General features: G+C 44.8%; 5 protein-coding genes, 1 long non-coding RNA gene and 2 pseudogenes across 9 annotated transcripts in view; 3 read left to right on the top strand and 5 right to left on the bottom strand.

Annotated features, from left to right (window-relative positions):
- Ltbp2 (latent transforming growth factor beta binding protein 2) overlaps positions 1–50,373 on the bottom strand; it is an 88,733-nt gene extending 38,360 nt beyond the window's left edge. The window contains exons 1-8 of the mRNA XM_055593092.1: positions 49,797–50,373; positions 43,705–43,775; positions 28,454–28,712; positions 8,265–8,455; positions 7,174–7,344; positions 6,557–6,763; positions 5,706–5,992; positions 5,024–5,126 (exon numbers count right to left, since the gene is read on the bottom strand). Coding sequence (XP_055449067.1) covers positions 5,024–5,126; positions 5,706–5,992; positions 6,557–6,763; positions 7,174–7,344; positions 8,265–8,455; positions 28,454–28,712; positions 43,705–43,775; positions 49,797–50,272 — 1,765 coding nt within the window. The 5' untranslated portion in view covers positions 50,273–50,373. The remainder of the gene's footprint in view (positions 1–5,023; positions 5,127–5,705; positions 5,993–6,556; positions 6,764–7,173; positions 7,345–8,264; positions 8,456–28,453; positions 28,713–43,704; positions 43,776–49,796) is intronic.
- A 42,768-nt stretch (positions 50,374–93,141) lies between these two features.
- Positions 93,142–145,493, bottom strand: Arel1 (apoptosis resistant E3 ubiquitin protein ligase 1). Of its 2 annotated transcripts, XM_055593016.1 has the most exons (20): positions 145,325–145,493; positions 125,437–125,742; positions 117,995–118,055; positions 116,941–117,167; positions 115,312–115,549; positions 110,723–110,892; positions 109,470–109,650; positions 109,045–109,292; positions 107,306–107,383; positions 105,962–106,103; positions 105,750–105,871; positions 103,068–103,143; positions 102,522–102,631; positions 101,303–101,482; positions 100,735–100,860; positions 98,712–98,841; positions 98,573–98,631; positions 96,259–96,348; positions 95,674–95,849; positions 93,142–95,567 (listed from the first exon to the last, which is right to left on the bottom strand). In XM_055593016.1, the coding sequence occupies exons 3-20, from the start codon at positions 118,008–118,010 to the stop codon at positions 95,465–95,467; spliced, it is 2,472 nt and encodes an 823-aa protein (XP_055448991.1). In that variant the 5' UTR covers positions 118,011–118,055; positions 125,437–125,742; positions 145,325–145,493; the 3' UTR covers positions 93,142–95,464. The 2 variants fall into 2 exon arrangements, with proteins under 2 accessions (XP_055448991.1, XP_055448992.1); XM_055593017.1 differs by lacking the exons at positions 115,312–115,549; positions 117,995–118,055; positions 125,437–125,742; positions 145,325–145,493 and having other exon boundaries at positions 116,941–116,953.
- LOC129666110 (40S ribosomal protein S17-like) lies at positions 127,874–128,487 on the bottom strand (annotated as a pseudogene).
- Positions 145,494–145,526: 33 nt separating the features above from the next.
- Positions 145,527–155,408, top strand: Fcf1 (FCF1 rRNA-processing protein). The gene is made up of 8 exons (XM_055593151.1): positions 145,527–145,590; positions 145,840–145,907; positions 147,274–147,345; positions 148,064–148,212; positions 151,259–151,331; positions 152,358–152,445; positions 154,150–154,244; positions 155,279–155,408. Exons 1-8 carry the CDS (start codon positions 145,588–145,590, stop codon positions 155,325–155,327), a joined length of 597 nt encoding a protein of 198 aa, XP_055449126.1. The 5' UTR covers positions 145,527–145,587; the 3' UTR covers positions 155,328–155,408.
- Positions 155,409–163,096: 7,688 nt separating this feature from the next.
- Positions 163,097–233,611, top strand: Ylpm1 (YLP motif containing 1). Of its 3 annotated transcripts, XM_055592960.1 has the most exons (21): positions 163,097–164,073; positions 178,697–178,933; positions 179,769–179,948; positions 180,930–181,864; positions 194,056–196,161; positions 199,185–199,302; positions 204,260–204,680; positions 205,554–205,646; positions 205,867–206,056; positions 206,690–206,808; positions 207,934–208,088; positions 213,154–213,216; positions 213,478–213,597; positions 214,256–214,432; positions 214,513–214,596; positions 214,863–214,946; positions 220,096–220,176; positions 223,186–223,237; positions 227,926–228,056; positions 232,727–232,909; positions 233,216–233,611. In XM_055592960.1, the coding sequence occupies exons 1-20, from the start codon at positions 163,210–163,212 to the stop codon at positions 232,871–232,873; spliced, it is 6,357 nt and encodes a 2,118-aa protein (XP_055448935.1). In that variant the 5' UTR covers positions 163,097–163,209; the 3' UTR covers positions 232,874–232,909; positions 233,216–233,611. The 3 variants fall into 3 exon arrangements, with proteins under 3 accessions (XP_055448935.1, XP_055448937.1, XP_055448936.1); XM_055592962.1 differs by lacking the exon at positions 194,056–196,161; XM_055592961.1 differs by lacking the exons at positions 223,186–223,237; positions 232,727–232,909; positions 233,216–233,611 and having other exon boundaries at positions 227,926–228,020.
- Positions 233,612–244,111: 10,500 nt separating this feature from the next.
- LOC129666108 (60S ribosomal protein L19-like) lies at positions 244,112–245,078 on the bottom strand (annotated as a pseudogene).
- A 5,598-nt stretch (positions 245,079–250,676) lies between these two features.
- On the top strand, positions 250,677–255,390 carry LOC129665982 (uncharacterized). Its single transcript, XR_008718471.1, has 2 exons — positions 250,677–253,361; positions 254,594–255,390. It is a non-coding gene; the product is annotated as an uncharacterized LOC129665982 (long non-coding RNA).
- Prox2 (prospero homeobox 2) lies at positions 251,654–260,855 on the bottom strand. The gene is made up of 4 exons (XM_055592959.1): positions 259,575–260,855; positions 254,733–254,840; positions 253,032–253,226; positions 251,654–251,839 (listed from the first exon to the last, which is right to left on the bottom strand). Exons 1-4 carry the CDS (start codon positions 260,853–260,855, stop codon positions 251,654–251,656), a joined length of 1,770 nt encoding a protein of 589 aa, XP_055448934.1.
- Positions 260,856–273,159: the final 12,304 nt, after the last annotated feature.

Raw genomic sequence — 273,159 nt, 5'->3', positions numbered from 1 at the left:
CGGGGCAGCCGGGGCAGCCGGGGCAGCCGGGCAGCCGGGCAGCCGGGGCAGCCGGGCAGCCGGGCACACGACCACTCCTGGCTTCACTACACTTGGGAGCACATTCTTTTTTAGCCTGAAGTTCTCTGTCTGTAGAAGTGGGGACGGAAACTTAGTTATGCCAGGAAGATTTGCTCTGCTGAAGCAATGAATGGCAGATGGAACCTCTCACAGCTGGCCCAGGCCTAGGAGTTAGTTCCCTCTTCCTTCGCCCCTGCCATCGCCCTATCAACAGAAGAGCAGCTGACGCAGGAGACGACACGCTCCTCCTGTGGACTATCAGTGAACTCCAAGTGAGCATGCGTGCCTCTGCGCACCGCAGCCACCACATCTTAGCAGTGATCACACTATCCACGATTTGGACCTTCCTTCGGTCAAGCGCCGGGGCTCCCCTCCATGAGAATGGACGTTTCCCTCCGAGATGGCCCCCATCTGTTTCCTCAGACAGGCAGGAGGGCCAGTGTCACCACAAGCAGCAAAGTGGAGAAGACTTTCAGAGCCACCCGGTCACCCATGCTCCAGCGATTCCTGGAGTAGGCTAGAGATGCCACATATCATGGCCCACCCCTGCAAGGCAGGGAGGAAACCAGCTAAGCCTGGGACACGATTCCCAGAAGGCTTCAAATCCCTTGGAAGAAGCTCTCAGGACACCGCCCAGCCAGACACAATACTTTCTCAGCTTGATAGGAATTCTCTAAGTCCCATTCCTCTAGGGCAGGGGACTGGTGTGTCAACCTGGAGAAGAGGAAAACCTTACCGTAGTACAGCTATTCCCAGAGCTGAGGACCTGCAGTTCAGCAAATGCCTTAGCCAGGAGCTCTAGAAACCCACCCACAGACAGTGAATGAGAGAACACGGGAGGAAGAAGTCAGGAAAAGAGGACCTGGGCTTCCCATCCTTCTGAACTACACAGTATGAATTCCGTGACAGCTAGAAGCATCATTAGCCTTCACTGCAATACAAAGGCCTCCTAAAGGGTCCACACAAACAGCTGCTAATGGTCACAATACTATCATTGTTGCCCTAAGGCTCTCTGCCTCCCCTGGAACCCTCACAGACCCAACTTCCCCCAGGATGGACATCACAGAACTACTTCCTGCTCTCCTTATAGGAAAAAGCTTTTGCTCTGTGCCTGGCCAAGAAGTTCACACACACACACACACACACACACACACACACACACACACACACACGTGCCCTCATCCTCTCAAGTTAAGCTGCTTCCCCACCTCCACCTGTTCTTGATAGGCAGACCTCTTGCAGAAGGAGTTTGGTTCCTCCCGCACAATATTTAGTGCTGTACACCTGTGGCTTTTGGTAAGTAGCCTCCCTTTCCTCGGTTTTGAATTGAGCTCTGCTTTCTAGAAACATCTATCCTTCTATTTTTTTTTTCTTCCTTAGGATCCCCCAGAAACAGCCTACCTTCTCTGTAGGGCAGTTACTAATGCTTTAAGTACTAGCTCATTTGTATGCACTCTGCAACCTTAGACAAGTTCTTCCGACTTCTTGGAGCTGAACTTCTCCATCTGTTAAATGGGCTTCAGACCCTCAACTTGTGCTCGTATAAACTAAGCAAGGCAATGCAGGCAGTGTGACGGTTCATCAGGCGGCAGGCATTGTCATTCAGGAGATGCCGCCGTCTTCCTTAAAGGACAGAGGGGCAGAGTCTGTAGTCCCAAGAGATCCAGGGAGGGGGCCTGGCTTCTGAGGCCAGGCAGATGGAAAGGCAATCTCGTGGCAAACAGCTGGAGCCCACCACTGCAGGTCTGGAGCCAACTGCCAGCTCCACCCGTTCCAGCAAAGGGGCCTTGGGGTTGACATAGCCAGTGCCAAGCCTGATGAGGCAGCTGCCAACTTTCCAGTTAACCCAGATGTCTGTCTTATATGGAAACTAAAAAATATGGCCTCAATCAAAGTGGCTCTTGAGAGTGGTGTGTTCCCAGACTCTGGCAGGACACTGGAGAGATTCTGGGCTGGGGCCTTTACTAATTCCCAAGAGGTCAGAAAGGCTAAACCCCAGAGGTAAGTGGGGGACACGTATCACTCACTCTGAGGGGGAGGAGCAGAGGGAGTCCCAGTGGTTCTAGAGCGAGTGTACCATTGGAACTGAGACTGCCTTGAAAGGCGGCCCTTTCGCTGTTAGAAATAGTAGCATCCAGCCTGGCGAAGTGCAGTGCTACATGTCTGAAATCCCAGCACTCAGGGAAGTGAGGACAGGAGGATCTCTGTGAGTTCGAGGCCAGCCTGGTCTACAAAGTGAGTCCAGGACAGCTGAGGCTACGCAGAGAAACCCTGTCTCAAAAGAAAGAAAGAGAAAGAAAGAATGAAAGAAAGAATAGAAAAGAAGGGAAAGAAAAAAGGAAAAAGGAAATAGTATCCTACAGTGGTTCACTTCAACAGTCAGGCTCAAAGGCCAGTGTGACCTGGGGGAGGCCACGAAGTCATACGGGTCCTGGGCTGCCCATTCTCTTGCTCCCGTCATGACTTGATTCTGCCGGGGAAGACAAAGCTTTCCCCAAGAGACACAGCCCCAGTTTATCAGAGGAGGAATAGAATTAAAGCCACCGGGCCGGAGAATGTTCTAGAATCCAGAAGTTCCGCTTTTCTTGCCAAGCACCCCCTGGTCCCCAAACTCATTCAGCAGCTTCCTTTGTCCTCCGATGCCCGCACAGTAGCTTGTTTGTCATGCCCTACTAAAAGAGACACCCTCCACCAGCCCTCGGGTAAGGTGTGAGGATGGATGTCTTGGCAAACTGTCAACACAAACGAGGTTCCCGAATGTTTCGCCCCTTCCCCACACAGCGCTCAGCTGTGCTTTAAGTGTTGGAAATGTTTACATTGCCCTGGTCTCTGTTGTTTCTTGCTCAGTGTGCTGGAATGCGTGCCATTCCAGGGTCTTGGTGCCCAGCTTGCTGAGCTGTGTCAAACACTGGGGGCGGAAGAAGGTTGGGGCACCGCCTGAGAGACGGGGGGAAAGGGCTGGGTGTTATGCGTGCACACGGAGGCCCATCCTGTGCTCTGCGCCCCCACAGACACGCAGCACTGCCATGTACGCGTAGTGCAACTGATCCAGACAGCTGCTTCCATGCCCGCCGTGGCTGAGGCTCGGGCCCTGCCTAGTCAGAGCTGGCCAGCTCTGTTGGGATCAAGGCCCTTGGTCCCTCAGTGGGATAAGCTCACACGACTGCCAGGCAGCCCACACCATGAGGGGGGCAGCTAGGCAGACAGCTCCCAAAGTGCGCATGCTGGCCCTCTCACCCACACCCTCCTTCTGAGTGAGGACGTCTTTCAGAACAGGTTCCACGGGCACTGTGCACACCAGCCCCCGCTAAAGGGAGGACCCCCACACTGAGGAGCCCTCACTGGCCACAGCAATCCCCACAGCCCGCACCCCTGCATCCTGAACCAGCATGGTCCTGTGCTCCTGCTTACAATCCCACAACCAGGAGATGTGGCATGTAAGTGAAGAGTCTGGGGCCCAGCGCTAGATGCTTCCTACCAAGCCCAGAGACCTGAGTTCAGTCTCTGGAATTCACATGGTGGAAGGAGAGAACCATCTCCTGTTAGCTGTCCTCTGACTGCTACAGGCACACACACACACACACACACACACACACACACACACACACACACACATGCACTATATATATATATATATATATATATATATGTTTTAAAATTTTAAATGAATAATCCAAGGTGGCTTGTACTTTCATTCCCACTAGTGTCACCTGACAGGTACCCTCCGTTAACCTCACTGTCAAGCTGAAGAACAGGAACTGACCTCAAGAACTCATGGGGCCCTAGGTGTCCCCTACTCCCACCAGAGAGCTTAATGTCAAGGGCTCAGTTGCTAAGGAGGTAGGATTCTGGAGCGGCCCCTTCTAGAACCCTGCTTGTCTGCCACATCTGTTGGCAGCTGGGCCCACTTATCCTCTGCACTGTCCCCAGAAGCAACACCATGGCAGCACTCAGGCCTCAAAGCAAACAGGAGCCTCCAAGGCTGTAGCCCCGGAACTGCCTCTTAGATGAACACTTGCTGCTCCTAAGACAATCCTACTAGGCCAGCTGTCCTGGAATCACTCTGTAGACCGGGCTGGCCTTGAACTCAGAGATCCGCCTGCCTTTGCCTACCAAGTGCTGGGGTTAAAGGGATGTGCCACCACTGCCCGGCTTCTTTCAACTATGTTTCAGATGGGTTGAATCTGCAGTTACAGAATTGTGGATATGGAGGGCCAGCTATAACATGAACCCTGTAGTCCCCACAGCAGCCCTGTAAGCGACACTGACTTCAGTGTCACAGGAGAGGGGACCAAGGCAGGGAGAGGTAGGCAAGCTCAGCAGAGATTGACTGCTGGCCTGGTTAGATGCTAGACTCTTTGAGCTGAACGCCACCCTTCGCTGGTTCGAAGAAACAGGCTGTACTGTGCAACCATCTGCACTTACTTTTCGTGTGGAAAACGCAGTCACAGCTCCAAGCTGAGTGTGATGCTGGGAACAGTTTTGCTCCTCCCACCGTCGGGCTCTGCTCCAGGCCCCCCACAAAACCAGCTCACCGAGCTGACTGCTGACAGGCAAGAATAATACATGCCAGGTCCAGGCCCAGGAATGAGGCCGGGGTGGAGGGGGGCGTGGGGACAGGCTGAGTAGGCAGAAGCCGAACTCACACACAGGCACCTGGTCACCTCTCCCAGGTATCAGACTAAGGCCCCGGGAACAGTGTGGATGGCTTTTTGCTCACTGACTCCTCAGTACCTGGCAGGCACATAAGAGACATCCAGCCAGCATCTGCTAAATCTGCATGCTCCTGAAAAAGGGAAGTTCTCACACAGTCTCAGGTTGAACAGGGACCCAGTGGCTGGGCAGAGGGGCTGAGCTGGCCAAGCTGTCAGGGAGGCTCCTTGCTTGGCCTTGGGAACCTTTGCCGGTGAGGTGTGGGAACAGAGCACGTTCCCCTGCCCTCCGTCTTGACACTAGTACTCACCCGGTCTGGGTGGGCATGGAGCACATGAGGTCACGCCCCAAAAGGTCCCCACACTGCCACAGCAGTCCTCCTGAGAAGTCAGCTCCACCAGGGGGTTGGCACACTGGAAGAGAGACCACAGACAGCCCATGACACCCACTGTCCATCCACCAAGGGCCCTAGGCTTCAACCCACAGAGAGCTAATATTTTTCTGAGCCCAAACTCCAGGCTGCCTTAGGCTGCAGGTACTAGTGACAGCTCTTCTACAAGGGGACTTCCTTGGTCCCCCTCTGTGTGCCTGGCACTGACAGGAACTACACACAGCTCAGGGAAGGGACCAACCTCTCCACATTCAGCAGCCCTCCCCTTTCAGACAGGGTCTCTGTAGCTTAGGCTAGCCTTGAATGCGCTATGTAGTGTCTGGTCCTGCCTCCATCTCCCAAGTGCTGGGATTACAGGTGTGCATCGCCATGCTGGGGATCAAACTGGGGATCTTCTGGACACGAGGCAAGCACTCTACCAACTGAGCTACGTCTGCAGCCCACGCAGGTACTTTCATGCTGTGGATTTTCCCGTATGGGAAATGGAAGTTTCTACAGTCTTGTTCCACAAGAACAAGGAAAGAAGAGAGAAGACATACAGACCTGGGAACCACAGCTGTTCTAGAAGCCTGAAGGGCTGAGGCAGAAACTTTGTTCTTACCTTTCCATTCACCGTGCTCAGGTAACACCGGCCCAGAAGTCCCTGATGCCTGGACAGCACTGGGGGTGGTGGCCGAGGGGCCTCTCCAGCCTGAGCAGGTATGCTGTTGCTGGCCCAGTGGCTGTGGCCTGGGCTCGCATGGGGCCGATGAGAGGCTCTGGTCTCCACACTGTTTTCATCCAGCACAGGGTCCACCTCACCCCGAACCCGTGCCACCTGGTGGATCTGCACGGAGGCCTCAGGCGGGTGGTGAATCTGCACCTTCACCAGCGAGGGGTTCACAGAAGCTGGACAGAAGGGCTGGGATCAGAGCTAAGAAGCAGGCTCCCACCTTGTTTTTCAGCCCTGTGAAGAATGCCCACCACCCTAGGACAGGCAGGCTCCAGACCACAAAAGGCTCCAAAAGCCCCTTCCATTTCTTTGCCTGTCATGTGTAACCAGAAACAATGTCCCCCGGAAGGACAGTAGCAAGTGGAAAGCTTTGCGTTGAAAACTGCACGCTTCTTCCTGATTCTACCTCCTCTGTGACCTTGTGCAGCCCCGAGTGCCAGCCAACCTCATGGGACCCATGCTCCAGGGATACCTGAGGTTGTCATAATCTCTGGGTTCAGGAGCCCCACCCCAACTTCTGTAGACTCCTGAGGGAGGGGAAGGGAGGTGCTTCATAGGTGGCTTTGTCTTCCTCTGCTCAGGTGAAGGGCACACAAACTTGGGGGAACCCCAATGGAATGGGAGGCAGAAGTGTGGGCAATGAAATGGAGACCTGTCCCCCATCTAGCACAGCAATGGTGACAGCACACTCCCTACCTGGTGCACCTCGAGGGCTGGCTGCCCCAACGGCTGGCACTCACCGAGCTGGTTGGAGAGAGGCAGCATGAAGGTGGACTGCTTCAAGGGCCCTTCCAGCAGGGCCCTGTACTGGGCCCCTCTTCCTGGAGGCTCTCTGTCCGGCTGTGGGACAGGCAGATGGCAGAACTTCCCTGTGGAGTTGGCTGGACACCAGCATTCATCCCGGCCAATGCAGCGGCCTCCGTTCAGGCAGGGAATCTGGCAGAAATCTACAACGAAGCATTCAGGGTGATTGGCAGCTGACCTCCAGTTGGTGACAAGCAAGCGGGGCCCCCAAATTTGGGGGTCTTGGAGGGTGTAGCGGGGAATTTATTTGAAACCCTGGAGTAAAGGTAAGCAGAAAAGCCTCCTTGTGTCACTCCTGCCCGCCACCATGCCCTAGAACACAGGCAGGGGCATGGATCTTCTCTAGCAAAGCAACTAGGGCTCAGAGACATTGTGCGACTAGCTTGGAATAACATAGCCATGCTGGGACAGCGCTAGGATAAGGCTTTACTTCCTGCTGTGATTTATAACAATGGATATAGCTACAGGACAAGAGGTTCCATACCAAGGAGTCCCTGAGAGGCCAACCCCAGCCACCACCATGCCAAGACCATCTGTGGGAGGAGAGACTCACAGATCCGGAAGCCAGACTTAGGGTCATGCCCGTGGCCACCCTGGCTGTACAGAGTGGTGGTATCACCCTTCTCACAGCTGTTGGCACAGCGCCCCCGAGCACATGTCTGCTTGCAGATGGTGGGAGTGAAGACGACCTTGATCTTCTTGATTTTCTCAGTGAGGTTCAGCCCTGTAGAGGGAGAGAGGGATTGGGTCCTGGACAGAGCCAAGACATAACCCTGATCTCCAGAGCCTGGTGCAAAAGGCCCTTAGGATGATGAGTGCATCCTACAGCATCTTCTAAGACCTGGACAGCGGGCCTGTGGTCAAGGTAAGGTGATGGTTTCAAGAAGCACCCAGAGGTGGCCCCTTAAGCTCATGCTGTGTGCACACTGATAGGTCCTGCTGAAAGAGGAGCCATTCAAAGCTACATTGGCAATTCTTGTGTATGTAGCTGAATATTTCATTATACAGTTGGCCTGAGGTTGAGAAATATCCAGGGCACCCTTCATTAAACACCCAAAAAGTGCAGAGCTGGGCTCTGAGCACAAGGACAGGGACTGAAGCATAGGTCCAGCTGGCAGAGAGGGAGTTTCCTACGGGAAATGGGGGAAGATAATGTCTTCGGAATGGCTAGAACCGGGTTTGGGGGATCTAGTTACTAGCTTCTCTTAGCAGGGTGTGAGAAAGCCAGCAAAACATCAAGGAGGAAGTGAGGGCAGCACACAATGACAGTATGTGGGCTGGTGTGTCCAGAAATGCTGGGGGTTTCCTGTTGGATTTTGCAGAAAGGATGACGTGGAAGCATGAGGGCCAAGGGGATTGAGGTCCCCCGGCTGGATAAGAAGGAAGCAAAGAGATGACAGAGCAGGAGGTGACAGACTGCAGTGAAGGTTGTAGGGTCTCAATAGGAGCCAAGTCCAGATGGACTAGTCTGAGAGCCTGGAACTTGGCACAAAGCAAGTGCACAAACACTTTTGGCTGGCTGAGAAAGTGAAGGGCAAGGGGACAGCTGAGTCCTCTGAGAGTGGAGGGGGAAGCAAAGATGAGGAAGGATGGGTTGGATTTAGATGCTCAGCCCTCGTAGGTCCAGAAGCAGAGCAATCTTACCCCAGGGAGGTGAGAGGCGGTTTCCACGTGATGCCTGATGGGCACTGTCTCTCAGCTCAAGCCCTGATCCAGAAGGCAAGGCATTGGAAGTCAGCTGGCCATTGGCACCAGTGGCCGGATAACGACGGACAGTCCTGGACAGCCCTGAGTGCTGCTGCAGGGGCCGGGTCTGGCCGAGGCTATTCAGGGTCCTGTAGAGATAACCATGGCTTTGGAGTTTGCATGCCAGGATCAGTGGTTCTCTGTCTTCCCATCATCTGGCTGCCCTCAACCCAGCACTTGCACCGGAGGAAGGCTCTCCATGAAGATGATTTTCCTCCACCCATACGTGGCTGACTCCTAGGTGTGTACGTGCCCAGATAATAGGACCAAGGGTAGCCAGTTTTCTACGAGGGACAACCTGCTCCTATTGGACTATTTAGAAAACCTAACATCTCTGGACCTCAGGACCTTTGACTGCAACACGAAGCATCATACTGTCCCTTGTAACTCTGGCATTCTGGGAGACTTTGAGAGCCCACTTATGGGCCAGCCCAGCACTGAAACCATGGTGTGTGCCAGAACCCTGCTATTTTTATCCCTCAGTCCTGGGGATAAATCCCAGGACTATTCAAGCACTCTGTCACTGCTACTTCCCCAGCCCTATTTGAAAAGTTTAATTTTGAAGCTTAGCCCAGGCCAGTCTCAAATTCACTGTCCTCCTGCCTCAGCCTCCCCAGTGCTCAGACTGTAGGTATGCTGCACTCCACCTGGCCCTGCCACTTCTCCACAGAACCCTTTATGTAAATTACTGTGTGGAATCGATTAACAACAAATAAATATTCATAGATCATTCAGTGGCAGAGCCCAGAATCTAGCTCCCAATTAATTAATATAAAATAATGTAAGAACCATATTCAAAGAGAAAAATTAATTCATCATCTCCCATCCCAGCACATCAGATAATTTCACCTATTTTCTTTCAACCTTTGCTCATATGAATTAATAAGATTATCACCAGCGATAGATGCGATTTAAATTTCTTTCATTTACCATTACACCCGACTTTATACAAATTCACATTTCCCCCAGGTTTATCATTTTCCCTGTTCCGTGGCGGTCAATCTGAATCACCGCTCAGAGAATGCTCCTATCGCATTTCTAGACTGCTGTTTTTTCGCAGTGGAAAGCCTCACACACATGACATATTTTCTCCTGTTAAAATATTCCTTTTAGGGCCAACAAGATGGCTCAGTGGGTAAAGGCAGTTGACAACAAGCCTGACATCCTGAGTTCAACCCCTGGAACACATGCACTGGAAGAAGAGACCAGACTCCTGCCTGAAAGTTGTCCTCTGACCTCCATGAGCATGCCACGCCCCCACACAAGTAAATAAATAAGTGTAAAAAAATGAAGTGTTCCTTTAAGGGGGATTCACGGTTCCATTCTATATGCTTGATATCTTTATGTGTGGTTATGCGTTGTGTGTGCATGTGTGCAAATGTGTGCGGAGGTCAGAGTTTGACACTGGGTGTCTTCCTCAACTGCTTTCCACCTTACTCTGTGAGTTAGGGTCTCCCGCTGAACCTAGAGCTTACAGTTGGACTAGCATGGCTGGCCAGCAAGCCAATGTACCACGCAGAGTACAAACTCAGTAGTGAAGATGTTGTTGATGATGATGATGATGATGATGATGATGATGATGATGATGATGATGAACTACAGGGGTGTGACCCCACACCTGGCTTTTTTTTTTTTTTTCTTCCTTGATGCTTGGGACTGAACTCAGCTTCTCTTGCTTCTATTGTAAGGATTTCAGCAAGTGAATCATTTCCGCAGCCCTGAAAGTTTTTAGTAAGTACTTTCTATGCTTTGAGAAGCCTTTTAATAATAAACATTTTGAAAACAGTTATGACATTAGGATTAACTCACTTCCTCGGGCTCCCAAGACTGCATCAGAGATTACAAACATCTTCAGCTTTAATATATTTTGGTGTTCTGTTTTCTGAAGGGGGTCACATCAAGACATGTTAGTGTCACAGTGTACAGGTGCATCAGACTGGATACAAATTACATGGAACCCCATGCACATTACAGTTTTATGGGTTCTTTTCGGAATCAGTTAAAATTTAAAAGTGGGTTTAAAACGTAATGAAGTGCATGAATGTGCCGTGCAGGACACACACTCGTTAGCATAGCTCATAATATTAATTACTGCTGTCACCATCATCAGCACTGACGGTCTGCTATGTAGCTCAGGCTAGCCTCATCACTGCACTTTATTTTTGAGGGCTGAGATTACAGGCACGCACTAACGGTTATTCATGGCCTTGTCGCTACCTTGTACTATGGTAATGGAATAAGCGTAATGATATAACTTCAATGTTGCTCTTCTCTCTTTTTCAAATTTTAGGTTTTGAAAAAAAGCTGTCTTCGCGTGTATGTATGTGTGACCGTGCATGGGTGTGTCCATGCGAATACAGGTGCCTGCTGAGACCGGAGGCATCGTGTCCCCGGGAGCTGAAGTTATAGGTGGCTGTGGATGCTGGGAACTGAACTTGGGTCTTCTGTAAGAACGGTATGTGCTCTTTAACAGCTCAACCATTTCTCTGACCCTTGCTTCTTACAAATGCTTGAGGCTGGAATTTTACTCCTGGATGTATTTATTGCTTGTCCTTTGATGATTGTTTGGATTGTTTATCTCATAAACTTGAACAGATCTTCTGCGTGTTTGTTATTGGACTGCCCCTACTGTAAATACTCTAGCATTCTGACAGCGGCCTGAGCCACTGTATACACAACAACATCTGGACCACGGTGGCTGTGAGGACATGTGAGCGTGGAAGCTAAAAAGGGCCGAAGACTCACTCAACATTATACAACAGCTAAACCAACACACTGGGATTCCAGTCAGGCCACCCTGACACCAAAGCCTGTATTCTGAGTCAACCCAGATCCCAGCGGAAGCCAGCCTGGATGTCTCTGCTCATGCCTCAGGGGTGCTCTGTGCTTGCCAGGCCCTGCTGCTTACCTCCCCATTGGAATCTCTTGCCTAATAGGATATGGGCAGGCACTCTTGCCCCTCCTACTCCAGAGTGGTCGGCTCCATGTGGTCAAGCCATGAACACTCTTCAGAGAGGAGCTAGATTTGGACAGTGTCAGAGCCTGGTTACCTCACCTACCCCAGGCCCTGTGGCACAAGCCTTGGCTCCTGTGAACCTCAGTGCTGCTCCTTCTAGAACCATCAGCAGCAAATCCTCTTCCTGTTTCCTGAGTTAGGGGTGTGGGGTAGGAGGCCCTGTGAGTCCTGTAAGTTCTAAGACCGGCAACGGTCCAGACGGAGGGCCTGAACCTCAGTCCCACTCCTCGCAGGAGGCCAGCGTAATCCGCTACATCGGAAGCAAAAATCCTTCTGATGCTTTCAAGAGACTTCCCATCTAGTGGCATCACTAGAAGCTTCAGAGATCTTCCGGGCCAGCTGAATTACTCCTCAGAGAAGAACAATGGGCAGGCAAGCCTGCCCACCCCCCCTTTTATAAAGAGGACCTGGCTGCTTAGAGGGGAAAGGAAGGCGTTTGGAACAGAAGGGTACTAATTTGGCCTCTTCCCAGCAGTGTAGCTGTGAAACATCGCCCAGCATCTCCGAGCCCCGTTGCCCTGAGCAGCAGGATGGGTTTAGGGATATCTACTTGACCGAGCTGTTGAGGGGACTGAGAGAACAGGGAAAGCCTGCAGCTCTTTTACTAATACAAGTGAGTGGTCACAAGACAAAAAGGCATGTCAGGGTTGTCAAAGTGCACAAACAAAGGTACAGAACAAAGTTAGCTACGGTTTGGATTAAGTAACACCTCCACCTCCACCCACAAGCCCCAGCTCCACCTCCACCCTCATTCCCATCCCCACCCCAAGGAGAAAATATGACCGAGACCTACAATTCTTCTCCGTCTAAAACGAAGAAGAAAAAAAAAGGCATGTTGTTCAAGCATCCTTATGGGCCAAGTGTCTAATTAGTTGCAATACATTGTTTTTAAAAAGAGACTTTCTCCTGAACCCAATTCATTGCCGTCCACTGAAGTGACAGGGAGAGTTAAATGACAAAAATCCAAAAGGCCTGCTTACTGAGAGGCCCACAGCAAAGTGAATAACAAAGCCCCAGTTCAAGAATGAGAACACAGCCATAAACTGCTCTGCCCTTCTGGACTGTCTTGTCCTCAGGGAGAGGAGACTGCATTCAGGGATGCAGCCTCTTGGCTCACCTGTGGCCTGTGGGTGTGGCTCCCTTTACCACAGTGAACTGGGCTGAGACGGAGATTGGAAGCTGGGGATTTGTCCCATTCATCCAACCTTGCTATCTCTGTGCTTACTCTTAAACACACAACTTGAGTCCTGGTTGTGTGTCTTGATCTCAGGATATGAGAGGTTAAGACAAGGCCTGGCACTCTGTTGCCCAAAAGAACAACTGAGTGGTGGCTACAAAGGCAAGCAGAGCCTCTTTAAGAAGATAACAGCCCCTGGGGAAAAGGGGATCTGTTAACACAAGAATGGCTTCAGCATTAGCCAATGGACAGCAGTTTCTAAACTTCCTACGCATAAGAATGGCATTTGCTATCCCCCTGGGGTGGTTCCAAGGAAGTCCTAGTAATGCTGCTACAATGAACCAAAACTTCAGGATTCCATAGATAGGCCAGAGTTCGAATGAATGTGGGAGACCCACATAAATTTCCACTTTTTAAAATGTAAGTGGTGTGGCGGCTAATATCATTTTTAAATTTTATTTTATGTGTAGGCATGTGAGCCTGTGTGAGTTTATGTGAACCATGCATATGCAGGTGCTTGCCTGAAAAGGCTGGAGGACATTGGATCACCTAGAACTGGAGTTCGAGGTGACTGTGAGCCTAGTGTGGGTTTCAGGAATTGAACCTGGGTCTTCTGCAAGAGCAGTAAGTGTTCCTAGCTTCTTGGCAATCTCCATGTAGCCTGAGGGATGGCTAATCTATACCATCCTCCCGACGACTGGATTGAAAACAGCTAGAGGATCAATGAGACAGGTTCAATGAGGCAGGTCTCTGGGTGTGTCTTATGAGGGAGACTCCAGAGATGATTAGGCCATGAGTGCTCTGACATCATGGACTGCTAATGGAATAGCATTCTGGGAGGCGGTGAAAGGTGAGGGCAGGAGGCTAGCTAAGGGAAGTAAGCTGGCGGAGGTATATCCACACGCGGTATATCTTGTCATGGCGTCTTTCCCTTGACTCTCTTTTCTCTGCTTCCTGTCCACCATAAAGAAGCAAGCCCCTGTTGACATAATGTCCAACAGCTAGTCCAGTGACAGCGGAAGAGTTCTCTGAAACTGTGAGCTGAAATAAACAGTTCCTCCAATACGTTGTTTCTGTCTGGTATTTTTTAACAGCAATAACAATGACAACAACAAAAAACCAAGTGGCATGGACGAATGTAGTGCTAACACACACTAATGTGTATGGATCATTACCACCATAACTTCATAAAGAAAAGACCTTCAGCTCCAAAAATAAATACTTGAACAGGCTCAATTTTATGAAAATATCACCACATACACTTTTTTTTTTGTTTGTTATCATTTCACAGACTATGAGAAATCTGTCACAGGCCAGTACTAGGGGAACCACTGGACCTGCCAAGAGAAACCTTTCTCTGACTTCTGATACTGGGACTCTTTCAACAGATTTAGAGAGAAAAAAAGCTTCCCATATCAGATAGTTAGGGCCTGCAGACTCATAATGAGGCCATTCAATTAAGTGTTCAGGCTGTCTCCACATCCTGCTCTCGACACTGTGGCCCTCAAACCAGGATGTGAAGACAGGTTCGTAGCCCCACGTTCCACCCCATCCGCTCTCTTCTGGAGCCTCTACTCTATCTACTTTTTGTGCAGAGTGGTGCTTTGGGCTTCTGGGTACTGTTTTGTTTGTAAAGAGTCTTTTCTGCTAAAAGAAAACATTTTAATATCAACGCCTGGTGCACAGACTAGCTGTGATCGCTAACGCTGTGCACCCAGCCCTGAGCCAGGCGCTCTAGGGACCTTACCTTGTCCTTGCTACTTTAGAATGAGGGCAGTAAGTTGCAGAATAGTATAGGTATCATACTTCCAGTGAGAATAAACTCTCTCTGGGCATTATAGTGTACACCTTTAATCCCAGAATTTGGAGAGCAGAGGCAGTGGATCTCTGTGAGTTCTAGGCCAGCCTGGTCTACATAGTAAGACCCTGTCTCAAAACAAAACAAAAAAATCTCTGTTGTAGAATCTGCTGTTGTGGAAGGATCTTTAAACAGTGGGCATGAGTGTGTGTGTGTGTGTGTGTGTGTGTGTGTGTGTGTGTGTGATGATGCTTTTAAACATATATATATTTAAGAAAGGCTCCCTAAACTCTCAGGGGCGAGGGCATGATATTGAACTTATTGCCAAGAGGATGGATGGAGGCATATGATTTCAAGATACTTATGTCATGAACGTGAAAGGGTTAGGAGAGGAGAGGAAGAGATGTAAAGGGCTGGGGAGGTGGAGACACAAAGGTGATACATGGAAGCAGGACAGACTGAAGGACGATGACAGGGGGAGGAAAGGATGGGCTGACTAAGAACAAAATACAATGATATCTGTGCCTGGTGTTGTTTGTTTATTTGTTTGTTTGTCAGCCTTACACAAGCCAGGGCCACCTGGAAAGGAGAAACCTCAGCTGAGAAAATGTCTCCATCAGACAGGCCTGTAGGCCTGTAGGTCTGTCTGTGGGCATCTTCTTGATTAATGATTGGTGTAAGAGGGCCCGGCTCTCTGTAGGTGGGGCCACCCCTGGAGTCCTGGGTTAAGTAAGAGAGCAGGCGGAGCAAGTGACCGGCAGCCAGCCAGCGAGCTTCAGCTCACGCCCCCAGGTTCCTGTCTTGAGTTCCTGATTAGAAAAACTAATGTAAGAACGGCATGGAGGTGGGATGCACAGGCCATGTTTAATGAGTACTCTTGTGAAAAGCACAGAACGGGGAAGACAAGAGGAAAGAAAGTAACGGCCATTTAGTGCCTACCATGCGGCAGCCATCATGCTAAGGGTTCAACACTATTTTTCACTTAGTCAAGCAAACAACTCCGTGATCAAAACCCGCTGCTCGGCCCAAATCACCTTGAACACAGTGAAAGGACAGATGAGCAAACGAGGGAAATGCGTGCAATCGTCACAGACAAAACAGAAATTATCACAGTGTCTAAAGAAAGGACAGGCCCGAGGCTCTGGAAGAAAACCCACAAAAGAGACAAAAAGCTCAGAGGAGGGGGAAGGGCAGCCTTTCCCTCAGAGGAGGGAGTGTGCAGCCTTTCTGCTTAGAAGCTGTACAAATGAAAAACGAGCCTGCAACAGCATGTTTTAATCCGCCAGACGAGCACAACTCTCAAAGTTGAATAACATCCATGTTGTTGAGACTGCAGAAGCAGTCACTCTTAGCTGTTGCTGGCAGGAGCTGAGCTGACAAAACTCAGCATGACCTGGTGATGCTGGCTCTCGGCACAGCGCCGTGCATGGCGGCTTTGAGCCAGAAGATCCACCTCTGAGACTGGTCTTCGGATAAACCTGCTTTGGCCGTGTTGCTCTCTGGCCCTGATGGGGGCTGGTGCTTCCCCTTAGGTGCAAAGGTGATGGCCCGTCACTTAAACCTGTGACTTCCTGAGTCCTGTGTTCGGCCAATGGGGACTACCTGGGAAGGTCTTATCACCACCGTGACTACACAGCTGATGACTGTCCCCGGTGGGAGGCCATTCTGAACACTCCGGGGTACTCTGTGCTTGGTTTGGCTGTCTATACTCTTCCACTCTGCTCCCCCATGCTCCTTGCAGCGCTTCTTCACCTCTCAAGGACCTGCCCCAAAACACGTGTTCAAGTCCAAAACGATGCTTCTCAGAGCATCAATCTTAGCAAAATATTTTGTACAGAACAGAAGCGACAGGGTGGCTTCCAGCAGAGGAGTGGTTTAAAAAAAAAAAAAAAAAACTAGAGATGGTTGCAGGATGGAGTCAGGTGTCCCCACCTCACAACTCTTCTGGACCAGGAAGGAACATTCTCTGAGACATAATGAAATGTGGAAACACAGCAGCCCAAGTCCAACCTCCCGGCTGTTTTGTACAAGCTGTAAAGACCTAACAATGGTCTTTACATTTTCAAACGGCTGGAAAAATAGTTAAAAGACTGTTTCTTGACATGAGAAAGTGATATAAAATGCAAAGGTAAGTTTCCATAAATAAAGCCCTCCCGGGAGCACAGCCACTCACTGTCTAGGGCTGGTTTTGCTCCTCAGCGGGGCCAGCTGAGTAGTTGCAGAAGCCATATGTCACAGGAAGCTGAAAATATTTACCATGTGGCCTTTTATGGAAGAAGTATGCCGGCTCCTGGTGTAAAGGGCGTGCAAAGTTGTAAAAATGCTGAAAACAGGAACATTTGCATCTTGTGCATATTCATGAAGCAACGTTGGAGGGAAGCTCTGGGAAATGGCTAATGGTGGCTGCCGTGTGGGAAGGGCAGGGAACAGGGAGTGGGAACTCAGGCCGAGTGCTAGGTTTGATGAATACGTCACTCCGAGCAGGGCCCTGTACCAGTAACACAGGTGGTATGCACCCTCTCACGCAGGCCTCTTTCTAACCCGATCCCCAATTTACACACACGATCCCCATTTCATCACTGAAAACAAACCAACCGAAACCTACAGAGGGTCTACGCGCCCTTCGGGAGGTTGCAGAACTCACGACCCACAGCTGCCAGATCACTAAACCAGATTCACTTCGTCCTATCCCCTACCCCCTCTGCTAATTACTACTATTTCACAGATGAGGACCTCGAGGCGTTGGGAGATAAAGAACAGGTTTGAATCCGTAACCCGGGGGGCCTCCACTACCACTTCCTTTGTGTTAGGGAAGCACTTATGGGGGCTGGAGAGACTGCTCAGCAGTCGAAAAGGTGCGCTGCTCTTCCAGAGGACCCAGTCTGTCCTAATAGCTTTACCAGGCGGCCCACACCCGCCTGCAGTTCCAGCTCCAGGGAATCCCACACACTCTTCTGGCCTCCTTGGGCACCTGAACACATGTGCCTTTGAGAGGACAGACTCAGGCCAGTCGGTGCCGAAGCCACAGTGAAAGGGTGTCCTAGCAAAGGAGGGGTGGGGAGAGCGGAGGTCACCAGGGGAGAGAATGCAGACTGGGAGGTGGGGGGGGGGCTGCTGAGCTCAGGCACAACTCTTCTTACACCTCCAGATGGGGCGGGGGTTAAATCTGCTAATGAGGAGCATGGTCTGGGTGAGCCTGGGCTGCATTCCATACATCCTCCAGCCGCTGGCGCCTGCTACCACTTGTCTGCAAGTGCTCGGTTGAACAAATGAACAAGCAATGAATTAATATTAATGGAAAAATGTGGCAACGGGTTGTCACACTTCACTCAACAGTTTGCTCTTTCCGTGGGCATGTGTGTGGGCGTGTGTGTGGGCGTGTGTGTGTGTGTGCATGTGCACGTGTGTGTATGCCCCTATAGCCTGGTGGGTTGGGGATTTTTTTTCCCCCCACAGACACACAGGCAATTATTATAGTTTCTCCTAATAAAACTGTTTCCAGCTAAGTCCAGTCATGAGATTAGCTGTGTTGATGGCTCACGGTATTCCTTTAGACTTCCATGCGGTCTGACGCCTAAACATGTCGAGAAATGTAAGAGTGAGGAGAGAAAAAGCAAAGGCAGGGAACATGGCCTAGCTTAGAGGCAAATCAGCTGCAGGGGCTATGCAGGTGGCCAGGAGGTGACAGCCAGAGAAGGGGATGAGGAGAAAGCAGCAGAGAGGAGGTGGTTACAATAGTCTTCCGGTTCGTGATGGCAGGCCTAGTTCCTGCCATACCCTGGAGCCTCCCCAGTGGCTCTGGCTTCCAGAGGATCTGGGTGTTCCAAAGGCCCAAAGGGGAAGTCTGGCAGATCACGGCCCTGTCCCCTTGTAGCCGGCCAGGCAGGCCTCACTCCCGCACCAGGATCAGATGTCCCTTAGCCATGCCCCCAGGGCATGTGATAGACACACAGGGGCAGTTTTCTCAGTGGGCAGTCCCGGGTGGGAACAAGCACCTGTGGTAGAATGGTGTACAGTGGGCACTGCCACTTCTGTCACCTCTCCTGAAGGGCTGAGAGCCCATCCCCCATAGGTATCCTCCAGGTGTCTCAAGATCACTCCCGTTGTTTCGTGGTACGTCCATTCACCCAAGCCGTTAGCTCTGCTCCCTGGCCAGCCCTACCCAGCCACCTGGCAGAGTCACAGACACTGCCCTGAGGTTCTGCACCTCTAGTTCCTTCCATGGCCACACGTCTGAGAGGACTGTCAGTCCAACATACAGACCCCAGGGGACTGCCTCTAGAGAGATTCAGGTTAGAGGTGCGGGGGTTGGGCGGGAGAACTGCACATCTCTCCTGGCTGGAACCACTCCTGCTTTTGCCTCCCAGGCAGCTGGGGCAGAGCACAGCATTTCCAGAAAGGTACATCAAGGCCAAAGGGAGGTAGCAGCTCTGGGTGTCCTGTGGAATATTGGGGAAGGGAGTAGCCAACCCCTGGCTTGAGGCCACATCCTTACCCCAAGGACAGCCTTGAGGCAGGTGCTACCTCCGTTTCGGCACCTGCAGAGATGCCGGAGAGTCTCATGTCCTTCCTCTGCCCTCCACACCCTCTGCTGACTATAGAGTGTCGGTTTAACGAAGCAGCCTACGTTGTAGGTCAAGGCCTCTGCAACTGCCCACCTTTGATCTCTTCTCCTGCCTGGAAACCACTCCTGGGGTGCCTCAGGGCAGAGGTGGGAGGAAAAGATAGCCTGAGGGACTAATGCCCAGGAAATGCCCCTCCCTTTCTATCCAGTGTGGCCAAGTGACAAACTTTTCAGGAAACACACATTCCACTCCTCCCCCCCCCCCCCCCCCACCCCCACCCCCACAACGCAAAACCTTTCCGAAAAACCCCCCCCCCCCCCCCCCCCCCCCCCCCCAGAAAAGTCTCTCTCAACAGCTTTCAGCTTTCTTCTGGGACCAACTGGACAACCCCAGAGCTGAGCCAGGGACACAGACTACCCAGAAGAGAAGACACTGATTCTTACTCTCTATGTCCTAAGCAGACATAACACATTTCCAGGCACCCAGTTGCTGCCCACAAATACTGGTAACGTTCAACTTCAAACTTCTTCATGGCTCTTCCAGCTCTCTCTCCCCCTGGAGCCATCTGCTCATTCCTGAGAAGACCTTATTTCCCAGCCAGGGCCATCGTTATCTGAAAGACTTGTCAGCTCACAGGGATCCAAGATTTCATGAATTCACAATTCAACCTGGCCTAGGTGTACTTACGTTGGCCTTGAAAAGTGCACGATCCCATCAGGTTCTATGGAAAGGGCACCGTGTCTACTGAGGAGAAGGTAGGGGCTGGGAGACCTAGCAAACCCGTTGTCACAGCGGAAGCTGCTCCACTTCCTTCAGGAGGCTCTAGCACTGAAGCGGGATGTGGGGACCAGAACACTGGCTAGAATTTAGCCCTGTTCATCCCGAAACTAGAACTTCCGATGTAGCGGACCACACAAACACCGCCACATGGCAGCCGAGAGATAAGGTCCAACATGGGAGCCTTTCAGAAGAACCCAAGAGAGGAAAAGCTGAATGTCACAGGCACCAGGAAATTCACGGCCAAGTAAGTGGTCCAACCCAACTGTCCTAGGCCTCCCAAGCAGGGATGGACCTGAGGCTGGAAACAGCTTTCCAGAGGTTCGAAATGTGAGCGGGAATGGGAAGGGCAGAGAAAACAATGAATACACAGGGACAAATGCTGAATGTGCTGGTGGTGATACTCAGTGGAGAACAAGGACTATCTGGATGAGGGGAAATAGAAGGGGTCATGCGAATGGCTAGCTAGAGGCCTGGCTGTGCTGAGCCCTTCCCATGTGCTAATTCATTTAATCATCATTAAAGTTGGGACATAGACCTTCTGTCCAGTTTACAACTCTGACATGAGAAGCCAGGTGACTTGTCTATGGTCACACAGCCAGCGAGGAATGAAGACATGAGCCTGTGTGAACCTACTTTGTCTGAGCTGAGGAAGACCTTGTCCAGACTCCATCTTATAGAACTCAGTATAAATCAGAAGCTTTAAAGAGATGTGCTATGCACCCCGACCCCGGGAACTAGTAAGGTTAAAGACTGTCTCATAGGAAGATAGTCATGAGAAATTTTCCTTGGCTCCCCTGTTGCCCACATTGCCCAGGGATGATCTCTCCCTGTCTCCTTTCCTCCAGCTGCTCTTCCAGCCTGCTGGGAGCCCTTAGAAGGAAGGCATGGATCCAAGCCACCCAGCACTCCTTGTTACTTCAAAGAAAGAAAGAAAGAAGGGGAGGAGAGACAGAAGGATGAAGGGAAGGACAGAAGGCGAACACGTAAGCAGGCTATGCCTGAACAAGATCCTTGTCAAGATCCTGTTAAAAACTCATCTCCCCCCCCCTTAGCATCCTCTCTTCCAGCTGGCCTGAAAAAGCACTCAGGACACACAGACATGTTAGAAGGGAGACTAGAGAGCGGGTTCACACTAGAGCTTTTTTAGTTGGGGCTACTTTGAGGGGATATGAAACTGTGGGAGCAACACAATTCCCTCTTGAGATGGGTTGTCATAGGGCAAACAAGTGGAAATGCTGGACTCAAGGACCAAAGGTATAGGCAAACATGGTGCTGGAGACCTGGTTAAGGCCTGGGCCTCCCTTGGCTACTGAAACAGGACATCTGCTGAAGGAAGGTCACTGCTCTCAGATTCCAGGGCAGGAAGCCAGATGAGGCTACAGTGAGGCTTGTCTGAGAGCATCTCTTCCTCTGGCTATCTGCTGTCCCCAGGCCGGGTGGCTGAGGTGAGGTGGTCCTCTCTGAGAGCCACAATTCTCCCTACAGCATCCATCTTGATCAAACACAGTAGTTCTCCTTTAATGCGGTTTTCATGTCTGCAGTTTCATTGATTGTCAGCTGCAACTGAAAAGATGGACTCTAGTCTGACATTATTAAGTGGAAAATTCCAGAAATAACCCATAGGTTTTAAATCGTGTACCACTTCAAGGACCATGATGAACCTTGCAACACCTGTTCTGGACTTGACTTGTCCTTCTGTCCAGCACACACACACTGTGTGCTAACTTCCAGTAAGTCATTCAGTAGCTGTTTCGGTACCATATGTGCTGGCAACTCATATGTGCCAAAGAGAAGCCATAGGGACAGGGAAATGTCTCAGTCGGTAAAGTGCTTGCCACCTGAGTTGGGTCCCCAGATCCCATGTAAAAATAAAAATAAATAAATAAATAAGCAAGCCAAGGAAGGTGTTGCATACTTGTAAGACAATACTGGAGATGCAGAGACAGGGAGAGATCCCTGGGGCTCGCTGGCCAGCCAGCCTGATCAAATGAGCGAACCCTGTGTCCCAGTAAGATATTTTGTCCCAAAAAACAAGGAGGATCGCTCCGGAGATGTCACAGTCAAGGTCATCCTTTGGCTTCCCCACATACGAGAACACATGTGTGCATGTACACCCCCCCCACATACACAAAAATATACAAAAGAGAAACCATAGCTGCCACTGACTGAAAGGTAAACATTCTTGATTTAATGGGAAAAGAAGCGAAGCCTTTGCTGAAGCTGCTAAGATCTACGAAGCGCCTCTCCATGAGATTACGAAGACATTAGTGTGATTTTTGCTGTCACATCTCAGACTGCAAAAGGCATAGCCATCTTTTTCCCAAGGAAGGGGCCCTGGAATGGCACAGCCTCACGGCAGCTCAGAGGACACCACCTCGCCCTCGGATCCAGAGTCCTGCAAGCAGCTGCGGTGCAACCCAGCTTGTCCACGTGGGTGGACAAGTAAGGCGGTCAGTGGTCAGAGCTGAGGCGCCAGCAAGAAAGCGCTGTGTGGGCAATCGGCTGGGAGCTCCAGAGCCTTTGATTTATAATCTTTGTTTTGCAAGGCTCGGGGATTTTTTTTTTTTTTTTCCTTTCAAGAAGCACTCAACTTCTTCGAATTTTAGACCGTTCACAAATATTTTCTTAGGAGAAATGAAAAAGAAAGCCTCCACCAAATGCCTGCTCACTTCCACCGTGAATCACGAACACGAAACCACAGCCCTGTGGCTCCCAGGGGAGCTATGCACTTCCATAGTTCATCACTGGGAATCACTGAGCAATCGTCACTGTCATCTGCAGACAGACACGTGGACACACACAGACATGCCTCTGGGTTCTGAAGGTAGGTGTCTGACAGTAAGATTTGCACGACACCTCTTCTCTCTAACCCATTTCTAGGAAATGATCCTCCTTACCTTAGGTCTTTCCCTTAGGCATTCTACTAAGGTGTGTGTGTGTGTGTGTGTGTGTGTGTGTGTGTGTGTGTGTGTGTGTTTTATCCTAACAGCCCTGAACTTTGCTGAAGCAATTTTCACCTGGGAAGCGCTCGCTGGCTTTTCTGGCAGTGCCCAGTGAACTAACTGATGGCAGATTTACAGATTGAGTAACTGGAAAAACTACTGGGCCCATAAATCAGAAACTTCCTCCACACGCCTGGCAAGGAGTGAAACCTGATAAAGATGTGAAAGCCTTGAGCTCAAAAGGAGCCTGGGAAACCTCTACCAGGGCTGAGAGGCACCAACTCCCTGCCAGTCTCCACCCAGGCCCCGGTCACGTTTCTTTTCCTCTTGCCTCCTTGCCTCTTAACCTCTTCCTTCCAAATGAAAACCCTAGAGGACATGAGTCTACCAAAGGCAGGTGTGCTTTGAGTTTCCTCCCTGTGGAAGGACAGAGCGCCTGACAGGAGGCTGTTCCTCTTCTACCTGCCCGGGTGGCCCCTTGACACCCTTCTCACATCACAGAAGCCCTGGGGGCTTCTTCACCCTGGATACCAGACAATGGGGACTTCCAGAAGGGATCAGACGGTAGGAGGGAAATGACCGGAAGCCCCACCCTCTCACGGCCTGGTCCCGCAGCTGTGCTAACGTGGATCCTAGCAACTGCCTCTTGTCCCTTAAAAGGGCTTGGCTTTGCAACTGAGTTCCACTTGTCTGCCCCTCCCCTGCCCACACCTTGTAAACAGGCTTCTTATTAAACTGTCCCACAGAGCTCAGGTCCAAACAAGAGACACTCCTCGCTGTCGACGCTACAGGCTGAACTGCATGACTCAGCACTTCGTCTGGGCCTGCCATCTCTCAACCCCTCGCCCTGTGCGGTCAAGCACTAGCGGGAGCCGCACATTACACCGAGCCTCTGGGAAGGGAAGAAAAATCCCCACCACATCCCACAGCCCGTGAGCAGAATCATATGAAACTGTGGTCTGCCTGACTTACGAGCCTCACTCTCAGCCCTCGTGCCTTCTCCTTCCCAGCCTTGGGTTAGGTGGAGCCCATAAAGAAACCAGCTTCCTCGTTAAGACTCCCACAGGGGGTAGGTTAAAACAACAGCCGTAGTACTTTCGAAAGACCCACAGTTTAAATCCTGTTTTACCACACCCCTAAGGTTCAATAATACCACGCTGATGACAATGCCAACCCCACCATAACCCACCGCACCACTGTTAAACTGAAAATCACACTACCCTAACCACAGCCCCGGTCCTACCCGTCTTAACCTGAACATCCACCACTACAGCCAGAAACCTAGACCCACGACTAAGATGCGAGGCGCTCTGGGAAACCTCCTTACCCTTTGCTCCTGGGAGTTGCCTGCCCTGCACCTGTTTATACTCCAAGGGCACAATTAACCAAAAGACATTTGAACAACATCCATCTCCAACCTATCATTAAGCTGGAGCCATTCACGTTCACGAAGGGGGTCCCAAGGAGTGTCACTAGCACTGGGCCTGAAACACGGTGGGGGATAAGTGAGTCTTGGTGGTGGTGATGGTGGCGGTGGTAGTCTGTAGCCTTCACCACTGAGCTGCAGGTGGTGCTCAGGTAGGAGGCCAATAGCTCAACTCTTAGCATTTGTAAAGGGGTGGGGCTGAGCCCGGGCCAGGAAACTTCCTTGTTGTGGTTTGTATCTGGACTGTCTCCCTACAGCTTGTGTGAGAGGCTTGATCCCCAGGGTGGTGCTATTTGGAGTTAGTGGAAAGGGCAGTTTTAGGAAAGGGCAGGGGCGGGGAAGCTAGTGGGAGGTCTTTTGGTCACTGACTGGTGGGAATAGGGCTACAGCCTCAAGGGAGCTTTGGGACCCTGGTATCTTCCTCTTCATCTCTTGCTTCCTAGACATGAAGTGAGAGCATCTAGCTTTCCCCATACTCTCTCCAGCTTGGCAGTCAGAGGTGTGAAACAATGGATCTGCTTAGTCTTGAACTAGAGCTTACAAAACTATGAGTCAAAAACAAACCATTTCTCCTTAGAAGTTAACCACCTCAGGTATCCTGTTAGAGTGATGGAGAGCTAATACGGCTCTGCTCTAAAGCCAAAGCTATGCCAGGGGCCTGAGAATCCCGAAGCTCTGAGGGGTCTTTAGAAAAGAGACACACCCAGATTTAATCAGCGATCTGGGGGCCTCTTTGGATCAGGTGTCCTCATTTGGACTTACAGGTGGAGAAAGGAAGAGGGGATTATGGGACATATAATCTGAATGGCTGCTCGCTGGAGGGAGCAGAGGGATTCCCGGGGACCTCTGGCCCCTGTTTTCCTGAGCAAGCCGAGGCTTGTCTCAACAACCCAGACATGTCTGCTTTGGGCCGAGCACGGCCGAAGGAGAGTCACTGGCTCTGCCACATAGGAGAAGGAAGAGTCACTGGCCTCCACCTCCCTCGAAACTGCCCCCTCAACCCCTAGCCCTAGGTTCAAAGCTGGATTACATGCCCTGGGGTACATCTGGGTTTCCCTGTGTAGTTCTTGCTGTTCTGGAGCTCTCTATGTTGGACCAAGCTGACCTGACACTCACAGAGATCTGCCTGCCTCTGCCTCCTGAGTGCTGGGATCACAGGCGTGTGCCGCCACCTGCCACAAGTGCATCCCAAGGCCAGCCCTGCCCTGCCCAGAACCTGGACTGGACTCTGTGAGTCTCAGATGCCTCTGTTAGTTGGGTAGATGCCAACTCTAGAAAAGCCCAGAAGTTCTTCCCCCTTTTCAGGAAGCTAGAGAGAAACTCAGCGGTCAGGTCCTGCTGGAGAAGACTACCATGAAGCTGATGCTCCATGCGGGGAACAGGAAGTCAGCAGCCTCTCGCCTCTCACCTCTCCTGGGTGAGTCTAGCCACATCTAGGCTCACACATCAGTCGAGTTAGGCCGCAGGCTGTACAACTCTGCCCGGTCACTCTAGGCATCTGTGTTGGCCAGAGATGTGCTGAGGTGGGGGTGGGGGTGGGGGAGGGGAGGAAGGCAAAGGAATCTGTATAAAAATTCACGTGTCCTCTCTACGCTTCCAGCACTGCCCCTGCAAACAGCAAGGAAGGGGACACAGGAGGAAAAGAAAGTTCTCAGCTGAGATTTGAGAGAGGGAGAGAGAGAGAGAGAGAGATGCTCCAGAGCAGTAAGTAGTTGTACCTGGGGAAACAAAACCTTTCCGCTGATTTGGCTGCTCCCAGGTGAGTGGTGACAGTAATCCTGGTGTAGTAACCACACCCCCAAGTAAGCTTAAGCTACCAGAGTGGGTCCTCTTGTCGAACCCCCTTGGGCTGAATCTGAGCCCTTATTTTGTTCCAGAACAAGTCTGTATGAGTCCTCTCTCTCTCTTTCTCTCTCTCTCTCTCTCTCTCTCTCACACACACACACTTTTCTGCTCTCTACCCAAGTACTAGTGGCAAAAAGAACCAGCCCGCTGATGGCTAACATGCTAAGCACTAGAGTCGGATACCACAGCAGTACCCTACTCAGCAGATCTCGTTTCAAGCTTCTGGTATTCCCATCAGACGGAGGCTCCTGGCTCCGAGAGATTAGGATGTGTGCTAATGTCACACAGATGCTGAGTGTAAGCTCAGAACAAGAGCTAAGGCTTTCCTGAATGGAAAACCCAGGCGCGAGGCCGCAGTACTGAACTGTGGTCCGTAGGCCAGCAGCATCCACGAGCGTCACCTCGGACCACGAAGAGACGTTCACACTGGACTGTGGGGTCAAATGCTGGGCCCTGACAAGTTCCCAGAAACCGGCTTCAAAGTTAGATCCCTACCTAACGCAGTTTTCCACAGCCCACTCATTCACTTGTCTCCTGTAACCAGCCCTGACTCCCGAAGCCCTTGCTCAGTTGCCTCATAGGTGGGCAGGCCCTCTGCCCAATCTTGGAGTAGAAGCCTGCACCTAGAGCTTGAGGGATTCTCCAGGCCTTGCAGCTAGGGAGAGCAAGGCACATTGGTCTCCACGGTTGTTCTGCTTGCTGCTGTGACCTCCCATGCCTCTCCCTCCCATCTACCTCTACCCCTTCCAAGCCTCTACCTAGTGCTCTTCTGAAAGGGCTTCGGCTATCACGGCTCCTGCAATGCTATCCCTCCTGAGACGCCTCACCCTCCATCCCACTCCTAGAATGTCCTCTGTGTCATGTCATTCCTTTGGACAGGCCTGGCCTGTCCAAACCGCTATCAGGACAGAGGCCAGCAGCAGCTTGGGAAACCTGGCCAGTCTCACAGGAAATGTTTAGCACTACCAGGCATGCAGGATTTGGCCTCTCAAAGCAAAACACAGCTGGGTGGACAGCAGCCGACAGTGGGGTGCTTGGACTTTCCCAGATTTCATGCATGGAGGCCTCAGGGCAGAAAAGGATGGCACCAGCCCACAGACTGGAGTGCATTAAGGACCCTACAGTAGCCTCTGGCCTGAAAGCCTGTGAAAGTCAAGGAGGATGGCCCCACTGTGGGCCAAAGGCCTCACCCGGGGCCTTGGCCTCTGATAGCTCCTGCCCCAAGGACAGTAGCCCTAGGATACAAAACGTACACAACTTAGACTCCCCACCTGGCAGTCATTTGTTAACAGATTGACTGGCACCGATAGTGTGTCAGGCATGCTGTTAGATGTTAGGGAACAACATATATTCATATCTGTTGTACATATGTGTATATATTCATGAACAAGCAGGACAGTGTCCTTACTCTCAGAGTGTTCCTGGCTCCAGGACAGTGAGTGGCCTCTCTGCAGGAAGTGTGAAAAGCTCTATAGAAGGAAGCATGGTCCACAAGCTGGTACCTTGCTTATGCCTTCACATCTGCCCATCTGCTCGCAACTCACAGCTTATAACAATCAGTGCAAGGGCCGGACCCCACCCACCAGCTCATAGCCAATCCCAGACCCTCTCTATTGTCCACCCAGACCCTTGGTTCTGCCCGAACATCTTCGAGCTTTGGCCATAGACGCAGATTGGACTTTGATGTTGGAGCTGTCTAAGCCTCAACCTGAGCTCCTCTATCCTTTCTCCTGTTTCTGGCTGCCCTTGGGAAGCACGTGTCTGAGGGCTCATGGCTCCACAACCTTGCTACCTCAGAGTAGGCTGCCTGCTGCTCATGATTTCAGGCTTGCTGGGCAGCTCCCCCTCTTCCCTTCCTCCTCTTCCTGCTACTCAGCAGGTCTCTCTGGACCTTTCCTGCTAAGGACCTGACCTCAGAGTCAGCCCCTGGTTCTCTTGGCTCTGAGAGGACAGATCTGTTTTTCCTTAGTTCAGCAAGACAAGGTGGGTTGCAACATTTCAGAAAGAACTCCGTGAGCAGATGCAGACGGACAAACCAACCTAAAAAGCTCAGAGCAAACAGCATCCTAGAGAGGGACCAGTTTGTAAAGTTTAGATTTCCCATCCTAAGCTACAAAGAAAAAGACCTAGCCAGATTTGGGGTGCAGAGCTGGGGGTGGTTAAGCAGGACAGAGGTGCTGCCTGCGATTCCCCTTGTTCGTTTTATTCTGTTCACTTTTTCAACGTAAACCTCTTCTCCCCTCGAGGAAGAAAAGCTTGGTGGTAAGTGGACAGAATGGGGTCTCTCTCTCGTGTGTGTGTGCATGTGTGTGCGAAGGAACATATCAACACCATCGAGAACACTGGGGAGGAAGGGAGAGTGAGGGGAGATGGAGGAAGTGTGACAGGATAAAGGGGAGGGGATTTGTAAAGTATGGATGGATGCGCCCAGTGCTGTGATCCTCGCAAACCCATGACATAGGTGTTAGCTGTGTTGTTGCCTCCTTACTGGTGAGTAACTGTCCCACAGCTCCCCACCCCCACCCCCAGGAGACTTACCTGGGTGGTGGTGGCGGTGGTGGCGGTGGTGGTGCCAGTGGATGTATTCTGGTCATGAGACTTCCTCTGGCCTCGCTGCTCCTGTGAGGGCTGAGTGCCCCCTCCACTGACCGTCTGGGCACAGGCTTGGCATTCTGGGGGTCAAATTCCTCCTCAGGGATGACCTCCTCACAGCGAGCCCCACGGAAGCCAGAGCGGCAGACGCAGAGCTGGGGCCTGCTGCAGGAGCCCCGGTTCTGACAGGGAGGCTGGCACACAGCTGAGGAAACAGAGAGAACGATGACAGCAGGGCCAGGTACCACCATGAGGCCATGGGCCATGCACCGCTATTACATCCTAGGGGCTTCTTCCCCTGGGAGAGGACCTCGCCAAGCCCCTCATGGACACGGGAAGCCCAACACCTCGCCTTAGGAGGCTTCTAGGACCATTTCTCTCCCTGCTATCCACAGATCTCCAGGATGAGTTTGCCTTCGAGTTCTGAGCAGGAGTTGTGGAGTAGGTTCTTAAACAGCACCAGGAGGATGTTCTGAGGGGGAAAGGACCACCTGGTGCCCTATATATGCTTAGATGTCCACTCCTATTGGACTATAGAAACACCAATCACATAGGTTCTATTTCACGTCCTCTAATAGCTTCGAAACTTAAAAAAAGATTGTTACTGAGTAGATTATCAGTAAATAATGAATGAGTGAATATCTTTATGGGAAAAGTTCAACATTAGCCCGAAAGCCTAATATTGTTTGTTATCTCTTATGAGCTTTTCAGCCTAGACCCATTTTCTGGTGAATCACGAGGGTGGGCTGAGGAGGCTGGGAAAATCTAAGGGCCTCTCAGGATACCACCCCCATATCTGACCGCATCCTCTGATAGCTCTTAATCATCCCCAGTTCAGCGAGGCAGAATTCTGGCTTGGGCATTGGGTTGGTTCTGCTCAGTGGGACCTAATCCAATCCGGAGACATGGTGGACACAAAAATGGGCTTCCTTCCTTTAAGTGGGTTCTCATGACCACTTGGGGGGTCATGACCTTTGGGGGTCAAGTGACCCTTTTGCAGGGGTAACCCAGATGTTTACATTATGATGAGTTCTGAAGTAACAACAAAATAACGTTAGGGTTGGGGGTCACCACAGCGCGAGGAACCACGTTAAAGGGTCGCAGCATTAGGAGAATTGAGAACCACTGCTGTAAGCCTTCACTCTGAGCAGCCACCAGCCCTCTAGGACATGACTTCTCTCTTTGCTGGCCTCTACCATCTTACAAACTCCAGAGACACACCCGGTGATCGGCAGCCACCCAAAATCCTCTGTAGTATCCCATGTCGGGATATAAAGCCAGTATGAACCAATGGTCTAAGTTGTTCTAAAACAAGGTCTCCCCCGCTCGCCTCTCATTCATTCAGTAAGCGGTTGTTAAGCCCTACCGAGGGCTCCACTGTGAAGACTAACTCATCGCTCACAGGAATCTCCCTCCGTGAGGGGGACTCACAGGAAGCAGGACGTAGTGTCAGGCGGAAGGAAGGGGGTACTGTGCTCCAGGCCACTCCGAGGAAGTAGTCACAGGAGAGAGAGGAGCAGCCCAGAGGGGGTGGAAAGATCTGAGCAGACTTCCAGAGGCAAGCACAAAGCCCTGGAGGCTAGATGGAATGGAGCATGCTGGGGGAAGCACAACGGATCCATCGAGGCTACGGGCTGGTAGGGTGGAGGGGGTAAGCAAGGTCATTCAAGGTTATGGAGAAAACAGACGCCTTGTTGCCTCGGTTGTTCTAAGCAACTTGTGAAACCCTCAGGCACCCCTGTTCAGACCACATGCCTGGCGGGAGGGGTTCATGAGAAATCTTTCTGAGAGGCATAATTCTATATTTCAACCACAGGCCAGTTTAGAGGAAACGTGTCGATGGTTGGCCTTGGTTGTCGGCTTGACTTGATCTGGCTAACCATGAGGAGATCCACCACTGCCAGTGAAGTCTCCTCCCGAGGACAGAGGGAGATGAGCTCCTGGGCACATTTGGGTGGCGTTTTCTTAGTCAGGTTATTTGAAGCAGGAAGACTCTAAAAGTGGCGTCTTCCGGTGGCACGTGGCTATAAGGAGGTCAGGGGGAAAGTTCCGGTTTTTGCCTGCTTGTCTTCCTGTTGTTTGGCCACCCTGGCAGGTTCATCTACGTTGTCTGTGTCTTGAGCGCATGTACTCCGCTGCTGTTTCCACAGTGTAGACCTGCTTCTCCAGGAATCCTCCAGAGCTTCTCCTCCAGATGGCGACCAGGGAGGCGCCCAGTCCCACGGACTGAGCAGCTGCTGGGCTGCTAGTTCTCCAGTCCAACAAGCCAGCTACGGCTGGACTACCCAACTGTAGCATGCAAGCTGATTTAATAAACCCTTTTAACATACATTCATTCTATTGATTCTGTTTCTCTGGACCTGTGGTTCTCAGCCTTCTTAATGCTACGACCCTTTAATACAGTTCCTCGAGCCATGGTGACCCCCCTCCCCACCATAAAATTATTTCATTGCTACTTCATAGCTGTAATTTTGTTACTGTTATGAATTATAACTTAAATGTCTGATATGTAGGCTATTTGATACCCCCAAAGGGTCTTGGTCCATAAGTTAAGAACTGTTGCTCTAAAGAACTCTGGCTCTAGCCCATGCCATCTCCCTCTTGGGGACTTTCAGTGTCTTTGGAACACAAGCACACACTAGCACTGACAACCTCTCCGCTCTGACCTCTCTAACAACGAACACTCTAAGTCAACTCAGTCCGGCTAAATTTGCTTTCTGGCTCCCTAACCTGGCTGCTCGCCCAAGCGCTACTCTTCCCTCACAGTCACCCCCACCCCCACCATGACCCATCTTCCGGTGGCTGCCTCCTCTTTTGAACAAAAGCAGAGGCACTTGCTGAGCCCATGACTGACTGAGCTCATCCAGAAAATGGGTTTTTCAGTATTGTGTCTCAGCGTCCCCATTTGCACAGCCATCCCTTAGGAGGACAGTCAGCTTAGCTCCTAGCATAAAATAGCACAACCACTGTCCTCCTCAGCTACTCTCAGTGTGTGTTGACAATATGCCTTGCACATACAATCTCATTTAATTCCCTCTACACTGTTTTTCAGCAGCTATGCTTATTATTCCTATTTTACCCATAATGCCTCTGAAAGTCAGGGAGCTTAAAGGGACTTGCCTAAGGTAACCTAGCTAGATAATGAGGCTATCATTCAAATATTTGACTAAATAGCCCCTCTTTACTCTTCACCACCAACTCCCAGAATGACTTGCAGGCCTCTTTCTCCTACAGTCTCCGAGCTGAAGATGAGACAGAAAAGATCTGTTGACTTCCAATTATGCACCAAAGGGGCCACTGGAATCCCAGCCCTGGGGATGCGGAACATTCCAGGTTGGCCTTTGGTGGGTAATGGAGGCTCCAGGCCAGTTTGCCCTTCTAAATTTCAAATTATGGGGGAAGATGTGGTCCAGTTCATGTGTCTGCTTTGATAAGTATTCTTAGAGCACTCACAAGGTCTGAAATGTGATAGAAAAAGTCTCTCATACAGTTACACAGAAAGGACACACGGGTCCATGGGGCAAGTGTTATGTTGGCCTATAACTCCGGCTGGTTAGAGTGAGAGTTAGGGAGCATTTCCTGGAGTAAATGATGCTGACCAGCCACTCAAAGGATGAGATGATCGCAAATCCTACCCAGCAAGGCTATTCAAAGGCCAGGCTGCTGATCCGTGGGTAGTAAAGGGAGTAACAGGGAAACAACTGAAGGGCTCTAGCCATGACCAAATGTATCTTCTTTGGTGAGCCAGTGTCCCTTTCTATCAGGTCCCTGCTCTCCATGTAAGCAGATAACTCCAGAGAATTTTAAGCCAAACCCTTTCCCAAGCACAGAATGCCACCACAAGGTTTTGGTCCATGCCTAGGCATTCCATTTTCTACCACCCGAGCACTTGCCCTGGTCCCTGTCACCTCCATCTCAGCCATGGACACTGTCTGCTAGGGACAGCAAGCCTGGTGAGCATGAGAAGAGGGTCACGAAGCTCCCACCTCTGAGCAGATGGTCCATGCCTCAAAGGTGGCTTTCGATGCAAGATGATCTAGCTTGTACCTCCCCCTCCTGAGCCCCAAGGTTGACCCACCCTTGATGTAAACAATAATGTCTTTCACTCTCCGGAAATCTGAGACGCAGTTCTGGTTCTTTCTCCTTCACTAAGGCTGTCTGCCAACTCCAGTGAACACTCTCTGAGGGTACAGAGATAAGTGAGAACAGGCTACCCACAGAGGAAGCCCCACAATGTGGGGGTCCTGGCGCTTCTGGAAGGTCTTTTTCAACTATGAATTCCATCCTCGTGAAGGGATTTGATTGGTCCAAGGAAAAGCTCACGGGGAATGAGTGATGGGGATGGAAACTGGATCTATCATTTCCTCTGTCTATTATATCATCATAAATAAGAGTCTTAAAGCTTCCAGACCAGCCAGCTGTGTTGATAGCTAAACACCCTCTTGGGAAGGTGACCTTTCCCATTTGGCTGAGGCAACTCATGTTAGGAGGGTCTGATGTTTTGAACCAGCTCTCACCAGCTTCCCAGCAGCTTGTCTGGTATGTTTTCTGTAAGTCTCAGCATGTTAATACACTACAGTGTCTGTTTGCTCTGAGCCAATCACGTGTATTAGGAGACTGGATCATGAATGTTGTAGAAAATAAAAACTGCTGAGACTAATAATGTTTATTATTTAAATGCCAATAATTATTACAGCGGTTACTATTAACCTGCTACCATATCAATAAGACACAGATACCCGTTGTATTTAAATAAGCCTTGTTTCACTTCTGGCTGTGTACCTTGCTAATAATAATCTACCTTGTTACCACCCAGCCCCACGTCCCATGCCAATTGCTCTAATCATTCCTATCTGGGCTACTTCCCATCCATAATTCATAAATGCTTCCACATGCTTTCCATCTGGGCTGCCTTCCTCCATCCATGCTGATCCTGCCACATGCTTCTCTCCATGCTAACCCATGGCAGCTTTGCTTAGTGTCTGGCTTGCTCTGAGCCAATCACATGTATTATAAGAGCGGATCATGGACTCCTCTTTTCTCCCTACAAAGGCACCGCTAACTGACTCACAATGGTGACTCCAATTTCCAGGAAAAGGAAAATTCTGACCATTTTTTCATTGATTTTTCTCCTGTTAAATGCTTCTGTTTAATTTTCTTTTGGCATGGATGCATGTTTTCACATGTGGGTGGGTGCACATATGTGTACTGGTACTGAGCATATGTGTACACGTGTATGTGGAGGCCAGGGGTTGACAATGGGTGTCTTCCCTGAACACCCTTCACCTCAGAATAAAGCAGGGATTTTCCATCAAAACCTAGACTTCACCATTTGGCTAGGCTAACCAGCCAGCTTATTCCAGATAACCCGTGAGTCTGACTCATGGGATTACACACAGGCTGCCACAACCATCCTGCATTTTATGTGGGCGCTGAGGACTTTATGAGGGTGCTCAGGTCATACAACAAGCATTTCATCCTCAAGTCATTGCCCCAGCCCCTAAAATGGTGTTTTTAAATAAAGGTGCTACCACCTTAAAGGTGGTGGCAAATGGCAGTTGTTTTTTAATTCCCCTAATTCCCCCCACTTAGAAAAAAGAAAAGCTAGTCACTACACACTGGCTCTTTTGTTTCTGTTTTTATTTATGTTCAGTGTGTGTGTGTGTGTGTGTGTGTGTGTGTGTGTTTGTGTGTGTGTGGTACAGCAGGGCTTCGAGTGTGGAGGTCAAAGGAAAACTTTTCAGAGTCGGTTCGCTCCTGTCTTTACTTGGGTACTAAGATCAAACTCAGGTTCTTAGGTTTGTGTGACAAGTGCCTTTCCAAGCGGAGCCATCTTGCTGGTGTCTGTTGATGCTGTACTATGCATGAAATCTATGGCACCATGAGAGTTGGGGACGAGAACAGCTGTGTTTAAAAGAGACCGATGGAAAACAAATGAGCACAGATTTCAGAATGCATCAGAAACAAACTGGTCACCTCAGAACTGCTTATAGAGGGGCTTTTTTATAAGTAGCAAAAAGCAAAAAGTTAAGCACCCGAAGAGAGGCAGCCCCAGGCATGACTATGACATCCAAAGAGGGAAAGCCTCAACCTTGGTAGACTTTTGTTTTTGTTTTTCAAGACTCTGTAGCTGTGGCTGTCCTAGAACTCACTCTGTAGACCAGACTGGCCTCAAACTCAAGAGATCTGCCTGCCTCTGCTTCCCAATTGGCTGGGATTAAAGGCGTGCTCTACCATCATCTAATGGTGGACTTTTATACCCAGCTCAAACATCCTATTTTTCTTATTGAGGAGAAATTACATTCTGTATCTGAGAAATTAACCCAGTGGGAGTTCTATGACTCCAACGGCTCTCTGGTTAATGGCTGGTGGAGAATTAGCAGCACAGCACTACAGTGTGTTCCAGCCCTTGGGAGGTGGATTCACTAGAAGGAGTACATCTAGCCTCTCCTCATGGGTGGACAGCACCCCTGTGTAGCCAGAGGCTGTGCTGTTCTCCGGCCGTTCATGATTTGCACTCTTCTGGAACCCTGTCCTTTCCACCTCCTCTGGCATTCTCTTCTTTGCTCAACATTAGATATGTGGAGGGTTCAGCCCCACAGAGTTAGCAGGATGCCAAAAGAAGGAAAGAAACAAAAATTCCTGAAATTGCTTTGAAAGCAGGAAATGGATGGAAACATTGTTCTGGACCCCCTCACCGTTTTTGGCTGTGCCCCCACTACCTCCATTCTGCTCCAAAAGCTGGGCAAAAATATACTCCAACTCTCCACACAAAACACCTACTTTTGGGAGGAGAACAAACTCAGAATGGGCAGGCCTGGAAGAAGGTTTTAGACACAGCTCTCACAGTGTAAACTGATGTTGCCTTGCTCACATCCCTGTTGATCAGCTATTTGTTAGTGGAAATGTCAGGAAGTTGGGGTCAGAAGAATAAGGTTTGAGCCAGCTCAGCCACACCCTGACTGTGTGATCTTGGGTACTTCTCCACCCCACCCTTCGTCTTGCTCAGGAGACAGGCTGTTAATCCACCTCTCTACAGATCCTGGCAGAGCACACCCGCTGCGCTCTCTAAAACCACCTGTCCAATGTAATCAAGTACCATAGCCGAGAGCTGGATGTGGTTATTTAAGTGCAAATGGGTTTGGATTGAGAGGTAATAAAATTTAAAACTCAGTTTCTCCTTCTCATTAGCCACATTTCAAGTGTCTACTAGTCACATGTGGTTTGTGGCAACCACATTGGACAGCAAAATATAAAACATGTCCATCCTACCGAACGTTCTAGTCGACAACACACAAAAGCAATGGGTTGGGGCAAGATGGCTTTTGAAATTCTCAGCCATGCCCCGCTCCCACTCTCCAGCCTAGGCTAATGTGCAGAAACAAGTACAACTGTAAAGACAGCCCTCTCTTCACACTCCAACCTCCCTAGATAAGTTTTTGTCATCACTTCTTTCTTCTGGGTCCCAGGGACACCTTCCTTTTCTCTCTCTAACACACACACATTCTCTCTCTCTCTCTCTCTCTCTTTCTCTCTACCCCAACCAAGCTCTCTGCTTTTCCTATATTCTGCCTAGAAGGCTGCTAACAACCTGGCTCTATGCTACTGAGCTCTTTCTCACCCTGAAGTCTTTACAGAGCTGATAGATTCCAGCCGTCCACAATACTTGCCCCAGGACCTCCCTGTGCACCTCACCTTAGGAATGTGTTTATGGGTGGGGGTAACACCTCGGCCCTGACACGCTCACATATGCTTAGAACCCTCTGTGGACCCATCCTTTTCACCTAAGCCCCATGAGGAGGGCTTTACCTGTCAGAACCTTGGGCCTGAGCCTCCATGCTATAGAGAAGTCAGAGCCCCCCAGGCTCCGGGGCCTTGCCCCTGCTGCTCACACCACAGCTGTGCTGGACCGCTTCTCTCTGAACTGCTGCAAACAGCATTGGGGCTCAGAGGCTCGCCAAGCACTAGACTCCAAAATAACAGTTGTATTCACATAAAAGCCTCTAATGAGAGAAAGATGCCATTTTTGGCCCCTTGTACACTCTCTGCAGACGCTGTCTGGCAAGCCAAGTGGGCCTCTACTGTTTGGCGGCCGGAGGGGAGGAAGGGAAGGTGTGAGTCAGACTTTGGCCCCAGGCTCTTGGTCTGGACCGCCCTGTTAATTGCTTTAACAAATGCTGAGACGCTGGGCCACTTGGAGGCTGAGGACCAGGGACTGGGGCAGAAAGCAGTCACAGTCCCCACCAGACTTGTGGAAGAGACTTCAGGGTATGTCCATCCCGCAACCTTGACTTGGCCGAGGGAAGCCAGGGCTTGCGAGATTTTAGTGTCATCAGGGCCTCTAGCGATGAGAGATGGAGAGGGACCAGAACAAACACCATCAGGGGCGAGCCTGTGATGAGCCTCTTCTTGGAAAGCAGCAGCAAGAGCATAGAGGACAGTTCAAGGATTACTGTGTGGCCATCTGCCCCTGGTACCCCCTGCCCATGGCCGAGCATGGAGGCAAGTGATACCTTGTCATCACAGACTCTCTGACTCCTAACTGTGCCGGGTGTAGGAGCCATTACCACTGGCAGGCTGTGCTATTAGCTAGAACATGGCCGGGCACCCAATATTTACTGCCCACATAGAATGGTAAAGGAGCCAGATTCGGTCCATTCCTTCAGGGAACTTCCAAATTAATAACAAGGCTATCAGAAAACACATAAACAAAGAAACGGAAGAAGAGAAATCAGGACATGATGACATGGAGGCAACAGTTAAGGGGCCAAGATCCAGAAAAGCAAGACCGATGTGCAGCAACTCGTTATAAGCAGAGTGGTTAGAGGCTGCTCCCCTGAGGAGCATGATACAGAGGCTGGAAAAATGACCAGAGGCCAGGCACACAGGGCAGTGAGTGGAGGCAGAGCCCAACACAGTGGTATTTGCTACAGACTAGAGGAGGCCCAGAGCCAGGAAGTATACAAATTAAGGGGCCCAGGCTAGAAGGGACACTGGTTTGGGAACTCCACAGCAGAAGGTAAGCTGATGCATTAAGGGGAAAGAGAAAGAGCAGCCAGGAGACTCCTACAGAGTAGATCACTGCTGACACCCAAGACCAGAGAGGCATCCCAGGAGGAAGGGGGCCAAGGACTTGAGGACTGAAAACAACCATGGCTTGGCAAAGAATGATGACAAGACATGAGCAAGATGAAGGTGTCCCACGTGCCCCTAGCTACGTGGGGATGCTGTTTTACACTGTGAGCAAAAACTGGCTCAGGGTTAGAGAGAGCGTGAGCTCATTTGTACAAGCTGGGGTTGGTCAGACAGTCAGGGAAGCAATCGGTGAGTAGGCAGCAGACTCGAGAGCCTCGAGGTCAAGTCTGGCTGAGAGTATCTGTAAATACGGGCTGGTGGCAGTGTGTACGAGACAGTGTCTATGGCTATGAGAAAGCAGACTGCTCCAGGAGCAGTGCAGGCAGAAAGTAATAAAAGAAGGGATGGGGAAGTCCCGGGGAACCTGTTGTTTAGTAGCAGGTACAGAAGAAGCCATTAGTCAGGGTAAGGAACACCGAGGACACAGTAGTGTGTAGAGGGGACCAGGCACTGTGCTTGGGCCAGAGAACCCAGCACCTGGCTTCAGGAATCTCCTGGCTGAGGACATCTCATAGTGCAAAGATCCTCAGTGTGTGTGTGTGTGTGTGTGTGTGTGTGTGTGTGTGTTTGTGTGTGTGTGTACACCTGCTTGCCACGAAGAACTATAGTACCTTACACAACATCTTTCGGTGGCTGTGTATTTCTTATTATGGGGTCTCCGTTGAGCTCACACAATTTCTTTAGCCTCGTCCTGTCTTCTTCGCCACCATTTCCTAACAACTTCGGCATAACTTCCCATCCTGAGATGAGTTTATCCACTGGCTTAAGCCTCTGGCTCCTGGCCATTCTAACCAATTAGTGCAGAAATAAAGATCCTGCCAGATGTCGTGGCATACATCTGTAATCCCAGCACCTGGGAGGCTGAGGCAGGGAGAGGGATGCAAGTTTGAGGCCAGTCAGTAGTACATAGTGAGTTCCAAGCCAACCTGGAGCTATAGTGCAAAGCCCTGTGTGAGAGAGAGAGAGAAAAAGAGAGGGAGACAGACAGAGAAATCATGAACCTACCCTTGCCTTACCCTGTTTTCCTAAGGCTTGTTAAACAAGTCCAACATCAACTGCTTTCTATGTTCTTCTAACTACTATGGTTACTATTACCATCCCTGGTAGATGGGGAAACTGAGGTATGCAGCTTTGCATAAACTTGCCTAACATCACCATGCTATGAAGTGGTTGAAACAAGGGTCTGATGTAGGGGATTCTGGGTCCAAACTTGGAGCCTTCCCACTTGTGAGTCTTCTACGTGTTTGGATAGAATCAGGCAAGCACCCTCAGGGAAAGCTAAGTGGGGCCCAGAAAAAGAGAAACAGGATTCTTTCGTAGCACTGAGGTAAGAACCGGAAGGAGTATTGTTCAGTGCCTACCACACCGTGTGGAAGCTCTGGACCAAGAAGTCGGGAGCAAATGCACACTCAGGACTCCATCACCAGGTCCCCTAGGTCACAGGGAGGACTTCTGGGAAAGCTGATAGGGGTTGGACAACAGAAAGGGATTTCCCAGCTTAGCCCGGGAAGGTGCTACGTGCTGGGGGTTGGGGGGCAGCCCTTAGAAAATCAAAGCCAAAAACCAAGGCTCTCTCTCTGTAAAGAGCCTATGGAGCACAGCAGACTGTGAATGAAACATTTGGCCTAAGTTACCTCATTTGTTCCTTACAACTCTGGAAGGAGGAATTATCATCAGTCACCGAGCGCAGAAGAGGACACGAGACAGACAGCGTGAGCAGCTTGTCCACAGCCACACACCCACCAAGTGGGTCTCTACACAGGCTCTAGGGGACTGTTCTCCAAATGCCATATGCCTGACCGTGTGCCAGGCTGTCTGCACGGTTGCTCATTTAGCAGAGAGAATGGGGGTAAGGCCTGGCCCTTAGGAGCTGGAGACTGGCTTCATATACAGACTGCTGAATCCCTGCTCTCTGGTGAGGACAAATATCCAGGTTTATCTGCAAAGGAGGCAAAAGATCAAATCTAGCCTCAAGAGACATCGTACTAAAACAACAAAATCGGTAACATAGGTCTGGAGAGATGGCTCAGCAGTTAAGAAGTTAAGCTGTTTTTCCAGAGGACCAGGTTTCGACTCCCAGCACCCACAACTGTCTTGTACCTCCAGTCCCAGGAGACGTGACACTCTCACACAGACCTACATGTGGGCAAAACACCAGTGCACATAAAATAAAAATAAGTAACTCTTTTATTAAAAGATTAAAAAAAATCAGTACAGCACGTGGCACACTGAGAGTTATAGATTGTAATCCGCAAGACAAGCTGTCACACACTGCATGGCTGAGACTCAGCCAAAAAGGAAGCTAGTTCCTTACCCAAGGATGGAAACCTGGGGCTCAAACACCATCTCCTTAGATCTGGTGCCAGAATCTAATGCAGGGACTCTTAACCTTGGGTCTTACTGCAAGAGTTGGGATCTAGAGACTGGCCCTTCCTCAGCCACTGCAGGGAATTGCCTCTGGGTTCCCAGAGTGGACTCCGACTCTGCGTCTTCTGGTCTAGAGAAGATAGGAAGGGGGCTCTGCAGCCCCTCCCCCAGTTGTGTGGAGACCGAGGTAAGCCAGCGTGAGAAAACAGAATAATCTCTCCAAGTGGGCAGCTATAAACAGGACAGCCATCTCACATCCCACTGCCATGCCCTCCCCACCCCACCCCCCGCCAGCTCCCTCCACAAACACATAAACACATGAATCATGCAGAAGAGCTGGCAAGGCCATAGAAAAAAAGGGCAGATACCAAGACCAAGGGAGGAAACGATGGCCCAGTTCCAGGCCCCACCAAGGTAGAGAGAGAACTGGGGATACGGCAGTGTGGCAGCCGGAGACAAGAGGAGTTTCCCAGGCGCCAGCGACTTTGGGAGAAGGGAGCAGGCTAGCCAGGGAGGTGCAATAGTGTGTCAGGGTTGAGGATTGCTTCCGTGAGAGAAGAGAGGAGCCAGGGCTAGGGGCGGTAGAGCCAGGAGCAGCACTTCTGCACATGGATATATATCAAGTCCTCATATTTGGGGTTCCAAAAGAGGGACTAAGTCTCCACATGGTTTGGGGGCCAAGACTGAAAGGGGGGTATGTCATATACTCCTCCTTGTTTGCTCTCATCTCCCGCCTGCCTGGAAGGCACCTATCTGTATGAAATTGCTGGGACAGAATCCAGGACATTCGCTGGCATGGCATCTCCCCCATCCTGGAGGGCAGCTGAGTAGAGAGGAGAGGGCAATGAAAAGCCACTGGGGAAGCAGAGAGCCAGCTGTCAGGGTGTGGAGCCGAGAGCACTACATTCTACCCAGCCTTGGGCCCAGTTATGCAGGGCCAACACCCCAGTGTTCACGTGCTTCTCATTAGGCTCATTAGCAGCAAAACAGCAACAAGCAAACAGCACAGGGACCAACAGATTACCACACAGCCCTTCGCTGGGCGGCCTGCTTCAAGCAGCATAGGCTGGTCCTCCAGAGAGCTGCCAGCCTACAGCCCGGTCCGAGAGTGAGGGGACAGGTTTTACGGGGTGGCGCAGCATAACCAGGCTGGACAGAGAAATAATGGGGAGCGTGGGCACCCTCCGAGACATGAGGGTGCACGCATGCTCGGTCTGAGACAATCTGCACTCATCCAACCTCAAGTTTCCAGTGTTGAAATTACAGTTTGGCAAAGAAGAATACTGGAAAATCACAAGTGAGTTAGAAGCAACCTGCAGGCCTGGAGGGCTGAGTGTGGCCAGGCCCAGACCCCTCAGGCCCCAGGGTTTCAAGCCCACCCCTTGTAAGGCTGCCCTCTTCCAGCTAGCCTCAGCAAAGGAGGCTCCCTGCAAAGGCGGAGCTCTCTGGAACACACCCATATCCTCCCCCAAGCTTGAACAGAGTTCCCAGGGTCCCGACGGGGTCTGGAAGTGTGGTTCCTGGCCCTGCAGCATCAGCAGCCCCAGGGGGCTTGTAGGAACCATAGTCCCATGTCTGCCTCGGATCTGCTCATCAGAATGGTCTCTCCAGTGTCGTTCCCTGGAGATTTGTGACAACATCCAGCCATGAGTCCCTTCTGGTAGCGGACCTGATAGTGGACCCCGAACTCTCCTCCAGAGTGTTCAGCCACAGTTACAGCCATCGAAGATGCTTTTTAAGATGCCGGCATCATGCCCTAGCCCTTAGCCTCTGCCTTGCACAAAGCTACTGGGTCACCCACTTCCCTGATTTCTCTGCCCAAGGGAGTGGCTTGAAGATGATTTGATCTCACACTGTCCTCTAGGGAGGTGAGGGACCCTGAGCAAGTCACCACTTCTCCAAAGGGCTCTTTTTTTCACCTTTGAAAATATGAATGAAGGTGGGGGATGTGGTTCCATTATAGAGCATCTGTCTAATACAACAGCCCTATGCATAGAGCTCCAGCACTACAAAATGATTAATAATAATAATTAGGAGAAGGAGGAGGAAAAAGAAGAAGACTTAGTTGACTTATAGCGTACAGTCACTGTACTTGAGAAGGTGAAGCAGGAAGTTCATGAGTTTGAGGCTAGGTAAGGCTACAAAGTGAGATCTTGTCTCAAAGAAAAAGAACGAAAGAAAGGGGGACCCAGATTCCTTCCCAGTTTGGTCTCTGGTCACAGAGGACCTGCGCTCTCATGGTCCCACTCATCCAGGCAACCTGAAAAGGGTACATAGGCAAGACCACTGCTGGGTTTTTGTCTGTAGGTCCTTCGAGCTGTATGTACAGATAGCAGAAGGGCCAGGGCCGTGAGGCCTGAGGCAGGATCCTAGGGTTTGATTATTTTTATCCTGTTCCTATCACAACCCGATTACGCCTCCATCTCAAGACGCACTGGGAATGACAGAAAGGGCTTCCGCCATGCTGGGAACACCAGGCATGCAGCACACCAGTATTTTTAGCTGTGAAACTCAGTGCATCCCTGAAGGGAAGAAGTGGCAAGACCAAGACCTCACAGTCAGGCTGGGGTCTGTCAGAGTCAGTGGCAGCTACAAAGGGGCGGGGAGAGACAATTGGGCAGGGAGCTGATGTAGACCCAGGAGGAAGCCTGGGGTGCAAAGGAGAAAGGAGTTCCCCATGTCCCCATACCCTGAATCACCTGAGGGCAATGCCAGTCACAGCTTTTGTAGAGAGGTCACGGGCCAGGGGCAAGGCTCAGCATGTGCAGGGCTCTACCCTTGGCCGTATCACCCAGCCAAAGCCTTGGTTTCCGCAAAGGTGGAGGATAAGTAAATATGCTTGGAGAAGCTTGACTGTGAAAATGCCCATGGCGAGCCTGGCCAGGGGTTGGGCAATCATAACACCCAACTCTTAGCTAGTAGCAGCCCCAGGCTATACACTACCATCCCCAACACCCCCGCGCAGAGCGACGACCAGAAGATAGGATTATACACCCGGTAGCAGGGTATAGAAGCATTCTGGAGTCAGGTTGTCTGAGTTCCATTCTGCTCCTGCTGTCACCTGACTAGTTTTTTCTTCTACCAAACGGGAATGTTAAGCACACTTTGTATAAAGTAAGTACTACGTAAATACTGGCTCTTGACATGATGTGGGTCACGGTTCTCCCACCCTTGGGTAAGGGGCCAGCCTAGAGGCCATGACTCTCCTGCCCCCATCCTTGGTCTCCACGTAGCTAAGAGGATGTCTTTCTTTCCCCCACATTTAAGACACCTTGGCAGGCTTCAGAGTATCTGAGAGAAGGCTCTTCCAGACACAGACTCGGAGCCTTATCTGATCATCCTAGCATCATGCCTGCCTGATAGGCCAGGACGGTGAGCCAGGGGCCAGGGCAGAAGTGGATTCCTACAGCTCACAATAAGAATGGTGCCCCTGGAGGCATATTCTGCATATCGAAAACATGGACACCAACACAGTGGACCAGAAGAAAGAAATGCAGGAAGTTTAAAAGACGAACAGGAATCTGCTTGAGAAACAGTTTTCTTTTGGAGGCATCTTTAAACCTCCCTTCCACTGCTCATCGCCTGTCCTCTGGACACTGGCTGCATCCTCAGGAGGAGGCCCAGGGAGAGCTGTCCGCTGCAGTTCCTGGTCTATCTCAAGAGCAAGAGGGGTGAATGGGGCAGGAGGCACTCACGTTTGATACAGTGGTTCGTGCTGTTTGATGTCGTCCAGCCTGGACAGCACTGTCCCCCGCAGACGTTCCTCCTGTGGAGTCACCAGAACAGTGTTAACACAAGGATGCTGGGAGCTGGGGCTGTTCGAATGGCCCCCTTCGGGCAGGGCTTGGGGAAGCACTCGAAGGCTAGAAAGACTGTCCCATTCCACAGGGAGGCCACCTGGTCCAGGAACGAACAACAAAGAGCAAAGCTGTGATGAAGAGCAAAGCTGAATCTTGTCCCTCCTGACATCCCCTGCATACCCCATTTGCACAATGAACATAATGCCTGCCTCGCTGGGTGACTGTGATAAAAAGCTGTCTAGGACCCAGCACAGAGCAGTCAATACAGGCAGAGCATGGCGGTATACTGACAGGGGTTCTAGGCCAGCCACGGCTATGTATCGAGACGTCATCTCAAACAATAAAACACACACACACACAGAGGAACAAGGACAAGGGGGTAAGCAAGCACAGAGAGTTTCATTTGCTTGCCAAAGCCACGTACCCACTGAGTGCCAGAAACAGATTCAAATCTAGGTTGGCAGGCTAGTGGGTATCTCAGTGAGAGCACGCCTGCCCAGCATGCTGGAGGCTCTGGGCTTTATCCAGAACACCGAAAACAAAACAAATCAAATCAAAACAAAACAAAACAAACCCTAAGTTGGCTGAACTCTAAGCCAGGCTCGAGGTCTATAATGTCTCTCACCAAAAACCGCACACTATTCTCCTTGCCTGCAAAATGCTGACAATTCCAGGGAAGTCATGTATAAATAGAGTCTCATGGATATGTCTGTGTGTGCGCGCGTGTGCGCGAGACCTTCCCGTGCCAAGTAGGAGACTAAATAAACAGGGCTCTCAGGTCATTGTTCGAGAAAGGCTTCCAGGGTGACGGCTCCCAAGAAGGGGGCGTAGCTAAGCTGCCTCTGCCCAGCAAGCACACTTTCCACTTGGGAAGGCCACAGAGTGTGGTACACGGGCGATGCACCTAGCCCTGACACCTTCATGAGAACTCAACGTTTGGTCCTGGGGGGACATTCACGCCACGTGTCTGGGCGTTGTCTTCAGGTGTCTGGCGAGAGCCATCAGAAGGTTCTCCAAAGCTCTCCACCTGCAGACAAGGGAAGCTCCCTAGAAAAAGTATTCCTTGGGTCAGACCCCTGGGGTCAGAGCAGGCGAGGTTGGCTCTGCCTCTCTGGGCCTAGTCACAAGGAACAGAAATGAAACGGGGTGAGTGGGAGTGGGTGGGAGAAGTAGGGGAGCCAGAGGCTGGAGTGGGTGGCCATTCCTGGGATCCTTGGGGCCAAGATGACGAGCATCTGGTGCCGCTTAGGAGATTGTTTGACATCTGAGTGGACCCCAAAGCTTGTGCGGTTGTGGGAGTCATACGAAGAATTCAAAATAAATTCCTAAAGCCTGCAAAGGCTGAGGCCCATTCCTGGCCCTTGCTCCCAGCATTGTGGGGCACGGCCTCCCAGGAAGCTTACAGAATGGCCTGCCGGCCAAGAGCTCTCTCTTGCTGGCCACCAACTCCAGCACCATCCTGATTGCATAAAGTTCTCCTTCCAGTCAAGGCCCAAGTCAACAGGCCCCAAGGAGAGAGCTACCCACTCCCCATCCCCACCCCCAGGCCCAGGGCCTTCCAGCATGTACCCAGTCAGAAGGGAAAAACAGTCCAGTCATTTGGAAGTCTCTACTCCTTGTGGTAGTGACAAGGCCTCTGAGGCTTGGAAGGTCTTTGAGAGAAAACAGGCTGCACGCCCGGGCAGTTTTCTGAGAAACAGCGCCTGTGGGAACTGAGCATAGACCAAGAAGCCTACTTGGCTGGGAATTCATAGCATAAATCCTGCCCCAAGAGACTCCCCCCAAGCTACCCATCACCCCAGCCAGGCCTACCTTGCCCTGCTTATTGAGGAGTCCTAAGGGATGTCCCGTGCTTAGAGCAGAGACTGGCCAGGGTCAAAGGCTGCCAGCAGAAGGGACAGGATGGTGCTGGAAGGGCACTTAAAAGGGACTCGGATACCAGTGGACATCTCTGAGGATATTGCAGGCCCAGCCAGGAGAGCAGCCGGGAGGCCACTGCATCTGCCTCATGTTTGCTGTGAGAAACCTGCATAATCCCAGACTTCCACATCAGACATTATCTTTGTGTGTGTGTGTAAAGCTCCTCCGACCAGTGTCCAGCCTCCCTCCAACTCATTTGTCATCATTTAGTAGTGGTGGCTCATGTCCCTGGGGTCTACCTCTCTACTGGGTATCCCTTCTCCTCTTTGCCTCTGTAGGCCAACACAGTGCCTAATGCATGGTATACATGAAATACTCCTTTTATTCACCCAATCCAGGGCTCCTATGGAAGTGGGCTGAGGGTAGGAAAGGGGGTGTTGGGTTTACACGGCTAGCAAACTCAGCAGCACTGACTCACGTGGCAAGGACGTGATTCCCTGTTCCGTGATTTTCCTAACCTACTTAGGCTAGTGAGCAGGTCTCCATCCGCGGCTAGGTCTTCATGTTGGGTCGTGCCCCTGGGCACAGCCAGTCTGCTTCTCCATAGAGGGCACAGGCCACACGGTTCAGCTTCCTGACCTGAACTGAAAACTTTTTCTTTTTAATTTCAAATTTTCCTACATTTCTTCATTTCCTTTCTCCTTTTTGACAAATAGTACTACTTTTAACTTGCAATGATGATACAAAGTTTCCTTTTAATTACGGACTTATTTATGCAGAAAAAAATGAGTCAGGCTCTGTATGTGATGATAAAAAAAATGTTAACTCATCTAAACAGCCAGAAACAGAAGGATGGATAAATAAACTGTGGTATATTTAGACAAAGGAACAATATACAACAGTCAAAATGATTAAACTTGAGCTGTATATTATCACAGTTAAATCTCATATGCCTAATAAGGAAGGAAAGACATTGGAGAGGAGTACAATACCCTACCACTTATCTAAGTTTGAAATATGCAAGGCAATATTGGGTGCTCTGTGGCAATAGTATGAAACACCCTGGAAATGTTTAAAGCCAAAGCAGTGGTTAGCTGGGGAAAGAGGGAGGCAAATTTGTAGAAGAAATTTCAACTCTAGTCTTATTGCAACTTGATGTGCCGTGTTTGGTTTTTATCCCTGGGAGGCCTGCCCTTTTCTGAAGGGAAAGGAGATGAGGTGGATCTGGTGGGGGGAACTGGAAGGGGAAGAGGGAGGGGAAACTGAGGCTGGGATGTAATTATATGAGAGAAGGAAAAGAAAAAGAAATATAAATATAAAAAAGAAAAAAAAAGCCTGAAAGTAAATGAAATTGTGAGCTCTGTTATTTCCAGTGCCTTCAATATTCGTGTCAAATTCTATAACTGATTTCAAAAGTTATAACATGGAATCCCGTCACTTTAATAATGTGTTGATAAAGGAAAAAAAAAAAAAGCTGGCAAGGTGGCGCTACCAAGCTTACAGCCTGAGTTCAATCCCTGGGACCCACTTGGTGGAAGGAGAGAAGATAAGAGAATACGAGGGAAATGTAAAGACGGGCGGTTATGGGGCAGCTTCCAGAAACACTGAGTACTGGGATCAGCGGCTTAGTGAGTCTCTGTGGGCTGTTCCGTAGCCACATTGTGCACTACTATACCTCAGACACTTAGCACAGTGCCTGGCACATATTTTCTTTAAATACCAGTACATCAACAATTCCATAAGGACAGGACAGGGTTTATCTGTATTTTATTTTATTTTATTATTTTATTTTATTGGTCTTGGTTTCGGTTTTGGGTTTGGGTTTCTCTTTCCCTGGCTGTCCTAGAACTCATTCTGTAGACCAGGCTGGCTTCAAATTCAGAGATCCGCCAGCCTCTGCCCCCAGAGTGCTGAGATTAAAGGCGAGCACTACCACCACCTGGGAGTTTATGTATCTTACCCGACGCTATACCCCCAGGGTCTGGAATAGTGCATATTGAAGGAGTTAAAAAAAAAAAAAACAAAAAAAAAAAAAAAACCAAAAAACTCATGAGAAACAGTGCAGTTCTATATTCCACCAGCAGATGGCACTTGGTCCCTAGCTCTAACCTGCACCCCGTGGCCAGAATGGATGTGGATTGAGGAAGTTAAAAAATAATTTTGTCCCTGGGCCCCTCCCCAGGGGGATGAACGGGCTGCCAGAGGAATCCATATCTGCCAAAGCTGACTGAGGAGCCAACTTCAGCATGGGAACGCATCTGTGTTTGTAGCAGGTGCCTGTGGGTGGCACCCAGCCCACAGCTACCCACCTGGGTGTTTCTGCCAGCTTGGTCCTGGTGACAAAGCTTTGCTCCACTTTATGATTCTGTTTTATGTTATTTCATTTTTTGCTTTCTTGAGACGGGGTTTCTCTGTTTAACAGAGCCCTGGCTGTCCTGGACTTGCTTTGTAGGCCAGGCTGGCCTCGAACTCTGCCTTCCTGAGTGCTGGGATCAAAGGCTTGCACCACCACTACCAGCTTACCTTATGATTTCTAATAGCATCTTACAACACACACGCGTGCACACACACACCTGAAGTATAATCCCGGCCCATGACAGCCTAAACTTCATTTTCCTCAGCCCCTGGCTCCCCTACACTGGGGCTTCATTCTCACCCCTGGGCACACCCAAAAAGCCCTTGTTCTGAGGCAGTGGTAAGCCTGCGTGACAGCCGCCTCTCTAGGCGCCGCTCTGGCCATCTCCACTGCAGGATTGCTCCTCTGCACGTTCACCAGGCCTCCAACTTGACTTTAATAACTAACTAGCCCTCCCAGCAGGATGGACGCTGGGTCCTCTCCCATGCTCAGCACATGGAATCATGCAGTAGCCTGCACAAGTCAGGAAACGGGGGAAGGCTGAAACAGGGCAGGTGTCGGTCAGCTCTCCTTGAGGGGCCCAATGCAGGAGCAGAGCCGCTGGGCAGCAGGTGGATCTGTGACCTTCAGACTTTCAGCTCGCCCCGCGAAAGGGAGGCTGGGAGTCCATTCAGACTCAGGGAAAACCAGCTAGGTGCAGGCACTGATCTTTTGGGAACACAGGCGAACAACAACAACAACAACAACAACAAAAAAAATCCCCTGCTTACCTAGAACTTGTATAAGTCTGGCCACATAAGCAGAAACAGAACTCTATTGAGGGGGTAAATGCTATCAGGAAGCATAAAGCAGGGCGAGGGCAGAGAAGGGGTGAGAGACACAGTGAATGCTGCTAAAACACGGGAGGTGAACACTGCAGGCGGGAAGAGAGTGCAAAGGCCCGGAGGCAGAAGATCCTTCACGGCGGAACTAGAGGTACCGCTCCCCGGGACTAAAACCAACAGATAAATCACGCTCAGGGCAAGGGCTGCCAAAGCCTCCTCCTAGACCAGTCCAGCGCTGCCAGCTGCCGTGCGCTCGCCCCAGAGACACCTGAATCCTCAGGCATACCTAGCAGCCACTGTGACTGGGCAAGGAGTTATTGGGGCAGGGGAGGGGGCCTCCTTCCGTGGTAACAGAGCCCAGGGCCAGCAGCGGGTTGAAGAGTTGGAGGGAGGCTTGGCCTCACGATATGCACAAACAGCGCCGACTTAAACTCACTGGCACACACAGACCCGGTCCCTCACGCAGCAGCCTTCTCTGCACGTCCTGGCAGACCTGAGCCCCGACCACACACTAGTCTCGGCGCACCGGCCCCTTCCTGGAGATGCTTCTGTCTTCACGCCCCGGTGTCCTCACTCCCCCGCCCCCCGCCTCCACCTACTGCCCCCCCCCAGCTTAACCTTCCCTGGGCCTCAAGGGGCCGGAGCGCCCACCCAGCCAGTGCAAGAGCTGGTTAGCCCAGCACTCTAGAAACGCACAAGAACTTAACGTCGGAGTTCCAGGTGAGCTGGGGAAAGGATAGTGGATATTAGAGGCTATTAACCCTCCCCCCCCAAAAAAAAATAAAATAAACAAAAACTTTTGAAATCTGGTCCGAAGCTCTGGCTTCGGAACCTTAGAGCGCTTTCTCTACGGTACTGAGGACAGAGGGGTCGTGCCACCGAAGGCTCGGTCGTCTGGGGTGCAGGGACCCCTCGCCCTGGCCACCATCCCCTCTCCAGTTGCTCACCCGGTGAGTCGCCCTTGCCGCGCGGCCGAGGGTCGCTGAGGGGTCGCCAGGCGCACGACGGAAGGCGCGGCCCGGGCTGCCGGCTGCTGCTGGCCCCGGGCGCTGCTTCTCCGAGCCTGGACAGGTGGCTGGACTCGACGCGGCTGCTGGGCACGGGACGGCCTCCTGGCCTCGGCCTCGGCGGGTCTCCCGGGGCCCTCCTGGCCCGGCTGGTTCCACCCCGAGAGCGAGGAGCCGGGCAGCGGCGCGTCGGGCTCCCTGAACAGGCTGTACACCTTGGCAGCAGCCACCGCGGGGTGGCTGCCCACGGGGCGCCACAACCGGTTCGGATCCCGGCTAGCTGGTTCGTACCTCCCGACGGAATCCCTCTGGGCGCGACTTGTCCCCACCAAGAGAGCCAGGGCGAGCGGCAGGAGGCCCCTCCAGCGCACCCGTAGGACGCGCCCGGGGCGGCGGGCGGTGGTCGGCGCCCTCATGGCGCCAGAGTGGCTGCGGAGCTGTGGGTACCAGAGACCTGGCGGGGAGATGCTCTGCGCCGTTCGCTCCAGCGACCCGCCTGGAGGCTCGCCCCTTCCCGTCTAGGGGGCCTCCGAAGCAGCCGTCTGGGGGTGCGGGGATTCCCGGGTAAGGGCTTGTAGGGCGTGAGCTGCCCGGGCTGCGCCCCGAGCCCGGGTCCGCGGCACCTTCGCGCCCGCCCCGCGGCCGTCAGAAGGGGAACCGGAGGGTTTTATTTTTGGAAACCGCCCCCTGCTTCTTCGCCTCTTTTATCCACGCCATGCCCCCTCCTTGGAGGGACAGCTCGGCCCCCTTATTACGGGAGACAGGAATTCCAGCAACACCCACTTTGGCACCGAGAAGCGAGCGGGCGGCGAGGGGATTAACCCGTGAGGAGCTGCGGGCGACGTGGGGGCAGACCCGGGGACTGGAAGGACAGACGGCGTCTGCCTGGACCAGAGCACCCGAGGTGCCTTTCTCCTGCCCCGAGCAGCCGCGAATGGTCCACCCGTCCTGGATGCATTTCCTGCTCCGGACCTCACGGGGCTGCTGTTCAGGTCCGAAGGGGGTCGGGGAAGGTACCCAGACCCAGACTAATGGGGACAGAGCCCGAGGCGTGCGCGCCAGGTCTCGTCGCTTCGTCCCCTGGCCGCTGGGGGCGCAAGGCGAGACTGCAGGTGTCCCTGGGGCAGCTCCCCAGGAGCCGGACGCCTGCGCGGAAGGTCCCCCGGGGGCGTGCGCCCCCTGGTGGAGCGGGACGCGCCCTTGGCACGCGTGTCCTGCAGTGACACGTACTGCCAGCCGCCTTTGCTCCTAGATCTTAATCGGCTTCCGGTGGCATCAAGGCTTTGCCTGGGCCTGTGGGGATGATGGCTGCCTCTGGAAGACGTGTTCCCTCTTCCCGAAGGTAGACCTAGAGCCTCTTGAATAAGGTGGCTAAAGGAGAGCATTGCCAAAGAGGGAGATAAAAGCCAGGCCTGAGGGTGGCTCCGTGGCTCAATGGGTAGCGCACTGGACTTCTATATTCTCTAATAAAATTCAGAATTCCAAAAATAAATAAATACACACATACACACACACACACACACACACTCCAAGCCTGTGGCTTCTGGTCCACACTCCACTCCCTGGACTCCTTGGAGGATTTCCGAGGAAGACTGCACGAGCTTCTCTGGTTGGCCCTGCTGGGCTGGGTTCGCACATCTTCTTCTATCTGCTGCCGTTCTCCCCCATGTTCCCTGCCGCAAAGCCTAAAGGCCTGGGCAAGTACAGTTTTCCTGGAAGTGTGTTCACAGCCTGCTTCCTCCTGGGGAGACAGAATGAAAGAGCGGGTAAAGGGCACCACTTACAACTCCCCCTAACAGCCTCTCCCCTCCCAGAAACCTACCGTAGCACCGAAGGACTCAATACTAGGCATTGGCCTACGAAATCCTGTGTGCAGCTGGCTCTCTGGCCGACCGGAGTTTCCCCTTGCTCTGTACTCATTACAGAGCACCTGCTCTGGCCATCTCCACTCTGCACACACATTGCACACTGCCAGCACCGCTCTCCTCTCCACCTGGAGTGTTCATTTCTTCCCCTCACGCAAACATCACCGCACACCATCACCCAGGAGTGGCTGCTTTATCTTCATGGCTTTAGTAAGTTTTCCTTTCCTACTTGTTTTTTTCTTTTTTTCCCCTTTTCTTTCCTTTCTTCCCCCACCCCCACCAACCCCCGAAAAAGGGTTTCTCTGTGTAGCCCTGGCTGTCCTAAAACTCACTCTATAGACCAGGTTGGCCTTCACCTGGGAGATTTGCCTGCCCTCTGAGTGCTGGGATTAAAGATACATGCTGCCACCACCCAGCTCTTCCCTATTCTTTTAAAAATTACTTTTGACTAGGTGTAGGCTTGTCTCCATGTCGGCATGTGCACGTGAGTGCGGGGGTCCTTGGAGGCCAGCCGTATGGGATCCCTGGAGCTGGAGTTAGAGATGGTGTGAGCCAATTTAACCCTCTTTCTCTCCCCCCTATTTCCCCACCAATAGGCTACAGGTCTTATAGTGGGGAGAATGGGGTGGGGGGGGTCTATTCTTCAGACTCTCCTTCTACCCTGCAGTTCTGATGGGTCAAGTTTCCACAGGAAGTGTCAGAGAAGGAGAAGCAGGGTCTTGTTTTCTTATTTAAAAATTACTTTCATGGGGGCCGGAGAGATGGCTCAGGGGTTAAGAGCACTGGATGCTCTTCTAGAGGTCCTGAGTTCAACTCCCAGAAACCACATGGTGGCCCACAACCATCCATAATGAGATCCTCTGTCCTCTTCTGGCATGTAGGCAGAATACTGTACAAATAATAAATAAATAAATAAATAAATAAATAAATAAATAAATAAATCTCTTAAAAATTACTTTCAATTGTGTGTAGGTGTGTGTACGTATTGGTATGCGCACATGAGTGCAGGGGCCCTGGAAAGCCAGCAGTACAGGATCCCTGGAGCCGGAGATGCAGGTAGGTGGTTGTGAGCCAACCTGACGTAGTTCTGGTGACTGACGCTCCCAAGCACTGGTCAGCTCTTTCATACACATTTGTGGGGTCTTTGGGGGAGGGGCTTCCACCCTGCACTGTCATAGCAAAGTATTCACTGGCCAACCTCTTGAAGACCCTGCATCCTTTGACGCAAGAGACAACCCAGTCCACGCCAGGCCAAGCAGCGGTAAGGTGGCCACTTACTTCCCTAAGTGTAGCTCACGCTAGCCAAGTGTCACAGCCACAAGTCTCCATTCAGGGACGGCACGTGACTCCCTTCATATCCTTACTTGCTCAGTTCCTAAAGATGCTCGTTGGGATTTCCTAAGACCTCCCTTGCTATGCTTTGGCAGGGGAGGTGGGGAGTGAGGGGAGATCTGTAGCTGCCAGCGAGTGCCTAGGCACCAGAGGAAGGACAACTGGGGGAAGTCATAGCCTTCTCCTCTCTAGCAGATGATGGCCTCCTTCACTCAGCAGTCACAGGGAGTGTCCTCAGGGAAACCTCAGCTCTGTCTCTGCGACCAGTGTGCCCCCTTCCCAGTGAGGAACTGCATTTTCTTCACCTGTGGGCAAGAACCAAGGTAGTTTGTAAAAAAAAAAAAAAAAAAAAAACCTGTTCTATTTAAGATGCCTGAATAACATTCTAGGCTCTGCCACTCGAGCGGACATTGTGTGTGTGTGTGTGTCTGTGTGTGTGTGTGTGTGTGTGTGTGTGTGTGTGTGTAGATCTGGTGGGTTATACTCTAAAAATACACCCAGATGATGGCTTGGGGATGGGTGACGGAACTGCCCCACCAGGGGGGACTGGTATCACTAAACCCATTGGAAAAGGGAAAAACTTGAACCCTGGGTGACGGCTCCTGGTCCAAATGCTCATGGGGATGAATGGCCCCTCCATTCCCAGAAGGCTCAGTTCTCTCCCTTCACAATGATGAAGCAAGCCCGAGCCTGTGCTCCTCCTTCTACCTGCCCAGCACCTTCAGGGGCCCTCTTCTCCATCCCCCGATGCTCACCTCACATCCCCAAGAGCTTCTCAAGGCCAGAAACCTTGGCGTCATCTTGTCCCTGAGCTATTTTTTCCTCCTGTGTGTCCAAGTCATTATTACCGCTCTGTCTCCCCGGCCTGCATTTCTGGAAGTCTGCCGCCCATTCAGCCTCTCACTGTTTGCCTCAGCCAAAAGCCTCAGCAGACAGGCTTCCCTCACCACCCAGCACCCCTCCCACTCCTCAGTGAGTACAAGTGGTCCTTGGAAATCCCCACCCTGTTCTCCTGGGCCCAAAGCTTGGCATCTGCTGCCCATCTGAACACCATCCTCCTGTCTCACCTCCTTTGTCCTCCTCATGCCCACCTCCCCCTCATCCCCATAACTGCTGGGACCTCATGGCACAGCTTTTCAAAATTCTTTCTCCCATTAACACTCGAGTTCTGGTAGAGCTTTAACTTCATCTGGCTGCTTTAACCTGCCACGATTTATGGCCCTGAGCATGGGCCAGGCACTGTGTTAATCGTGCTGTGCAAATGACCCACATACCCAACCGAAGACAGGGCACTGTTTCTCAACCTGTGGGTCCCAACCCTCAACCCCCCACCCCCACCCCAAACACCATCGGAAAACACAGATATTTACATTACAATTCATAACAGTAGCAGAATTACATTCATGAAGTAGCAATGAAAGTAGTTTTATAGTTGGGGGTTGCCGTAAGGAACTGTATCAAAAGGCATTAGGGAAGAACTGGGAAGGACTGATATAGGGCATCATGGCCTCCATAAACACAAAGAAGGACACTGAGGCTGGGAGCAGCTCCTGGCTTCCCTGAGACCACGCAACTCGTCGATAGATAACAGATACGAGATTCAAACCTAGCTCACCTCAGCCCACGCTTTTAAGACCACCGTACCCTGCCTCCATCCAGAGCTCCCATCACAACTAAGGGGGACCCTCCCAACTACCCCCACTGCTGTGACCACTAAAGGATCTCTAGGGCACAGTCTCAGATGCCCCCCTCATGCCTGCCAGCTCACAATTTAATTCCCTGGAGAATTAGAATAATCAGGGCAGTCTGCTCCCCTAAACCCTGTCTGCCCGTGGTGCACAAGGGGTTAATGGTTCCCAGAATGGCTCCTGACTCACCATGTGTCATCTCCCTGTCACTGATGAGGCAGGAGAATGCTGTTGAACCTGCCCACCCGTCTGTGGAGCCTGGGGAGGGAAGGCCTCTCTGGAAAGCCCTGAAGAGTTCATTCGAAGGGGTCAATATATTGATCAGGACACTTCCTCACCGAGGGGGCGGGAGTCTGCTGGACAAATGGGACAACCTAATTGCTTTCCCATGTCTCGATGGAATGATGCTGGCAGCCAGAGAGCTACCAGAACCTGAACTAATTTGGTAAATAAGGACCAAAAGCAAGGACTGAATTTCTGCTTCCTTTGCTGAGACCCAGACTCCCCACAGAATTCCAAAGATTTTTCTTCCTTGGAAGTCACTGGACCTCCAGCCCTAAATTCCTCTCCCCAGGAGAGCTTGTTCCCCTGCTCAGAACAAATAACATATTTCCTGGTTAATTGGAAGTCAGGATGGCTTGAAGAAGGGTGATTGGGCCCCAGTCTTCCAGAGTGGTCAGCGCATGGGCCCAGTGTCCTCCTTCAGACGCTGGCCAGCTGGCACTCCTGCATGGTATAGACTCCATCTCAAGAGTTAAAGATGGAGGCGGCACAGGGTGACCTGGTACCTCTTCTTTGTGTTGATGTCTCTGCCAGGACCACTCTGACTCAAACATCACAGCTTGGCATCCTCAGCCTCACTACCATTGGACCTGATCTGCCAATGCCTGTCCCTCCCAGGGAGCATAACGTGCTGGCTCCATGGTGGCAGTCATAGCGAGAATGCCCATGCAGAGATCGGGCAATTGGCCTAACGTTCTACAGAATGTTCTGGAAGGGGTACCTTCCGTAAACGGAGCTCAGTTTGGAGCTTTCGCTGTCTTCTATTTTCTCATCTGAAAATGGAGGTGATGATGCCCTTTCCTGCTGTTCCCTCTCTCAGGGCAAATTATGTTCTGCCATGGGAGGAGACTGCTTATTGCTGTTTTCTACACTGGTGCTTAAAAAGTACCAGGCTTTGCACTAAGTACCTCACACTCCCTTTCTCATTTACTTTTCACACTAATTGTGTGAAGGACGTGTCATGTTTTACCATGTAGCAGGCAAGGACGGAAAACCCAGGGAGGTAAAATGAATTACCCATAGTCACGGCTATCGGCAGCCACCACAGCAACTCTCCCCTGGTTTAGCTAACCACAGACACTCATCCACACCAGCTTCCTAGAGCCAGCTATGGTTCTCTGGGAGATGAAAGGACTCCGCATTTGTGGCACAGCGGGGGTACTGACGGCCACAGAACGGCTGTTCGTCCCAAGCAAGGCGCCATGTCAGACCTGCTGATCAGCTAAGGGGCCACTTTGTGTCCAAGCTGACCAAAGCCATTATGGTGAGTTTCAGAGACCCTGATTCCACTCACCAAGGAGAAGGAAGGAGGTCACGTTCAGCCTCCCGTGAGGGGCTTGCCGTCACTGGTAGAGGCTCCTCTTGACCTCAGCTTCTCTCTTTGGGGAAGGAAAGGGGAGACACAAATGGAATAGCCTGTGCAGTCACGAGGCAGGCACAAAACCACAGGGGTAGAATATCTTGTTCAAGGTCGCACAGGCTAGGAGTCCAGCCAGGATTCATCTAAAAAGTCTGGATCGTTCCGAAGTCTATGAATTTCTCCACTAGAGCACCCCAGGCTCGCTCCAGCATGTCCTGCAAAGGTGTGAAATGGGTCGCTCCTCAAAATAACTCACTCCACTCTGTTCCCTTGACTCTCGGGCTCTGGTACAATGGTTTGAAGACTGTGTATTCAGTACCATGTTGAGATGTCATTTCCAACTTATGTGCACATATTTCTTCAGTCTCTAACTAGAGCAGAATCTTCTAGAGCTCCTGGGATCTGAAGCATAACAATGTTGTCCTCCTTTTTTTTGTTGTTGTTATGTTTTTTTTTTTTTATTGTTCGATTGTTTTGTTTTGTCTTGTTTTTGAGACAGGGTCTCACTGTGTACCCTGAGTGGCCTGGAGATCACCATCTAGACCTGACTGGTGTTGAATTTACAGAGCTCTACCTGCCTCTGCACCGTCACGCCCCCATCGCATGGGCATCTGGAGGCCTCCTTTTCATCCATCCCGTAAGACCATAGGGACTTGTGTGCTCCCCTGAGGTGAGGTGAGAGCCCAGATGGGTGATTCTAAATCTCCAGGAAGAAAGTTCTAAGGTCTGGGGGAAGGAAGAGGGCAGATCTGTGCAGGTTTCTGGCGTGGCTATGCAGGAATTTTAGGACAAGACGGAGAGAGAGCAGCTGTTCTTGGCTGTCATTGAGGTCCCTCAGCCTGCTCACATCTTGGCATCAGGCTGGGACAGTAACACTCAACGCCATGAGGAGTGAGGGTTGCAGGGACAGAGAAAAGGGACAGCTATGAGCTCTTTCTCTGCGAAGGCTGCTGGGAGCATCACCATTCATTCTTTTCTTCTGGCACAGAGAAGAAGACGCTGTCTGCTCCCATCAGGTGAGACACAGGTCAAGAGTGAGGACATTCATGAAGGATGCTTTGTTTCTAAAGCCTCAAGCCCTTAGGGATAGACCTGGGCCCTGAAAGTCCCCAGGAAAGACCACAGACAACAGGCTGAGTGGGGGGAGGGGAGAGGTGCAGCCAGAGTCCATGGGCTCAGCCAGTCGCCATGACTCATTCCCTGTTTCTGTCCACTCTGGTCTGAGTGCCTTGGCCAAGGGGCCTTGAGGAGGTTGTAACATAGGCTGGCCTCTTGCCCATCTGGGCTCAGCAGACAAAAATTAAAGATCTCACCCCTCAGGAACTCACACAGACAGCGGAGGCATGCTCAGTGTGCTGCCTCAGAGACCAGACTTCAGGCCAGCTAATGCCGTTGCCAAGGGGGAGGGGAAAGTCTTAGTCTCCTCCCCCTTCTCTGCACCCTGCAAGTCCAACCCTGGATCCCTAAGGGCTGCTCACTCTCTTCACACTTCCCCTAGGTCTCAGTCTGAAGGTGGCAGTGCCAACCAGTATTTCCTCAGGTTTCCCCCTTGCTAACCCTCCCCACCTCTGCCTAAAGACAATAGGCTTTGTCTTCCAAGAGAAACAGACTTGTAATTAACTCTCCATACATTTTTGGACTCATAGTTCTGATTATGTCACTGCCCTTGCTCAACAACCTTCAGTGAATGGCTTGCCACTACTTCATTAATCAAGCCCAAACCTTTCACTGGAGCTGACCCACAAGTGTGTCTCATATCAGACCCTTCTCTATTTATGTTGCAACTCAGCACCCCTACTTACTCAAAATCTCCCCACTTCTCTTCCCTCCTGCTCACACCCACCCAAATACCTTAGCACACATCCTTTCCTCTAGCTGGGACGTTCTTCACAATCCCTGCTTGCTCTTTATCTCAAAGGCCATCCCCTCCAAAAACTTCCTAGACTACTTCTTCCATCCAGAGAGCAGCCTCCACCAAACCTCTATAGCTCTCAGTGGCCTTCAGTCTGCCCTAGGTGACCAGTCCACAGCTGTTGGCACTGGCGAAGTGGAAGAACATGGAGCTAACCTCAGCATAGTCATTTGCCAGCTTCGCAGCATGAACAAAGTGGCTCTCTGAGCCAGATTCCTTCCCAAAAAATGAGAGACTAAATGGGTGCTGTCTATACACAGCTCCTAGGAAAAAAAATCAACTATATATTGGCCAGTGACATAACAGCCCAGGCTACAAGAGACCGGGCCAGGTATGAGCCACCATCCTGAAGGCAGCCTCTTCATTGCCTGGTGACCTAAGACTTCTATGGCACAGACACAGACATCGTGGGATGTACCCTATGTTCTCTGAGACTGTGACTTAGGGGTCAGTGCTTTGAAAGCTCAAACCTGGAATCCTGACATAGCAGCAAGTGTCTGTTCTCCGGAGGTTGTGTTCCAACAAGGGTCATAGAACCAGAGAACGATAAAACCAGAGAAACAGAAGGGCTAGTCGATAACACAGAGAAGGCTGGAGCTTGGATCCCCAGGCTTGGGTTCTGTCTAGATTTGTTGGCCCTTGGTGCGGGCTCAGAAGGTATGCAGCCCTGAGCTGACATCCTAAAGGCCACCACACCTCCCTGCCAACCATGCGGAGCACTCTGCCGCTTTGGAGCACAGGCACTTCCGTTCCAGACAGTTCAGGCCAAAGCCTGATGGTTACAGGAAGCAAAGATCCTGGGTCAGATCCTTCATCTGACTCTAATGGGACTCCCTGATCTGCCCTTCCCCCTTCCTAGGACTCGGCTTTTTACACATAAACAAATTTAAATCCCTGTCAACACTGAAGTTTTGATTTGAGGAGCAGACAGACAAGGGGTATGGAGCCAAGAACTGTAAGGTCCGGAGAACGTGCCTGCAGGAGGGAACTTCCTTAGGGGACCAGGCAGCTGATGCCATTAACTCACAGTTCAGGAAACCGAGGCCCAAAGAGGGAGAGATGCTTGTCCAAAGTCCCATGACTGATTTTGGCAGCACCCAGAAATTGAACTGGGGTCTCCTGACTCCCAAGCCTTTCACCTCTTCCTCTTTCAACTCCCGTGGAAAGCTGGGAGTGATTTGACCGTCTGGGCTTGGGAGGCCAGGAGTCGCTGAGCGTGTCAGAGTGTGGGGCTTCAGGGCCTGGGAATATCTCTGATGGGGAGTTGCAAGCGCCAAAGCTGCTGGAGGAGAGGAGGGGTGAAGGGCCAGGGAGTACACCCCCGAGATAAGCTGTCAACATCCCACTCTTCCCGTTGGCAAGAGGCAGGGAAGGGTACGTGGTGATACAGGAGAAACAGCGCCATTTCTGGTTCTCTGTGGAGAACGCCCCCCCCCACCCCCCGACACTGCCCACACTCCCGTCTTGCCAATGAAAGCTTCTGCCTGCAGCCTCATCTCTCTTAAAGTGTAGTGGTCCACTCGGGGACACGGAGACGTCCCTACACACCTGCTTCTGTCTGAGGCAGTCTGCGAGGTGCTGGGGAGAAACAGCTAGGGCATCTTCACAACCTATGCAGTGGCCATTGTCACAGTGCGAACATGTGTCACAGTTTCCCCATAGGTTCACGGGCTGGACCCCTGACCCCCAGTGGTGGTGCTTTGTGGAACTTTTGGAGGTGATGTCTAGCTGCATGCAGGTTCCAAGAAGCGCACCTTTGAAGACTGTACCTGTTACCCACGGTCCCTTTTCACCCCACCCCTGTCTCTCTGCTTCTGGTGCACCATGAGGGGATGAACCTCTCCTGTCCTACGTTCCCACCACCGTGATGATCTGCTTAAGCGCACGAAACCAGATGGCTCTGACAGAACCATCTGAAGCTGTGAATGGAAATGAAACCTCTCCCCTTCAAGTTGTTCTCTTGGTCACGATGACATAAAAGTCAGCAATCAGTGGCCACATCAGCCAGGGAATTAATAGTCCCCTAGGTTTCCTGACAACTGCTAACTATGCAAAGCCAGGGGTTCTGGCGCGCTGGAGTCAATGAGTCGAGGGCTTTAACTCTAGCGATCTCCTTTCAGAAAAAGGGATCTTTTTTTCTGCGTCCCAGTCACCAGCATTCCATGGCGTGTACAGACTGTCAGCCTGGGGTCTTACTGCCTCTTGCTGTCTCCAGCTGATGGCAGAGTCAACACAAGGAGGAAAAAGGCAGGGTAGCCTCATCTCCACCAACTCGCCCAGAGTCCTCCAAATAAACATCGGTGGACACAAAGCCAGGTAGCTTACCGTATTTAGAACAACCCCCAGCCCTGCTTCAAGCCAGCCCGACCCCCGCAAGAGGGACCTCTCAGTTTTACGGAAATGGGGAGAGCCACGAGTGGTTTAGGGTGGCCTGGCTTCTGGCTCCTGCAAGGGTGACCCATCAACCAGATTGTGCCCCCTCCTCCTTCAGCCTGTTCCTAGACAGCTCTGCCTTTCTAAACTCAGCCTGAGTGCCTCACTTCGGCACTCAGCTTCTCTGGCGACTGGCTCAGCCTCGGTCAGACTCCTGCCCCCCGGGTCTCGCTGTTGCTTGGCTGCAGATTCCCCTGCAGTCTCCCCCACTCGTGCTGCTGACGCTGTGTCACACCTTTGGCCATGTGCTTGGTTCTGCAGCTTTCCTCACGGGCCTCGCCCCACAGACAGATAAGCTCAGCGTGCCTGACAGCCAAGCTGCTGTCTCTGGAGCACCTTCAGCAGGCGTTCTGAAAGGTAAGGCAGAGGACAACCCTTCTCCCCTAGTGCTTGCAGGGTAGAAGAAAGGCAACAACTGCCTAACGCGTGAGTTCAGGGATAGAGTGATCACCCGTGGCTGAGAATATGGGATAGTTGGCCAGGGGGGAATCTAGAGAAGAACTCTCTGAGCTGGGCTGGGAAGTCTTGGCCAGGAGAAGATGGACGAGGCTGAGGAAGAAACATCCAATGACCAGCAGAGCCAGGCTTGTGGAGGTCAGCGCCTCACCTTACCCTGCTGCTTTTACTTTAATTTGGCTAGACTTGCCGGCAGCAAGCCTGAGGGTCCTCCTCTCCCACGCTGGGATTACCGGCATGTACCTTTACAACTGGCTACTTCACATGGGTGCTGGGGATCAAACCCGGGTCCTTATGCTGTGAAATAAGCCTTTTACCCGCTGAGCCATCTTCCCAGATCCATCATTTTCTTCTGCAGTAGGGTTTCTGGTCAACAAATTGTTGCCATATTTTAGTGACATTCAAATGATACTTGACGTGGGTAGTCTGAAGAAATGTGCTGGCAGACGCCCATCCCCCACAGTAATGGATGAATGGAGGTCACCAAGATCTGTGCTCATGCTTGAGATAAGGCAGGGACCAGCATAAGACTTCTCATACTTGGGGATAAGGAAAGGATTTTTTCTCAAGTTTTCACATGGATATAGAACTGAAGGAATAAATGATAAAATTGGATGCCAGAAACAAGATATGAACTGAACTAGATAAAATTGAGAGTCAATAGAGATAAGCGAAAAGGCCTTGCATCTTGGTCCAAGTAAGTAAGTAATTAAATAAAGAAAGGGAGATACTTGCATTGTGATCCAGTCATATGAAATGACCTGAAATTGGTGTGTGTGTTGGGGGACAGTCAGGGTGGGGTTTACAGAGGCTGTTGAAAAAAGAAAGCCTAGCTAGCCGGCGATTAAAAACTGAACTGTCAGCTGGGCATGGAGGCACATAGCTTTAATCCCAGCATTCCAGAGGCAGAAGCAGGCAGATCTCTGTGAGCTCAAGCCCAACCTGATTTATAGAGTGTATTCTTGTCTCTTAAAATAAATATAAATAAATAAATAACAATGACACCTTCTAAAGGATCTAGTACCTATTTTATTTGGGTCCAGGTCTAAGAACACAGAGAGTGATGGTGTTCTCCAAACTATTCAGATGCAATAAAGTTTCACACTACTGTATTGGATTTTGAGTGGGATATTATAACCCTGAGACATGTCTAAGGGGAGATGGCCAAATGGAGGTAAATGCCTCCCAGAGGAAGAACCGAGAGGCCAGAGAACCTGCTCATGAGCAGGTTCTAACTATACGCAAGTGTTTGTGGAACTGTTGGGCAGGAGAGGGACTCCATGTTCTGTGTTTATATTACCTAGAACAGGCTGACAACCTCCAAGGCCAGGAGGCATGCTTTTATTTCTAGCGCTCAGGAGGCAGGAGAAGGTGGATCTTTGTGAGTTTGAGGCCAGCCTGGTTTATACAGTGAAATCCAAGCTAGCCAGAGCTACAGTGAAACCCTGTCTAAAAATAAACAAACAAACACCCAAAATAATACACAACAAGAAACCAACCAGGGCCAGCTGTGTAGCTTAGTCACAGAGCACTTGTCTGGCATGCCTGAGGCAGGGGTTCAATCCCCAGAACCTAAAACAAGCCTCAGGCACCTGGCTCCTCCCATTTACAGAGTTCCAGTGTTCTGCAGAGATTCTTCCTCTGCACCTGTGATGGGGAGCCTCCGCATAGCCTTACAAAGAAGAAAGACTTCAGGAGTCGTGGGACCAGCAGCCTTCCCCGCCAGTCACCGCACAATGCTCCCAGTGAACAGGCTGCTCCATTTTGACTTCTCTGCTGTTTCCGCAAAGGAGTCCCAGATGATGGCATCCACACTGCCACCTGTTCCAGCTACGATTCCTTTGCTGTGGCCAAATATCTAGACAACAGCCACTTAAAGAAGAAAAGCTTATTGGGGTTCATAGTTTGAAGGCGGGCAGCCAGTCACGCTGTACGTGAACTCGGGAAGCAACAGTGAATGCTCATCAGCCATTCTATGCAGGCCTGGAAACAAGCTCTGGGGCATGATGCCGACTTCCTCTAAGGCATGTCCTCCCAACTCAAATAGCCCTGCTCAGGATAATCCCTCACAGGAGTCCCCCAAACCAAAACTAATCTAAATAACCCCACAGAGGTGTGCCTGCAGGCTTGCCTCCTAGGTGATTCCAGACCCTGTCAAACTGACAGTGAACACTAACCCATCATACACGCAAACATCCCAGAGGCGAGGGCCAGCTGGACGCAGGATTTTCAAACTCCTAACCGCAGCTCACAGCAGGAAGCGTATCATACGGCATGGCTGGCTACACAGGGACATATAATAACGGAAATGAGGCATCCTCGCTCACTGGGAGGCATTCCCATGCTCCCTGTTACCTCTCTTCTGTTTCCCATTTTAATGCCGGTCGTGACTCACTTCAGTGATTTCACAGCCCACAGATGGACTGTGCAACGCTCAGCTGAGCCCTGGAGTTCCAGACACGAGTCAGGAAACCCGGGGCAACCCCAGAGGCCAGGCGTGAGGCGGCAGCTAAGATGGGCCATGTATAGAACCCAAGAAGAATGGCCCAAAAGCCCATCCAGCTAGAGGAAAAGGAGGCAGTAGGGCACTTTCTGAGGTTTCCATGCTCATCCAGGCTTCGTCTCTGTGTGGCTTTCCATGTGTTGGCTGAGGGCAGTGCTAAGGCTTATGATGGAAACTGACTGGGAAAGCTTTCAGCCCGTGGAGGACTGGCAGCTGAGTGTGTGAGGCGAGTGAGGGCAGTAAGAGACGTTCGCGGCAAAAAGGTTCATGGCTTTCCCCCTTATTCGTGGCGAGGTGAAGGCAGATGTGTCTAAAAATGAGCAAAAGACCTGGTGAAACTCTTCTTAATCTAGGATGATTTTGAGGTTTTCCCCAGAAGACAGAGGAAAGGCATGCTGCCTTACGGAGAAATCGTCCAGCTCTAGGGGATTCACGAAGGCTTCAGCTCACCCTGTCTGAAGCCTGCCTGTGGACCTTCATCCTGCCTTGTATTAGCTCAAAATACCCAAGCAGAAAACCCTCCTCACCCTCAGACCCCAGACAGAGAGCCAGGGTATGCGAGGCTCAGGGAGAGAGAGACTTCAACAGAGGGGTGCCAGTGATGTCAGGAGGCTACGTCTGTGTGCCAGGCTGGGCACGCCACAGTAAGTGAGCAACCCAAGCAGAGCAGAGTCCTGGGCTCAGTGTCGGGGAGGAGGCAGGTTTCGCCCACGTCACACCTGCAGTAACGTTCTGGAAACAGGTGGAAGTTGCCCAGAGCATGAAGACCAACAAGAAAAGGTCTTTTCCATGCTAGCCGGACAGGAGAAAACAGCAGAGTGGCAATAGGGCTCATCCCTTCCCCCTGTCCTGTATTCTCAGGAATACAAAGGACCTAGACTAGTGCTGCCTCCCTACCTGGGGCCTAGAACTTGGGAGGTGAGGGCTTCTCAGAGGAGGCTGACGTGGATCCCCTGAGGGCAGGAATTAAAAAGATGTCAAGGGACCCCGTTCCAGTCAGAAGAGCCCAGGATGTGCACGGGCACTGGGCAGTCTTAGGGAGATGAGAAGCCCCAGCGAGGCTGCCAGCTGCAGCCCTGAGGTGCTGAATAGGGGCAAAGGTTGGGCTTAATGACAGGCAGAAGGGATTGGTCCTCCCTGGCCTGCCAGGGCAACCCAAACGGTCACAAGTATTTGCAGACTATAAACACCAAGAGGGACAGGACTTGTCTGGGTCTACAGGAATCTGGCTGGAACTGATGGAAAAGGGCCCAGGGTAGGAAGGAAGCTGGAGCCTGGCATCCTCTGTGATGACTGCCCCAGACCAATGGGGGAAACTTGGGAGACCCAGGGACAGTTCAGAAAACCTCTTAGAGCCAAGAGCTGGGCACCACCCTAACTAAAGACCTGGGTCCAGCTTGTGTTTCTGTAGGAGCAGGTCACATGTAGGTAATTTCTCCTTTGGGAGCCCAAAGTACAAAGCCTCCGACTGGCATTTTTTTTGGGCTCTACACATGGTGCTATAGAAAGGTGGGGGAGCTGCTCTACCTCCCAGCACCAGGGTCCAGATAGGGAAGTTGGACAAATAGTTATGGAGCAATGCCTATTAACCCCTCACGTGCGGGGTGACCCTCCCAATGGCTTCCATCTGGACTATCACCCCCACTCCTTTCTTGGATGGAAAATTCCTACCAGGAGCAGAGCCTGTGGATCCAGGCTGCCCTTCTGAGCTGCCCTAGGGCTAGAGAAGCATTCAGGCCAGCTGTCGGTTAGAACGCAGGCTGTGTGACCAGGGACCCGGAGGACCCAGGCTAAGACTGCCTCCCCACCTGGATGCCTCCCTAGCCACCTGTAACGTGAGGGGAACTTGTCCTCTGGCAGTCACAGGTTTCGTTGATTACAGTCCTTGACTTAGCCTGGGGTCGCTATGAAGGCAGCCCGTACAAGCAATACTGTCCTCAGCAGGCTGGGGTGTTACTGTGAGCCTGTGACTACCTTGGGCTGTGTCGATGTGCCACAACCCCTCCCGTCACTCTCACGTGACCCATCCCTTCTCCCTTAGCAGAGTGTCCTTCTGTTTTCTAGCCCTTTTGATGAGCAGCCAATGACCACACTTGCCACAAGGCACATAGCTCAAGCTGGCCCAGTTAAGAGTCTCTCCCAATGCAGATAAACATTTTAATGGAATCATTCAGTTTGCAGCTCCCCCAGTAAGACATGAACTAAGGAGTTCCTGGGGCTGTGTGCATTCCTGGCTTTCTTGAATCTTACTTCTGCCGTTCATAGATGTGAACTGCAGGCCCCCCCTTCCTCCCTTATGGCCCAAGGGTGGCTTAGTGCTCCCATAGCAGTCATTGGAAATAGGAAGCATGGTAGAGAGGGTCTGTTTGTGCAGCAAGACAGGGGTAGCTTCACAGTAGGGTATGTGCTCAGCAATCACAGGGCCCTGGGGGAAAGGACTGAACAAGAATTACAGTGCATATCAGTTATCCATGACACCTGGCTTAGGACCTGACACACTGCGGTGGTCTATTGCATGGAACTGGGTTCTTCTTCTTCTTCTTCTTCTTCTTCTTCTTCTTCTTCTTCTTCTTCTTCTTCTTCTTCCTTCTTCTTCTTCTTCTTCTTCTTCTTCTTCTTCTTCTTCTTCTTCTCTTCTTCTTCTTAACTTATTTTATGGGTATGGATGTTTTGCCTGTGTGTAGATGGGTGTACCACATGTGTGTCTGGTGATCAGAAGAGGGCATCAGACCACTGGAACCGGAGTTACAGATTGCTGTAAGCCACTGTATGAGGCAGGGTTTCTTTGTATAGCCCTGGCTGCCTTAGAAATCGCTCTGTAGACTCGAACTCAGAGATCCACCTGCCTCTGCCTTCTGAGCGCTGGGATTGAAAGTGTGTGCCACTGCTGTCAGGCAGAACGAATGCTCTGAATCACTGAGCCATATCCTCAGAGTTCTGAATCAGAATCAGAAGCCAGTAACTCCACTGAGAACAAAGATTAATGAGTATCAGGGGATATTTGAAGGAAAGGCATAAACAGCTCTGCAGACCTTGTTCTGGGACCAAACAAATCCCATTGTACACAAGTGACTGTTGTATCCAGGGAGATGTGGCCAGGGCCTATTTTGGGGTACCTGAAATATCTTTCCCCTCTTCACTGTTACTATAACCAGAAGAGAAAAGGTTTTTGTTTTTGTTTTTGTTTTTGTTTTTCATTTACTCTGCAGGGGAAAGGATAGATGAGGATGGTTTCCTGAGGGGGAGGGAAAGGAGCAGGCCACTGGATGGATTGGGGGTATAGAGAGCCAAAATGATTTATAGGTAAACTGTGAGAAAGAGAAAAGCAGGAAATGGGAGCTGGGATAAAAGGGAGTGTGAGGCATGGCAGCTTTGGCCGAAAGTTATAGAAGCTGGAAAGACGCAGAGAGTACTCAAAGAGGCGTTCAATGAAGCCTGGGAAAGCCAGAGGCCAGGGCAGCTCCGGGGCCCTGATGGCAGGCACCCATAAGCCATCTGACGTTGGGTGGTTCTAAGCCTCTGTGGTTGGTAGTGATTCCTTCCCAGTCCCCCAAGTTCTCAGGAGAGTCCACCCTGTGGGAGTGGAGGGACAGGAGCATTCCATGGTCCGAAACATCACTAGGAATGGATGGAATTGGAGAGGTAAAGTTCCCCAAAGGAAAATGGTTTTCTGTTCCCCAAAGAAGGAGAAGGAGTGCTGGGGCGTATGCACACAACAGATGTTCCCTACCCATGGGATGCCAGTTGAGAGAGGAGGGAGATGAGAGGGGTGGGGCATGAGAATTTCCAAGACTCTCCAGAGTCTGCCACAGGGGCCAAAACTTTTGCTCCAGCTCTGGATTGTGTTGCTCTCCCTCCCTCTGACAAAGCAAGCTCAGAAAAAGAACACTGTTTTTGCTCTTGACAGCTTGAGAGAATTGTCCCCTTAGCTTCCAGCCACGGTCTGCTTCTGCTAGAATCATTACCACCCACCTGTTCTCCAGGCAAGCATTCACAGCCAGTAGATGCACATCTGGCCTGTAAGAGACATGCTTGGAAGTCTCCCAGGCTGCTTGGAACAGGCTGGGGACAACACAGGGTCAGCCACTGAGTCGAAAGCAAGGAAACAGCTGCCCTGAGTGAGCCATGGCTGCTTGGCCTAAGAGTTGCCCACTCATTGCCTGCAAGGTAGCTCGGTGGATGCGGGATAGGCATGTCCCATGGCCAGAAAAATCCCTGGGGAGGGAGTCTGAAGGGTGGTCCCTGCCCTGCTCCCCCAGCCACCCACTTCTCCGGGTGTGGAAGGGGACCTGGGTGGTCTTTGGGGGGAGATGTTTGATATTTTTTCCTCCCCATTACTGTCCACATCGTGCTCTTCTGAGGATCTCAGAAGTTAAGACCATCGGTGGTACATGCCTTTAATCCAAGGACTTGGGAGGCAGAGGCAAGAGGATCTCTGTGAGTTTTAGGTCAGCCTGGTCTACATAGCAAGCTCCAGGACAGCTACATACAAATATCACATCTCAAAAACAACAACAAGAACAAAAACCCAAGCAAACAATAACAACAAAAAGATCACAAGTGATTTTAATGGGGTCTGGGGGCACCAGCAATCTGTTGGTGGTAAAGATAACTGTGTTTTTGGTTATGAATGCAGTACTAGAATGGACTTGAGGGCTTCTCAGCCATTGGTTCAAGGGCTTTCAATTTTGGCAGAAAAATCTTTGTTCAGTGTTCCAGCATTCAGCCACGTTTATTAAGTACCTATTGTGGGCCAGGGGCTATGTTGTAAGGAACAGCAGCCGGCAATCCAAACTCGGCTCCTGCCCTCCTGAGTTTACAGTCCAGTAGATGAGACAGATGGGGGGAAAGTACTCAGATAACTAGCTCAACTTTCAAGAGAAGTAGAGGTAGGAAAGAGACGCAGCTAGGTGACCCAGAGCCGACTTGGGGTTAGGAAAGACATGGGGAGACATCTGAGCTAAGATCTCGAAGGCACAAAAAAGAAAAAAGATAAATGAGCCACAGAGATGAATGAACCAGGCGGGACAGATTAGAAGAAAAGTCCCTGGTTGGAAGGCATTGTGTTAAGTAGCTGCCCTGGGCGAGACAAGCAGGGCAGCGTTGGGGGTAACGCTGGAGGGACACAAGGACTAGATCTCCTGTGGCTGAAAAGAGGCCCACCATGACCTTCCCACCTTCACTTTTTCTCGGTCTTTGAGTAACCCTGGTGGACCTACAGGCTTAGTAGACTAGAGCTTTAAAACCACTATTGCAAAGCTAGACCTTGTGTGAGGCACATAACTGGGATACTACGGCAGGAGGATAGCAAATTTGAGACCACGTGAACAATACACCAAGATTCTGTCTCGTCTCAAGGAAAACAAAAATTAAAAAAAAAACAAAACTGGAAACCACTGTTCCAGCTTACTTGCTATTAAAAAAATATTTTTACATATTTATTTTATGTTTATGAGTGTTTTGTCTGCATTCATGTCTGTGCACCACATATGTGCCTGGTGCTCAAGGAGGTCAGAAGTGGGTGTTGGACCCTCTGAAACTGGAGCTACAGATAGTTGCGAGCTGCCATGTGAGTGCTGGGAATTGAACCTGGGTCCTCTTTAAGAATACACTTGCTCTTACCAGTGGAGCCACCTTTTCAGTCCACCTTTAGGACAGTTTTCAGACAAGGTTGCTGCACCTCTCCAGTGGCCCACTGCAGTGCTACTCTGTTAACTCTGGGCAGCTCACCAGCCTCATCAGGGACAATGTGATGTGGGGACAAGTTCCCAGGACACTGCACATCTCAGCAGTTCATGAGTGACAGGAACAGGCTGAACAGCCACCCAAAACTGTGGCCCGAGGAATGGAACCCAGGCTGAGATGCTACCCTCTGAAATCCTATGCTAGGAGGATCATTGACCACCCCATCCCTGCCTATCCCCATCACTCATCCCAAGGCATAGACAGGCGGCCTGCCAGGACAGCGGACCCCGCTCAAGCTCCAGTCTTAACATTCCTCTTCACCCATGGGTCAAGGTCAAGTGCAGGGTATTTTCCCAAGCTTCAAGGAACAGCGGCGCCGCCTGATAACTATAGTTACTACTTGGCTACCAGGGCAGCCAGGCTGGAGAACAGAGCAGTCCACTGGACCTCAAAGCCAGGGTGCAAGGGAAAGGGGCCTGGGGAAGAGGGCCTGGGATAGACAGCAACTTCAGCCCCAGGAAGTAGGAATGTAGTCACAAGGAAAAGCTAGCAAGGCAGGAGTCTGAGCAGAGGCTCTGCCAGCTCTTCCAGAAAAAGCCGGAACCTTCTTATCCCAAGCCAAGATGGAACTCATCTAACTAGACCAGGGTCTGGCATCACCTGTCGCAAGTTTGTGTAAACACGCCACCATTTGTTCTCTGTATTGTCAATAAAACAGCCGGCCACAAAGCTGAGCAATGGAGAGAATAGGATGGGACATCCTGGTCTGGAGGGGAGAGAAAGGAAGTGAGTGGGGAAAGAGAGAGCAGGGATCGACATAAAAGGACTTTAAACCATGAGGAGAGATGAACCAGACCTAAGATATGACTAAAAGAAAGTATAATGGGTGAAATCTGAATAATAGGAAACTATGCAGGCTTTGAGGTTTAGGATGGAGTAACTATTGCCCAGCATTGTGCTCTAGGTTAATTAAATAAATCCTAGTCTCTGTATGGTGATTTAAATATACAACTGGTTTAGGAATAAGCACTGCTTAACTAAAAGATAAATCAATAATAAATATTAATAACCCACAACAGGAGAGCCGTAACTGGCCTGTCTGCAGCTTCTGGGTCCAGAGCCAAAGGCAGTTAGCAGCCTGGAGACAGCAGGGACAGAACTCCAGACTGGAGACAGGTGTGGTAGGCATCACAGCCCCCTTTGCACACTACAAAGGTTCTGACTAAAAGAAAGGTTCTACATACAGATCAAGGACTACCACAGAGGCAATTGCCAGATCAGGAAAAGCTGCAGAGGGTATCTCTGGGGTTCTGCTTTCAGTTTCATCAGCCACAGCTGGCCTGAGGCACACTGGTGTAACCACTGTCTCTCTCTTCTGCCCTCACGTGGCATGCAGCTCAACTCAGAACCCCTCCACCCTCTCCCAGGGGAAGAAGGTACAGAACGCAGGAGCAGGTACTAGAAGCCTTGAGTTAGGTCCAGCTCCTTCTCTCGCTGTATGATCGTCAGGAAAGATGGAGGGCTTGCTGAGACGGCTCCCTTTTCTGTAAAAACAGGATGCGTAAGAGCTACTGTTGGCTTTCAATATCCCCAGATCCAAAATCCTTGGACTTGACCATCCAGACTGAAAATTGCATCTGGATTGAATATGTACAGATTTTTTCCATTGTCGCTGCTCGTTAAACAATTCAGCATAGCCACTGTTTAATTAACATTGACCTTATCTTAAGCATGGTAAGAAATCCAGAAGTGATTTCGAGTAAGTCGTATGCCATCTGATAGAAGGGATTGAGCATCCTTGGGCTTTGGTATGTGCAGAGGATTCTGGAACCAATCCCCCAAGGAAACAGAGGGACAACTACTCTTGGAATGTAGAAACAATCGGATGGGGAATGAAGGTAAAATTCATGTCACCATGGCTACTCCTAACAGTGTGAGGGGGATAGGAAGGGAAATAGGAAGGGAAATCAAGAAGGAAACTTTGAATTTTAAAATTGGGTACTTGGTGGTGGGCATCTAAAAGTTCCAAATCCTGTTAATAAGTTAAGGGCTGTGCTAGACGGTGGACGCTGAGGACCTGGGGTGGGAAGGTCATTCTCTATTAAAAAGGGAAAGGAGAGAGGAAGTGAAGTTTTACAAGATGTTTGAGCCAAGAGACTGGGCAGACAGCCGCTTCTCCGGGGGGCAGCTGGCGTCCATCGCCAAGCTGCTGTTTTCCTCATTATCATGGCTGCTGCCTGGCCTATCCACACTGATGCTAAGGGCCAGAATAATTCAGAGTCCCTAAGCAAACAGTTGCAGCCACCTTCGACCTCCTCCTCGTGGAGTCAGCGTCAGGGGACTGGACTTTGGTGGACTGAAAGGAGTCAGAGGGGACAACAGCTCCTGGTGGTGGACTCTGGGATTCAGGAACCTCAATGCTTGTCCTGCAATGTGGCCAGTGTTATGGACACCATAAAACAATGGCAGTGAATGTCTGTTGAACACACAGTTTGCCAGGCTTTGGAGCTCAGCATTTATGTGTATTATCTCACTGAATTCACACAACCACCTTACAAAGATGATAGCATTGTTATTTCTAGTTTACAGACAGAGAAACTGAGGCATCAGGTGATAATGCTAACCAAGAGGCTTAAAGAAAACAAGACTAAAAGGTGATACTCTTGGATGAGAAAAGAACAAAATATTATCTTACCTCTGTTCCAAATAGCTCACTTCTTGGTTTTTCTTCACTGACTCAGTTTCCCCATATTTCTAGCTGCCACTATGGTGGTTGGGTACAAAAAGCAGGCCTCACTTACTGTTCTTGGGACACACATACTCGTTTTCCCAAAATTCAATGAGGCACGATTTTTAAAAAGGAACTCAACTAGAAGGGCTGGAGATGGCTTAATGGGCAAGAGCGCTTGCTGCACAAGCATGAAGGCCTGAGTTCAAATCCCCAGCCCCCACATTAAAAGCCAGCTGTGGCCACACGCCTGTAACCCTAGGGTTGAAAAGGGGACAAAAACAGGAGGATTACTGGGTGTTGCTGGCCACAAGCATAGCTCTAATTTCATGAGAGACCCTGTTGAAGGGAATAAGGTAGAGAGGGTTAGAGTAAGATATCTCTCCTCATATATGAATAGTATGCATACACGCAGATACACACACACACACACACACACACACACACACAGACACACACTTAAAAGAAGCTTATGAAAAACTTTGAAGAAACAGAACAAAATAAAAATATAAAAATCTGGGCATGGTAGTGCACTTCCGTAATCCTAGCTCTTAGGAGGTTGAGACAAGTTCAAGGCCAGCCTGGGCTTCAAAGTGAGTTTTAGGACAGTCTGAGATACTTAGCAAGATTCTACCTCAGAGCATATGCACACACCCATTAAATATATTTAACATAAATATGTAATACATAATACATATTTCTTCAATCATCTGGGAGGGGGAAAGGTTAGAAAGCAACATTTAAGCTGGGTAAGGTGGCACATGCCTTTAGCACAGCACTCAGGAGGTGGAGGACAGAGGGGTCTCTGAGTTCAAAGCCAGCCCAGTCTACAGAGTTTCAAGACAGCCAAATCTACACAGAGAGACCCTGTCTCAAAAAAACAACAAAACAAAATGACCAAAAAAAAAAAAAGGCAATATTTGTTTCTTAGAATTAGGAAAATGACAACCGCTGCATGTGCTTTTAGGAGTGTGTGTCTGTGTGTTTTAACGTTGGTGGTAGGGATTGAACTTGGATCCCTGTAAGGCAAATACTTTATCATCAGAGCTATCTTCCCAGCTCTTTGAGGTCTTAATATACATCATTTTCTTTTATCCTCAAGAATGTGAGACCTGGATCATTATCCTTACTTACTTCACACGTAAGGAGACTGATACTCAGAGAAGTTAGGCCCCCTGAAGCTCAAACAAATGGGGAGTCAGCTCCCTTTCCCACTTGTCTCCCTCCCTCCTTGTTTCTGTCTTGGCAGTGCTAGGGACTGAACTTTTGTTTTTCAAGATGGGGTTTCTCTGTGTGTAGCTTTGGCTATCCTGGAAATTACTCTGGAGACTAGCCTGGCCTCAAACTCAGAGAGATTGCCTGCCTCTGCCTCCCAAGTGCTGGAATTAAAGAATTGTGCCACTACCACCCAGCTGGGATTGAACTTCTGTGTTTGTTAGGCAAGAATTCTACTCCTGACCTATAACACTACCCCTTGTTTCTGATGAGACAGAGTGTTGCTGGGTAGCCCAGGTTGGCCTCAAACTTGAATCCTCCTCCTTAAGCTTCATGTCTGCCACTAGATTTGACTCTGCTCTCAACCACTAAATAAATGAAAGAGATGGTGACAGTGTTATAAAAATATTTATATTTTTATTTTGTTCTGTTTCTTCTAAGTTTTTAGATAAGCTTCTTTTAAGTGTGTGTGTGTATCTGTGTGTCTGTGTGTATGCATACTGTTCATGTATGAGGCCAGAAGAGAGATATCTTGCCCTAGACCTCATGTCTGTGTGCAGAGTGGTGAGTCTCAAACAGGAAAGCTTAAATGAGCACCGTGGCTCCGTCTGATTGGTTTCCAGATTCCCCCACCCCGCCCCAATCCCAGAAATAACAAGCACTTTTCTTCTTCCAGGTCATCTTATGGTCCTCATATCTGCTAGCCAAAAGAAAGCAAAGATAGTAAACCCCTATGTATTTCCACTTGTCCTTCTTTTCAGTTCACCTACACATTCTAGTAACTGTGAGTTCCCAGTGCCTGCAGTGATGCGAGCAGAGCCTCTAAGCCAGGGCTTGGCTCACAGTCAACAGTCAGTGCATTACTGTGCTCATCCCTGAGAGGCCTCTTTCTTCAGCCCCATCAGCAAGTCACCCTGATTCTCTTGGTACATGAGCAACACAGTTAAGCCTTAACTGGAGTTGACAGCAATAGTTACTGATAAGGAGTAGCTATGGAGTTCATGAGCTGTCTCTTTTAATCTCCACAGCAATTCAAAGATACAGAAATTCTTTCTGCTTTCTCCCATTTGCAGAAGATGAAACTGGGCTCAGAAAATATGAAATAAGGTCACGGCAAGGACGCACAGCTCCACAGTGACAGGACTAGGATCTGAGCCCAAACCAGTCAACCCAGAGCCTGCATACCCTCCAGCTTGCCCTGCTCTCTGTAAGTATGTGACGAGAGATACAGATACCAAATGAGGGAGGGGGTGGCATCATGCTGGCGGTGAAGGGAGAGGAGGGCAAAAGAAGTTCTGGAGAGATGGATCAGCGGTTAAGAGTTCTTCTGCTCTTACAGAGGACCCAGGCTCAAGTCCCAGCACCAACATGGTGGCTTGCACCTGTCTGTTACTCCAGTTGTAGGGGATCTGGTGCCTTTGTATGATCTCCTTGTGTACAAGGCATGCATGTAATACACAGATAGATATAACACATGAAACACCCATACACATATACTTAAAAATTTAGAAAGGAAAAAGAGAGATGCTTTAGGATGGAAAATGATGCTTGTATCTACCACAACCCAACCATGGGACAGCAGAAGACCTCCCTTCCCTAGACCATGAGGGCTTGCTTCTCTTTTGAGGCATGTCCTTGGCCAACTGGTCTACCCAGGAAAGCACTCAAAACTTCAAGAGCCTGAGGGAGTGAGAGCCTCATCAAGTCTCCAGAATAACTGTCAAAGGGAACAGCAAAGTAGGAGGCCCAGGGCCTGGGTTCGGCCAACTCCCTGCTGGCTCCCTATGAACTACTAGGCTGGCCTTGATGAATCTGTGTTTGATACCCTAGCAGGAACTGACACAGAGCAACCCATGAGCCTCATGTCTGTGTTAGTTCTCAGTAATTATAGGCCAAAGCTTTGACCTCACAGAAGCCATATTTACTGGTTGAATGTAATTCAAGGCTGGTCAGCTGACAACAGTGTTAGTCTTCCCCTCCCTACAACCTGACAAAACACAGTTGAAAGGTCAAATAGGGCACAGCTGGCATGTGAAGCATGCTTGGAGCTCTGGCCAACCTTCCGTAACCCCAATCATGGGACCTCACTTGCATGATCAAAATCTGCCAGCCAGATCCCTAAGCTGCTCTGTTTGTCAATACATCCATCTTCCTACCCTGTGCTGTTACGTGAGTATGAACCCATCCATGGAGTGTGAGCAAACAAGATTAGATGATTATCTGTTGGAACCCTGATGGCCTGAGCTGCATCTTCTGGGGACGAAAGCCTCCAGCGACCTCAGAGGCACTGAGATGCTCTGACGACAAGGGTCTATGAGAACCCTGTGGCTGTGCCGAGGGTTAGCTGAGGGAGGGGTCTGTCCCCACAGAGTACTGCTTCAGCAACTGGAGCAGAGCCAGTGGCTCCGCAGCGCCGTCACCATTTTTTGCACGTATGTAGATATTAATTAGCAGAAATAACTTGCCTTTCTGGGTTGTCTGGCTCCGTGTCTGCGGACATTCTTACATCCCAGAGAGCAATAGAGGATCTCTGGGGAGCAACATGTCATCACCATCACTTCTTGCCTGGAAGCTGCTCAAGCGAAGGCTCCAGGAAAGGCTGGGCCGCTGCTGGCGGGCTGAGGTCTGAAAGAGAACGTGAATGTTCCCCAGGCCTGGGCCTGGCTGTCATGGGCACCGACGGAATTTCTGAGTATGTCTAACTCTGCACCTGTCCCTTCTCACTTAGCCCCAGTTTGGCCCAGGCTGGATGGGCTGCAGCCAGAGGCAGACCAGAGAGAACTGGCCAACACTTCTGAGACCCGGGCTGGGGCCAGAAAACATGCAGAGCCTAGAGTTCCCACAGCTGCTAAGGAACCCAGGTAAGGAGCCCAGACTCACAGCTTTGCTGGCCTTTTTTGTGGCTATGGATGTGCAAAGTTTTGCAATCCTACCACATATTACGCCATTGTTACGCACCATGGGGTTTGTGGACCAGCAGCAGCAGGCATGGGTAAGAAATGCAGAGCTTTTACCCTTCCCTCAGTGGATCGCAGTGAACAAGATCCCTGGTGATTTGAACACTTAACGCTCAGCCCTAAGCAACCCTTGAGAGCAGAGCTATCCTTATTGGTTGTCTAAATGGCCGGTTTCTGAATCCTATGGGCTCAGCAATGAGGAAGCACTCAGAAAGCATAGAATTTCACCTGTTTCTGCAAAAATGAGTCCAGGGCCTTCTCAGAAACACCACCCAGCTTCCCCTAATGTTGGCAGCTTGTGCTGGTACAAATGGCACATGAACAGGAGAAAGTAAACTTAGACATAAGGCAATTAGACCACGAACCCTTTTCCAATGCCATCAGCTACCCCCACCTCGACTGTCGTTGGCCTTTTCTTCTGCTCTAGAACCCTCATGACTTTTAGGTGTTGAGCTCTTTAGTGTCCCACAACCTGTGACGGTGCCTCAGCTGTCCTTGACTTCTATGACCCTGTCTCTTTCAGTGAAGACTCTTCAGACAGTTTGTAGTCTATCCCTCCCCTTGGGCATGTCTGCTGTTGTCGTCTAATCAGTCAGAGGTTATGCTTGCATTCATTCATTCATTCATTCATTCATTCATTCATTCATTCATTCGTTCATTCATTCACTGTAGTGGGGCTAGACACTTTCCAGCTCATCTCAAGGAGCACGAGATGTCATGTGGGTATATCTTAACACCAGGGATGGTGACCCTGATCATTTGGCAGAGCTTGTGTTTGCTGACTTTCTTCTTCTTCGTTTCAACCTTACCACTACCTTTCTCTCTTTAATAAACATCTTAGAGAAGATATTTGGGGACTCTGCAACTGTATTGACTCCACTTAAACTTCTTCCCACTGAGCCCAGCACCTACCTCTGCTGGACCCTCCCTACAACCATTATTGCTGCTGTGTTTGTCCAATGGCGATTTTCAGTTTCCCCAACCCCTTCTATATTTTATGAACTGGAACTCTAGTGAAAAGACAGTTTTTCTTTTTCATTCTAAAGCTTCCTTATTTACATCAGTAAGGCCTTTGTGGGCATTTGTTGTTTGATCCTATGGCCTGTAATCTAATCTGTCGTTACCAGGATTTTATTTTGCTGCTTAAATTGTTTCCCAACTTATTCTTGTAAGTTGGTTGATGAGTCTCTATAACATGTTCCACCCTTGGCTGGAAACTTTCTCGTTTACTTCCAGATTCATCCTGTTAGGAAAGTTCAAATGATTTCAGTAGATGACTGTATAAGAGCATCTTCCTCCTAGCCCCCAACTTGGAAGCTGTAGCTGATTCAGTCCTCAGCTGGGAAGAACAGATGTTCAGATAGCTCCGAGACTTCACAGTGTGTCTTGCCTCCATGGCTCTAGGATCATCAAGGAATGCTGGAGAAACTTCTAACCTGAGCACAACCTGAAGGTAATATTCCTGTGGAAAGTGAGGGCTGGGAATTTGGCTTTCCCTGAAATCCCCCTCATGGTCTGTCTACACCTACTGAGTGGTGTGAGAGAGAGTGCTTACTAGTTCATGGAGATGAGCCAGATTCCCGACTGTATGACCTCCCTGTGCCTCAGTTTCCCATCAGTAAAATGTAGGTGATTATTATAAGCACTTGTCATTGACCTGACGTACGACTGATTTCAAAGTGTGTGATCTGCTTAAGACATTCTGCGGTACATGTGAACAATTGATAACCACTAGCCTGGGAGTCTGGCATTCCTGGCAGTAGCCTGTACTGTTGCTTCTGTTCAGTAGTTATCTGTCAAGCATCCAGAATGGAGCACGCAACGTTGGATCCTATGTTTTCAGCAGTGAAAAAAAAGAGATGGCACTGTTCTCAGTTACTCCCTTCTGAGGTAGGAATAGTCTAACCCTAAAAGCCCCCCCCCATTTTTGTTTTGTTTTTTTGAGACAGGGTCTCTCTCTACATAGCCCTAGCTGTCTTGGAACTTGCTCTGTAGACCAGGCTGGCCTCAAATTCACATTCATCCGCCTGCCTCTGCCTCCCGAGCGCTGGGACTAAAGGCAGTTGAGACCATGGCAGTCTACTTTTTAAGACAACAGAGGGAGGAGGGAGAGAATAACAGAGATTTTTGTCAACCATTTAATTCAAGTGTCGGCCAATGAAAGCACTGCGTTATGCTACAGCAAGGACACATGACCCAATCATCCATCAGCAAGACTTGCTTCCCGGTACCTCATGGTAAGGACTGTGTGAGTTCAGCCTAAAGAATGAAGCTGACATCACAACTGGGGAGCCAGAGTAAAGGGTCTTGCCCAAGCCCCTAAATCAAGAATGTATCTGAAAGTGGGCATGGTCATATTCGCCTGTGCTTGTAATATGAGCAATCAGGAGGCTGAGACAGGAGCCTTGACGTTCAAGGCCAGCCAGCTATATAATGAGGCCTGATATCTGTTCTGTGGTCTGCTTTTCAGTTATACAAGCCAATAAATCCCCTTTCACTGCTTATACCCGAGCCCTGAGCTTACTTCAACCCTTTAGAAAACTGATACTTGAGCTGTTACCGTTCTCAGTGCTTCATAATTCCATGCCTTGGTCACAAGTGCACACACATGAAGACACACACACACACACACACACACACACACACACACACACACACACACAGCTCACAGCCCACCCTTGGCTTTTCTCCTGCTTGCCTTGCCCTTTCCCAAGCTCCTCTGCCCAAGCCACTTCCTCCCAGGCAGAATGAATTCCCAGCCCCCAGTTTGACCTCTGGTGGCCTTGCCTTCTCTTCTTCAGAGGACTGAAGGACCGTGCCTTCTCTCAGCCAGCCAGCAGGAGAACGCTGCCCCCCCAGCCCCCCACCCTGGCTGCAGAAGGCTCCTGCTCCTGTCTCTGAGATCTCCTGTAACCCCAGGCCTGGGTAGACAAAAGCGCATTTGAGCCTTCCAACCTCCGTGCCCAGTTAGAAAGCCATATTCTAAGGACAGACCAGGAGACCCCGAGCCCAAATTCCCTCATCTTTTAGGAATATTCCTACCTCCCTTTTCCCAAGGCTAAGGAATTTAGTGTCCAAATTACTCACACACTGATGATTGACATTTCTTGTGCTGTTTTCCAACTTCAGCTATAAGCCTAGCATGGTACCCAGTAAACAATAAAGAAATTATGGCTGAGTAAATGAACGGTTGAATAAATGGTGAAAAGAGTGAATAAATGAGTAGAATAAAGAGGAAGGTAGTAACAGGACTTGGGTAGAGTAGTAGAAGGTGAGAAAGCCCAGAGAAAGAGCAGAGGGAGGAGCTAGATGGTGGGAGAGAACGGCTCTCAACAGAATGTCAGGAGGAACACAGGTATTCCAGGTTTCTCAGCTTTGTGTTTTCCATGAGAAAACGAGGCTGCCTCTGGCCTCTTTCACAGTTGATGACACAAGTGTTGTTTCTCAAGGACGTTGTGCCTCATGCTTTGATATGACCCATCACAGAAGATGAGGGCTCCACTCTTTTATTCCCACTCCCCAGGCCGAGGAAGGACAGAGCAGCTGAGTTGCCAGCAGGCTAGGTAGAGCCTCTCAGGCAGGGTCTGGGAGGTCCAGTGAACCTGAGATCCCTCCCGGCAAGGACTCCAAGTCCTCTGCAGGTCAGGGCCACAGGGACTCTGTCCTCCCATGAAGGTTTTCCTTCTCTCTGTGCCACCAAGTCCCAGGCCTGGCTCGACACTGGCACTGCCTGGAGCCGGTGAGACCTCAGGCAACCCAAGAGAGCTTCGGGTGACTGCGTGGATTTGCAGCTACAAACGAGAAGCCACGTTTTGTTTTGAATGGATTGTGCTCTGGCAGGAAAGCCTGGGATGCAAATCCACCGAGGGAACATGCAGATGGGAAGCAGATGTGGGGATGCTGCAGCGTCTTAGGCCTGCCCCAGCGTCTTAGGCCCACCTTTGAGAATGCGGCCCTTCTGCTGGAGAAAGCTGATGGGCAGGACTGCGCCTCGACACCGTGGGAGCCCCAGCTGTCACCCTCGCCCTCTCCCCCTTCCCCTCAGGACCAAACACTCCTTTTCTTGCATTCTTAGAAGACAGGTCTGTCCTTCCTGCCATCTCCTCCTCCAACCCCTCTTGCCCCGTCTCCTTATGTCACTTGTTCTCTTACTCTGTCTCTTTCTCAGACATTCTGCTGTCTGTCCCCAGTCTCTGCCTCTCCCTCCTTTGTCCTGGCTGCTTCCCAAGGCTTGTGCCCCTACCCTCCATGCTTGGATAAATCTGCCAATCAGCTTGAATCCCTGGAGTGAGGAACAGGAAGAACCTGCCAAGGGCAGACAGCAACCCCAGTTCCCTGAAGGAAGCTGTTTCAAGCCAGCTAGGCCTGGGCGGGCTGAGGCCAAGAATTTCTCACTTACCCTCAGGGCTGGATATTTAGTCTGAGTTGGGGAGGGCAGGTGGCATCCAGCCTGGAGCTCCTAAGCCTGCAGGAGTCCCGGGCGCTGTCCCAGCTCTCCATCCTTAGATCCCCTGCTCAGTGGGACACTGCTCTCGCTATCCTGGCTGCGGCCCAATCCTCTCCAGCATTGCAGAGAGGTAGCACAGCTGGGTACTGTGGTCACTATTTCCCAAGGGCACAGGCCCAGGTGAAGGGCAGGCAGGACAGGAAGAAGGGTATTTTGTATCCTCCACTGCACTGCTAAGCAATCCTTCCCTTTCCACCCCTGCAAGGCCCCAGCCAGCCTCCAAAGGCACACTTGCTTGTTCCTTGGCGTGTATACAGCATACATACTTTATCCAATTGATCCTGGGCTCCACATTCAGCTGCCTTGTTTTTCTTTATGTTCTTCAAGCCCTCCTGAGTTCTCAGGCAAGACCTCAAGGGCCATTTCTAGCACATTCCAGGAGCCACCAGCTGTCTCAAAACTTGATCTTGAACTCTTGAGTGCTACTCAACTTTTGAGGAGATCTTGAGAGACATACTGGAAATCATCTAAAAATAGGATGCTGCCATTCCCAGAAGACAGAAAGCGAGTAGAGGGACATTTCAGGAAGGCTTCTGTGGGTGTGAATGAGGTTGCTGTCAGGACGCAGCTGGGTCCTCTCCCTGGCACTCTCCAAGCCTGTCTGCTCAAGGCTGTTCTTCCCCTCCAGCAGGCCTTTGCTCCAGCCAGGACCCATGGGCACTTCCTGGTTCCCAGTACTGGGCTTTACCATATCATAAGATGTAGTAGTCTCAGGATCCTGGCACTCCGTGTGGCGCCTAAGCTCGGCTGGGAATTCTTCCTGCATCGGGCAGCCATTACACTGCTGCCTCATTATATGGCCCCTGGACCATGATTTTGGGTGGTGAGTTAACCAGGAGCACAGCTCTCTGCTCCTGAAGGAGACGAACAGGGTGCTGACACCGAGATCACGATTAGGGGAGGTCTGGGAGAGCCCCTGCCGCTGAGGGGACTCTCAGACCGGTCACGGCAGCGGTCACTGAGCTTCACACCCTTTATAGTGGGAGGTAGTCGCAGGACTGCTCTGAGGATCCACAGAGACTATCAATACCCTTTAGCAAGGAGTAAGCCACCACCGAGGACCGTGTAGCTAAAGCCATTATCACACAGGTCGGTGGATGGCAGAGGTCCAGTTCTCCGTTTACCTGTCCCCAGATCCCCCTGTTACTGCAGGATATTTAGTCCACTTCCAGGAGCCAGAACTGCATCTTTGTCTGCGGCCTGCCTTTGGCTGTTGGCTCCTGCTTGGGCCACCCACATAAAAGGCAGGCAGGTGCTTGAGCCCCAGGGACTCTCGGAGTAAGGGATAAACGCCTGGTGTCCAGACTCCCTGCAGACAGAGCCACTTCAGCTCCACAGCGCTAGGGTTGACACTGTACCCTCGCTTGGCCTCCTTCTCCACCCCACCCCCACCCCTGGGAAGATTCCTAAGAAACTGTCACTTTCACATATAACCCTAGTGTCTAAATCTCTTCCTGGGGGACACAACTTAGGATACCGGGAAATGCTAAGTAAACCTTAGGAGGTGTTTCCTTCAGCTACGTGACCCCTTCTTCCTCTTCCCAAATCTCGATGGAATCAGTCATGACACACTGGCCATCTAACTCCACGGACCTCTCTGCTTCCTGCACATGGCAAAGGCCAGCCCCACAGAAGCTGACAGCATGGCCATGGCATATTGTCTCTCCGTTCTCCACTAAGGAAACGGTCTAAGCTATGGGCAGCTTTTTGTGTCCTCCCTCCAGGGACTGGTACGGGATACCAAAGGGTTGGATAACATTTGTACTTGACAGTCGCCACCTTCCTGTAGTGCTAGATGCCCCAAAATGACGCTGAAGTTAATCCTCCTTTTCCCCCATGAGGCACACATGAATCGGTTGGCAAGGGCCAGATCCACAGATCCAGAGACCACTCTGGATATATATATATATATATATATATATATATATATATATATATATATATTTTTTTTTTTTTTTTTTGTTTTTTTTTTTTTTTCCTGGACTTGGTTACCTCTGTGTCACCTCAATCAGGATGATCTTTACTAGATTCTTTCACTTCGCCACAATGCACAAGGTCAACTATTTCTACCGCCCCTTATCTCTCCCAAACTTTTTGTTTGGTATCACAAACTGTGTTCCCTCCTCAGGAATGCACTTTGTGGGCACGCTAGAGTCTGAAGACTGTAATAATGCGATAGCCATGGATACTATCACTCAACCCCTACGCCCATATATTTACAATGCGTCAATCGTCTGCGGCACTAGCACATATCATTGCCAACCTGCTGGATGGTTTGGAACTTGGGCCCTGGTGTTCCTTTTTCCAAAACTAGGGGTGGTGCCTGGTGAAGAACCCTTGCCAAGTCCCGTCGCCGGGTTTCTAGCGGCACGGCATACTAAATAAGAGATTCAAGTCTTACCGCTTCCGGCAGTCCGGGCCACAGCTGCTGGTGTCGCCACTGGAATGGCAGGAGTGACTGCTTCTCTAGCTATTTACCATAGGCTTTCCTCTTAGTTTATCCAGGATCTCCAACGGGTGGCTCAAACCATCCTTACCCTCCAAAGCCAGACAGACTCACTGGCCGCTGTAGCATTACAAAATCAGAGAGAATCAGATTTACTAAGAGCAGAGAGAGGTGGTCTCTGTCTCTTCCTTGGGGAGGAATGTTGCTTTTATGTTAATCGGTCCTAGGAAAGGATAAGATCTGACAACTTCAGATCTCCAAAACCGTAAAAAACAGACAGATGCCTCTGGCCAGTGGATCATTGACAGTCCGGTATGGAATTAGATATTACCCCTTTTAACCCCGCTTCTCCTCGTTTTCTTAAGTCTACTAATTGTACCTTGCCTCATAAACTTCTTATCTAAATTTTTCCAACAGCAGAGTCAAAGGATCGCTAATCAGTTGTTGCTACAGGATTACCAAGCCCTAACTACTAAGCCGGAGGCCTGCGACACCCGATTATACCCTGAACAGATTTCCCCAAAGGACTTCAACGCCCAAGATCAGCAAGAAGCAGTCTGACTATAACAACACCCTTCTTCGACCCCCTTCACTTCTTTATTAAACAAAAAAGGGGGAAATGTAAGATTGGAGCTGAGGCGATCTGCTGCCTTAAGCCCACGGCAGGCCGAGGCAATCCTAAACCTCGGCTGCCCCAACCCACTCCAAGGCAGCCCACCAAGCTGAACTGGCAGGCCACCCTAAATCGTCCTGATGCCCCACAGCTGCGGTGACCCACTGCCGCCCCTTCCTGCTGGCAGCAGGGGATTGAATGGCCCACTACACCCCACCCCAAGAGCTATGTTTGCCCACTGCACCCCCCAAGAGTTAAGTCTAGAGGCCAACAAGCAGTAGCAAGAGGCTCGCTGCCAGTTCCCTTGATGGCCTCAGGGCAGTCGGTCCCTCCTTCTCACCCTGGGTCTGTGGGGGCAGGAGACAAAATGGCAGCCTCAGCGGGAGCTGTCCATGGTGAGTCTTCCTGCCTCAGCCTATGGAACCAGACACCTTTCCTGGCTCAGAATGCCTGCTGCCAACACCATGGGAGCTGTCTAGGATAAAGGACAACCTTTCCTGCGTCAGTCTACTGCCTTCACAGTGAACCCTTTGTAAATTGTGGACACTCTGTAGACCTTATAACGCCTCCAGGCAGAAAAGCGGCCAGACCTCTGCCTGAGGAAGCTCCAGCAGCCAAGCTCCCCCCATCCCCAGACCTCTGTCATCTCCAGCCTCTCATAAGGGTGGGTAGGACTCACCCCAGATTATGCAAATTTGAGGTGAGACGATGGATGAAAACTCCCAAGTCCCTGAGCAAGAAAACGGACCAATCCCTGAACAGAAAAGGCCACCAATCCCTGAGCTGTCCAAGGCCCAGCACTTGAAATCCCTGCCCCCTCTAAAAAAGCTCCACCTCCTAAGAATTCCTATATAAAGTCTGCATTTGCCCCAGTCCTCTGCTACCTTCCCCGCGGAGCAGAGGCAGCCACTACTGCATCCATCTTTCCTTTCCTGGATTTGACCCTCCAATGAATCTCTTTTAAGAGATTTACTGCCTGCTGTGAGGAGAAATAAGAAATGAAGAGGGAGTTCAGGCTCCTTGGCTCCTCAGCTCATCAGCTGCAACGTCTCTGTTGAGGAGGCCTCCTGTCAGAGCTCTGTGGTTCCTGGGTTCCTGTGTCTCCGTAGACCCCCTGGGACACTGTCCCACCCAGAGCTGTGAGGTTCCTGGGCTCCTGTGGCTCAGGATACCCTTGGCATACTGTTCCCACCTCCGAGCTGGGATACCTTCTCACTTCTCATAGCTGTGACTACAGATTTACAGCCCTTGGAGTTGGGAGTGGCCTAGACACCTTCCTACCCAATCAGGAAGGCAGGCCAACATACAAGAACCACATTTGGTGCCGTTACTTGTATTCCCGACGTTGGAGCTGTGGGCTTCCTGGATACCCTTCCATCCGAGTGCCAGAAGACAGGCCAACCAAAAGAACAACACTAGTTCCATCCATTCGCCTGAAAATTTCATGATTTCCTTGTTTTGAATGGCTGAGTAGTATTCCGTTGTGTAAATGTACCACAGTTTATCCATTCTGTGCACAGATCCCAAAAACATAAGTCTGATGGGCATCTTAGGCTTCATATGGGCTCACTAGTTAGGGGAGTGGGGGGATATCTCTGACATAGACTATATTGCCCACTTCTTGATCACTTTCCCCTGATGGGACTGCCCTACCAGGCCACAGGGGAGGAAGAAAAACTCAGTCCTCATGTGAATAGATGAACTTGGGTGTCTGGGTAGGAGGCTAACCTATTCTGAGGAATAGGGGAGAGGAGATGTAGGAGGGAGGGTGGGAATGGGAGGAGACAGGAAGGGGCCTATGACCAGGATGTAAACTGATTTTAATTAATAAAACAACCCTCTGATTTGTTAAGTCTTTCCCTTATTCCAAATATTCTCCTTTTTATCTGGTTTTCCCCTATAGAGATGACTTTCAAAATTATGGAAGCTTGAGACAACCCAAAATCTTAATGTGCTTTGATCATCTGTTTGGTAGAAGTGTCAGGCCCGATTCTCCCTCTATAGACTTCAACCCTCGTTTCTGTTCTCATTCGGGTTATTCCAGTGTTAGATGTAACCGAAGAGATACATGATAACAGGCCCAATTAAAAATATGCCTAATCCCAATTCCTTCAGTCCCCAGTGTCAGAGCGACCCATCACCACCTGACACAGAGGGACCCATGACAGAGGAGAAATGAAAATAGGATCTGAGAACTTCAACAGTTTTCCCCACCCAAATGTTAGCAAATAATGCCAACTATATAACCTTAACATTTTATAACTGCGGGAGCAGATTGTACAATCGAGGGGCCCTGAACGGAGGTCTCAAAAGCTTTTTGGGAAGTTGGTCCCTGGTCTTACTGTGAGTTCTGGACACAAAGTATGTTAAGGTCTGAAGATTTTAGGCATGTCTCTTATGTAAAAATGTATGGCTGTTCTGTTCATGGCTCTCCTCTCCTTGGTGCCCCTCAACTGTGGCAGAAGGACCTTTTTCATACCCAGGTGAGGCTGAAGAGGAACCGGAAATGGTCACCATGGTTATGGCTAACAGCAAACTTGGCTTCTGACATTAGCCTTAGTGGGAGGAGCTCCACTTCTTTTGCACATTTGTTTTATGTGACCTCCCCCTTCATTTTTCAAAGTTTCATCTAGAAAACAAAAATCCCAGGTTTATCTTGGAAGGGCAAAGGAATTAGCTCTGTCTAGGACAGGCAAAGGCTCGAGCCCAACAGAGAGCAGAAACGGGGGAGCAATGCCAGCGCTCAGATTCACCTGTGGCTTACAGAGCATTTCCCACCGCCATTACTTCATTTGAGTTTCAAGCTGCCTCCACCCTGCACATCGCACTACGTGTTACAATCAATCTCTCCTAGTTAAAGTGAGAGACTAAGCCATCTATGCAACAGTGGACACTTCTCAATTAAAATTCAACGCAGTCCGAGAGAGCTGTGGCTATCGGCTTACCACTGTAAGCGATTTTTAAAGAGGACAGGAGCCACAGCGTAACTCACTAGTGGAGCATTTGCAGGGACATTTCAAGACTCCAGGGTTCAATCCTTAACACCACAAAAAGCAATGATAGGAGGCAGGGGAGACGGCTCAAGGGGCAAAGGGCTTGCTGCTCAAGAATAAGCGCTTGAGTTTGGATTCTCAGCTCCCACATAAAAGCTGGTTGCAGCAGTGTGTCTCACTGCTGGAACAGATCTTGGAGGCTCGCTGGTCAGCCTGTCTGGCCAGAACGGTGAGCTCCGGGTCCAGCCAAAGACCCTGTCTCAAAAACTAAGATGGAGACAAACACATTTGATGTTGAGCTCTGGCCTCCACATACACACAAATAATAAAAATGATAGTGCCTATCCTAATCCCTCTTGTGTTGAGACGAGAGTCTTACTATGGAGTCCAGGCTGACGAGAAAAAAAAAATTCACTCTGTAGCCCAGCCTTACCTCAACTCCTATCTCTGCCTCCCAAATGCTGGCTGGCATTGAAGGCACAAGCTGCCATGGGCCACCATGTCAGCTGCACTGCCCTTTTTTTTTTTTTTAAGGTTATTTCAAGACACTTTTTTTCCCCCACAAATGCCCTAACGCTCATGTTCTCTGACACAAGCTGGGTTTGGAGGTTGAGGACAGACAGTTCAAGACGGGGAATATTCCTTATTGAGTGCATAGCATAAGCCATGGGCTGAACTTGTTCAGGCATTCACAGACACCTGGCTATGCCTGCGAAGGACCTGTCCGGAGACCTAGGTCCCCATCAGATAGGCCTCCCAGACCTCTCTCTGGCATGTCTTGTCTCTGTGGAAAGAGGCTGCTCCTACATAAAAACGGCTCTGGCTCAGATCTAAGACAACTGGAAAAGGCCTGTGGCCTGTCATTGCCCATATGGTTTGTTCTCAGTGAGACGGAGAGAGGGTTGCCAGGGTGAGCTGGTATGTCATGGAGGCGCCCACATTTCCAGCCAAGTGATGGACTTGGCTTCTACCCTTAGCTTTGAAACAGCAGCCCACGGCTTGGCCAGCTCTTGTCCATTTGCTTTTCTTCCATTCTCCACGAGGGCCTGGAGCTGGACACTTGGCTAAGGCTCTTCCCCAAACATTTGGGGACTGAGAGATGGAGGGATGCCTGTTGCCCTGGAAGGAGCAGCAGAATGTGCAGGCACTGCCCTGAAATGGGCAGTGGCAGCCTCAGGGGTGTAGAGTGGTAGGGTTGGTTGCGGACACGCCCACCAGACTGGCTCCCTAGGGACCCAGGGGTTGTAGGCCCACACAGTTTGCCTCCTTGCTTGAGCTGTTGGAACCAAGATGACACCAAGATTCATCTAATAGACATGTGACTTTGGGCAGATCACTCCTTGTGCCTCAGTTTCCTCCTGTAACATGGAAATACTAAATATAGCTTATAGAATAGATGTGAAGATGAAACGAGTTAACACAGCCCAAACGCTTAGGGCAGGGTCTGCATGGAATAAACGCAATCTAAATGGCACCTGTTATCACACAAGCTCCAAAATTATCCCTTTAGGTTGTTTTCTGTAACTTAGCAACGGCCTGCCAATCAGGACAAGTGCTAGAGAAACACACCTTCTGCCTTGTGCCACCATTAAGGATGCTGTGACTGGCAGCTCCTCCGGCTGCTTCCCTGCTAGCCACTCAGCTACAGACTAGTTTCAGGGCCCTGACTCACTGGTGTCTGTTTCAGCTTATAAGCCCTGCAGAGGTGTTTAATGCCCTGTTAGCACCTCACTGCTTGTCCCGGGCATTAACCACCTCTGCGGGCTCCCTCTGGACGGGCTGAGCTACCTTTGAAAATTAGTTCCTGCCATGGCCCAGGCTTCTCCAGCTCCTCCCAATTCCTTCCCCCAGGTCACTCCCTTTAACCCAGAAAGTGAAACCAGTTACTGGCTAGATTTTGGAGGCATATGTGCATTTAGAAAAATGTCCCAGCTTTAGTCTGCTGTACTACCTGAAGGAGAACCTAGAGCAGCCTCAACCAGAACTGTCTTTCCCCACCCGACACCTGCGGACCTGCCCTCACCCTCACTACCCATGGTTTAGTATGCAATCAGGCAGAGAGGCAAGGGCTCAAATTTGAAGCAGATGTTTGGGATGATGAGTGGAGCTGGGGTGGGGACAATAGAAAGGATGTGGACCCTTCTAGAACTGCTTGCTCTGACCTGCTGCCAAGGCTGAGGGAAAATGACTGAGTGTTCCTGGTTAGACGCAGCTATTCCCTGTGCCAGGCTTTCCTGGGCCTCAGTCCTTGGAGGCTCTGGCTCTGCTTCCAGAGTTCTCCGTATCCTTGTGCCAACCACTATCTTGGCCCCCTGTTCTTGCTGCACCAAGCCCCTAAGCCCAGCCTCACCCCAAAAGTCAGGGCTGGAGTTTTGCTTCCTTTTTTCTCTCCATAGCTAATCCACAGTGACATTTTTGAAACCAAAACTCAAGATAGGGTCTGACAAGAGAGATTTGTGCTGGTTCCTAGTGTGAGAGGCTGTCTGGAAGACATAACTTAGATGCCAAGACAACAGAATTTTTAAGGTTCTGGGGGCGGGGGAGCAGACGAGAACCATTGTGGGATCTACAGATGGATGGCTGCTACCCGACCCCTCCTGCAACGTTCCCAGAGCGGCACACGAGCCTTCCTGGATTTGTTCAGTATGTTCATTTCTCTGAGACATAAAGTACCCGCTAGAGAACACAATTTCACTTCCATTGCTGGGTTGATCTGAGGAAAACACGTGTTGGTATTATCTTGAACAAGGCTTCAAAGAAATCCTTTTAAGAAGGGAGCAAAAGCCGGGCATTGCGGTGCTCGCCTTTAACCCCCACACTTGGGAGACAGAGACAGGTGGATCTTTCTGAGTTCAAGGCCAGCCTGGTCTACAAAGGGAGTCTAGGACAGCCAAAGCTACACAAAGAAACCCTGTCTTGGAAAACCAAAACACAAGAAGAGGAGGAGAGAGCATAGTGAGCTGGTTTTCTTGAGGCAGAGTCCAAACTAGTACCAATCTAGCTACTGGGGGAATCACCAGAGCTGCCCAAGTCCCAGAGAGTAGCAAGATTGGTCATACCACACAGCAGAGAACTCAGGGCTCATTTCCTGGGTTTGACTCGACACTATGGGAAAACTGGAATAAGTTCAACGTTTCCACTCGTGGTGGCCAATGTCATGGCTCTTCACAGTGTTAAGCCGCTTCTCTGTGCTTTGGGGTTCATCGAAAATGGCTTTGTCTTCCCTCTGCCATCCCAGTTATTCCAACCAAGCACACGTCTGTTTGATTGCTATTACTGTTGAAAACACTCCCTTTCCCCATTCACTCAAGATTTTAATTTCATTCACTGAGCTGCAGGCAGCCGGCCAGTTCCCTGCTGCCAAAGTCGGTGCCCAGGTCTTGGGTGGCTGGGAGAGCAGGTTAAAGGAGAACTGCCCTTCAGAGCCTGACGTTCCCTTCCCCAGCCTGGTCCAGGATCTGCTAAGTGACAGACTTCGGTACAGTGAGAACTTGCTCCTTGGGTCTGTTTGGGTCCATCTTTACAAGCGTTCTTTCTTCTCTGAAAGTCAGCAGGGAGAGTAATTTCTCTTTGTTAAAGGAGCTAGGTATCTCACTTGCTGCTGTTACATGTAGTCTCCAAACACATATAGAAATATTCCCTACCCCTGTGAAAATAAAGTACAATGTGAAATGTGGGGGCATGTGACCCTATGTCTCAGGGTAAGGGCACGAAACTGTGAGGTACTCACAGGCAGGCATTATATTCCATCTAGTGTTCCAAGCTCTCTGTGGTGTCTCCATATACAAGAAATGTTTGCTGAAATACAGATATGGACAGAACTAGAGCGGAAACGGTCACCACAGATCCAGAGATGAAAGAGAAACACCAGATTTGAGCTGAGTCTTTTGCAGAAGTTGAAATGACAACTTGGGAGAATTAGACCTAGGACTTAGGAGACCCTAAAATGATGACACATGCTCTTTTTACATGTTTTGCATTCGGAATAGCCTAAAAGTCATCAGCCTTCTCCAGCTGGCTTGCAAATCCTGATATCCCCGACTCTGCTAATGGGCAGAGGAATGTCTTGGCAGCTTCTGTGAGTGGGAGTTCTGGAGAGAGGGAACCCTCAGCCTGTAAAAGATAGAAAGCTTCAGATTCCGCCTTTGACAAACCAACAGTGTAGGTGAAGCAGGGGGTTTGTGGAGAAATCATCCCAGAGAGGAACCTTCACCAAAAACAAAACAAAACAAAACCAAAAAACTGACCATGATTATAGCTTCAATAGAATCATGGTGTTACTGGTGTGCCAGGATGAGGAGGGTGGCACTCTTGAAATTGTACGCTTTCCAGTGAAGTGTGCTTCAGGAATTTGGCCTTTACCAACTGGTGTTGTTTCATGTAAAGATAGTATAGACAAGAGGTTTATTCAAATGACTCTTTCTCTGCAGACACAGTTACCAAAGATAAACACCAGAGAACTGTGTCTGACTTCATTGTAATTACCCCATTTACATGTGACTAAAGATCTTCCACCAATGTAGAGATAAAAATAATTTTAGGACCCGCCCTCCTCAGTTACTTCGAGGGAGTCTTGTGTTCTTTAGCAGGGCTCATTTGAAACTTGGCAATCTCTTTTCCCAGGTTATTAGCTCACAGTTCTACAGAACTTTCTCTATGCAGACTCTACCTCCCCCGCCCCAGACATGGTTTCTCTATGTAGCCTTGGCTGTCCTCGAACTCACAGAGATCTACCTGCTTCTGCCTCCCTGAGTGCTAGGATTACAGGTGTCCATCACGCCCAGCTTCTCCATGCAGACTCGCTGTACCTCTTAAAAACTCTCTTACCCTAAAGCACGGCCTTCTCTCCATCAACCCCAGATCACAGTGACTAGTAGGTAAACCGAGGTATAAAGTGTTCACTTGTCACACCCAGAACCAAGTAAATGTGAGGCAGGCAGGTCATACTGGCAGCCTAATGCCTGGGTTCTCTCTGTAAAATTATCAAGAGACAAACCAAAAATGTCAAGTTTGGTTTCTGAAAAACAATGGACTCATCCTCAAATACAGTCCTGGAGCCAAGCATGGCGGTGGCACATGCCTTTAATCCCAGCATTCAGGAGGTAGAGGCAGGAGAGTTCTAGGCCAGCCTGGATTGTACTACTACAGAGACTCTGTCTCAAAAAAAAAAAAAAAAAAAAAAAAAAAAAAAAAAAAAAGGCAGACATTGAGTACTGAGTCTGAAAAACTAGCCCAGTCCACAAATTTGGGAGAATTTACTGTACTGTACTCCCATACTTATATGGTACTTAGTAATGTCCCACTGACTATCACAGAGTCTCAATCATGTCAAACCAGGCCACAAACAGGTCATAAATGCCAAGGAGTACCTGACGCAGCCTCAGAACATAGGGTTGATCAGGTTCAGCACCAGGAGTCTGGGCTACATTCTCATGGGGCCAAGATGGTCTCAGGGGACTTTTAAAAGTAGCTGTGAGGGTGCAACCAAGGGCGCAACATGCGAGGACCACGGTAAATGGGGATTACATGACAAGTGGAAGCTGCAAGGTGCTGACACTGTTTCCCGCTGGGGGAGGTGGCTTACTGCATACTTTCCCTTCTTTTGTTCTGTTTGGGGCTCTGCTGCTGTTTGATACTGAAAGGGTTTTTGTCTTATGAGGTAGGGTCTCCCGGTGTTACTCAGGCTGTTCTTAAACTCCTGGGCTCCAACGATGCTCCTGGCTCAGCCACGCAGGCAGCGGGGACCACAGGATGCGCACTACCACATCCACCTTCCTTGAACTTTTAATGTTTGTTTTGTAACAGATGTGTGTGCCTGTGAGTTTATGTGGGTGCAGATGCCTGTGGATGTCCTGGGTCCCTGGCTCCCCTGGAACTGGAGTTAAAGGCAGTGAAGGTGCCAGGAACCAAAGCCAGGTTCTGTAAGAGCAGCAAGAGTCCCTAACTGCTGAGCCATCTCTCTAACCCCCTCCCCTTTAACTTCTCATTTAGAAAATGTCTCTGCTAGACTTTCTGATGTAGAGAGCAACAAATTAATGCCTAAAGACTTATAATAGATACCCTTTGCTCATAGTGAACCAGTTTCCCCCTCAGGCTCGGAACACAAACACTTGTCCACTGGATTGCTATCTATAGCGAGTAGCGTGGCCCTGCCCTGAGGACAGGTACTGGAGACTAGCCAGGGCCCCCAGTGCACTCTATCCACGGCAGATTGCTCCCTGCTTCCAAGAACATACACAGCATCTCTAAACATTTTCCTCCCCATCTTCCTTAAGTACTGCCCACCCCAACGCAAACAGTCACTTAGCTCTCGATTCTTGTAGGCATTTTATTTACTGTACAAAATATTTACATCTCCAGCTGCAGACGTCCAGACCTGGCCTGACAATGTGCAGCAGAAAGCAAGTCTCTGCCAAGTTTCTAGAACCACGCCAACATTTTCCTCGGTGTTCGTTTCATGACTGGTCTCCTTCAAGGACACTGAAAAGCCAAAAGCCAGGAGGGCAGCTGGCCTTCTGAGTGCCTATGTCACAAAGCATAAACAGAGGAACTGGCCAAAATAAGGAACATGAATAGAAAATTGCCCAAGAAATAACACATCTTTTTATCTCTCCAACAGACTATACTGTATCTTTTTCCCCACACTGGCTAGTACCAAAATAGTATTAGGAAAAAAAAAAAAAAAAAGGTAAAAAGAAAATGCAAAAGAGAGCAAAAATGCTTCTGAACAGTTGGGAGAGAGTGAACTGGAAGGATAAAAAAGCACACAGTACTAAGGGGTTTTGTTAAAGACTCTGGTGCCTAAAGACCACCCTGGGATACTGCAGTCGGGCTGCAACAGTGCCTAGGAGACTGAAAAAGTGCTATGACTAGAGCTTAAAATGACAGGTCTAGCCAAGAATATAAACTGTCCCCCTCTGCAGAGTCTCTAGAGGGGTGCTGGAGCCAGGACTGCAGAACCTCCAAGCGCCAAGCCAGCCATGTACCCCAGCTGGAAGCCTCAATGGAGGACTGAGGGGCAGCAGGGTAATGGCCAACCGAATCTTGTACATGCTCCATGGGAAAGTGTGGGCAAGCGGCAGCACCTTGTCCTGGTCCCTGAGGAGAGCAGTGACCATGTGGCATGGAGGATCCTGGGGTGAAGAAGCCCTGATGCCAGGTCCCAGACCCCGAGGATAAGTGAGGTCAGCACCCACACCAAGAGAGGACAAATGATGACTGCGAAGGAGGTCAGGCAGGAATTCTAGCAGCTCAGGAGGGCTTGTTTCTCATGATCCCTAGGAACAGGAGGGCTCAGACATGCTTCCAGGAGGCCAAGGCACTGTCACAAGAACTACCTTGTCTCGGGATTCTGTGTACTTGCTGGTTTTGGCATTAAAGATGGCTTGTAATATTCTGAGTGTCTTGTAGCAAAGCCTTATTAAAGAGAGAAATTGGGAAGTCCGTGTGATCTTGAGCCTTAAAGTTGTTTTCATTTAAACACTAATGAAAAGATGTTATCGTCTTCCGAGAGGCTGACAAATTCTCTTGGATCTCCACGTAACGTTGAACCCAATACAGCTTCCTCCCTCCTAGGTTCCCCTTCCTGGTAACTGATGAAGTCAAGTACCTGGAATTGCTAGGTATTTACTGCTGCTGGACCTCTGCCATGTCTATCCCAAAGGACTATGATCACAGTTCCTCTGCCTGAGCACTGCCAGAGACCACCACCAAAGTGAGCTGGCATGCTATGTTCACTGTCCAGCAGAATGCTAAAGAAAGCTCTTAACAGACTACATAAGTTGGAGGTCAGGCCAAACCATCCTTCAGTGCAAACAACAAGATCAGAGAAAAGCATCAGTAGTCTTCAAGCCATCCACATGCCTGGACATGGCCCTTCCCCGAGGGAGCAGCACAGCCATCCTTCACATTCTTCTGACGGCTTTTCTCACTGGCTCAAATTCAAGAGGAAGCTTAGCAAACTCCTTATGGATTAATGATCATCTTTGAAAATGCCCACAGGGAGTGTCTTTTCCAGTTCTGTTACCACAAAGAGACCCTTTTGTACTACCAGTCCGCATGAGAACTCACCCAGTGCCAGGGCCTGCGCCTGCCATTGTGTGGGAGGATCAATCAGATGGCTTGTGTGAGCCCCATCCTAGCTGTGCTTCTCCTGGCTATTGGTGAGAGGAGGCGATAGGTAGCCCAGGAGAAGGGATCACGTGCCAGTGTGGTCAAGTAGTGAGATCATGGAGGGTATTTCCAAAGAGCAGAGGGTGCTGGAACGAGGCATGGCCCAAGGGTCTCAGCATGCCAGCTTTCCAACAGAATCGAGTCCTCTGTGTCATCCATCGTTCCAAGCTACTGAGGCAGATTCAGCTGCAGAGATCTTCAAAGGACCAAATAAAATGACAGCAGCATGGTCCTCTCCTCATGACTGAGTAGGGCTCAGATAGGTACCACGTGCCCAAGTGGCCTGTGGCAAACGTGGACACAGAGAGGTGAGGTAAGAACAATGGAGATGACAGAACACTCCAGACACAGGGGAGCATGCAGTAGCTTCTGGCTAATGGTTACGTGTATTAAGGTCAGTGATTATGCTTGTGAGCATGTGTCCAGATGCTCGAGAGAGGGCGGGAGCCAAGCAGGAGCGGTCAGAGCATGCCGAAGCCCTCACAGCCCTCGCTGATGGCCAGCTGGAGCATTCTGTGGACCTCTTCATATGAGTCATATGTAGGGAGGCACAGTTGGTTAAAACTGGAATAACAAGGAGGAGAATGATTGATTCTTACTACAAGGAACATGGGCTAGGGCTAGAAAGAGGCCCTCCCACAGGAGATGCTTTGGGCAGCCAGGCACCTACCATGTGTGTGCAGTAGGGAGCGTGCTGTGGGTCGGAGCAGCAATAATCTGAAATGAGGGACAGAGGGCGGCAAAGCCTCCGGGTGGGAGCTGAGAGGAGCCTGTTGTGAACTGAAGCAGCCGGGCCAACTCCTCCTGGGTCAGACTGGAAACCACAGTCCAAAACCACCTCATGACCTGGCAGGAAAACACAAGGCTTTGGTCACACGTGGTGTGCAGTCTAAGGCTGGATCCCTAAGGAAGGAACAGGATACTCTGGGTAGGCATATGCTCCCATTTACAGTTCTGTGAGGCACGAATAACAACCTCTGCAAGAATTTACGTTGTCGCTGGCTCCGAGGGTAATCGCCAATTGATTGCTTGGCTCCCTTTACTTGCATTTCCAGCGTACTGCCCAGTGGTGGGGTCAAGGTAACAGCCTTTAGGGACCTGAGCTCCTCTCAGCTTGGAGAACCACCTGTTTCCCCTATATCTATCATCTTTTTGCCAGTCAACATGTCAACTTCTCTGACTCCTCTTTTTTTCCTTCTAAAACTATTCCACACAAGATGATACCAATCAGACTGTAGAAACTTTAGCCCCTTACCTTTTCTCTGAAATGCCAGGATCCACCAACCACCACAGCATGGGCTTTGAAGTCAGCCACACTGATGTCTCCAGTGCCACACATCAGCAGCTAGACAGACAGAAGGACAAAGTCACACTAATTTAGTCAGTTACCTACTGACATGGGAATGCAGAATAAAATCAGTGCATCAGAATCTCCAAAGCTGGATCATAAGCTTATGTAGCTGAAAAGTTTTCCTAGGTGTTTCCGGTGAGTGTGCCTAATTCAGAACTGCTACGGACTCTTTGTAATTAAAGAACAAAATTAGAGAAACAAAAGAACCAACTATATGTTCTAGACAGCGGAAAAGCGCCAAGGAGAAAAGCCCCATTTATGAGTGCTGTATCTCAGGTCTGTCTTCCTTTTGTGGATTGAACTTTTACTACTTCCCTTCAGCTCTGCTTCCACTTGAACAGACAAACTAAAAGGCATGCCAAGCAAAAAGAAAAAGGGAGAGAGAACATTAATGACATAAGCCCTAAATATCTTGCTGATGTCCTAATTTGGTTCAAGATCCAACATGTTACTTAGTAGACTAGGAGTACCCATCCAATAGCTATAAGGAATGATACCTCTTAATAAAGAGACAAAAAAGCTCAAACTAAGCCCCAGAAGACGTGGTTTCTTCAAGTCCATGCCAAGTTAATGAGTAACTAGGAGGAAGTGTAAGAAACGAACTTTCCTTTCCACTGACTTTTATATGTTGTTAGAAATGCTCAGATGAAAACAAAATACTCCAGTGCTCCAAAATACTAGCACTAGGTAAGAGGTTTTACTACAAGTTTTAGACTGAGGATTCATTGTTTAGATTTTATATCTCAAGGCACAAGAATCGATAAAATTCAGAAGGCGTTGACTGTTCTCTAAGACAGTTCAGCTAACAAGAATAAGTCCACAACATCACCTGATACTAATTTTTTTTCTTATAAATTTTTAAAGGATTTCTTTTTTGTTGTTTTGTTTTTCTTTTTCAAGACAGGTTTTCTCTGTGTAGCCTTGGCTGTTCTAGAACTCCCTCTGCAGGCCAGGCTGAGGTTGAACTAAGAGATCTGCCTGCCTCTGCCTCCTGAGTGCTGTTTCTAACAGGGAACAATTCTCAGAAACAAACTCCTTGGGAAAGCTATGGGAAGTTAAAGATTGTAATGTTTACTGTACGGATCATCTGTGAGGAGCAGCAAGTGAAGACAAACTGACTGTTTTGTTCTTGACTCATAAAGAACTTTCATTCAGCTAACTATAAAAATGGTATTTACCATCTTACAGCTAACTCTTGGTTGATACAAAATGTGAAATATTAAGTTATGATAAATATGTAAACACACACACATTCACACATCCTCTGATACTATAGATATGTAAACACAGACATGATTTTAAATATAATCCCATTGTGGGTTTTCTTTCACTCGCATATAGCCCATAGGAACTTTGTCTTCCTCATTGCAGTTTCTGTGGTATCTCAGCACACAATTCATAGTTCACATATACCTAAACAAACACATTGTATAATCTCCTAAAATGTCATAGGACATCATGAAGACTGCACTTGTGCCAACATTCCTTACAAGTCAATTAATACCAATAATAACTGATAAATAATAACTATCATTTTTCATAAGTACTTGCCACTTTCTGTCTTTCAACATTTCTAATTTTTGAGAACCGAAGAAAGGGTCACTGAATAGAAGAGTAACAAGTTAATCCAGGGATGGAGAGACTGCTCACTGCTGTTCTTCCAGAGGTCCTGGATTCAATTCCCAGCATTGACATGGCAGCTTACAACTGTCTATAACTCAAGTTCCAGGGGATCCAGCACCCTCTTTTGGCTTCTGCAGGCACCAGGCACACACATGGTACATACACATGCATGCAGGCATAACACTCAAACACAAAATAAAATTTAAAAATGTAAAAAGTGAACCCAACTCCTGTATAGTAAAAAAGACTTTCCAGCTACATAGTGAGTCTCTGTCTCAATCCTCTCACCCCACCCCCCCTCAAAAAAGGGCCTTCCTGCCACACCTCTAAAGAAGGTACAGCAGGCAGGAGTCCGTAAGGCATGCTCTCAAGAACAGCAGTCTTGGGGCTGCTGAGATGCTTTGAAGGTAAAGTCATTTGCTACTGACCAAGCGTGACCACTTATGTCCAGTTGGGAAACTCATGTGTTGGAAGGAGAGAATGAAGTCTACAAGTGGCCTGTAGACCCACATGTGTGACACAGCACTGGTGCGCTCCTCCACACGTTAATGAAAAGCAACACAGAACAAAATAGTGTCAAATCCTAAGCACTTACCTCAAGCTCATTCTCATCAAAAATCGCCAAAAGGTTCTCAGGAACCAACTCATTTAGGCCTGAAATGAAAGTATCCAAGTTAGAGCCATACCCGCAACTACGACACAGACATCTTGAGCACAAGGAGACAGGAGCCCACCTTTTAGGAAATGTTCCACCTCCTCTTTCACTTGACTGGCCAGCCGATACTGGGCTAGCAAGTTTAAATAGAAGATTTTATTTGCATTGGTGACTGGGGTTTGAGCTCCACCTGTCATGAGTTCTACAATCTGAAACAGGAGGCAAAAGACAAGACAAGAAGAGGTTGTGGATAGAAGACTGTACGACGTATCAGCCTGGAATGTTCCACAGGCCACATAACTGGACTCCCTCAGCGTCAGCCTTAAGTTTCTAATCTGCACTTGGTTCTCTAACACACCTGCTTTTACCTTTCCTTACCAACCATCGGGGCTCAAGCTTCTGTAACTCTACTAGCTATGATCTCCAAGGTGGGTGCTAAGTGAGGTCTTCTCCCATGCAGTGGAGCAGTGGTGAGGCAACAGGAAGATACCACAGTCTCTGGGTATATTTTAATCCATCTCCTACAATGAAACCACTGATGACCTTTTCTCAAAGAAGCTTTTTCGTAACTCTGAAGTTCGAGGGTGGAAACAGTTGTTCCCACACATTCTTCTATCCTCCAAGTACACAATGGAAAGAACAACGGCTTGAGACTTGGAGATGTGGCATCCAAAACTCCAGCCCCGATACTAACCGGCTATACAACTTCACTCTGGTAACTATGTGTTCTTCAATTTGTCTGTCTGCAAAGAAAAGCTGAGCAAGCTTCCCGAGTCACAGACAGAATTAGTACACACACAGCTGTGTGTACCCGTGCGCACACACACACAGACACACACCCTCCAATAAACAACTACTGAGAGGCATTCAGGGAAGACGTGAGCAGCTAAAACAGTTACCCTGGAGAGTCTGTGTATGGAAACCAGAGTTGTCTCCAGAAGTGAATGACCCCCTCCATTAGCTCCGAGATCAGATTTTAAGGTCCTAATAACAACATTTTAATTGCACTGATGTGAACAACAAATCTTAGTAACATTTCTTTGGCCACAGCTAGAAATGCTTATTCAAAAACAAATACACCAAATTATAGCAGTAATATATAATATAATAATATATAACATATATTACATACATTATATATTATCATATACTATATACTATTTCTAATATAATATCCATAATTAAAGGGAAAAAAGTTCTAATGTCTTAATCTACCGAGGCTCCTACTGGTGAACAACCCACGCTGTCACTAGGGCCAAGGACTGTAACCCACCGCTCTGTTCACTAGCCACTTTCTTATGCCAGCCCAGGAAGCTAGGTACAGACTTCACGAGCACAAAGATAGAAAACAGGCATTCCTATCGCTTTTCAGTAGAGCATTTAGTTTTGTTCTTTTGAGACAGGGTCTCTCTATGTAGACCAGGCTGGCCTTAAACTCAGAGGTCTGCTACCTCTGCAACCCAAGTGCTGGGATTAAAGGCTTGTGCCACCATGCCCAGCTGCCACGTCTTTTCAGTCATTGCTACTTCCCTCTTAATTGAGTATTGTTAACTAGTTTTATAGTGACACTACCTTACCTAATGAGGATTAATTATGTATTATCACTGAGTAGCTTCATTATTATCATCTGATATTGCATAATTCCACAATGTAACAAAAGCACATTTGCTACAAATACTTATCTGGCCAGTGATCTCAGCACTCAGGAGGCAGAGGCTGTGGATCCCTGTGAGTTCAAAGCCAGCATGGTCTACATACCAAATTCCAGGATGGCCCAAGCTACACAGTGAGACCCTGTCGCCATACAAAACCAAACCAAATCAAACCAAACCAAACCAAAACAAAACTAAGCAACGAAAAGGGTTTTAATATGTCCAGGCACTGTGTTAAACTAAGAATCAGAGACCTGCATCACAACTGCTGGTCACTGACACAGCTGTCCCTCCCAGACCAGCCTGTGCAATGACACTTGCGTCATCATTCAGTCCTTTGTAGGGTCTTCCCTTCACTGCAGAAAGTCCTACTGGTGCTGCTTTAGAGGTGCCTGCGGGGGGCGGGGGGCGGGGGGGCAGGGACCCATACATCCTGGTCTTCTTTCTCACCTTATCCAGTTGACCTGATTTGTTATATTTCTCTTCTGCAAAGACCAGCTCCATCTCACTCATGTCGTTGTTGAGGATAAAGCACACTTTGGACTTATAGAATTCTGGATCATCTGTTTCAAAGTACTGAGGAGAAAGGAAGATACCGAAGCACATAAACACTCCTTGCCATGAATAAATTTTAAGTGCTTAACACCACTTACATCTTCAACCTTAAAAACAATCAGCTTGGGGGCTGGAGAGATGGCTCAGAGGTTAAGAACATTGGCTGCTCTTCCAGAGGACCTGGGTTCAGTTCCCAGCACCAATGTGGAAGCTCACAACCATCTCTAACTCCAGTTCCAGAGGCTCTGATGCCCTCCTCTGACTCTGTGGGCACCAGTTATGCATCTGGTGCATGTACATATATGCAGGCAGAACACACATAATGCAGAATAAAAATAAATCTACAAATAGATAAGACAGACAGACAGATGGATAGACAGATACGGAAAAAAATCAGCTTGTGTGAAAAGATCTTAGAGCCACTGGCCAGACTGGTTAGTGGAAATGCACACCTAAGATGTACCTTGTAATGCATACGGAGTCCTATGATTTGGGCCAGGAAAGACCGAGTGAAACGGGCACGGACCAATTGCTTGTAGGCTCCTCCTAGAGAGGATTCATACAAACACTTGCCCACCAGCCGCCCTGCAAACTCATACATCTTCAAGCGCAGGTGAGCTGGGCGATTAGGGTTAGGATGCACCTGTCAAAGAAAGAGATGGAAGGGCCTTTGACCAATTTTCTAGCTAGTTCTGGAAAGACCCCCAGTCCTATGTACTACAGTTTGGACCTGGAATGTCTTCAAAAGGTTCATACATTTAAAAATTTTGGGCCCTAGCCCAGAGAGCCATTGCTGGGGCTCAGGATACTGAGGGGTGCCCTGGAAGAGAACTGTCTGGTCTCTTGGTCTCCTTTTGTGCCCCAGCCCTGAGGTGAATGACCTTGCCATACTCTGCCACTATGATGTGCTGCCTCACCACACACCCAAAAGCAACAGGGCCAACCAGCCATGCACTGAAGCCTCCAAAAAATTCTATGGTGAGGTAACATGTTCTCTTTATAAGCTGACTGTCTTGGGCATTTATTATAGTAACCAAAAGCTGACTCAGACCCCATAACAAGGGAATTTCAGTTTAAGGATCACAGAGCAGACACATGAGTAATTTAAACTGACTGGAGGACAATGGCCACTAAAGAACCTTAGATCAGTTTGTGGTCCTAGATGATCTGGGTACAGGTGATATAATGTCGGTTCTAAACGAGAACTTTCTCCAAATAGGCAGGTACTCCACTCATAACTTCTTTTTTTTTTTTAGGGTTCAGACTTTGTTGGTTCAACCAGAAATAGCAAAGGCAACATAAGTACTCTACTGGGGGTGTCATCCACAGACGTGAAAGCCACCTTTCGAAAAGCCACTCATGACTTCTTTCTAGTCAAAGATCCAGGACAGAAACAAACTGCTTTGGGCTTTCTTCCTTAGAAGTATTTATTATTAAAAGTGAGTAAAGTAGCCATTACAGTATAACACTGTTAGCCAAATACTCAACTATCTATTTTTTCCCCTATTTTACAAATGAAATCATGGAGCCAAATAAAAGGGAGGCAACTTGATTAGCTCATTACAAACAGCACATTAACAGCAAAACACAAGTTGTCTAGACTCCCAGGTCAGCTGGGTGAACCTCGGTATTCAGTTTAATCTTCACCCTCTCCCCCCTCCATTGGGGAGGGCAAGACTCACTAGCGCTTGGTTGTTGTCACTGAACCGGGTGAAGAGCTGACTGGTGGTATCAAACAGTGCTTTGCAGATTAGCTCAAACCATTCCCGGCGAGGCCCTCCCCAATCCAAAGCTGAAAAAAAAAAAAAAAGTATAAAGAAAATTAAAAGTGATGCTGGCTTACCCTACCCCCTATTACATTTTCCCCTTAGTTATCACTTAACACTCTCCTACTCCTTCAATTCACTACCTTTTTCTTCACTGACACTTTTTGAAATCCCACTTCTTTCTGAGGAATCCAAGGCATTCTGATCACTAAGCTAACAGAAACACAGGAGCTCGGAGAGCCCAGGAAATGGACACTCCTGGTCTGCAGTGGCCATCTTGTCCTCCTGGTGTGAGCACTAAGAGCTCACCCCCATGTCTCTGTTCTCCACCATGCCATCCAGCCAGATTCCTGACTCACAGAGACTGGGTCTTTTGGGGAGGTTGAGGAGGATGGTTTGGGTTTTTGGAGTGTGGGAGTAGGAAGGAGAGTTAACATGATAAAAGGAAACTTCAAAAGCTACCTTCTTCATCCTGGAAAACCACTTCAAAGTTCTTGCTCCAGTCTGAGATGGAAAAGTTCCGAGTGGCCTTCAAAGACTAAAGAGCGGAGAGAGGAAGAAAGCTGTCAGAACACTGGCTGGCACCATCAGCTCTTAAAGAAAGACCCAAGAGCATAAACACTGTCCACTGAGCTACCGCCACATGGAAGTGATATATATGGCACACAAGTAAACATCAGTGATGTTATCTTATATTCGAATACACAGCTCTCCAGGAGAAATCCAATATTTAGAAGAAATAGTGGCAGACCACGTCCCAGATGACCCCAACCTGGTGCCATGAAGCTCAGGTGGGTAGAGCATCCCGAAAATCATCCTTGCCCAGTGCCACATGGCATGGTCCCGGCATAGCACTCCTGGGAAGACCCCCAGAGGCCAAGAGTACTGCTAAAATAAGCAAGTGGTAGATAGATGGAAGAGAAAGAGAAGCAGAAAGATGTCTGCACAATGAAGAGAGGTGGAACTGCCGACTTAAGGCTAGTGAGTCAGCCTAATGGGAGTAGCTGGCGATGCCACACAAGGTCCGATGAGGTTCTGGCCCCTGCTGCCTCCAGGGCTATGTCTGCGTCTGTGGCCCTGCAGCAGAGGGAGCATGTGACTACCAAAGGCTAGGCAGATGTCCCTGGTCTGGGCTGCCTCCCGAGGCCTGCTGACGTCTGAGGGTTGTGCAGAGATGGCCCCACCGCTCACCTGGGCTTCATGGGAGAGCTGGCCCTGATGCGTGAAAGCAGAACTGGCCCTGTCATTCAGCAGCTGCAGCACTCTGAAGAGCAGGCCCTACACACTTCTCCCAGGAAGCATAGTAGAGCTGGCCCTGGTTGAGGGGGTGGGGAGGGTATCGCAGTTTAGTTGGCCCCAAGGGTGTGAGTGTGGGAGAGCTGTCCCTGCCCCTCACTGGTGGCAGCACTCAGGAGAGTGGGCCCTGCACTTCCTTGGCAGCAAAGTAGAGCTGGCCCTACAGGCATGGGTGTGGGTGAGCTGGCCCCGAGGGCATGAGAGAGGAGGCACTGTCTCTGCCCTTTGCTGGCTGCAGCATTGGGTGAGCTAGCTGGGGCAGTGTTAGAGAGCTCGCCCTGGTGGTGTGGGTGTGGGAGAGCTCATGGACTGACTAGCTCAGCTACCACTCAGGCCCAGATCCAGGGCTAAGTGGCCCACCCCAACATCTACCACATTTATGATCTGCTGAAGTGTGTGAAAGGGCCGGTCCTACAGATCCAAAGCTGCAGGATCTCCATGACACAGGGCAACAACAGGATATTCAAGAAGCATCCGGTGAGTTTCCAGTGTTGATAGTGTAGCAGAAGCTAGAGGGCCTCGAACCAGACCAATGACTAACTGCAACAAACAGTGTGGACAAAAGCGTATACTGTGGAACACGCTGTGACACACTACAGCTTCTACAATGAGATTTTTTTTGGGGGGAGAGAGAGGAGAGTGCAAGGGCAGAAATTAGGTATGATGGGATGAGTTGTTGAGTGGGACTGGGATACAAGATGTGAAATTCATAAACAATCAATAAAAATCTAAAGAAGAAAAAAAACAATCTAAGCAGAGTAGCAAATCCCCATGATCCCAGCCAACATGAGGCTGAAGCAGGAGGACTACAAGTTCAAAGCCTGGTCTACACTGTGACAACATCTCACTAGAGAACGAACAAACAAACAAAGAAAAAAAACCATCTAATTTGAAATCAGATTTGGAACTTAAAAGTTAAGATTGTTTCTTTTTTTCTTTCTTTCTTTTTATTTTTTTAGAAACTTCATTTTATTAATGAAAAACCTCTTATCGAAAAGTTTTTGTGTTTTTAAGATTCAAGTAAGAAGCTGTAAACAAAAGAGCTAGGGAGTCTCAGTTTTCAGTAAAGTACAAAATATGCACTAGACATCTTTCTTGCCTCGGCAAAGCCACACAGAGAGCCATGCCACATGGGGAGTGTGGCTGAGAAAGGGGGTTTCCAGTCACTCCTACCAGAGCCAAACACCACAAACACTTTCTGGACAGGCACCAAGCTTCTCACTCTTAGGGAATGTCAGACCCATGCCAGTGTCTGTGTGGTGGAGACAGACACTCATCAGGTGTTCCATTTCTATCAGACCCGAGTGACAACAAGAATTACTTCCTTCTAATCCAGAAGAAGCTTCTACCCAGGGGCTGTACTCACAGACTGCTTCTCCAACCACTGCCTCCACCCCCTACGCTGAAGACTGTCCAGGAACTGCATTAGCAAAGACCAGAAAGCTGATGTGTCGTGAGTTTCCTCTCAGCTGCATGCCTCTAACACAGTGGCCCCAACCCAAAATAACAAAAGTATATACAATGAAAAGAACAAATAGTCTCTAGTATGTTTAAAAGGAGAAATTTATGTTAAAAAAAAAAAAAAGTCCAGCATGGTAGTGCACACCTGTAATCCCAGCACTCAGGAGGCAGAGGCAGCTGGATCTCTGTGAGTTTGAGGTCAACCTGGTCTACAAAGAGAGTTCTAGGGCAGCCAGGGCTGCCAGAAAAACCCTTTCTCAAAAAAAAAAAGAGGAGAAAGAAAGAAAATGAGAGAAAGAAAGAAAGAGGATACACTGCAGGATATACGCAAATATTGAAGAAGTCCTTAGCTGGAGAACTTGCATATAAAGATGAATCGTTACCTACCGATTCCAACAAGGCATGTCTGCTGACCTTCAGGGTGACTTTGGAATGAGGTCTCTTCATGTGTACCTGCCGAAGCTCTCGCTGGAAAAAGTTGACCTTGTCTTGAAAGGTTTCGGAGCCTCCTGGGAAGCAGCAAGGTTCGCTAGGACTTGGTCTCAGAGCACGCTCTGCAGCCCCACACCCTCACGCTTCGATGCCTTCCCCACCCTTACCGATGTTCTTGTGCAGGGAACGGATGAAAGTGGCTGCTAGAATGTTCCTTTCCTTGCAGCTGAGCTCCACAGGAGGCTGGATGCCATCATCCACCACCAGCGTGAGGAGTTTATGGATAGGGTCAGGGCCAAGGTATGAAAACTAGCAAAGACAATTTAGAAAGTGGTTAATTTAAGCTGTAAACCCCTTGATCCCAGCAAAGCCTTTCACATGCCTACTCTGCTACACAAACAACAAAAACAAGGCAATCCTGTTTTTTCCAATAAGTATCTCCAGAGTATACCCCTTGTATATCTTACACATTTATTTGGTACTTATGCGCACACACGCAAGCACACACGAGTCTGGAGGCCTGAACTCTGGTCGCTAGGCTTGACTGGCGCTTTTAGCTGCTGAGCCGTCTCACCAGCCCTATCTCAGTGTTCTGCTATTTAGAGTTTTCTGCTTGTCTTCTTGTTCTTGTTTTTACTGTGTGTGCCCATGCTCTGTACATATGTATAGTCTTCAGGCGTTGGTTCTGCCTCGCTAACACTCCAGGCCATTTTGCCCTTGAGCTTCTAAGCGATTCTCTTGTCTGCGCCTCCTGAGTGCTGGGATTATGTGCCACCACATATGGCTTTTTATATGGGTTCTGGGCATCACTCAACTCAGGTGGTCAGGTTAAACTGACAAGTACTTTCACCCACTGAGCCATCTTTCTTGGTCCCTCTTCAAGTTTTTGCTGAAATTATTTGAGTCAGAGACACTGCCCGGAAGTAAGGACCAACACTGCAGGCCTTCCAACATAACACAGAAGGGAGTATGAGCAGCGGCACAGTAAGCAGCTCCACACTAAGCACGCTGCAGGCTGCCTGGAGACAGCCATCTTATAAACAACATACCCAGCTTAGAGCTGGGCTTTGGGCCCAGAGCAATTAACAACAAAACCGAAAAAGACACATGCTTTAATGTCTGAGAGCATCCTATTTGATAGAACCAGCTTCAGCACACAGGGGACCATGCGTGGGCACAGTAACCGACATCCTTTCACAGTGGTGCTGAAGCCAAAGACACGGGTAAAGTATCCAGTGTCATTAGCACACTCCTTGTTAAGAGTTCTATGTTCAGGGGAGGAGGCAGGGTTGTGGGGGGATACAAAGTGAATAAAGTGTAATTAATAAAAGTTAAAAAAACGAGTTCTATGTTTGTGGCATTTAATGAGGAGACAACTTTTCTTTGGAAGTGAGTGTACACAGAGGGAGAATGTTCAGAGACACTGAAAGTCCTCAAGAGAAAAAAGAAAAGACTGACCACCCCAAAGCTCAGGCCTGTTCAGCACAAGGCAGACCTAAAGGTCAACTTACCTTTGTTCCAGGGCACACTCGGAAGGTGTAGAGGCGCCAGGGGATGATTTTCAGGTAGAATTCCTTCACGGAGAATTGCTGGGGCCGACACAGAAAATGGAGTGAGTGATAAATAAGAGTGCCCTGCCTGGGTATTACAATGCAAACAGCAGAGTCTTGTCTATTTTTCCTAATAACAAAGGATAATTTAGTCGGTACTAGAGTAACTATATCCGTGGAAGGCAAGGTAAAGCCGCTGCCTGACACTGCCATTTCACAGGCCCCAAGTCGCCACCTCAACGCACTTTCTGTGGAACGTCTGGAATTAGGTCTTTATGAGCATAAAACACTTCACCTGGAACAACCAGGAGCCCCTGCCCCACCTGCTGCTCAGTGACTTCCCAAGCCCACACACAGGACCAACAACAGCCATCCCCATGGCGCCCACCTACTTCCCATTGTTGGTTTAGGCTGAGACATGGTTTTACTCCCTAGCCCAGGCTATGTTGGGACTCACTAAGCAGCCCAGGCTGTCCTTGATGCCACAGTGACCTTGCTTCAGCTTTCTGAGTGCTGAGAGCATAGGTGTGAGCCACCATGCCTGGCTCTTTCCTCCTATTTGAGCGGTCCTAAGGACTTGGCATGGAGAGGAGACAGGAAGACAGGAGACAGGAGACAGGAAGTGGATACCTGTGTGAGAAGACTGGTGGGAAACACAGTAGGACCCCACACAACAGTTCATCTGAACACCTAATCATGAGGTCAAGGAAGGCTCTTCTTATGCCATTTATAAAGGAGGAGAAGATAACGCAAGATTGGTTTGTTTTTAAACCAGTTATGTTAATGTATAATACATTTTCCCTCTTTTCAGTGCTTGGACTGTCCCTCACAGGCTATAGGCATGATCTAACTTGAAATACATCCCCATCCTCTACATTTCCCCCATGATTTAAAGACCAGTTTTCATTAACGAAAACTTCCAACAACACTAAAAAGAGAAAATGGTTTGCCAGTTTTAACAATAATTAATTCAGTGTAGATCCTCCACGAGCTTCACCCCACTTATTATCTCACTGCCACCCCTTCTACTCCATGTGAAAGCTAGATTTGTAAACAAATATGGCATACAGAAGAACATTAGAAAATACAAGCCATTCAAATTACTGATTGTGAGATTAAAGGATGTAATACGCTATTCTAATAGTCTTATTTGTGTGAGGACTGGATGAAGAGGAAAACCCAAACAGTCAAAAGAAAGCCCCTAAGAAGGTTCCTCTGAGCTCAGGGCTTGGGAAATTCACCTTCCTGTCACTGCCAGAATTTCTTCATCTGTCTTGAAGCCTGGCAGTGACAAACATTTGACGTGGCTTCACAATTTCACAGAATGCAAGGTCAAATTGTTTCAATACAGCACAGTGACTTTTACCCTATGAGGACTTCTGAGTGGTCAGTGGCCCTCTTTACCATGCTGAGAGCTGCACCTCAGGAAATCTTCCCCGGCACTCTCAGGCCCTCAACAGTTCCAAGAGACTCAGAGGCTATGGTGGAGATCTGCCCTTGTACAAAGCAGACCCTGTAGCAGCAGAGGTGGTGACCTTCTGTTCCATGCCAGGAAGCCTCGCTTAGTGTCGCAGAAATCCTACAAGGAGATGACCCTGCCCTACTGCCATTCAGACTGCCACTTTACGGCTTCTGTTACTAACTGCTAGTCACATACGGAATCGGGTGGGGGGTTTGAAGGCAAGAACGGAAGCTCCAACCTTTGGTGACACGTAGCAGTACACCTTCTTCGGCTTCTTCACCTTCTCAGGGGTGTGGCACTCGGAGGGCGAGTCTTCATCATCTTCCTCAATAGCAGTGGAGGGCCGGCGCTGAGACGAGCTCATGTGCATGGGGGGAAGATGCCATGGGGTGCTGGCACAGTTGTTAGTGTTATAGAGGTATGCCTCGAAGTAAATGCTCACTCCTGAGGTGGATACATTGCGTTCAACGATGTTCCTTTCATTCTCTGAAGTACAAGGAGTAGAGTTGGAAACAGGGATCGGGGAGGGCAAACTTACCTACTGATGGTCATTTAGTGAATTACGGGGCAGTAAGATAAATATGACTCAAAAATCAAATGTCTGTGAGGTGGGTTGGAGAACAGATATACAGGGAGGAAATGGATGGGGAAGGACCAACTCACCACTAAGGACGATAATGTCAAATTCGCCATTATTGATGGGTTGATTCTGGTATAAAATGCAGGCATGGAAGCAACCTCGAGAATGCAGGGTGAGCCTCAAGAACACCTGGCATGTTTGCCTGTTGGATGTCACTGACTTCTCAAATGAGACTTCCTCATTATCTTCTTCTTCAGGGCCAAGCTGAATGCAAGGATGCAAAGTGTGACATCACATGCATGAAAAAGGTACAACTCTAACAAAATACATATAAGACCTGTATGTTGAGCACTATTAATGCTGCGAACAAGGAAAAACTGATTTTTAACACATAGAATTTATTCTTGAAGAATCTCATGCATTGGTGATTAGATGTACAGAAACAAGCACCACACTAATTGGGCTCAAATTCTAGGGCCTTCACTGATTATAACTATAAAATTTCAGTGACATTAATCAGTGACCATGAATGTCCCATCTATTAAAAGGGGTCTTCTGGTATCTACACTATTTAGTTTTTTTTTTTTTTTTTTTTTTTTTTTTTTAAGAAATAAGTACAAAGGTAAAGTAAGTGGAACTAAATATCAAGTACCAATACCTATTGTTAATATTTTATGCTTATTTAAGACTAGGAGCTACATAGATATCAGTATTCAAAATCCTTCAACCAGTTTGCATCAACCATTTAGTACTGCTTAATAAAAACCATATACACATATGTTCTTAAAACTGACCTGCTTGACAAACTAATTCTGCAGATATCCACAAAGATAAAACAAAAATTACAATGACACATGAAGACTCCATGTACTGATTAAAACTGAAGTGACAACTACAGCCTTCCTATTGTTCCATTACAGACTTATGGAAGCCATAATTTCCCATCTAATCAAAGTGAACACAGGTATATTATTGAATTCTTCATTTGTTTTCACAGCAAAATAAGAATGGAATAATTTATTCCAAGTTCTAATTTTTATTCCCATTTCACTTCATTAAAAAGTCACTATTTCATTAAAAAAAAAAAAGAATCTCATGCATGCATACATTTTGATCAAATCCATTCATGTCCACCCGACCCATCCCCACCACAAGCTCACCCCAACTCCACTTTCTGCTTCACAAAGAGCTTTCCTACTGCGCCTTCAAGCTATGCCTTACACTTGTTAACGGGACAGGCAATAAAGACATGAGAGCTCAGGGGAGAAGAGCTGGCAGTGAGGATAACAGAGGAGCGAGCCTAACTATCTTGGAGATGGACAGAGAAGTTACCGACCTCGTGGATGGACACGCTGTAGTTGTGCTCATCTCTCAGGGACGTGGAATTGTTGGTTGGGTTGTCATACTCATCACGGGGCACGATCTGCAGGGTGTGTGGCTGCCCACAGGTCAGCACAAGAGTAGAAAAATGGCACACAATTTTGGTTTTGGAAGGAACCACCATTCCTGAAACAGACAATGAAGCCCAAGAGAGAAACAGAGTCATAGAAATGAACTGTGGGGACTTGGTTTTGTTGTTGCTTTGAGGAGTAATTTTGGTTTTCTTGTTATTTTTAACTACTTTGTACACCAAACAAGATGAGAAAAAAAATCTGACAGAGACAGAACTGAAAAACACAAACCCAGTGCTAAAATCTCTCAGGGAACCTTTGAGGTGGACTTTAAAGTGACTGCTCAAGCCAGGCATGGGGGCACACACCCTTAATCCTAGCACTTGAGAGGCAGAAGCAGGCAGATCTTTGTGAGTTCAAGGCCAGCCTGGTCTACAGAGCAAGTTCCAGGACAGCAAGGGCTACATAGAAAAACCCTGTTTTAAAAAAAAAAGAAAGAAAAAGAAAAGCCAAGGATCAGTGAGACGGCTCAGCACGTGAAGTACATGCTGAGCAAGCATGGTGACCTAAGCTTGATTCCCAGAACACATGAAAGGTGGAAGGAGAGAAAAAAAATTCCACAAAGGTGTCCTCTAATCTCTATGTGCACACCTGCCATTTGTAAGTGCCCTTCACACACAAATAATCAATAAAAAATAAACACTGAAAATGGCAAAAACAAAACTATAGGGCATGAAAGCAGTACAAATATAACAAAATACATATAAGACCTGTATGTTGAGCATTATTAATGCTGTAGACAAAGAAAAACTGATTTTTAAAACCTAGAATTTATTCTTTAAAAATCTCATGCATGTATACAATACATTTTGATCATGTCCACTCATGCCCGCCCAACTATCCCCACCCATCGCATGCTCATCCCAACTTCACATCCTCCTTTTTTAATTCACTGTCTAATTAGTTCTGTCCCTCGTGTAACGACATCCAAATACACAAAATATATCATGCTTGTGAACAGGAAGATTCAACACAGAGCAAATGCCAACTTGTCCACACTGAAATACAGGTTGAGCACAGTTCTTACTAAAATCTTAGAAAAATGCTGCTAAAATTACACATTACACCAAAATCTTTATAGAAAGGAAAATGAACCGGAATTAGCTAAGGCAATTTTGAAAAAGAATAAATGGAGAAGAACCAGTGCACATAATACGACAGATAGTCAGGGCGCTGGTGCTAAGTGGGAGCAGACGCATCAACCAACGTTACAGTCCAGAACCCCAGAAGGGCACCACACGCGCACGCGCGCGCGCATACACACACACACACACACACACACACACACACACAGCTGATACTTGATCAAGGTGCAAAAGCCCTATCCATGAAGGAAAGACATCCCTCTCAACACATGGCCACTGGGCAACCAGAGAGCTTTGAGAAAAAAAAGACATAAATAAAAATCAAAGAACCATGACACAGTCTCACATACAAAAATTAACTAAAAATGGGGCATGGTTTAACGTAAAATGTAAAAAGATACAACTTTAGGAAAAAAAAATGGAGAAAAACCTTTAGGATCTGGAATTAGCCAGAGATCTTGGACATCAGAAGCATAATCATGAAAGGAAAAAATGTTTTACACCGCGGAAGATCCTATGGGAGGAAAAGAAAAGCCAGACTTTAAGTGTTTGACATGGGACTGGTTTATAGGATTTATAAAAAGAGGCTCTCAAAATACAACGGTGAAAACCCAAAAATTTATATAGTGTGTATATAAAAATTTGTATAGTTTGTAAAAACTATACAAACATCATGAAAAGGTATGCCACCAAAGAGGGTACACAGCTGTCAGATGAGCACATGCAAAGATGTGTATCATCTCTAAGCATCTGGAAAACGGAAGTTAAACATACACTTATTGGAATGGCTAAAATAAAATATAGTGACAACATTACAGTGGCAAGGATGTGAAGAAATGGGATCCAAATGCCACAGCCACTCAGGGAGAGCTTAGCAATTTTTTTCTTAAAAACAAAAACAAACAAAAACAAAAAAACAAAACTAAAGGTACAATTATCAAATGCTTTGGCAATTACCTTTCAGGGCATCTACCTTGAGAAATGAACACTCGTTCACATAAAAAAAGCTGTACATGTATGTTAAAAGCAGCTTTGTTGATAATAGCTAAAAATAGGAAACAATCAGGATGTCCTTCAATGGGTGAACAGTTAAACAGATGTTCATACCATTGAACTGTACCCACAAAAGAGAACCAACCACTCATATTTTTGACAACATAGATGGATCTCCTGAAAATTCAGCCAGTCTTGAGAGTTATTCAGCATGAGTCTACTTCTCTAACACTCTTCAAATGACCTAGTATAAAATGTGGTTTGGGACTCTGGTTTGAGACAGTGTCTGTGTACCCCAGGAAGGCTGTGAACTTCTTGTGCTCCTGCCTCTATCTCCTGAGTGCTGGAATTACAGATCACTGCAGACACAGGTCACAGGATCTGGTTTTTGTGAAAGTATAGAAATGGAAAATAGATTGCTGGCCTCCCAGAGATTCAGAAACAAGCCTGTGGGGAAAGAAAGATGAATGTAGCTACAAAACAGAACACAATGGAGGGAGCTGTATAATGGCAGAAATAGCTTGTGTCTTTTTGTTTTTAAACGTTTAAAATTTACTTTCATTTTATATGTATTCGTGCTTAGCCTGCATGTGTGTTTGTGTGCCATGTGCATGCCTGGTGCTCATGGAGGCTAGAAGAGGTTGCTGGATCCCCATATGGGTGCTGGAAACTGAACCTGGGTCCTCTGGAAGGGCAGCCAGCGCTCTGAAGTGCTGAGCCCTCTCTCCAGCCCCATGTTCTGTACCTTAACTGTATGAATGTTAGAAATACAGCTGTGATATTGCGTTACATTACTATTATGCTACAATCTGAAAGATGTTACCACTGGAAAACTAGGTAAGTGGATACCCTATCTCTTATTTATCATGCATGTGAATATAATTCTCAAAGTAAGAAGTTTAACTTAAAATAGGGATGGTATGTGAGGATAGAGATTGTTCTCTGTTGGTGGCCAGAAGGATGTGGCCTTTTAGGTGGACAGTCTCTGAGTGAGGTGTTCAGGCAAAGGAGACTGACAGATGCAGTGATGCCTTGTTCAGTCTTCCTTCACACCAGAGAAAGAGAGCTGGGGACCAGTCAAGCAAACACTCGCAAAGACTTCAGTCATTAAGATCTGACTCCCAAAGTTAGCCACTGTCCTATCATTTCACAAACGATCCCAAGCTAGACAGTATCTAATGGCATCTTCAAAAACTGCCAGGAAGGCACAGACAGATATGACCTCAAAACACTAAACATTTATGTTGTAGAACCAAGAGTCAGATATTACAGTTTAGACTTCAATGCCAGGGAGCATTTGTTATCTGGCCCAAAGGCATGATGATGAAAAGGGAAGAATTATGGACAAATGCTCTTCAGTGCAAAGTAAAATACATATTGACAGTACCAGTGCATTAGGCCAAAGTACTTTTACTTAAAAAGGGCTTAAAAAAAAATCAGAAAAATGTATCTCCTTTCTATTCTGCTATCCTTGGCCCTTAAGAGCCTGTCAAACTGATTATTCAGCAGTTCTATTCCTGGAGAAATACAAACACATGCCACACAGAGACCCATACACAGATGCCGGAAAGACCACAAAAGTAATATGACTTTTCTTATTTGAAAAGAAAACATTGCCTCCAAGCCCGCTGACCTGAGTGTGAACCCCAGAACCCATATGCTGGAGGGGAAGAACTGACTCTCCAAGTTGTCCTCTGACCTCCACATGCACACTGTGGCCTGCATAAGTTCCCCACAATAAACAAACAAACAAGCAAACAGGTGGATGGATAGGTGATACACAGATAGACAGACAGACAACCTAAACACAAAAAAATGTTTAAGGTAGTTTTACTCTTGTTAGTCAAAGAGTAACATGGGGAAAAACCCAGATGTCCACCACTTACAAAAAGACAAACAATACATGGCATATTATTTGGCCAGTAAAATAAATGAAGGGACCACACATGATACAACATAGATGAACCTGAAAAGCATTACATTAAGTCAAACAACAGTCAAAAAAAGGCCTCATATTTAATGATTACACCGGTAGAGCTCCACAGCCAAAGACTAGCGGCTGCGGTTGGGGGTTTGGCAACAAAGTTGCTAATGGGTCTGGGGTTTCTTCCGGCCATAAACTCCTCTAAAATTGGCTGTGGTGATACCTGCTGAGCAATTCATTTTAAACCCTATTAAACTTTAAATTGATAAATTTTTGTGGTGAAATCTCAACAGAAGTGTTTTTTTTTTTTTTTTGTTTTTTTTTAAAGGAAGAACTGAGAGTCCTGTTCAGTGGCAGAGCACATGCTTAGCATGAGGCCCTGAATCCTACCACACCCTACTAGAAAAGACAAGAAAGCACAAGACCAGATGGTGGAGTAATGGGAGAAACAAAGAATGAACCAAGAACCTACCAGGCTGAAAAATTTTGTAGTAGGGACTATAGGCCACGTTTAATCCACCAAGCTTCACAGTAATCTCGTAGCGCCCAGCCTTGCGCACAGTGAAGGCTACCTTTACAACATTGGAATTTGGCTCCTGTAGGACTTCCTGGGTCACTGGAATTTCCACTGCTAGTTCAACATGAGAGATATGAACTCGCAGTCCCACGGGCCGATGTGCGGGGAAAGGCTGTCCATTCTTATAGAACAACTGCGACAGGAAGAGAGGGGCAGGCACCAATTAGTACAAAAAGGGAGAGAACCACTTCCTATGTGTGCAGTGTGGGGCAGAGGAAGCAGCTGGCCAGGGTCACACTGGTACACCCCAGTGCCTGCCTGCTCCTCTCAGTTCTGCTCTTAGGAACACAGTGAGAGGCAAGTTCATATACGTGCAAAGAAAACCATTGAATCATGGACAAGTTCTTTGATCGTGCTGAGGGTGGGTCAATTTGAACTTGAGGCTTCTGAACAGTGAATGCCACCTCCTCAGTGTCCCCAACACTATTATGCTATCGAGTCTAACCCAAATGGGAAGGCAGTTAGCCAGCAGCATGCCTTGGAGCACTGGCACCAGGGAGAAGAGTAGCACCAGGCAAGGGTGGAGGGGTTCAGGCCCACACAGTAAACTTAATGATACCTAGTGAAGTTCCTTTGTAAAGCGCCAGAAAGTAAGTGTTTCTTTGGACCATACACAAGTGTCCCAATTATGCAAATGAGAAAGTGGCTGAAGGACAAGTGAATGTGGCTGTGTTCCAATTAAAGGGCACTTACAATGCCAGGCAGTTGTTGGGGCGCATACCTTTAATCCCACAATTTGGGAGTCAGAGGTAGGTGGATCTCTATGGCTAAGAAGCCAGCCTGGTCTACATTGTGACATAGGACAGCCGGAGCTACCTAGAGAAACCCTGTCTCGAAAAACAATAGAAGAGGAAGAAGAGCAGGAGGAAGAGGAAGAGATAGTATTTACAGGAATAGAAAGTTGGAATTATTTGGGCTTTCCGGCTAGATTTACTAATTCTTGATCTATAATACTTTCTCCCACACTTCCTTCTCTTTTTTTTTTGTCTCACCCCATCCCCTTTTTTGAGACAAGGTCACACAATATAGCCCTGGCCCTGGAACTCATTATGTAGACCAGGCTGGCCCCAAATTCGCGGAGATCTGCCTCCCTCTGACTCCTGAGTGCTGGGATTAAAGTTCTGAGGGGCGGGGGGGAGGACGAATCCCCAAACAGAATAGGATAGCTTTCAAATCCCTATGTAGACAAAGATGATCTTGAACTCCTGATCAGAAAGAGCTCTTGCATCTGCCTCCCATGTGCTGGCATCATGGTAGTATAACTCCAACCAGCCTCAATACTGCTTTTCTTGTTTGAAAAATTATTAGGCTTTACACTTCATCAAAGATATGTACCCAATAAACCAAAAGGAAAGGAAAAAGGCTCTTCAGATATTAACAATTCCCAAGTCCCTGGGAGGGGAGGGACTGAAAAACAAGGGAAAAGGTTAACACGCCAGCCTGTACCACCAAGACAGTGCTGGTCTCTGGAAAGCAAATGACTCAGAAACCATGATGGGTATGGAGACAGAAACATTCCCTTACATGCACTCGGAAGGCCATGCTGTGGCCCACCTCATAGGGGTCCTTCCAATCCCAGGACACTTTGCAGGACCGGGGATCCAGGTAATTGCCCCGCACGTAGTCATAAATGGTCCGGTCCCCTCGGCGCTCACGGTCTTCATTCTGAAGAAAGCTGACTACACGTGCGGCAAGCTCAAAGAGGAACTTAATTGTGAAGAAGAATGCAACCACAGACACTGTGATTCCACCTACATAAAAGAGAGAAATAACCCACCTCCAGTTACACATTACAGCATCCCTAGAATGGCTCACAAAGCTTAAAGAAAGCCAAGATGAGTCTGCAAGATTGTAAACACACACACACACACCCCACCCACCAACCAAACCCAAACCCAAATATACCAGGTAAAAACCACTATCAGGTAAAAAGTGCAACTTCTAGGCCAGGAGTAGGTCACTATAGTACTCAGGACAAACCCCACACACTGCCTGTCTCCTGTATGAAGTTAGGCTGTGACATCGGCTCACCTGGTCCTAAACAGTCGATAGCTGCTTGTGTACCACCCTGGCAGAGCTGGGTGTGTGGGATGAGACTGCATGTTTTTCAGATCTGGACCTTAGTTGCTTTCCTGCTGAGCCCGTTCTATACCATGAACCCTATACAGCGGCCCCTCTAGCTTCCTGCCTGTGCTGCCCCTCATGGAAGCAGTCAAAACAATGTGCCTTTGGTTCTCTCCATTTGGAAGCCTTTTGTTCTCTTGTGTACATGGCAAAGGCCTTCCACAGGGCCTATCAGTTAGAGGCTCCTTCTCTGGGAGCCCCTCAGAACTTTTATATCTATGAATTTCCTCCTACTTGCCCACCTCCCCCTTCATGTTGTGAACTCCTTAAAGGCAGATCTTTTTCACGTCGATTTGGACTTTACAGTAAACAATGCCTGGCACAGACAATGAATTTCTCTGCCAACTGTGTGAAGGTATGTTCTGGCACAAGTTAAGAAAGAGGAGAGATAAGGAGCAAACGGACCTAGACAACAATACTCAAAAGACAAGAAAAAGAACTTTCTATCACATACCAATAACGTAAAACATCAGGTCTCTTCAATGCCAGCAGACAGCCGAGGATCACAGCTGCAACTGAAAAAGAAAGTCTGTTCAGTATCTCTCCAGCTCTCCTTAAAGAACCTCAGAGGAGATCAGGTTCAGCATATGGCTTAAGCCAAGCGGCTCTAGTCCAGTCGGTGCCTTAACATCCGCGTCCTCTCTGCCAAGCTTGACAGGGCGACACACCACGTGCCACACAAGCCAGACTGCAACCCTCCCCCTAAGGAGTTAGAACCTACTGGCCACTCTCAGAACATAAGCAGCCACTTGCTTCAGTGCTAATTACAAAATGAAACGGAGCAGCTTTCACCTTCTTAGACTCCGGGTTCCCAAGACAGTTTCCCTCTTCCATGAAAAGTGCTGCTAATTAATGCAAGGAAAGAAGATAATGGAATGTTTTCCACTCATGTTATTTGCCCTCTGAAAATAATTCAGCTAAGTAAAAACAGCTATATTAATTGAAGATTTTTTTAAACAAGTAAATATGATCATCACATTGGTATTGTGCAACCAAAATGAACTCTGGATTGTCCCAATAGGTGCAGGTACAGAGAAGTCATTCATGATGTCACTAGATCAGACAGACTCATGGGCTGTCAGGAAGATGAATTTAATAGAAGGCCGAGGAGAGAAACCAAGGAGAAGGGATGGTACCTTCCATCCTAACTAAGTAGTGTCCACTAAGGCCAGGGTTTGAGGGGAAATTTTCAGGTCCTCACCTTTTTCCCCGCCCCCATGCCCATGTCTACAGCAGCACCCAGCACTTACTACTTAGAGATAAGACATCTAAGGATTTCTACACTCAGATCTGGAGGGCACAAAACAACCTTGAAAAGGTAAAAAAAAAAAAAACCACCTTTGTGCTTTTATATCTGATTGTGCCTCAAGTTTTTGAGAGAGAGCGGGAGAGAGCTGACTCAAGCACTTAAGAGGCTGAGAGGATGGCTGCAACAGTTCTAGACCCTGCGTCAAAAACAAAACTAACGCAAAAGGTGGCAGAGGGGTTGCTTAGTTGGCAAAGTACCTGCTTTACGCACCAGAGCACCCATTAAAAGATAGGTGCTGCAGGGGCAGACACGAGAGGACTCCTAGAGCTTGTTGGCCAGACAAAAGAGAAAAACCAAGCTCCAACAATCAGTGAGAGATGCTGTCTCAAAAAATGAAGTGGGAAAACAAACAAACAAAACAAAACGTGGAGAACAATTGCGAAAGATACCCAATGTCAACTTCTGGCCTTGCGTGTGTGCAAGGACACCTCCACACCTGTACATGCACATACTAAACATGCATATACACACAAACAATGGAAACAGAAAATGCCTCCCTCAGTCCCTTTGTTAATAATATATTATATTAAATGAAAGTCACAGAGCGGGTAACAAATTGTCTTAGCTTCAGAGGAATTCCTACCTAGACTGGGGTCTAAAGTACTGCTGGAAAACAAGCCCCCAAAGAACACTGGAATTGCTAGCACATGCAGACCAGAGTATTTCCAGAAGAATCTACTACACAGATGACACAGGGACTCAAAACTTGAGACTACAATTCCTGAGCCCCCTTCCAGTAGCCATCTCCTGGGACTCTGTGTAGAAAAGCTGTCCTCATATCGCTCACAAATGGCTTTCTCAATCTTAAAGGCTACATTAGATGATTCCATGGGATCAAACTTGGGAGTTCAGCTGACTGAGGTGCTTCTAAACTGTATGTGGAAACTTCTGGTCCTCGGGAAGCTACAACATGTGACAAAAATGAAGCACATGTGGCTGATGGACAGACTTGTGATCTGAAGCTTCTTGCTCCCTGGAAGACACTTAGGGCTTGAGACGAGAGGGCAGGAAAACTCTTTTTCCGTCTCTGACAGCCACAACGTTTTCCCTGTGAGGCAGCTGGCAAACAGCAAGGCAGAAGCCTAAAGGCTGGCAGGGCTATAACCAACTGTAGGTTTCACAATTTTTTGCTGCTGTACAAGCCAAGATTCAGTGTTTTCTGTGCCATCTCCTTTAGCGTGACTCTGGCATAACTCCCCTAGCAATGACGGCGCTAAATCAGAGTATACCAAACAGTAAAGTATAGAGGAACAAGGCAAATAAATGCCTTAATCCTTGAGTTAGATTCATAGGTTCAAACTGTGACCCTGGCCAAGCCATCTCATCTCTCTACAGAGTGTCAGTTTTTCTTGTCTGTCAAATAGGGGTAGTACTCACATGTACCTCATTTGGGTGCTGTGAGGATCTAATGGGCTAACATATGTTAGCTTAGAACTATCCCTGGGACACGGCCAGTTTTCAGTCTTCGTGGCGCTTCTCTATAGAACCAGCATCACAACTCCTTTGCTGCACGGCTGACAGGAAATTCAGTGAAGCTCTACTGATCCCAACACTCTCCAGGGAGAAAAGTAGTAACAATTACAAAAGACATGGTCTCTCACTGGGCCAGCAAATCTTACCCTCCAAGGGAGTTCTTGACACTATTCTAATATGATGACTGACAATCTGTGTGAGAAGTTAAAGCAAGCCACCCAACAAATACTAAGTCCTTAACCTGACAGCACTGGGGAACGGCACAGATTATAACAGCCACTCACGACTCCAGCAACTGTCGCTTTTGCCTTGTTGAACACTCGGCCACAGTTTTCCCTATTCGATTATGTCTCAACCAAATTATTAGTACTGGCTTTTACATCACCTAGATCTTTTCCAATAAGTCATTTCTACATCTCTACCACAATCCTCCTAACAATTTAAAGCCCAGCACCAATGAGTACTTTTTTTCCAAATACTTTCCTCTTCTTAGAACATATGAGTAAGGCATTAGCTCTGTCACTTCCTCACCCACTGGTCTGACGTTTATAAAATATCCCCTGTTCTAATAGCACCGCCTGAAAGCCTCCTAAAATACTTCGCCTTCTCCAAGTTTTCCCCAAGGTCACATTCTGAACTTGTAATCCTCTACATCTGCTCCCTTTCTCGTTCCTCCTCAATGTTGTCACACAGTCTCCTTAACTGTCAGGGGCTCTCTGCTCTGTCTGTCCTGCTATACACTACACTACTCTCCTTAACCACACCTCACATATTCACTCATCATTTCTCCTCATAGCCATTCTACGACACCTAGATCAGATCCTTTATACTTGCACATACTCACCCTGAACCGCCCTGTCTCCGTGCCTTTTCAACAGCTATCTCCTGCTACAGTAAACCCGGTCAAAAACCCAATGCGTGAGGTCACAGGCCCCAGAAGAGAAGCTACTGCTGCTGTTGAGCTAAATGGAAACGGTGTTTTTTAAACTGACTTCTAAAGAATTATGTTTATATTCACAGGCTACTGCTGTTGTCACTTGTAGTTATCAGAGAACCTTCTATTGGCTGTGGGCAGGGGTAACGCACACTCACAGCTGGTCAAACTGATAAGAATAATGACTTAAATGCTCAGCAATAAATGGGACATCTGTATCACCCCATTCAAGGCTGGAGGAGCACTGCACAAGAGAAGACCAAAGAATTTGAGAGCCAAAGATGGAGTGGAGTGGTAGGATGCCATGACATGCCATGACCATGGCTCTTTTAACTCACAAGAGCTGTAATTACCTTCACAAGACCTGTATGAGATGGAGCCTATTAAAGAGAAGGGATGAACTCATGAGATCCCAGCCCTTCCTGAGGGCTTATGGGTACTCACCAGGTGATATTTGGGGAGATATTTCCTTCAATGACACAGCCACTGGTAAATTGCCCATACTTCAGCAAATATAATCAAAATATATTACATAGGTGTATTTAATTAACATATGCCAATAAATTTCTTTTAAAGTCATGTTCATTGTCTATACATCCTCCCATTTTCAGTTTCCACTCATAGACTATCTCCTCATCTCAAGCTCTAAGGAAAATCCTACCCCTTACTCCCTAAAATCTTCAATATTCAATTTAGAAATTCTTTCGACATCTAAATTTGTATTTAACTTTTTAAAATATGTTTTATGGCATTTACATTTTTTATTCTTGTTTTATTTTTTATTTCAGAGGTAACTAAGATGAGATAAAAATGAAAACTTCCCTTATGGAGCTGAAGATGGCTCAGTTGGTGCTTGCTGCACAGGCACGAGGCCTGAGTTTGGGTCCCCAGAACACACATCAAGAAGCCTAAAATCCCAGCCCTGTTGAGGGCAGAGACATGCAGATCTATAAAGCTCAGTGGCTAGTCAGCCTAGCCAAATTGATAATAAGCTTCAGGTTCAGTGAGATTCCAAAAAAAAAAGAAAAAAAAAAAAAAAAGGAGATGAAAAGACTCGTAGCAACCATCGGCCTTCACACATGTGTACATATATTATGTATTTGATCAGTATATACATTCCATACACATACAAGACATATTGTAAATCTTTACAAGCATCCAATGTAATGGTGGATAGAAACTACAATATGAATAAAATATTGGCTAAATAGCATCAACTGCCTCTTCCTTTCTTTGCTCAGATGCTTAGCTCAAAAGTCTCTCTCTTTTAGATACAGCTTGGTTTTTGCTGTAGTCCTGGGGTAGAAACCAAGGCCTTGTGCACTAAGCTACACTCCTAACCTTAATAAATTTTTATTCATTTTTTTGCTTGTTTTGAGACAATGTCTCTCTATATAGCCCTACCTGAACTGGAAACCACCACGTCAATCAGGCTTGCCTCAAACTCACTGAGTTTGCCTCCCAATTACTGGGATTAAGATGTGTATGCCATCACACCCTCATACAGCTTTAAAACACCTATTTAATTACTTGTATATTCACTTGAAAAAAATATTCATTTAAACTCTTTCAGATGTAAAATTACAGCCAGGTGAGGTTGCACATGCCTGTAATCCCAGCCCTCAGGGAGGCCGAAGCAGGCAGATCTCTGAGTTTTGAGGCCAGCCTGGTCTACAGAGGGATTCCAGGACAGCCAAGGTTACACAGAAAAACCCTGTCTCAGAAAAAAGAAAAAAAATCCAGAATTATTAATTTAATTCAGTTCAATAAGTACATCAAATGTCCACAAGGAGGGCCATGGATTTTCTCTCATACATGATACTTTTCTATAACAGTTTGTATCTACAGTTCTATTTTCTGCTGCTCTTACTTCTATGCAAACTACACTGGAACCTTTCCACTCTTATTCTTTATCAAGCATAAAGAAGCATGATAAGCATACTACTCAGTGCAACTTACTTCCAAGTTAGCGGACATTACTCTCTATAGTATTCTTGCACTTAGAAAATCTTAATCTATGACACTCTAATCTCCAAGACTAACGGCAGTACAGATAAACTGCTAACTCCTAGCTATGCTCAGCCTGCAGCCTGAGGGCCACATGCAGTCCAGGAGAGTGCTGAACTTGGCCTAACACAAAACCACTAGCTTACTCAAGCATTACAAGATTTTCTTTTTCTTTTTTGGTAACTCAATAACTCAATGCACAGTTCTAGAGTATGACCTCCGCAGATGACCAGAGTGTGGCACAAGACTGAAAGGTTGGACTTGTCCCAGTGAGCGAGGACCACTCCAACACTAAGCACGCAGGCTAACCACTGCCTAATGGGCTCCATGTATCTTACCCTGCTGCCCTCATTGTGACCACAGGAGCAGCACCACTGTTCTCACTTCTCAGGTAAAGCAAGCACACAACAACAAAGCTGGGCTTGGAAAAGGTAACTGAAGGCCCCAACTTTGAACCTGTAACTATGAACCATGAAAAAGAATGAAGTCACAGAAATAGCCAAGTATTGGGGGAAAAAAGATTTAAGAAAGCAAATAAAGAATTAAAAGAAAAAAAAATTCACCCAATCTAAGGAATTTCTCAGCAAAGCTAAAATTAGGACTACAGACTCCTACGGCTTTTTTTTTTTTTTTGTTATCTTTTGAAGTAAAAATAAAGCATGGCAACACAAAATGAATGCAGTGCCAATTCTCTAGTATAGGAATATCATTTGCTGACTACAGAATGCTAGGCAAGTTGCTTAATATTAGAGCTCTAGTATTAAGAAGGGAGGGAATGCTTGATAATACCTATCTCCAGGAAATGCCAAAATGCTGACTGACATCCATATTCTCAAGTTTGCAACACGCAATATATTTTAGCTCATCACTGAAGGTCAGCTGTAAAAAGGCCATTTTTCAAAAATGAGGAATTAGTTCAAAACTGTACTGCCAGAACCAGTGGAATCCCATTCATCCGTGCTCCTCTGCGCTCTTGCTGAGGAGGCTGAGGATCTGGTCCCTGACCTGTGTTTTCTACTACAGTAGCAGATCTCAGTACAAGCTAGTGCCTCAGGGTTGAGATCAGGTTGTGTCCTGTCCTAAGTTACTCCGTGGTGTATAAAACAAAACAAAAAACAAAACAAAACAAAACAAAAAACAAGTGATCTGCGCTAGGAAACGCCCTAAATTTACAAGCAGCAACTGACTTCATTTTGAGGATGGAGGATGGAGGGTGACTGTGCCTCGGTGGACATGTAAACAACAATTTGTCCAGCACTACCCAGGAGCATAGTCCGACACACAACTTCTTCCTCAAAGTAGAAAGGGTGCGCCCTCTGCATTTGTCAAGTCGGTTAGACTACAGTAGCACATGTGTGGAGTGTATAAGACACACCAGACTGAGGCATGGTGCAACTCTCTCACCTGAACCTCACCAAGAGGAGGGTGCCTAATTCTGCAACCTGTCACCTGACTAGCCAGCGCTCCTGCGTGTGTGTGTGTGTGTGTGTGTGTGTGTGTGTGCATGTCTTTGGTACACATGCAAATGGCAGGCAGAGAGCGCCTGACTCTCACAGTGGTTTCCACGTGGCTCACTCCCTGCTGCTGACATGGCTTACTCGAACTGTGGCCTGTCTACAATGCATCTCTCTGTCCATTCACGTGGGTCAAGTTCCGCCCTTCGCCCCTCTGGTCTGCACCTTACTTCTGCAGCTTCACCAGAACCCAAGGCTCTGCTCCCCAGCTGACCTTATGGTGGCAGCAGTAGCAGCGATCACACTTTACTCCTCCAGGGACTTTCATCCCTATCTGCTTCCCTGGTTCTTTCCCAGGCCTCTCTGAAATGCTCTGAATCTCTTCAACCCACTTAACCCTTTTACAAGCTACAAGTGAATGAAGGAAAAGTTTGTGTGTGTGTGTGTATTATATATACCAGATATATAATACAGAAGATAAACAGACAGAAAGATAGTTTACTCCGTGAAATAGAATGTGTGATCTGAGAATAAATATTAGCAATTAATATCAGAGTAAGAGAACCTGTGCTTGTCTTGCTCAACTATCAAACAAAGTGGAACTACTTGGCAAATTGCTGCCAACAAAGCCTACTAGACAATGTGAGTCTACTCCAATCTACTGACACTGTAGAAGAGTGCTTGCCTGTGTTTCTGATAGAGTGTGTAACAATATGTACCTTTAAACGAGGGCCCATGTTCTGAGAACCAAGTCATTCACCAAAGCAGGTAACTTTTGGATCCTTTCACTGTCTTCTAACTTGCACGAGGAAAAAAAAAAAAGCCAAAAAGTCACCAGAAAGGATCTGTCCATCCGACCTTCATTGAGGTCACGTGTGTCCTGGTAAGCAAAGAGTTGGTGTTTCTGTCCTGAAGCGGTTGAATGCTGAGGAACAGAACCCAAGAATGTATCATTCCTGGGCTTCTCTCATGTAAGGTACAACCACCACTGACAGAGGCATCTGTTCCGGTGTGCCAGGATCCTCCTATAAAGAAGAGAGGATAAGTGCAATAAGTTTTATTACTGAAAGAGATTCTGCAATACCTCCCTCCACTCCCCCCAAACCAGCAAGAGAGGAGCTGCCCCATGCCACAAGTACCCTAAAAGTAATCACGAGTTGGTAGATTCTTACCACGCTTCCCAACAGAAACTTCGCAGTTCTAAAGCTACTCCACCAAATCCACAAGGTTCCATGGCAACCTCACCACCTCCCAGCACGTCTCTCCCCAGAAGCTGCGGCTTATCAAATGCCCCAGTCTTCCAGCAGAGGTAAGTTAGGGTACAGATCTAAAGAGCCTCATCGAAGTCTCATGCCTAGTAGCAGCACCATGGGGTCGGGACGCAGGGCATGGGAAACATGCGGAGAGAACCGGAGCAGAACCGGAGATGGCTCAGCAGGGCTTTAAAACCTAATCTAGCCGCCTATGCAGGCTACTTTCTCTGCACCCCTGAATGCAGTTCTAAGACACGGTAAATGATGACATTATCGCTAAAATTTGAAAACCTGGGTAGGTGTGATAGTGGAAGCCTATAATCCCAGCACATGGGAAGCCAATGCAGGATCATGAGTTCAAGACCAAAAAAAGGAATAAGGAGTTGTAAAATCTGCTCCTATAAGTAAAGGGAGGAAGCTGTCAACTTTCAAATAAAGTTAGTTACTAAGTAAAATCAGCTCATAACTCTCAGACATTCAGGTACCAGATCTAACAAAAAGTGGGTTAATGGGTACATATACACAAAGAGCTGCCATATGGCAAATGAAAAGAGGCTACTAACTAGTAAACAGGAGGAGATGGTCTCACCAATGGCTCAAACTATTGTCAGCGCTTCATAACTCACAACACAGAAACAGTTCTCTTTAGACACAGATACAGGACTACCGTCCTGAGTTTTTACAGTCCAGGACAAAATGAGCAAGGTACATCCTCAGTTAACTCACAGAAAGCAGAAGACAGCCTGGCCCCAGAGTACACATTTTAACAACCACTCTCTTCAACCATTCTTTCTGCTAAGGGAAACCAAGGGAGAAAACACAAAGTGCTAAACAAACCAGAACAGAATGACTGGAGGCCAGCAGATCAAATAAGTTGGCAGACTTTTATAATTAAAAATGAGTAAGTATATGCATGTATTTTAACATGTGGTGATAGACTTGCCAAATACATGATCCAAAACATGGGTCAACCAGCAACTGGAACCAGTTTAAAGGATCTACAAACAAGGGAATAGTTATGTAAACTATTAAAGATCCTCATGATAGAATGTTATACAATAATTTAAAATGAAACTTTTAAGGAACAAAAACACCAGATTGGAAATGCTCACAAATAAAACGTTAAATGAAAAAGCAAGCACAACAATGCTCATACAATACAAACTCAATCTTAGAAATAGCACTATATAATTATATAAAGATTTTAAAAGGGTGGTTGGAGATACTCCTCAGTGTTTAAAAACAATTGCCACTCTTCCTTTTTTGTGTTTTTTTTTTCTTTTGGTTTGTTTGTTTGTTTGTTTGTTGGTTTTAAATGACAGGGTTTCTCTTTATAGCCTTGGTTGTTCTGGACTCAATTTGTAGCTCAGGCTGGCCTTGAACTCACAGAGATCCTACTGCCTCTGTCTACCTGAGCGCTGGGATTAAAGGTTTGCAACAACTGGCTACAGTTGCTGCTCTTGCAGAGGACCTAAATTTGGTTCCCAGGGGCTGGAGAGATGGCTCAGCAGTTAAGAACACTGGCTGTTCTTCCAGAGGACCAGGGCTCAATTCCCAGCACTCATGTGGCAGGTCAGAACTGTCTGTAACTCCAGCTCCATGGGATCCAACACTCTCACACAGACAAACACCAATGTACATGAAATAAAAATCATTAAATTATTAAAACAAGTAAATAAATTCAGTTCCTCGCACCCACACTGGGCAGCGCACAACCAGGTCCAGGGGATCCTCTTTCCAGCATCCATGGGTGCACACATACATGTCATAGACACCTATACACATCAATAAAAAATAAAATAAATATTAAGAAAAATCATTTTAAAAAACCAGAGGAAAACAAAGATGTTAATAGTGGCTGTATCTCAGAATATGTAATTACAAATAACTTTTATTTCCAGGTTTATTGAAACATGACAGAACAGACTTGAACGGCTCCATGTGCTGTTTTAAAATTCATCCCAACTGTAGGCTGAGTGACCTGCAGGCTGGAGAGTCTGCCAGAGCCCAGAAGCTTCAGCGTTTCCCTGGTGTCAGGATCTACCTCAATGATCCCCTGATCTAGGGCTGAGGCCTTAGGAACGTAATTCTCTATTCTCTTCTCTCTCCCTCTCTTCTTGCAATTTGATAGAGACACCTCTCATGGGACCTCTCAGAATTGCCTTCATCAGATGCGTTGCCCTAGCTGGCTATCTTGTAGGGTTTCCTGCTGGGGATAATGGTGATCTCCTTGCACACGTGCTTGTTGGTGTGGAAGTCATTACCCAGGTGCATCTAGTACTTCTTGATGCTCCTGGCTGCCTTCTTCACAGTCTGGGTGCAAATGTGGACTATGTTGGCAGGTCTTGGTAAAAGAGGAAACAGGAAGCCTACAAATAACTTTCACATCCTATCTATATTCTTGTTTTGTCCGAGATAGAGCAGTGGTTCTCAACCTTGCTAATGCTGTGACCACTTAATATAGTTCCTTATGTTGTGCTGACCACCAAGCATAAAATCCCTTCATTGCTACCTCATAACTGCGAAGTTTGCTACTGTTATGAATCATAATGTATCTGATATGCAGGTTATCTGATACATGACCCCTGTGGAAGGGTCATTTGACTCCAAATGACTCGTGGCCCACAGGCTGACAACTCCTGGGACCGAGTCTCAAGTAGCTCAGAGTGGCCTCAAGCTCACTATGTAGCCACAGATAGCCTGACCTCCTGGTTCTCTTTACCTCCCAAACTCTGGAGTTTAGATATGTATCACTATACATGGCCTGTGTGTGGGTGTAGTATTTATTATGTATGTGCGTGTGCCTGTGTGTGGATGAATGCGCATGAGTGCAAGTGCCTACAGAGGCCAGAGGAGGATGTGGGATCCTGGTCGCTGGAGTTATAGGCAGTTGTGAGCTGCCCAACATAGGTTTGGAGAGTGAGCTCAGGCCTTCTGGTAAAGCAGTACACACTCTTAATCACTGAGCTATTTCTCCAGCCCCAGTTTTCCAAATTCTTAATAAAACAGAGATAAGTAAAAAGTTTCTATTTCTGGAGAACATTTAATTTTGGGAGACCTACTTTCTCGAAGGGCAGGTAGAGAGTAGGAAAATTATCTTTTTGGGTTTTCTGTTTTTCTTTTGGAGATAGGGTCTCATAGCCTGGCCCCAAACTCCCCATACAGTCAGGGCTGACTTTGAACTTCCCCTCCTGTCCCCACCTCCCAGTGCTGGGATTGTAAGAAACGACTACCTTGTTAAGTTTAAGTTACCTTTTCTCAAATAATGAAATGGCATACAGGAGTTAAGAGAAAACAGCAGAGTTTATTTCTAGTCACTAGGATTTTAGTGGCTCTCCAGTCCTGTGACAGTGCTTGGTTCTGATGACCTTTATCCCTGCTATGAGCAACCTACCCCAATGATTCAGCACCCCTAGTGAGCTTCAAGACTCAACCTAAGCACTGACACCCCTTTTCGGCCCAGCTCCCGGGCTTCTCTACGAATTCTACTCATATCAGGCAGAATCAACCACTTCCTCCTTTGGGATACTGCTACACCAAAGACATCTCAATTTCAGTATGTATTAGTGTGCATTATAATAATCTGTTTACATAACAGTAAAGCAGTAAGGGATGGTAGTTACCTGGGGATTCAGACTGTTGGAACCACCTTTGCCTGTTAATAAGGTGTTCGGCCCTGAGCTCTCAGGGTCTGTACTGTCTCAGAAGCTCTTCAAGTGAGTTTTACGTACTTCAGTGTTCCAGAAACACTGCCTCAACTCTAGAGCAGGCAGCCCAATGCTTCCCATGGTCTAACAAACTTACGAACAACACTTATGTTGTTGAGACTTATGCCTTCAGGTACAAGAGACTAAAACAGGGCAGTAAAATTATAATTTGTAGTCCAAACTTACCTGTTTGGTTTGTTTTTTTAAATACCAACAGAATGAAAATGCCCAAGTTAATTCTTCACATTCCCAGCCTGCAAAGCCAAATACCTGCAGTATATGTGTATGTATGTATAATTATATATTATCTGACCTGCTTGAGTGAGATAGATGATTGATAGATAGACGGACAGACAGACAGTCAGAAAGAAAGAAATTAAGAAAGAAAGAAAGAAAGAAAGAAAGAAAGAAAGAAAGAAAGAAAGAAAGAAAGAAAGAAAATATTATCTCACCTGGCTTGGGGAAAAGCCTACAAATACCTGGTTTTGAAACAGGCTCTCAAAAAAAAAAAAAAAAGCAAGCCATGGAGGGGCTTGAAATCACAATCCTGCTGCTCCAGATCCCACTACAGCCAGAACAAAGGTCTTACCTTACAGTTACGTAGCTGCCTTTTGTAAATATGAATACATTTCTATAATAAATCAAAGAAAGCATAAAATTTTCTTCCCATTCTACTATCCCCTCCCCCTGCCTTCTAGGAAAAGCTAGAAAACTCACAAAATTATGCAGAGGTTTCTCATTGCAATTCTTTTTTTTTAACCCCCCAAGGGTTGGGGAACAAGCTCTCAATATGTAGTACAGGCTGGCCTGAAACTCATCATCCTCCTGTCTTTGCTTCCCAACTGCTGGGCTCACAGGTGTGCACAACCATTCCTCGTTCTTATTTTAATTCTTATTCAAAAGCTCATGTCAAAGCTGGGTGTGGTGGCACATGCCTTTAATCCCAGCACTTGGGAGGCAGAGGCAAGCAGATCTCTGTGAGTTCAAGGCCAGCCTGGTCTATAAAGCGAGTCCAGGACAGCCAGGACTACAAAAAGAAACCTGTCTTGGACAAAACAAATAAACAAACAAGCCTCATGTCTGGATTCATAGGACAACTGGGAATTTTATTCAATCATTTCCAAAGGGCTAAGCAAGAGGATTATTTATACAATGTACCTGAAGGATCAAATACGTTATTATTCCTGAAATTGTTTTAATACATACTAATGATTCAGTCTGTTTTTAAAATGCAATTCAAACATTTTAAAAGATTTATTTATTCCTATGTGTATGACCATTTGCCCGCATGTATGTATTTGCACCTCATATGTGCTTGGGGGAGGTCAGAAGAGAGCACTGGATCCCCCGCAACTGAAACTGAAATTTATGAATGGCTGTGAACCACTAGCTGGGTGCTGGGCACCAAACCCAGGTCGTCTGCAGGAGCAGCAAGGGCCCTTAACCACAAAGCCATCTTTCCAGCCCTCAAAATGCTATTCTAAGAGGTCAAGAAAAACCCACATGAAAGTCCACTTCAGGCACATTTAGAGATAGTGGCAGCATGCAAGAGTTCTGTTATCACCTACTGGTTTCCACAAAACAAGACAGAATACAAGAAAAATGTATTTCTTGAATTATTCTCCAAAAAAATATAATTCAGCTGGGACAAGACCCACAGGAGAGTGGCCTATCTAAGAAGAGTGCCAGAAATAAAGTACCCCACCATATACTTTGAACAGCTAGTTTATAATTATGCTGTTTTAATTTTACTCTCGGATTTTTTTTCCTCCCCATCCCAAACCTCAGCATAAAGAGCTGCCCTCCCCATTAAGTTTATATTCTTGAGATATTTATACAGTTGTATACTTCTGCTGTCTTGGTTCAGCCAAGTTATACGGTTTTCATTTATATTCTTTCCTCATCAGTCAACCTCTTCGGTCTTTAAGCATTCCTGTGGGTCTCCTGTGAACTCTCTCCAACTGGTCCCCAGCACTCTTGTAATGAGGTGCCTCCAACTGACTGCAGCCTTCCACAAACTGCCCAGCCAGTCGGAACAAGATGAGCTCACCCTCCAATCCCATGACATAAAACTTCTGAGTGCGCAAACCCCCACCCCCCAAATCACAGAAGGCTGGTGTGCTTCATACTAGATTAAAACGCCATCCCTTGCCTCTCAGACCTGGGCATTAGGACATGCAGAACCCGCCAAAAGCAAGACAACAGATGATATGTGTTCTTGTATTCTCTCTTTTACTAGAGGAAGTGAGCAGAGAGAGAAAAAAAAAGTATTTTTAAGGTAAATATGCAGATAAAAACAAAGAACACAAAAGTTCCATGAATTTCTAAAGCTAAAACATAGGTATGTTCAAATAGTCGTGCATATTGCATACTTAATACCAAAAGTCTCCTTGGTGCTCTGCTGTCAGCCTCTGCCCCCCGCCAAGATCCTTAAAGCTCTCGAATGTAAAAGTCTGAAAGGCACACATCTCTACTGAGCCCAGGTTATGAACTTGCTGGTTTTCCATTGGTAATCCACTGGCAACAATACCCTTGGTTCTTCTGCACGACTGGATCTTTACACGTCTGCCACCCGCCAGACTGCCTGCTAAAAGCTGAAGTCCCAAGGCACGAGGATAAACAAGACAGGACTCCTCTCTTTTCCTGTGTTTCTTTTTTCCTTTCCTTTCCTTTTTCCTGTTTGCGATGAGAGTCAAACTCAAGGCCTCAGGCATGCTACACAAAGTTCTACCGTGGAACAAACTCTGTATGGTACACACAGTCCTAGCCTAGACCTATCTCCCTGCATGCCACACACAGTCCTATCATAAAACTAATTCCTTGTTCTTGTTTTTCATTTTGTTTTGAATAACCATGTATTCAGATTGGCCTAAAACATGCTATGTTGTGCAAGCAAGACACAATACTTTTTTTAAAAAATTAAATTATCTGACAAGTTCATAAATGTATATAATGTATTTTGGTCACTTTCATCCCCTACCACCCTCATTCCCTCCCATTCCTACCTAATCCCCATTTCTCCCAAGCAAGTAAGGCCTCCTCCCACTTGTCCTGTTGCTGCTGACTCTAGGGTTGCCTGCATGAGAACAAGTAGGGGCAATCCACCGGGGTGTTGGCAAGTTACCAGTGGCTATACCCATGAAGAAAATGACTCCCCTTGGCCAGCATGCATTAACTACTAATGGGTTCCTCAGGGAAGGGTGGGAAGATGGACTTTGTTAAGGAAGATGGACAATACAATATGCTAAGTGCGGTGACAGAGGAATAAACAAAATGTGGAGGACAAGGAAGGAGAGAGGTAACCTCGCCTTGAGAGACAGAAGAACTCTTCACAATAAAGGTAGTGAGGCCAAAGAGCTGAGAATGAGTGGGAGGGTCTTGGTGGGTTAGAGTGCATTCTGCTATTGCAGAGGGCCCAAGTTTGGTTTACAGCACCCAGCGAGGCAACCTCCTCCAGCTCTAGAGGATCGGACTCCCTCTTCTGGCCTCTGTGGGTACCTGCATTTTCAAGGACATCTCCCCCACCAGACCTACAAATATACAGATATTAAAAAAATACATTTTTAAAAAAGAATGAGTAAGTACTTGCAAATGGTTAAGTGGGTGAGTCTGATATCCTACAGACAAATAAAAATACCAAGCCAAAAAAAAAAAAAAAAAAAAAAAAAGAGGAGTGGTGACAAATTCAGCATTATAAAAGCATAAAAGCAAAGTATCTAGAAAGACCACCAGGGACAAGGTGTCTGCTTCCAGTACAGTCTCAATAATGGGGAAGAGGGCGAACTTCACCACTGGCTGGTGTTGGACTAGTGACTCAGCCTTTCTCAGGTGTAGATGTAAAGTGGAGACACAGTGAGAAGAGCAATCCTCAGATTGTAGGGAAAGACAGACTGACACTGGAAACCCCGCCCCCAGGTGCCTTGTTCTAAAGGCTGCCAAATATCAGAGTTGTTTATGTCAGGCCACAGCAGCTCCAGGGAGGAAGATGGCTACATGCTACCCAAGAGATTAGCTGGTTTTCTAGGGAGATCCCATGTGGAAACAATCCTAGCAACCATCCAAAATGCTGACTGCTCTGGGACTCTCGCAGGAGGATGAAAACAAGCGTCCGGCACACTGAGAGCTTACTGAGGGCCAGGTACTGTATGAAGCCTTTCATCTGCATTGTATCATTTAAACCTCACATCAACCACATGTTCTGCATGTCTACTATATAATCTATTAGATTAGGAAATAAAGGCACAGAGACTTCAAATATGTTGATAAAGCCACCTATTTGATAGCTGAAGGAGTCAGACAACTTGATTCCAGAGCCTACGATATTAACTAGGAACTCTGATGTATATAAAAGAATCTCTCCCTCCCTGGCCAGGGAGAGGAGTATTTGAGAGATAGGTAGAATGAGAGCTCAAATAATATATTTAATTTGAAATTTTAAAGAAATATTACTTTATTTTAGACTTTAAGAAACAACAACAAAAAAAGTTTTTTTTAAGTTATTATTTTTTTAACCAAGGCAGAAAGAGGATAAGAGATTTTAAGAGAACTCTTTAGGGTGAACAAGAATGAAACAGACAGACTTTCTGACTGAGAGACAAGCTCAGAGTAGTCATGAAGTAAACCAAGCCTGGTGGCAGGAGGCAGAAACAAAATGAACAAAAGTTCAAGGCTTCAAGGTGAGCCTGAATTTAAAAAATTGTCTCGAAATAAAAAGTTAAAAGAAAAATTAAAAAGTGGGCTGACAGGAGATATAGTTCAGTGGCCGAGCACCTACCTCATATGCATTAGGTTCTTGATTCAATCCCCAATGCCACAAGCATTCTTATAGGGGAGAAAGAGAAAGAAAATGAAAATGAGAAATAGTTAAAGAAATAGACTCTGGTCATGAAATAGAGGATGGAGAGCCTGGCTAGAGCATTTTTCCCGAGACAGGGTTTCTCTGTGTAGCCCTGGCTGTCCTGGACTCACCCTGTAGACCAGGCTGGCCTCGACTCACAGATACCTGCCTGCCTCTGCCTCCCTGAGTGCTGGGATTACAGGCGTGCACCAACATGCCTACATGGCTACAGCATTCTTTATGTTCTTAGAAGTAACAGGATGAATGACCTGTGTGGTCAGAAAGAAACAAGGTGAAAAGCTAAACACAAATGTAGATTCTTCTGACTTTGGGAGCCTAGAAAAACAGTGAGTGAAGGATGAAGGGAAGGGGAGGGGACTTAACAAGTATAGAGGAGCATGCTAAGCCTATGTCCTTGTGGAATATCCAGGAAGACATATCCACAAGATACATGGAAACAAACAGAGTTGAAAGTACAGACACATGCTACACCCTGGGGACACAGGAAATGGGAAAGACCACCATGGAAAGCAGGTGGATGCAGGAACAGACTAAGGGAACGCTGAGAAAAATCTATCTACCCGAAGGGGGCGGTGGTGGCAGGAATGGTGATAGGCTTGCAGTTCCAGCTACTATGGAGGCTGAGCCCCTTGACTGCTGTCTTAAAAAACAGATGTTATGAGGTGCGGAGAACAGTGCTGGGGAGATGGCACAGATGGTCCTCAGAGGTGAGGACCGGCTGCTCTGGCAGAGGACCCGGGTTTAGTTCTCAGCACCCAAGTGGTAGCTTACAACCATCTGTATCACCAGTTCCAAGGGGTCAGATGCCTCTTGTCCTCCATGGACACTAGGCGTGCACACGGTGCACTTACATCCATGTGGGCAAATACTCAATAGGCATCAAAGCAAGTGAGGCTTTTTAACAAGTATGTGGGGAAGCAGGCGCGAGGAACAATGGCAAGGAACAGCTGTGGAAGGCAGAAAGCTGCATGACTGGCTTACTGGAGACAAAAAGGTTTTACTTTTAGAAATAAGCAGTCAACATTGTCAGACCCAGGAAAGATATAAACAGAAGGTAAGGGCAGGGACTCAAAATCAAAGTTATTTTCTAGAACTTTCATGTTCTAACCTAACAACTTCAAATACAATTTATTCTCTATATTCCTTATTGTTTGTTGGCTGATTGTTGGTTTTGAGACAGGACCTCTCTACATAACCCTGGCTATCTTGGACACTATGTAGCCCAGGCTGGCCTTAAACTCACAGTGACCCCCTGCCTCTGCCTCAGAGTTCCGGGTATAAAGGTGTGCACCCTCACACCTTTAACCTTGTTATGCCAAGGCTGACTGATATCCATGGGAAGTCTCCCCTTTAAGTAAATCACTTAATAAAAAAAATAAGACTATTAAGGAGGAACTAGAGAGACGGCTCAGCATTAAAGGCACTGGCTGTTCTTCCAAAGACCCAGGTTCAATTCCCAGCACTTATATGGCAGCTCATAAGCATCTGTAACTCTAGGTCCTGTGCACCTGACACAGTCTTCTGACCTCCATGTGCACCAGGCACATACTTGAAACACATACATATATTCAGGCAAAACAGTCATACACATAAACAAATTAAAAATCTTAAAATTAAAAAAAAAGCCTATTGGGGGCTGAAGAGATGGCGTGGCCCATGAAGTGACTGAAGCCCTCTCCTGGCTTCCACAGGCATCTCTGCAACTCATGCGCACACATAAATAAAAATGAGTCTGTTTTAAAAAGGAACATTAGTCTAAGTTTGTCCTAGTTTAATAACCAGCAAGCTCCCTGCAATTCAGGTGATGGATACTTTTAAATCGTGTCTAAAGCAACATCAGACCTAAACTAATCTCGACTCTAATCTGAATCTAATCCTATAGTATCTCATCCAAATTTTAAAATCTTATTTTAAAGTCTTATTTTATGTGTGTGCGAGTTTTGCCGGCATGTTACGTATGTGCACTATGTGTGTGCCTGGTACCTGCAGAGACCGGAAGAGAGCCTCAGAGTTACAGACAGGTGTGAGCCACAGTGTGGGTGCTGGGAACTGAACCCAGGTCCTCTGAGAGTAGCAAGTGCTCTTAAACACCAAGCCATCGCTGGAGCCCCAAACATACCAGTTTTTAGACTTAGTCATGCTATTACCTAAATCAGTAAGCAGCTCCTTCTTGATGGCTGTAGCAGTCCCTTTTAAGGGCAGAGTACAGGCTGTTTATCCATTTACTAGATGGACATCTGAATTATATCCAGTTTGGTACGACTGTGGATGAACGAACAATGAATCTCAGGCGTAAGTTTCTGTATGGACATAAGTTTTTATTTCTCTAAAGAAAATACCTGGAGTGGAACTGCTGGTTCATGTGGGAAGCATATTTTCAACTTACAAGAAACTGCCCAACTGCTTTCAAAGGCAGCTGTGGCACTTCACATTCAGAGCAACACATGAGCAGTCCAGCTGCTTAACCTCCACCAACACTTGGTACCGTCAGTGGTTTAATTGTCCTCACTCTCATTGCTGCTCCTCCCCCTCCCATAGCCATAGCCCAGGCTGGCCTCTAACTCCGAGATCCGACTGCCTCTGCCTCCCAAGTGCTGGATTAAAAACTTGTGCCATCACATCTGCCTTATTTTGTACTTTCGAGGGCTAAGAATTCTGAGCATCTTTTCAGGTATGTATTAGATACTGCATAGCTGTTTTTGTAAAGCGCCTATTAATTATTTTGTCTTCTTGTCACTGAGCTTTAGTTCTTTATAGACTCTACATGTAAGTCCCTTATGAGATAGACACTTGCCACCTATTTTCTGTGGCTTGCCCTTGGCTTTCTTTTTTGTAAATCTGTGTGACTATTTCTTCGTGTAACCTGTGTGGTCCCTATAAAAACCAGAAGGGAGTGTCAGATTTGATGGAGCTGAAGTTCCAGGCTATTGGGAGCTACTCAACGTGAGTATTGGGGCTGAACTCAGGTCCTTTGGACAAGCAGTGAATGCTCTTAACTGGGAAGCCATCTCTGTAGATCTCCTTTTCATTTTCTTAATGGAAGCTGAACTTTTTAAAAGAGTCATTTCAACTTTGATGAAATCTAACTTATCAACTTTTTCTTTTATAGTTTGTTTCTTTTTATTTTTAAAGTGTGTGTGAGAGAGAGAAAGAGAGAGAGCGTGCATGCATCAGATCCCCTGGCATGAAGTTACAGGCATAAACTGCCTGACAAGGTAGTAGGACTTGAACTCTGCAAGAACAGGAAGTGCTCTTAACCAGTGAGCATATCTTAACTAGTGAGCCGTATCTTCAGCTCTGTGTTTCCTGTGCTCTCTATATTTTGTTTTTGAGACGGGGTTTCTCTGTGTAGCCCAGGCTGTCCTGGAACTCAAAGAAATCCACCTGCCTCTGCCTCCCTAAGTGCTGGGATTAAAGGCGTGTGCTAGCACGCTGTGCTCTGTTTTTAAAGTCTTTTCCTAAATCAAGATCACAAAGACTTTTTCCTGGTTTCTTCTAAAGTTTATCTAAAAGTTTCATAAGAAAAAATTCTCTTGTCAAAAATTTTAACAAGATTTTATTAAAACCCTGCACTCCATTTATCTCATAATTATTCAGCTTTATTATCTTTGTTTCCTTCAACCTCCTACACTGCTAAGCACCACTGAAATTACAGTCTATTTCTGAATCTAGAAAGACTCTGTCTTTTAACAGATCTTCCCCCTTCTACCTAGTCAGCGGCATACCTAAATTTAGCCAAGGTTTTAGCCCCTGTACTGTCTTCAGATCAACCCCAAATCTCTGCAGCTCTGAATCTGCTTCTGAAGACAAATTCTAGAACCCTGAACACATACCTTGGGATAGGGCTAGGAACAATCAACCACATACCATTCTGGCGTGAATGAGAAGATTCCAGAAGATCACTCTCCCTAGTTCAAGTCACTCTTGCCTGTGGGAGGCTGGAGAAAGCTATATGCCTCACTAGTTAAATTAAAATTTAGCTCAGCAGGTAAGTCAAGTACTGCTCTTTCAGAGGACCGGAGCTCAGTTCCCATGCCAGGTGGCTCCCTACTTCCTGTAACTCTAGTTCGAGGGGATCTTACGCCCTCTTCTAGCATCTGTGGACAACTGTTCACATGTACATATCTTCACATCCACACGTACACATACATAACTAACAATAGCATAACAATATATCCTTTTGTTTAAAGCCTCAAACATTTCCCGAAACTGGTTTCTTTCATTCATTTTACCTGGGTGAGTTTTGACCCATTTGCTCCTTCCATCTGTTAGAGGTTTTATTTGTTTGGGGTTTGGTCTTTTTGAGATATGGCCTCATTCCATAACACAAGCTCCTATTCTAACTCCTAACCATCCTTTCAGCTTTTCCTAAGATTACAGGCATGAACCACCACACCCAGCTTATTTCTCTTGGCTGCTGCTTTCCAAATTCAATCCAGAATGCTTGCTGGGACTATTTTCTGGAGCCCTGTCCAGCTTGGAAGGACTAAGGATTTCCAAAACTTTAGAAGCTAACAATATATCTAAACCAACAACAGATTTGGGGACCTGACGGTCTAGGGCCAGACAGTGGTGAGAGGAAGACTTCCCCTATCAGTGGACTAGGGGAGAGAGAGAGGGGAGGAGGAGGAGGAGGGAGCATTGGAACCAGGAGGAGATGAGGGAGGGAGCTACAACAGGGATACAAGTGAATAAATTGTAAATAATAATAATTTTAAAATGAAAAAATAAATTATTAGTTCAATTCACTGCTTCCTGTTATACTGATTTTTTTTTTTCTATCTATAAAATGAACTCTTCTGTGTTGATCCACACGATGAAGACAGGCCCCAGTATTCCTATCCCATGGCAGCTTTTATGCTCAGGTAACCCTGAACCACTGAAGCTTGGCTATAGCAAGAATATTTCAAAAGCAATTCTCTGAATCTGACAAGCCGTCTCCCTCAATAAGTCTAAGAAGTTGTTATTTCATTAACTGTGCATGAAATGGCAGGCGAATGGCCAGATACACAGCTCAGTGGGATAGAATTGCCATTGTTACACACACATTAAAAACTAAAATTCCTACCTCTGTTATGATCCATTACTTTCAAATCCTTTTTAAAGTAACTTTAAATTTTTAATTATTTGTTACCATTACCAGAGTGTGCACAGGTATGTATGTGCCACAGCATTTGTGTAGAGGTCAGAGAAACATTTTCAAGAGTTGGTTCTCTCTTTTCACTATGGGTTTCAGGGATCAAATTCAAGTTGTCAGACTTGGGTGGCAAGCACTTTCAACCTGAAGAGCCATATGGCTGGCCCTCCACTCTTCTTTGTTTTTTAAGGTTTCCGTGGTATGGTATAGTGGTGCACACTAGAGGGGCAGAGGCAGGCAGACCTCTGTGAGATAAATGCCAGATGCTGTCTCAATACAAACAATAACAAAAAAAAAATGTATTTTTTTAATTGTGTGTGTATGTATGTACATATGTACATATGAGGCCAGAAACAGGTACTGAATCTACTGGAACTAGCAGTTTGAACTGTATGTGGATCCTCTATAAGATCAGCAAGTGCCCTTAACCACTGAACCATCTTTATAAACTCCTCCAATCTTAAGTTTTAAGGGAAAAAATATTATTATACAACTGAAAGGAAGACAATCTTTTTACTGTTTGTTTAGTTGGTTTTATTTTATTGGAGGTGGGGGAAGGGAGGTGGGGTTTCATGTAGCCCAGGTTAGCCTCAAGCTTGTTATATAGCAGAGGATGGCCTTAACACTCCTACTCCTGCTGTCTCCATCTTCCAAATTCAGGGATTACAGTCATTTGCCATCACTCCCAACGTATTATGAAGAAAAGCTCAAAACGTACACATTCAGAACAACATTCCTGACAAATCTGAAGCTATAGATAGCAAGTTCCAAGCTAACAAAGACTACATAATGAGACCCTGTTTAAAAAAACAATTACACACAGTTTAACTGCGATGTGGAATCCTGGATTGGATTCTGCACAGAAAAAGGTGAGCTGAAATTTTTGTGATATCCAAAAGTCTGTAGTTTAGTAAATAATATTCTACCAATGTTAAGTTTTTAGATGTGACATATGTACCATGGACATGTAAGAAGTTAACATCAGAAAAAGCCGGATGAAAAGCAGATAAGAACACTCTATTTTGCTTCCCCAATCACTGCTCTGAGTCAAAGAGTGCAAGGTTAAAACACTTTATTAAGTATTTTTGTACTCCTTTCTGCATACTATTTGCCCATTTGCATTTCCTTCTACATCTTATGTGAAAAACTGCTTCACACTCAGGAGGTCTCAGGTGCTTTTTCTCCCAAATAGCTTTACCATTTACACCAGAGGCAATGCCTGCATTTCAACATTCCAAAATGGACGAGGGTTAAAAGAACAGGTCCTGGATCTCTGCAGAAGACTGAGGGATCTGTATTAGCTATTAACAAATGGTTACTACTATCCCCACATTACACAAATATATGTTGCTTATTATTAAACTACCGTTATCTACTCTGGCCAGAAAGTACAACGAACACAAAATGCAATTAGTATCAGCATTTTAACACTGAGAACCAACTGCACTAAAACAAATGCATTAGCATTAGCAAAGCATACACATCTAAATACAGACACAAGCACTACAACATGTAAACTACCTCAGAAGTTTGGAAACATTACTCTATAAAAAAATGCAGGCTATGCACTTAATAACCCTTTAAAGAAAACGGCACCAAAAATAGTAATTGAAACTTAAACCTAAGAAAATCAATGGCTAGAACCATTGAAGAGGTAAAATGAGGGCTCGGGTTGTAGCTCAGCTGGTGGAACTGCTTGCCCAGCCTGAGGTTTGATCTGCAGCAGTGCTCGAACTGGGTGTGGTGGTGCACACCTGCGGTCCTATTGCTCAGGAGGATGAAGGAGGAGGATCAAGAAGTTCAAGGTGGCAGAGCATGGTGGAGCACACCTTTAATCCCGGTACTTCAGAAGCAGAGGGAGGTGAATCTCTGGGAGTTCCAGGCCAACCTGGTCTACATAATGAATTCCAGGACAGCCAGGGCTATGTAGAGAGATCCTGTCTCAAAACAAGCAAACAAACAAACAAACAAAAAAATCAAGTTCTAAGTTGTCTTCCAGTTTGAGGCCAGCCTGTGATAACCAGACCTTGTCTTAAAAAGGCACAAGGGGTGTATGTGTGTAAAACAATATACTACAGAACTCCCTAGATGGAAGGGGAGGAGGACCTCCCATATCAGTGGACTTAGAGAGGGGCAGGGAGGAGATGATGGAGGGAGGGTGGAATTGGGAGGGAATGGGGGAGGGGGCTACACCTGGGATACAATGCAAATAAACTAATATTAAAAAAAATAAAAATGTAATTAAAAAAAAAGAACTCCCTACATTACAAAACTCAAACTGTTATAGGGTATGTTGACTATAGTAAATAAACATTACAGAGCAATACTCTAGCCAGGATACTTCCAGAAGGCTGAACAGTGCAATAATTTCTCTCTCTCTCTCTCTCTCTATATATATATATTATGAATAAATGTAAATCTGAATTTATATACCTCTAGTTGACCACTTGCCATAATATTTAACTATTTACAAGTCATTCTTTGACAGAGGCTGGTTTTTGTTTTTTGTTTATTTTTTCAGATTGACCAGCACACTGCCTTGTGAATAAATATGTAGTAGTAATGTCCCTCTGAAGTGTCATTTAAACCAGTCCTAGGACACATGCTGTATCCTCTATTACATTTTAAAGCTTTTTTAAATTTTATGTGTGTCTCTCTGTGGTGTGTGTGTGGGTGTGTGTGTGTGTGTGTGTGGTGTGTGTGATGAAGGCCAGAAGAAGGTATCAAAATCTCTGGAGCTACAGTTATAGGCAGTTGTGAGCTGTCAGATGTGGGGCTGGGAACCAAAGCTGGGTCTTTGGAATAGCAGCAACTCCTGGTTGGCTCTTAACCACCAAGCTGGGCTGGAGAGATGGCTCAGAGGTTAAGAACATTCACTGCTCTTCCCAAGGTCCTGAGTTCAATTCCCAGCAACCACATGGTGGCTCATAACCATCTATAGTAAGATCTGGTGTGCAGGCAAGAATGTTGTATAAATAATAAATAAACCTTTAAAAAAGAAAAAACCACCAAGCCATCTCTCTAGCTCAGCTACCTTGTTTAAAGGTAGTCAAGCTAAATTAAAGAGTAATTAACAGCAAAAAAGTAATTAACAGCATCAAATGTTTGTTGGGGGAAGAACATATGAACCATGAAGACAAGTGTGAAACTGTAGTAGTTTGAAATTAGAAATAACACCTCTAAATTAACTTGGAATACAAGAGGTTCTCAGGGCCTCTTCCACCAGCCATAACTTTATTACAAATGTATTTAGACCAATTAGTAAAGAGAACAAGTCAAAGTCAACTAAGTATTCGAACATGGACTCAGAGATTCTCTCTCTTCAGGGCTGCAGAAAATACACACTGATCCTCTCAACCGCTGAGAAGCGTTAAAGGAGTTCTTTTCCTCACAAGCGTGGAGTCAAAAGTAATTATTCTGCTTCTATCCAACACGCTCAAAGCCATGCTATTTTCCATCCCCATCAAAGGATGCTATACAACAGCTGAGTACTTTAAACGCAGGTTTTAAGAATCTCAGATTACCACTAAATTATAATGCAGCAAAACCGAGTTTCTAACTCTGCTCTGCCCCCACAGTGTTCCTACACTAATTTAGCTCCCTATCAAGTGTTAACAATCAGAGAATCAGAAAGTTCTCAGAACAGAAACTGCAAACCAATTTAATAAGGAAAAAAATACAGTTCATGGATTTCAAACTTGGAGGAAAGGGCTTTTCTGTCAGTGCCTGAATTTAAATGCAAATTACAATTTAGCTAGCTGCAATTTTCTTTTCAAGTGCTCGCAATAAAGTGTACACGGGTGAAACACTTTCTTTTTTCTACTCGGTCTACAATTTTTTTTTTTTAAATAATTGACCATGTTTACTTAAAAGGCTAAATGCCGAATAACTAACATGTTTCAATTTAAAAACAAAACCAAAACTGCTGCTGCTACTCTACCCAGGAATGATAGCCGGGCAGAGACAATCTGTTCTGTGAATATTAGGAACTTCCAGTGGGAGTAACGAAGGAGAAACAGAAAATCTCTGAAGATGTGTCAATAATAAAATTATTTCAACACCCAAAATTCACAACCCACAGGTGACTACAGAGAGACCTGAACACATGTGTGTATCTAAAAGAGAACAGCAGGAAGGACATCAGTTCTACATCCAAATCAACACAAAATGACCCCTTATAGAGACCTAAATATTTAGTGAGTTTTTGTTCAAGTTTCAAGATAGTAAAAATATATATTAACAAGCAAGTGGAATAACATTTCAGGTTGGAAAAACCCAACATGAAATGACTGAAAACACTTAAGAGTTAAAAGAGTTTTTCTAGAGACTTACTGATTATGGGTGTGAAAACACAAGTCCTGATGACATTCCTGTAATACAGGTACTGTGAAAATTATCTCAGCTTTACAAAGAGAGAGGCACCAACGAATGGCCCCAAGGAATACAGCAAGCAAGCAACATTAAAGAGGGTTTAAACCGCAGCCAAACTCCAGAGTCCAATAACCAATGCACTGTCTTGCGGTGTTAAACAGTGAAGATCTTTTTAACCCAGCAAAACTGTAGATTAAATCCATGCAATAAGAAAAACACGGGTTTTAGAACCAAACTAAGCTTCAATATCAGTAAAGCAAAGGTATTTGAGGTACTGTGAAGGTGACAGTGCCAAGTGAAATGAAGTTTACATAGTCTAGAAGCCTCAGAAGCTGCATGTTAAGAGTGTGTGTACATGCAAACGCACATCCATTTTCAGGAAAACTGGCCATCGCCTTCCACAGACTTTCGAGGGGTAAAAGAAATCTCTCTAGACGGTGAAAAATAACTAGAATACAGCGCAGGCACTAAAAGCAAAAACCAGACAAGAAAAACAAACACCGCGGAAGGTATCTGTCTCATTCTCACAAATCTTCCCTCTCCCGTCTAAGGACAGCACGCCAGACTTCACAACAAATATCAATGGTTCCATCGCATTCCAGGCGTGGTAGGTAGTTGCATATACAAGCTTATGCACCTGTTTTCTTGTGATCATCTAGAGAAGGCTGCCCCGACTCGGGTAGTTGCCTCAGTGAGTAAAGTGCTTGCAAACCAGGCAAGAAGACCTGAGTTTGGATGCCCAGGACCTGGGTAGAAATCAAGCCAGACGTGTGTGTCTGTCACTCCGGTGCTGGGAGGCAGAGACGGGAGTAACTCTGGGGCTTTCTGGCCAGACAGTCTAGCAAACGAGCTCGGGTGAAGTTGGGGGTGTTTCCAAGTTCGGTGAGACAGACTGACTTAAAAAAAAAAAATAGACAGTAGTATAAAGAAAACAAACTTCCTCTGGCTTCTGCTCTGAACGCACCTGCACACTCTTGCTCGCACACACACACGATGGGGGAAGGGGCGTGCTCAAGCGCTGTTACATCCCTCTCTTCCCAAAGAATTGTCCACCCAAGCCTCACTAAGTGCCATGCCAATCAAGGAAAACCAAGCAACAACCAGAGCCTCAGGAGTGAACTACAGAGCCTTGACGTGCCGGATGATAAACAGAATGTATTGGCAAACCACGGGGCAGCCCAGGATTCCGACCCCTCGTCCCCGCTTGCTCGCTTTCTGCAACTCTGGTGCCAGCCGGTCGGCTGGGTTCTGCCTCGGCTGGGACGTGAAGGGAAACGTTACCCGAGCTGGGGCTGCGGCGTGGCCAAGTCCTAGTTCTGGGATCCGTGGAGGCAGCGGCCACATCCAGCAAAAAACTTGCCCTCCGCCCAACCCCCGAACGCCCCCAGCGTCGAGCTCAGCCGGCGCTAAGAGCCGGCTCGAGCTGTTCCGTTTCCCAGAGCGGCTTCCGCCTCCGGGTTGGCCTTTGCCGGAAGCAGCATATGGATGATGTAAAAGTGTCGCGCTGTGAGTGATTCCGGAAGAAGCAGGAGTGCGGCGTGACCATGGTGAGGGGAGTGGGAGAAAGAACGTCGTCAGCACACTTTGGGGGTCGAATGGGCGCTCAGCCCTTGGCCAGATGTAGCCTCGGCGCTTCCCGTGTGTTCTGTTTATTCCATGCTGGTCTTTGCTGGAAGGGACCTCTGCTTTAGGGAGAGGGGCTGGGCGTTGTTTGGGGAAAGAAGGGACAAGAAAATTAGAAGGGAGCTTTAAAGGATGCAGTTTCTAGCTCTTAACTCGAAAACTTCCGTTTCAAGGGGAAGCAAAAGAAAACGAGGAAATATGCGACTATGAAGCGAATGCTTAGCCTCAGAGATGAGAGACTGTGAGTGGCCAGAACCAACTGGTTTCTTAAACTGACCAGAGATACAGCAGTCACGATGGGCTAAGTAGTAAAATTTGTTTTGTCGTTGTTGTTTTGCTTATTATGCCTTAGATCTGTATTGCATGGAATTATATCCACACATTCTGGAGGGCGGGGAGCAAGGTGTCATGGTTATAAAAGCCGGTTAGCTCACGCCATGTGAGTCTTCGATTTCCAGTTCCTGACACTCACCTTTAAAAGGGAGGATACGAAAATTCCAAGATGGTTAGTTACATTTTATAAATTATGATAATTCAAAGTCCGGCGGTGGTGACACACGCTTTAATCCCAGCACTCCCTGAGTTCGAGGCCAGCCTGGTCTACAGAGTGAGTTCCAGGACAGCCAAGGCTACACGGAGAAATCCTGTCTGGGGGAAGAAGAAGGCCCAACCAGTTTCCCTGCATCACTAAAGGCTGAGTGAACTGTTAATTAGATAAAGACTGCTCTTCTTTGTAAGAGTCTCAGAACAAGGTAATGGTCATTAAAGCCTACAAAATTATTATTCTCAGCTTCTGATATGGATTTTTATGTTTTTATCTTTTAGGAATGATAATTTTTTTGTGGTTAAGCCTTCATTTTAGATGTGTGTTATGTTTCAGGCCTTTATAAAGAATGTGGAGAAACTTTGCCCCTATACTGGTGATCTGAATCTTTTTTGTTTGGGTTTGGCTTTTTGTTTATTGAGACAGTCTCACTATGTAGCCTTGACTAGCCTGGAACTTGCCATGTAGACCTGACCTCAAACTCATAGAGCTGTGTTTGCCTCTGCCTCCCCGGCAGCTGGAGCTATTCAGAAGTCTTCAGTAGATTAATATTAACCTCTTCACAGCCTCTTAGAAGTGGATTTTTATTAGCATACTAACAATAAATCTTATGACATTTTAAAACAGGTATATAATGTGTTTGAGCATAACCAAATTTAATTACAAGAGAGTAATGGGCATCTCTTGTAATTAAATTTTAATCATTGATAAGAGAAATAGTAAGAAAAAGTTTATAGTATAATTAGAATTTACTCATTAACAATTTTTTTAGTTTATTGGCCTTATTGCTTAATTTTGATATTTTTAGGCTACTTCCTGTTATATTTACTTGCTGTCAAAGTGTATGTTGATATTGTTATGAAGTCCAAAATTGGATTTCTTTTGTGGCTTAAAAAAAAAAAGAAAAAGAATGGAACTTGAAGTAATAGGGGTTGAAGCTAGGATTTCACACATGCTAATCCAGTACTCTACCACTGAGTGACATCCTCAACAAAGTGAAACTTCCAAGTGAAATTTTAACTACATCATTTTTTTCTTCTCTGAATTTACTTTTTTTTTGCAGTAAAGAAAAGGATAGATTAAAGCCTAAAAAAAAAGAGAAGAAAGATCCCAGTGCACTGAAGGAAAGAGAAGTGTGAGTATTAAAAAATCTTGAAGTTTTCCATTAAAACCAAGAGATTCTAAAAACCATGTTAAGATTCCAGGCTTTCCAGGGGCAGTGGCGCACGACTGTGATCCTAGCAGTACTTGATGGAAAAAAAAAAAAAATCTCCCACCTGCTCCAGGTTCACGGAAGCTATATTGTCATAGCAGATACTGTTCACACAATAATGCTTGAGCATCATGGATTTTTAGATGAGTTACAGGCTCTGCTATAATACATGATCTAATACTAGACAATCTATTTACATTCCTTACAACCATTGTAGAATTTTGAGAGTGGCAAACTTGCTGTTAACTCTCTTTTTTTAAAGATTTCCTTTTTAAAAAAATTATGTGTATAAGTGGGTCTGTGTGTGTGGACATGTGTATGTCTGTGTGTGAGCATGTGCACGTGAGTTTCAGTGTCAGGGAGGCTAGTGGCATAGGACCTCCTGAAGCTACAGGCAGTTTATGAACACGTGGTGTTGGTGCTAGGTAGTCCTCTGTGAGAGCAGCAGTACATGTTTTAACTGCTGAGCCATCTCTTCAGCCTCTTTCCTGGCTTCTTTTAAACTCTTACTTGCAATGAACAAGGGAAAAGGATATTTATCTGTAGTGAACCTTCCCAGATACTTCAATTTTGGTTTCATTAACATCAGTCTTATCAATGTAGACTTTAGTTTGTGATCTTATTTTCTTACTCCTTTCAGCCCCCAACATCCTTCCTGCTTATTCTTCCAGTATAATACACAGCTGGGTCCACCTTACCACATCCTCGTTGATACCAACTTCATCAACTTCTCCATTAAAGCCAAACTGGACTTAGTGCAGTCAATGATGGACTGTCTGTATGCCAAGTGTGAGTATCATACTTTTATGCTTCTGTGACATACGTCAGAATAATCATATTTATCTAAATTCATAAGAAAAGAGAAATTGAGACCTAACGAATACTTGACTAGGAGTAATTAAATTTTCCCAATTTAGAAAACAGTGCTTTGACTGTCCTTAGAGACATCAGTTTTGAACCTGAGTTTTAAAGTGCTGAACAAATGGAAATCTATTTTTGGTATATACATTGGGATACATTCTCCATTCCATTCCACTATAGGAAAGCTAAATAAAACATTTTTCCATTTATGGTACCTGAGCCAGAAGTTTCTTGGTGTGTGGTGGGGCAGAGCTGGAGGGCAAATCCAGGGATCGTATACGTATCGTGCAAGTGTTATACACTGAGGTGAATTTGCAGTTCCCATTCCTGTCTTCCCTTTGGCCCAGGGTTTCTTTGGTTTTTGTATTTTAGGTGTGTTTGTGGTGCTGGGTATTAGGTTTGGGGCATCGCAACGTATGCCAGGCGAACACTCTCCCACTGACCTATATTCCTGGTCTGGGTTTTATAAAAATGTAAATAAGGACTAGCTTTAGCATAAAGCCACCTGTCACATGACTACTGGCAGGAGTAAGCTCAGGGGATAACACTTGCATGATATGTACATGATCCCTGGATTTGTTCCCCAGCTCTGCCCCACCATACACCAAAAAAGCACCCAAGCCTCCTCAGAATTATACTAAATTCTCTCTGCCTGTGTTTCATAAATGAAATCTGAAATTAAACAAACCCAGGTGACAGCACACCTGTTTTCAATATGTTTAGTAAACATTTTAAAGAATAATACTGAGATGGGCTGTTCAACAAAAATGGTTCTTTTAAAAATAAAACTGAGAGCCCGGCATGGTGATGCATGCCTATAATCCCAGCACTCTGGGAGGCAGAGGCAGGCAGATCTCTGTGCGTTCAAAGCCAGCTTATTCTACAGAGTGAGTTCAAGACAGCCAAGGCTACACAGAGAAAACCTGTCTCAAAGAAACAATAAATGAATGAGTATAAAACTGATGGGAGTGGCAGATTGTGGTGCTGGAGAGATGGCTCAACAGTTAAGAGCACTTGTTACTCTTTCAAAGGACCTAGATTCAGTTCCCAGCACCCACATGGTGGCTTACAACCATTTATAACTCTAGTTCTGGGATGTCCAATGCCCTCATCTGACCTCCACAGGCATCAGCCATGCACACAATTTTGCGTATATGCACACAAAACATTTATGCATATTAAATATTTTTAAGAGGATATTTAAAAAAACAGATACACTGGGTCCAGCAAGATGTCTCATCAGGTAAAGGCACTTTGTAGCAAGCCTCCTGAGTTTGAGTGCAGGATTCCACATATTGGAAGAAAGAACAGACTCCTACAAGTCTGCTTCTGACCTTCATACATATATATATACTGCAGCACATGGTCTCAACCCTTCCTCCAGTAAATAAATGAATATGATTTAAATATTTTTAAATGTATACTAATGCTTTTGAAAGACAAGGGGAAAAAAAACTAAGTAAATTTAAATGAACAGAGAATAGTTGTGTGGAACCAGAAGGCAGTATGAGCTTGAAGAAAACTAATTTCACAGCCATCTAACAGTGAAAGCATAGGGCCTGCAGAGGAGTAAGGAAGTAGGCTCCAGGAAGAAATCCCAGTACCTTTAGCCATTACACCTCACAATGAGTAGTGCTCCCTACTTTCCCCATCGCTACTTAGCATTGATCTAGTTCTTTCTCTGTCTTATTCGGTCTTTTACTCAGAGTGATGTTTTTTGAGGCACATTTCACTGCTGTATTTCTGATCATGTGTACGGTGTGTAGAGATCACATTTTAGTTTCTTGTTCCTAGTGGTAGTTAATAATAGACCCTGAGTGCTTTGCCTTGTCTGTATATGTAGATGGGGCTCATCTTTTTTTTTTTTTTTTAGTTACATAATCTCTTTTTTAAACATGTAATTTTAGCTGGGCACAGTGGCTCACACCTGTAATCCCAGCACTCAGGGAGGCAGAGGCAGACAGATTTCTTTTAGTTCAATGCAAGTCTGGTCTACAAAGTGAGTCCAGGATAGTCAAGTCTACACAGAGAAACCCTATCTGGAAAAAACAGAAAACAAACAAAATACATGCATATTTGTTTGTCTTGTTATTGTTTTGAGACGAAATCTCATGTAGTCCATCCTGGCCTAGAATTCATTCTGTGGTTAAGGATGAGCTTGAAATATTGATCCTTCTGCATGTGCCTCCCTAATGTTCAGATTACAAGTGTACATCACCCCCACCTTCTCCCCAATCCTGGGTGCTGAGATTGAACCCAGGACTTCCTGAATATCAGGCAGGCGCTATACTGCTTTACTTTATACTCTTACTTTTTGTTTTGTTGTTGTTGTTCTATACAGGGTTTCTTTGTGTAGCTTTGGCTGTCCTGGAATCACTCTGTAGATCAGGCTGGCCTTGAAGTCACAGAGACCCACCTGCCTCTGACTCCCTGGGTGCTAGAATTACAGGTGTGTACCACCGTGCCCAGCTCACTCCTACTTTTTATTTTGAATCAGGGTCTCATCAAGTTGCCCAGGATGGCCTTGAGCTTCTTCTAGTCCAGGCAGACTTTGAACTTTGAATCCTCCGACATCAGAACTGAAATTACAAGCTTTTGCCACCATGCCCAACTCTTTTAGTTCCTTTTTTTATTTTTATTTTTGGTTATTATTCTATATGCATTGGTGTTTTTACTGCATCCGTGTCTGTGTGAGGGAGCCAGATTCCCTGGAACTAGAATTACAGTTCTGAGCTGCCATGTGGGTGCTGGGAATTGAGCCCAGGTCCTCTGGAAAAGCCACGAGCACTTTTAACCACTGAGCGATCCCTCCAGCCCCATCTCTTTTAGTTCTTTCTGGTTATTTCAGTGGACTTTTTCTTCTGTCATTACAGAAGTCTACAGGATTTTTACAGACTAAACTAAATATAATTCAGAGGATATCTTTACAAGTTCTGTTATTATTTCTGTGCTGCATTTTGTTTGTTTATTTCAGGTATTCCTTGTATAACTGACTGTGTAATGGCTGAAATTGAGAAATTGGGACAGAAGTATCGGGTGGCACTAAGGTAGGAAGGACTTAGTGTAGATTTACTGTACCATGGTATGCTGAAGATACTTTCCGAACACCTCATCTCTTTGCTAACTAAAGATTTCCTGGCCAGGTAGTTTAAATTAAGGAAAATTGAAAACAGGCTGGAAGCCAGGCTGTGGTAGCTCATGCCTTTATTCCCAGTACTCAGGGAGGCAGAGGCAGGCAGATCTTTGTGAGTTCAAAGCCAGCCTAGTCTACAAAGTGAGCTCCAGGACAGCCAAGGCCACACAGAGAAAAACCCTGTCTCAAAAAAACAAAAACAAAAAAGAAGAAGGAAAAAAAAAAAGGAGAGATGGCCAAGCAGCTAAGAAAACTTGCTATTTCCCTGAGGATCTGAGCTCAGCTTGTACTACGTACATTGGGAAACTTAAAACCGTCTAACGCCTCCACATTCACACAGTTTATTCTCACACAAGAATGATGGCTGAAACTACCTTCTATGTAAATGCAGATCTAGAAAGTTTCAGGAAAACCCATCTCTATCTTCTTCCCTGGGTCTTATACCCATTTACATTTCACTGACCTGCATGGTCCTCCCATATTCATATATTCAGTTCTCTTTTTGTAATCAGACAGACACAGAAAAATATATTTAGCCTTCATATTGCTGATGGGTTATGTAGTGACTGTCCCTGTGCCTGTCTCACACTGTATTTCTGTGAGACAGCGTCCTAAACATCTTTAAGATGGGTTTGATTTTCATTCCTGGCTTTTCTTAACTCTGTAGGTTTGAGCAAGTTAATATCTGACCCTCCTTTCCCTTCTGTGAAATGGAAATACAAAAACATAAGAGATTGGTGCTGAGTAAATGAGCCCAAGGGCTGCCAGCCCATGGGTGTGATGGTGCTGCCTTGTAAGCTTGACAGTTGAAGCTTCAGGGGTGAGAGTGCCTTGTGACCCCACATAGATCACAGAGACTGTGTTACCTTTGCTTTACTGGTTGGACAGAGAAAATTTTCTGATTGCTTGTTTTCTTTAATCCACTTTTATAATCCTGCAGGATTGCCAAGGATCCAAGATTTGACCGATTGCCATGCACACACAAAGGAACCTATGCCGATGACTGCTTGGTACAGAGAGTAACTCAGGTATCATCATCACCTCTTAAATGTTTACCTTGTGCTAAAAAAATAATGAATAAGAAATAACAACAAAAACAAAAGAATAAGGCAGGCTGGAGCTGCAGAGGTGATGTGTCAGTGGTTAAGGGCACTAGCTGCTCTTGTTGAGGGCCCAGTTTCATATGCTAACACATCTTCTGGCCTCTGCAGATACCACACACGGTGCACACACATACACTAAACACATACTTACAACTAAATAGATAAATAATAAATCTTTTTTTTTTTTTTTTTAAGAAAAAAAAAAGGCAGGAGTTAGGTGGGATGACACAGGTCTTTAGAAGCAAAGACAGGTGCACCTCTAAATTTAGGTCTAACCTGGTCTACATAGCCAGTTCCAGCTACACAGTGAGATCCCTCTCCCAGAAAAAGGGTATAAATTATTTTCTCCTGAATATTCCAGCTCAGTAAGGTATCTTGGATCTTTTTAGAAATACGCACACAGATGTATGTAGCGGTTGTTAAATACCACTTACTTGAAAAAGTAGATTTAAAACAACTGTGTTTTAATGGGAAGAGCATGTGCTTAGGAAGGAAATGTGGTTTCAAATCTCAGCACCATGCCCATTGAAGGCAGAGGCAAACCAGTCTCTGAATTCAAGGCCTGATCTACATAATGAGTTCCAGGCCAGCCAGGGCTACTCAATGAGAGCCTGTCTCAAACAAAATAGAAACATCCCAACATCTGCCTTAAGTTGGTATGTGATTTAGGACAATTTATTCTTCAAATTCCATTGAATGTGTCTTAAGTGCATCCATGTAATTATAATAATATATCATATTCTGCCACCCTGTGAATTATTTCCATCCCATACAGGATCTCCCAGGGTGCTATCTCATACATACACTGGATTAATTCCTTTTCTAATTTTTCCATTCTTAACTGCTCCTCAAACAACACAAGAACATGTACTATTGACTGCTCACATAAGAACCTTTCTCAGGTTGTCGTTATAGCTCGGTGGTAGAGTGCTGCCTAGTATTCACCAGGCCCTGGGTTTGATCCCCAGCCACAACACTGGGGAAGGAAAGAAAGGAATGAAGAGAGGAAGAGCCTGACCCTTGCTAAGGATTACCATCTTCATTTAATGACTACTCTGACCTTTAGTACTTGATCCATAGATGGGGCCACATCACAGCTGCCACCATGGTGATAGATATTCTATAAAATTCAGTGGAGATTTGTAAATGAAGTAAATGATAACAAAAAAGCTTTCAGCTGATAATTAATATTAAGCTAAACTCCAGTTTTGAATTATAGAGATTCTTTTCCTGGTCAGGGGCTGTCTACTTACACCACTAAAGAACTTCAGAGTATACCTAAGCCACAAGAGCAGAGGAAGGAGGGTATGTACCCTCCAGTCTAAGGCATTACATGAGGTCCATTGGGGCATTTTCCCAAAACAAGGACTTGTCTGCCTTAACTGTGGCAGTCCCTCCCGTGTGTGAAACAACAGTTTGCAGCTTATGAACACTTCTTACCTTCTTCCCCTCAAGATTCATAAGACTACATTGAGACCAGGTAGCATATATATATATATATATTTTTTTTTTTCTATAAATATCTCCTTGGTCTCTGCTAGTAACTGTGAAGATGAGGGACTGTTCAGTGGTTGTGTATTCGTATACTCTGTGAATCCATGGTAAACATCTGTGCATCTTCTCTTTCAGCACAAATGTTATATCGTGGCCACAGTTGACCGTGACCTCAAACGAAGAATCCGGAAGATCCCTGGAGTTCCTATCATGTACATTTCTAACCATAGGTGAGAAGTTGCTATTGGAAAGTGATTAGAGGCACATAATTGGTCCTCAATTAAAGTGAAAACAGGTTATAAAGTCATAGATGATTTCAAAGAAATTACACTCACATGTTTATATTTACAGTTGAAGAAATGGGGCAAAATAGCAAGAATAAGGGCAGAAGATAAAGATAGGATTTAGGAATAACATTTAGGATTTAGCAAACATCAAATTGTTTGCTTGTTACAATAAGATTATTAGAAGTGCGTGCATTGCTTTATACAAAGCATTAGTTTTAAGTCAACCTTGGCCTTTTGTGTAGAAATATCCTTTTTGAAGATTTTCCAGGGGAACTTGATTCCCAGCATGGACTAAAACTGGACATGGTAGAACACCTGTATTTTCAACACTGGAGAAATAGTGACCAGAAATTCAAAATCATTCTTGCTGCTCAGTGCATGTGAGGCCAGTTGAGAGAAAGAGAGAGAATAGTCTTTGATTAACACCTCATCTGGGAAACTTTTATAGACAAAACTTCTTGGATATTCCCATGTCTGCCCTATAATATAAAACTTCTGTGCCCAGCTCTTGCACTTGGCGAGAGAACAGTATATTGATAAAAATACAGGGTGAGGGCTGGAGAGATTGCTCAGCAGTTAGAGCACTGTCTGCTCTTCAAAGGTCCTGAGTTCAATTCCCAACAACCATGTGGTGGCTCATAACCATCTATACTAGGATCTGATGCCCTCTTCTGGCATGCAGGTGCACATGCAGATAGAGACCTCATATACATTAAATAAATAAATAAAATCTTTAAAAAAAAATACAGGATGACTTAGATGTCCCTGGACTCAAGTCCTTAGATGCCTTTGCTAATGCTGTGGCTTTGAAGAACAAAGGTAATACAGTCAGCATTTTGGTGTAAGTCATTAATTGTTGGGTCCCTCTAAAAAAGCTCCCACTGACTTTAAGAAGTGTTGAGAGCAAAGGGCGGGATGAGTCATGGGCCCTGTGCCATACCTTCTCCCTTACGGTGTCTACTTTCCTTCCTGATCAGATACAACATCGAGCGGATGCCAGACGATTATGGAGCCCCTCGCTTCTAATTCTTGCTCAACAAAGTTCACCTGCCTTTCCTGGACCAACTTTCTCTCTTGTCGATTAATTAAACTTACTTTTTGATTTTTTTTTTTTTTGTCTCAATTTTAAAAATAGCTGCATCTTTTAAAAATATTCCGGTTTTTTTAGGTGTCTATATATGTGTGCATGTGAGGATGTGCATGTTAGTACAAGTACCTGTTGGGGCCAGAGGCCTTGGATCCCCTTGGAGCTGAAGTTATGGACAGTAAGATGCCTGAAATAGAAGTTGAACCACTGGGCTCAACTGTGTTGTTTTATAAACCAGATGCTCCAGTGGTTGTTCACAAAATATGATTTCCTTATACACTTTTAATGTAGCAAAATGACAGTGTGAAGCATCCAGGGCAGGTGGATTTCTGTGGGTTCAAGGCTATCCTGGTCTATATAGTGCGGTCCAGAACAGCTAGGGCTTTTTTTTTTTTTTTTTTTTTTTTTTTTGAGGCCCTGTCTTAAAAAGAAAGAAACGGAATAATTTTTTTTCTTCATTTAGTTAGAAAGGGAGGAAAGGATGTTTGAGTAATTTTGGGTTTTTGTTGTTACTTAGTTTGCTTTTTTTTTTTGGGGGGGGGGAGCATTGGATTATGTATGCCAGACTGGATTTAGCTTCCCTGTATATCTGAAGATTATCCTCGAACCCCCGATCTTCCTGCCTCTACCTCCTTCATTTTGGAATTACAGGCATGCACCACCACACCCAAGGTATATGGGGGGCTGAAGATCAAATCCAGTGCTTGCTTTCTTGGCAAGCTTCTTACCAACTGAGCTACATCTCCAGCTCCTGTTTGAGTGAATCTTAAAAGTCAGTGAGGCAAGGCAGATGAGACACGGAGCAGACTGAGCAGAAGCATGGAAACATGGACAGTACAGTGGAGGACATGAGTATGTTGGCCTGCTCAGATAACTGCCAGAGAAACTTTAAGACTTGGTGTTTTGACCTAAGACTTCTGGGAAGAGGAGACACACATATCAGGGGTGATAGGGAGCCCAGAACAGACCAAAGTGTGGATGACACCAAATCCAACTTGATGAAACTGCACTTTATTGGAGTTACTTACAGGAATATGGGTGAGGGGTTACAACTGTGACACCAAAGCCCACCCCAGCACAGGTGACAGCTCCCAAAAAAAGCTGGGAACCTGGAGCACACTGCACAGCCTGAAGGCAGCTCAGCAGATTGGAGAGTTGCCTCAGTTGCTTTGAGCTCTTCCAAGTAGCTCAGCTGGTTTCTACTTTTGGTTTTCAAGACATGGTTTCTCGGTGTAGTCCTGGCTCTGGTGGCATTTGCTCTGTAGACCAGGCTGGATTACAAATTCAGAGATCTGCCTTCCTTTGCTTTCCTTAGTGCTGTGATTGAAGGTATGCGCCACAGTGCACAGCTGGTTTCTTCAGTGTGCTTGTCTGGTCTCTGCTTCGGCTCACCACTTTTTGGCAACAGGATTCTAGGGATTGAGCTCAGGTCCTTGAGCATCGAGGTGAAGGTTCTACCACTGATCTACACCCAGTCTTTCTGGGGATTTTTGTTTTGTTTTTGACACAGGTCCTTATTCTGTAGGCCAGCATGGCCTCTAACTCTTGATTCTGCCTGTCTCCTAACTCCTGGGAATGAGGTATATTCCACCACACCTACCTCATTTAAAAAAATGTTAAAGAACAGATTTAGTGACTTTAAGATTATTGACCTAGAAACTACCACCATTACCCATTTTTCTATCTTCACTTTCCCAAACAGAATGGATATGAAAATGCCCATTAAATAACTCATTTGCTTTTCCTTGACACCCAATTCTGCTTTGTCTCTATGAGCTTGACTTTTCTATATATAAGTGAAGTAAAATTATAGAGTATTAATAACACACCAATTTTTTGTTTTTAGACAAGGTCTCATATAGACCAACCTCAACACACCATGTAGCCAAAGATAAGTATGAACTCCTAGTCTCCCCACCTCTATCGACAAGGACTGGGAGTACAGGTGTGATCCATCATGTTGTACTCAACATGATTAGCAGTTTTGTTGAGGTAGGGTCAAACTATCCTGGAATTTGCTATGTAGATGAGGCTGCCCTCAAACTCACAGAGATCTGCCTTCCTCTGCCTCCTCACTGCTGGGATTAAAACCATGTGCCACCACCACCTGGCTTTCAATATGTCATTTTAGAGAGTAAAAAATTCAACTCATCTCAAATGTGATTATCGTATTTCTCTGCTCTTGGTCTTAGTGAGAAAATGAAATCTTTCACCATTCAAACTGGGGACTGCTGTATTTGTGTTTGTTTTGGTTTTTAGGTTTTGGAGACAAGTTCTTCAGGGGACTCTAGCCAGCCTGAACATGGCAAGCATGCCTCTGGCAGGCCTTGTCCTTCTCTCCCATTCCCTCTACTTTTCTAAAAACTGTTAGATTACATTCCTAAAACTAGACCCATTGTCTGTTCCCTTATTTGGTTACTTCCTCCTCCTGAGCCTGACTACCAAGATCCAGCTCTGAAGGTACTGAAGTCCAGCAATCAAAAGCCCCCTTGGCTATCCTAGTTAACATGCCCAATTAAAATGAAACACCTCATCCTAACACAGGGTTTCCTCTTTTACCTTTATAAGCTGCCATTTGCCTATGGGCCATGTCTGTCTCTTCTCTATCCAGAAACAGTCTTTTGGCCTCCTCAGGACAAATATCCCTGCCCCCTCTCCATTGTTCCCTTCCCCTTCGCCCCTTTGACTTCCATCCTCTATCTCCTGTCTTCTCTCTCTCTTTTTTTTTCCCCAGACAGCACTAGCTGTCCTGGACTCACTTTGTAGACCAGGCTGGCCTCAAACTCTCAGAGATATGCCTGCCTCTGTCTCCCGAGCACTGGGATTAACGGCATGTGGCACCATGCCCAGCTCTGTCTTGGTCTCTTATTCCCTGAACTTTGTCCCTCTGGGGCAAATAAACCTCCTTTGAGCTGAGTTTCCTGAACCGATACCAATCCTTTCAGGTTAGACTCCCACGGGCTGGCATTGCAATGTATGTACTACCACAACAACACCTAGTTGTTTTTCAAATTCTCTATTAGAGGAAAGATTCTCCTCTATTTCTTGTTTGCTGTGGGTGCTGGGAGTTGAACCTGGGTCCTCTGGAAGAGCACCCAGTGCTCTCAACCACTAAGCCATCTCTTCAGCCCCCCAGTTTTACTGTTCTTATTGTTTTAACAAAACACCTGACCAAAGCAACTGAAAGAAGCAAGAAAGGGTTTCTTTGGGGACATGGTGTATGGGTACAGTCCACAGAGACTGCATCGCAGCAGGAGCACCATGGGGCAGCAGTCAAGATGCAGAGAGGTGAAAGCTTAGACTTCACCTGTTTTCTTCAGTCAGGGACACCAGCCTGTGGAAGGATGCCACTTGAAGTTGATCTTTTTACTTACCTTAAACCTTTTTGGAAACACTTAACAAATGCTTAGAGGTGTGATTTCTAGGTGGTTCTAAATCCTGGCAAGTTGACAGCCAAGAGTCACCATCCCAAGTCTCACCTTGAAAAGTTCCACCACAAGATGACGACCAAGTCTTTGGCATCTGGGCCGTTGGGAGATATTTAACATCAAAATTATAACCTGAGCTTTTACAAAGAGTTATGAGAATTTAATCTTAACTTTATTGAAGTTTTCTGCATCTAAGATGGCAATTATATGATTTTTCCCCTTTATTAACTACAGTATATTGCAATTCTTTTTACATTTTTCAAAAGAACTTCAATAGAAAATATTTAAGAATCCAATTAACTGGGATTTCTGAGTTTGATAATGGTCTGGCTTTTCTTTTCTTTTTTTCTTTTTAACCATTATACAAAAGCCAGCCATGCAGACACTCATGTTTAATCCCAGTGTTGGAGGACTTCTGAAAAACTTTTAATGGAAGGGGAAGAGGACCTTCCCTATATGTGGACTTTCGATAGGGGCATAGGAGGAGATGAGAGAGGGAGGTGTAATTAGGAGGGGATAAGGGAGGGGGCTACAGCTGGGATACAAAGTGAATAAACTGAAATTATATATGAAAAATAAAAATTTAATTAAAAAAAACTTTTAATTGTGTTTCTTTTACCTTTTTCTCCCTATTCCACCCCAATCCCTTGCATTAGCACAACACCAGGTAGGATAGAGAAAGGGTTAGTGGGAGAGGGCATGCAGTTCTGTCTTAGCTGCTTCCTGCTGGTTATGGTGTGGGATTCGTTGGAGCTGGTCTATTCCTCATTTCAAGAGATCTTTAACTTTTTTGTTTCACAACCAGCATTGTTCTTTCTTGTCTTTTTACTCTCTGGGTGCTGGCATTTATTTTTCTCAATGGAGTCTTCAGATTCAAACTTATCTGTAGCTGGCAAAGAGCTCCTCTCAAAGCCCACATGAAGCAAATAGTCTGCTGCTGTGGACCATGTGAATCAGTCCACATCCCACACCCGGGACCAAAACAGAAACATGCTTATATCCACAACATCCCAGTAGTTGGTACTGGGTAAGCAGAGGCAGGTGGATCTCTGGGTTAAAGGGCAGCCTGGAACCTATTAAAAACAAAACAAAACCAAAAAAAGGGACCAGAAAGTTAGCTCAACAGTTAACCCTCATCTGGCCTCTGCAAGCACATGGGGTCTGGACATACAAATAGGCAAAACAGCCATATGCAGGAAATTTAAAAAATCTTATAATTTATTTAAAACAAAATAATCACACTTTGGTAAAATCTATTTCTTTCTTTTTTTCAAGACAGGGTTTCTCTGTGTAGCCTTGGCTGTCCTGACTTACTTTGTAGACCAGGCTATCCTGGAACTCACAGAGATCTGCCTTCCTCTGCCTCCCAGGGTGCTGGGATTATAGGTATGCGACAATACACTCAGCTTTTTTCTTTTCTTTTTTCTTTAATTTGAGACAAGTTTTCTTTGTGTAGCCTTGGCTGTCCTGGAACTCACTCTGTAGACCAGGCTGGTGTTGAACTCCCAGATATCTGCCTGTTGCTGCCTCCCAAGAGCTGAAATTAAAGGTGTGCACTACCACTGCCCAGTTGGTAAAATCAAATTTTAAAGAGAACAGAAATTTTAATTCACCTTAAAGACTGGCATGCTGAGCAAGGAATGTACTTATTCTTATAGGAGTTACTTCATTACACTGTCCGGGTATCAGGGGTCTGCCTTCTGGAGGGATTTCAGCCACTGAGTCATTAGCAGAACCATATTCTAGTCTTTCATTCTTTAATTACGTCTTCAATTGATCCTGCCACATTCAATTAATTTAGTTCTCTAACCCTTTGGGGTGGTCTTTTCCCTCCAGTTTATTTACTTTTGGTTAATTGCAGCTCTCCTCTGCCTATTCTTCACTCACGTTGTTTAAGATGCTCTGGCTGCCTGCATTTATACCAAGAGTAGCTCAGGCACCCAAACACAAGAATATGTATCCTCATGGCAAGATCTGGCCACCTTGCCTAGAACCAACGTTCTAGATTGTTTTGTTTTTCTCCAGTCTTTGCTTTCTGGGTTGGATCTTCTTATATAACAAAAGCTAACCTGAAGAATACTTTGCAGGTCACTTTCAATGTGGAATTCTTCTGCCTCAGTCTACTGAATGCTGCGATTATAGGCACATGCTACCAAGTCCATTTTTGTAACTGTCATTTTTGAAACAGGGTCTCATGTAGTTCATGGAGCTCACTATGTAGCAGAGGATGACCTTGGACTTCTGATCCTTCTGCTTCCACTTCCAGGCTGCTGGGAAGGGATTGCACTTGTGTGCCAGGATACCCAGTTTTATGAGATACTAAGGAACTGAACCCAGGATTTCGTGCATGGTAGACAAGCACTCTACCAACGGAAGTACATCCCAAGATGTTGTGTAGCAACACCTTGTGTAGAATCCTCTGAGATTCAAACATTCCTTCTCTTCAAGAGCTCCTTCAGGCAGAAAGTAAACTACACAAAATAGCTTCAGCAAGTCCCTGAAACTGAGCAGATTCACTAGGCTCCTCCCTCCCAGGAGTGAACACTAAAGATTTCCAAGAGCCACTCTCAGACAAGCCTAGACAAGCCTACACAAGCCTGGCGGCTAAGAAGACTCTCAGACAAGATAAGCGACCTGAAAGAAGCAGAAACCAGCTAAGCTGTCTGGAAGAGGTAGAGACGAAGTGTTGGAGGTTGACACTCTCCAACCTGTTGAGCAACCTGCAGGCTGTGCTCTAGGTTTGCCAGCTTTTATGAGCTGTTACCCATGCTGGGGTTAGGTTTGTTGATATAGTTGTCTTTGTTCCTGAAAATCCTCATCCATATTTCTTTGAGACATGATTTCTCTGTGTAGCCTTGGCTGTCCTGGACTCACAGTGATCCTCCTGACTCTTGCCTCCCAGAGTGCTGGGATTACAGGCGTGCACCACCATGTCGGCCCATATTTTTTTTAAGTAACTCCAATAAAAATTGTTTTATTGGACTTTGGTGTTATTCAAACTTTGGTCTGTTGTAGGCTCTCTCTCTGACTGAGTAGATGTGTGTTATATTCCCCTAGGAAAAGTCTTGTCAAAAAAACACTTGACTGTTTCTTGGGCTGGGACAAATGTGACTGGGTTGTAAAAATTACGTTTTGTGCTTATGACATGCAATGTTATGTATTTCTATGCTGCTTCAATAAAAAGTTAAAAGAAAAAAATTTCTAGCCCCACACCTACCACTCACACCTACCTGAGACAGGTGAAGATCTGATTGCTAGGAAGAAAGCAAGGTCACATCTTCAAAACTGACACGTTCATATACTTAATAGTCTTAAAATTAGGCTTTTTTTTTTTTTTTCACTTAGAATTCATTGTACCACTTCTGATTTTCAGCAATCACCCAAACCAAAGGACTTCTTTAATACCCTGCTACTAGGTTTCAGAAGATTAGCTTTTAAGTTACCTCTGGCTTTGCCTTAGGTTTGAAGATTTTTCAAAAAGAATTTTTTCCGGGTTAAAAGATTCAGCCTAAGCTGGGCATGGTGGTGCACGCCTTTGATCCCAGCGCTGGAGCGCCATAGGCTGGTCTCCAAAGCGGGTTCCAGGACAGCCAGGGCAGTTACACAGAGAAAGCCTGTCTTGAAAAACCAAAACGTAAGGGAAAAGAATTTTAAATCTAAACAATTACATTTCCTTCCTTTTACAGTACCTGTAGATGTTACCTGAAGAATCAGGGTCGTTTTCACATTCTTCCTTCAGAATCCATTTCCATTCTTCATACCATTGTTCCCAGACAGACTGGGTTGGCCGAGTAAAATCAATTTATTTAACTTGGAAGAACTGTCATTTTTACAGAAGTCCCTCTTTTTTACTCAGGACTACGGTGAGCCTCTCCGTTTTTTCAAGTTTAATTTTATTCTCAGTTTTCAAATAATTTCTTGATTTTTCTTACTACAGTTATTGCTTGTTTTATGCTCTTGCTGCTAACTGCGTGTGGAATCTTTCCTTTTTCCTCCATTCAAAACTGAACCCGTAGGGCGATAGGCTCTCTACCACTCCGTTTGGCTGTGAGACTCTATGGTTTCCTGGTTCTATGACAACGTTCTATTCCCGCCTACATTTTCCGAACCTGAGGGAAGGCGGCAACAGCGAGCAGCCGCTCACGGATCCCCTCTATCCAGCCTTTGTTCGCCTCTCGGTGCTACTGCGCAGGCGCAGTTGGCTCGGCACGGTCCCCGCCTTCCCGACCGCGGGCCCAGCTCGGTAGCGCCGGCGCACTGGCGCGCTCTGTTCACACGCTCCGCGGCCTGTAGGCGCCGCGAGTTCCGGCTGTCGCCGTCACCGCCGCTGCTCCTGGAGGTCGGTTGCGGCGAGTAACGGCGCCGGGACGAGCCCCGCGCTTTCGTTTCCGATATGTACCCGAATTGGGGCCGGTATGGCGGGAACAGCCACTATCCGCCGCCGCCAGTCCCGCCGCCGCCGCCGCCGGTGGCGCTTCCTGAGGCCTCGCCGGGGCCCGGGTACTCCAGTTCGACGACTCCCGCGGCCCCTTCCTCTTCGGGCTTCATGAGCTTCCGAGAGCAACACTTGGCGCAGCTCCAGCAGCTGCAGCAGATGCACCAGAAGCAAATGCAGTGCGTGCTCCAGCCCCACCACCTTCCTCCGCCCCCGCTGCCGCCCCCGCCGGTGATGCCGGGGGGCGGCTACGGAGACTGGCAGCCGCCACCGCCACCGATGCCCCCGCCACCTGGGCCAGCCCCCAGCTATCAGAAGCAGCAGCAGTACAAACACCAGATGCTCCACCACCAACGAGACGGGCCTCCTGGTTTGGTTCCTATGGAGCTGGAGTCCCCTCCTGAATCTCCCCCTGTCCCTCCAGGACCCTATATGCCCCCGTCTCAGTCGTACATGCCTCCACCTCAGCCACCACCCTCTTACTATCCCCCTTCCTCCGCTCAGCCCTACCTGCCACCTGCTCAGCCATCCCCTTCGCAGTCCCCCCCTTCCCAATCCTTTCTGGCGCCCACCCCTTCTTATTCTTCCTCTTCCTCCTCGCAATCTTATTTGAGCCATTCCCAGCCCTACTTACCCCCCTCTCAGGCATCTCCTTCCCGCTCCCAGGGCCATTCTAAACCCCAGCTACTACCACCACCGTCCGTCCCTTCTGGGAATAAGACAACTGTCCAGCAAGAACCTTTGGAGAGTGGGGCCAAGAACAAGAGTGCTGAACAGAAGCAAGCTGCTCCTGAGCCAGATCCCTCTACAATGACTCCACAGGTAAGAAATCACCTGCCGGAGTCACATCTTTCACTTAGGCCTTACTTGAGCGGGCCTTGGGGCTTTAACCAACTAGTCCCTCTCCTAATTCCAACACACAACGACCAGCGCATTCGTACTCCAAAAGATACCTTAAGAGTCAGGCCTGAAAGCCAGGTTTTTAATTAACTGGATTGTTAAAAAAAACAGTAGAGATAACACTAGACACTTGTAAAGTAGTGGGTTGGCACTGAATGTATTTCTCAGATGTATGCCTTGGTTTTCTTTGACTAGCATTCTAGATCTACTGGAAGGAGCTTTGTTTTAAAATTGGTTTTAAACTGAGATTTTCATAGGAGAGGCAGTATAAAAAGGAAAATTCTCAAAGGGCTAATGTTTAAATGCATGATTAAATTATTACCAGTTGATTTTTTAGAACAAACAAAACATGCAGGGGTTAGAGATAGCTGTCACTTTCCAGAATTGAGTTCTCAGCACCTGAAAGATGGATGTCTCATCATGAGTGTCCTAATGTTGTGAGTTTGTATGGACTACATAGGTCTCTAGATACTTGATCCTTTGGAATCTGTTAGTATATTTTAGGAATTGATTCATAGATCACCATCTCTTGAAGATAATTTTAACACATGGTTAACTTGCTGCATTTCATTGTTATTACCATTAACTCCAAAATAATAGCCTTGCAATTTGGCTGAGGTTTTAAAGTTTTGTGATAGCTCTTCCTGTAAGAGACATCCCTTTATGCATCTCTTTGAATACATTTCTTCGCACAGAACATTAAGAGGTTGACAGTGTTGCAGGAACCTGTGAATTTTCCGTTAGGGAAGATAGACATAGAAGCTGGACATGGTAATCCAGTATTTGGGTTACAGAAGCAAGAGGATGGAGAGTTTGAAGCCAGCCTGGCTACATAGTGAGACCCTGTCTCAAAAATAAATAAATGGGAATAGGTTATCTGTCATGGCTATTTGAAATACACAGTGATTACTTATTTACCGTAAATTCACCAATAGAAAACGATAATCTTATGATATGCAAGCTCAGAGTAATAAAATTCCAAAAGATAAGTGATACTATTCTACTTTTACGGTGGTTTGGTATTTAAGAGAAGGGGGTTCTGCACAGGAGATGCTGATAGAACAGTAGAGTAAGTGATTTTGCTGTCTTACACCAAATTTTCATTAGCTCATCAGGATTATTTCCTCCAATTGCCCAGTTAGTTCAAGCCAAACTATGCTGGGTCTGCCTTTTTCTGGCCATGTAGAGAAACAAATGTGGTATGTTGTTGTGCTTGGGATTGAACTCAATGCCTTGAGCATTCTAGTCAAGTGCTCTATCATTCAGCTACAGCCCAGCTCTGGCTTTTTAAAAGAAGGGTGCGTACCAGACTGCTTCAGTGTAAATACTCACTTATGAACACTGCTTGTAGTTTTCTGCCTCATCTGAGATGAACTTTTTTCAATGTTTTGAATGTTCGGTGCTTTTAATTCATGCTGAAAGAAAGTAATGGAAGAGTGACTTGAGGTCTGGGTATAGACCAGGCCAAGAAAGGCCTTGCCTGTGGCTTGGGATAGAACTCATTTGGTTGAGTGCTTGCTTAACATCTCTGAAGCCATGGATTGTATTTATCACACTGCATAAACTGGGCATAGTAATGAAGACCTGCAGTCCTAACACTCAGGCAGTAGAGGCAGGAGGATCAGGAGTTCAAGGCCAGCCTGGGATGTAGAGGGAGGGGTGGGGCTCTACATGCCCATGGCTTTCTTACCTCTGTGGAGTTTATCCCAATATCCTTAATGTTCAAGGCACATCTCAAAATTCAGTCTCTGTGAACCATGCATGTATTCACATGTGTGATTTGGTGCTGTATTTGTCTTCTTAATCCTCTGCAGCACCTAGGACAGTGCCTTGGAATTTGTAGACCCACTATAAAGATTTGTTACATAAGATTCAGAGTTACCATTCTTTACACCTAAAGTACTTAGTTTATTAGGTGATAAACATATATGCTTCTGTATATTTTTCATTCATTTTTGTTTTGAAAAATGTTATTTATTATTATTGTATATGATGGGAGTGTGGACTTGCACTGGCCACAGTGTGCATATAGAGGTCAGGAGATGAGAAGACAGTTTTTGGAGTTAGTTGGTGTTCAAAGGATTGCATTCAGGTCACTAAGATTGCTTGTCATGTGCCTTTACCCACTGCCTCTAAAAAAATTTTTTTTATGGTGAAAGGCTTAAGCATTATGAAGAGAAAATATCATGAATACCCATCATTCAAGTTGCTGTTAAAATTTTGATATAGTCTTTAAAGTGTTTTAAAGCAAATCATACATCTTCTGCCATTTCATCATATTTTTCCCCCCATACTGGGATCAAGCCCCAAGGCCTTGTGCATGCTAGTTAAGTGTTCTACTACAAAGCTACATCCTCATCTCCATTGTTCATACATTCTTAATTAGGTACCTAATTGGTTTTTTTGAAAATCTTTTTTTTTTTTCATTACGTTTTACCGTTTCTTGTGGGTTTGTGACAGGTGTGGAGGTGTGCCAGTATGCTACTGTGTGCATGTGGAAATCAGAGGACAACCTGTGGGTGTGTGGCTCTCTTAAAGGTGTTCAGTCTTGGCAACAAGTGCCTCTACCTGATGAGCCATCTCTCAGGCCTCAGGTACCTAGTTTTAAAAAGAAAGAAAAGAAAGGGGTAGAGGAGACCTTATCTTCTTAAAAAAAAATAAAGCATAGTCTCACTGTGTAGACCTGGCAAGCCTGGGGCTTGCTATGTAGGCCAGGCTGGTCTCCAGCTTGCAGAGATGCACCTTCCTCTGTTTCCCTCAAAGGCACGTGTCACCATACTAGGCCAAGATCTTTTTTAACACACATTGTACAAGCTTAAGGTTTTTTGGTTTTGTTTTGTTTTGTTTTGTTTTGTTTTTTGTATCATCTATTGCTCAATCCCTTTAAATTTCTTAATTCAGAGGAATTTCTTGTTAAGTTCTCCAATTGTTTCAGTAATATTTTGTTGGTTTCTTCAAATTAAAATCCAGCATAGGATAAATAGAAGACTCTTACTGTATAGAGTAGGCTTCTGTGTCTGAGCACTATAACATCTGAGACCTCTTTGTTAGGGGATGCTCTTCCCTGTGTGTTGTAGGGTGGCTACTAATGTCTCTAACAATGGCCCACTAGGTGCCAATAGTGGTCTCCCAGTTTTGAGAGCCAGAAATGCTTTTGGACATTGCAAGACGCACCGTCATAAATTCTGGAGGGAAGAGCCACCCTTCTTTGAGAACCCCTGAGGTACATTACTATTTACTATTTTCTCTTTTTCTACCTTATGCCCTGAATTTGATTTAAAAAAAAAAAAAAAATCTGTCATTCTATAGAACATCCCACATTCTGACTCTGCTTCTAATTTGATACTGTGTCATTTTACTTGCTCTAAGTCTTCTGTTTCCTTTTTATAAATTAGAAATTAAAGCCAAACACTAGAATGAAGTTGAGAGGTGTTACCATGCTCTTTATTTGTACCCCTCCTGAGGGCCTGGTTGTCCCCTGTTCTGGTGAGCTTGGTCAATGGATTTAGCGGGGCTAGTCTGGTCTCCTCACTGCTCTGTCAGTCTGATGGTGAGCTTGGTCAATGGGTTTAGGTGGGGCTGGTCTCTTCACTGTACTGTCAGTCTGATGGTGAGCTTCGTCAATGGGTTTAGCGGGGCTGGTCTGTTCTCACTGTCCTGTCAGTCCTGCACCTCGTGTTTCATGACTCACTCATTGATGGTCTTTCTATGAGTAATCGTTTCATTGATGTTTTCAGAAGTGTGATTTTTAAATCCCCTCTGCAGTTTCTTAGTGTATGGAATTATGTAAAGTAAACTTTAACTTATGAACTAGAGCTATTTGATTGGAAATACAGTTTGTATAGGAAAGATAAGGCAAATACTTTACTGTTTTCCATTTTTTTCTCTAAATACCAGAGTAAAGCATTGATAATTTAATGGAATATTCTTTCTGAAGAGTTAGTTTTTCCGTGTTTAATGGGTTGACTAGTTGATTAAAATGCATAGTAGTCTTTTCAATGAGTTGTGGTTTTGTTTTTTTAATTCTCCAAATAGTTCATGTAAAATGATTTCATTGACTGTAGGCTTTAGAGGTGTCATTTAATGTGAAAATCTGTGCTTAGTGCTATAGATAAAATGGCGAATGACATAGATGTGGTACTTGATGTCATTGACTTTTCTTAATTTTTTTAAATTTCTATTTATTTTTTTAATAATTTTTATTTTGTTTATATTAATCACAGGTTATTTACTTTGTGTCCCAGCCATAGCCCATTCCCTCTTTCCCTCCTAACCCCACCCTCCCTCCCTCATCTCCTCTATTTCTTTTTTAAATTTATGTATTTTACATCCCATTCATATCCCCCTCCCTCCCATCCTACCGGTCCCACCCTCTTTCCCTATTTCCTTCTCCTCAGAAAAAAAGGAGCCCACCACCAACAGCCCACCCCAGCACACCAAGTCATATCAGGACTGAGCTCATCCTCATCCACTGAGGTCAGGCAAGGCAGCCCCATTAGGGGAAAGTGATCAAAAGCAGGCAACAGAATCTGTGCCATACACAGCACCTGCTCCACTTACTAGGGCACCCACATGGAGATCAAGCTGCCCATTGGTTACATATGTGTAGGGGGCCTAGGTCCAGTCTGTAAGTGCTCTTTGGTTGGTTCTTCCATCTCTGTAAGCCCCATGGGCCTAAGTTAGTTGACTCTGTTGGTCTTGCGGTGTTCTTGTCTCTTCCTGGTTCTTCTCCCCAACTCTTCCACAGGACTCCACCTAATGCTTGGCTGTAAGTTTCAGCATCTGATTCAATCAGCTGCTGGGTGGGGCCTCTCAGAGGACAGTTATGTTAGACTCCTGTCTGTAAGCATAGCAGAATATCATTAGTGGTGTCAGGTTGGCTCTCTCCCATGGGGTGAGTCTCAGGTTGGCCAGGCATTGGTTGGACAGTCCCTCAGTCTCTGTTACATCTCTGCATATCTTGTAGGCAGGGTAAATTTGGGGTTGAAGGTTTTGTAGGTAAATTGGTGTTCCCCTCCCACCACTATAAGTCCTGCCAGGCTAGAAGGTGGCCTCCTTAATCTCCATGTCTCCCGCTGCTAGGAGGCTCAGCTCAAGTCATTCCCATATTTTCCCTCGAGCCCACCCTGTCACAGGTCTCCAACTTGTCTCGGAGATGCCCCTACCCTTGGTTTCCCTTTTCTCTCTGAGCCCTCTCCCCCTCTCGCCATGACTTTTTAATTTAATAAGTACGGAGAAATGTAGGATATCATGGGAATGGAAAGTATAAAATATTGCTAGACTATTCTGCAAAAAACTAGAAAAGGTAAGGTTTAAAGTTTTACTGTTAATTTGGTTTTTTGAGACATTGTCCCTTGTAGCCCAAGTTGGTTTTAAACTTGTTACATAGCAAAGAATGACCCTGAACTCTAGATCCTTCTGTTTTTTTCTTCCTAAGAATTGGAATTGCAGGTATGTAGTAACAGACACAAACACATGCACCAACACACACATTGAGTTGTATTCACAATAGGAAGAGAAGGGAGAAAAGTTTAGGGGATGGTGAGGAAAATAGGAGTTAAGCTTTATGTGTATTTTAGTTTGAGGTCTGTTGGCTTAAATTCAAACTGGATGTGACAGTGTAGAAGTTAGATGTAGAGTTTGGATGTAGAGTTCAGAAGCAAGGTCTGGTGAATTATCGGATTACCTAAAACATATTAATGGATAAGCTCTTCTGGGGAGTCTGGGTAGGGTAAGAATGGAGGCTAAAAGACTTTGAGGCCTTTGAAAAAAACAAATGGGGGAAAGGCCACAGTTGTGTGGACGGAAAATAAGAGTAGTACTACAGATTGTTACGGGAAGACCCTTCTGAAGCAAGGAGTGGCCAGCTGTACTGCTAAGCGGTCAAGCAAGATGAAGATTTGGAGTTACCGTTTCCCCTTACTGACATGTAGGTTATTGTTGACCTTGGCAGGAGCAGTTTCATAGTGACTGAAGCCATATTGCATTGATTTGAGGAATGATGGAAGGTGAGGATGGGCATGGTGAGTACAGATAACTCTTTCAGGAAGTTTTTAGCTGAAGGGGAGTGAGAGAGAATGAGTCTAAGAACTGGAGAAAGTTGAAGTAAAGGAGCATTATTTTTAAAAATGGAAACTAAAGTACCTGGGGACCTTAGTACCTAAAGGAGAAAGTGAACCTTAGTGATATTAAAAATAGTCATGTTAAACCAGTTTCAAAAATGGGTATCTGATTGATTAGGCAGTTTTTTATTCTGTCATTGGAGATTTACACAGTTAACATATAGTTATTATTAAAGGTGATGGTAATAACCTAGACAGGGATGGTAACTTCATATTATTAGTCTTTAAAATGTTCCACACACACTCGCTTTGTAACATTTCCCTCTTTGCAAAATCCTTTAGCCCTTGAATAAGTTAGATCTGAATTAGTAATAGTATTTGTGGCAAATAATTGTAGAGTTGTTCGTATCTCAGATCCCTTCGTTCAGCTTCTTTGTGTTGAATGGTGGTAGAGTGTGTGCACTTGTGTGTATATACTGTGGAGGCTGGAGGTTGATGTTTGGTGTCTTCTTCAATTGTTCATCACATTTATAGAGGCAGGATCTCTTAGTGAACCCAGAACTCTCTGATTTGGCTAGTCTAGCTCACTAGCTGGTCTTGTGCTTTGTTTTCCAAGTGCTGGGATTACAGGCAAGTCATCATGCCCATCTGCACTTACATGAGTGCTAGGAATCAAACACAGGTCCTTGTGTTTCCACAGCAAGCACTTTACTTACTTAACCATCTCTCTGACTCCCATTCAGTCTCTTAAAGGTAACATATGCTATCATTTTTGTCCGTCTGTATGCCAACATCCCATAAAACATGAAATTATATGTTGGGACATTCAGAAGAACTGGCTCCTAGTCTATTGTTAGCAATTTGAGACAAGACTTTTCCTTTCTAGTATACAAATAATCACTCTTTTGAGGTCACTGAGAACATTTCTTTGTGATATCATCCTTATTCATTGTAGAGCTTCAGAAACATGTTGAAGCCTAATGGTAAGACTGGACTAGTTGTGTTTGTTGTTTATAGGATTCAAAATAAATAGAAAGTGACCTATGAAGCATACTGTCAGTGAACCAATAACTACTTAAACCCTAACAAAGTTTATATACTGGATTAGATCTAAGATAAAGATGGGAGGCGAAAAAAGAGGTTGTGTTCTTATTAAAGAATCTAGACCTGTGTCATGAACAGATGGCTTAGTAAACAAAGCATGAGGATCTTCTTCTATCATCCATGTAAAAGCCAGTGTGATAGACACCAGTAATCCCATTAGATACTGAGGAGGCAGAAACAAGAAGATCCCTGGGGTTTGCTAATCAGCCAACCAGACTTACTTTAGCAGAATGGGCTTGCTACAGGTTCAGTGAGAGAACCTGTTTCAAAAAAAAAAGAGAGAGAGATTGAATAAAGTATCTGTGGTGGTTTGAATGGGTTTGGCCCCCATAAAGTCATGTGTTTGAATGCTTGGCCCACAGGGAATGGCAATATTAGGAGATGTGGCCTTATTGGAGTAGGTATGGCTTTGTTGAAAGAAGTGTGTCACTGTGGGGTCGGGCTTAGAGGTCTCCAATCCTTAAGTTCCGCCTAGTGTGGAAGACAGTCTCCTCCTGGCTGCCTTCAGATTGACATAGAACTCGTGGCTCCTCCTCTAGCATCGTGTCTGCCTGCGTGCTGCCATGCTTCCCACCATGATGATAATAGACAACCTCAGAAACTGTAAGCCAGCCTTAAGTAAATGTTTTCCTTTATAATAGTTGCCTTGGCCATCCCATGGTAGTGAACGCCTTTAATTCCAGCACTGGGGAGGCAGAATCAGGCAGATTTCTGTGAGTTCGAGGCCAGCCTGGTCTACAGAATGAATTCCAGGATAGCCAAGGCTAAAACGGAAACCCTGTCTCAAAACAAAAACAAAAAAACCACAAACCAAAAAAATAAAACAAAAAAAAGGAGTTGCTTTGGTCATAGTGTCTCTTCATGGCAGTAAAACTCTGAGACAGCATCTGACATTAATTTCTGGCAGCCATTACATACAGTGCACACAAACTCATCTATATTTGTTAATCTCCCTCCTTGTAGTCACTATCTTTTAACTTGTGAAAGAGTTGGCATCTTTATGTCCTTTAGGGATGCTTCAAGTAACTGAAACAGCCACACTTGGCAGTCCAGGTTCCAATGCCAGTATTAGGAGACAGGCAAGAGTTTGAAGTGAATTTCTCACAAATAAAAATGAAGAATGCCCGTGGTTTCACTTGCTGTGCTTTTTCATGTCTTTATTTTAAAAAATACTATTTTATGTATATGTGTGTTTTGGCTACATGTATGTCTGTGAACCATGGGCATGCCTGATGCGCACAGAAGTCAGAAGAGAGTATCACATCTCTTGGAACTGGAGTTATACATGATTGTGTGCCATGTGGGCACTGGGAACTTAATCCAGATCTTCTGGAAGGGTAGCTAGAACTTTTAACCACTGAGCAATCTCTGTAGCCCCTTACACTCCATTTGAAACAGATTTTCCATGTATACCTGTCTGTCCTTGAACTGGCTATTAAGCTCGGATGACCTTGAACTTCTGACCTCTTAAAAAAGTGTATGTGTCTTGTGTGTCTGTCTGGATATGTGCACATGTGCTGTGGTGCATGTAGAAGTTGAAAGAATTTGCTGGAGTCAGTTCTCTCCTATAGATGAAACTTAAGTCACTAGCTTTTGTTCAACCAGCACCTTTACCCTATTTGCTGTCTCATGTCCTTGAACTTCATATCCTTCTGCCTCCACTTTGTAAGTGTTAACATCGTAGGCATGCACTGCCCTGCTTGGTTTTGTCCTGTGCTGGGAATAGAACTCAGGACTTAGTGCAAGCTTGGCAAGCAAGTACTCTTATCAACTGGAGAACTACATTATCAACCATGAATTAGTTTTTTAAGGTGAATGATGAATATATTAATATTTTCAGTATTTTCTTTAGTTTTTTGAGACAGGGTTTTTATGTGTAGCCTTAGCTGTCTTGGAACTCACTCTGTAGACCAGGCTAGCCTCGAACTCAGAGAGATTCAACCGCCTCTGCTGGGATTAAGGGCAAGTGCCACTGCCTGGCTTAGTATTTTCTTTCTTTCTTTTTTGTTTTTTCAAGACAGGGTTTCTCTGTGTAGCCTTGGCTGTCCTGGACTCCCTTTGTTGACTAGACTGGCCTCGAAATCCCAGAGATCTGCCTGCCTTTGCCTCCCTGAGTGCTGGGGTTACAGGCATGTACTATTTGCTTGGCTTAGTATTTTCTTAAAGTAGTAGGGGAAGTTGAATTCATGTTTCCTTGTCTTTTTTTTTCTGAGATGGGAGTTGTGTAGCTGAGTCAGATGTTCAAACTTACTGTGTGGTGAAGATGACCTTAAACTCCTGATGCTTTTGCCTCTTCTTCCAAGTGTATTTGGTATTATGTCTGGCCGAAAATGTTTTCATGTTACAGTATTGCTAACTTTTAATTTCTTTTATTTTTTATTATCAGTATTATTTTTGAGACAGGGTTTTTACTATGTAGCTTTGACTGGCCTGGAATGGGGTATGTAGAACAGAGTGGTCTGGAACTCAAAAGACCTGCCTGCCTCTGTTTCCCAAACTCTGGGATTAAAGGTGTGTGCCACCACATACCTTTTTTTTTTTTTTTAAATGTTGAATAGTAACAGTAATCTTGCTCTGGGAACTGATGGTTATATGCATAATAATAAAAAGCAAAATAGTAAGATAAAAATTTATTCTTGCCAATAAATTAGAAAAGCTTTAGGTCAAAATGAGTCTCTTAATATCATTTATTGATAATCTATCATGTGCTTTAGCACTTTGCCAAAGTTACAAGACTAGATAAAAATAGTAGAAGATGAACTAGGTCATGGTGGCACATGTCTTTAATCCCAGTGCTTGGGAAGCAGAGGCTAAAGAATGAGACCTTGTCTCAAACAAAACAAAACACCAAAAAAAAAAAAAAAAAAAAATATAGAAGATGTCTTTTCTCTAATAAAATTACATTGTGTAGGTGAACACATAACAAATCAGTCAACTTGGGGGGAAAAAAGAGTATATATTATATATATATATTATACATCTCTTTGCACATAGAAAATTGGAAGAAAATATATTTTGTATAAACATTAATGTTAATATTAAATAATTAAATATTAATATCATATAAAACATTATAGGAACTGGTATTCCCCCAATATAATTGAATTAGAAAGTGAGCATGTAGCCAGGTGTGATGGCACACACATTTAATCCTAGCACTGGGCAGCAGAAGCAGGATCTCCAGCTCTTGAGTTTGAGGATAGCCTGTTCTATAGACAGGCTATGTAAAGACAGGACAGCCAGGGCTATGTAAAGACCACACCTCACAAAAAAACAACAACAACAACAACAAAAAAAAAAAAACAACCCTTAAACCCATAAATAAATAATTTTTAATGATAAATAAGTAAATTTAAAATACTAAAAAGACAAATAAGTAAATAAATAAATAAATTTAAAATTTTAAATGAGCATGTCTAGGACAGCCAGGGCTGTATAGAGATCCCATCTTAAAAAAGAAAAAGAAATAAATGAATAAATAAATAAATTTAAAATTAGCATGTAAAATTAACCCATTTGACACAGAGAACAAAAGTTTATTATAAAAAGGAAAAATAAAAGAGCTGGATGTGGTAGCATAGATCTTTAATTCCAGTGCTCAGAAAATAGAGACAGGTGGGTTTGGTGAGCTTAAAGCCAACCTGGTCTACATAGGAAATTCCAGGACAGCCGGGCTACATTCCTGTCTCAAAACAACCAAAAAGGAAGGGAAAAAAGGTGGATGGGTGTGTGTGGGTATTCTGATACAATCTAGATAAACAAGCTTCAAAATTATAACAATAGCAGATTATTTTAATAGGTTTTTGTATATTGAAATTATATCTGAGTATAGAAAGAGCAAAAACTAAAGTGTAGATTGAGCTTTTTTTTTTTTTTTTTTTCTTTCGAGATAGGGTCTCACTGTGTATCGCAGACTGGCCTAGGACTTGATATGTAGATTTGACTGCCTTCAAACTCACAGATCCTTCTACCTCTGTGTCCTAAATGCTGGAATTGAATTACCACCACACCCTGCTAGGTTGGGTTTCAGTCAGTGTGCATACAAATATTTTTTTAAACTTTATCTGTTTTATTTTATTTATGTATTTAGTTAATTTTTGGTTTTTTGAGACAAGAGTCTTTCTGTATAGGCTTGGCTGTCCTGGAACTCACTCTGTAGACCCGGCTTAAACTCAGGCCCACTTCTGCCTCCAAGAGCCACCATTCTGGCTCTTTCTTGAACCTATAATTTCGTGACAAATTTTTAGATAAGCATAATCTGTCATCTTTAATTTTTGGCATATTGTCAGCATAGTTTAAAGATTTTTCAGTTTTCTTGGGGCTTGTCTAACCTTTGTTATTCATGTTGTGCCTTTTTCTTCTTTTTCTTTTTTTTCTTTTTTGAGATAGAGGCTTACCATGTAACTCTGGCTTGCTTGAAACAAACATCTCTTTCATAAAAATCTTTCTTATGATTATAGGGCAGATATGTACAGATGTTAATTATAAAAGTATACAAGGTAGTTCTTTAGTGCATCTTTCAGTATTGGGAAAAAATTGGGGGTGGGGGTGGGGAAAATGCTACTATTACACTTGTGTATACCACATACAGTGTGTTGTCATGACAACTTCTCTTTTTCCTAAGTTAGCCGTGTAAAAGTTTTTCAGTTAAGTGGGGAACTTTTTAAAAATTAATTTTTAATTGTACAGTTTAAATTTTTTTGTTGTTGTTTTTGGGTTTTTTGTTTGTTTCTCTATGTAGCCTTGGCTGTCCTGGACTTGCTTTGTATACCAGGCTGGCCGCAAACTCACATCGATTCTCCTGCCTCTGCCTTCTCAGTGCTAGGATTACAGGCATGTACCACCACCGGTGCTAAACCTTTGTTCTAAGGAAAATACAAATGAGTCTGAGTTTCTGATCATATATTCCTTAACATATAACCATGTATATGTGTTTTCCCTTTAAAGACACCTTAATTAAAAAAAATATTGTTAATTCATTAGTATTCAGCTCTTGGTAGACAGTAATGCCTACTTGAATGAAATTTATGGAACATATTTTCTTTGTAATCATAGACTGTTTAGGAATACTAGATAGCTCTTAGTGTTATGATTGGGAAGCCTTGTACTTTTTGTTTGCTCATTTTTGAAACAAGGTCTCACTGGAGATCAGGCAGGGCTGGTCCGATTACCAATATTGCTGAACACACATGGTATATACTCATAAGTGGATATTACAAATATAATATAGGATAAAGATATTAAAATCTGTACTCCTAAAGAAGCTAAGCAAGGAGGACCCTGGGTAAGATGATCAGTCCTCATTCAGAAAGGCAAATGAAATAGACATTGGACTTGGGAGAAAATAGGGAACAGGACAGGAGCCTACCACAGAGGGTCCTAAAGCATATGCTAAGCCTCATAGCCAAACTATGGGCAGAGAGCAGGGAATCTTAAGAAAGAAGGGGAGATAGAAAGACCTGGAGGGGACAGGAGCTCCACAAGAACAGCAACAGAACCAAAAAATCAGGGCACAGGGGTGTTTATAGAGATCAGTAGTCCAACCGTGCATGGAGATGACCTAGAACCCCTGCTCAGATGTAGCCCATGGCAGCTCAGTCTCCAAGTGGGTACCCTTGTAATGGGAACAGGGACTATCTCTGACATGAACTCAGTTTCAGGGTCTGGCTCTTTGATCACTCCCCCCTGTGGGGTGCAGCCTTACCAGACCACAGAGGAAGACAATGCAGCCAGTCCCGATGAGACCTGATAGGCTAGGGTCAGATGGAAGGGGAGGAGGACGTCCCCTAACAGTGGACTAGAGAAGGGGCTGTGGGGGGGGGGGGCCAAAAAAAGGGAAAAAATTGTAAAAAATAAAAAAAAAAAAGTTTCAAAAAAAAAGGAAAAAAATTTTTTTTTTCTGTTTCTGTATGTATGCAGAGGCACTTGGAGGCAAAGGGTTGGGTGATAATTGGGATTTTTTTTTTTTTCAACTGTTTCACCTCATTTTGGAGACAGGGTCTCTCACTGAACCTGCAGCTGGGAATTTTAGTTCCACTGATTTGCCAGTGAGCTTCCAGGGTTCCTCCTGTTTCTGCCTTTCAGCATTGAGAGTGCAGACCAGCACTACAATGCCTGCCTTGTTTGTGGGTTCCAGGAATCCAAACTCAGATCCTCATTTTGCATAGCAAACATTTTCCACACTAAACTTTCTCCCCATGTTTTTGGTTTTGTTTTGTTTGGCAAAGTCACATATCAATCATTTTATTTTTATGTGTTATCAGTGATTTGCTTGAATGTGTATGTGTGTGTGCCAGGTGCATGCCCGGTTTCAAAGGAGGTTGGAATAGGGCATCAGATCTCCTGGGGCTAGAGTTAAAGTTGTGAGCCACCATGTGGGTGCTGGGAACTGAACTCAGTGCTCTTACTGCTGAGCCCTTCATTTCTCAAGCCCCCAGAAACATTTTTGCTTTTGTTTTTCGAGACAGGGTTTCTTTTTGTAGCCTTGGCTGTCCTGGACTCCCTTTGTAGACTCTGCTGGCCTGGAACTCAAAATGATCTGCCTGCCTCTGCCTTGCCTTCCTCTGTAATCCCTTTTCTGGGATTACAGGTATGGGCCACCATACCCAGTTCAGAAACATTTTTGTTTTGTTTTGTTGTTGTTGTGTGGTTTGTTGTTTTGTTTGGTTTTTCAAGACATGGTTTTTCCGTGTAACAGCCTTGGCTGTTCTGGAACTGACTTTATAGACCAGGTACCATGTGTGCCACCATGCCAGACTGTTAGCTGGGTGTACTAGCAGGCTATAATCCCAATTGCTCAAGAGTTTCAGAGCTGCCAGGGCTACAGAGCCAGTTCAGAGCCAATCTGGACAGTTTACTGGGATTCTGTCTAAAAGAGTAAGAGGTCTATAGCATGGTAGTAGAATACGTGCTTTCTCTATACAAAACTCTAGGCTCACTACTTAGCACTGAAGGGGGGAAAAGAAAAACAGAAGCATGCTGACCTATGGTGTATGGTTTAATTTAAATTTATTAATTTAGGAGAAGAACTTAAAACTTTCTCCATCTTGCTCACTTGCCTTTCTTGGTCCAGCTTTGCTTTTTCTTTCATTAGATACATGAACACATATAAATGTAGCTCTGTCAACACCAGCTGCAGAGATATGCGATTAACATTCTTAAAAATGAGTCAGAGAGATGGCTCAGCAGGGAATGTGCTTGCTGTCAAGCCTGTCGACCTGAGTTGGATCCCCTGGGGCCCACATGGCAGGAGAGAACCATCTCCTGAAGATTGTTATTTGACTTCCACACGCTGTGGCAAGCTTGTGCCCACATAAACAATAAACACACACACACACAGAATAAATAAAATAAATTCTTAAAAACGGCTTGTATTGTAGGAGCAACAGCAATATTGGTATCGGCAGCATCTGCTTAGTCTGCAGCAGAGGACAAAAGTGCATTTGCCAGGACATAAAAAGAGTCTTGCCACAGCAAAGGACCTACCAGAACCCATAAAAGAAGAAGTTCCAGTGCCGGCTACCAGTCAGGTTTCAGAACCCCTTGCAGCTGAGGAGCCTCCGTTACCACCTCCAAATGAAGAGGTACCACCTCCACTCCCACCTGAAGAACCCCAGGTAATTGTTTAGAGATTATTCAGTCATCTAAGTTTTGTCTGGTTTGTTCATGAACACTTTTGTCATAAATGATTGTATATTTTCATGTGCTCAGATACCTATAAAATTACACTTTTGAAATAACCAGATGTCAGCTTGTCAGCTTAGCAAAGGAATTTTGGGTAGGTTGACTGAAAGTGAAGAATTAGATACTCTTTTGAATGGAATGACTCAGCATAAGAGAGATGTCCAGGTGTGGTCATAGCATAGGGCAGTAGTTTAGATCTTAGCTTTTATGGTCTACTGCCCAAACATTGCCACTTATGATGGTTGACTCTGGACAGATTAGCTGATCATTCTCTAGTGATTTACTCATCCGAAGAATAAGGTAGTAGTGTCTTGCAGTGTTGAAGTATTAAAAATGACTGTCTTTGCCACATAAAAGCATAGTGACTGAAGCATGGCAAGTTCCTACATTAGTTAGAAATATTGTTCTCACAACTTTACTGAACTACAACTGTATTGTAGTGCAGTAGTGAAAAGTGCCAGGAAGAAAGGGAGAGGGAAGGAGGGAAGGTTTCTACTTTTCAGTAGGTTGAAAAGTACTCTAGTTGTAAATTCGCTTCCTGATGGGGAAATGGTTGTCCTGTTTACAAAGAATAAGATTTTTATTCTAGTGAAGATGGTGGCACTTCAACCCCTTTGCTCTTCCATTCATGATAACTATGTAGATAGGGATTTATGTTTTGTCTAAATATAGGATAACTGTTGTCAGCCTGAATCAGAGACACTCTGGACCTGATTGATTTGGTTGCTGTTTTATGGCTTACAAGTTTGTATTTCCTTTTACCTTTAGTCTGAAGACCCAGAAGAGGATGCTAGGTTAAAACAGTTGCAGGCCGCAGCAGCGCATTGGCAACAGCACCAGCAACATCGTGTTGGCTTTCAGTATCAGGGAATAATGCAGAAGCACACTCAGTTACAGCAGATCCTACAGCAGTACCAGCAAGTTATCCAGCATTCACCGCACATACAGGTGAGTGTTTCCAAAATAAGGAAGTAGGACGTTTCCCCAAAGATGGGTAAAGGATTTGTTGCTCCTCCAAGAGATGTGAATATGAAAAAAGTAAAGATAAAGAAGTATTAGCAAGTAGATGTTTCAGAGGGTGCTCAGATAGTTAGCTGCCATGTCCTTGAGGGTGTGGGAAGGGTGGGTTAGGTAGCATAGGTCTCTTACAGGACTGTTGCTCAGAAGACTTAAGATCTGCAGATTGTTTCCACTAACTACAAGTTAGAGTGTCTAAAAGCCGCTGTGTAACTATAGTGACAGACACACATCTAACTCAGCGAAATGGCCAAGGCAGCCAACACACACACTGGTATACACATGCACATACATGCACACGTGCGCACACACACAAACACATACACATACGCATGCATCTAGGCACCCCTACGCAGTACACTATTAGTGATTAAGTGACTTAGGTATTTGTCTTATATGTTTGAGGTATAGTCTTGTGTCTGTGTTATAGAAATGGATTTCCTTTGTTTGTTGGTGGTGGTATTTTTGTTTTTTCTTCTTCTTCCCCTTCCCCCGAGACAAGGTTTCTCTGTCTTAGCTCTGGCTGTCTTGGAACTTGCACTGTAGTACAGGCTGACCTCGAACTCAGAGATCCTCCTGTCTCTAGAGTGCTGGGATTAAAGGTGTGCACCACCAGGCCTGACTGGATTTTTAAATTTTTGAATGATCTTTAGTAACACTGAAAACCTTGAAAAATATTCATTGCTGAAATAGCTGTTTGCCTTAGGGTTTCATTGGTTTTTCCAATTGTGTGATGTTATTTAAATAACACAAGGGAAGTAGAATGATTATCACTGAAAGGGTCCAGCAATTTTATCTTTCCCCGTGGAGAATTTTTTAATTTCTTAAATTTTATGTACTCTTGATTCATTAATGTAAGTTAGAACTAATTCTTACATGGCTGTCTTGAAAGAATTTTTGTTTTATTTGCAGACTATGGCTCTTGATGTACAGCTGCGACATTATGAGATGCAGCAGCAGCAGTTTCAGCATCTCTACCAAGAATGGGAGCGAGAGTTTCAGCTGTGGGAGGAACAGCTCCAGGCCTATCCTCATAAAGATCAGCTTCAGGAGTATGAGAAACAGTGGAAAACATGGCAAGGACATATGAAAGCCACTCAGACCTATCTCCAGGAAAAAGTCAACTCATTTCAGAATGTGAAGAACCAGTATATGGGGAACATGTCAATGCCACCTCCATTTGTCCCATATTCTCAGATGCCTCCACCTCTACCAACAATGCCCCCTCCAGTATTACCTCCATCATTGCCACCACCAGTGATGCCTCCTGCTCTACCCACTACCATACCACCACCTGGCATGCCCCCACCTGTGATGCCACCTTCCCTCCCAACCTCTGTTCCGCCACCAGGACTGCCTCCATCTCTTTCTTCAGCAGGGCCACCCCCAGTCCTCCCCCCACCAACTCTCTCTTCTGGGGCACCTCCACCTGTCCTGCCCCTCCCACCATTGTCTTCAGCCACACCTCCTCCAGGAATCCCTCCCCCTGGAGTTCCACAGGGGCTGCCTCCTCAGTTAACAACAGCCCCAGTTCCACCAGCCTCCAGTTCTCAGAACTCACAGGTCCCAGAGAAATCTCGACAAGCACTGCTTCCCACACCTGTGTCTTTTGGTTCAACCCCACCTTCACCTTATCACCCTCCACCTCAGTCAGAACAAGTGAATTCCAAACCTCTGAACAAAGCTGCTCTGCCATTTAGTTCGTTTTCTTCTGAGCAAGGACTTGGCGAATCTTTGGCTGCTCCATCTCAATCTATTACTGCAACTAAGGACATGCCAGTGAGGTCAGATGGTCTGCTTCCAGACCCTCCTAGAAGCAGTTTCTTGGAAGGTCCAAAAGGTCCAAGGTAGGTCATTGTTCTTATTCTGGCTAATTTTGTATAAGCTGTAGTGGAATCCAAAGATTAATTTATACAATTTTTGTGCTTCCTTTGTACTTTTATATATACGCTCATGGTTTGTAGTTAAAAATGTTAGAATTATTTGCTCATTCAACCTGACATAATTTAGAGAAGATTGCATATCCGCTCTTTTGATGTAACTACTTTTATCTGTGGCTAGAATAGCCTAGAATGAATGTATTTTAGAATAATGCTGACCACTTAATGACTTTACAGCTTTAAAAATTATATTTTAAGCCAGGTATAATGGCACATTCTGTAATTCCAGCACTTAGGAAGTAGAGGCAGGAGAATTAGGAGTTTAAGACCATCCTGAGCTCTATGTTAAGTCAAGCCCAGGCCTGGGCTATATGACATACTGCCTCATAAAACAAAAAGGAAAAAACAGATAGAGAGAATGGAAATAATACTGTTTTCCCTTTTTTTTTTTTTATTTTGTTTGACAAATAATTGAATAAGCAAAGATCTTTTGCTAGATTAGTATAAGGGTAAATAGAACCTTTTAGAAAATCATTTGTTCTGCAGATACCAAGTTTCTGCTTTGTACTCAAAATAGTTAACAGAATAAAAGTTACAAAATCCCTACTGTCTCTCCACCCCCACCCCTGGAACCTTGCATTTTTTATGTTTGCCTTAGTTAGGGAGATGTCTGTCTTTTCTTTAGACCACATATATAGTTAGAAAAGAAAAAAAAATTCTATTGCTATTTTTTTTTTCTTTTCTTAAAAAGCATTAAATTCAGCAGGGCATGGTGGTGTATGCCTGTAACCCTAGTATTCAAGAGCCTAAGCCATGAGCTCGGTAAAGAGGCTCCTGCTACTATGTGTAATGACCTGAGTTCTGTTCCTAAAATTCACATGATAGGCAGAGAGAACTGCAAGTTGTCCTCTGACCTCCATATGGGCCAAGGCATGTTTGCACCCACATATATACAGCATGTAATTAAAAAAAAGAAAAAGGCAGCAGATCATATGCCCAGGCTACATAGTGAGGCAAGCTTGGTCTACATTTCAAGTCTCTCTCGAAACAAACATGTTTAATCATGTTTCCAATCTTAGAAGAATCTAGTTTTCTCCCAAGGTGACATACATGGCAAGTTTTCTATGGAAATTTTTGTTTTGTTTTGTGACAGTGTCTTGCTATACTGGCCTAGAACTTGCTATGTAGACCAGGCTGGTTTTGATCTATCTGCCTGTGCTACCGTGGTGCTGGTATTAAAGGTGTTCACCACCACATCCAGCAGGAAAAATATTTTGATCAGGTTTTTTTTTTTTTTTTCACCTAGTCTGATATTATAGTAGAAATGCATATTCCTTATACCAAATTCATAGCATGTAAAAATAATATATGTAACATAATTTGTAACTTAATAGTATGTAATTTAACTTCTATTGTTGGGAGATTTAAAGTATTATAAATACAGCATTATTCTGAATGTTTTATAATGTGCTTTTTGCTACTTGTTTGTATATTAGGTTTTTGTTTCAGTGTCAGTGAATTAAGGTCACTTTAAATTTAAGTCTTTAATATATAAAAACAAAAATACATGGTCTGGGTGTGTAGCTCAGTTATTGCAATGCTTGCCTAGCCTTTGCAAAGCCCTGGGTTTGGTATCTAGTACCGCATTAGCTGAGGAGGATGGTGCATACTTGTTTTCCCAGTACATGGGAGGTGGAAGTAGGAGGATCAAAATTTCAAGCTAGCTAGTCCTTGGTTATAGAGTAAATTTGAAGACAGCCTACATGATACTCTGTCTCAAAAGAAAACAAAAATGTGTCCTTTTCTGTTTGCTCCCCAATTTAAAGCTCTGAAACTGACATGAACAAAAGTCCATTCAAAACTGAAGCTAAGGAAAAGTTAAATAATTAATTTGAATTCCTCTGTGTACTCTGAAGCCATGTTAGAAACTTTATATCCATTTTTTATCTCAGGGAGTCTTTTAAATAACCTGTAATACTAGATGAGTTATTTCACATTGCCCTCTACAAACTGGAGTTGAGAAGATAACAAACTTGCTAAGTCACAATTGCATGACTAGAAGACTAGAGCTAAGGCACTATCCAAAGCAAACTTCTTTAAGCACGATGTAAAATGCCACTATTCAGATTCATGCTGTTCATGACTGCTTTTGTGGTGGTCATTTATTTGCAGTAAAGCTCATCCTGTTGATATGAACTCATGTCTGTCTCTTGGATTGAACTTTGCCTTTTAGCAACTTGTTACAGAGAAATGTACTCTTAGCACTTCATAAAATGTGTTTCCAGCTCCCAGGATTTCTTTCATACTGTTTTTTTTTCTTTGCCTACCAAATATAGGACCTATTTTAAGTTTTTTCTTCCCTGAATGGTACAATTAATATTCATAGTGCTAGAAGAATTTTAGGAATTATCAATTGTAGTCCCTCTCTGGCAACTCACGTTCATGTTGTATTTTAGCTTGCTGTGATAGGCTTGTGTATCTCAGTGATTTCATGACAGTAAATAAGTAAAGAATGCTGAAACTTAGGCTGATTATAAGTGAATTACTAGGGTCAATAAGGTTTTCACTGGTGAAGGTGTTTGCCAGCAATATGATGACCAAAGTTTGATCACCAGAACCTCTAAGAAAAAACTGATTCCCACAGGTTGTCCTTGACTTCCATATACATGGTATGACTTGCATGTTCCTGCACACATATACACAAATAAATGATAAAATGTATAAAAATCTTAATAAATTGATCTAGACAATTATTCTAATTGAGATGAGATTAGAATCCACAGCCTTCTGATCCACTTTTAAGTTCATTGCATTTTTTTTTAGTGGCAAGCAGTTGGGGCTGTGCTTGAATATTGGCATGATGATAAAAGAACATTGGCTTTAAAACATTTAGTGTTTTAGAGAGGTTTTTAACCATTAGATCTAAGTGTGTTTATATAACGTCTGCCTGTTCTAGATCTGCCTCTGTGGAGCAACACAGTAGGTTATCTTATTCCATAGTGCATTACTGTAGATTCTGAAAGCTCTTATATCTCAATGCTCAGCCTACCTGTTCTGTTCTCCAGCCATATAAACTCAGATTCTTTCCACATTCTCATTGGTTCTAGATTTTTCCTACTACTTTTTTGGGGGCCAGTGATTTGTCCAGCTTCTTCAGAATGAACACTTATTCAGGGCCTGAAGGCTCATGGGCCTGATTAGAACCTAATTCTACATAATGTGAACATATATTTTAAAAGATTTATTTCAGTTATATTTATATGCATATTAATGTGTGTACATGTGTCCAAGGATGCCAGAAGAAGGCATTGGAGCCCCTAAAGCTGGAGTTATATGTGGCTGTTAGCAATCTGATATAGGTACTGAGAATCAAACTCTGGTCCTCTATCAAGTGCAACTTAGGTTCTGTTTTTGATTTGTTTAGATTGATTTGGTGTCATCTCTTAAGACTGAAACAGGGTCTTGCTACTTAGCTCAGTTTGACCTGGAACAGTAGTTGTAAACTCTTAATCCTTCTGCCTCAGCCGCCTGAATGCTAAGGATGTAGGCATGCTCACCATGCTGCAACTTTGATGCAATTGGTTTTTTTAGCCTAAAATTGAATTCTGCTTATGCTGTCTTTTCCCCTACATGGAAATGGAAATGAAACATTTCTATCTATTTCTTTTACTCATACATTCTTGTTTTGTTTTGTTTTGTTTTGTTTTGTTTTGTTTTGTTTTGTTTTGGGAGACAAATTTCTTTGTGTAGACTTAGCTCTCATGGAACTTGCTTTATAGATCAGCCTAGCCTCAGTATCAGTTCTGCCTGCTTCTGCCTCCTGAGTACTGCGAGTAAAGTTGTGCGCCACCTGGCCGAGCCTACTCATACGGTTTTTAAAGAAACTCCTTACTGACTATTACCAGAAACATCTTTTTTTTCCTCCTCTATAACTGAGTTAAAAATAGAATCAATGAGAAGCTGATTAGTCAAGGAGATTGAGTTAGAACAATCTAAACTCTTAAGGAAACTGAACTTCTTTTATTAGTTATTTCAAGTTTTGTTATAAATACATAAGGGATATTATAAGCCACATTGGAAAAAATGTTCTAAAACAAAACTGATAGAAAGACAAGGTTTGAAAATGGAGCTAAACTGATTTCCTGAAAACATGGCAGTAAAATATTTATGCGTTCGGTCAAGTACGTTGAAGATTTGCAGAAGTCCAGATTGAGGCAGCGTCCTAAACTCTGAAGGTTTCTCAGCGTGAAGTGACAAAAGCGTAACACAGTGTATTGTTGAACACCAAGGGTAGTGGTTTTGACACTGTGTGTGTTCTCTTCATTGGTTCTTGTAGAAGAGTGCCCTTGTGCTTGTCTGCTGCCACAGAAACGGATTTTAGGTTCCCAGAACTCGTCTTTTTCTTCTTTTTTTAAATATTTATATATTTTATGTGTATGAGTGCTCTCTTTGATATATGCCTTCATGACAGAAGATGGCATCAGATCCTCTTATAGATGGTTGTAAGACATCATGTTGCTGGGAATCGAGCTCAGGACCTCTGGAAGAACATCCAGTGCTCTTAACCACTGAGCCAACTCTTCATCCCGGAACTTGTATTTTTCAATAATGAAACTTTCTATTGAAAGTAAATATAGAAAATAACAGGTTATCAAATACAGCAGTTAACGAATTTTCACAAAGACATACTCATGTCATCACTACTCAGAAATAAAAATTACTAGTGTTTAAATAGTGCTCAGTGGGCTAAGGAGATGGCTCAGAAGTTAAGAGCATTTGTTGCTCTTATAGAGGACCTGGGTTCAATTCCCCAAACCCATATGCTGGTTCACAAACATGCTTAACTCCAGTTCCAGATCATCCAGTACCACCTTCTGACTTCTGTGGGCACAAAAACTGCACATGGTACAAAAATAAACATGTAGGTAAAACACACATAAAAGGAATAAATCTGATTTTTTAAAAAAGTCTTTATCCCCCTTCTTAGTCATTTCCCACAATCCAAAGATGACCACTGTACTGGTCTTTTACACTACAAATTGTCTATTTTTGAGCTTTATTATTAATGGGATCATACTTTACACACTCCTTTGGTTATTGTATATTTCACTTGAAATTATGTGATTGTGTCATGTATAGCATTCTCATTTCTGGGAAAAAATTCATTAATATGATTTTTATCATAATCTGTTCTAATAGTGATGGTTTTCAGTTATGATTGAAAATGCTGACATGGGTCTTTTTGCATTTATTAGTGTTTCTATATCTGTTTGTTTTATGTGTATTAATATGTACTTGCTGCAGGCTGCTGTGGTGGCCACAGGACAACTTGCGGAGTTGGTTCTCCCCTTCTCCCATAGGGTCCCAGGGATGGCACTCAGGCCATGAGCCGTGGCAGCAAGTGCCGTTGCCCTTTGAGCCATCTCACTGGCCTGTGGTATGCCTTTTGGTGCGGTATATATTTTGACGTGTGCCTGGATGCATGCATATGCTTTTGTTTAAATATTCTGTATGTATAGCTTATAATCGCACTGTATGTACTTTTTGAGTTTGTCATTTTTGCTTGACTCGTTACTGTCAGAATCATCCATGTTGTGTGTTGCAGTAGTTTGTTCATTCTTGTTGGGTTTTCCATTGTGTGGATATGTCACAGTTTACTTAGAGGATTGGAATTGCTTGATCATAGAGTTTGGTCTGTACATGTTCTACACTGTGAGGTATTGTTAAATGTTTTTTTTAGAAAGGTCTTTTCAATTTATCCTTTCAGCAGTGTTATTTCAGAGTGTTTGCTTTGTTTTATTTATTTTTTTAAACCTTTGTGTCAACTCTTAGTATTGTTAAACTTCTAAAATGTTAACTGCCTTGGAGGATGGTTAATGCATCCTTTTGTTTGATCGTTTAGTTTTGGTAATTGTTGGAATTTTGTATTTCTTGAACTAATAGAATTATTTTGCTAGGAACCAGTTCTTTATGATATGTATTTCAAGTTTTTCAGTCTGTAGCACTTATTTACTGCAGAAAAGGTGACATTATTGACTAAGTTTACTTTAGTTTAAATTTTGCAGTGTTTTACAGAAGAATTTAAAAGGGGTGAAAACAACTTTGAAGTTTTAATAAGCATTTTAAGAGTAAATCTACTTTGTATCAAACAGTTTGACATGTAAAATCCTAAAAGATAATTGTCATGTATTCTTTTAGCAAATTAAGATGGTCCAAGTTCTTGCCACAAAAATGTTAGAAGTCTTTCCTCAGCCATTGTAGTTGTGGTGCACGCCTTTAATCCCAGCACTTGGGAGGCAGAGGCAGGCGGATCTCTATTAGTTTGAGGTCTACAGAGCGAGTTCCAGGACAGCCAAGGCTACACAGAGAAACCCTGTCTTGAAAAAGAAAAAAAAAAAAAAAGTCTTTCTTGTTTAATGACTAAGAGATGTCAGTACTGCCTACCTTCTGTTCTTAAGAATGTATTGGTTTATTTTTCTTATTTTTTTTTTAATGTAGGTATAGTTTGTCTCCCCTCTTTTGGATCTTCATTTTGTAAATGTTGTATTCCTCATTGTTCTAGCATTAAAAGATGTATTACTGTCATGTGAAAAAAAAATAAAAGAATGTATTGTTACTTAAAGGAAGGGGTTGGGATAGAGAAATGGCTCAGCAGTTAAGAGCTCTGGCTGCTCTTCCACCGGACCTGGGTTCAGTTCCTAACACCCACATGGCAGGTCACAGATGTCTGTAACTCCCAATTCCAGAGATGAGACATTCTCTTAGACACCCATACATGGTATATATAGAGAGATAAACTTTAGTGTTTTCTTGTCAGTTCTTGAGCTTGAAAGTATTCATCTAGAATATTGTTATCTGAAGACTCACAGTTGGCAGATTCGCTTACATGATGAATTGGATATGACTTTTAGAGCTTGGAATGCTGCTCTATTTGCACATACCTTTCGATTCTAATATTTTTTAAAAAATAAATTATTTTGTGAGTCTGGGTTTTTTTTTGCCTACATATATATCTGTTTCCCATGTATATGCCTAGTGTTGGTAGAGACCAGAAAAGGATGTTGGACTCTCTGTAACTGGAGTTACAGATGGTTGTGAGCCATGTAGCTGCTGGGAATCTAAAGCAGGTCCTCTGGAAGAACAGCCAGTGCACTTAACCACTGAGCCATTTTTTTCAGCTCCCAAGTGCTGTAGTAATTTTGAAATAGCTTTACCTGTCAATTTTCTTTTATTACTGTACTGAGGAAATGGAAGTTTTGAGTTTACATTGTGCTTAATGAAGCCCCAAAGCAGAGTGTGATAACGTTTTATTTTACCTTAGTTTCATTTTCTTCGGCAATTCTTTTTTTTATGATTTATTTATTTATTATGTATACAGTATTCTGCCTGCATGTGTACCTGCACGCCAAAAGAGGACACCAGATCTCATTCTAGATGGTTATGAGCCACCATATGGTTGCTGGGGATTGAACTCAGGACCTCTGGAAGAGCAGCCAGTGCTCTTAACCTCTTAGCCATCTCTCCAATTCTTTTTCCTGTTTTTGCAGTTGTCTCCTTATTTTGATCTCTTTAAGTATAATTGGGAAAAATTAATGTTATGGTGAGTAGTCAGATCTAGGATAAGGAAATTATGGAGTGTTTCAGGATATAGGGGAAATCATTAAGAATCTCAGTTTTTGTAAGTCTAAATGACAGTTGCAAGATAATATACACATTACTCTTTTTTTTCTTACATTTATTATGTCTTTGTGTGGGAGTGGAGATTAGAGGACAGTGTGCTGAAATTGGGTCTTTTCTTCTATCATGTGAGTCCCAAAGATAGCACGTGAGGTTAGTGACAGCACATTTACCTCATGAGCTGCCTCACTGGCCCCTTCTATTTTTGTTTGTTCATTGGTAGGCCTAGAAGGAAAACTGTTATGAAATATGCTTTTATATATAGTTAGGACTGTTAAAAAAATTTTTTAAACTAAAACAGTATACATGAATGAATGCTAAGGGTTAATGATATCTTGGGGGGGGGCGTCCATTTTTTATTTTATATGTATGTATGTTTTGCCTGTATTTACGTGTACTAGATGGTGTCTGGTACTTTTTGGAGGATCGGGGAGGAGGATTGAGTCCAGTTTTCTCTGTGTAGTCCTGGCCTGCCTGAAACTGTGGTAGACCAGACTGGCCTTGAGCTCAGAGATCAACCTGCCTCTGTCTGCCGAGGGCTGGGTTGAAAGGCATGTGCCACTAGACCTGCTATGCCTGGTACTACCAGAGTTTAGAAGATGGTGTCGGAGCCACCATATGCCTTCTGGTAACTGATCCTGCGTCAGTTGTAAGAGCAACAAGTTCTCTTAACCACTGAGTTTTCTCTCTAGTCCAGTGGCTCTCAACTTCCCGAATGCTTCAACCATTTAATACAGTCCTTCATAAAATTATTTCATTGCTACTTCATAGCTGTAATTTTGCTACTGTTAGGAATTGTTATGTAAATAATTTGATATGCAGTGTATCAAAGGGGTTGTTACCCACAGGTTGAGAACCAGTGCTCTAACTCTTGTGGCTACACAGTGACACCACTATTAAATTGCCCGTGGTTTGGTAAATAACTCTCAATCTATGCTCATCCAGGAAGTCCTAATTAATCTCGGTGGCATGCACACGGATATGAAGGAACAGGTAATGGTTAGAAAGAAGGGGTTCACTGGAAGTGGGTGGGGCAAAAGAAGGTAATGGGAGATATATGTGGTCAAAATACTTAATAAATGATAGAAATTGTTGTTGTTGTAAGGAGTATATTCTTAGAAAGATGCATGTCCCATCATTGGTGTTCTCTTCGTCATCCAGTAGTTGAGCAGGGTTTCCCTGCTGGGCTATTCAGGTCTCAATTTCGAACTGAGTGTAGCAAGCAGGGTTTATCAGTACTTTCTCAGTACAATGCTTAGCACTTTCCACAATTTGTTCCCCTGAATGTCACATGATAGCCACACTGTTGAAATGTGTTTACAGTCCAACTCTAGAATGGCGTGCCATCTCCTGGTGAATAAATCTCTATTTTTATAAGTTGGTAATTTCTGGTACAGAATGATTGGCTCTTCCTGCTCTGAGCAGTCCCTCTTAAGAGTGGAGTACAGAGTTTGGGTGCTAAGTATCAGGTTTTCCTTGGGCTTTGTCTACCTTGGCCTTGGTTCTTTCTTCCAGGCCTGGATTACAAGCATCTTCCCTTCCAAGACCATTAACCACCACACACTTGAGTGGCTTGTTATACCTTTTATTTTTGGGAAACTGAGGAGACATTTTAACTCCTGTCTTCCCTCCACATCTCTGGTAATTAGGAATATTGACCCTATGGATTCTGCAGGCAGCCAGTCACATTTTTACTTTAGCCTTACCTGATACCAGCACAGTTTTTCAGAAAGTTGCTGCTTGTAACATTTTGTTGTTGTTGTTGTTGTTGTTTGTCTTCCAGAGTTTTAAAACAAGGGCCAAAAATCTAGCTCAGTTGGCAGAGTATTTCTCTAGCATGTACAGGCTCTGGTTGAACCTCAGCAACTCCACAAACTGGAATGCTGGACTCCGCCTGTATATAATCCCTGCATTGGGGAGGTGGGGCAGGAGGATTAAAAGTTATCCTTGGCTACATAAGGAGTTCAAGGCCAGCCTAGGCTAGAGACTCTGTCTATAAAGACAAAGCAAAACAAAAATTTTAAAATACCTCAAACTCCGGTTTACTAACTTCTCTTTACTGTGGGTTTATGTATGCTCTACTTTCTTGTGGTAGGTTTGTAAAATATCAGCCAGGTCGGCTGAACTTCATTTCTTAGAATTCCTTTCTATGTATGTTTTTGATTGCACTGGTCCATAGGGAGATGTTTATACCTAGTATGACAACCCAAACTACTCTTAATTCTTAACTTGAAAAGAGGTCTTTGGCATAGTGTTCACTTCTTGCTGATCATACTCTTTAATGCTCTGAGCTTTACTAGCATATAAAGCTTATTGCTAACATATCTTCTATTAGATGACAGAAGAGAAAGCAAATAAACCAAAAATATTTGGCTAAATCTTTGCGTACATGTTATTGAACTAATAAATACTCATAACTCTTAAAGTTATGAGCATGGTTATATACATACAAGGCCAAAGGATATCCTGGAGCTCAGATTATAGGCATTTATGAGCTGTAGACATGGGTTCTGTGAACTGAACTCAGGTCATCTGCAAGAACAGTATATGCTCTTAAGTGCTGAGCCATCTCTCCATCCCTTAGCATTCTTATTTCTACAACTGGTCATGTGGTCTTAGGTCTTAGGTCTTATACCTAGCTTCTTTTGGCCACCATTCCACATCCCCTTTACTCTCAGCAGGCACCTCAGCTGATCATGATTCTTTGTTGATCCACAGAGAGAGGGTCAAGGCCTCTGTTTTTAAATTGTTGTTGTTGTTGTTGTTGTTGTTCTGTGTGTGCCTATGGAGGCCAGAAGAGGATTCCTTGGGACTGGAATTGCAGGTGGTTGTGAGTTACTTGACATGGGTTCTGGAAACCAACTCTGGCTCTTTGTAAGAGCAGCTGTCACTCTTAACTGCTAAGCCATCTTCTAAAGCTATTTTGTGGGTGTGTCTTTGAGTGGTGTGTGATGTATATGTGGATGCGTAAGTGGGTATATGTATGTGTGAGTGTCTGTCTTTTATTTATATTTATTGAGGCAAAGTCTCTCACTGAACCTAGAACGGGCTAATCTGGCTAAGTTAGCTAGCCAGTTTGTATTGACCAGTTGAATTAATCAATCTTACAGAGATCCAAAGGCAGAAGTCTTTAACAGATTAGAAATGTATTCTCTCAGGATTTATACCGTGGCTTAGGAGCTTGGGTTTCTTGTGGTTTGCTTCACCATCTCTTTGTGCATTGCCCTTAGTTACATAATGAGTGTCGTTGTTTGGAAGCAGCATTAAAAAGTACAAAGAGGAGGGTAGTAAGCCTTAATATATACAGGGACAATCCAGAAAGATGTGTCAGTTATTTTCAGTCCTTTTGCTAGAGCGTGCAAGTTCTAGCTACAAGAGAGGGTGAGAAGAGTTCTACAGTAGACTGAAAGTGGGGAGGTGGGATTAGAGTTGGAATGGGGGACTGAGTATTGGAGATAAGAGGTAGTAACTGCCATATAAGGCAAACAAGCAAGCTCTTCTGGAGACTGACAGATGTCTGCCTCTCTACCTTAGTCCTTAGCATGCTGTCTTTCTAGTCGTCCTTTTCTACCTCCCTCTGCTTCAGCCACACCAAACCATTTGTGTTTCCAAAGATGATATGTGTTTCTCTGCCTTTTCCCCTTTCTTACTGCTTTATTAGTCTGAGGTACCCTTGCCATACTATTTCTCTTATCTACTAACACTGACATCTCAGAAGTTGCCTTTCACATCTGAAGTGAAGCATCTGTGCCCTATAAACCCTTGTAGGGCAGTACTCCTCTCACCTGACTGCCCTGTTGACACTTTATCTACCCTTATGTTTTTTTTTTATTTGATTGTTGATTCTGAGGGCCTCAACAACATTATATTATGTCTTAATGGGTAGTGTACTGCCTATTGGAAGAAATGTTCTTTAATTAATGAGTGGTCCATAGCAAACAAATTCCTGTCTAGAATTTGACAAACTTCAGAGAACATTTTAAAATATGCTTGGTGTGTGTGTGTGCACGTGTGTTGATGACATTTGTTAATCAAGGTCTTAGTGATAGCTCCTACAATATTTATAATTATATTGCATTTTCCTGTTAATTGTTCCATATATAGTTTTTAGTTTTGATTTAACTCTAAAAGTACTCATGGTTGTGGTTTGTTTTTTTTTTTCTGTTAAAAAGGAGTGGACTATTCCATGTACCAAGGCACAGTACTTGTAATTGCTTTTTAACAGTTCAGTAGATCAGTACTTGCTGCAGATTGGTTGAAGAGAGTTAGATAATGCTGACATGATTTCTAAATCTAGACCTAAAGTCTTCCAAGCACTGCTGCCTTAACATTCAGTTTCTGATAGGTGACATGGGATTTGCTAATGACTGAGTCACTGTTATAAACAAAATCTAAGGCAAGAGTGCCTTAAATAATCTTACATGGAGAATTTTCTTTTCCTGCTTTACTGTCTTGAGTAATATCTTTTGTTTTACTTGTAGATTTGATGGTCCTCGAAGATTTGAGGATTTAGGGTCAAGGTGTGAAGGACCGAGACCCAAAGGGCCTCGTTTTGAAGGAAATCGCCCCGATGGGCCAAGACCCAGATATGAAAGTCACCCAGCAGAGGGCACTAAAAGCAAATGGGGAAGGATCCCCCGGGGTCCAGCATCTCAATTTTATATAACTCCCAATACATCCCTAAGTCCTCGACAGAGTGGACCACAGTGGAAAGGCCCCAAAGCAACTGTTGGAGAGCAGCAACAGCAGCAGCCTAAGCCACAAGCAGAACCTCTTTCAGGAAACAAAGAACCATTAGCAGACACAAGTAGTAACCAGCAGAAGAATTTTAAAATGCAATCAGCTGCATTTTCCGTTGCTGCAGATGTCAAGGATACCAAGGCGGCTCAGTCAAATGAGAATCTAAGCGACTCTCTGCAAGAGCCACCTAAAAGCCAAGTGTCGGAAGGGCCCATAGAGCCCTCTAATTGGAACCAGAATTCTCAAAGTATGGAGACTGAAATGGACAAAGCCCACAGTGTTGCTCAGCCTGTGTCCCTTGCAAATAAACCTGTACCTACTCAATCTACCTTTTCCTCAAAAATAGGGAGCATAAAGGGAGGAGCAGCAGCAGCATTGACTGCAGATAATGATTTCAAACCTTTGGGTGTTGGTTTGCCTCACTCAGAAAACAACCAAGAGAAAGATCTTCCTCAGCCAGACAGCAGAGAAAGTAGATTAGAAGGCAATAAAGCCAGCATCTCATCCTACAGAGGTCCTGGGCAAAACAGAGTGGAAGATACACGAGATAAAGGACTAGTAAACAGAGGCCGTGGCCAGACAATTAGTCGAGGTCCAGGGCTGGTCAAGCAAGAAGATTTTCATGATAAGATGATGGGTAGAAGAGAAGATAGTCGTGAGAAAACCAGCAGAGGAGAAGGCAGCCGGGACAGGGTGTTGGTGAGGCCGGGAAGCAGTCGAGATAAAGTACCAGGTGGCTTACAAGATGGCCAGGACAGTAGAGCTAGCAGCCGAGAAAGGGGGCCACCTCGCAGTGCTGGTAGTCAGGAGAGAGGACCTCCTCGAAGGGCTAGAAGTAGAGAGAGAGTACCTGCCCAAAGAGCTGGGAGCAGGGAGAGGGGACCACCTCGGGGGTCAGGCAGTCGAGAAAGGGGTCTAGGGAGGCCAGATTTTGGTCATGATAGAGTTCCCTTTAGACCAGAACCAGGAGATGGTGGGGAGAAAATGTATCCTTATCATCGAGATGAACCTTCTAGGGCTCCGTGGAACCGAGGAGAAGAGAGAGGACATGAAGAGTTCCCATTAGATGGTAGAAATGCTCCAATTGAGCGAGAAAGACTTGATGACTGGGATAGAAAGAGATACTGGAGAGAGTGTGAACGTGACTATCAAGATGACACACTAGATCCATACAGCAGAGAGGACAGATTCTCAGCACCACCATCTCGGTCTCATGATGGCGACAGGCGAGGCCCTTGGTGGGATGACTGGGAAAGAGATGAGGATATGGATGAGGGTTACAGCAGGGAGATGGACAGGGACTTAGACAGAGATGTGGATCGGATTAGAAGACCCATGGACATGTATGATAGAAGTGTGGATAATGAGTGGGACAGAGATTATGAGAGACCACTGGATGAACAAGAATCACAGTTTCGTGAACGCGATATTCCATCTCTTCCACCTTTACCACCCCTCCCACCTCTTCCACCTTTGGATAGATATCGGGATGATAGATGGAGAGAAGAAAGAAATCGAGACCATGGGTATGACCGAGATTTCCGTGATAGGGGTGAGTTAAGGATTCGAGAGTATCCGGAAAGAGGAGATACATGGCGGGAAAAGCGAGACTATGTTCCTGACAAAATGGACTGGGAAAGAGAACGGTTGTCAGACAGATGGTACCCATCTGATGTGGATAGACATTCCCCCTTGGCGGAACATATGCCATCCTCACATCATTCCTCTGAAATGATGGGTTCTGAAGCAAACTTAGACTCTGACCAAGGCCTTGGAGGGGTAATGGTTCTCAGTCAGAGGCAGCACGAAATCATTTTGAAAGCTGCACAAGAATTGAAAATGCTTCGGTAAGTTCACTCCTTAAGATCGTTTCTTTTAGTTGAAACAGATTTTTCATACTGTTTTTTTGTAAATGAAGTGCGGTTTTATGTTGTTGTGTTGTTTTTTTTTCAAGACAGGGTTTCTTTGTGTAGCCTTGGCTGTCCTGGAACTCACTCTGTAGACCAGGCTGGCCTTGAACTCAGAGATTCGCCTGCCTCTGCTGGGACTAAAGACATGCGCCACCACCGCCCGGCTAAGTGAAGTGTTTTTAATGGAACCCTTTAAACTCTGTTTCTTATCATGCTTTGAATTTATAATTCTGTTATTCAGTGTGGTTTGGGGTTAGGATGGGTATTTGGAAATTGTGTTAATTATGCACACCTATCCTAGGATGTGCAAATTGATTGCTGTTCTTGGCCTTTGTAGATGTGTTGCTGTTGAGTGTGCATGTCTAAAGAGTTAAACCTCCCTCTTTCAGGACACTGGTTTCATGGGGCTTTGTGTATTGAGCAGTCATTGTTTTCAGCAGGCAGCTTCTGTTCTTTGGCATTGGATCTCATAGGCTTCACAGTCTCTAGTCTTTGATGTACTGGTGGAAAATGCCTTATTTTTCTCTGCTGGAGGTACAGATGGTTTACCTGGGAGCGTCTTCAGAGTTTTCTGACAACTGATAACTTTGGGGGATGTTCATCTTTGATTTTAACTGGAACCAGGTTTTTCTTCCTGTATTTTCATTGTGAGGTTTGATTTTTTTTTTTTTTAACCTGTGATCAGCTGTGTGGGCATTATGTAATGTTCTTTGTATAGCTGCAGTAGTAAGGTTTCATTATTTTTGTTTGTTTTTTTTTTTTTTCCAAACAGGTTTTTGAGAAAATAAATGGTTAAGTTTTGATAGCTTCTACTGTGTTTGTTTCATCTTTCAATTCTGGTCTATATTTGTGAGTTATATCTAATAGAAGTTGTAACTGAAACATTAGTACTAGAAAAATGTGGCAGAACATAACTATATGTAAAAATGAAAGACTGACGGTTCCAGATGGCGAAATGGTTTCTTTGATGTATAGAAAAGTCTGAGGTAGTCCCCTACATTACTCAAGAGCATGCTGTGAGACTTACTGTAGAACATTTAGCTTCTTGCTTCTAAATTGTGGCCATTTTAAAATTTACACCTACTCTGTGCTGGACACTGCATCCTAACCTTGTCTGTCTAAAGGCTTGCAAAGAATACTATCATTCCCATTTTACAAATAACACTAAGACTTGGTAAAGTTCACTTGGCTATTAAATGCAGACTCAGAATTTGAACTGTGTCTTACTCTGAAATTATGTTTTTATGGAGAACATAAAACCGATTAGTGATTGGTTACTAAACTGACAACTTCTTTACTTTCCTTACTTAAAATTGCTTTTTCATGCATTGTTGCTTTGCATAGAATTGCTGGATGAAAGGTGCTGCTTATTCATCCTCTTTTTCCTTCAACCTCTTCCAAGGCAACCAACCCTAATCAAAATATAAGGAATAATGGATAACAGGGATCATAGTTAAGAGCACATCGGTTATATTATGCCTTTATAAAAACAAGGAGTATCGTAAGCAATATTTACATGAAAGAGTAAAAAGCCTTATATACTTTGTGGCCGTTTGGGTCACAATATTGAATATAGAAATACTGTAAAAATTCTGGAAAGGTTGAAGTGGATATTGTAAATATAGAAGATGGGAGTTATTAAAAAAATGTAAAGATTAGGATAAACAAAGGAGTATATGATTAATCGTTAAGAATACAGAGTATCAATTTTAAGAATATATGCTGTTGAGTGTTCTCATCATCTAAAGCAGATAGTAAACTAAAATGCTCTCAAGAGTCAACAGAGTTGGGCTGGAGAGATGGCTTAGTGGTTAAGAGTACTGACTGCTCTTCCAGAAGTGCCATGTTCCATACCTAGCACCCACATGGCAGTGAACAACTTTCTATAGCTCCAGTTCCAAGAGGATCCCCGCCCTCTTCTGGCCTCCATGGGTACTGCATGCACATCGTACACAGATACATGTGCAGGCAAAACATACACAAAATAAAAGTAAATGACGTAAAAAAATTTGTTTTCCAGATAGTGTTTGTATAGCCCTGGCCGTCCTGGAACTTACAGAGATCCGCCTGTCTCTGCCTCTCTAGTGCTGGGATTAAAGGCCTGTGCCACCACCACCCAGCATGATACTACTACTACTACGACTATTATTATTATTATTATTATTATTATTATTATTATTATTATTATTATCATCATCATTTTAAAAATAAAAGAATTAGACAAGTAACAAACATGAATGAAAGTAGGCCAGGAGGAACTCTGGGGTGGGGTGAGGATTGTGATGAACTGCTTCATCTAACATGGTCAGTCATGACTCCACACAGCTAGTTGTTGACCTGGGAGAATGTAGGCCTAATACTACTTATAACTCTTTAAAAACTCAAATTTCTATGTAAAATATTTTCTTGGTAAATAATGACAGATAATTCCAGTTTTAAAAGCACTGATGTGAGAGCCAAGTGTGGTAGTACCTTGTAATCCAAGTACTTGAGAAGGGAAGTGATGAGGTCAGAGTTAATTTGGCCAGTTTGAGCCCACCCTGAGTACCTGAAACCTTCATCCCCATCGCCCAGACAAAACAAGCCTCTTCAAAAGCCTAAAAACACCTTCTTAGACAGTATTTTGTAACTTACAGAGTATTGAAAAAAATTAGCACGAAAAAATTGGGGATTGGTTAAAAGAGAACCATGATAGGTAGATAATATACTTTTGAGGCAGGTTGTAGAATCGGTCTTTGAAGATCATTGATAATTTATGATATAGGTCTTAGATGGCTGATGGGTTAGTTGGGTAAAAGCAAGAGAATGTTACCACAGAGTTGTTGTATAGGCTCTACATAGAGTTTTAGGGTAAAGTTTTTAGGTGTTTTTCTTATGTTTTTTTTTTTAAACTTGGTTTTAAGCATAGTTGTTTAGGGATGATGTAAACATGCTTTAAGTACAATTTCATTTGTTTACAGAGAACAGAAAGAACAGCTTCAAAAGTTGAAAGACTTTGGGTCTGAGCCACAGATGGTTGACCATCTACCACCCCCGGACTCAAGATTACAGAATACATCAAGACCTGGGATATATCCGGTATGGGAAAATGTGTGCTCAGAAAATGAAATGCTTTTAACTGTGTGTATTTATATGATGTTGGATTTTAGTTTTGTTTTGGTTTTTAAAACAGTGTTTGTCTGTGTAGTCAGTCCTTTGGCTGTCCTGGAACTTGCTTTGGAGACCAAGGTTGCCTAAAACTCAGAGATCTGCCTAACTCTGCCTTCAGAGTGCTGGAATTAAAGGCATGGGCAATCAACACCTGCTGATGGGATGTTGGATTTTTAAATTCCAATAAGCATAAATTTTCATTGTAAAAACATAGATTTTGGAAAAGTAAAAGCTTTGAACATCTCTAACAGTAGTCACACAGATTCAAGAATGACTTCTTTGCCTCAGCTTTGACAAACAGACCGAGCACACCTGACCTTTGTAGCTTCCTGTTCACTGGATTCAGCGCTAGGTACTATAGTCTCCTCAGAATCCCTACATTTTAAAAGTACGGGGGCTGGCAAGCTGGCACTGCTGCCAAGCTAATAGCCTGAGCTTGACTGTACGTTTTTATTGTATGCTGTATCTACTCTTGTGGGGCAGTGCTTCCTGTTTGTGCACACATGGAGTCCAGAGTTCAACTTGAGTTAGCTTCCTCTTTGAAATGTTTGTTTATGATTCTGTTTTGTGTATTTGGGGATAGGGGTGCATGCCATAGTACCCATGGGAAGAGCAGAAGATAGCTTTGAAGAGGTGGTTCTTTCCTTCTACAGTGTGGCTCCCCGACATCCAACTCCAGTTCTTAGCTTGGCTGCTGGTATCATCTTGCTTGCCTTTGTGCTTTAAAAAAGAGGGGGATTGGGAAAGAGTACAGCACGGAGGACTGATTCCAGTGCATTGCTCCCAGAGTGTCTTCATGTACCTAAGTGAGAGAAATCTCCAGCCCTTGCTACTTTTTAAATTATTACTGTTCTTAGATTTGTTTAGTATGTGTGTGAATGTTTTGCCTGCATGTATGTATGTGTACTGCGAGCTTGCATGCTACCCATGAAGGTCAGAAGAGGATGAAGATACAGATGGTTGTGAGCCTCCATGTGGGTGCTGGGAATCAAACCTGGTCCTCTGTAAGAGTAACAAGTGCTTGTAGCCACTGAGCCAGCTCTCCAGTCCCACTGTCTAGTATTGAAGTAATAAATTTGATCACATCAGAGTTCTCTCGCACTCTTGTATTTTGAGCAGTGTCTGTTCTACTCTCGTTTAGACAGTACTAATACGTATTTAGCCAAACAGACATTTTATTGAAAAGACTTTTTTCATGTGTGTGAGAGTATGTCTTTGTGTGTTGACGTTTATGTATATTCTGTGGGTGCCTTCAGAGCTCAGAAAATGATGTCAGATGCTTGGGAGCTAGAAATAAGGGCAGCTTTGAGCCTGATGGTAGCTGCTGTGGACCAAACTCCTAGGTCCTCTGTAAAAACAACAAGCATTCCTAACTGCAGAGCCATCTCTACAGCCCCAAATTCTGTATTCTGTCTACCTATTTTTCTATCTATCGTGTGTGTGTGTGTGTGTGTGTGTGTGTGTGTGTGTGTTCCATGCTGTAGCACATGTATGGAGGTCAGGACAACTTGTAGGAGTTAAATTCTCTCTAAATGACTTTTTTTTTTTTTTTATCTGTTTGGTTTTGCTTTTTTTTTTGTTTTTGTTGTTGTTGAAACAGGTTTTTTCTGTGTAGTCCTGGCTGTCTTGGAACTCACTCTATAGACTAGGCTGGGCTTGAAGAGATCTGTCTACTGCTATTTGATATCATGCCTGGTCTTCCAAACACTTTTTAAAAACATCAGCTTTACCATGCTGCTTCTGCTGAGGATGCAGCTCATTTGGTAGAGCTCTTACCTACCAAGTATGCATGAAGCCCTGGGTTCAATCTCCAGTACCACATAGAACTGGGCACGGGAGCACATGCCTATAATCCCAGCTCTTGGGAGGTAGAGGCAGGAGGATCAGAAATTGTAGAGTCATTTTTTGCTGCATAGTGGCTTCAAAGCCAACCTGTGCTTTATAAAACCCTGACTAAAAGAAAATTTTTCAGTGTTTTCCAGTCACTCTCAGATTACAATCCACTTTTCAATAGTGTTTTATGTTTTTCCTGCACTAGCCTGACCCCTGCTGTCCACTGCTTGCTACTAAACTCTCCCGGGCCATGGTTCTGAGAGTGCTGCAGTCTTCCGCTTGGCGACACCTTACATGTGTGCATTGTTCTGTCCTCCTCTCCATGTGGCTAGTTCTTGTTTCAATCCAGGAGTCAACCCTTTCTGTTCTCCACGTCTAACGGTGGTGGTCCCCATCAGTGTTTAGCAGACTGTTTATCAGGCAGTGCTCCCGGCAGTATTTATCACTGTTCTTTGATTTTTTGTTTTCTTGTCATCATCTTTTCTTTCTAAAATGAGCCCTGAGGATTAAAACTGTCTTTCATCTTCATGTCTTACAGCAAGTGGGTAGAATGTCTAGATCAGCCGTTCTCAACCTGTGGGTTGCAACCCCTTTGGGAGTCACATATCAGATATTCTTCATGTCAGATGTTTACATTATGATCCATAACTAGCAAAATTATACTAATGAAGTAGCAGTGGAATGAATTTATGGTTAGGGTTACCACATGTGAGGAAATTTTTTGAAGGTCACAGCATTAGGAAGGCCCTAGATTGTAGACGTACATTTTTGTTCATCTGACAAACCACGCTTCCCATATTGCTACATTTTACTATTTTAATACACAGTAATTCATTGAACCATTCTATTTATGTTGGATATTGTAATCTTCCATGATTTTTAATGTAAGTTCAATGAATTTCTCTGTTAGCAGGTTTTATTTTGGATATCTCAAATTCTAAAGTGGGATACTTCAGTCAAAAATAAGATATTCTCTCTGCTCAAATAATGTTGCTTTTTTTAAATCTATACCTCCCAGACACAGCCAGAGACAATTAGTCCCATACTTGTTAATAAAATTAAGTGTTGAGCTGGGTGTGGTGGCATATACCTTTAATCCTGGTGCTGGAGAGGCGGAGGCAGGCGGATCTGTGTGAGTTCAAGGCCAACCTCATGTTAATTAATATTCCTTACATATTAACAATTCCATTTTTACTCCAAAGCCTAATTTTATTTATTCTTAAAATGTTTCTTTTTTAAGATTTACTTATTTTTAGTTTTATGAGTATGAGTATTTTTCTGCATTTATGTATATACAAATGTGCTTCATGTGCATAGAGGCTAGGAAAGAATGATAGATCTTTTGGAACTGAAGTTACAGATGTTTGTGAGCTGCCTTGTGGTTGCTGGCACCAGAATAAGTGCTCTTAACCAGTGATTTATCCAGCCCCAAAAGTCTAATTTTAAAGCACAGCCTATAGATGTGTAAATTCTTAATTCAGAAATAATAATTACTGTCGGCTTTCATAGGTCCAAAAAAGCTGTCAGTGAAAAATAAATAAACCACAACCAAGGGACTAAAAGACATGGGAAGTGTTTGAATTGGGCATTTTACTGACTGAACAGTTTCCTCAGCCCCTCACTGATTTTTAAACTAAATTCACCGAACATCTGTCACTATAATCTAATTTTAAAACACCTTATTCGAGTAAAATATCTGTGTTAGTTTATAGTTCTTTCTTAACCCCAAACAGCCTAGAGTACACTTTCTGTCTCTGTAGTTTTACCATACCTAGCTAGAGTTATAAAAGCTTCATATGTTAATAAATTCAATTATTTTATTACGAATGCCTTTTCCATTTTTTTTTCCTTTTCTATGACCTGTCTTCATCTTCCTGTTGTCTTTGTGCATGTGTATGCACATGGGTACACGTGTACATATGTGTAGAAGCCACTGGTCAACCTTAGTTATTGATCCTCAAGTAACTGTGCACTTGTTTTTTAGAGGTTGATATCTTGATTTCTCATAGACCTGGGCTCACAGTTTGGCCAGGCTTCCTGGCCAGAGAAGCCCCAGGACCTGCCTATCTATTCTTCCCCAGTTCTAAGATTATAAACAAGACCCACCATTTCCAATTTTTTAAAAAGCATTTACTTATTTTTATTTCAAGTAAGTATTTTGTTTGTATGTATGTGTGTGTACATGTGCTCAAAGGTCAGAAGGTATTAGGTCACATAGAACTGGAGTCACAGATGGTTGTGAGCCACTGTGTGGGTGGTGGATTCAAGTATTGAGATTAGAGCCATATACCATCATGCCCCTGTGGAGGGGAGTGCATTTGTTTATGTTTTGAATTATGTACATTGTGGGGTAGATTTATGCTTGTAGGTGCCCACAGAGACCAGAGTTCTTTCTTAGATCCTCCTAGAGCTGAAGTTACAGATGGTCTGTTCAGCATGGGTACTAGGAAATGAATCTGTGTTCTCTGCTAGAGCGGTGAGTGATCAGTGAGCTATCTCCCCAGTGCCTACTAGTATCTTTAAAAATACAAAAGCTTGTGCTGGAGAGATGGCTCAGTGATTAAGAACACTGGCTGGGGGCTGAGAGATGGCTCAGAGATTAAGAGTACTTCTTCCAAAGTGCTTCTTCCAAAGGTCCTGAGTTTAATTCCCAGCAACCACATGGTGTCTCACAACCATCTATAATGAGATCTGGTGCCCACTGGCCTGCTGGCATACATGCTGGCAGAACAAACTGTATAAACAATTGAAAAAGAAAAAAAAAAAAAAAACACTGGCTGTACTTCCAGAAGATGGAGGTTCAACTCCCAGCACCCAAATGGCAGCTCATAACTGTCTGTAAATCCAGTTCCAGGGTATCTGATACTCTCACACAGGCAAAACACCAATGTATATTAAAGAAAGAAGAAAAGGAAGGAAGAACACAAAAGCTTTACATTTTGAATATGTATTGTATCTTAGTTTTTTAATTGATTAAAAACCAGATTTTAATTTTTATTGATCTGTGGCAATGTGACAAATAGCATACTAAGCCATTTACTCTCTTCTCTAGCCTCCAGGCTCATATAGACCACCCCCTCCCATGGGTAAGCCACCTGGGTCAATTGTAAGACCCACTGCTCCACCAGCAAGATCATCTGTTCCTATGACTAGGCCTCCTGTGCCAGTACCACCGCCACCTCCTCCACCTCCACCACCACCGCCTCCTCCTCCAGTTATAAAGCCAAAAACTTCATCTGTGAAACAGGAACGCTGGGATGAAGATTCTTTCTATGGGCTCTGGGATACAAATGATAATCAAGGACTGAATTCAGAATTTAAGCGAGACACTGCACCAATTCCATCTGCTCCGGTATTACCACCCCCACCTGTTCATTCTTCCATTCCCCCTCCTGGCCCATTGCCTATGGGTATGCCACCAATGTCCAAACCACCACCAGTACAGCATACAGTTGACTATGGCCATGGCCGAGGTGAGTACTAATGGTGAATTTACAGTTGGGGTTCTACAGGAATTGTTCGGTGATGGTATTAATTGTTTTGGTTTTGTGAGACAGGATCCCGTAGGCAAGACTGGCTTCAGACTCACTATGTAGCAGAGGACATCTGTCCTAGTTAGGGTTACTATTGCTGCAATGAAACACCATGACCAAAGAGCAGGTTGGAGAGAAAAGGGTTTATTTTATTTGGCTTATATTTCCACATTGTAGTCCATTATTGAAAGAAGTCAGGAACTCAAGCAGAGTTTGGAACTTGGAGGAAGGAGCTGATGCAGAGTCTTTGGACGGGCATTGCATACTGGCTTTCTCATGGCTTGCTTAACCTGCTTTCTTAACAGAACCCAGGACCACCTACCCAGGAATGGCATCACCCACAATGGGCCCGGCCCTCCCTCCTTCCTCAGTAATCGCTAGTTAAGAAAATGCCCTATGATTGGATCTTACGGAGACATTTTCTCAATTGAAGTTCCCTCCTTTCAGTTGATTCTAGTTTTTTAAGTTGACAAAACTAGCCAAGACTAATGACCTTTAAACTCTGCTCCTAACCTCCCAAGTTCTGGCATTATAGGTGCATACCACAGCACGTGGCAGGAATTGTTTTTCCAAAGAAGGGATTATAAATTTTTCAAGACACAATCTTGCTGGCCCTGGAACTCATTATGTAGTCCATACTCACCTCAAGCTCTGGGTTCTTTTGCCTCAGCTTCTTGAGTGCTGGAATTATACACATGTACTACCAGGCCAGACTTCTACAGGAATTACTAACTGAGATTTAGTTTTCCTAAGAGTCATGCTTACATTTCATCCCTGTTTTATTTTTTGTTCATTTGTCTTTGTTTTTGCCAGATATGCCTACTAATAAAGTTGAACAGATACCGTATGGAGAAAGAATAACTCTTCGCCCAGATCCATTACCTGAAAGGTCAACCTTTGATGCAGGTAGGATTCCCAGAGAGAAGAGTAATTTTAGGCTTAATTTTAGGGCCTAATTATTACAAGATTTTTCTTTTAGCAAGATTAGTCTAGGCTTTTCCTTTAATATCACTGAAAGATTCTCAAATGTAAGACATTGATTTGTACTACTTTTCAAGTTAAAATTGTTCTTCTTGCTTTAATTTCTAAACATTCTTCTAATTCTTACTTTGTATTGTTTTTCTAGAGCATGCAGGCCCGCATGATCGCTATGATAGAGATAGAGACCGTGAACCTTATTTTGACCGTCAAAGTAATATAACAGATCATCGAGATTTTAAAAGGGACCGAGAGACACACAGAGATAGAGACCGGGATCGTGTTCTTGACTATGAGCGGGATCGATTTGACAGAGAGCGCAGACCCCGAGATGACAGGTATGCACTGAAAAATACCTTTGCTGTATATGTAAAGTATCTTGTGTAAATTCAGGAAAATTCAGTTTTTTGTTTTGGGTTGGGGGGGTATTTGTTTGTTTGTTTATTTTGAGATAGGGTCTCTATGTTATCTAGCTCTGGCTTTTCTGGAACTTGATATGATGACCAGGTTGGCTTCAAATTCAGAGATCCACCTGCCTCTGTCTCTTGAATGGTGAGAGTAAAAAGTCATGTGCCATCATGCCTGGCCAAAAGTCAGCATATTGAAGAGATTTTGTAACTGGTGTACTCTTTTTGTCATGTATAATGTGGAAAAGGAAGAGCAGTTTCTCGGCAAGTACATGCTTGAGTTCTGCTAGCTTGAATTCCAAAGGCTTGAATGGAAATGGGGAGAGCCAAAATGAAGGAATGTTATTGAGAAAATGCAATCAGTACTTAATTTATAGGCAAGCAATTTAGTTTTACAAGTCTTGAAAATTTAAGTAGATGTAAGTGGAAAAGCAAGTTTAAAATTTAAATACAAACTCTGGAGTAACTGCCCATTGAGAGGCTAGGCAGATAGTGATGTTGTGTTACAAAATAGAGACCTTCCAAATGTTCCTATGTTACCAAAAACTCCTGTTACACCCTTAGGAATCAATCATATCGAGACAAAAAAGATCATTCATCGTCCAGAAGAGGAGGATTTGATAGGCCATCCTATGACCGGAAGTCTGATAGACCACCCTATGAAGGCCCAACCATGTTTGGAGGTAGAGTGATGCCTTAAGAACAGTGTTGAAAATGTAAACAAATAGAAGATGTTTTTAATTGTAGCTGTGTATTTAAACATTCACAGTAAACTGTACTTGAAGATTTTTTAAAAAGGTGATAGCATTATTATAAAAAATAATGTAATTAATGAAATAAAATTTAATCCTTATACTATTAAAAGAAATTTTGAAAAACAGAAATAGTCACTAATAATCCCACCATGCACCATACTGAAACTTATATATTCTCTTGTTTTCTCTTTGAGAAATCACTATTTTATTTTTTATTTGTATGGGTGCTTTCCCTGTACCTCATGCATGCCTGGTGCCCAGGGAACCCCTTGAAGTGGAGTTATAGACAGTTGTGATCCACCATGTGGGTTCTGGGAATTGAACCTTGGTCTTCTGAAAGTGCAGCCGATGCTCTTAAGTACTGAATCATCATTCCAGCCCTCTTTTTCTCTTCATATACTTATTTATGAAGTTATAATCAAGAATAAAAGCCAGCAGTTTTTTCCGCTGTCCTAGAGCCTCACATACACGGGGCAAGTTCTCCAATGCTAAGTTGTACTCCTTCCCTAAGTAAAGCTCTCTCTGCTGTGCTTCAGTTTAATGACTCCATCATCTCCTTTTCCCATGTTAGACCTCCTACTGGCTCCATGATATTTCATGGAATTGCTGAAGTATAAGGCCTTTACAGTTAGACATTGAATTTGCTTTTATCTCTTTGTTACCATGAGTTGTACTTAAACTAGAAACTTCTACCCCTTCATAGGAATAAGCTTTTCTAATCAATGACTCTTGCTCTTAAAACATATAGTGAAAGTTATGGCATGCTTTGGCTTATCCAGTAAAATATTTATTCCTTTATGTACTGTTTGTGATTTTTTTCTAGATTTAATATGAGTACAGGTGAATTCCGTATTTCACAGAACAGTGTTTCCCCCAAATATGCCAGTTTTTCATTTTCTTGATTGCCATAGTTTTATGTTATTAATTAAAGCTAAAAGTCACCCTCAACTCATTAGACCTGATTAACTTGTAATTAGGATGAGAATAAAAAGTTATTCCTTTTCATAATGATTACTATGTAAATAATAATGTTATCAACTGCTGGAACTCTAGGAGAACGAAGAACTTACCCAGAGGAACGAATGCCCCTGCCAACTCCTTCCCTGGGCCATCAGCCACCTCCAGCTCCACGGGTTGAGAAGAAGCCTGAGTCCAAGAATGTGGATGACATTCTGAAACCACCAGGCCGGGAGAGCAGGCCTGAAAGAGTGAGTCTATGAGCCTGACTAGTTATTTTTGTAAATCTAGAGATGGTAAGAGAGTCGTTTATTTCTTAATGTCTTGAGTAGATTTCTCCACTTTTCTGCAACATAAAAATATTGTATTTAAAGCCTCATAGTATCTAAAATCAACAGAAAACTCAGATACTGCCTACACTTTAAAATCTTAAAGAAGTTTTAGAATGTTGGAAATTTTCAAATAATGTTAGAAATTTTGGAAATAATGTCGGAAATTAATGTTAGAAAAAAATTTAAAACCGTTTGTGAGAGCTTAATTACTTGCATTTTGTTTTGCTTTATTTTTGTTTTTTGTTTTTTGTTTTTCGAGACAGGGTTTCTCTGTGTAGCCTTGGCTGTCCTGGACTTGCTTTATATACCAGGCTGGCCTTGAACTCAGAGATTGCCCTGCCTCTGCCTGCCTGAGCTAGGATCGAGTCTGACTAATTGCATTTTGAAATGAGGAAAAGTAGATTAGGCTTCATGGTAGATGGAACAAAAAGGGATAATTAGGTTTAATTTCCTGATATAGTCTCTATGTCTATAATCATGCATATAGATACACACACATACATACACTTTGAAATTTGTCTAATATTGAATAATCTTATAATAAATATTTCAGCCAGATAGTAGAATTCCACATACATAGATTAATAGGTCATTGTTATCTAGTCCTTTTTTTTTTTTAATGTGCATGAGTATTTTTGCCTGTTTGTATGTGTGTATACTATATGTATGCCTGGTGCCCACAGAAGTCAGATTCCCTGGGATTGGTATTACAGATGGTTTAGCTGCCGTGTGAGTGCTAGCAATCGAATCCAGGTCCTCTGCAAAAGCAACAGGTGCTGTAACTGCTGAACCATCTCTTCAGCCCTCTCTTTCCCTATTTTTATTTATAGCTATTCCACCTGTCCTGTGGTTATTGTTTGAATGATACAGTAGTTCACCATCTCGTCTCTGGTTGCACTTTCTGCAGATTCACTTATCTGAAGTCAACAGTGATACAATAATTTTAATTAACATATTAAAATTGGTGCCTTGTATGGTGGTACATACCTATAGACCTAGCACTCAGGAGGCAGAGACAGGCAAATCTCTGAGTTCGAAGTCAGCCTTGTCTGTGTACGAAGCCATTATAACTTAAAAGAGAGAGAAATTGCAGAAATAATTGATGAATTTAAAATCGTGCAGTTAGTTATTAGTGACATGGTGAAATATTGCAGTTGAGTCATCTCTTGCCATATCCTCACTTAGTAGTTGTCTTAGTTATCAGATTAACCACCGTGGTGTTGTAGGATTTGAGTATTATCCGTGGTTTCAGCATCTGCCCGGGATCCTTAGAATGTGTATCCAGTGACAAATGCACCTCTGTATGTCTCTTCCCACCCTTTGCTTTCAGCGTGTTTCTGGAATGACATTGATTTTTGTGTCCATGCGCCACCCACTGTACACATGTGGGGGTGAGAGGGAGCTCTGGAGCAGGTCTGTCTACCGTAGTGACCCCGGGGGCAACGAGGCGTCTGTGTGTGTGAACATAAAGAGCACTTCCTGGAGACAGCCTATACTCAAATGCAGTTTGTGTTGCCTTCTTTGTTTTTTTCTTTTTGGTAGTGCTGGAGTTTAAGCCTGTAGCAAGTGCTTTACTGTTGAGTAACACTACCATCCCAGTTTCTACCTTTTGATTAGGTGGTTGTTGTTTTCTTTTGTGGGAGATAGTCTCATGATGTATATTGGACTGGCCTGGAACTGGCTGTGGAGACCAGGCTTCTCTCAGAAATCTGCCTGCCTCTGCATCGCAGGTGCTGGGCTTAAAGGTGTGCACCACCACACCTGGCCTTGATTGGATTATTTAATCCATTTATAGTTAGATATTTTTTTATGTACCTGGTTTTATTTTATTTTTGGCTTGCTCATTTTAACTATAGAAATATGAGTAATTTTTATGTGTTCATCTTGTGCTCATTAACATTGGTGAACTTTTATTTCCAAAGCTTTTTAGCAAATTTGTAGAGTTTTCTGTTTATAAGATTGTCTACAGAATACTTTAACTTTTTTAAGTTGAATGCCCTGTATTTTTCTTGCCTAATTACCCTGGCTGACACCTGCAGTACCTTATTGAGTAGACGTCTTAAAAGTGAACATCTTTGCCTTATTTTTGTCTTAGAAAACATTCCATCTCTTACCATTGAGCATATTGTTAGCAGTAGGTTTTATTTTTTGTGTATGTGGTAAGGCACATGTGCCATAACACATTTATGAAGGCCACAGGGCAACTTGGAGGAGTTGGTTCTCTCCATGTAAGTCCTAGGGATGTAGATGCTAAGACTTGGAGGCAGATGCCTTTACCCTCTGAGCCATCTTGATAGGCCAAGCTGTGAATGCACTTCAAGTTGAGGAAGTTCCTCCTATTCCTACTTTATTGAATATTATTAGTCACAAAAGGTTGTTGGATTTTGTTGCATTTTTTTTCTTTTTACATTAATTAAAATGATGGAATGATTTTTTGTTTTTTTGTGTATTGGCATAATTTAATACATTAATTGGTTTTCATGGCAACTGGTGCTGTTGGGCCAATTATTTTTTCTGTGTTGCTGGATATAGTTTGAAGGTTACACCTGCATTGATAACATCAGAGTTTTCTTATAATATCTTTGCCTGGTTTTAATATCAGTGATGTTGTCCTCATAGTAAAAGTTTGGAATTATTCCTTCTGTTCTTTGAAATACAGTCTCAGAGTATAATAAGCTGGCCTCAAACTTGATATGTAGTCAAGGATGACTTATGACCTTATGAACTTCTGATCTTCCTGCCTCTACCTCAAGGTAGATTGTCACATTCAAGGTAGGTGTCACTAATGCCAGCTTTTATTTTTTTTTATTTATTTATTTTTTTTTAGCCAGCTCTTACTATATATCCTTGGTTGTTCTAGAATTCATTATGTAGGCCAGGCTGACTTCACAGAATCTACCTGGCTCTGCCTCCCTCCTGCTGGATTAAAGGTGTACATTACCACACTTGACTCCCCTGACCTCCTACCCCTACCCCCGTCTTGTTTAACTCTCTAAATTTTCTTTTATTTTTTTTTGTTTGTTTTGTTTTGTTTGTTTTGTTTTTGTCTGTTTCTTAAACAAGTTTGGTCATCCACATCATTTTAGATATTTATTTGAACTGTTATCTTTTTTGTTGGCATGCAGAGCATATGGATCTATTCCTTTGTAATCTCTACATTTTTGTAATATTGGTAATGACATCTCTGTTTTGTTTGTTTGGTTGGTTTTTTTTGAAGACAGGGTTTCTGTGTGTAGCCCTGGCTGTCCTGGAACTTGCTCTGTAGACCAGGCTGGCCTTGAACTCACAGAGATCTGCCTGCTTCTGTCTCCCAAGTGCTGGGATTCAAGGCGTGCACTGCCGCCTGGTGACATCTCTATTTTTTATTATAGTTATTTAAATCTTATTTTTCTTACTTAATCTAGATAAATTAGTTTTGTCATTTTGTTTTTCCAGAGGACTAGCTGTTAGTTTTATAGATTGGGGTGGGGGACCCTGTTTTTTGTTTGTTTGTTTTTTCATTTTAGCTACAATGAAATGCCTGAGACAGGGTTCTTTATAAGGGAAAGATATTTATTTAGTCCATAGTGTAGGAGATGCAAGAGTACAACAGCATCAGAATTTGCTTGGCAATGGTGAGGGCTTTCTGGTTGCCTCAAAACAACATGTGGGGGGGAACCACCTGATGAAACAGGAAACCAGAGAGATTCAAGGATCTGGATTACCATTTTATAACATTCCACTATCAAGGAAGCTATCCAGGCCCCCTCAAGAATTACCCTCATGACCTGATTAACTTCCCACTAATACCCACCCAATAAAAGCTCTATTATCCACTATGCCAGGCTGGCAACCACATTTCCAGCATCTGTGCAGTTTAAGAAAATAATAACCATCTCTAAACCATAAAGTAACTGGCTTTTCTTTTGTTTAGTAGTATCTGCTCTAATCTTTGTTATCTTCCTTCTGTTTTGTTAGTTTTAGCTTGTTCTTTCCTAGCAATTTAGGTAGAAAGCTGGGTTTTCAATGTTAGATCATTTTTCTTAATTTTTCTAAAAAGATGTGTTGGATTTTTGTGTGATAAGTTTTGTCTGTGTATATGTGTGCACACCACATGTGTGCATGGTGCCCACAGAGGTCAGAAGGTGTTGGATCTCCTGGGGCTGGAGTTACAGCTATCATGTGGGTGCTAGAAGCTGAACCTGGTGCCCTTAACTGCTAAGCCATTTCTCAAGTCCACAGAAACGTGTTTTAAAGAGAGTTTTTTCAAAAGGGGACTGGGGGTTTGCCAGCTGAGTGTGCTAGCAGGCCTGACATCTCAGCCGAGCCGTCCCACCAGCCCCGAAATCATTTTTAGTTCTTGATATAGACATCTACATGTAAAATTTCCCTTCAAGGGGACTAGAGATGGCTCAGAGGTTAAGAGCACTGACTGTTCTTCCAAAGGTCCTGAGTTCAGTTCCCAGCAACCACATGGTGGCCTTCAACCATCTATAATGAGACCTGGTGCCGTCTTCTAGTATGCAGATGTACATGCAGACAGAACATTGTATTATTAAAAAATAAATAAATGAATGAATCTTTTTTTAAAGAAAATTTCCCTTCAAATACTTGTTTAGTTTTATCCTCTGAGCTGTGGTCTGATGTGTCTGTTTTCACTCATGTCAGAGTGTTTTATGGTATCTGTTAGGATTTCTTTGAGCCCTGAGTTTTTAGTAGTTTGTTCCACATATTTATGCATTTCCTTTGTTCTGTTTTGGTTTGCTTTGTTTGTTTTTGAGACAAAGTCTGAGGTAAAGTAGGCTAGTTTCAAGAGTCCCTGTATATCTAAGAAATGACCTTGTTCTTCTGACCTTTCTCTATGACCTGAATGCTGAGGTTGCAGGCATGTGCCATGTGCTAGGATGGCACATACGGTTTTTCTGCATGATAGGCACTCTGCCAACTGAGCTACATCCCCAAGCCCTCAGAAAACAAAATCTTTTCCCCGTCTGTTGTGTTTCAGATTGTTGTTATCATGAGAGGATTGCCTGGCAGTGGAAAGACGCATGTTGCAAAACTTATTCGGGTGAGTATGGGAAAGTAAAAGAAGGAAAAAAGGAGTCTTGTGTTAGTGGGCAGTATTTTATTCTTACAGGTATCTCCCATTTGATCAGTTATCGAGGCCCGTAGGTTCTGAGTAGATGTGTTCCTTTTTCCATTTCAGTAAATAATTTTGCTTTTAGTTGATTAGAAACCACCAGAAATTTTTCTTTAGTCACAACTTTAGTGACTTTAGTGTTTGTCAGTTTGATTCATGTTTTAACCTTCTGGGCTGCTGTGTTCTTAGGATAAGGAAGTAGAATTTGGAGGACCTGCACCCAGGGTTTTAAGTCTGGATGATTATTTCATCACTGAAGTAGAAAAAGAAGAAAAAGATCCAGATTCTGGAAAGAAAGTGAAAAAGAAGGTATGATGTAATCCTCCTAGACCCATTGGTGGGATTTTTAGTAAAATATGTTCAGGGAAAGATGGGGGACCCTATTTTTGTTATTTTTGTTTTGTTTTGTTTTGAGACAGGGTTGGTTGTTGATTTTGGTTTTTTGTGTGTTTTATTTTATTTATTTGTTTGTTTTGTTTTGTTTTGTTTTGTTTTGAGGCAGGGTCTTAACTGTGTAGCCCTGGCTGATCTGGAATTTACCTGGTAGACCAAATTGGCCTTGAGCTCACAGGATATGCCTGCCTCATCTGCTGGGATTCAGGATGTGCACCACCACTCCTGGCTTGCATTGGGGTTTTTGTTTTGTTTTGTTTTGTTTTGTTTTGTTTTGTTTTGAGACAGGGTTTCTTTGTGTAATAGCTCTGGCTGTCCTGGAACTCACTTTGTAGACCAGGCTGGCCTTGAACTCACAAAGATCTGCCTGCCTCTGCCCCTCGAGTACTGGCATTGAAGGCAAGTGCCACCACTGCCCGGCTGCATTGGGAGATTTTTGAAGAAGACTGTCGTCTAGACACAGACTTGATAACTTAGGTGTGAAGGAAAGAGTGTAAAGTTCCCCTGTTTCAGTTTCAGTCTCAGTCAGACTGAGGCTAATTTCCTCATCTTGTTTGCTCTTTTCGGGTTTTAGGTTATGGAGTATGAATATGAGGCTGAGATGGAGGAGACTTACCGCACCAGCATGTTCAAAACTTTTAAAAAGACTCTGGATGATGGCTTTTTCCCCTTTATCATTCTGGATGCTATCAATGACAGAGTTAGACATTTTGACCAGTTTTGGAGTGCAGCAAAAACCAAGGGTTTTGAGGTATAGTCTTAAAGAACTCTGAAGCATTTTTAGTGTGAGTTTTATATGTCTTTGCATAATCATTACTCATTTTTATTTAGGTATATTTGGCTGAAATGAGTGTCGATAACCAGACTTGTGGCAAGAGAAATATTCATGGAAGAAAGCTTAAAGAAATAAATAAGGTGATTTTTCGTAAACACAGCATGTTAGAGCACCCCAACCATTCTTTCAACATCGGCACTCTTGTCATAAGCTCTTACCCTTTTGGGAGTCTTTTTCCTACCTGCTTTAGTAATTGTTTTCTTTTCTGTGTTATAAGTTTAAAGGGTTGCCTAGCTCTTCTTGGAACTGTGTTAAAGTTACAGCATTATTTGCATTTATCTTGATGGCTTACTTGGTCTTAATTGGTGTAGTTGTCTGAGATAACTTGTTTTGAATATCTCAATAGATGGCTGATCATTGGGAAACTGCACCTCGCCATATGATGCGTCTAGACATTCGTTCCTTGCTTCAAGATGCTGCAATTGAAGAAGTAAGTGTGCATCTTTTCCTCAAATGCAGTTCATACTAAGCAACACATTCTTCACCTTCTTTACTTTGAAACTTCCAGAAAAGTTACATGAGCAATGTAAGAGCACACATATACGTCTTAATGATCTTAACCAATCCAGTTGTGAATATTGTCCCACATTTTCTTTATACTTAGTTACATTATTTTAATACCATTGTTGTAAAATCATAAGAGAGTTGAGTTGAAAAAAACATCATAAGCCATCATTCCCATTGCTATCTCCTAAGAACAGGGACATTCTGTAATAAATCCAGTTAATTATAAAATTTAAGAAATTTAGCATAAACCATGCTAATAGCCCACACCTTTAACCCCAGCACTCAAGGAAGAGGCTGGTCTGTGAGTTCAAGGCCAGCCTGGTCTGTGAAGTGAGTTCCAGGACAGCCAGAGCTAGCTACATAAACCCTGTCTCAAAAAAAACCAAAGAGAAAAAAGAGTTAACATTGATACAATACTATATTAAGTAAAATAAATTTCCTCAATTTTTTTTTAACTTAACCCTTCTTTCCCCCACCTCTGCTACACCCATTAGTCACTTCCTTAATTCAGTCTGAATTTCCTTGAGTGTGGGGCAGTTTCTGCCAGAGGGAACATCCATCTGCCTCACCTGATCTTGCATCTCCTTTACGAGGCCTGGCAGTCTGTCTTTTCCTGCTCTCTTACTTCCAGTTTGCATCACCATAAGGGATCAGCAGCAGTTGATACCCTCTAGAGAGGCTGCTCCTTAGCATGGGTGGAAGGCCTCCAGCCCTCTATCTGAACCGTGACAGCCTGCTTGGACATCGACCATAGCCCCCTATCTTTTTCTCCTTAAAAAGAAAGAAACCCAGTTACACATCAATCACTTAAATGCCATTAGGGCACTTTCTCTGAAATTTGCAGGAAAGCTCACATCTGGGACTTTGGGGAATCCACTGAGAAGCCCAAAGGCTTCCTGGGAAAGTTCCTCTTTGACCTCAGCTTTTCAAAACTTTTTCTATCTTGGGAAACTAGGAGAGTTGCAAAACAATTGCTTGGTCACTCTTGGTGGCTCACTTTGGCCCCATCCAATACTCCCCTCCATCCACTACCCAGCAGCTCTGCAACCTCTGGAACTCTACCAAGGGTCTGGAGATCCAGGCATTCCCAGTTAATGTCCACCCTACCCTGGCCGGATCACTCCTCCAAAATGGAATCACCACTTTAAAAAGGGAATTTTCTCCAAGGGAGACCAACAGGCAGCCCAGCCAGCAGGATCAGGTGCACCTCTGCCTTGTTCTTCAAGCCTGGGACAGAATCACCCCGCCCTCTGGTCTGGCTCATAAGACCACACCAGCTTGGTTCGACACCTTCTATCTGCCCATGGATTGCTCAACACCCCTGGAGGGGAGGGGCTGAAGGACTTGGAGAAGGGATGCAAGATGAACACGTTGAAGGGTCAGAAGAACGAGAAACAACATCTGCTGGGCCCACCAGCCTAGCTGGACATGCACCGCCAGGTTAAGTCTTCTGGGTGGGCTGGGAAGAACCCACCAGTTTATTTTTGTTTGAATGTTTTTTTATTTTTACCTCATAGCAGGAATAACTCAATATCAAAGATCCCTTTGTGGAATTCCCCCCCCCACCACCACCACCACCACTAATAATGGGAATAACTCAATCAGTAGTCCTTTTCATGGGAGAAAAAAATTTAGGGTGAGCTAAACTTCCAGTACAAAACCAAACAATCAAGGAATAAAATACTAAGCCAATGCTATTTAAATTTCCAAAGATATTAGCCATGCATTGTATGGGTGATACTTTATTGGCTGATTCAGATGTAGGTAACCTTAAAATATTTCATGAACTAAAAAGGAATTTTTCCTTGTTGGGGATTGCAGATTGCTCCTAAAGAAATACAGGGAGAGAATTCTGTTGATTATCTGAGATACAGGATAGGAATCCAACCATGGAAGGTACAGATCAAAAGACATTGGCCAAGGCCTACTATTAGATTAATTACTCAAGAGCTAAGTAATTTATTCCAAACCTTACATGGTGATTCGAACCTAAATAGTCCAAGAAAATTATCAGCTGAGGCTGAAAGAGAATTGGCTGTGGAAAAGAAATTAGAAGGTGCACATACGAATCTAAAGTTTAATTGTATTTTAGTTATTTTGCCTTCCACTCAGACAGACAGAAATGTCCAGTAGCACCTCACCAAACAAGAAGATGGCCTGCATCTTGCTGCAGGGTAAGGGAAAGAGGAGACGGAGGAAACACCATCCCTACCCCCGGCGGCAGAAGCGGAAGCAGAAGCAAAATCAAGGGGGGACTTATGTTGTGCCAGGGGAAGAAAGTTGCTTTTAATTGCTTGGTTCCTTCCCCTCCTTGGCCCCATCCTAGCTTTTGGGACCCTGCTTGTGTTAGGCCCTGCCTTATTCAGTTTCTACAGCAACAGACGAGTAACATTACCAGGATTGCTACTAATCAGGTCCTGACGCAATACCAGACCTTCCCACAAATGGAGACAGACAACTTTGATGATACCTCCCTTTATATAACAAAAAGTGGAAGATATGGGGTCAGGAGGAGCTGGTCCTGAACAAGAGTGGGGTTGAGGTGCATCCAAACCCCGGGAATCTCATCCTGAGATCGGCAGGAGTAGGACCACTCCGCCTCCCTGCCCTGGTCCTGCATGTCCCAGCACATGTAGTCCTGGCCCTTCCAGAGGAGGTCACATAGCTGGGAGACAGGTTAAACGTCCTCTCTCCTTAAAAGGTCATGTCCAGCAAGTACCCAGAATTCCTCCTTGTGCAAATGAAGCGTTCCCAGCACCTTGGCCTCAACCAATGATGAACATCTACTCCAATAGCCTTCACTTACCCTGAGAGGTTTAAAAATCCTTCATTCCCCTCCCTCCTAATTAAATGAGCTATCTCACTGAAGCCTGTCTCCAGAGAGTCTGTTCTCATTTCGCTTACTGCCACCTGAGGTCTCCACCATTCCCACTTTGCTCCACCTGATTGTGGGAGCTCATTATGCCCCATGACAAGCCGGGGAGCAAAGCCAGGAACAGCACCTGAATTAGCTTAAAAATAGTCTATATTCCTCTCTTATCCTGATGATATACTTGTGACACCTCTTTTCAGTGGTGGTAGCATGAAACATTGTATCCCTGCCTGTCCTGGAATTCCTTTTGGAGATCAGGCTGGCCTTAAATTCACAGAGAAGGCAGGTACCACCATTCCTACCTTTTGTGGCACTTACATAATTTTTTTTAAATGCCTCATTTAATAAAGTGTTTGCCATGAAAGCATTTGACCTGAGTTTTGATTCTCAGCTTCATATAAAATGGGCATATTGGCCCTTGCCTGTAATCCTAGCACTTTGAGGGTGGAGATAAGAGAGAGCCCTGGGGCTCACTGGCTCACTAACCAAATTGGTGAGCTCCACATTCAGTGAGAAACCCTGTCTCAGAAAATAAATCTGCACTCACCTTTAATTCCACTAGTTTGGGTTTAATTAAATAGCAGAAGGGTCTGGGGAGATGGCTGAATGGGTAATGGCATCGGAGAGGGGAGCTAACTCCTGCAAGCTGCTCTCTGTCCTCCTGCTGGGCACATGTGTGCATTCACACACACACATGTGCCTGAGTGAGTGAGTGAGTGAATAAACAAATAGATGTGGAAGAACAAACAAGCCATGTCAGGAGTGCTACATGGATTATGTGTTCTTGGTTCATCACTTCCGGTTCACATCATTTGAGATGTCAGTTTACCTCACTTCACTGTGTTTTAGGCATTGGTCTAAACCTTGGTACCAGTGTCAGAGCTATTGAGTTTTCTACTTTTTTTCCATTCAGAATAAGTAATCTTTAAGTGTCTGTTAATTTTTTGTTCCCAACACATTTTCACTCTGTGGTTACTCTTACATGGTAGTTGCTGGTTTGGTGGAAAAACATATCGTGAAGAGTTAATTTCTATGTCAGTCACTTGTGTACTTCTGTTTTGTTTGAGCTCGTTCTTTGAATGGTGCTATCTTTACTGGGTGTGATTCTGTGGCTCAGAAACAGACACTTCTCCTGTTGCCCAAATTTTATAGCCACATGTGATCAGTCATGCCACCTTCCTAAAAACATATCTTTTTTTTCCTTGGCTTTCATGAGTCCACATTCTTCTGCTTTCCAGTTATCTCTAGATCATCTCAGTACAGTGTCTTTCTGACCTTAAAAGTCATTTAGGGCTCTATGCTTAGCTAAGTTTTACTTTGCACATACAAACAACCTATTTCTGAGAGCATAGATTTTTGCCCATCCTAACTTTCTGGATTGCCTCTTCCCTTATGAAGACTGGTTTGTGTGGTATCACTACCTTAGAAGTAACAATTTTGATGAGGCCTGATGATGTCACCCTTTATCCCAGAACTTGGGAGCGAGAGGCAGGCAGGGCTCTTGAGTTTGAAGATAACCTGATCTTAGAAATCTAGCCAGATCATATTGGTGGGGGGGGGCAGGGAGTTAACAGTTTTGAATGGAGTGCTTTAAGTGCTTTCTATGGTTATTTTCTAAAAGCCTCCCTGAAACATGCTTTGTTAGTGTAGCTGGAATGTAATTCATTTGCACTTGCTCCTCTTATGGCATTCTCTATTTCTTTAGTAGGAAGCACCATGTTGGAAACCAGCTTTTGCTGGTTCCCACCACGTTAGTTATTTTCTCCTTTTACCTTCTAAATACTTGTCACATCCCTGTGCTCCCATTTGCGTTGAAATCATTCTGGGCCAGCCTCTACCAGACCACTTTTTGCTCTGTCTATCTTCTTGTTATTGATGTGCCCCTTCCCCCTTTTCTCATACTTTGAAATTTGATTAGATAAATACTTAAGAGTTTTGTTGAGTATTAAAAATATATCTACTTGAAATAAAAGATTTTACCTAACTTTACAAGGAGAAAGATGAAAATTTCAGGGAAATTTGCAGAAATATCTTTCTGTGATTTTTTAGTCCCACTTCAGAGTTCAGGGTGTTAGAATTTACATGGTGTGTGACAGAGGAGAGCCTGTGCTGTCTTGTGCTCATTCCAGTCTCAGTGAGTCAACATTTTCTTAAATGCTAATGCAATTCTTTTTTAAAAATGACTGTTGACATATTGTAGGTAGAAATGGAAGATTTTGATGCAAATATTGAAGACCAGAAGGAAGAAAAGAAAGATGCAGAAGAAGAGGAAAGCGAACTGGTAGGAGACAGACCAACCACTCTGAGCAAAGTGTCTCTTTGTTATTTTTAAGGAGTGTTTATATTCAGATCTGTAGTTAGATTACTAGTGTTGATACACACTTTTTACAGGAAAAGCTTCCGTAATCATCTTCGTGGAGACTATGGATTCTTTTTATTTTTCCCTAATCCATAAAAGCCCAATGTTGTTAAAAGAAAAATTTAAGAGTACCAAGAAACTCATCTTTGTACTCACTTAGCTGTGGGTGGTTGTAGGGGAGTTTTCTTTTCAAGAAAGTAAATTACATATGAAAGGACTTTTTTTTTTTTCCATTCCAGCAGGTATGTGGTATAGCCTAGTCAACATACACATACTTGTCTCTTCTTTGCCGTAAGATCTTAAAATTGTATTCTGTCACCTGAGGCAGAAGAAGTTATTGAATGAAGAGTCAAAGGGCTGCCACTGTCTGCTGGGTTTGTTCTGTTATATCTTGTTAATTGATGGCAAAAAAAAATGACTGTGTAGGCAATGGATTTTTACCCAGGCGGATAAGAAACTTAATGATGTGAGTTAAAGTTCTGTGTATCTCCTGTAAGTGCTTTGATTACAATGTGGAGATGTTTGCCTTACCCTGTCACTCAAGAAGTGAAACCTATAAAATTACTGATGTTTCAGTGTTGGCTAATGAGGTATGGAGATTAACAATGCCTTTGGATAGTATTGCTTTTTAAATCCACAGTATTACTTGGTTTATTTGACATTTCAGCTCTTGCTAAAGTTGCTTCTCATACGTCTCTTAAAGAAATTGTACAAACTGAGATCCTGATTCCTATCCCCTAAGATATAGTCTACAAGGAATGGACTCTTCAACTCATGTGTCACATAGAAGATTCTTGATATAAACTGTGTTTTATTTAGCATTGGTGTCGACCTCTATATTTCTAGATTTCTTAAATGTGGATTAAAAAATAAGCTTTAAAGTTAATGATAATTGAGTCTCAGTATGTTTTTTAATAGTCTTACTTTTCTTAATCAGGTTGCATTTTGACATACATGATCTAAAATGTGAGGGTGAAATTTACGTAAAGGCCCACACTATTCTTCACAGTTAATAATATCACTAGCTACTTGTAGCTTTACATTGAAAGTGACTATGAGAAATGCAGTGTTTTGGCAGCTCCATCTTTTGTGGCAGTTTTATTTTAGGATATGCTTTATCTCACTTGCTTATATGTAGTCAACTTGGAGCTTTTAATTAAATGTACAATTACTTTTAAAGGGGAACGTTGTAAAGCTCTAGTTTTACATCAGAGAACTAGTAAGGAAGCCTTGAAATTGTACTCTGCTGGATTTCCAGTGGCCTGCTACTTCACAAAGCAGAAGGATGATAGTTTTAAGAATGAATAGGATGGTTCCAGCAGGGAGTAATGAGTATTCTTTTTAATGTTAATCTAAAACTTCTTTAACCCAGTCACATAGCAGAACCTAGTTCTCTTACTCTTGTAATCTATCCCAAGGGTAAAAGATTCCTAGAGAATAATAACCAAGGTGATAGGAGCGAGTTTCAAGTCTCGTGTCATTCAAACCACTTTAACAGAATTCTTGGTAAACTTTGCATTTTCAGTTCTGTACTGGAGGAAATCCAAGCTTTTCTTAGGTAAAAGAATCCTCAGGGCTTACTGCTGAGGTAGAACCCTGCCTTTAGTGCTTCTGCAAACCTAGTGCATATGATTCAGAATCTATAAATGTATTATAGATATTTTAGATATGTATAGTGATGCTTAAGGTTTCTAGCTGTTTTTTTTTTTAGATAATAATTGTGCAAGTTTCCTCAGTATTTCACTCTTAAAACCATCACTTCAGCACAGCTCTTTCTTTATTTGATCTAAAGTGTTTTTTGAAAAGATACTGTAATTTATAATCTGAAATACAACCTACTGATTCCTAATTCTAGAATAAACACCCTCATGTTTCCTGGAATAATGATACTCACAAAAACTCTTCTGTAGAGATTGTTACACTGTCTTTAGCATGTTTTTCAACTCCGCTGTATGTGGGTCTGTTTTATGACCTTGAACATTCTCAACAGTAGAGAGGGGACTCATAAAAGAAAAATACTTTCAATCAATTTGTCTGGTTTACTAGGTCCTAATATTAACATTCCTATATAATAGGATCTAATCGAAAACACAGTCCAAATAAAGGAAATGGGGTATTATGATAACTGACATGGAATAAACTGGGTAGGAGAATAAACAGAAGGGATTGCTATCTAGTAGTAGCCACCCTGGGACATTGGAAAATGGGGGGATTGTTTAAAATAAATTACTCAGTTATCATATGTAAGCTGAAAATTGCTTGTAATTTCTGGTTTATCATATAATAGGGGAACATAATGTTAGAAGATATCAAAAGTAACTTAATTTTCATCTGGTGAAAGAGAACTGCTCTGAAGTTGATTCAATAAAATTAGCCTTTGTAAGCTCTAACTGTCACATGGATAAATCATTTTAAATGAGTGTGAGCTTCATAATGCAGTAGTTGGGTCAGATACCAGTCTTTCTTTTCACATGTGTAAAGAGACACTGGAGTATCAAGTGACTGTCTTGAAGAACACTTTTGGACATCATGGCTTTGTTACTTGAGAACAGCCGTTGTACTTCCAAAGTACCTAGCTAGTTTATAAATTCTCTGAATGATATTGATCCTGGCTCAGTAACTGTACATTCTTACCGTAATTGCTGTACATCTGCTGTTGAGGCTACAGTTGTGATCTTCAACTGTACCTGCCTCAAAGCACCTTCACGACCCTATCCTGACGACTGCTCTGAAATCTGCAGTGAAGTCTGGTGAATTTGATCACTTGCTTTCTTCCAGGATAATAAAGTTGTGTTTTCCATAAGGATATGTTTATAACTAGTGAGTGGAAACTGAATCCATTCCCAGTTTTAATGCTTTTCCAATTCAAACGTGTTATGCATGTATGTGTCTCTTTCTAACCCTTCGAGCTTCTCTCTGTGTACGATTTAGGGTTACATTCCGAAAAGCAAATGGGAGATGGACACTTCTGAGGCAAAGCTAGGTGGGTATTTCCTTTTTCCTGTTTTTATATGTGATACCTGATGGTAATGGTTTAGAGCTTTCCATTGCACAAGGAGTAAAGGGCCAGAAATTTCTGCTTAAAGCAAGATTTTGGCCAACCCACTTCCTTCAGTCAGTTTACTAGCTTTTTGCCTTAACTACTTATATCTGTGACAGATTATTTTTTTTACAAAAAAGCTTTTGATATTATTGGAAGTTTTTAGAATAATTAGAAATATTTGATGAGTTAGTAACATACTGTCACTTCTAACATTTATTTTTTAAGCAGAAATGTATTCCTAACATTTCTTTTTTAAAAGAATATTTATTTACTTGTAACTCACAGTTGACCTTGTTTGTGAGTACTTTAGTAATAATTCTAATAAATATTAGGATTTTTAAAGTAACTAAAAAGAGATATGTGGGTAATAAATTTGAGTTTCTGTGTTGAGGAAAGTAAATACATAATTTGAATATTCAAGTAGACTCCATTTAATTTTTCTTCAGTCTGTCTTTAGTGCCAGGTTGCAAGGTAAACTGGTTAAAATGGTTGTTTAAATCAAACTTTAGAATTGCTTGATTTAGTCAAGTAAAAAAATTGTATATATTAAATGGATTCCTTCAGTATTTTAGTGTGATACTGTAAGGGTTTTTTTTTTTTTTCCCTTCAATTTTTTTACTTCACTTAAAGAGACTAATTTAACATATCAATTAAGATGTGTCAATAAAAATTTAAGGACCATGCCAGGATTTCCTGATTATGAAGGCCTTACTGATTAGGAAAGGTGACTGTCGGCATTTCTCTTCCTGCTGTACTTTGACTCCAGAACCAAGCAACCATCTAAACATCCTGAGTTTGCAGAGATAGTCTGGCCACTCAGCAGTCTTGCTGCTTAGGTCGTGTGTTTTACATTAAAGGGGATGCATTTTGCACGAGCACTTGGCTGAGAGATAGCAGTTGGTGTTAACTAGGTTGTATCTTAAAAGATAAGTTCATAAACTGTAGTAGTATTGTATTATGGAATAGGTGCTTGCTCTAAAGTCTTAAAAAGTCTTAGTGTATCAAGTGAAAATTATTTGTGGTTTATGACATATTTGTTTACAACTCTTTGCTCCGTGAGAAATCAGTAATAGTCCACTGCCTCCTTTCACATACCATCGCTACTTATTTGCTCAAGTGCAGTTAAATATTTAAGAAAATAATAGCTACAGCTTACTTTTTAAAAAGGATGGTATTTTACTTTTGCTTCTTTTGAATTAAGTTAACCCAATTTGAAGTTCTGTACTTTTGAAATAGCCTGACTATAAGATCGTTTGTTTCCGCTGATGCTTTAGTAATTAGCTTTTGTGGCAAAGAATGATCATAAAAACAAGGGACTCATAAGAGGGGTGCATATTTTAATACATTCTTCCAAGGTGTTACGTAATATATTATTTGGGATTGAGCTTCTTTAAAAATGAGCCATCCATTTTCTATTTTCCTTTCTAGTTTTAGAGGAGAAAAGAAAATGAAACATAGCCATGATAACTGTTCAAGAAAAATGGTATTAATATTTGTATTGATTTCTGGGAAATATGACTTGTCTATTACTTATTTTTCAGAAATTTGTCTTGTACAGTCTGTTAGTTTTAAAGACATTATACAGTGAATTGCAGAACTGGATTTGTCATAAATCCTTTTAGTAATGGCACTAATGATCTGGTGATGAATCTAGAAAGAGGTGTTAAAATGAGTGACCGTGATGTTTGTGTGATGACCTGGCATCTGGCAGGTTGATCCTATCTTGAGAGTTAATCCAGCCTTGGAAGAAGGAAAACTGAGTGTGGAAGGAAATGAGTGTCAGCCTTCTCAACATAATTACTAATTTGAGATTGGGCCAACTGAAAACTCTCTTGTAACTCTGAGGATCATCTGAGAATCAGCCTATTTGTGTTGCCTTTCATAGCTCATCAGATTTAATGTTGAGTAGAGTTTACTACCCACACTCTTAATTTTCTCTTCGCATTGTGATTATGCTGAGGTGGGAGCACACTGTGTGGCACATTCAGTGAAGGGCCTGACCGTAGAAGAGTCTTCCATGAGAACATGCTTCTGTACTCTTTCAAAGCAGCTAGGCAGAATTCACTGCAGAAGCTTGATTTGTACTTAATAAACAAGTCAGCCCCTGTCTGGAAGCAACATCAATTTCAAACAGTTCAGAATTGGCCTGAGTTGTACTGGCAAGCTATGACAGTGTGGTTGACAGCTGCCTGACCAGTGTTAGTTACACCTGACTGCTCTTTCCTAACTGGGAGATAGAGGTGGTAATGGAAGAGTTAGGTTTTACACACATCTACTGGGGTTTAACCCTGAAGCTACTTCAGTTCCAATGGTGTGATTTTAGTTTCTCACACCTAGAATATTTGAGAGTGTTAACCATCCTAATAGGTTTCTCCATATAAAGTACTCTGCTTTTGTCATCATACTGTCACTTGTCTACACTTATGAGTTGTATTCTAGCCTTCTACTCATCAGATAGATGGAATCATCTTTCACAGCTGAGATGTAATTGGCACGTATGTAGGCACATAGCTCTTGTATTACCCTGGACAAATTTTCAAATACCATTTACATTTAGAAAATATATAGATGTATCTATGGAATTCTTCTATTGTGCTATAGTAATATGCAGTGTTTTAAAGATGTGGTAAATTCTGTGACTGAGCAAGTTGTATCAAAAACTTCATCTTCTTAAACTTTTATCTTTTGCAACTCAGGCCTCTGATGTATGAATGGACTGGACACCAGTCTTTCTTCTCTAGCCAACACCCAGACTCTTCCCTTACTTTATCCCATCTGAGTGTATGGGGTTCTGGTATTCGTATGGATGAGGTGTTGAGCCTTTCTCAGCACTCAAGTGAAACTTTAAACATGAATACACAATACAGTTTCAAAATAAATATTTCAAATTAGTGTGCTCTGACTAGAAATACAGTCTTTGGGCTTTGTGTTGCAAATACAGAACACCTGATCTGTGCCTCCTGCCGTTACCTAGTGTACGAGGAAATACTCTTGCAGCTTCCATTCTGCCTTTCTGCATAGCTACCTGACCATGCTCTGTTGTTAGAATTGAAACATGAAACCTTTCCTTCAGAGTATTTTCATGCAAAGTCAATTGTACTAAATTTGGGAATCCTTGAAGTTTATTTAGTGAGTGTGCTGGAGCTTCTTACTCATCTGATAATGCTGTACATTGTGGAACTAAGGTCGGCTTTATTGTCTGTGGGACGGCATGGGTTTTCTGATACCGTGTATTGTGTCCCTACGTAGTCAAGGATTCTGTACAATATGGCTTGTCAGTAGAGCCATTTGGTTCAGCATTTAATCAACAGAAGAGGTAGAAGATTGGTTCTGTGTAGCCCATCACAGGAGAATTTTGTGGAAACAAGATGATACAATTTTCTTGAGTTTTGTAAACTGTTGTCATTTATATTACTGATTTTTCAATAATTGCTTTTGTGAGGGAAGGGTATGGGAAGTGACACTTTTACCAGTTACACAATCTTTATGGCTTTTTAAAGTTTGTATAAAGTTAGTCATGTGTGGATTTTGTATATTTGAAAACATAATGTTTCCCTTCTAACCACTGTTTCCATTGCACATTCCATAAAAAATTCTCTCCAACTTGGTGCCTTAAGGATTTCTGCCATACACATTCTGCATCCTTGCTGGAGCTGAATGTTTGTTCTATGTGTCTCAAGCAGTTAAGTTTCCTTTATAAGCCTATTTTAACAATAGTGTGTTCAGATAACTTCAGGGCATGCAAGTGCTTCATTGTAGCTGAAATGTATATAACTCATAATATTCCACATCTGTGTTCAGAATTAATATTAACAACCAATAAAAAAGGCATAACACATTTTCATTGTGTGTTATTTAAGACACCTAACCTCATATCTCATAATTTCTGAGTGTGCTGTTTATTTGATAATAGTGAACTGTTGGGAGGCCAACTCCTTCCAAATTAAGATTCAAGATGAAATACCAGATCTGGTCACATGGGCTGACTTACCAGCTTTTAGCATGGTAAGTCAACAGTACCTTCCAGTATACTCAAAGTACAAGAGTGACAAGAGTCATTCGTACTTTACAGTATACTCAAAGAAAGAAGCGGTCTCACATAGTCGTCTTGCTCATGAACATTAACTCACGAGTGCTCTTAGGCAAATCATAATTAAACACGCCCTTAAACATGATCTTGTTATTATCTTGCTTCTCTCTAATTTCCGTATGACACAGTATCACACATAATTGTAGCTCAACTGAGTGGTATTAACTCTGTTACGGAAAACAACAATAATTGTCTGTAAAGATACCTGTTTTTCTTTCTTTCAGAGCATGAGAGCTGAAGTGTGATTTTTCTGAGGGTGGGGAGCCAGGAAATAGGGTCTTTTCTTGCCTTGTTCATAGTTATTACTAAAACCATCAAAATTTAAATATAATGACTACCAGTACAAACACTAAACAGATGGTGGGGATCACATAAAATTTGATATTTTCTTAGCCAAGAAGATAGTTTGGATCTCAAAATGATGCTGCATTGAAAGATGTGGATATAACCTCTGGAACAATCCAGCCCTCCTTTTCCTTTGTGTGTCATGTGCAAATTCACACACTTTTAATGCTGTGGCTCTGTGTTTGTCCCTCAGACAAGTTGGATGGCTTGAGGACTGGTACTAAAAGGAAACGTGACTGGGAGGCGATTGCCAGCAGAATGGAGGATTACCTTCAGCTCCCTGATGATTACGACACTCGTGCTTCTGAGCCTGGGAAGAAGAGGGTAAGAGACTTGTCACTAACTGCCGAAACATGAAGGGCTCGTTCAGATAGCATTTGGTTAGGGGTGGAGAAATGGCTGTCCATACAGTGCTTGTCATGCAAATATAAGGATCCGGGTTAGTCTCTAGTTCCCAGTTCCCTGTTCAGCACACGTGAGTCAATTTTTACAAGCTTGTTTTCTTTATTTTATTGGTATGATTGTTAACCTACATTTATGTTATGTGTGCCATGTGCATGCCTGGTGCCTGCAGAGAGCAGAAGGAACATCATATCCCCTGGAATGAGTTACAATGAGTATAAGCTGCTATAAACTTGCTAGACAAAATCTGGGTCCTCTGCAAGAGCAGCAAGTGCCCTTAACTCCTGAGTTCTCTCTCCAGGCCCTCTTCGTATTTCTTTTAAATTAATTTCCATAGTGCTCGACTATTAAGACTATTTCAGTATGAGACAATAAAAATGTTAGTAGATTATGTTGTGATGGGTATTGTTTCAAAGAATCCATACTGTAGACAAGTCAGGTATGATGGTAATACCTTTAATCCTATCACTAAGAAGGCAGAGGCAGGTGAATTTCTGTGAGTTCAAGGCCAGCCTAGTGTATATAGTGGTTATAGTGTATCCAGGTTATCTCTTCTTGGGAAACAAAAGCTTTCAAATACTGAAGACATACTGTAAACCTATTCTTGTCAATGTAGTTTGAGGAGGTGGGGAAGGAAAAATCCCATTAATGGCCTTTCACCTATGCCACACACAAGGACTTTAAGCCTAAAGCCAGCTGATGTAGAATTGGCTCAAGCTAGGCCTGGTGATGCATCCCTGCAATCTTGGAAATAAAGGCAGGAAGATTGTCCATGACTTGAGGACACCCTGGGCTTCAGAGTAAGAGCCAGTGTCACAAAACAGCATGTTAAATAGGAGGAATGGTTCTGCTTGGGAAGTGGCTTGTGAGTTACAGTTCTGGTGAGAGTGAATAATTTGAAATGGAAACTGATTTTATCTATATTTTACTCAGATAACCATGACTATCTTCAAAAAGTGATTCTGTAGGGTTGGTCCTATTAAAAATGACCTAAATGACTAGGTATTAAATTTGTGCTGGTAGTGTAACTCAGAGTTTGAGCACTTGCTGTATATGTCAGGCTCTGGACTCCCTCCCCAGTACCACAAATACATAAACAAAATTTTTAAAATTACTGCTTATGATTGCTTTTCTGAACAGAAATTATATTTCCTCACACATAAAATAGGAAGGGCAGTCTCAAGAGGAAGCATTTAATGCAACTTCGAAAGATTAGAAAGTGATTGAGCTCCAAGAAGTTTTAACTTTCTTAGAGATATATTTTTTAATTTTATTTTTTATTATTAGTTACATTTTATTAACTCTGTATCACAGCTGTATCCCGCTCCTTCATTTCCTCTGAAGCCCTCCCTCCCTCCCTCATCTCCTCCCTGCCCCTTTCCAAGTCCACTGATTGGGGAGGACCTCCTCCCCTTTCATCTGATCCTGTTTTATCAGGTATCTTCAGGACTGGCTGCAAAGCTCTCCTCTGTGGCCTAACAGGACTGCTCCTCCCTTGGGGGGTGGGGAGGTCAAAGAGCCTGCCATTGAGTTCCTGTCAGAAATAGTCCCTGTTCCCCTTACTATGGGAAACCAGTTGGTTACTGAGCTACCATGGGCTTCATCTCTTAGAGATATTTTTATGTCAGTGGATGACACATGGACTAAAACCTTTCAGTGTTAGTTAAGCTTTCCAGTATAATTTTCAACAGTTAAAGCGCTCCCTCACCCCACCCGAGGAAACATGACATAGTGTTGGTACTCTCAAAAGTACCTTTAGGAAAATTAGAAGGGACTTGGACTTTTTACATTTTTCTAGGCAGGGTTTCTCCGTGTAGTCCTGGCTGTCCTGGAACTCCAGGATGCCTGGAATCCCAGGATGCCTGGAACACCACACCTGTTAATTAAAAAAAAAAAAATATATATATATATATATTTTTTTTTTAAAGTCATTTATGCTAAATGTGTTTTATTTTTCAATTTGATTTTGCCTGTGTGTCATGTGCGAGAGTGTGTGTGTGTGTGCGCGCGCGCACAGATGGTTAGGCTTTGTGGCAGGACCTTATACCCATTGTCTTAGTTAGGGTTTCTCTTGCTATAATAAATGCCCTTAACAAAAGAAGGTTGGGGTGAATAGGGAGGGACTTTCCTCTTACCAGTGCTCAGGTCACATTCTATCACTAAGGGAAGTCAGGACAGGAACCTGGAGGCAGGAACCAAAACAGAAATTGTAGAGGAAACTGCTTACACAGCTCAGAACCACCTGCCCAAGGTGGTGCTCACTCCCACATGGTCTGCCTACCCACGTCAATCATTAATCAAAAAAAAAAAAAAAAATGCTTTACAGACTTGCTCGTAGGCCAGTTTGGTGGGAGTCATTTTTTTCAGTTGAGGTCTTCTCTTTTCATATGATTCTAATTGTGTCTGGTTGACAAAACAACAACAAATACAAGCCATCTCAGTGATCACTAAAACCAGTGCTTTCTTGAAAATAAATAAATAAATAAATTTTCTCTGTTTTAGAGTCTAAACTTTAGATTCAAAAGTAGCAGGATATGGGGCGAGAGGGATGGCTCAGCAGTTAAGAGCACTTGCTGCTCTTGAAGAGGACCCAAGTTGGGTTTCTAACACTGACATGGTGACTTACAACTTAATTGTCTTAATTCCAGTTCCAGGGAACATGATAATCCTCTTCTAGCCAGGGACACTGCACACTTGAGATGCACATACATTCATACATGTAGGGAAAGCATTCATACACAGGATAAGTAAGTCTTTAAAATAATTTTTTTAAGTAGCTACATACAGTTATTCAGTGTACTTAGCTGTTGAAGATGCTCTATGTATTTAAATGTATTGTGAGCTTAATTAACCTTTTCTTCATTCATTGGTCTCTGGATGTCTGCCCATCCAACCTTTATCACCCTTAACACTAGTAATATTTCAACAAGTGTATACCCTTGATCCTAATGGACCTAAGAGTATGTATGAATTATATAGTACTTTTTTACGTAAAGCTCAACAGTAAGATACTTACCGTGCATATATAAGGCCCTGGGTTCAATCCTCATTACCACCAAAAAAGAAGAGAAACATCTTGGTGGTTGTTTGAAATTCTCAGGGAGGAGAAAACCACATTTGTTAAAGATTTTACACAGTTAATTCCCACCAGTACATCTGAAAATTTTATAATTTACTTTTGTTTTTTGCCTATAAAACTTGATGAAACTGCTTCCACACTGGAGCATGCCATTTGGTACAACTGTAATCTGTGTTCCCAGGCCATGGTCACTCATATTTGGCTCAAGAATTAACTGTTTAAGAAGAGGCAAGTGTGGGGCTAGGGAGATGGCTTGGTGGATGAAGTGCTTGCTGAGCAGACCAGAGCTCGGAGCTCTAGATGAGAAGGCAGATGGGTGCAGTGGCCTGCCTGTAATCCCAGCATGTGGACAAGGAACCCCAGGCAAGCTGTGCTGGTGGGCTCTGCAGAGCTCTGGGTACACGTCTGCGATTCTCCCTCCGCTGCTAGCATCCACACTCACGTGTGTGATCGCACCAGTGCACATGTATGCACACACACCACACTCATGAATACATACAAAAGTAGAGGTAAGAAAGAGTCACATGTTAACCAGTCTTCTCTACTATTGCTCTGTATCTTCCCTCTGATCGGATGTTAGTTGCCTCGGCATTTCACTGTCAGACTAGCGAATGGTAAAAAGTAATGTCAGTGTACCTTAAAGCAATAATGCATTTCCGAACAAAATTCCAGTGTTCTGGAATTTTGGGACATAATAAGTCACAAGGCATGTTTAAAATATAGCATATTAAAATGTAGTGCATGCTTTGATACTTTGAGTGCAGTGCGAGTAACAGTATCATAATCTCTCAAATATTTTTGTTCTTAAGGAAAATGACATATATGCATGTATTAAGTACCAATAGGAAATATTCCTGGTAAGTTGAAATCTTACCAGAACATGTGAAGCAGTAGTCTCTGTAGTTTATGAGTAAAAATAACACTACTAGCCCCCTGGTTTGTTTTTGTTTTTTGTTTTTCTGATTAAATTGCAAGCAGTAGTTATTCTACAGATATAAAGTGTTGTCCTTGATCAAAGTCCATATGTAGTATATGTTTCTGTTTATGGAAGCATAGTCACCATGTAATGGAAATTCAAAAGTAGGTATGTCAAGCTTCAGACAAGCCTAGGGAAGTAATAAGTAATTATAAAGGGTAAAGTGGAGAAGTATGTGTGGGCTGACACTAGGTACACAGGGCTCAGAGCTGTAAGATGAGAACGAGAAGAAAGTATATTGCTTGTGTAAAGTGCCGCTGGTACTGGCCAGCAATGCCATGCAGCTGACATGACACATCAAGAGGCTTTAGTGGTGAGTAGTTAGGGCTATAGTTGGGGGAAAGTTTAAAACAGGTCAGTCACAACTGTGTATTTTAAGAAGGTTACTCTGGCAGAGAATGGAAACACTTTTTGATTTGTAATTTAAAGTCTGTTAGTCTAGCCAAGTAATTTGGATAGCAAACTCTCTAAAGAGGACACCTTTGGGGTTCCCTCCTTCCTTCCAGGCAACCCAATCTAATGCTTTTTTCTCTTTAGGTGAGATGGGCAGACCTAGAAGAAAAGAAGGATGCAGATAGGAAAAGGGCCATAGGTTTTGTGGTCGGACAGACTGATTGGGAGAAGATCACAGATGAAAGTGGTCACCTGGCTGAAAAAGCCCTCAATCGAACCAAATATATATGAGACTTAGTTTTTGAATGGAGTCATTTTCTCTCTAAGGTAAGGGTACCCAACCACATAAATAGCCTGTTATGTGGTTACTTCGAAAATTTTGAGGACAGCATGCTTTACTAAAATGATTTTTCTAGTTCTGAACAAGTAAGTATGTGCTAGCACTAACTTTTGCAATACAGAATATTAGGAAGCAGCTTTCTGTAAGCCAGCTCAATTGTAAAAGGCTTAAGAAAAGCTTGGATTCTGTGTTCTTGGGGAGGATGGATGGAGTCATTCTAAGATAGATACTGAAGTCTGCTGAGTCTTCTGTGTACCCATTCCTGGAGTGACCCCATTTTCTTTTCTTTCCAGGTGGTTCGCTTTGAGGTGACCTGAAGCCAAGGCCTCATGAAGCTTCCTTGTGTCATGAAGCTTCTTGTGTTTCTATGTTTCAATTTTGTTTTGTTTCTACCACTTTCATTTTTAAAAGTTCTCCAGTATCCCCAAGAAATTTTAGGATCTTGCTGTATCCAAGCAAGACATTAATTTTTCTTTTTAACTAATTTGGGGAGGGAGGGTTAGCTTAACTGCTGAAGTCAGGTGGGGATCCATAGGAGGATTCCAACAGAATATTTCCTCCACTGTACACTGTCACAGACTATCCTCATTGATTTGTGGCTGGTTTTGTTTTTTTACTGTATGTAACTGGTAGCTGATTGTACTAGGATTAAAAAGAATAAACTTTCACGATAAAGCCAATGAAATTCATAGGCTGTACAGTGTGGGCCCTTTTCTCTTATTTTCTTAAATTTATTTAAGAAAATATTGTTATATAAATGCAGTATGTCCTGCTTGCTAAACACTCCGAAACCTCTTTTCTATTGAATATGAGCACAGCTATTTGGTAGCACATTGTAAAATTCAAGGTTCAGTGATAATCAAAACATTCAACTTTGCTTTATAGCTGATTTCTTTTTCTTTGTGTCTAAAAGACTAACAGACCAGGTCTAAATACTTATCTCTCGGGGCGTGTCTCTTCTGTAATTTTTTTTTTTTTTTTTTTTTTTTAGGAGAGGGGGGAAATAAGGTGTCATCTCGTTAGTCATCCTTTTTCTTTCTGCTTTGTGCTATTTTATGTTTGATTTTTTTTCCCCCTCTTAGCTGGTTTTGTATACAGGTAAACAGAACTACTGTTCTCCACAGAACTCAAGCTGTTGCCTTCCTTTGAACTTGAATCATTGCTTTCTCAGTCAGGATCAAGGTGAAGGAGTATGGAAATGCACAGCCCTCTGGCAAGCAGCCTTTGAGCCTGCCAGCGTTTCAGGTTCTTGCCAGATTGCTCACTATTGGAAAGTTTGGTCTTCTGCACAGAATTTCATCTCTTGTGTATAATCCCAATCAGAGCCCAGAAACAGAGCTTAACCCCAAATAGCATTCTTCTTTAAATATAGAAAGGGGTTTCTTTTCCCTTTATTAGTCTTCAAATTAAAGTCATTTTCTATCATGAAGATAAAGATGAACTTTCTTCCATAAATGCCATTCTTTGTTTGTAAGCCAGCTCAACATCTTGTGAATATGTTCACTGAAGACCTTAGCATTGTGTCATGGATGGAAATCTCCAATCTTCAATGAAATTCAACCTACGTTAAATACTGTGCCTAGAGCTAATATTTCCTAACAGTTCAGGAGTGTCACTTTGGGTTCAGTAATGGTCTTACCAGACTGAAGGTGCCAATCAATGGGAAACCCAAAAACTTCTGTACTTTTATCTTCTGTGAAATTCTGAATGTTTAAGCCTAAAAGACTAGGTTCATTAACAAATTAATGTTGAATGTATAATTTCCTCCCTTAAATGATTCCCACTATTTGTAGTATTTAATAAGCTGTTTTGGTGGCTAAGGCATGTAATATATTTCTACATATTGAGTCATCTCAGCTGCCATTATTATATTGGAAAAAGTTACATGCCAAGATAGCCAAATAGAATCATTGTTTGTACAAAGACTCATTTACTACTTAGTAGTGCTTCCCCAGGCCTTTTCTCACCAAAGACTTGGAAAGTTTGTTCCCTGCTTGGGAAAAAAGAAAGTCCTCTTTGTTCCTCAGTTACCTTTAACCTTTCTGCAGCATTTGAAACACCTGCAAGATGAGAAGTGGTTACCCATGGATCATGGGCCTCAGCAGCATCAGCCGTGACCTGTGCCAGCTTTCAGAAAGTAGTTAGAGCAGTCATAGGGAATGAACATAGAGCTTCCTGCTTTAGGAAATGTAAAGAGAGTCATGAAAAAGATAAGGAACCAGAAAGCAGTAAGAAAGATAACTGAGTAATATTTGATTCTGCTAGACCAGTAGGAAACTGTTAAGAAATCCTCAAGTTTTTATTATCACCAAAAAGAGAATAGAAAGTCAGGTGGTGTCTTGGAAATAATTCAGTTGGGTATAAATTATAGTACCAAACCTAGAGTTCGTGTATTTGCTAGTATTAATGTTATCTTTCTTATTTCAGAAAGCAATTAGGTATGTTTTTACATTTTTATTTAAGTTATATTATTTTGAATGCATTGGTGTTTCTTTTCTCTTAATACAAAATAGTCTGATGTTAGAAAGTGTTCCAGATATTTTAAGCCATCTGTAACATTTTTTTTTTTTTTCATTTCAGTGATTCAGATCCACTTGTAAGATTTCTGATCAAGGAACTTGGTAGATGACAGAAATTTTCCTGTTTGAGAATTATTTGTTTAGGATTAAGTTGGCATATTTCAAATATTCAAGTGGCTTCTCGCAGAAATCATAAGATTCCACCAGTACACAGAAGCTGGACTTTTGTTACCCTGTAGTGCTGCTGGAGATCAGTGCCAGAGCCTCATAAGGCACAAGTGTTCAATCAACTGAATTATATTCTCAGCCCATAAAATTTAGTTTTGATTGGCACAATTTTCTAAAAGGTTGCATATTTTGTTCAGATATTAGTAAATAATCCAGAAAGGGTTCTTAAATTTTTCTAGCTGGATTTATTTCTTTTGTGGCAGAAAGAGCAAGTCAAAGTAGACACCACTCCATCCAGTTTAACTATACATTTCAAATTGGATTTACTAATAATTGTCCACTTAGGTTTCCTTGGTTTGGAGGCCCTTGGTATTTGTGTTAAGTGTTTTATCTTGGTAACTGCAAGTTGCAGATATTTGTTAATGGGCATCAAGAGCCTAGCTTAATTGCCAGAACTGTAAAAGCAACAAGTTCTCAGATACAAACAGGCCATGTAGCTGTTCTAGGTGGATTTGGGAAATTTAATTCAAGTGTTTTGGGAAGCCAAAGAAGGAGAATTATTTGTTTTTGTATTGATAGATTGTAATACGAACTCCAGTCCCTCTCTCAGAACCTGTATGACCTCAGTTGACTCTTTGAACCTGAGCACCAGTTTGATCTATAGAGATGAAAATGGAATAATAAACACATGTTTATCTAATAGGGATCATAAGAAAAGCACACCTCAGAGTTGTTCTGAGGATTAAATTGGGATAACACAATTGTTGCTATCATAGTACCAGCAGCATAGTAGAAGTAGTGCTGGGCAGTGGTGGTGCACACCTTTAATCCCAGCACTCGGGAGGCAGAGGCGGGTGGATCTCCCTGAGTTCAAGGACAGCCTGATCTATAGAGTGAGTTCCGGAACAGCCAGGACTATGCAGAGAAACCCTGTCTTGAGAAACAAAAACAAAACAAATCAGTAGTAAATTACCTAACTTATTCTCATATGCTTTTGAAACTCTTAGTTTCCGACTGTTCTAAAGAGAGTTCTGCTACCCTGTGTAGTCAGCTGCTATAGACTGAACTGAGCCAAATAAAGTAGTGCAGAGTGTGGGGAGGTAGAAGAGTGATAATTTCAAAGTGTTTTCAGGAAGCTGGTGTTCCCTGTTTTTAGGACCCGCATGGAGGCTTGAGAGCTCAAGATCGAAAGCTAAGTGCATCCTAGGCAGGAGTCATGACAAAATGGAGTAGGCATGAGCAAAGCATTACATATTCAAACCAAGTCATGATGTTTATGAATATGGGCTACATTCATATGGTATAAAATTGGAGATGGTCAAGAATGTCTATAAAGTTCCTACCATCTGTCCCCTTCAGGTTCCCACTGCACCACCTGTAACCAGCATTAAAAATTAGTTCTGTGCTTTTTAAGAAAATGTTGTAGGATGGCTTTAAGTATTCACTTTGCCAATGGTCTTTGTGGACAACCTTAAATACCTTTAATGGTGGAGCTTAGTGGCCATTCAAATCATGCATAAAATACTTCTGTTATCTTCCTTTAGTTTTCCAAAGGTACTGTCTTTATCTTACTACAAAGGGTGTTTTCTGAAAACTTTAGAAATGGTTCCGACTATTTCACTATTCTCTTTGTGGCGTTGAGCATATGGTACAGATGTTATACACTTTTATCACTTGCAGGTTTGAATAGTCACCCCTAGAGCCCCTTCCACATTTCTTATTCTAGGCAACCACTATTCTGTTTTCCATTTGTATAATCTTGTCACTTAGGGGAATGTTAAACATGTGAAATACACTATATAATATTTTGGGGTTGCTGTTTACCTTTTGTCATTTGGCACAGTTCCTTTGATCCTCGTTCAAATTGTCATGTATATCAGTCATTTATTCCTTTTTATTGCTGACTGGGCATTAGATCCCATTCTCTCTTGTTGCTGTATCATATAATCAACATCATTATGAAAATTTACTTACCAGGTCTCTATTATTGGGTTCTCCTGTTGTCTTTTGCTATTCTAATTTGCGAATTTCCTGTGTACTCAATACCTCTGCCTTCCTGCACCTACCTAATTTCTAGCAATGAAGGAACAATACCAACGGCATCCTTTGCACAGACGTCCTCAAAGGGTGACATTCAACACAAGCCCAGTGCAGTGGTGGACTACTATCAAGAGACCTGACTAATGAGGTGACAACGCCAGACTTTCTTTCCTAGAAAACCCTTCATGATTGAATTGTGACAAAACGACGAGTTGGGGTGTATCGTGGAGGACCAGAATGGCCAGAGACTCGGGCTCCCTGATCCATACACAACTTGAGAGTTCAGACCCTAGGCTACTGTCCTTGGGACCTGGATGTTGATATGTACCTGTACCTCAAGGAGTGAACCTGTTCTCAGTTCTGTGGTCTATTACATTCTGAAAGTCAGGAGCACCCTGGTGCCCTGCAGTGATGCAGGGCCTCTGCATGCCAGCAGTTCTTTGCATTTGGTATTCCAGAGGGAACCTGGGAACTTAACGCTTTACACATAGGTAAAGCTTAACTTTGAGTCTTCCACTTAAAAAATTTGAATTTCTTGCCAGATATCCATACTCTTGGTTTTGATAGTAAATCATAGATAGTAATAAAAAATCTCACCATATATGAGGAATAGAAACATTCCCTTCTGTTGTCATTTAAAATCTCGCTCAGGTCTACTATTTTGTTGAGAGTCTACTTCCTGGTTAGGAATGATGTTTGTGAATTATTCTCCCTGTCACTCCTTCCCTCTTTCCTTTTCCTTTCCCTCCCTCCCTCCTTTCCTCTTTTTCTCTTTTTAGAACCTTCATAACTCCATGAGGAAGACGAGGAACCCCAAAAGGATCAGTAATACCTCTCATCTTCCTCAAGAATCAGTAGAGTACTTTGCTTCCCTTTATGTGGTTGCCAGAATTGTTGCAAGATTACCTCAAATTAAAGATGTTAATTGTTTTTTTTTTTTTAGTCGCTGTGCCAGAGTTGGGTAACATTTCACTCCATAAAATATGCTACTTGTTCTCTTGTACTTATTTCTTTCGAAGCATTTAACTCTTTGGCTTGTATATTTATAGAGTGAGTGAATAATGGGGTACTTCTTGTGCAGAAATCACTGATTCATGTAGAATTGACAGGTGACACCTGAGGCAGAGGTTGCTTTTTCTAAAACCCTGGGCATGGTGACACATGCCATAACCTCAGCACTTAAGGGTTGGAGTTAGGAGGATCAGGAGCCCAAAGCCAGCTTTAGCTATATAGACATCCTTTATTTTCTGATAATTCCCTTTGTATATACAATATGTCTTAAACATACACATTCCCAACTCTCCCCCCGCAGCCACCCCATCCCACCCCACCCCACTTCATGGCCTCTCCTTTCTTGTGGCTGCTTTTGTAACACACTGATTCCAGTTCATGTTGCTTGCTGGAATGTTGGATGGTCTTGCTAGTTTGAATGAGTGCACTAGCTCTGGCATGTTCAGCAGACAGCATCTCAAAACATGCTTACCCATTCTCCTGCTCTTACATTCTTTCTACCACCTCCTCCACAATGTTACTTGGGATGGGGTGAGTGTAAGCACTAAACCTATATTTATTTGATTTTTTTTAACTTGAAAATTTTAGCAACCAGAACTTTATTTTGGAAGGTAGGTTTTAAGCACCTTAGCTCACAAAGCCTGCCTGCCTCATCAGACTCAAGGGCTCTCACTTTCAATCACTTAACATTTAACAGATTAGAGGGACCTTTGGGTTCATTCTAGTCACATGCATCCTCCACCCCACCTCCCATTCATTCATTCATTCATTCAAACAGATGAGCTAAACAAAAGGATTTGCTTAACTTCCTATAGTGATGGAGGGCTGGAGTTTGGGTTTCCTGGTCCACAACTCAGTACTTTGGTTTTTTTACAGTTCCTTTATGAGGCTTTGACAAAATTTTAGGATGGTAAATTCTCTGCTATTGTGTGTGTAATTAAACTATATGAACTTGAAAATATATTCTGTAAGTTTCCCTTTGAGGAACAGTGTCATATACTTAAACATCTTCCTGAATTCTAACAGTTGGAGGGAAGCTGTATACCCAGGCTTTCCCATAAATGGTTACTGTGTGCTAAAGTGGTGTTTCTTTTTTTTTTTTTTTTTTTTTTTCTTTTTTTTTTTTTAGTGGTGTTTCTTTTTACTCACAGCTTAAAAGTTTCATTATGTGCCAAAACAATGGAGTTTTCCTCACAGTAGGGAAAATAATTTGTTTTGTTTTCTTCTTTGTTTTTGTTTTTTCAAGACAGGGTTTCTTTGTGTAGCCCTGGCTGTCCTAGAACTTGCTCTGTAGACCAGGCTGGGCTCAAACTCAGATCCATCTGCACCTGCCTCCCAAGTGCTGGGATTAAAGGCGTGTGCTACCACGCCCAGTAGAAGCCAATTTCTTTAGCTCTAGTAATCAGCACCTTATCTACTTGACTTGATAATTCCCCATTAAGCCCCTTATTAACTTAATGGCTTTGCATGGAAGTTTGTTAGTAACCTGGCACAAGCTCCAGCCTCCATTCTTCTGCAGGGACAATGACTCAGCTCCCTGATATTCCCTTCTGGTTTTCCTGTTTCCTCTTTATGAAATATAATTATCTGAAGGCCCAGTTCACATGTTCGCTCCTCCTTGAAGCTCATCCTCATCTTGGCCCTCCTGGTTATGTCCTGCTGTCCTTGATTTGCCTTTACAGTTGAATAACTAGGTATTTGTCTTTCATATCCTCTCCAAGTCATAAGAGCAAGCTCTTTGAAGGTAAGAACTGTGTGTCCCTCCTCTGTCCTGGTCTCAGCCTCATATGTGCTATCTGTTCTTTACATCTGGTGCTCAGCAGTGGTACCCAGAGATTGAAATATGAAATTAATTCATGTAGGTCAATATATGTGCAATTTACAAAACCAAGTTTTGTGTTTGCCTTTTCTCTGCCTCTGTGTCTTGCCGTTGATGGCATACTGATTCTTACATAAATCAAGCATTGTAAATTAAAATGTCTTCAGAGCATAAGAAGATAAAATGTATGAGAGACTTGGCAAATACAACAGGATAGTTTTCAAGTAAGCTATATAGGAATATTCTCATGGAAAAATGCCCACCCCCACCCACCCATTTTTTTCCCCTTTGAAACAGTATAGGCTGCCTTAGTTTTCTCACTTGGAGAAAAATATAAATACAGGTATTGTCTCTATTGTGAGGAAAAGCATCACCTGAAGTAGAGTTGATTACATGGCAGTTGGGTAGGAAGACGGCATGGCAGGCACTGGGCTGCTACTAAGTGTGTGTCCAGTGGGACAGACTTGACTTCAAGAAAAATATCAGCATTACCAGATAGATAATTGGAAATTTGGAATTTTCAAATGAAGTAGTGTTTTTCAAAATAATTTGGAGACTACTAGAAGCAAAAGTATGGTAGCCACATACCACCTGTCATAATCTTAGGGTTTCCTATATATATATCCTGAGGGATGGTGACAATTCTGAAAGGCATTATTAGGAAAGGTTGTGTCATAAAGCTACATATAAAAATGTATGATCACTTTTATCTGATATTTTGGGAAATAAATTGTTTTCCCTGAGCAAGGCAATGTGGTACACTGATAGTAGATTTGCAATAGACTTACCTTTACCCAAGGCCCAGTTTCTTAAGACAGAAGTAAGTGCTTTGCATGTCCTCTAAGAGTATGCCACAGAAAAAGGAGCCAGTGAGAATGCCCTTGGACTCAGTGGAGCAGTTGAGTGGCTGTACTGAGCTGATGAGCTTGACCACAGTAGCTGCTGTAAACACTGCATGAGTGTCATTAAAGCTGCTTTGTTAGTCTTGTCATCATCAAGGTGGGTATGTTTAATGGTTCATTCCAGAGTGCTGGGCGTTATCTTTTTTTAATTGATTGATTTATTCCAGGCACAAGATGTGAATTTATTTTCATTATTAAAGGTAAATATTACAGCCAAAACTTATCAATACTCACACCTCACTTAAGAAGTATTTGGTGATGCTCTTTGAAGGTTGATTTTTCTGAATGCTTTTGTTTGTACAAATTTTGTATAGGTATTAAATATATAGGTTTTTTTTACACATGTGATAACCCTTATGCCTTCTGTACATCCACTATCTTGGGTGCACATATATTCCTGTTTATACATTCATTTTTTGTTACCCTGTTTTTTGAGACAGGGTCTCACTGTAGTCCATGCCAGCTTCAGACTCACAGAGAGCTGCCTGCCTCTGCTTTTCTTTCAGGGTTAAAGATAAAGATGTGTGCCTCCATACACACACACAGTTTTTCCTTTTTTTTTTTTAAAAAAAAAATTATTTTATGTAGATTAGTGCTTTATCTCCATGTACACCTGCACCCTGGAAGAGGGCATCAGATCCCTGTGTAGATGGTTGTAAGCCACCATGTGGGTGCTGGGAATTGAACTCGGGATCTCTGGGAGAGCAGACAGTGCTCTTAATCTCTGAGCCAACTCTCCAGCCCTGAGTTTTTCATTTTGGTGAATCATTGCCCTGTGTTTCATTTTACATCCTTGCAAATATTCCTTATTTCAGTATGTTCTAATTTTCCCAGTGAAAATAGAGAAGAATCTAAACCTAGGGCTACAGGGAAATAATTTCTCTTTTACTTCTTTCTAGTAATTACTGTGTTTTAAAAACAGTCTTTTGTTTGTTTTGTTTTTGGAGACAGGGTTTCTCTGTGTAGCCTTTGCTGTCCTGTACTTGCTTTGTAGACCAGGTTGGCCTAGAACATACAGAGCTCTGCCTGCCTCTGTCTCCCGAGTGCTGGGATCACAGACGTGCACCACTGCATCTGGCTTAGAGACAGTCTTAACAATGTTTAAGATACCCTTTTTTTTTTTAAATAGATTTTTCCCCCACCGTAGCACCCATTTATTTTCTGGTTCCATTAGCTTAGTACAACCTTTTTCATTGTTTTTTAAAAATATTGGTCTGCAATTTTGAAATATTTGTTGGGGAGGGGCCGCATAGAGGTCACTGTCCTAGTTCTCTTGATATTTGGAATGCCAGATTGGGGCTGGAGCCATGACTGGGCATGTAAAAGTATTTAGTGCTCTTGCAGAGGACCTAGGTTCAGCTCGAGCACCCACAATTCTTAGCCTGAGACTACAGCTGCAGGGGATTCAAACGCCGCCTTCTGGACTCTTCAGGCACTGCACTCATGCACAAATGCACATGTACACCCAGCTGGGTGTGGTGGTGTACACCTTTAGTCCCAGCACTCCATCTCTGAGTTCAGGGTGTTCCTGATGTACATGAGTTCCAGGCCAGCCAGGAGTACACAGTAGACCTGGTCACAAAACAAAAACAAAAAAGTTAATTAAATTTAAGGTTTAATATATGTTTGGAATAATATAGACAAAATAGGTTCAAAATGGTAGCTATAGTTAAAAATTAATACGTTTTTAATATAGGTGTCAAGCTACAATTTTGGGGAAAACAAAATGCCAGTTGAGAAACAATATCATAATCATGAACTTCTTTTTCCCAGACATTCTCGTTGCAATCACAGGTGAATCTGCAGGTGCTACTAAAGTGTTTTTACTTTCAATATTAGTTTGACCCTGGATACCATAGTTTTAAATAGTGCAGGGACTGAAGAAGAAGCCAGTAGTAGAGCATATTATTTGCAAGTGTGAGACTCTGAGTTCAGCCCCTAGGACCTTCCCACTTCATGTAATGAATTCTGTAACACTTAATGGGGACTGTTCATTAACTTCATTATTTATTTATTTATTTATTTATTTATTTATTTATTTATTTATTTTTCAGGGCAAGGTTTCTTTGTTTAGCCCTGGCTGTCCTGGAGCTTGCTCTGTAGACCAAACTGTCCTTGGACTCAAAAGAGAGATCCCCCTGCCTCTGCTTCCCAAGTGCTGGAGTTAGAGGTGCGTGCCACCACTGCCCAGCTCATTAAACTTTTTTTTTAACTTGGCTTTTTGAAGACAGGGTTTCACTGTGTAGCTTTGGCTGTTCTGAACTCACGTTGTACACCAGGCTGGTTTAGAATTCAGAGATCTTCCTGCCTCTGCCTCCCCACGTGTTATTAAACTTTTTATTAAGAGAACATGCCCTGAGAATGTTCTCAGTCTTGATGTGCTGGTTGGAAAGTCACTGAGAAATAAACACTCAGTGCTGTGAATACATTAGGTTGTAGTGGGATGCTTTCTCAGACTCCGTAAAGTTGAATACTATATTACCCCTTTCTCTTTGTGTGCATATTTGGAAGGATGGTGAAATGTGAAGAGTGTGCTGTGTGAAGTCATGTGAACAAAATTGGCTTTGGCTTCCTCCCAACCCCCAGGGAACATTTAAAACATCTATGACTTTGTATATCTCATGATTGCATACAGAACTTAGGGTGGGACCCAGATATTTATAATTCTTATTTACTTGCTTGTTTTTTGAGATAGAATGTCCATCTGTAGAGTAGGCTGATCTCAACCTGCTAAGGGCTTGGATTACAGCCTTGCATTCCGCATGTGACCTCTGCTTTGGTAATTTCTTGCTGTTGTTGTTGTTTTATTTTAATGACTGGTCCAAGAGAGGCCACAGCCAAGCCACTATGTACAGATATGGGGGAAGCTTCATTCTTGGTCTCTTCATCCTTGGACAAGTCTTGATGATCTCCTCCTTCTTGGCCTGAAGGCCCTCCTCCTGGTGCTTCCGTGCTTTCTTGGTCTTGAACGTGCAAGCCTGAGCCTGGTCAGCCAGGAGTTTCTTATGGGCCTTGTTTGCCTTCAGTGTGTGGGTGTGCTCCATGAGAATCCGCTTGTTTTTTAATACATTCCCCTTGACCTTCAGGTGATACATATGGTGGTCAGTCTTCTTAGATTCACGGTATCTCCTGAGGAGCTGGCACAGGATCCTCATCCTCGTCCAGGTGTCCTTGTGTATCCGAGCATTGCCCATATCTTCTGCTTCCCTGGGCCCATATGCCTGCCCTCACATCAAGCCAAAGTGTTTTTCTGGTATCGAGCCTAGGAATGGACCATCACAGGCTGATCAGTCCATCTTTAACCAGCTTCCTGATTTGCTGATAGGAGCTGGCATTGGCAATTTTGTTGGTCTCATTGGGGTACAATCAGACCTTTTTGCCACAGTGGAGGACACTAGAGGCAGGCCTCTTCTGTAGCCTGAGAATACTCATGGCTGGGGATGCAACAATGAAAGATGCTTTGGTAATTTTAAAAAATAATTTTATGTTTATTGTGTGTTTGAGTGTATATATTCAGTGTGTGTGTCACAGTGAGTGTGTGAGGTCAGAAGACAATTTATAGGTGTTGTTGCTCTCCATCATGAAGGTTTTGAGGATCAAACTTATGTCATCAGGCTCATTGGCAAACATCATTGAACTTAACCCATTCACCAGCCTCAGTTTTTTGGTAGTAGGGTTTTGTTGGATTTCTTTGTTGGTTTAGTTAAGAATTTCACTTTGCAGTCTAGGCTGGGCTCAGATTTACAGTCATTCTACCTCAGCCCCTGTAGGTTTATGTTACCATGCCTGACACTTTAACTTTTTTTTTTTTTTCTGTTTTTTTGAGACAGGGTTTTTCTGTGTAGCCTTGGGTGTCCTGGACTTTGTAGACCAGGCTGGCCTTACATGCTTTTAATCCTAGTACATGGGAGGCAGAAGCAGGCAGATCTCTGTGAGTTCGAGGCCAGCCTGATCTACAAGCAAGTTCCAGGACAGTCAAGGTTACACAGAGAAACCCTGTCTCAATGGAAAACAAAAACAATTGCTGAAGGCCCAGATCTGTTGAAAGGATACCACTGACAAATTCCAAATGTATAAAATAAGCCATATGTGTGTGTTTTGGTGCACCACTACAATCTCAGTACTTGAGAAGCCGCTGCAGGAGGATAAAGAGTTCAAGGCCAACCCTAACTACATAGTAACTTTGAAGCCAGTCTACATGAGATCCTGTTTCAACAGAAAATGTAAATTTAGAAATCTTTAAAATTCATCTAGCCTCAAAGAGTTTCCAGAGATCCTGCATGTCACAAAAGCGCTTAAACACAGGGAGAATCAGGCTTAGGGGGAACACATAAAACCAAGATTAAAATTGCTTTCCATTAGCCAGGTGTGGTGATGCATGCCTTTAATCCTAGCATTCGTGAGACACAGGCAGGCAGACCTCTGAGTTTGAAGCCAGCCTATTCTACATAGCAAGTGCCAGGCCAGTCAGGACTACATAGAGAGACCTTGTCTCAGAAAACAGCAAAAAGTTTCTAGTCAGCCAAGCCTTAGTGGTGAGACCCTGTCTCAAAAGAAAAAAAAAAAAGGAAAACAAAAAAGATGCAAGTCCTTCTTGCAAGTGAAAGAACTGTACAGTTGTTTCAAATAAATACAAAATTAGGAAAATACTCTAGTTAAAACAGTTAACTCAGTGGACCTACTAAAGATGGAAAATTATATAATCTTAGAAATGCACTAAGCCTAATTAATTAATTTAATTAAAATTAATAATTAAGAATATAGCAGAAATTAAATGGATCATATTGTCCTACAAAGATAAGCAAGCTTTAGAAGTAAACTAGCAAACGACATGATAAGTGCACCGATTTAGGACTATAGTAAGTAAAAGCAAAGACATTCCTAAAGTTCACAGTGCATCACATTGACAGTTTCTTCACCCTGACAGTGTATTAACATCTGTTCAAAGCCAAGTTTTGCTCTATATAGAACACATTAGTACATGTTATTTCATAGTTACAGTAAAACTGAGATTCAAATATGTTTTATATCAATGATGCTACATAGATACTCCATTCAAGTCTTTCTCATTGGAAAGCAGTAGGAAGGTATGCCTTCACAGTTTGACAGCTGAATAACATAGCTAACATTTACAGGAAACATAATCATGCACCAGTAATGCTAAACATTTTACGTGTACTATCTTCCCCAAACCTTGGCCTATGCTAGGACATAGGTGCTTTTTATACCTGGTAAAGCTGAGACCAAGACAGTAGTAATCTACACAAGGCCTTAGCTGGTAAGTACCTGGGCACAGGCTTAGTCGAGAGATGCTAGGTGAATGAGAATGGAAGAAGTGGAGGAATGGCATGAAATCAAACCCCTGAAGAGCAGAGAAAGTGGCAATGGGAGAGACCATGTTCTTGCACACAGTGGAAGAAAACGAATCACAGAGGCCAGAAAACACTTTTTCCAAGAAAAAATAACTGTTGATTGAGAATAACAAGCATTTGGACATGGGCAAAACAATTGTGGGCATTAAGAAGCCAGATAGTGGGAGGAAACTAAAGACTTGGTTCAAGAGAAACCAGACTACAAGGAGGTAGCCTTGTAATGCCTCTGAGGTTTGGGGGACTCCGCCTAATTTGTTTTCGTAATGGCTGTTTCCCTTCTACCTTCCCCAGAGGCCAGCATCTGTGTGCAAGGGTTGTTCTTGTTTATGACTGAGCATTCAAATTCTAGGCTGTTATTTTATATTTTTATGTTTTATTACATATATATAAAACATGTATATGTGTGTGTTCCTAATACATTTAATATATATATTACATATATAGTTCATGTTGGGGTAACCCCCAACCTTAGAATTATTTTATTGCTGCTTTGTAACTAATTTTGCTCCTGTTAGGAATCATGAATATCTGATATGTAGGGTATTAGGCAGTTCCTGTGAAAGGGTCCTTTGATCTCCCACTCCCACCCCAAGGGGTTGCAACCCACAGATTGAGAACCGATGTTGTAGGCACTTGTGTATTCTATTCAGGTTTGTATCATCTGATGCAGAAGTTACCTAACCTGGAAAATACTTTTTATTAATCAACTTCAATAGGTGAGCATCTTGTAAATATGTAAGTGCAGGTTCCAGGTCTACTGCAGGGATGATGATCCTTAGACTTGGTGCTCAGCTTCACTGGACCCAGAATCACTAGGTCCTTGGGCACACATGTGAGAGATTATCTAGATTAAGATTAGTCGCTGTGAATGTCTGTGGAGATCCATCTTAATTTGGACTGCACCAACCCCTGGGCAGGAGTCCCAGGACTGTTACATGGCAAGACAGACCTAAGTACTAGCATTCATCACTCTGCTTCCTACTGTGGATGGAATGTGACCAGCTGATTCAAGTTCCTGCTGCCATGACTCCAGCTACAGTGGACTATACCCTTGAATTGTGAGCCAAAATAAATCCTTTCTTTCTTACATTGCTTTTGTGAGGGTATTTTATTATAGAAACAAAAAAGACAGACCTTGGCTGTAGTTAGCACTATTAATTACTAATGTAGGTCATGAAAACTCTGTATTTGAGCCTGTGATTGTGTAGTATATCTGATTGAGAATATTACACTTTTGTGAGAAATGCCATATTGTTGTAAGCTTTTTCGTAAGCATTAAATCTGAAGGCAGTTATGAATTGCAGAGACTTTTCAGGCGGATATAACTGAGTGGTGGGGTGCATGCTTAGCAAATGTGGTGCCCCGGGTTTAGCTGCAGGCAGGAAGGAAGGCGGGAACTAGAGAGCACTTTTCAAATGTGGGTGTGCATCTTTCAATCAGCCTGGTAGAGTGCTGCCTTACAGTAAAGTTTTAGTTCTTTATCTCTGACCCGTTGCTCTAGTTCTTATCTTCTCAGTGTTGAGAAAGAATGCTGCGATACGTGTGATCTATGCAAATACTTTACAGCTTGTAGAAAAACATCAAAATATCTTTGAATGTCGTTTGAGATTTGTATATCTTGAAACTGATCTGCTTTACAGAACAGGTGGTCACACCTCAAAAGGGGGTGGGGACTAGAGTGGATAATTAGGAAAATTCAGACTATATAACTGTATATATTGTGTATATATGTATATATACATATATATGCAAATATGTTCAGGAAACCACTGAAATTGCAGTTAGTTAGACTTTATTTATTTTGAAGACAAGCTGTGATGTAGCCCATGTTGGTCTAGAACTGGCCTCCAACTTGCTATGTAGCCAAGAGTGGCCTTGGATCTATTCTGCATCCCAAGTGCTAGGATTTCCAGTGTGTACACCACACTAGGTTAATACAGTGCTGCAACCAAGGCCTTGTGCATGCTAGACAAGCACTCTTCAACTGAACTATATCCTCGTGCCTGAGACTTTTGAAAATGGACCTCCGAGCTGGGCATGGTGGTACATACCTTTAATCCCAGCACTGGGGAGGCATCCTAGTCTAAATGGGGAGTTTAGCCAGGGCCGCACACTAAGACCCTTTCTGGAAATACGTCCATAATGGAGCCAGGGTGTAGACCCTTATTAAAGAATATTTTGTCTCTGCCATTTATGTTTTACCCTTTCTTTGATGAAAAATAAATATGATTCAGGCACTTATATGCCCAGAAGGTGCCTTTGGCTTCCTACTGTTTGAGTCTGGTCTGGAGTTGTACATGTTATAGACAGACTTTCCTAATAAAACCAGTTCCCTAATGTGCCTGCTCTCCTGTAGAATGCCAGCGATCTACTTTTGATAGGTAATTGAGCACAGCCCGTGGCTGCTGTCTGCCATTGAAAGCTTATAGCATTATGCAGCACTTAACCGAACCGTGAGTATGTCTGGGAGAGATCGGCACCCACATATACCTTAATGGAAAAAATGACCAGACCTTTGGCTGAAGGAACATAGTGACTGGCTCAGCCCGTGCTCACAATAAGGTCCTAACACTGACAAAAAAAAAAAAAAAAAGAAAAAAAAAAGAAAAAACCTACGTGATAGAAACACAAAACTGGAGTAAGACAGAATTCTTCAGCTGGCAGAGGATACATATTTATACATTCTTCTGTGCCAAGCTCAGTGGTTAGAGAATGTTTCTTGGCAAGACTGCACTACACAAATGTTTTCCATTTGAGCTAGTGTAATTTTCATCTAATTGGTATTCAGGATAAAGTTCATTGCCCTGGGGAATGGCTTGCCTCAAGTTTTTAAGATGTAGACTAATGAAGTTCAGGTTTGGGACCAGGGACAATCATCTGGACTTGTAGTTGTTTTCTATGAATGTCATAATAGCTGTGTAATATCACTCTGGAGAGTCATTCTTGCACAGGCAATTCAGTGCTTGCTGATGTTCAAATTTAAGCTTGGGAAATGACTTGATTTTGATTAAGGGGAGCCTTTTGAGCACAGTAATAAGCTAGAGCAATGATTGAGGGGATTTAAAATAAGACTTGCCAGGTATAGTGGTACACATCTTTAATCCCAGCACTCTGGAGGCAAAGACAAGCAGATCTCTTGGAGTTTGTGGACAGCCTGGTCTACATATTTCCATGATAGCCATTGCTAAATAGACCCTGCCTCAAAAGACCACACACACAAAATTCTTAGCTGGGAGTGGAGTTCAATGATAGAGCGTATGCTTAGCAAGAGGGAAGGAGGCACTAGATTCAATATACCCCAAAAGCCTTCAGTACCCTGTAAGGATAAGTTTTGGTTAAGTATGTTTTGTTTCTTCTCTCTACTATTTGAACAGAATATTTCAGAGAAAAGTCATTGCTCATATCAGTATATTCTGACATGTCTGGCAGTGGCCAGCACCACCCCTCAAAGTCACAGAGGCAGAGTAGCTAGGGTAGATTTGTTCAGTGTTGATGGCAGGGAAGGGAGCTACTGTAGGCACAGTTGCCCCCTGCTCAGCACTGTGAAATCTGAAGTGTGCTCCACCCTGCCCACCTGTAGCAGTGCTTACAGGCTTGGTTCTGACTAGGCACTGTTGTTTAGCTTCACAGGTGCCTTGCCTAGGTGCTCAAGAGTCTGACACAATTGTGTTCGACCCATAGGAAAAAAAAAAAAAGTATGGATGTTATTTGTTCATCTCTTCAGTCATGGACTGTAATCATTTTGGAGTAGGAAAACCTCCATTTCTGCATCTGTCCCAACCATGCCATTCATGGCCAGTGAGGCCCTGTACAGCCTGTGCTAGCCTCAGTTTCCTCTGAGAGTTAAACAAGGTGGCCCAGATGATCTCCAAGGGCCTTTTCTGGCCTTCTGATCATGAAGGTCCTTTTTTTTTTTTTTTTTTTTTTTTTTTTAATGCATAGGCAGCTGGGGCGTTGTTATATAGGTCAAGTATGACTTGTTAGGACTGTTAGCTGATCTTCTTATGTCCCACCAGACAGATGCAACAGTAATGCCACGGTCCTTTAGGAAATTTGTGCTGGGTTTGCCAAAGCCATCAGTGAAACTCTTGAATGATGAAGCACTCCTGAGTGCCAAAGTTGTCAGATGGTAGTGCCAATTTGTGGGTGCCCTGTTGGCATGGCTTCTTCCTGTTTGAAATCCTGAGTGACAGCATGAGTCCAGCTTATTACATAGTCATTGCTTCCTCTTAAGTCCTGACTGATCCAGTACCCTGGCATAAGGATCCATGAGGTACCCACAGTTCAAATTTTCTTGAGTTTTGTTTTTTTGTTTGTTTTTTGTTTTTCAAGACAGCATTTCTCTGTGTAGCCCTGGCTGTCCTGGAACTCAAACTCGAACCAAGCTGGCATCGAACTCACAGAGATCCACCTGCATCTGCCTTCTGAGTGCAGGAATTAAAGCTGTGCATCACCACCATTTGGCTCTGAATCTCCTTTTAGAGTTGTGAAAATAGCAGGAAATGACCGGCATCACAGCACTTAATGATGGTGACATTGACTTTTTTAAGTCTTCTGATTCCAGACTTATGTTCCTTTGCCAGTATACTACCTACACATTGATAGGCTTAGTTGATGCACTGTGGTTAAGGTCAGGTGTAGGATAATTCTGGGCAAGGAAACAAGTATTCAAAATGGCAGTTGCACTTACGGGAGGAGGTCCTCTTGTCCCCTCTTATGTGACTATAGCTGAACTGCCACTTATGACAAATCTTGGGCCATCCTGGTCCTGTTACTCATGTTTGATCTTTTGTTTTTGTAGCCAAGGCTGTCCTTAAATTCCTGATCCTCCTGCCTCCATTTCCCAAGTGTTGGAATTTACAGGACTGTGCCATTGTACTTGACCTCATTTTGTTTGATCTTAACTTGGAAACAATCCCTGGGGATAGTTGGAAGATTTGAGTTTCTCTGGGATGTCACTGTCCAGTTTTGAAATAATTTTGTAAATGGGTTTCTTCCAGGAAGGATCTGAGTCTTTCCCTTCGGAGACAGCCCTGAAGAACTCCTGTAATGTCAAGGTGGCAATTTCCAAGAAGCAGTCTGGGACCTGCAACTCCAAAAACAACCCAAAGAAAAGGAAGAAATGAGTCTGGAAGTGCTGGCACCACAGAGAGCCCACTGATGGCTGCTGCCTGCTGCTGGCTCAGAGGATGCCTACTCCACTGGCCCACAGTTTGCAGCCCAGGACTGCTCTGGTCCCTTGTGAAGCACAGACCTTAAGTGACCAACCAGTAGCTGGTTCCACAACTGGATATGTTTTAGTGACTAAGTAGGAAATGAATTATAGGGAAGAAATGAGAGATTTAGCTTTCTTTTCCCTAGACCTGGTATGAGAAAGAGTGTCCTCAAGCTTATGACTGCCATACCTGTAGAGCTCAAATCCTAAAGGCTTAAATCCTTGCTTCCAAAGCCATCTGAAGGGGCTGGTCCAGAAACTTCACTCAAACTGGCCCCATAGGTGATGGCATGGCCCACAGGCCTTCCAGGTGCAGCCTGGGTGGGGAATCGCTGCCACTGCCTACCAAATGGCCATCCCCACATGGAAGGTAGAGAGGTGCTACTGCCCTCACACTGGCTTTAACCCCTTCCTCCCCACAGAAAGGCTTCAGTTTCCAAGCATGCTCTGGCTGTGGAGGCCAGCAGCCTTTACTCTCTTGGAGGAATCAAGTGAGAAAAGAAGAAAGAAATGAACCCTGTGACGACACACACTGGACACCTGAAGAGGAAGATGGCAGCCACCTAAGAGCCTAGCTGCCACTTGACACTCAGGCTCTGAGGCACCAGCATACACCTTCATGGAGGCTCCAAGAGTCTGGATTCTTCAGCCTTGATGCACCAGAAAGAATTTGAATCTACCACACAGATAGAACTAAACAGGTAAAAAAAAAAAAAAAATGAAGGCCGAGTGTTAGGAAGAGCAGAAATTGTCAGAAAAATAGATCCTGTGATGGAGTCCAGCATTTGGTGCTGAGTCACCAGCACGGAGGTAAAAAGGCCAACAGTCTCTATAACAGAGACTTGTGCAGAGTAGGATGTCTCAGCGGTGAAATACTGGCAAACCAGGGTATGATCAGGCTGGCTGTATTTGCTTTGTCCACCTGTTGCCTGGAGAAGATTTGGAGGCTGTAATCTTTGTTGGTGATACAGAGGTTGGCCTCCCCAGAGGAGTTGTTTTTAGAGAACCAGCCATTCTGAGGAAACACATCTCAGTTCTCATGGGACCCGGCACATTGACTTACCTCAAAGTCATTTCCCTTGTTATAGTGTGTATTGAGAACTCGAAAAAGCTCTGAGTCACGGAGAACTGCCAGCATTTGGGGGTTTGTGACACCATCTGAAATTGCTTGCCGGGCATACTTTTCCATTTGGATGTAATAAAATTCACGGAAGTTGCTGAACCACTTGATCATCTGGGAGGTGATGCAACGGTTGAACTGTGAACAGAGGGCTTGTCAGGTCAGACATTTCCATGGATACTCACCGTCATAGCTGTCAGTGTCACTTCAACATGAGATTAATGTGAATTGACCTAACCACTAACCAGTTTTCCTTCAGAAGTGAAGCCACAGGTACTGGCCAAGCCTGTGCAGTTAGACTAAACAATCCAATACTCACTAGAAAATAGTTTTTATGTACTAGACTTTTAGGCTTTTGTCCAATGTCTAAGCATGACTTTGGGTTGGCCCCTAGAGCCAGGAGGGGTCAGGGTGTGGGTCAGGGAGCAGTTTCCTGATAACTGGAGTTGCAGAATGAGTGGAAATCTGAATCAGTGTTTTACTATGGGGATCTGCATGACTTAAAGACCTCAAAGATGCATCTGAGGTTTGTCCAAAGTATTAAGAGCCCCTACGTCACAACTCAGAGTAGTGGCTCTCATAAACTGCCTGTGAGTACATGCAGGGTTTGGTTCCAACATTGAGTTATGGTCACACTAGCTCTGTATATACTTCCACTCAGTTTTGAGACACATTAGTCTCGCTGTAAGTCTGGTGCTGTCTTACTAATATTTTGAATGGGGATCAAATCCATGTCTTATGCACACCAGACACCTCCTGACCACAGAGCTACATCCCTAGCCCCTTACATTTTATGTATTTTCTTACTGGTTACACATTCTGTTTCATCTTTTCTTTTGGTTTTCTGAGACAGGGTTTCTGTCTCTGAGTCTGTTTCCTGACTCTGTGTGGACCAGGCTAGCCTCAAACTCAGAGATCCGTCTGCTTCTGCCTCCCTAGGGCTGGAATTAGAGGCATGCACCACCACCACCTGGCTCACATTCTTTTTATTTTTTTTATTTTTTTTTTCCTAAAAAATAAAAGATTTGGACTAGGCCTATAACATGGTAGTAGAGCTCTTGCCTACCATATCCAAGGCCCCAGATTCAATCCTCGGTTTAAAAAAAAAAAAAGATTTATTTTTATTTATGTATATAAACAAACTTGCATATATGTATTCACATCATATGCGTGTAGTGCCTAGAGAGACCAGAATAGGGCATCAGATCCCAGGACTGGAGTTTAGAGGTGGTTGTGAGCTGCCATGCGGGTGCTGGGAACCAAATCTGGGTCTGCTCCAAGAGCAGCCAGTGCTCTTAACCACTGAGCCATCCCTCCAGCCTCATTCGTTTCTTTTCATAAGGTGCCCACCAAAATAATTGCTAGACCAAGAGTTCACTTACTGTTATCACTTTCCTCCCCTACCTAAACGTCCCATGTACTTCTGGGATTATCTACTGCCCAAAGGCCTAAGCATTGTGAAACCCACCCTTTCCTAATGTAAGGAGAGCCATATTTCTTTTCAGGCATTCTCAGAACAGGAAATTGAACCAGTTCCATCAGTAACATGAAGGGCACATGAAGACCTACGACTTGCCTCCCCCTGGGCAACACACACAGCAACTGGAGAGTCTGCAGAGGCTGAAACACAATGTGTGGCTTTACCTGAACATCAGGGAAATACGCCTTCAGGAGGCTGGAGCTGGGGTAACGCGTGAAGAAGAACATGAGTTTGGCCTTCTTCAAGTGTCCAGGGCTCAGGCCTTCCTGGATGTATTTTGGTGTCAAGGGAAAAGAGCATTTTCAAAACACCAGCTTCGGAAAAAAACAAAAAACAGCTTGCTTTCTGTGCTCACAGCACTTCCACAAATATGGGGAACATTTCTAAAGTTCACCAGACTTTCTGCAAGATGGGCAAGCACCAACTCTACCCAGGGAAAGCAGCCTTTCTGACAGGAAGCAGTGTTTGGGGGCAGGGGCAGCGTAAGTCCTCCCACTGAAACTATCAAGAAGATTGAGACCTGAGTCCTCAACCTAACTGCGGAGCTAAGCCAGTCTGGCCAGTAAGACATGGGAGCAACTTGAACACGGAGACATGGGGGCGAGTGTTCAAGTCTAAGCCAATTTTGTTATTAAGACAATAAAATCATACAGTTATTTTTAAAGTTGTGGTGAGACACACCTGTAACCCCAGTAACTGGGAGGGTGAGGTAGGAGGATCAGAAGTTCAAGGCCATCCAGCCTTGGAATTCATGAGACCCTGTCTCTAAAACAATAGCAATGATGATAATAAAGAACCAGTTTATCAAATAATTTTACCGGATTATCCAAGTAATGATTGCTTGTTCCTTGTGGATTCTGTTTTAGTTTTTCTTTTTTTTCTTGACTGAATGCTGTATTTTTTTCATTCTCTGGAAATTGGTCAGATGAGCTAGAAGCCAGCCACATCATTGCACTGCACAATTTTCATGCATCTTAGTGTGTGAAAATCACATCTCATGGCTTACATGGCACTGATGCAGGTTCCTGTAGCCTAAATGCCTTTTCAGAATGGAGTGGAAGAAGTCAGCTCTGCCACAGATAAACCACTTAGAGACCTCAAGTAGAGACTTTTCTTCCATTCCACCTCAATTTCCTATAAAATACGAGAGGAGTTACCTCTGTGGTCTCCATTCTGGCCTTGGCAAGTGTGAGCCAAAAGACATGTAGCCAGGCAGGTATTGGATCCCATCATGCTCCTGCTTTCTTGAGAAGTCTGTGTCCTGGACTACATCTGTGCCACACCTGGCACGTGGCAGAACTTTCCCTCACCTGCTGAGCCACAACTCCAAAGCTGCATTCCTTGTGGTACCTACCTTTCCTTACAGAATTAAGCCTTGCTCAGCCAGTGCTCACATGCTCCTACAATCGCCCATTATGACATTAGACTCACTGCAACTTTTACCTCTGGTGTTGTCTCTCCCACTTAAGATTGTGAGCTCCCTTAGGGCAAGGGTTTGATCTTATCTCTGTGCTCCACATACCCTTCCCAGTGCCAGAAACATAGAAGATGTTCAGTAATTGCATGCTGAAAGAGTGGATGGTCAACATTAAGTCAGGTAATATATATGGAAAGTTATGCTTCAAGCCAGCCCTATCCCCAAGACAGATTTCTTCCTTTTCACAGTAACAGTCCATAGTGCTGCCCCTTAATGCACATGAATGTCTAGAATCATCAGGGATGGTTCCTAAGGAGCCTTCCACAGAGTAACCTTGGGTACCACATCCATTTGTTGTAGCTCTAGGACAGTGATCCCAGTAAGAAAAATCCACTGAATGCAGCTGGCCCAGGTGACTAGGCTGCTGCCCCTCAACCAATGGTTCATAAAAGCTGTGAGAATATAGATTTGGGAACCCAGATTCTTAAGTTAGGGTACTGGTTTGGCAACATATTAGCTCTGTGAGCTGGGCCAAGTCACTTAACTTCTCTGGGGCTCCTTTCTAAAATGTAGTATAGTGGTTAAAATTTATGCTTCGGCCGGGCAACAGTGGTGTACACCTATCATTCAAGCACTAGGGAGGCAGAGGCAGGTGAATCTCTGTGTGAGTTCGAGGCCAGCCTGCTCTACAGAATGAGTTTACAGTATAGCCAGGGCTACACAAAGGGAAACTCTGTCTTGCAAAAAAACAAAAACCTTGTGCTTGGCCATTGGATGCTGGGTTTTAACCCTGCGTTCTCGTTTGCGCTTTTTTTTTTTTTTTTTTTTTTTTTTTTTGTGATGTTGGACAAGTCACAAGTTAGTTTGTTCCTTGCCCCACCTCAGACACCTGATCCTCAGCCATAGCTCCTTATCTGAGACACTGAGCCAAATGGAGTTCTGAGGTCAGAATTTCAGTTATTTTATAAAGGGTTAATGTGGCAGCAGGGCCTGAGTGGGAGAAAGTCTACAAATAGCCTCCAGTTAGTTGTACCACCAAAGAGATTTGAACTGATCTTAGAGCTTTAGAGTGTGGGGCAGTGTGTTGGTGGACATGTTTGTGTGATCCATCTGCCTCAGAAAAAGCTGTTAATCATGGAGCTGGGCATGCTTCTTCCTTTTAAAGAGGTCTGCTCTGTGTGGCTATCACAGCCCAGAGAGAGCAACAGTGCAAACCACGGGTAGCAGGCAAAGAATAAATGGAGTAAAAGGCGGCAAGCTGCTCTCTGGGAGCCTCTGATCATTGCGGAGTATATCCAGTATACTTTGACGGTGGAACCAGGCCCAGGCCAGGGCTGTCTTAGGATAGGCCCCCCAAACTAAAGTTCATCCTCTCTCCACCAGGCAAAGAAAGCATATAATGGTGCCTACAAATATTAGCAAATGGAGGGCTGTCTTCTGGGGTGAGTGGGGTAGAGAGCCCTCATTAAATCAGAAGGTTGACATTTCAGCTAGGCTCCCTGGCCGGCAGGCTCTCAAGCAGGACCCACCTGTCTGCCATTGAGTTATAGGCCTGTGAATTCAAGGAGTGAATGCTCTTACCCACATAGCCATCTACCCAGAACCAAGAAATGACTCTTCTTCAGGAGGGTCTTTCAATAGGGAGTCTAAGCCAGTGGTATCTTAAGAAAGGCCCAGACAGGTAGCACTACCCATACCCAGTCTGTATAAAGAGGGAGTGGTGGAGAATAAAGCCTTTCTTACCATTGCTTTTAGGGGTTTCACAGCCTTCCAGCCTGAGCTTTGGGGTGTTTCTAATACTATAGACCAGGGGGTGCTCATATCACTTGAGAAACAAGGGCTGGTGCTGCCGTCGCATCCTCCCACCCTCAACATCCCCGGCTTAGAGCCTTTCTGCTGCCAGGCAAGCCCTATTGTCACACCTGGACTTAGGGTTTCAGCTACATGAACCTGAAGGCAGGCCTCTACAACACCAGCGAGAAGCTCTCCACCCACAGCTTGCTAAGGAAAGCAACATTCTAAATAGGCTTTCGGGTACACTAGTCCTACAAGATGCTGGTTGGAAGGTTCTTAGCCCTCAGAGTTTGGGCTCCCTGTATTCTTCTCTTGAAGCTTCACATCTGACTTGAGCATAGTAAAGGTTCTGGGAAGTCCCACAAGTAAAGTAATCAAGCTACTTTTTTTTTTTTCTTTCCTAATTTAAGTTTCCAGCTGGGTGGTGGTGGCGAATGCCCTTAGTCCCAGTGCTTGGGCCAGAGGCAGAAGTAGGTGGATCTCTGAGGTTGAGGCCAGCTTGGCCTATAGAGTTCCAAGACATCAAGGCTGCAGAGAGAAACCCTGTCTCAAAAAAGAACAACAAAAATCAAATATGCTGTGGGTCATTATGAAGAACAGTATTTAAGAGGGTGGGAAACAGAGTGTGGTGGTGCACACCTTTAATCCCAGCACTTGGGAGGCAGAAGCAGGTGGACCACTGCAGATTCAAGGCCAGCCTGGTTTACAGAGCAAGTTCCAGGACAGCCAGGACTGTTGTTTTAAACAACAACAAGAAAATTAGAAGATAGATTACGAATATAATACAGTAAGATCCAGATTGCTGCAGGCCAGCTTGGATGGCTTGGGCTTCCCCAAGGGATGGTTTTCTCTCTCTCTCTCTCTCTCTCTCTCTCTCTCTCTCTCTCTTTCTCCTTTCTCTCCTTGTTCTTTGTTTTCTGTGTGTAGCCCTAATTGTCCTGGAACTCACTCTGTAGATCAGGCTAGCCGCAAACTCAGAGATTCACCTGCTTCTGCCTCCTGAGTGTGCTGGGATTAAAGGCCACCGCCACCACCACCTGGTTGAAAGCTTTCTCTTAACCTGAAGTCTTCTCATCCTTCCAGCTGCTTTTTTTTTGGGGGGGAGGTCAATTTTCTGAGGGAAAGTTCCACTTCACCCCTTACTTCTTGGCCCCTTGTGTATTCATAATGACTATTTGGACTTTCTGTGTTTATGACTATGAAGTTGGGGAGGTCATACCTCAGATGAGATCATTCCTTAGACTCTGCCTGGGAGAATGGGCAGCTGTTAGCCAACTATATACAAAGTTCTTTCTTCCATGAGGACATTCCTCTTACTTTTGGAAGCCCATTTGGGTTTAAAGCAAGCAAACAAAACCATTTCAAACCCAAAGGAACAAGTCAGTTATGGCAGAATCTGATGGGTCATAAAGTAAATGAATCTTCCTATGATAGTTCAATCCACTTGGCTATGAAATTAATAGGCTTTGAGGCATGAGGAAGAAAGGCCAAAAGCATATTAAGTACACCCTGAGATGCCAGATGCCAGGCATGGTAGCTCATGTTTATGATCCCACCATTTTGGAAGCTGTAGCAGGAAAATTGCCAAGACTCAAGGCTAGAGTACATAGTGAGTCCCAGGGCAGCCTGGTCTAAGATGTGAGACCCTGTTTTTAAATTAAAAAAAAAAAAGAAAAGAAAAAAGAAATTAAAGCCACATGTATAACAGATATTTGTCCCCACTTCCTCCTCACATTCTGGTTTTCCTGTTTTTCTGGGTGGTGACCATGATGCATCAATGACCAGTAAAGGATATGTGGATGGAAGAGAAAGGAACTGTGTCAGCCATGCCCTGCAGCAAACCCTGCTCCATCTTCACAGAGGGTAGAAGAGGCTGGCCTTTCAGGTGGACAGGGGTGAAAGACAGGGGTAGCTGCTGTTGGCCTAAACCCCAAAGTTGCTGGGCAGCTGCTGGGGAGGTATGACTTTGGGAAGATGAGTCCTGAGGAGGGCTACCACTCCAATGGCTATCAGGCCCACGACCCAGAAGCTGGCTAAGAATCTGATTTTCCCAAATGTTGGAAGGCACCGCTGTCAAGGGACAAGTTGACAGGGAACCCTGATAAGGTTTGGGGGTTTCCCTTGGAGAGACAGGACACATAGGAGAATCTAGAGGCCTAGCCAGTGTTGAATTGCCCAAGGGAACCCCAGCTTGTGGCTGGACCCTCTTGGGCAGGTTGGCAAGAGCAAGTGGGTCCTTATAGGCACTTCTCCCTGGAAGTGAAGGCTGGCTTCTGTCCTCTGATGCTAGCCCCTGGCAGCTTCCATCCTGCTGGGTGAGGTGGCCCGGTGGATCCAGTAGGACCTGCTGTAATACAGAGTCCACAGCCTGGGATATGGCCCTGTTCAGTTCTTTCCTCAGAGTCTCCACCAAAGCCTGTGGTCCAGAAGGACGGACCATGGGCTCCTCTGACTGCTGTTGAACCTCAGCCGTTCTGGTCGTTACTGCTCCACAGAGGTCCTTGCTAGGACTCGGGTGGAGTTTACTCTCCAAGGTCCAGGGGCAGGCCGGGCAGCTGTTGCCCTGTTTTGCACTCGGGGGATTTCTTCGCTCAGTACCTCCTGGGCCCTGCACTGGTGCTCTGGGCTCAGCGGCCTGTAGGACATGATCCTGCAGATATCTTAGCTGTTGCTTCAGCAGAAGAAGCTGTTCTTTCACCCGGGTGCCCCCTTTCTTGGGTCCTGTATCCCAGACAGGGATAGATTTCAGGGGACCTTGGTGCATGGGAAGGCTCTGCTTTCTCTTCCGCTCCCGGGCCCTTTCTGCACAGCGTAAGCTCTCCCTGGCTCTGCCTGAACTAGGAGAGAGAGACATGCCTCGGACAATGGTCTCAACTCTGGCTCTCTTTGCCTGGATGTGCTCATCCCCAAAGCAGTCAGCATCAGTGAGGCTGGAGCTGGGCGGCTGACCACCGGGAAAGGAGGAGTCTCTGCCTGGCTCTGCTGTGGCTGGGCTTCTCCCCTGTTCCACACAGGTTTCTGCCAGGCAGGAGCAGGTCTGGGACAGAGTAGAAAGCAGGACAGGAGGCGGATCCATCTCCAGCCTCGCTGGGAACTTGTGCAGACCTCTGGGAAGAAGCCCAGGGCCTTTGAAAGCCCTGCCAATGAGCAGCCGGAGGTGTGCCAGACCGTGCAGAACGGTCCTCCTCACACTCAAATGAGTGAGAATCAGCTACCTCGGTGATTCAGGAAGACCAGCGTGGTGGAACCTCCAGGACGGACTCCTGAAATCAAAGACAAGAAGAAAACAATAGATACCAGTTGAAGCTACGCTTTCCTAACTTGTATATGCAAAGGAAATCACCTTGGGAGCTTGATAAAGTACAGATTTCAATTGAGCCGGTCTTTAACAGGGCAGAGATTCTGCATTTCCAACTAGCCCCCAGGCCATGCTCACTGGGGCCTCACTTTGAAAAGCTTCCAGAAGTGAACCTCTGGGGGGTGGGGGGAGAATGTCTGTGCAGGGAGACTAATAAATAATGGTAGCAGGTGCACACATTTAATGCCGGCACTCATGAGGGAGAGGCAGATAATCTCCATGAGCTAGAGCCCAGTCCGGTCTGCATGAGTTCCAGGACAGCCAGAACCAATGTAGCCAGACCCTGTGTCAAAACAATAGATGATGATGATGGAAATCCACTGAACAGCTTCCCCAGCATCCCTGGGCTCTGAGCGGTGAAGGGTTACTTCGCTAGATCATGCACAACTAGCAAGTGGCAGGTTGAATTCAAACTAAGATCCAGAATGGGTGAGAGCAATAGAGTCACCTGCTTACTTGTTTGACATAGCAAAGTCCCTTGGTCCATAGGACCCTAGGGGTGGGCCAGGAACTCCCCACCCCAGACTGGGTCTTATGTAGGCCAAGCTAGCTTTGAAAGGGTTATGCACCTGAGAGTGACCCTGAACTTCAGATCCCCCTGCATCTACCGCTCAGAGATTACATGTGAGATTACACCCCCAGGTTTGTTTGGGTTTTAAGATGGTGGAGCCCATGCTGGCCTTGGCCTCAAAATCCTGCTGCTTCAGGTGCCCGGGTATTGGGAGCCACCACATCCAAACCCAAGAATCTTATCTGAAACAAATATGAGAGCCATTGCTCTTTTACTGCAATGCTGCCCTGCCTCCTTGAAACCAGATGATGCATTTTTGGCTTAACTATCTATTTGGCAACTACTTATTGAACCCCTGCTAGGTTGGGCCTCCTGTGCAGTGGAAGGGCAGCAGGGATGAAGACTGGAAGTCTGCTCTCAGGGAACTGTTGATCTAGGAGGAGAAGCAGAAACCTTTTCTCATGTGAAGAACATAATTTGGGAGAAGAGATAAGAAGGGAGCTGTTTCAGAAAAAGCCACCCAGTAATGTTCTATTTGCCCAGAGCCTGCCCAGGAAGCTTCCAACAGATGAGGCAGAACAGATGAGAGCAGGAAGCCCTCAGAATTCACAAACCATCCCACATGGCGCCTCCTCTCGTCTCACACCAATCTTTTCCACCTTTGTAGACAAGTAAACTTGAGCTTTGTGATGCCAAGAGCAGCTCCTAGTAACTAAAGCCCCGAACCTTCAGGCCCTTCAGCCGCCTCCATGAAAGGCTGGCTTCTCTGTCCACGAAGCCAGTTCTCCATTTTCTACAGGAGGTAAAGGAATTTCCCTTCCGCAAACCTTCACCCTTGTTTGCCCCTCTTGAACCAAATACTGGCTGAAGGGGCTAAAGAGATGGTTCTGCAGCGAAGTGCTCAGCACACAAGCATGAGGCCCACCAGCACCTGCATAAAAACTAGTTACGGTGGTGTGTGCCTGTAATCCCACCAATGGGGAGGCAGGGACAGGAAGATTGGAGGGCCTGGCTGAATCAATGAACTCCAGGTTCAGTGAGAAACACACACACACACACACACACACACACTACTGACAGTGGAGAGCTGTCTTACTCCTGCCTGCTATTATCCTGAGGCTAGTTCTATTGCTGGTTTGTAGGCTTGCTAGTGACATCTGCCCTCGGCTTCAGCCTCCACCCCAGGCTTCTAGGTGACTGGCAGAGACACTCAAGTTCCCCATGCTCTCTACCAACCAGCAGAGGGCAGTGGAACCTGCAATGCTATCATGGGGGAATACCCTCCTAGAGAAACTTAGGATCTTGGGTCAGATTAACTAGGGGATTCTCTCAGGTGGACCTCTGTGAGTTCGAGGCAAGCCTGGTCTACAAAGCAAATCCAGGACAGCCAGGGCTGTTACACAGAGAAACCCTGTCTCCAAAAACAAATACAAAACAAGAAAAAACTAGGGGGTTCTCATTTTGAGTAAGACATTTATAAATTAGTAAAGAGCCACATATGTTAGTTCAAGCCTTAATCCCAGCACACAGGAGACAGAAGCCAGTGGATCTCTATGAGTTTCAGGCCATTCTGGTCTTTGTTCCATTTAGCCAGGGGCTACATAGTGAGACCTACCTCAAAAGTATTTTCAATTAAAACATTTTTTAAAAATGACATAGAAAATTAATACAGACTGAAAACCTCAATGTTGTTACATTTTTAATAATAATGGTTTGTCCTTGTTGAAGAGAGAAATGTTCCTTAACTTCCTGATAATTTGAATAAGGTTCCCGGGCTTTTGAGGAGAATCACAGCACAGATGGATGGGGAGAGAGGAGGAAGGAGGACGCCACAATGGGTTAGGTGGAGAAGAAACCATGTGGGCAAGGAGGAAGGACTCTGAGGATGGTGTGGATGAGAAAACACCAAGACAAATATATCATAAGAGTATAGATAGAAGGTAGCCCAGATATGGATGGTTAAGGCAGATGGCATCGGATGGGGGCTGAGAGGTGGATGGTGAGGTGATTGAGACAGTGTAGGTGAAATATCTTCCCAGCCCATGGTAAATAAGGCAATTACAAAATCTACCAGGTGTCAGTGTCTTATTATTTGTGATAATACTGCTGTGATAATCTTAGGGCTAATAACAAACATATAGCCCAACACTTTATTATTTACTGCAACAGGTGGAGAAGGGAGAAAGAGAGTTAAGAAACATAATAAAATAATTTGAGGGCTGGAGAGATGGCTCAGAGGTTAAGAGCTACTGGCTGTTCTTCCTAGAGGTCCTGAGTTCAATTCCCAGCAACCATATGGTGGCTTACAACCATCTATAATAAGATCTGATGCCCTCTTCTGGTGTGAAGGTGTACATGCAGACAGAACATTGTATACATAATAAATAAATCTTTTAAAAGATAGTTTGAAAAATTGACACCTACAGCAGTGTTTTTTTCTTTTTAAGCATTTATTTAATGGGGTGGGAGGGGAGGAGCATACAATGGCACTCCTATGAAACTCAGAGAACCACCTTCAGGAGTCAGTTCACTCCTTCTACCAAGTGGATCTTGGGGACTGAACTCAGATAATCAGGCTTGGAAGCAAGCACCTTACCTGCTCAGCCATCTCATTGGCCCAAGATCAGAGCATGTTTAATGAAGCAACAAGGAACCGAGGTACTTTGAGGCCAAAAACTGGAAATCTAGACTCCACATGGCCAGATGTCCAGAGATGCTTACAGAATGACAGTCACAGAAATAGAACAAATGTGTGTGCTGAGGCCGGCAGAGTGCCCAGGGCTTCTGTCCAGCTGAGCATGCCCAAAGCATTGATGCTCTTTGTTTGAAAATTAGCTAGTGATACTCCCATATGCAAGGACACGGGCAGCAGCGTAACAGTCACAGCCTCAGAAACATAGTCCCACGGCTCCCCTGAGACTCTGAAAGCACTTGTGTCACTTTACCCCTCAAATACAGGAATGCATTAGGAAGAAAATGCAAGCTTTATAACGCTGCCTCTCAGAAAACCACCATGACCGTTTTAGTGTGCATCGTTTTCTCCCAAACCACTTTTCCGGTATACGTGGAGCTTCACATAATTTCTCACAATGGTGCCATTTTGAAAATCAAAATTGTATTACAAATATAATTCTGTAGCTTCCCTTTTCCTCTTTTGTGCCAGTTAACATCAATTTCAACAGCACCATGGAGGATGTCAGTAATTATAGATATTATTTTTGGTAATGTATTAATATAATTTAAGGTTCTCTCTTAGTCAAGTGTAGTGGCCTGCTGTGTGTGGGTGCTGGAAACCAAACCCCGAACCCCAGGTCTTCATGAGAGGTAAGTGCTCTTAGTACTGAGTCATCTCTCCAACCCCTGTATTTACTTCTCATTTATTTATTTATTATGTGTATACCAGAAGAGGGCGCCAGATCTCATCATCGATGGTTGTGAGCCACCATGTGGTTGCTGGGAATTGAACTCAGGACCTCTGAAAGAGCAGCCAGTGCTCTTAACTGCTGAGCCATCTCTCCAGCCCCCTGTATTTACTTCTTTGGATACATTTCTAGAAGTAGTAATACTGTATCAAAGACTAAATATCTATTAAACTTTTATACCTTTACCCAACTGCCCCCCAGAAATGTGCCAGCTGACCAAGGGTGAACTGAGGAGTGGAAGGGAAACTCTGTACGGTGGTTGGAATTGGATAACGTGTTCCTGCATTTGTTACTTGTGTGTGTAAATGTACTTTTAATTAGCTCTCGATTTACCCTCCTAATATATCTCTAACAAAGAACCTGCAGCCCTTACTTTCTCAGCAATGCAACTGACCGTTGTCATTTGAATTTCCGTCATTAAGATAGATGAAATTTGTAAGGTGTGAAATCCTGAGTGAATATGTATGGTTGACATACATGTCAAGGATCCCAGTGCCCCGTGGGAGTGGCAAAACCTTCTCTGGGTAAGCCTCAGAGGGATGACACCTAGAGTTGCCTCTGGACTGCAAATATCGATGGTATGTGCAGAAAATTCTACTGTGGCTTTCTCCTTCTAGATGTTCCCAGACTGAATGCTGTTCCCTTAAGAGACTGCCCCTTCTGAGACTAGCGAAACCTGCCCCTTGGTCCGCTTGTACTGTAAGCCCCGCCTCCCTGTGTGTGATAACCCTCTCGTTGTTCAGCTGTGTGCAGCGACCCACCTCTCTGTTCAACTGTACTGAGTAAGCGTGCTAAGCTTCTGGGGTGCTGCAGCATCTCCATCCGAGAGCTCAGCCAGGTTTTCTTGCCTGGCATTTGTTCATTCCCTTGCTGCCCCAGTTAGATCAATCCCTGAAGCTCTGCACACCCACAGTACAAATTATCTCAGTAATAGTGTTTCTTTCGTTTTCATTCATCTTGATCGTGTGTTCTTAGGTAAATATGTATGCCGCATATATATAAGAAACTTGGTGCTGACGAGTGGCCCCGTGGCCAAGAGCTCGCTGCACAAGTGTGAGGTCCAAAGTCCATTTCCCTATCGCCCTCATAATGGCCACATGGGTGTAGTGGCCCACCTGTCATCCTAGGGGTCAAGGGGCAGAGACGGGATGCCTGGGGCAAGCTGGCTAGCTAGACCAACCAAATCAGTTACGTTACTTAGGGTGCATATAGCAATCGAGAAAACCAGTCAACATCAATCTATGGCTTCCATGTGCACACAAACCCACACACAAATGTGCGCCCACATACATGTGAACATACACACATGTCTGCATGAATACCATAGCGACAGACACACACACACACACACACAAGAAACTTTTAGATGTTTTTACTATGAGTGGATGATTTTTTTACATGCCAAGTCAAAAGAAAATGATGACTCTTTCCATGAATTTATGTCAAAGATGGCCCTCCCATATTAATGTAAAGCACGGGAATGGGTTAAAAATTTAAGCACGAGACCATCTACATGACACTATCTTGTGTAACCATTTAAAAATTTATATTCATGCAGAGTTTATACGACATTATTTTATAATAGGTTGGGGGTTAAGAGAAAATTAGATGCTAAAAACACAACAGAATCTGGGTGTGGGGGCACACGCCCTTAATTCTAGCACTCAGAAGGCTGAGTGGAGAAGTGTTTCGAGTTTGAGGCCAGCCCAGGCTAATAGTGAATAGCACCAGACCTTGTCTCAAAAATACACATGAGGGTTGGTGGTGGTTCAGAAGGTAGAGATGCCTGCGCCCAAGCCTAAAGACCTGAGTTTATGCCCAGGATCCACGTGTGGGAGGAGAGATCTAATGGGACAGAACCTGGGAAATGATGGAACACTTACATAGGGTCTTGCAGCTGAAAGGTGTAAAATGAAGCTGAGGTTGAAGGTCAAGTGAACATAGACAGAGAGGTGGTGTGCGTTTTCCCCTGCAGCGGATGTGCGGGGGCGCACGGACCAGCCGTGAAAGGGAACGTCTGGAGTCTGCGGTTTCCCCGGCTGTTCCCATATACTCCACCACGGAGGGCCCTTCTCCTTGTGAGTCTCTGCCCTCCTCTCAGATATCCTTGGCGATCTCCCACAGCTCTGCCCAAGTGGGGCAAAGGGAAAATGACGACTGGCTGCCCGTGAGCAGTCCTCTCAGGCTGAGTCCCTTCTGTGGTGACTGCATTCTTAGGCCACAGCATACTCCAACCAGGGCTCCGGAACCAACTGAAAAAGCAGATGGGTTCTGGGGAGCCCGGGGGTGACAGGCACCTCACCTCGGGAGGCCTGAAAGACACTAACTCATTCCCATTGCTGCTGCTGCTGCTGAAGCGCAATCCAAATTTATACAAGAAAGTTTATTCTCACTTCCTTGATGAAGCTCCTGCCAGCTTCCTGTTAGGACAACTTAGGATTTGCTTTTTCTCCTTTCTTCCCTTGACTCTTGTTATATTCCAACTGGACTAGCCTTGTGTCTTGGTAGTTGCCCCTCGTAATTCCATTCTGAGAAAGATGGAGCAACAAGTCTTACCCTATATACACGGCCGAAGACCTAAGGACCCACTGCTGGCAATTAATTCATAATAGGGATCATTCAACCACATTTATACGAATGCCTAATAAGCCTCTCATCTGAATGCCCAAATGCCAGGCACCATTAAAAGTAGTTGCAGACGTAAGCCCTGTTCAGGGCTCAAAGTTCAGTGATGCTTTCTGGCTAGGTGGAGGTGTTTTCGAACACGACCTCATCCCTGTGTCATTCTCCACGGCAAGAGGTCCTTTGCATTGTCCCCACTCTGAACTGTACTTGCTGACGGCAGAAGTGGGGAAGGGAGGTGGTTCTGCCAGGCCGTACCTGCACAGCCCCATCCATAGGCAGGTGTGGACCTAACCGAGCAAGAAGTCCTGGTGGCCTGAAGCGTTGATGGCTGCAAATTAAGGAGTTCCAGGCTTACATCAGAATGGTTAACTCTTTAGTGACCCTATGCAAGTCCTGTTTAGGTTTGGTTTTTGTTTTGTTTTATTTTTCTATAAAACAGAGTTGACAGTAGTCCATCTCCTAAGCCTGTGTCTCTAAAGGATGCCATGCGGTCACACACGCCGAGGGCCAGGGCTAGGAATAGGTGCCTCTTCCGTCGGACTTTCTCCTCTATCTATGGTGGCTCATGGACTCCCATAGCCACAGAACTGTGGCACCCACATGACCTTAAGACTGATATATAATTTCCAAGACTCACAAACATTGACAGTTAATAAAATGAAAAGGGGGAAAAATGGGACCAGTGGGAGAATTGCTGACATTTTATTTTGGAGGTAAGAACACAACAAATGAGCCTATAAAATAGCATAATCTTCTATCATCTAGATTCCATAAGGGAAAATCCTAGCCATCCTGTTTGTCACAAGGAAGAAGAAGGACATCCCAGACAGATAAACTTAGCTTGGGAAAAATGTTTCTTAGTTCCCTGGAAACTGATGAAAACATCACAGAACTAGGAGCATCATGGCATGGCCTCAATTTACAGGAACCCAATGAGGCAGAGAGACATGCCCAGGATACAGACCGAGGAAGCACATCTGTACGGGAGTGTAGGGTAGAAGCAGGAGTCTAGGCTCTGCTCTCATGAACTAGCCCTGGAGCCACACTTTCTTACAGTTCCATTTTTCTAAAATGGGGACGTGGGATCATGATAGTCATCTACCCATGAAGAAAAGTGTGAGACACTAACGAAAGAAAAGCTTCAATTTTGTCTCAGATATTGCATGGAGTAGTTTGAGGGAGTAACCGTCTCCATGTCTGGAATTCACTTGAAAATATTTCAGCCAAATAAATAAATGTGACACTGTAACAGCAATAGTAATATCTGAAAACTTTCAAAGCAAGCTTTCAATAGTAATACAACAACAACAACAACAATAATAATATTGGACTCTAGCGAGGCAAGTTGAAGGGATAGCATTACTTACTGAGAAAAAGTCCTCGGGGAGGTCTGATCCCCAAGAGTGTAGCTACCCAGTCTTCACCAGCCTTGGGCAGACAGAGCCAGGGTCAGGAAGTGATTCTGGTTTTCTTTCTTCCTCCCCAAGTGAGCCAGGTGCTCTGGCTGGGTGAGGGGAGCCTCCTGCCCCTTCTCAAGGCAAGTCAACAATGTGACGGTGACCCAACCCTGCTAGGGCCCAGTGGCTGCTTAGCACAGCCAACCAGCATGGGGGGCTTATGAATATGCAAATTAGAGCCCCCGAGCTGGTTGGCTGACCCCCCCGTCATTTCCCACCCCCATGGCAAATCGGGTTCTCTGAAAGACAGCCTCAGAGGGTTTCTTCAAAAGCCATCTTTTCCATCCTTGTTAAGAATTCTTGAAGCAATCTATGAAAATTTGGAGCGTGGATGGCTCAGCTCTTCTCCCTGCTCGTACGTCGGCTCCTGACCTCTGACTCCAAGTTGCGTGGTGAGACACCTCCAAAAAGATCGTCTTTCTTCAGACCCCCCCCCCCCCCCCAGCACCCTCAGGAGCCTGAATTCTACCTCACGCCAAAATCTTGCGCCTCAGATCTCAGGAAGAATAGGCTGCAAGGCCTGCACGCGCAGTAGAAGTTGGAACATGAGAAGGCGATTGGGCCCATCGCTGATAGAGTTGAGGGGAACCGACCTATACCAAAAACATCACCCAGAATTTTCCTTTTTTTTTTTTTTTTTCTCAACTTCAACCTGGGAGGTGAAGTGAATGTCGTAAAATGCAGCAATAAAAATCAGTGCACCAGGCTGTAAAGATGGCGCCACGGTTAATACAGTTTGCTACTCTTCCAGAAGTCCCGTGTTCCATCCCTAAATAATACTGTAAATCTTAAAAAAAAAAAAAAAGAGATAGTCAATGCACTATTGCTCATTTTATCTACATAAATTAATTCTCAACTTAAGGAAAATGTAGAATGAAAAAATCAGTATAGTATAGTACAGTATAGTACAAGGACTGTAAATCTATTTCTATTAAGTGCAAAAATAGTCCCCCCAAAAGAGATTCACTATAGATAAATCTAGTTATTATTTTAAATTATAATTGTGTATATCAATAGATGAAATCTGAGCTATATTCCCAGTCTATTCTCCTTTTTGAGAAAGGATCCTACTACATTGCCCAGGCTGGCCTTGAATTCATAACCTTCTTACCTTGACCTTAATCTTTGGATTAATAAACATGTGTGAACATGCCCAGACTAAGACTGTAACAAAGATGAAGTTGGGTGATCACTAAAACTCCAGGAGATATGCTTGCCACATTAAACCTAAGCTTGAGCTTCTAAACTTCAGAGAAGAATCTCAAACATTAATAATAAAAACCATGAGGAAAAATCATGTCACTCTGGGCGGGGAGGCTAGGGTGTAGTCTCCTCAGCATGCATGAAGCAATAGCTTCAGCCCACAGCACAAAACCAAAAGAGGATTAAGCAGCTATCTAAGAAATGCTAGCAGCAACCTCAGCAGCTAGAGATGAACACATCTCCTGGCCACTGCTCTTGTATTCCTCAACAGTGCCGTGAGCACGGAAGTAGGCAGTCATTTCTCAGTTACTTAGTGGATAGCCACTCACTGCACTTTGAGCATTGACGATTCAGAAAAAGAGTGGCCTCTTCGCTTCCCCTTGCTTAGTCAATAGAGTTGACAGGGTTGTTGGTTTTGCGCTTTGTTTTAATTTTGTTATTTTTAATTACGTTTGTCTGCTCTGGAGGGACGTGCAGGTGTCCATGGAGCCGGAGGAGTTCAGTCCTCTGGAACTGGAGGTAGAGGTGGTTGTGAGCTACCTGATGTGGGCGCCAGGGACATTAACTCTGGTCCTCTGGAAGCTAACCACAGATCCACTTCTCCATCCCCAAGACAGACATCTCTGAACAAGTCATTACAGTATAATGCACTGTAGTGACACAGACACACCTCTTTGGAATATGAAGTACCGGCTCACTCTGCCCGAGCGGAATAGGAAAAGAATCGGGGAGAGATTTAAAGGGGATTAAAGTCCCCTGATAAATAGAAAGGAACAGCACACACAAAGATGTGGGATGAATTGTGCCACCCTCCATGGCCAGCAGTGGATTACGGCTAATGCTCAGCAGCTGTTAAAATGAGGGCGAAGATCAGGACCCAGCAGCCAGATTATCAGGTGCTCGGACTACTTGAAGAGCCTGAGCTTTATAGATAGGCAGAAGCAGCTGGAAGACTTTAAGCAGGGGAGTGGCAGGATTAACTCTGTACTTTAGACAGATCTTTGACAGAGAGGTGTGAAGGCAGTGTGGAGAAAGTGAAAGTGGAGACTTAAACCTGTTTAGGAAGCTTTAGCACTAACCAGATGAAGGACAGTGCAGGCCCAATTATGAGCAGCAGCTGAGAATGGGTGATTTCTCTGTTTCTCGTTAGGGATTGTGTCCAATGCTCTAAGGTTCCAGTGGCATTGTCTCCAGGATTTGGTGAGTGAAGGGTGTGAGAATTAGGCAAGATAACTCAAGCAAAAGAAGCCAACATCAACGGGCACTAAGTGGTTTGTTCCTTTGTTTATACATAATTTTTATTCAACTGAAGCTCATGGAATACCTCTTCTGTTAGGAAATCAGGCTTAAAGGCCTAGGGATTTAAGAGCAAGCAGATGAGGAGGAGGAAGGGATGCGATGTGCTTTCAATGTAAGGCAATGGGCAGAGTGGTATACCCAAAACCGGGGAGTATCCCAGATGCCAATGGGATATGGCAGTGAACAAAACAATATAACCCCATAAGATTAGTATGTTATAGTCTCAGAGTTGGGTAACAACTTCCAGAATGCACAAGATGGGTGGAGAAAACTTGGCTTGGCTGGAGAGTTTGCTCGGGGCTGGAGAAGATCAGACGAAGCACAGCGAGGCTAGCTGGTGAAGTCTTATAGTCCTTTAAAACAGTTCCTCATGTTGGGGCGACCCCTACCATAAAGTTCATTAGCCCCTCCAAAGGATGGCGACCCACAAGTTGAGAACCGCTGTCTTGAAGACACATGAAAGAGCCCTTGCCACGTTCCTCTGGGGAGCCAAGAAGACAGGGCAATGAAAAGTGCGTGTATATACTTATGGAGCTCCAGGCTCAGAGAGGCGCTGTCACCTTCCCGAGTCCACAGGAGCCCAACACCGGCTGAGATCCGAGTTCGTAGCCCATGCCCTCCGGTCGTTCTCGTCCTAGAGTGCAGAATGACCTGGGGGCCCCAACACAAAAGGGCGCCAAACAGAACCAGCTCTGAGGGGAAAAAGTAGGGCAGGCTTGAACCCTGAGTCCCTCCGGTATCCGGATGCTTGTCCTCGAAGAGCACGAACCCAAGCTGGCCCGCTGTGGATGGCGCCACAGATCCCCAGCGCTGGGACTGCTAATTACCAGCGGCCCGGCTCACACAGCCCGTCCACTCCACCCTGCTTAGTGGTTCGCTCCGAACACCCCTCGCTGCACGGCGGGTGCCGCGGCCTGTCTCACTTCCGGTTGTTGCCGGGCCCTATATCCGGTGTCCGCCCGCCCTCCATCCCGCTGCCTCCGCGATGCTGTCCCGGTCCCGCTGCGTGTCCCGGGCGTTCAGCCGCTCGCTTTCTGCCTTCCAGAAGGTACTGTCTGGCGGGGCCTGGTCTCCGGCGGGTGCGGAACCTGGCGGCGGGCGGACGGGCGGGCTGAAGGGCAGGGGCGCCGTGCGCCGGCCAGGCCGGGCACCAAGGGCACCGGGACGCAGAGGCAGCCGACGCCCTCGGAACCGCCCAGCCGCGTGTGCGGAGCCCGTCCTCTCCCTGGCAGCCCGCGCCGGCCGTTTCCCGCTGTCCCCGACCCTTAACTGCGGGGCTGGGAGCCGCGCCCGCCGCGACATTGACTCAGAACTGAAGAGGAGGCACGGCCCCCAACCAAATCCCGCGGCCTGACTCCGCGCTGTCTCAAAACCAGCGCGTGTCACTCTCGTGGGGGAGGTTGGCGTAGTTTGGCCGACCCGGTGCTTTGCATTTACCTTCGGAGTTAACGAGATTTCACCTGTCAGCAGCACGTTAAACGTGCACTTAAAAAAAAAAAAAAAAA

This window comes from Psammomys obesus, unplaced genomic scaffold (assembly GCF_907164565.1).
Source record: "Psammomys obesus unplaced genomic scaffold, mPsaObe1.curated_primary_1811, whole genome shotgun sequence".
In the NCBI taxonomy this organism is placed as follows: domain Eukaryota; kingdom Metazoa; phylum Chordata; class Mammalia; order Rodentia; family Muridae; genus Psammomys; species Psammomys obesus.
Note: the sequence above shows the minus strand (reverse complement) of the source record. Positions and strands in the feature narration are given on the sequence as shown.

Coding starts and splice junctions, on each gene's coding strand:
- Arel1 (XM_055593016.1), bottom strand. Junction 102,632..103,067: donor GGTTTTCCAGGATGAAGAAG/GTAGCTTTTGAA, acceptor TTTTTTTTTCAG/CTTTGGATTGGGGAGGGCCT. Junction 100,861..101,302: donor GACTCCGTATGCATTACAAG/GTACATCTTAGG, acceptor CTTTCTCCTCAG/TACTTTGAAACAGATGATCC.
- Ylpm1 (XM_055592960.1), top strand. CDS start 163,210: ATGTACCCGAATTGGGGCCGGTATGGCGGGAACAGCCACTATCCGCCG. Junction 204,681..205,553: donor TGACTATGGCCATGGCCGAG/GTGAGTACTAAT, acceptor TGTTTTTGCCAG/ATATGCCTACTAATAAAGTT. Junction 220,177..223,185: donor AAGAAGAGGAAAGCGAACTG/GTAGGAGACAGA, acceptor TGTACGATTTAG/GGTTACATTCCGAAAAGCAA.
- Fcf1 (XM_055593151.1), top strand. Junction 145,908..147,273: donor AGCCTCAGAGATGAGAGACT/GTGAGTGGCCAG, acceptor TTTTTTTTGCAG/TAAAGAAAAGGATAGATTAA. Junction 151,332..152,357: donor AAGTATCGGGTGGCACTAAG/GTAGGAAGGACT, acceptor ATAATCCTGCAG/GATTGCCAAGGATCCAAGAT.
- Prox2 (XM_055592959.1), bottom strand. CDS start 260,855: ATGGATCCGCCTCCTGTCCTGCTTTCTACTCTGTCCCAGACCTGCTCC. Junction 253,227..254,732: donor CGTATTTCCCTGATGTTCAG/GTAAAGCCACAC, acceptor CTCTGTTCACAG/TTCAACCGTTGCATCACCTC. Junction 251,840..253,031: donor ACAAGGGAAATGACTTTGAG/GTAAGTCAATGT, acceptor TTGGAGTTGCAG/GTCCCAGACTGCTTCTTGGA.